The sequence below is a fragment of the Budorcas taxicolor genome, chromosome 3 (genome assembly GCF_023091745.1).
Source record: "Budorcas taxicolor isolate Tak-1 chromosome 3, Takin1.1, whole genome shotgun sequence".
Lineage (NCBI taxonomy): Eukaryota > Metazoa > Chordata > Mammalia > Artiodactyla > Bovidae > Budorcas > Budorcas taxicolor.
This window is the reverse complement of record NC_068912.1, coordinates 90302217-90590574: the sequence shown is the minus strand read 5'-3', so window position 1 is coordinate 90590574 and position 288358 is coordinate 90302217. Positions and strand designations below refer to the sequence as shown.

At 39.6% G+C, this 288358-nt stretch overlaps 1 pseudogene; it reads left to right on the top strand.

Moving 5' to 3' along the window:
• Nucleotides 1-111871: 111871 nt before the first annotated feature.
• Nucleotides 111872-121849, top strand: LOC128045601 (60S ribosomal protein L14-like; annotated as a pseudogene).
• The last annotated feature ends 166509 nt before the right edge of the window (nt 121850-288358 follow it).

The window sequence follows — 288358 nt, the reverse complement described above, 5'->3', positions numbered from 1 at the left end:
GCAGCAGTCTCTCTTCATGTTGATGTATGGCAAAATCAATACAATATTGTAAAGTAATTAGCCTCCAATTAAAATAAATTTATATAAAAAACAGGCTTTGTTAAAAGAACACACTGATACTCCAAGATGGTTACTATTCATTCCCACGCCCACTGCTGAAAGAATATAGGACATTTTTATCTTCACTGGGAGAGCCTGCTATGGTTCTGGAGGTGAAACTCACAGAAGTGTGGGTTTTGGGGGCCCCTCCAAAATTGGGCCCCCTTTAATTCACACTTGTCCACACCAGCAATCATGATAAAGTTTCCTACTTGAGTACTGGGTCCTGAGTCACAGGGTCTCTGCTTAGGTAAATTCTGTGTCTGCCTTCTGTTTTGAGAAGTAGTTTGCCCTATGACCTTAGTTTTTCTATTAGACTTGTGATTAGTTGCCAGTTTTTATTTTGCTAGGTTTTCCCAGTTGCATGGAGTGACCACTTCCAAGTTCCTTACATGATAGGTGTCACTTCCTAACCTTTTAAAAGGCATCCCCACCCAGAAGAGGGTGCATTTCATCCACAAGAGTCATGATCTGTTATAGGAAGGTTTAAAATCCTTCCACCAAGATGGGCTATGTTACAGAGCTTCCATTACAAGAACAGCCTGTTTTGCCCTTGGAACCAGATGGACTAAGAGTTCAATGATGAGCTTCTGCCTTTGGAGAGCCACTTTCCTCCTTAGGGTAGGATACCACTCTTGGTTAGATAGTATTTTTCTCCATATGAAGAGAAAAAAAAAAAAAAAAATCAAGCCCGTAGCACTGGCTATAGCTGTGGGTTCCAAGAGAACAAGACAATTGTATGGCATTTGACAGCAAGTTGCCAAATACATTCCCTATGTATGGTTCTTGGCAGTATCTTGATTTAGCACAAGTTGTGTTTATCTGTTTATCTGAAATTCTCCAAAGCATGGAAATATAAGACAGCAGCTGGTCCAATGGGAGGAGGAAGAGTAGAAAGCAGGTGCTTATTTGGCTTGGACCTTAAGTTTAGACATATTTGAATGGTCTTTCTGTATTTGTGTCAGCTGTTCTTTTTCTTAGCATATTTCAATTTCAGAAGACCCCAAATCATGCAAGAATGCTTGGTATGTCCTGTGTTACAGTCTTTCATTGCTACAGTTGAAGAAACTGCTAACTTTAGGATAGATTTTTATCCTCAAACTTTAATGGGCCTACCACTCACCTATTAGCTGAACGGTAAGGGTGGGTTTGTTTTCCCAAAATCAGCTCAACAGGTAAGCTTAGACAGATATGCAGGAGCAAAGGTAGCCAGCTAACTGTTTATGGTTCTGCAATATGGAGACTGGTGCTCATTTTGAAGCAGTTACTAGGTTCCTTATCTTCAGAGATGCAACACAAGTAGTTATCACACTATCACAGACCTGTTTTATATTCGTTCCATACATATCTTCAGGCATTAGCATCATGACTGTTACCATTCTAGTGGTTACGGTTAGGTATTAGTATCTTTCTCTACTACACTCCATTTATGCTAGAAGTTTAAAGTAGCTGAACAGAAATGCCAGTTTTAAGCATCTATTTATGTTGAGTAGCAAACAGGCATGGAGCATGATGATAGATGGTATATGTAAACAGTTTGAGATTAACCAACCAGTCACACAGTACTTTAGAGCTGCACTGAGATCCAGCTTTAAAGCCCACACTTATCACACCCCCAGTTTTCAGTGACCACAGGTGGGATGAAGAGGTGGCCACACTGGAAACAGGTGTGATGCTAGGGAGACATGGTAGAAAGCTTTAAGCAGAGGCAACAGCTTGACCTGAGAAACAGGACTGAGGTTATGGCATACTCAGGTCCATAAGGTTAGTTTCTAAAATGGATTCAACTACAAAACAATGAAAAAAATAAAGTGGACCCAAAAGTTGTTTAAGAACAGAGATGAAAGCATTTTACTACCAGAAAGAGACAACCTTTAGCATTGAGCTTTTAGAATTATTTCTGATACTGTTTTTTAGATGATATTACCTTTTGCTGTTGGAGTGAATGTCAGTTGCGCCCTCCCAATTCTTCCTCCAGCCTCTTACCAGCCATATTCAGCCTTTCTTCATGCATGGTATATACCCTGTTAAAATTCTACCCAGTCACCAAAACCCAACAGTTCACTGCTTCCCTAAATTGCTTTAACCTGAGCTCTTCTCAAATCCTGTCATACAAAAGTTAGCGTTTCCATCAAGCTCAGTCATACAGCCATTTCTCCCTCACATGTTCAGGTCAAGTGTTATACTAGGCACTGCTTATCTGAAGTATGTACCCATTCTAGATGACTAGAAATGTTTCCAGGCAGCTTTCTAGAGTCTAATCAAGTAGCAATTATTTGGGAGCTTTGAATGTTTAGCTGTTATGACTATTGTAAGAAATTTGCCCATCCACTATTTGAAATCCTTCTAGGTCTCCCCCCGCTTCCAGCAGCTGAAGTTTACTTGCTTGACTATAGCCCAGATGTCCCTTATTTGCCAAATAACCACCTCCATACAGTCTGTTCACCTTAAAACCTTCATATGGGTGATAAGAAAAATGACTCACATTTCCACGGAGGTCTATAAACTTGTTATAAGTCTTACAACACCTCATGTCATGAGAATCAATTCAGTCCTTCTCAAATGGTTTTACCAGCTGGTCAGCCTAATTCTACTTGGCTGAAATAAATCACAGGGTTGGAAGAGCTCTTGGCCATGGAAACTTGAGTCTGCAAAGTGGGGGGGCAGAGTCAAAGAGGTAAAATCAACTTCTAAGGGTTTGACACTAGATAAAGACTATTGGAAAGCTTTATCCCCTAAAGTTATGCTAATTTTTTTCTTGAGATCCTGCATTTGTCTTGAGACTTTGCAAGATCTCAACTAGCATTTCTCAAATAGATTAGAGAAATGTTCTCCAGATTACAGACTGGCTGATTGACTCAAATTGTTTCAATTAGGCTTATGCAACTACCTGGAGTCACAGCTGAAGAGGATTCACTTAACAGCCCTCCCACTCAGGGAGGGTTGAGCAAGCTGCAGCCCCTTACACATTGCAAAGGAAGCCCCTTTAACAACTTCAGCTGAGTTACTGGCTGCTAGAAAGAGGTACAGAGTAGTTGGTTTAACACAATGAGGTGCAGGCAAACTTTTAGGATCTAATACATAGGGTAAAGGAGTGACCTAATGATATGCAAGTTAAAAAGTTCACTCTTAAAGCCTGAGAAGTTGACAGAAGCAGCCCTGGATGTGCCTTCACTGCTGCTGCTGCTAAGTCATGTCAGTCGTGTCGGACTCAGATCCCATAGATGGCAGCCCACCAGGCTCCCCTGTCCCTGGGATTCTCCAGGCAAGAACACTGGAGTGGGTTGCCATTTCCTTCTCCCATGCATGAAAGTGAAAAGTGAAAGTGAAGTCACTCAGTCGCATCCAACTCTTCACGACCCCATGGACTATAGCCTACCAGGCTTCTCCATGCATGTCCATGGGATTTTCCAGGCAAGAGTACTGGAGTGGGGTGCCATTGCCTTCTTTGTTTGTGCATCTAGCAAGTTAATATGCCCCACCCCAAACGTTTGTTTCCATGTTTGATTTGCTGTTCAGTAGCCTCCACTTCGGAGAAGGCAATGGCACCCCACTCTAGTACTCTTGCCTGGAAAATCCCATGGACAGAGGAGCCTGTTAGGCTGCAGTCCATGGGGTTGTGAAGAGTCGGACACGACTGAGTGACCTTACTTTCACTCTTCACTTTCATGTATTGTAGAAGGAAATGGCAACCCACTCCAGTGTTCTTGCCTGGAGAATCCCAGGGACGGGGGAACCTGATGGGCTGCCGTCTATGGGGTTGCACAGAGTTGGACACGACTGAAGAGACGTAGCAGCAGCAGCCTCCACTTAGGAGGAGGCAATGGGGAGCCTGGTGGGCTGCTGTCTATGGGGTCGCACAGAGTCAGACACGACTGAAGCGACGTAGCAGCAGCAGCCGCCTCCACTTAAACATTAAGGCTAGCATTCAACCTAGAATATGCAAAGTAAACCCACATTCAGCCACTTTACTCCTATACATGGCATCTGGAATGCTATTTCACATCCAACTCTCTATATCTTCATTGGTAAAGTCCAGTGAAATTAAGAGGTTAGTGGGCTGCTTATTCAGAGATGCTCAATTCTTTTTCTCTCTGTAGAGGTATAGTTTACCCTACCTTCTCTCTATTCAGCTGATACTTAGCTATCAGCAACTGTTGAATACTGGGTTCTGGTAGCTTGTTAGCATCAGTCCCACCATTTCATCTGGCCAGGACCTCAGCAGAAGAGTTGAGCCTCCAAAAGCATTATGTGTGCTAAGTCACCTTAGTTGTGTCCAGTTCTGTGCAACCCTATGGATTGCACCCTGCCAGGCTTGTCTGTCCATGGGATTCTCCATGGAGTAGAGAATGCTGGAGTGGGTTGCCATGCCCTCCCCTCCAGGAATCTTACTGCTCCAGCAATCAAACCCACATCTCCTATGTCTTCTCCTTTGGCAGACAAGTTCTTTACCACTAGTGCCGCCTGCCTAGTCACAATCCAAATTGAGCTCTTGCTTGTTCTCTGTCTAGAAGTACTAACCCTGGGGAACAGAATGTCCCCAAACAATGTGCTTGGCTCAAAACCCACGCTGGGGTCTTGCATCTGAGAAAACACAGTCCAGAACAGAGCTCTATGAAGGTGTATACAGCTGGAAAACAACCTTCTAGCCCAATCTCAGAAGTGTCTTCTAAGCTGAGGGGCAGGCACAGCTAACCAGATTGCCTGTGAGGTTTTTTTTAGGAGAGACTTTTTAAGGGATCTGACCTCATTAGGTCCCTATCACTGTGGAAACAGCAGCAGTTTCCATGAAAATTCATTCAGAGAGTATCTCCCCAGAAGCCTATTTCTCCTGCTAAAAGGCATAGGGCATAGTGAGCACTGAAGGTGGGCTGCCTTTTTAGGGGACTGGAAAAGAGGTTCCACAGGCAGCTTCCACCATAACTCAAAGCGGGTTAGGCAAAGTCTGAACAGAGGAGAAAGGAGTCATTTCAGAGCACTGTGGCCTCCCCACGTTTAGAGAACCGTGTTATTCAGAATCAAGGCAGGAAAGATGAGGTGAAGAGCCAGCTCTCCCGAAGAGGTGAAAATGCTTCGTAAGAAAAGCTAAAGTGAAAAGCCTTTTCAGTAGAGCATTCTGGTAGGTCCTGTAGGGAGGACTGAGAAAGTTCTTGAAGAAAGAACAAGAAAGCAGAGGCCATTGCCTCACCACCCTCCATCCAGTTCCCAGCTCACCCAACCGCCATCTGACTGCAAAACCGATAACCTACAAAGAACAATGAGAGACCCACCTCCCCCGCGAGCAGCCTCCCCTCCAAGTGCAGCTGGCGCTTAGCTTCTGCTTTTAAAGGCCTGCTTCGTTGGGGCATGCTCCCTAGGGAATGGCGTGTTATCAGAAAGGGGAAAAACACCTGTCCTCCCATAGCTCTTCTCGCTCTCCAGCTGAAAGAGCCCCACCTCATCAAGGAAGAAAAGGGGAGGCTGAAAGTAACTGAGGCAGCGGTTTTAAGCGGTGGGTCATGCATTGGAGAAGGAAATGGCAACCCACTCCAGTGTCCCTGCTTGGAGAAGCCCAGGGTCGGGGAGCCTGGTGGGCTGCCATCTATGGGGTTGCACAGAGTCGGACACGACTGAAGCGACTGAAGCGACTCAGCAGCAGCAGCAGCAGCAGCAGCAACCTTTGCATAACTGTGCCTCCTCCACACTTTTTTCTGCCCCCCACCTTTACCTCAAGTCCTGCCTTAATATTTATGCTGTGAAGTATTTAGGCAGAAGTGGTTCTTCAAGATTACCTCTGAGGACCTTAGCATTATTTTACCAAATGAATGCATGACTTTTCCTATGGGTATCTCCACTGATGGGCAGATTTGCCAGATTTAACAAGGAAAAGGACAGGATGCCTAGTTCCTTTTGAATTTCAACCAGCAAATACTCTCATATGACAGGAATGCTGCTTTTAAACTCTGCTGTTCTATTTGGGATATATCTGTACTGTGAAATTACTTGCTGTTTGTATGAAATTTAGATGTAATTGAGCATCCTATATAGGGAAGCCTGTCATGCTGCAGTCTATAGGGTCACAAAGAATCAAACATGACTGAGTGGCTGAACAGTAGCAACAATTTGGTTGTTCCAAGTTATTTGCCCCCTACTTCTACATTTGAGAATTTTTAGCCTTTTTTTGTTGTTATTGATGTGAGCTACCTCCCACCCAGGAAAGAACTTAATGTGCCTTGCCACTGATGTTTACCAGAAAATGATCACTAACATTTTTACAAAATGAGACTAGATTATTCATTTTTTGTTTGTTTGTTTTTGTTATTGCTTGAAGGGATATCATGAGTTTCTATCAACTTTCTTGTTCTTTTTTCTTTGTCACAAGAATGACATTTCCCCATAAAAGGCTGGATCAAGGTTGAAGCTGATACACAGCTACCAAGAAGTAATGTGAGTGAGAAATAAACATTTATTGTTATATACTACTGAGAGTTTAGGGTTATTTATTACCTCAGCAAAGCTAATTCACGTTTTAACTATATCTATGCTTAATCCTTATATCATGAAATATAACATACATTCAAAAAAGGAAACAAAACAAATATTCCCTGCCATAAATCACCACCAAGTTAAACCCCAGGTTACCACCACCTTGCGCAAATTCAAATGTTGAACTCCTAATACTCAAAGTACACAGTACTTCAAAATGTGACTGTATTTGGATGTATGACCTGTAAAGGGGTGAAAAGGTTTAAATGAGGTCATTAGGATGGGCTCTAATCCAATATGATTGCCCTTATAAGAAGAGGAAAATAGGACAAAATATGCACAGAGAAAAGACCAGGTGAAGACACTAGGGAAAGATAGCCATCCATAAATCAAGAAGGGCTTAGAATAAACTAACTCTTCTGACACCTTGGAGAAGGCAATGGCACCCCACTCCACTACTCTTGCCTGGAAAATCCCACGGATGGAGGAGCCTAGTGGGCTGCAGTCCATGGTGTTGCGAAGAGTCGGACACGACTGAGCAACTTCCCTTTCACTTTTCACTTTCATGCATTGGAGAAGGAAATGGCAACCCACTCCAGTGTCCTTGCCTGGAGAATCCCAGGGATGGGGGTGCCTGGTGGGCTGCCGTCTATGGGGTCGCACAGAGTTGGACATGACTGAAGTGACTTAGCAGCAGTAGCAGCAGCTGACACCTTGATCTCAAACTTCTAGCCTTCAGAATCATGAGAAAATGCATTTCTATTGTTTAAACCACAGAGTCTGTGGTGCTTTCTTATGGCAGTCCCAAGAAACTAACTAGTGATTGGGTTTCCTTGGTGACTCAGACAGTAAAGAATCTGCCTGCAACGCAGGAGACCCAGGTTTGATGCCTGGGTCAGGAAGATCCCCTGGAGAAGGGCATGGCTACCCACTCCAGTATTCTTGCCTGGAGAATTTCATGGACAGAGAGAAGCTTGGTAGGCTATAGTCCACAGGGTCACAAAGAGTCTGACATGACTGAGTGACTAACACTATTTTCACTTTAAGAAACTAACACACTCATTATATTGGGTTCCTTGTATGAGCAATAATCTTTATGCTTACTTCCATCACTATAGTTAGTTGCTTCTTTTTTTATCTTCATAGATGTATGATCATACACTGCAGGTCTGAGTGTGTGTGTGTGTGGCTTCTTGTACTCAAGATAATGTTTGAGATTCATCACTTTCTTTGCTATAAAAATACAGTTGAACCTTGAACAACAGAAGTTTGAACAGCATTAGCCCATTTATATGTGGATTTTTTAAAACAAATAAATACTACCGTACGACAATCCAGGGTTGGTTGAATCCATGGATGCCAAACTGCAGATACCAAGAGCTGACTGTAAAATTATGCACATTTTTGACTGTGAGGAAGCTCAGCACCCCTAGTCCCCACAATGTTCAAGATTCAATTGTATTCTACCGCATATTAACCCATTCTACTATTTGTGGACTTTTGGCTTGTTTCTAATCTAAGACTTGTGAATAATACTACTGTGTAATTCTTGAGCATATCCCTTGGTGTTTATGTGCATATGTATAAGTTGGGTATGTACCAAACAGTAGAACTGCTTGATTACAAAATATGCATATGTTCAGTTTTGGTAGATAATGTCAAATAGTTTTCAAAATGGTTTTAATCATTTATATTCCTTCCATGAGTTCAGGAGAGTCTCTGATGTTCTGCATCTTTACCAATATTTGTAACTGTAAAATTTTGTGATGTTTTTTATTCAAGAATTTAAAATGCTTTCTCATTATGATTTGAATTTATATTTTTGTTATTACAAAGGAAATAAATACCTTTTTATATGTTGACTAGTCATTAGAATATACTCATCTGCAAATTTTTTGTTCAATACTTCCATGTTTTTATTGGGTGTTGGTATTTTTTTCAGTAATTTGCAGATGTGATATCTATATTGTGAAAGTGAGCCCTTTGTTGGTTATTATGCTATATTCTTCCATTCAGAAAATGTAAAGTTGTCCCCTACTTTACACCATGGTAAAAATCAATTCCAGATAGACTGTGGTTCTAAGTGAAAAAAAAAACCAAAAAACAACTCTCAAAAGATAATTTGGAAAAATAAGTAGAGAAAGTAGGGCACAAAAATGAGACTGACTGATTTGATCGTAACAATATTAAGATATTGTTTATCCAAAACCATCAAGGGGATAAAAAAGCAAGCTCAAAGATAGAAGAGGATATTTTTAGAGGCATTAAAATGATGTTCAGTTCAGTCACTCAGTCGTGTCCGACTCTTTGTGACCCCATGGACCACAGCACACCAGGCTTCCCTGTCCATCACCAACTCCCGGAGTTTACCCAAACTCATGTCCATTGAGTTGGTGATGCCATCCAACCATCTCATCCTCCTGTCCTTAATCTTTCCCAGCATCAGGGTCTTTTCAAATGAGTCAGCTTTTTGCGTTAGGTGGCCAAAGTATTGGAGTTTCAGCTTCAACATCAGTCCTTCCAATGAACACTTAGGACTGATCTCCTTTAGGATGGACTGGTTGGATCTCCCTGTGTTCAAGGGACTCTCAAGTCTTTTCCAACACCACAGTTCAAAAGCATCCATTCTTTGGCACTCAGCTTTCATTATAGTCCAACTCTCACATCTGTACATGACTACTGGAAAAAACATAGCCTTTACTAGACAGACCTTTGTTGGCAAAGTAATGTCTCTGCTTTTTAATATGCTGTCTAGGTTGGTCATAACTTTTCTTTCAAGGAGCAAACGTCTTTTAACTTCATGGCTGCAATCACCATCTGCAGTGATTTTGGAGCCCCAAAAAATAAAGTCTGACACTGTTTTCACTGTTTCCCCATCTATTTGCCATGAAGTGATGGGACCAGATGTCATTATCTTAGTTTTCTGAATGTTGAACTTTAAGCCAACTTTTTCACTCTCCTCTTTTACTTTCATCAAGAGGCTGTTTAGTTCTTCTTCACTTTCTGTCATAAGGATGGTGTCATCTGCATATCTGAGGTTATTGATATTTCTCCCAGCAATCTTGATTCCAGCTTGTGCTTCTTCCAGCCCAGCGTTTCTCATGATGTACTCTGCAAATAAGTTAAATAAGCAGAGTGACAATATACAGCCTTGATGTACTCCTTTCCTGATTTTGAACCAATCTGTCATAAGCAGAAGCTAATGAACAATATTAAAAGTTGATTTACCAAGAAATAGTAAAACAATCATTATTTAAAGATTGATTTGCATTTAGCACATTTTCATGTATGTTTGGTCAGTAGTTTGTTTTCTTTGGAGAGATCTTTATTTAGGTCTTCTGCCTGTTTTTTGATTGGTTTTTTGATTTGAGTTCCATGAGCTAGTAGATATCATCACTGCACACTGGTCAGAATGGCCATCATAAAAAAGCTACAGATGATAAATTAGAAAGTTAGTGGAGAAAAGGGAATCTACTTGCACTGTTGGTGGGAATGTAAATTGACACAGTCACTGTGGAGAATACTGTGGAGGTTCCTTAAAAAAATAAAAACAGAAGTCCCATATGACCTAGTAATCCCACCACTGGGCATATACCCTGAGAAAACAATAATTCCAAAAGACACAGGTTCCCTAGTGTTCATTGTAGTACTATATACAATAACCAGGACATGGAAATAACCCAAATGCCCAATGACAGATGAATGGGTAAAGACGATGTAAGAAATATATACAACGGAATATTAGTCAGCCATAAAAGGAACAAAATTGGGTCATTTGTAGAGATGTAGATGAACTTCAGTCAGTCAGTCAGTTCAATCGCTCAGTCGTGTCTGACTCTTTGCGACCCCATGAGTTGCAGCACGCCAGGCCTCCCTGTCCATCACCAACTCCCGGAATTCACTCAAACTCACGTCCATCGAGTTGGTGATGCCATCCAGCCATCTCATCCGCTGTCGTCCCCTTCTCCTCGTGCCCCCAATCCCTCCCAGCATCAGAGTCTTTTCCAATGAGTCAGCTCTTCACATGAGGTGGCCAAAGTACTGGAGCTTCAGCTTTAGCATCAGTCCTTCCAAAGAACACCCAGGACTGATCTCCTTTAGAATGGACTGGTTGGATTGGATTCTGTTATACTGAGTGAAGTAAGTCAGAAACAAAAACAAATATCATATATTAACACATGTACGTGGTTTCTAGAAAATCAGTATGGATGAACCTATTTCCAGACAGATTAGAGAATGGATATGTGGACGCAGGAGGAGAAAGGAAGGGTGGGGTGAATTGAGTAATTAGGACCTAAATATACACATTACTGTGCACAAAATAGATAGCTATTGGGAAGTTGCTGTATAGCACAAGGAGCTCAGCTCAGTTCTGATGACCTACATAAGTGGGATGGGGGGATGGGAGGGAGGGAGTTCCAAGAGGGAGGGGATATATGTATAAATATAGATGATACATTTCATTGTACAGCAGAAATTAACACAACATTGTAAAGCAATTATACTCCAATTTTTTTAAAAAAAAGAAGATAAACTATTGAAAAACAGAAAAACACGTAATAGATTGCTGTTTCTGGGAGTAAGACTGGGCATGAGGATGGGAGGGAAAGTAGGAGAAGAAAACTTTTGGTTTTCATTACTATCCCTCTATACAATTTGATTTGTTAATTATGTGCATATATTACTTTGATTTTCTAAAAAAAATGATATTCTTTAAAAGTATACTATTTATTAAACTCTTACTAAAGTACTTCTGGTTGGAGAATGAAGACACTTCCCCAGAAACATAGGCATGACCTAAAACTGCAATGACAAACTCAAAAATGCTTTCAGGGATTGTATTTTATAATAAAATCACAAGAATTTGTATTCTTCCTCATAATCATGTTATTTTGATGCAAAACAATCTTCTATTTAAGTACTTACATATTTTCTCAAGCCATCAAATAAACTTCATGCAAAGGAAGGTCCAGCAGGTTTATTCTTTGGCTTCAAGTAGCCCCAGGACAGCCCTGTGAGCCCCCTAGAGCTGTAAGTAACCCATTTTGAGAAGGATATGTCTAACTTGTTAATGCTGCCATAATGGCTAAATATATTATAGCTTCCAGATGGTGTATCTACTTCAGATGTTAGATAGGGAGCATGGGGGAGTGTAATTGGAACAATATTCATTTTGTAATCAGAAGATCTATTTGAATTCAGACTGGGATCTTACTTTGAACAAGTCACTTTAAATCCCATAATTTTAGCCTCCTCAACTATAAAACAATCCTAATAAATACTGATTTTTGCCTCCTATCCCGCAAAGTTGTTCTGTGGCTTATGTGAGAAATTATTTTGCAAACTATGTAACATTTGTCTCCCAGAGTATTGGCAGGAAATTTGTATGTCAAATTGTAATACTAATATTTTAACTATAAGTCAGATTCTATGATATGTATTAGCATCTTTATAGTCTCTCTCTGTCTCCTAGTCCAAGGAGTTTACATCTGACCAGTGAATGAGTTCCATTTGATAAACATTTATAGCATCCTCTCTATATCAAGCTATGTGCTAAGAAGGAATGTGCACCGTAGATCTGGTAAAAATGTCTTTCATGTGAGCATAAATGTTGCGTACTTTCTAAGTTGTGTTTCTTGGTGAACTCATTTTCCTTTTCTGGGCTGTAGTTTCTTTATCTATAAAATGGTTATGTTGGGACTCTGCACATATTTAGGATCTATCGGGGGCTTCCCAGGTGGCACTGGTGGTAAAGAACCTGCCTGCCAATGAGGGAGATGCAAGAGACGCAGGTTCAATCCCTGAGTCAAGAAGATCTCCTGGAGGAGGGCATGGCAACCCACTCCAGTATTCTTACCTGGAGATCCCATGGACAGAGGAACCTGGTGGGTTACAATCCATAGGGTTTCAAAGAGTCAGAAACAACTCTGTGCGACTGAGCATAGCACAGGATCTATTGAGTTCCAATATACTAGATTAACCAGGACTCTTTAAAGTCTTTTTAAAAATAAACAGCAATTATTTATTTAGTATCTGCTCCATACTCAAGATATGAGTCAGCGTTCAAACTGGAAGCACTCCAAATTGAGCTCAGGGGAAACTCGTTACATGGCTGAAAGGACTAAAAAGCCTAGCACAGGGCAGAGATGGACCCAGACAGAATCATCTAGTGGCCGGAGAGGAAACACAGCCAGGGCCAGAGACACTGTGGAAGTCAGAGAGAGGAGGGTGGATAATCTGGATTCTGTTTTCTCTTCGGCCTCTTATCTCCAACATGTGCCTTCCAGGGCCCAACCCAGTGGGAAATTCAGGAGTCATCCCCAGTGATACAAATCAAAAGGTAAGGAATGGATCTAAGCACAAATAGCACATAGACTGTCCCTCTCACTGTGGTGCTTGGTACTCCGAGGAGCTTATGATGTACTGGAGGAAACCAAACTCACAATGATGAAGCGACAAAAATTACAATAATATTTGTACTGTTTCACACATATGTGTTATCTGAAACCTTGAAATTGTCTTCATTTTTCAAATGAGGAAGCCGGATCAGGGAGCTAACTTGCCTAAATTTATAAAGTAAAAATGAAACCAAATTTGATCCTACAACACCTGCCTCCAAAGGATATAATTTTCTTTAGTAAGAAGTAGATGTTCTCAGTAAGAGGGGTGTTTGCAGAACAGCAAATCTCTATTTCCTCATCTGAGAAATGTGATTTGAAACAGCTCCAGTAGGAGTCCTCTAACTTTATATGCCAGAATCACCTAGGAAGGCTTTATAGAAAAGGTGGGCTCTTTGGGGGTCTTGAAGGATATTTAGGACTCATGAAAAGAATATAAGCAAATTTCCTTTGTTTTTCCCTCTCTGAGAAATCTCTTCTCTCTCTGCAGATTTGATTTGAGTTTTGAACAATGAAACCAATATTGCTTCTAGGGATCCTAACAGGCTGTCCTAAGTCTATGCTTAGCTATGCAAAGCAATCGTCACATCACACAGCTCTGGGGTCTTGGGGGCATCCCAGAGAGTGTTCTTAGTTCACCACCCCCCTGCCAAGGCCTCGCACCCTGATTAAGGGGTACCTGCAATTAGACATTAGCTCTCCTGGGCAACTGGATCTCTACTGGCCATACATCTGAGAATTCTCAAGAACATTGTTTATTCCTTGAGAAATCTGGAATGAATTAGGCTGAATAAATTGGCTCTCAACTTGGCTGTTTCGAATGGCAGCAAAGAAATAACATATGCTTCTCCCCCCTTTTTTCTTTCTTTTTTTTTTCTTCTTTATGGAAGGGGAAATGAAAACATACCCATATCCACACAAAATTAGATTTGGTCAAACTATGCTTCACTTCTCCAGCAAGTGGAAATCTTTGATCAGAATATTTAGGTGTCTCAGAAGAGTGTTAGGATAGCAAGAAGCCTGGGGAATTCATTCTAATGCATGTCTGCAACCTGTGCAGCATAAATCTAAGTTGAACAGCAGTGTCTACAGAGCCAACCTGTAGCTGAGTTGCTAGGGCTACTGATGCAGTAAGCAAACACAACAAAGAATTTTCCCTTCTTAATCCTCTGCAGATATTACCTTTCTCCTCAATGCCAAACATTCATCAGAGAAAACCATATGGAGACTTTGAAACATTGTTCAGAAAGAAATTAGAAGAAAAAGGAGAAATAATCGGGGCATAATTAATCATGATTATACCTGACACATGCCTGATTTTAACTGCTTAATCTCAGTTTACAAATAATTAATGATAAGAATGATAGGTGGCAGTTTTGAGCACTCTGTTAAGTTCTTAGCATATATTCGTTTATGTGTAACAATATGTCTCACAATCAAAGTACTGTTATTATCCTCACCTTATAGATGATAAAACTGAGCCTTAGAGAGTTCAAGTAAATTTCCTCAGCTAATGCATTTAGAAAGTAAAGGAGCCAGATTTCAACATTAAGTTTATCTGTCTTGCCCAGCTCTTAACCATCATTCTATACACTGTTTGATGACATTGAGATGTGCTGCCCAGATCTCCCTTCAAGAAAGGATTTGTTGCCCCAGCTGCTGGGGTACTACCAGCAGACAGAATTCAGCTGTCATCTTCTTTGGGGGTCAACTCAGCTTCAGAGTTCTGCCTTGTTCAAGGTCAAACTTTTCCCAGGGCTGCTCATATCCAATGACTAATGGCAGTCCTAGACACATGAGTACCTAGTATTCATCATGGTTAAGCTGGAGCCTTTCCTGTCATTTGGTGTATGACCAGAACATTATTCCAAGGTGTACAGTATGATGCCTTTGGAACCTGAAAATTTCTGCCAAGTGCTTTTGCTTCTTTCTTTATGGTAGCAGGTACAAGATTCAGGAATTTGTCTTTTAATTGGAGTGCATGGCCTAGCATGCCCTGACCAATGGATTTCTAATGTATAACATTGCATCTAATGTATAACAAGTGTGAACTGGATCCCTAAAGTACTCCAGTAAAGTGGCAAAATTCTGAATCTTTGTTGTTTTATTTCCCACTTTTGGAGTACTTTTGTTTTACCAAGGTCTCCATTGTACTGAATACTTGTTGCTCATTCAACTCAATCTGCATGATGTCATCAATATGATATTGCATGGTATATCCTTGAGGTTCAAATATCTTTAGACTATATTATGATGGAAAATGGACAAATTAACATGGACTTGGCAAAATTATACACAAATATTTCATCTTTTCCATTTGAATGCTAATTTTTAAAAATCTTTTCTGATTGGAATAGTAAAGAGCACATTCACCAAGTCAAGTTTACTGGGTTCCACAGCAATAGCATTGGAGCCACTTCTTGACTGAGCTTACAGTAGTTTACAGTCACTTTCCAGAATCTATTTGTTTTCAGCAGAGACCATATTAGTGAATTCATATGATAGAGTCCTCTACTCCTACATCCTTGAGATCCTTAATATGACACTAATCTCCTCCATCCCGAAGTAAGGTGATACTGTTTGTGATTTGCTGTCATAGGGTGAGATGGGCACTGCCAGAGTCTTCTCCTTAGCTTCTCTATTATGATAGCTCTTATCTCATGGACCCAGGATAGGGGTTACCCTAACTGCCAAGTATGTCAACCTATTTATACATTCAGAGGCTGGGGAAATGACCACCAGGTGGGCCTGTGAACCAGTGGACTGATTGTTAGTCGACCTTTGGCCAGGATTCCATTTGCAGGGCTCTTGTATTTCCCCACTGTAATAGGTGATCTGTGATAATTCTCTGTCTTTTAGAGTTTCCCTTTTCCTAATCAATGAAATAAATGGCTGAAGTTTGTTTCCCTTTGGGGAAAGCCTGTGTTAATTAACACAGTAAACACTTGCTTTGGTATGGCAGGGTATTTCCTCACAGTGACTGAGCCACATCTTCAAGTTAACAAGTTATAAGCTGAAAAACTGCCTCTGATATGGGAACTAGGCAAGAGATTCGAATATTTTATTAGGGCAGTCTCCTTCAGTCTCTTGCTCTTCCATTCTTGCTTTCTTTGCATTGTGTATATTATATATATTAAGCTTATATTGTATATATTAAGCTTCTATATATTAAGCTTAAGTGGTATGCTCATTGACCACCATCTATTTGCCCATTGGATGTGGTGTTTTATTAATAATCTCAATAGCTCTGTATAACTCAACCATTCCTATCTGCTATCTCCTTTACAAGTAATATGATAACTGCAAACTTGAGACTTTGAGTAGTTAACAACCACCACCTGACCTCTATTGCTCCATTTCAGGATGGAATATAGCATTATCTACTTTACTCCACAAACAACCTCTGTGACAAACCTATAGGTATTCAACAGCACAGAGGCTTTCTTACCTTGTCAGACAAGAGAGGCCCTTTGTTCTGTGTGGTCTCTGAATAGAAAAGCAGAATTATAGACGGAAAATGTGTCCTTTTGCTTCCAATTGTCCCAAAGAGATAGGCATCAAGTCTGTCCTTTTCTGGAGCCAATTGCAAATGGTTCCCACTTTTGCATAATTAGTTTAAAAACACGAGCCAAGTAGAATACTGCTTCAAATTGGAGATGGTTGATATTCAGGAAAAGGTTTGAATCTTTCCAACAATAAAAAAAAATGCAGAGAAAAAATTACAGGCCAATACCCCTGGTGAACTTCGATGCAAAAGTTCTCAACAAAATGTTAGCAATCTGAATTTAACAATACATTAAAAGGATCTTACACCATGATCAAGTGGGATGCAAGGATGGTTTAATTCCTACATATCAATCAATATGATACAGCCCATAAAAAAATGAAGGATCATATTATCATCTCAGTGCAGAGAAAACATATGACAAGATACAAGAACCACCCATGAGCAAACACTCAGCAAACTAGGTAGGAAGATAATATGCTTCAACATAATAAAGCCCATTTATGACAAGTCCACAGCTAACAACATAATAATAAAAAATTGAAAACATTTCCTGTAAGATTAGTAGCAAGACAAGGATGCTCACTCTTACCACTTTTATTCAACATAAGACTAGAAGTCCTTGGCAGAGCAATAGGCAAGAAAAAGAAATAAAAGTCATCCAAATCAGAAAGAGGTAAAATTGTCTCCATTTGTGGATGACATGATATAAATAAAAAAATAAAGACAACCAAAAAGCTGTTCAGCTGTTACAACTAATAAATTCAGTAAAGTTTCAAGATTAAAAAAAATCAATATGTAAAAGTCAGTAGTATTTTTGTACATTAACAATAAACTATCAGGAATGAAAGTGATCCCATTTACAATTGCACAGAAAAGAATAAAATACCTTTGAATAGCTTTAACCAAGGAAGCTAAAGATATGTATGCTGAAGACATCAGTGAAAGAAATAGAAGAGCAAAAAGTAAATGGAAAAACACTCTATGCTTATGGATTGCAAGAATTACCACAGCCTTGTCTCACTCAATGAAACCAAGCCATGCCTGCGGGGCAACCCAAGATGGGCAGGTCATGGTGGAGAGGTCTGATAGAATGTGGTCCACTGGAGAAGGGAATGGCAAACCACTTCAGTATTCTTGCCTTGAGAACCCCATGAACAGTATGAAAAGGCAAAATGATAGGATACCAAAAGAGGAACTCCCCAGGTCATTAGGTACTCAATATGCTACTGGAGATCAGTAGAGAAATAACTCCAGAAAGAATGAAAGGATGGAGCCAAAGCAAAAACAATACCCAGTTGTGGATGTGACTGGTGATGGAAGTAAGATCCGATGCTGTAAAGAGCAATATTGCATAGGAACCTGGAATCTCAGGTCCATGAATCAAGGCAAATTGGAAGTGGTCAAAGAAGAGATGGCAAGGGTGAACATTGACATTCTAGGAATCAGTGAACTAAAATGGACTGGAATTGGTGAATTTAACTCAGAAGACCATCATATCTACTACTGCGGGCAGGAATCCCTCAGAAGAAATGGAGTAGCCATCATGGTCAACAAAAGAGTCTGAAATGCAGTACTTGGATGCAGTCTCAAAAACGACAGAATGATCTCTGTTTGTCTCCAAGGCAAACCATTCAATATCACAGTTATCCAAGCCTATGACCCAAACAGTAATGCTGAAGAAACTGAAGTTGAACGGTTTTATGAAGACCTACAAGACCTTTTAGAACTAACACCCCCAAAAGATGTCCTTTTCATTACAGGGGAGTGGAATGCAAAAGTAGGAAGTCAGGAAACACCTGGAGTAACAGGCAAATTTGGCCTTGGAATGCGGAATGAAGCAGGGCAAAGACTAATAGAGTTTTGCCAAGAAAATACACTGGTCATAGCAAACACCCTCTTCCAGCAACACAAGAGAAGACTCTACACATGGACATCCCCAGATGGTCAACACCGAAATCAGACTGATTATATTCTTTGCAGCCAAAGATGGAGACGCTCTATACAGTCAACAAAAACAAGACCAGGAGCTGACTGTGGCTCAGATCATGAACTCCTTATTACCAAATTCAGACTCAAATTGAAGAAAGTAGGGAAACCCGCTAGACCATTCAGGTATGACCTAAATCAAATCCCTTATGATTATACAGTGGAAGGGAGAAATAGATTTAAGGGCCTAGATCTGATAGATAGAGTGCCTGATGAACTGTGGAATGATGTTCGTGACATTGTACAGGAGGCAGGGATCAAGACCATCCCCACGGAAAAGAAATGCAAAAAAGCAAAATGGCTATCTGGGGAGGCCTTACAAATAGCTGTGAAAAGAAGAGAGGTGAAAAGCAAAGGAGAAAAGGAAAGATATAAACATCTGAATGCAGAGTTCCAAAGAATAGCAAGAAGAGAAAAGAAAGCCTTCCTCAGTGATCAATGCAAAGAAATAGAGGAAAAGAACAGAATGGGAAAGACTAGCGATCTCTTCAACAAAATTAGAGATACCAAGGGAATATTTCATGCAAAGATGGGCTCGATAAAGGACAGAAATGGTATGGACCTAACAGAAGCAGAAGATATTAAGAGGTGGCAAGAATACACGGAAGAACTGTACAAAAAAGATCTTCATGACCCAGATAACCATGATGATGTGATCACTAATCTAGAGGCAGACATCTTGGAATGTGAAGTCAAGTGGCCTTATTCAAATGTTCATGGCAGCTTTTTTCATTACTAAAAAACTGAAAAAGTGTCCATCAGCAGGTGAACAGATAAACAGATTGTAGTACATTCATGGGATGGACTATTTCTCAGCAATAAAAAGAACGAAATGCTCATGAGCCCAGTGATGTGGATGAATCTCAGAAGTATGCTAAGTGGAAATCAGACACAGAAAGAGTTTGTATTGTGTGATTCCATGAAGATGAAACCTGAAGGAAAGAAAAAGCAAAATTAATCTATAGTGACAGAAAGCTGCCTGTGGCCCAGGATAAGAGACTGACTAGGAAAGGGTACAAAGGAGCTTTCTGATATGATGGAAATGTCCTATATCTTTATTATGGTGGTGGTTATAAGGGTTTCTAAATTTGTCAGAATTAATCAACTGTATGCTCAAAATGAGTACGTTATTGCATGTCAGTTATACCTCATTAAGTTGATTTTTTTAAAACACGTGTGATGTCCCATTTTTTTGTAGAAAATAAAAGTCTTATAAATGAATAAATGTGATAATAAAAAAAAAAAAGAAAGCATTACTACGAACAAAGCTAGTGGAGGTGATGGAATTCCAGTTGGGCTGTTTCAAATCCTGAAAGATGATGCTGTGAAAGTGCTGCACTCAATATGCCAGCACATTTGGAAAACTCAGCAGTGGCCACAGGACTGGAAAAGGTCAGTTTTCATTCCAATTTCAAAGAAAGGCAATGCCAAAGAATGCTCAAACTACCACACAATTGCACTCATCTCACATGCTAGTAAAGCAATGCTCAAAATTCTCCAAGCCAGGCTTCAGCAATACGTGAACTGTGAACTCCCTGATGTTCAAGGTGGTTTTATAAAAGGCAGAGGAATCTGAAATCAAATGGCCAACATCTGCTGGATCATGGAAAAAACAAGAGAGTTCCAGAAAAACATCTAATTCTGCTTTATTGACTATGCCAAAGCCTTTGGACTGAGTGGATCACAATAAACTGTGGAAAATTCTGAAAGAGATGGGAATACCAGACCACCTAACCTGCCTCTTGGGAAATCTGTATGCAGGTCAGGAAGCAATAGTTAGAACTGGAAATGGAACAACAGACTGGTTCCAAATAGGAAAAGGAGTATGTCAAGGCTGTATATTGCCACCCTGCTTATTTAACTTGCATGCAGAGTACATCATGAGAAACGCTGGACTGGCAGAAACACAAGCTAGAATCATGATTGCTGGGAGAAATATCAATAACCTCAGATATGCAGATGACACCACCCTTCTGGCAGAAAGTGAAGAGGAGCTAAAAAGCCTCTTGATGAAAGTGAAAGAGGAGAGCGAAAAAGTTGGCTTAAAGCTCAACATTCAGAAAATGAAGATCATGGCATCCGGTCCCATCACTTCATGGGAAATAGATGGGGAAACAGTGGAAACAGTGTCAGACTTTATTTTTTGGGCTCCAAAATCACTGCACATGGTGACTGCAGCCATGAAATTAGAAAAACGCTTACTCCTTGGAAGAAAAGTTATGACCAACCTAGTTAGTATATTCAAAGGCAGAGACATTACTTTGCTGAGCGCCAAAGAATTGATGCTTTTGAAGTGTGGTGTTGTAGAAGACTCTTGAGAGTCCCTTGGACTGCAAGGAGATCTAACCAGTCCATCCTAAAGGAGATCAGCCCTGGGATTACTTTGGAGGGAATGATGCTAAAGCTGAAACTCCAGTACTTTGGCCACCCTATGCGAAGAGTTGACTCATTGGAAAAGACTCTGATGCTGGGAGGGATTGAGGGCAGGAGAAGAAGGGGACGACAGAGGATGAGATGGCTGGATGGCATCACGGACTCGATGGATGTGAGTCTGAGTGAACTCCGGGAGATGGTGATGGACAGGGAGGCCTGGCGTGTTGCGATTCATGGGGTCGCAAAGAGTCGGACATGACTGAGCGACTGAACTGAACTGAACTGACCTGAACTGAAAATATCCATAGTCACAAAGCAATCTACATATTCAGCCCAATCACTATCAAAATCACAATTGTACTTTTCACACAAATAGAACAAATAATCTTAAAATATGTATGGAACCATAAAAGACCCCAAATAGCCAAAACACTCTTGAGGCAAAAGAACAAACCTGGAGGTATCACATTTGCTGATTTCAATCTGTATTACAAAATCATTTTGATGAAAGCAGTATGATATTGGCATAAAAGCAGACACAGAGATCAATAGAACAGAATAGAGAGCCCAGAAATAATCTCACACATATATGTTCAGTTAATTTATAATGAGCCAAGAATATATGGTAGGCTTCCCTCATAGCTCAATTGCTAAAGAATTCACCTGCGATGCTGGAGACCCCGGTTCGAAAGATCCCCTGGAGAAGGGACAGGTTACCCACTCCTGTATTCTTGGGCTTCCCTTGGGACAAGATACTCTCTTCAACAAATGGTTTTAGGAAAATTGCCCAGTCACTTGCAAAAGAATGAAGCTGTACCCATATTATACAACATACACAAAAATCAACTCAAAATGCGTTAAAGACAAATTTAAGACCTGAAATTATGAAAATCCTGGAAGAAAAATATAAGGATTAAGCTGCTTGACAATAGTCTTGGCAATGATTTCTTGGACTTGACACTAAGAGCAAAGGCAAGAGAGAAAAAATTTTAAAAATGGGGCTGCAACAAAGTAAGCAGCTTCTGCACAGCAAAGGAAGTCATGAAGAAAATAAAACGGCAGCCTACAGAATTAGAGAAAACAGTTGCAGATCATATGTCTGATAAAAGGTTAATATCCGAACTATGTAAAGAACACACAAAACTCAACAGCAAAAAAAAAAAAAAATAATAATAATTTAAAAATGAGCAGAGAAACTAAATGACATTTTCTTTCTTTTTTGTTTTTTTGTTTTTGCATGTGGGATATTTTATTTTATTTTTTAAATATAAATTTATTTATTTTAATTGGAGGTTAATTACTTTACAATATTGTATTGATGTTGCCATACATTGACATGAATCCACCACGGGTGTACATGAGTTCCCAATCCTGAACCCTCCTCCCACCTCCCTCCCCATGTCATCTCTCTGGGTCATCCTAGCGCACCAGCCCCAAGCATCCTGTATCCTGCATTGAACCTAGACTGTTGATTCATTTCATATGTGATAGTATACATGTTTCAGTGCTGTTCTCCCAAATCATCCCACCCTCTCCCTCTCCCACAGAGTCCAAAAGTCTGTTCTATACATCTGTGTCTCTTTTGCTGTCTCTCATACAGGGTTATCATGATCATCTTTCTAAATTCCATATATATGTGTTAGTATACTGTATTGGTGTTTTTCTTTCTGGCTTACTTCACTCTGCATAATTGGCTCCAGTTTCATCCACCTCATTAGAACTGATTCAAATGTATTCTTTTTAATGGCTGAGTAATACTCCATTGTGTATATGTACCACAGCTTTCTTATCCATTCATCTGCTGATGGACATCTAGGTTGCTTCCATGTCCTGGCTATTATAAACAGTGCTGTGATGAACATTGGGGTACACGTGTCTCTTTCAATTCTGGTTTCCTCGGTGTGTATGCCCAGCAGTGGGATTGCTAGGTCATAAGGCAGTTCAATTTCCAGTTTTTTAAGGATTTTAAGGAATCTCCATGCTGTTCTCCATAGTGGCTGTACTAGTTTGTATTCCCACCAACAGTGTAAGAGGGTTCCCTTTCCTCCACATCCTCTCCAGCATTTATTGCTTGTAGACTTTTGGATCACAGCCATTCTGACTGGTGTGAAATGGTATCTCATTGTGGTCTTGGTTTGCATTTCTCTGATAATGAGTGATGTTGAGCATCTTTTCATGTGTTTGTTAGCCATCTGTATGTCTTCTTTGGAGAAATGTCTAGTTCTTTGGCCCATTTTTTGATTGGGTCGTTTATTTTTCTGGAATTGAGCTGCATAAGTTGCTTGTATATTTTTGAGATTAGTTGTCTATCAGTTGCTTCATTTGCTATTATTTTCTCCCATTCTGAAGGTTGTCTTTTCACCTTGCTTATAGTTTCCTTTGTGGTATTTTTCACAGAGCTAGAACAAATAATTTCACAATTTGTATGGAAATAGAAAAAACCTTGAATAGCCAAAGCAATCTTGAGAAAGAAGAATGGAACTGGAACAATCAATCTGCCTGACTTCAGGCTCTACTACAAAGCCACAGTCATCAAGACAGTATGGGACTGGCACAAAGATAGAAATATAGATCAATGGAACAAAATAGAAAGCCCAGAGATAAATCCACACACCTATGGACACCTTATCTTCGACAAAGGAGGCAAGAATATACAATGGAGAAAAGACAATCTCTTTAACAAGTGGTGCTGGGAAAGCTGGTCAACCACTTGTAAAAGAATGAAACTAAAACACTTTCTAACACTATACACAAAAATAAACTCAAAATGGATTAAAGATCTAAATGTAAGACCAGAAACTATAAAACTCCTACAGGAGAACATAGGCAAAACACTCTCTGACATAAATCACAGCAGGATCCTCTATGATCCACCTCGCAGAATACTGGAAATAAAAGCAAAAATAAACAAATGGGATCTAATTAAAATTAAAAGCTTCTGCACAACGAAAGAATCTACATGGATTTTTTAAAAAATATTCCCAATTTTTCTCTTCATTTGTAGTCATATTTTCATGTTTCTTTTAAAACCTGGCATAAATATATATATTCAAACAAGTTATATATATATATATATAATTATTGTATTTTTATATTTAAATAAGCTTATATGTTATATATATGTGTTTAAATAAGTTATTATATTAGTATATAAATCTAAAAGAATTTATTTAAGACCCTTGTCAGCTAATTCTGTCATAGCTTTGGTTTTTGAGTATATTTGTATTAGAGTTTTTTTTTTTTTCTATTCAATATGGATTATATTGGGTTGGCTAAAAGGTTCATATGGGTTTTTCTGTACCATCTTATACAAAAACCCAAATGAACCCAGTATCTTTCTGCATCAGGTCTTCTGTACTACCTTTTTTTTTATCAAGACTACATTTTTAGAGTGATTTTAGGTTCAAAGGAAAATTAAGCAGAAAATACAGAGGTTTTTTTCACAAACTCCTTATTCCTATCCATACATAGCCTCTTTCATTATCAGCTCTCCTAACCAGAATGGCACAATTGTTACAAGTGATAAACCTTCATTGACACGATGGCCATAGGTTACAGTATGGTTTACTCTTGGTGTTGTGCATTTATTGGTTTGGATAATACAAATGACATATATTGATCATTATAATATTCTAAAGAGTATTTTCCTTTCCTTAAACATTTTATGTTCTGCCTATTTGTCTCCCCACATCATATTCACCCCTGGCAAATACTGACCTTTCAGCTATCTCTACAGTTTTACCTTTTCTAAAGTGTCATATAGTAGGAATCAAGCAGTACATAAACTTTTCAGTTTGGCTTCTTTCACTTAGTAATAAGTGCTTAAGGCTCCTTCTCTAATGATCTTTTCTTTCTTTTTGTATATTTGAGTTTCTGACACAACATTTTCCTTCTTTCTGAAGAATTTCTTTTACAATTTCTTGAAAAGCAGGTATACAGGCAGCAGATTCTGTTTTGTTTGTTTGAGAAAGTCTATTTTTCTCCTCCACTTTTGAAAGACAAATTCACTGGATATAAAATTTTAAGTTAGTGGGTTGTTTTTCTTTCAACACTAAATATTTTACTCCACTCTCTTGTTGCTTGCATGGTTTATAAGTCAGATTAATTCTGATCTTTAGGTAGATACCTTTTTCCTCTGGTTCCTTTTAGTATACTTCTTAATCTTGATTTTCTATAGAGTAAAATTGGTATATCTAGGTGTAGGGTTTTGTTTTTTTTTTTTTACATTTATACTGCTTGGTGGACCTGTGGTTTGGTATCTGACATTAATTTGAAGAAAATCTGAGCCTTTATTGTTTTAAATATTTCTTTGTTCTTTTCTCTCTTTCTTGTTCTGGTATTCCCATTATGCACATGTTACACATTTTATAGATGTCCCATAGTCCTTGGATATTTTTTTCTAGTCTTTGTTCTTTTTGCTTTGTGATTTTCAAGGATTCTACTGATATATGCCGTATATCAGAGAGTCTTTCCTAATCCATACCCTGTCTACTAATAAGCCCATCAAAGGCATTCTTCATTTTTGTTAAGGTTTTTTATCTCTAGCATTTCTTTTCTGATTCTTTCTTAGGATTTCCATTTCTGTGATTACATTGTACTGTTCTTGCATGCTGACTTATATGCATATTAATGATAATTGTTTTAAATTCTTGGCATGATCATTCCAGCATCTCTGTTGTGTCCAGTTCTGATGCTTGTCTTATCTCTCCAAACTGTGTTTTGTCTTTTAGTATACCTTGCAATTTTTTTCATGAGAGCTAGACAAGACATACAACACAAGAGGAGATGCTGTAAATAAGCCTTTAATATAGGAGTTTGACAAGGCTGTATATTGTCACATTGCTTATTTAACTTACATGAAGAGTGCATCATGTGAAATGCTGAGCTGGATGAATCAAACGCTGGAATCAAGATCGTCAGGAGAAATATTAACAACCTCAGATATACAGATAATATCACTCAAATGGTAGAAAGCAAAGAGGAACTAAAGAGCCTCTTGATGAGAATGAAAGAGGAGAGTGAAAAAGCTGGCTTGAAACTCAACATGAAAAAATCTAATATCATGGCATCTGGTCCCATCAGTTCAGTTCAGTTCAGTCGCTCAGTCGTGTCCAACTCTTTGCGACCCCATGGGCTGCAGCATGCCAGGCCTCCCTGTTCATCACCAACTCCTGGAATTTACCCAAACTCATGTCCATTGAGTTGGTGATGCCATCCAACCATCTCATCCTCTGTTGTCCCCTTCTCCTCCTGCCTTCAATCTTTCCCAGCATCACAGTCTTTTCAAATAGCAGCTGAGAGGATATGCCCCATGTCCAAGATCAGTGGTGGTGGCCATGAGAAGATTCCCCATGTCCCAGGTAAGGAGCAGCAGCTGTGCTTTGCTGGAACAGCCATAAAGAGATACTCCATGTCCAAGGTGAGACAAACCCCAGTAAAATTGTAGGTGGAGAGAGGGCATCAGAGTACAGAAAGACTGAAACCACAATCACAGAAAACTAACCAATCTAATCACATGGACCACAGCTTTGTCTAACTCAATAAAACTAAGCCATGCCATGTAGGGCCACCCAAGATGGATGGATCATGGTGGAGAGTTCTGACAAAATGTGGTCCACTGAAGAAGGGAATGGCAAACCACTTCAGTATTCTTTGCTTGAGAACCCCATGAACAGTATGAAAAGGAAAAAAGATAGAACACTGAAAGATGAACTCCCCAGGTCAGTAGGTGCCCAATATGCTACTGGAGGTCACTGGAGAAATAACAAATAGAAGGGTAAGAAGTGGAAGAAGTGACAGATTTTATTTTCTTGGGCTCCAAAATCACTGATCAAACTAGATAATCCTAAAGGAAATTAGTCCTGGATACTCATTGGAAGGACTGAAGTTGAAGCTCCAATAATTTAGTCACCTAATGCAGAGAGCTGACTCACTGGAAAGAACCTAATACTGCCAAAGATCAAAGGTAAAAGGAGAAGGGGAAACTGAGGATGAGATGGTTAGATAGCATCACCGACTCAATGGGCATGAATCTGACCAACTTGGGGAGATAGTGGAGGACAGTGGGAAAGCCTGACATTGCTGCAGACCTTGGGGTTGCAAAGAGTTGGACACGACTTAGCGACTGAATGACAGCACCAATGCAGTGGCGAAATCTGGTGGGAGGGGAAACATTCTGTAGTCCTATGATTAGGTCTCAGTGTTTTAGTGAGCCCATTCCTGCATACTATAAACTTTACACATGTTTCTCAGTTGTTTTTCCACCCCTTAGATGGAGCAGGATGGCTAACAAAAGCTGGAGTTGGCTATTTTCCTTCCCCTACATTAGTTAGCAGAGAAAGGAATGGCAACCCACTCCAGTACTCTTGCCTGGAAAATCCCATGGATGGAGGAGTCTGGTAGGCTGCAGTCCATGGGGTCGCGAAGTCGGACATGACTGAGCGACTTCCCTTTCACTTTTCACTTTCATGCATTGGAGAAGGAAATGGCAACCCACTCCAGTGTTCTTGCCTGGAGAATCCCAGGGACGGAGGACCCTGGTGGGCTGCGGTCTATGGGGTCACACAGAGTCGGACACGACTGAAGCGACTTAGCAGTAGCAGCAGCAGCAGATCAGTTAGACTCGTTAACTAGTTTCCCCTGAGGGCAGTTCTTGTTAAGATGAGCATAGTGCTCTGGTGTATTTCAAAATAATTTGTTTTTCTCCTCTCCCTGGTGGAAGCCTGAAAGGGGTTTTTCTCCAATATTTATTGTGGGAATCTGGTCAAGTTCCTAGAGTCAATCTAACAATGTTTTGGGACTGCACCATAACACTTGGAGTTTTTAACTTTCAGACTTGTCCACACTAAGCCCTCCAGAAATTCATCAATAATAGTTCCAGTTTTCCTACCCTGGCCCTCGTTCCTAGGTAGTGTCCACTTGTGAGTCTGCTCCAGTAAGCTGTGACTCCCCATATTCACTTCTCTAGTCTTTGTAGAAGTGGTTTATCCTATGTCCTCCCATCTTAGTAATCCATGAAGAGTTAATTAGTCAGTCTGTTCACCTTTGCATTTGTGGTTGGGTAAGGAGTGGAGACTAATATTGTGTCTATGGATCTCTTTAGAGTTTTTGTAAGACAATGATGTTGTCTCCAAAAAAGACAGTTATCTCTCTTCCTTTATAATTTGTATTCCTATTTTTTCATCTTCTCTTTTAATCTAATTGTGTAGGACTCTTTCAGTTCAGTTCAGTTCAGTCGCTCAGTCGCATCCGACTCTTTGCGACCCCATGAATCGCAGCACGCCAGGCCTCCCCATCCATCACCAACTCCCGGAGTTCACTCAGACTCACGTCCATTGAGTCAGTGATGCCATTCAGCCATCTCATCCTCTGTCATCCCCTTCTCCTCCTGCCCCCAATCCCTCCCAGCATCAGAGTCTTTTCCAATGAGTCAACTCTTTGCATGAGGTGGCCAAAGTACTGGAGTTTCAGCTTTAGCATCAGTCCTTCCAAAGAAATCCCAGGGCTGATCTCCTTCAGAATGGACTGGTTGGATCTGCTTGCAGTCCAAGGGACTCTCAAGAGTCTTCTCCAACACCACAGTTCAAAAGCATCAATTCTTCGGTGCTCAGCCTTCTTCACAGTCCAACTCTCACATCCATACGTGACTACTGGAAAAATCATAGCCTTGACTAGACGGACCTTAGTCAGCAAAGTAATGTCTCTGCTTTTGAATATACTATCTAGGTTGATCATAACTTTTCTTCCAAGGAGTAAGCGTCTTTTAATTTCATGGCTGCAATCACCATCTGCAGTGATGGAGCCCCAAGAAGTAAAGTCTGACACTGTTTCCACTGTTTCCCCATCTATTTCCCATGAAGTGATGGGACCGGATGCCATGATCTTCATTTTCTGAATGTTGAGCTTTAAGCCAACTTTTTCACTCTCCTCTTTCACTTTCATCAAGAGGCTTTTTAGCTCCTCTTCACTTTCTGCCATAAGGGTGGTGTCATCTGCATATCTGAGGTGATTGATATTTCTCCCAGCAATCTTGATTCCAGATTGTGGTTCTTCCAGTCCAGCATTTCTCATGATGTACTCTGCATCTAAGTTAAATGAGCAGGGTGACAATATACAGCCTTGACATACTCCTTTTCCTATTTGGAACCAGTCTGTTGTTCCATGTCCAGTTCTAGCTGTTGCTTCCTGACCAGCATACAGGTTTCTCAAGAGGCAGGTCAGGTGGTCTGGAATTCCCATCTCCCTCATAATTTTCCACAGTTTATTGTGATCCACACAGTCAAAGGCTTGGCATAGTCAATAAAGCAGAATTAGATGTTTTTCTGGAACTCTCTTGCTTTTTCCATGATCCAGTGGATGTTGCCGATTTGATCTCTGGTTCTTCCGCCTTTTCTAAAACCAGCTTGAACATCTGGGAGTTCATGGTTCACGTATTGCTGAAGCCTGGCTTGGAGAATTTTGAATATTACTTTACTAGCATGTGAGATGAGTGCAATTGTGCGGTAGTTTGAGCATTCTTTGGCATTGCCTTTCTTTGGGATTGGAATGAAAACTGACCTTTTCCAGTCCTGTGGCCACTGCTGAGTTTTCCAAATGTGCTGGCATATTGAGTGAAACAGTTTCACAGCATCATCTTTCAGGATTTGAAACAGCTCAACTGGAATTCCATCACCTCCACTAGCTTTGTTCATAGTGATGCTTTCTAAGGCCCACTTGACTTCACACTCCAGGATGTCTGGCTCTAGATGAGGGATCACACCATAGTGATTATCTGGGTCGTGCAGATCTGTTTTGTACAGTTCTTCTGTGTATTCTTGCCATTGTTTCATAATCTGGCACAATATTTGGTATGTTTGGTAGATACTTTCTTCAGATTGAAGACGTTACTTTGTGATCAGAGTTGATTAGGATTCCTTTTTTCACTTTGAGGGAACATTAATATTTATTCTACATCTGATATGGTTGTTTATTTTTCTCTTATATCAGTATAGTATACTGTGTAATAGAGTTTTCTGGTGGTGAACTGTTCCTGCTTCCTGAATAAATATTACTTGCTCATGATGTCTTTGTAAAAAGAAAAAAGCCCTCAAATCTATGTGTTCATATTTTATTTAGTATTTCTGGGTCTGGAGTAGTTTTTCCTTTACATAGGAATCATTTAGATTGCACTACAACTTTCTTTAATGCCCATTGGTGTTTATTTTAGATTTCTATTGTTCCTTGCGTCTATTTTGGTAAGTTAATGTAACCATTTCAACTAAATTTGCAAATAAATTCACATTTAATTATTTGTAGTAGTTCTTTATAGTAATTAAGCTTGTCAGAGATATTTGGGCTTCTTTAGCTTGGTTTAGGTTCTATACATTTCTTTTTGTTTTTAATGAAAGTGGTATAAGAGTGAATTCTCTACCACCCTTCCTCCACAATACGGTTGCCAAATTCAGTGACATACACAGACTGACTGAAGATTCTATCCCCATGGAAACATGGCCTGATGATCTAGTAATGTGGAGGTATGTATTATTGTCTCCTTTTAACAGAAAAGAATTTGAGGCTCAAGGAATTTAAGAAAGCAGCCCAAGTTTAAAGCCTACTTAGTGTGGCGTTAGATTAAAAAAAAAAATTGCAGTTCAAGCCCTTTGTATCCCAGTGGCTTTTCTCAGTGTGTAGTCTGACAGCCACTTGCAGAAGAATCACCTAGGCCATTTGATTAAAAATTGTCATTCCTGAGCCCGATCCCAGATATAGTGAATCAGAATCTCTGGGAGCTTAGGGCCTGGGAATCTGCACTGTAAGCAAATTCCATAGATGATTTTTACCCACTAAATTTTGAGGACTTCTCTACCTATAGTCGCTTTCTTATTAAGTCAGTTGCTCAACAAAATAGAATACTTAACAAGCCCTTTACTACTGAATTGCCATCCCTGTTGGCTGGCTTTCCTGGTTCAGGAAATTATAACCAAAATTTTCATGGACTTACTCCATTAAAAAAAAAAAAATGGTACTGCTGACTTCAGTGTAAATATTCAAAACAAGACACTTTTGCAATTAACTAAGAGCCCCAAATACACACATAGCACCAAAAAAGAAGTTGCACAAACTTAGGATCATGGAACTATTAGCAAAAGAAATGAAGTAAGAAAACGGATGTAAGAATGAGACTATAGCAGAGCTCTGTAATACAATAAGAAATATTGTATCAAGGTTCCAATGAAGAAGTCTTTTAAAGTATTTCTAGGCTAATAATCAGCTAAGAAGTTTTTCTCTTTTATCTGTGGTTTGGTTTAGGTCTATCTTCTACCCTGGATTCTTGGAAGTTCCTGTATATTGATTTTCTGGAAATGAATGAAAGAAAACAATCTCTTCTTCATTCTTTACTTTTATTGGCAATTGCCACCCTCTGAGCTCCTCAATTTGGTACTTATTCATTCATCTATTCAGCAGCTGATTTTAAGCATCAGACACTGCTCAATGAGACATGCTTGCGCTTAGAGATGCCATAGTCTACTGAGCGAAAATCATAAATAATTAAAATCAAAAATTGAAAATGCTAAACAAAAAAGTGTCTCTCTGACTGTCAGAACTGACATTTTAAAAAGGTCTGGTGAGAGGAATAAAGGTAAATTATTTAGAGTACTAGGCTGCCTGTTTAAGAATTTTGTCTCTACTACTTACTTCCCATATGCCCTTAATCTCTTTGTTCCTCGGTTACTTCATCTGCACAATGGAAGAAATAAGTGTTAAACTCATAGGGTTGTTTGTCATGAAATTAAATGAGCTGATATATATTGTGCTTAGAATAGTTCTAAGTATGTAATTATATATAAATGTTAGTAACTACTATTGCTGTTATTACAAAAGGGTTCAAGAAAGACTTATTATATTCCTTACCCAAAGAATCATATGATCAACAGCCCAGAGGCATGTGAAGGACAATGATAGCCAAGCAGTGACAAGATGTTCTGTGTGTAAACTTCAAGTCTGCATTGGGTGTGCATGAGAGCCGTGTGTGCGTGGTTGCATTCATGGGAGTTGAGTGTGGTGTGGTGGTAAGGGGCAGGAACTTGTACCATTGGACCATTATGTTGGGAAACAAGATTGGGACCTGATGAGCAAGGGCCATGAGTGACATCTGGAGAGGCTGTATCTCACAGCCTCAAGTCTGGAACCAGAGGACCTGGTGTGAATCCAAGCTCTTCCATTCAATAGATAATTGGGCTCAGCCAGTTACTCTCTGAGCCTCACTTCCCTCATCTGTAAAATGAAGATACTCTTACAGCATCTCCCACATTAGTTGGTGAGGAGTTAAGTGCATTAATAACTGTTAAGTGCAGAGAACTCTCTACCTCACATATTAGAGACTGGATTTATATGTTAGTCATAATTATTAAGAGCTTGGCTCTTATAGGCACAAAAAAGAAATCTACAGCTATATTTAAATAGGTGATAGTGTGATCAGAATTCTTATGCCCCCAAATTAATGGAACCATAATAAATATGTAAATAAACACAATAAATAAATAAAATGTTTATTTTCCTTAAGTGGGAGAGAAAATAAATCTTTAAGCCTGGATCCTCGTAGGGGTCAGGACGGAGTGTGTACTCCCCAGATCACCCAGCCTAGGATTTGGGGTTGCAGTGAAGTCCATTGAGGCTGCACAGAGAGCACTGCCAGACCCAGGACAAGGAAGGCGGCAGCAGGACATTCCTCTCTGTTGGCTCCAGTGATTTAGCATGAGGGGCAGTTCTGGAAAGCATGCAAAGAAGAGCAGAGGCTCCCCAACTGCACTCGGTGGCGAGCACGCCAGACAGGGAGGAACAGTGAGGGAACAAGGATGTTTAACTGAGAGGGGAGATTGGGAGGCAAGCCTGGTGCTGGAATATGATTGTCACTAAATATAGGAAAGGATACCATGCAAAAGAGGCAATAGACCAGTTCTGTTTGGTTTCAGGGGATAGGAAATAAACCAACAGATGAACATTATATAGATTTCCACCCAGTTTTTAAAAGGTAGCAATTCGGTCAGCTTTTATTGATCACTGTTAATGTTGCAGAAACTGACCTCATGCTCTCTCTAAATTATCTCAATTAATATCATAACAACCCCATGAGTTATGTGCTATTGTTATCCACATTTTACAGATCCAGGGAAGCAGAGAGCATTATTACATAACTTACTTAATGTCACATGGGAAATAAATGACAGAGATTGGAACTTCACTTTTAGGAAACATGGAACACTGCCTTTGTACAAGTCATACAAGGGTGGAGTAAGATAACTTGGCAGATACCACACCTCCTTCTGCCTTCTCTTCTGCCATCACTGAGAGCATAATTTCTTAAAAAATTTTTTTATTTATTTATCTGGCTGCTGCAGGTCTTAGTTGTGGCACACGGGATATTTGCTGTGGCACATGAAATCTTAGTTGCAGTGTGTGTGCTCTAGTTCCCTGACCAGGGATTGAATCTGGGCCCCCTGCATTGGGAGTGCTGAGTCTCAGCCAGGGAAGTCCCCAGTATGTTATTTGGGGACTACAGTGAGGCTTTCTTTGTCTCCATTGTTTCTATTAGAGTTCTTTATGGTACATTGTTCATTTCACTTTATAACACTAACCAAACTTTGTGTAACTTGTTAGCTCCTTTTCACTGGACTCTAAACCACTTGTTCACCATCATATCTTAGTGCCTAGACTAGTGCCTGGCTCAGAACATAGATTTAGAAACTGTGTTAGAGTTCTACACAGAAACAGAACAGAAGATGTGTTTATCTGTCTACCTACCTACCTATCTCCATGTTTCTCTTTTTCTCAAAGTTAATAGCAACACACATTTATTAATTAGCTTCACGGGGGAAAGAGAGAGGTTTTTTTTTTTTTTTTTTTTTTTCCCAATGGAATTGGCTCACACAATTGTAGGGGCTGGTAAGCTTAAAATTTGTAGGGTAGATTGGCAGGTTAAAAACCCAATGAAGAGTTGATCTTGTAGTCTAGATTTTGAAGGCAGTCTGCAGGCAATAGCCCTTCTTTATTAGGGGACCTCTTTTAAGGCCTTCAACAGATTGGATAAGGCCTACTCATATTATGGAAGGCAATCTGCTTTACCCAAAGTCTATTAATTTTAAATAAATGAACAGTAAGGTACTCAATACTGGATATATTCATGTTAAGATGGTATGAGATGTAAAGGCCCTTCAAATATATGATTAAATTAGATTAATTTTAAGATTCCCATATTTCTTTATTTCATGAGTTGAAGAATGACATATCTCACTAGAGAATTTTTGGAAGGGGATAAAGTAATTTTAGCATAGATGCCAAGCTATCCTCCTAACTTTTACACAGTGTATTTATTTTTACACATGAAATCCATATTAATCTAGATTTTTTTTCTTTAAATGAATGATTTTCTAAGCAACATTTTATTGAGTAGCTACCTATATACAGGTGCTACTGTAAACAAAACAAACAATAATCCGTATCTTTGGAGAGTTTATATTGTAGTGGGAGTATGAGAAGAAAAACAATTAAAAATAAGTAGACTATAGGGAATGTCAGATGATGGAGAAAAATAAAGCAGAAAAGAAAATAGGAAGCTCTGGGACCAAAGTGAGAGCAGGAGAGTGTCACTGCCCATAGGGAAGTCAGAGGAGGCCTCTATAGGAGGTAAAATTTGAATAGCAACCTAGAGGAATAGGAGCCAGAGTAAGCCACGTGCACACTGGGGACCTAAAGAAACATTTCAGGCAGAGGAAACAGCAAGTACAAAGGCTTGGAGATAATCTTGCCATGCTAGATCGAAAAAGACGAGGAGACAAATATGCCTGAAGAGCGAAAAGGAATGGACGACAAAGCAGGAAAAGTCACACGGGCTAGAAGGTATAGGGCCTTATGGCATTACTGGGGGACAGTGAGGGTTTTGAATCTGACTCAAGGAGAAATGGGAACCGCTGGAGGATCTTGAGCAGAAAAGGACATGATTTGACTTACATTCTTCAAGGACCACTCTGGCAGTGTGTGTGTGTGTGTGTGTGTGTGTGTGTGTGTTCTAGGTCTATCCAAGAAATGATTATATAAGTTTCCAACCCTTAGTTTTCTAGCATGATCACCCTCCCATTTTATAAGGTGTTCTTTTCATTTTGTTTGTTTTAAACAAGTTTACTGAGATATAATTGTCAGAAGGTAAATTGCACATATTTAAAGGGTAAAAATTAATACGTTTTGACATGTATATATACCTGTGAAACCATCACTATATTCGAGATAGTGAGAGATCCATTACCCTAATAGTTTTTCATATGGTGTGTTTTTATTCAGCTAATTGCATCACCCCATTGGCGTTTTTAAAGGGGATGGGGTGGGTGGTATGGGAGTAAAGGCGGTGGCTATTCTGTATTCATGGCAAGAATCTGGACACCATCTTATACAACTGTTATATGGGTCTCCTTCCTTCTTTGCTTACTTTGGGAATACCTAGAAGGATATTTATAGGGCCAGCTTCAACTATTCTAAAACTTTCACTGCGTTTTGAAAGGTGTGGCCTACAGTTCTGAGCAGAAAGAGAGAGTGACCCATATTTTATGTGGCAAATATTTCTTGCCAAGTTTGTTTAATGGAAGCACATCCAATCTTTTGCAGTTATTTTGGTCATGTTATAGGGAAAGTAAGGTATTTGGTTTGGAATTGCCTAGGTTTCTGAACAAATATAAGCCAATTAAAATGGATGAAAAGATGTGGTAGAAGGAGAAATTATTTCCCCCACTGAGGAATAAAGATATTCCAACTTCTGCATCATTACACTTGGCAATAATTCCCCCTTGAAGCTAATTAGGAAATATGGGTGTGTTGTTTTAAACTTCCTTAATTCTACCTTTGATTCTTCTCCCACCTCACCCTCATCCCCTAAGAGCAATATATTTTCTTACTAGGTGAGAGGAAATTCCTGAATAACTTAATAATGTACCTTGCCAACATTATCCACTGCACCTTGGAATTTCCTTCCACCCAATGCACTGCTCTCCAAGTCCTTTCTCACCCCAGTCAGATAATGCATCCTTCTCCTCTTTCTCTGCACTGACTCCTCAAAAGTCTCATGATGGCTATTATTAGCCAAATAGCCAAATAAGGATTCATTTCTTGAAGTACAGATTTATATTCAATCTATATATTCATTTGCACTTTTTTGTTCAATAATTACTGACTAAATATCTGCTGTATCAGTCAAAGTCCCAGCAGAAAATACTTGGAACATTCAAACTGGGTGATTTGAAAAATGAATGAATATAGAGAGGATGTACAGAAGCCCAGTGAGTGTAGGGAGCCCAGGAGGAACCACTGTAATCCTGAGTACAATAGCTGCAAGGTTCATTACCACCCCTAAAGGGGCAAAGGGAGAGTGTTACAAGAACCTGAGACAGGAAAAAGGAGAGACGAACAAACCAGAAACCTTGGCCTGTGCCAAAGGATGCAGCCTAGGGATGGGAAGAAGCCTAGGGAATAAGCACTCTGACCTTACTGCCTCTCCTCGCAGTCTCTTACCATGTCATCCTTGACCAAATTCATGCAGAAACGGGACAAAGGGAAGCCTATTAATACAATCATACAGGTTCAACCTTTGCAGGGACACAGTTTCATAGATAGCGGATATGAAAAGGCAAACAAACAAAGGATATCCAGGTCTCTTGCTCTGTGACAATCAGTAAACATTGAACTGGTTACCAGGCAAATATAGTTAGGTATCCCATAGGTACCACAAAGTCAACAGGTAGAAAATTGAACTCTTTTATCCCCCAAAAGTTATTCTTCTGCCATTATCAATCTTGGTGCCACCACCTGCTGTCACCCAAATTACAAACACTGGAAACTTGGGATTCGTTCCATACTCTTCCTCTCTTTTATGTTCCTGCTCTTCCACATTTGTTTATGCACCAAAAACTGCTATTTTGCCCCTACTGCTACTGCTGCTGCTAAGTCGCTTCAGTCGTGTCCGACTCTGTGTGACCCCATAGACGGCAGCCCACCAGGCTCCCCTGTCCCTGGGATTCTCCAGGCAAGAACACTGGAGTGGGTTGCCATTTCCTTCTCCAATGCATGAAAGTGAAAAGTGAAAGGGAAGTTGCTCAGTCATGTCTGACTCTTCGCAACCCCATGGACTGCAGCCCACCAGGCTCCTCTGTCCATGGGATTTTCCATGTGGGAGTACTGGAGTGGGGTGCCAGCCCCTAAAACATTCACAAATCCATATCCTCCTCTACATCCTACCATCACTGCCCCTGGTACAAGCCTTTGCATCTTTTACCTGGTTTAGTGCACAAGCAACTTGCCACCCTAATTTGTTCTCCACACCGCCAACAGTTATGTTTCTAAGAGATAAGTCTTCTTACTTGTTTCTTGTGTCTCTCCCACTAGAATATGTGCTCTAGCAGAGTAGGGATTACATCTCTTTTGTTTACTACTCTGTTCTCAGCATGTATAAATGGCATCAGGTTGTACTCGAATACTTGCTGAATTTGAATATGCCATGTTACTTCTCTGCCTAAAACCTCAGTGACTCTCACTGCATATAGAGTTATGTAATCATTATTAGTACTAACAAGAAACATTTATTGAGTACAGTGACACAATTAATGGTCACAACTATGTTCTTGTTCAGTTGCTAAGTCATCTCCAACTCTTTGTGACCCCATGGACTACCTGGTCTTTTGTACAGCAGAAGTTTGAATTTTAATAATGTCTGCTTTATCAATTACTTCGGTTAAAAAAAAATTTACTGAGTAAATTTTAAAGCCCTTATTGGCCCTGTTCAATAATTCATGAATCAGACAGCATCCATTCTAGCAGATAGAAAGGAGTTCTCAAGTAGTTGTACAAAATGAAAGACTTTCATAGGCAAAAGGCGTAGGAACAAGGAAGTTATACTAAGTCAAACAGTAGATTATTTATGGCAAGATTCCTGTTCTTTAGGGAATGGCAGAAGTCTAGCCAACGAATTACCTATTACTGATCAGGCAATTCCGATTCACTGGTTTAAGATTTCATTTCTGGGAGAGCTGAATTTTAAGTCTTGCTTTGGTGACGTGCAGTTTCACATATACTATACCAATTTGAGCCCGCTCTCTTGTTTTTAGTAATTCTTTCATGTATCATGCTTTTGGTGTTGTGTATAAATATAGCTATTGAAATTTATTTTAAAATCCTCACTAAAAAGGTGAAACTCTACTTTGGACAACATTGAATACAGAAATAATGATGTAACTAAGAATATAGTTATATACACACACACACACACACACACACACATACACACACACACATATGCCTGCTTGTGCATGCTAATTTGCTTCAGTAGTGTCTAACACTTTGCGACCTTATGGACTATAGCCCTCCAGGCTCAGAGGAGGGATTTCCATGGGATTTCCCAGACAAGAATACTACAGTGGGTTGTCATTTCCTCCTCAGGGTATCTTCCTAAGCCAAGGATCGAACACAGGTCCCTTAGGTCTCCTGCATTGTCAGGTGGGTTCCTTTTACCACTAGCACCGTTTGGGAAGCCGTAAAAAACCACATGGTCATCTCAATAGATGAAGAAATAGCATTTAATAAAATGCAATATCCCTTCGTGATAAAAAAAGAAAAACCTAACACCAAAGTGGGTGTGTAGAGGGAACATATCTTAACATTATAAAAGCCATTTACAGCAAACCCACAGCCAACATAATATGCCATGGTGAAAGCCTTCCTTCTAAATTCAGGAAAAGACAAGGATGCCCACTCTCAACACTTCTATTCAACACAGTGTTGGAAGTCCTAGTGATAGAATCAGACAAGAAGAAGAAATAAAATGTTGGAAGGAAAGTTCCAGGTTGGAAGGAAAGAGATAAAATTAACACCTGGTATGTTGTTGCTCAGTCGCTCGGTCATATCCCACTGTTTGCAGCCCCATAGACTGCAGCATGCCAGGCTTCCCTGTCCACTACCTCCTGGAGCCTGCTCAAACTCATGCCCTTCGAGTTGGTGATGCCATCTAACTGTCTTGTTCTCTGTCTTTCCCTTCTCCTCCTATCTTCAATCTTTCACAGCACCTGGGTCATTTCTAATGAGTCAACAGTTCACATCAGGTGGCCAAAGTATTGGAGCTTCAGCTTCAGCATCAGTCCTTCCAATGAATATTAAGGACTGATTTCCTTTATATTGACTGATTGGATCTCCTTGCAGTCCAAGGTACTCTCATGAGTATTCTCCAACACTATAGTTCAAAAGCATCAATTCTTCAGCACTCAGCCTTCTTTATGGCCCAAATCTCACATCCATACATGACTACTGGAAAAACCATAGCTGTGACTAGACAGATCTTTGTTGGCAAAATAATGTCTCTGCTTTTTGATACACTGTCTAGGTTTGTCATAACTTTTCTTCCAAGGAGCAAGCGTCTTTTAATTTCATGGCTGCAGTTACCATCTGCAGCGATTTTGGAGCTCAAGAAAATAAAGTCTCTCACTTTTTATATTGTTTCCTCATCTGTTTGCCATGAAGTGATGGGACTGGATGCTATGATCTTCATTTTTTGATTGTTGAGTTTTAAGCCAGCTTTTTCGCTTTCCTCTTTCACTTTCATCAAGAGGCTATTTAGTTCCTTTTCACTTTCTGCCATAAGTATGGTGCCATCTGAATATGTGAGGTTTTGATATTCCTCCTGGCAATCTTAATTCCAGCTTGTGTTTCATCCAGCCCAACATTTCACATGATGTTCTCTGCATATAAGTTAAATAAGCAGAGTGACAATGTACAGTCTTGACAGACTTATTTCCCAATTTGGAACCAATCTGTTGTCCCATGTTTGGTTCTAACTGTTGCTTCTTGACCTGCATACAGATTTCTCAGGAGGCAGGTAAGGTAATCTGGTATTCCCAACTCTTTAAGAATATTCCATACTTTGTTGTGATCCACACAGTCAAAGGGTTTACTGTAGTCAATGAAGCAGAGTATATGTTTTTCTGGAATTCTCTTGCTTTTTCTATGATCCAACGGATGTTGGCAATTTGATCTCTGGTTCCTCTCACTTTTCTAAATCCAGCTTGAACATCTGGAAGTTCTTGGTTCACATACTTATGAAGTCTAGCTTGGGGAATTTTGAGCATTACTTTGTTAGTGTGTGAGATGAGTACAATTTTGCAGTAGTGTGAGCATTCTTTCCACTGCCTTTTTTGGGGATTAGAAGGAAAACTGACCTTTCCCAGGCTCATGGCCACTGCTGAGTTTTCTAAATGTGCTGGCGTATTGAGTTCAGCACTTCAACAGCATCATCTTTTAGGATTTGAAATAGCTCAGCTGGAATTCCATCACCTCCACTAGCTTTGTTTGTGGCGATGCTTCCTAAGGCCCAGTTGACTGCCCATTCCAGGATGTCAAACATCTGGTAGGACAAATGCAATAACATTCTCTTCTTCAAATTATCTTGGCTATCCTCCTTTTCTAATCTCCCTTTTAGATCTTATGGTTATCTTGCCATATTTAATTTTTTTAAGCTATAACCTTTTTAATCAATATCATAATATATTTACAAATTAATTTTTAAAGCACTGCCAACTTTATGATATTTATTGAATAATCAGGACTTATCTGTGTCCATGTGTTTTTCCAAAAACAAGTCTCATTAATATTTTGTTATACTATTTTCATATTCCCAGGATAAATCCTTTCTTTCTGCTGAACTATAGTTTTTACCACTTGTTTTAGTAAATATCTTAGACTTTATATGCATAAAATTTTATTTTTAATCATTTTTTGAATAAAAATTTTGTTATGTATATCTTATTTTAAGACTGTTGTGTCCTTAATAATGTTGAAGATATTACCCTATTGTCTTTGTCATTTGTTGTTGATAAGAAATCTGCTATCAGAATGATTGCCATTTTGGTAGGTAATTTATTTTCTTTACTCCGTTGAGTTTTACAGTTTTTTATCTTTGACATATATGGGTATGGACTTATTTACATTCATAGAATTAGCACTGAAGCTCATTTTAAATATAATATTCATCTTGTTGGACATTTCTTATCTGATATATCTTTAATAACTTTTCTGTAGTATTTGTTTTAGTGTTGTCTTTGTCTTATAAGACATATGTAGTATATGTTGAAGACTTTTCAATTTACAAGCAGCTTTATAAGATTGATATATATATATGGAGATGTTCAGTTCAGTTCAGTTCAGTCGCTCAGTCGTGTCCAACTCTTTGCGACCCCATGAATCACAGCATGCCAGGCCTCCCTCTGCATCACCAACTCCCAGGGTTTACCCAAAATCACGTCCATCAAGTCGGTGATGCCATCCAGCCATCTCATCCTCTGTCGTCTCCTTCTCCTCCTGTCCCCAATACCTCCCAGCATCAGGGTCTTTTCCAATGAGTCAACTCTTCGCATGAGGTGGCCAAAATATTGGAGTTTCAGCTTCAGCATCAGTCCTTCCAATGAACACCCAGGACTGATCTCCATTAAGAGACTCTCAAGAGTCTTCTACAGCACCACAGTTCAAAAGCATCAATTCTTTGGCACTCAGCTTTCTTCGCAGTCCAACTCTCACATCCATACAAGATCACTGGAAAAACCATAGCCTTGACTAGATGGATCTTTGTTGGCAAAGTAATGTCTCTGATTTTTAATATGCTGTCTAGGTTGGTCATAACTTTCCTTCCAAGGAGGAAGCATCTTTTAATTTCATGGCTGCAATCACCATCTGCAGTGATTTTGGAGACCCCAAAAATAAAGTCTGACACTGTTTCCACTGTTTTCCCATCTATTTCCCATAAAGTGATGGGACCGGATGCCATGATCTTAGTTTTCTGAATGTTAAGCTTTAAGCCAACTTTTTCACTCTCCTCCTTCATTTTCATCAAGAGGCTTTTCAGTTCCTCTTCACTTTCTGCCATAAGGGTGATGTCATCTGCATATCTGAGGTTATTGATTTCTCCTGACAAGCTTGATTCCAGCTTGTGCTTCTTCCAGCCCAGCGTTTCTCATGATGTACTCTGCATAGAAGTTAAATAAGCAGGGTGACAATATACAGCCTTGATGTACTCCTTTTCCTATTTGGAACCAGTCTGTTGTTCCATATCCAGTTCTAACTGTTGCTTCCTGACCTGCATACAGGTTTCTCAAGAGGCAGGTTAGGTGGTCTGGTATTCCCATCTCTTTCAGAATTTTCCACAGTTTATTGTGATCCACTCAGTCAAAAGGCTTTGGCATAGTCAATAAAGCAGAAATAGTTGTTTTTCTGGAACTCTCTTGCTTTTTGCATGATCCAGCAGATGTTGGCCATTTGATTTCAGATTCCTCTGCCTTTTCTCAAACCAGCTTGAACATCTGGTAGTTCACGGTTCACGTACTGCTGAAGCCTGGCTTGGAGAATTTTGAATATTACTTTACTAGCATGTGAGATGAGTGCAATTGTGCAGTAGTTTGAGCATTCTTTGGCATTGCCTTTCTTTGGGATTGGAATGAAAACTGACCTTTTCCAGTCCTGTGGCCACTGCTGAGTTTTCCAAATGTGCTGGCATATTGAGTGCAGCACTTTCACAGCATCATCTTTCGGGATTTGAAATAGCTCTACTGGAATTACATCATCTCCACTAGCTTTGTTCATAGTGATTCTTTCTAAGGCCCACTTGACTTCACATTCCAGGAGGTCTGGCTTTAGATGAGTGATCACACCATCATGATTATCTGGGTCATGAAGATCTTTTTTGTACTGTTCTCCTGTGTATTCTTGCCACCTCTTCTTAATATCTTCTGCTTCTGTTGCTTCTGCTGCTGCTAAGTAGCTTCAGTCGTGTCTGACTCTGTGCAACCCCATAGACAGCAGCCCATCAGGCTCCTCCATCCCTGGGATTCTCCAGGCAAGAACACTGGAGTGGGTTGCCATTTCCTTCTCCAATGCATGAAAGTTTAAAGTGAAAGGGAAGTCTCTCAGTCGTGTCCGACTCTTCGCGACCCCACGGACTGCAGCCTACCAGGCTCCTCCGTCCATGGGAGTTTTCAGGCACGATTAGGTCCATACAATTTCTGTCCTTTATTGAGCCCATCTTTGCATGAAATGTTCCCTTGGTATCTCTAATTTTCTTGAAGTGATCTCTAGTCTTTCCCGTTCTGTTGTTTTCCTCTGTTTCTTTGCACTGATCGCTGAGGAAGGCTTTCTTATCTCTCCTTGCTATTCTTTGGAACTCTGCATTCAGATGCTTATATCTTTCCTTTTCTCCTTTGCTTTTTGCTTCTCTTCTTTTCACAGCTGTTTGTAAGGCCTCCTCAGACAGCTATTTTGCTTTTTTGCATTTCTTTTTCATGGGGATGGTCTTGATCCCTGTCTCCTGTACAATGTCACGAACCTCCATCCATAGTTGATCAGTCACTCTGTTATCAGATCTAGTCCCTTAAATCTATTTCTCACTTCCACTGTATAATCATAAGGGACTTGATTTAGGTCATACCTGAATGGTCTAGTGGTTTTCCCTACTTTCTTCAATTTCAGTCTGAATTTCACAATAAGGATTTCATGATCTGAGCCATAATCAGCTCCTGGTCTTGTTTTTGCTGAATGTATAGGGCTTTTTCATCTTTGGCTGCAAAGAATATAATCAATCTGATTCTGGTGTTGACCATCTGGTGATGTCCATGTGTGGAGTCTTCTCTTGTGTTGTTGGAAGAAGGTATTTGCTATGACCTGTGTGTTCTCTTGGCAAAACTTTCCTTTGCCCTGCTCCATTCCGTACTCCAAGGCCAAATTTTCCTGTTACTCCAGGTGTTTCTTGACTTTCTACTTTTGCGTTCCAGTCCCCTATAATGAAAAGGACATCTTTTTTGGGTGTTAGTTCTAAAAGGTCTTGTAGGTCTTCATAGAACCGTTCAACTTCAGCTTCTTCAGCACTACTGGTTGGGGCATAGGCTTGGATTACTGTGATATTGAATGGTTTAATGAGCAGAGATCATTCTGTCGTTTTTGAGATTGCATTCAAGTACTGCATTTCAGACTCTTTTGTTGACCATGATGGCTACTCCATTTCTTCTAAGGGATTCCTGCCCACAGTAGTAAATATAATGGTCATCTGAGTTAAATTCAGACATTCCAGTCAATTTTAGTCTCTGATTCCTAGAATGTCAATGTTCACTCTTGCCATCTCCTGTTTGACCACTTCCAATTTGCCTTGATTCATGGACCTAACATTCCAGGTTCCTATGCAATATTGCTCTTTACAGCATCACACCTTGCTTCTATCACCAGTGACATCCACAACTGGGTATTGCTTTTGCTTTGGCTCCATCTGTTCATTCTTTCTGGAGTTATTTCTCCACTGATCTCCAGTAGCATATTGGGCACCTACTGATCTGGGGAGTTCCTCTTTCAGTATCCTATCATTTTGGCTTTTCATGCTGTTCATGGGGTTCTCAAGGCAAGAATACTGAAGTGGTTTGCCATTCCCTTCTCCAATGGACCACATTCTGTCAGACCTCTCCACCACAACCCATCCATCTTGGGTAGCCCCACATGGCATGGCTTCGTTTCATTTAGTTAAACAAGGCTGTGGCCCATGTGATCAGATTGGTTAGTTTTCTGTGATTATGGTTTCAGTGTGTCTGCCCTCTGATGCCCTCTTGCGACACCTCCCATCTTACTTTTGTTTCTCTTACCTTGGACGTGGAGTATCTCTTAACGGCTGCTCCAGCAAAGTGCAGCTGCTGCTCCTTACTTCTGTGGATGTTAGCAAGTTATTCAATGAATTTCATAGCTTTTTAAAAATTGAAATTTTGCAAGATAACAATAAAATCCAAATGGAAGATTAAGAACATAGGCTAGCCAAGATAATTTAAAGAAGAATCTGATTGCATTTGTCCTACCAGGTGTAAAGAAATATTTGACCTCTTTCCTTCCAATTTGGATACCTTAATTTCTTTATCTTCTCTTCTTGTTACGGCTAGGACTTTCAATACTGTATTGATTAGAAGTGTTGAGAGTGGGCATCCTTGTCTTTTCCTGAATTTAGAGGGAAGGCTTTCACCATGGAGTATTATGTTGGCTGGGGTTCACTGCAATGGCTTTTATTATGTTGAGATATGTTCCCTCTACACTCACTTTGATGGTATTTTTTTTTTAAATCTTGAATGGATATGGACTTTTATCAAATGCTATTTCTGCATCTATTGAGATGATCATGTGGTTTTTTGTCTTTCCTTTTGTTAGTGTGCTGTGTCATACTGGTTGATTTGAATTTGTTGAACTATTTTTGCAACAGTGGAATGAATCTAACTTGATCGTGCTGTATGATCCTTTTTACGTTCGATTCTTGGATTGAGATCCACTGAAAAGGGGATAGGCTACCCACTCCAGTGTTCTTGGGCTTTCCTTGTGGCTCAGCAGATAAAGAGTCTGCCTGCAGTGCAGGAGACCTGGGTTCCATCCCTGGGTTGAGAAAATCGCCTGGAGAAAGGAAAAGGCTACCCCCTCCAATATTCTGGCCTAGAGAATTCCATGTACTGTATAGTCTATGGGGTTGCAAAGAGTTGGACAGGATTGAGCAACTTTCACTTTCTCAGCTAAGAATTCTCAGTGAAGCTCTGCCTGATATCCTCTGAAAACTAACTCACTTCCTTCTCTGTACTTAATGTGTACTTTAAACATATTTCTAGGTTTTCTATCTTTCTTTAGATTTCTGTAACACACAAGGTCAGAGACAATGTTTTATGTGTCTTTTGATCTATTTAAGAGACATATCAGACATTAAAAAAAAATATATATATAACTGGATATATTCTGTGATCAATTTCTGATCAATACTTGTTGAGAATGTACTATCCAAAAAGATGGCCCTCCAAGGAATATTGAATGTGTTGTTTTTGAAGCAGAAATTATTGATGTTGCTAAGGAAACAAAACACAGTATAGTACACACGATATAGTGCAGTGAAATATAAGTCAGCACAAATAATGATCTCAAGCCCACTCTTGCTCCCAGGCTTCAGGATGATAGTTCATGGACATATCACAATAATCCTGACTTTCAGTGAGTAAGGAAGTGTCAAACTAATTTATTTCCATTGATTGTCAGAGGGTGTCAGCTACTTCATGATTCCTAATGATGTCTTGTGAAATAATGTGACAAATGGGATATATTATTTCCAAAAGTATCCAATAAGCCAGGAGCAGAGGGAAACACATGTAGCTCAGTAAAATGACAAATGTACGAAGGGCATTTTTTTTTTTTTTTTGCTCTAAACACCATCTATGGATGAAAAACAATTATTTATAGTTTCATATGGATATGTGACTTGGAGCACAGAACTAGGAAAAAACTTATTGACTATAACAGGCACAGTAGGCCGGTCATAAAATTTGTTACTTTGTCTAGATAAATTACCGTAAAGTGATCCCAGCTTCCTGTCTTGAAATACATAAAGCTAGTGAAAAGGGAGGATATGGGTGACACTGAAATTTGCATCTTATTCTAAATAATTTGTGAAATGCCTGTGGTCTGTAAGATCTGACCAGGATTTTCTGCACTAACAATAAAATAGTCTGAGTGTGGTATGATAATTCTAATAGGAAACATTTATTGAGGTAGGACTACTTTTAGCATTTAGCATGCATTAATTCAAGCTTTAAAATCATGTTTCTAATTCCACTGGAGTATAAATATAGCTGTCTTCATAGTCTTCAGCTTTAAAACTGTAAGTAATGTTAACAATACCAAGATCTGTATTATTAGTCCTACTATAGAGTAGGTTTATTTTGTTCATTTTTTGGTACTTGTTTATCTCTGATAAGACTCAGGAATTCTGAAATGTGAAAATAACTACCTCAATTCTTTATCTTGTAGAATGAATTGGGTGTATTTATTAACAGCACTTATGTGCATAGAATATAATAATTTGGCATATATTTCATATAACATATTATTCATTTATGACCTTATATGTTTTAAGTAGTTTAATTTTGAACTTAATGATTAGGTTTTTTTTTTTTTTGCAATGGCGATTATAGATATGAATGCAAATTTTATGGTTGGTATCTCTCCTGATGGGTCTTTGGTAAAGAACTGTCCTGCCAATGCAGAAGACACAGGTTCAATACTTGGGTCAGGAAGATCTCCTGGAGTAGGAAATGGCAACCAACTCTGTTATATTTGCCTGGGAAATCCCATGGACAGAGGAACGTGGCAGGCTTCAGTCCATGGGGTTGCAAGAGTCGGACATGACTCAGTGACTAAACCACCACCAACAATTCATTTAAATCTCACAGCACTCATTGAAGTAGTAATGCTATTATCTTCATTTTACAGATAAGATTAGTTAATATTCACAGTTAATTCCTTTCTCCCCCATTTCTGGTTTACCGATCAATTAAGAGAGAAAACAAAGAATGAGAGAAACAGACATCAATATGTGATACTATTGCTAAATATTGATAAGAAATGATAACTTTGATCTAACTTTCAAGGTTCAGACTTCATATTTTGTTCCTCCAAGTTCAAATATACACAAAGAATATATATGCAAATATATATGCAAAGAATGGCGTAGCAAATGTAGTATACTATATACTATAAATATAAATATTTGTATTACTAACATTCCTCCTCTACTGATATGAGACACCATCTATGTTACATATGTTGTTGTTCAGTTGCTAAGTTGTATCTGATGCTTTGCAACCCTATGGACTGCAGCATGCTAAGCTTTCCTGTCCTTTGCTATATCCTGGAGTTTGCTCAAACTCATATTCATTAAGTTGGCGATTCCATCCAAACATCTCATCCTCTGTCACCCATATGTAATTCTCCTCAACTAAAAATCTACTTCTGATCTTTCTAATTAGTCCCATTACCATACTTTATTTCTGGGCACATTCCGCACTGTTTTAGTGACTGTGCATCTGTGTGCTCAGTCACTCAGTCATGTCTGACTCTCTGCGATCTCATCCCCAGGCTCCTCTCCTACTCCTCTGTCCATGGAATTTTCCAGGTAAAAATACTGAAATGGGTTGCCATCTCCTATTCCAGGGGAACTTCCTGACCCAGTGATCAAACCCACATCTCTTGCATCTCCCTCACTGGCAGGCAGATTCTTGTTTTAATGGCTATAACTTTAAAATGTATCTTTGCAAAATCAAAATACTGTATAGTTGATTTACAATGTTGGGTTAGTTGCAGGTGTACAGCAAAGTGATTCAACTAAATATGTATATTTATTAAATCATGATAATATACATGATAATGTATAAAATGTATTTATTATAACTATAAATTATAATCATATTTTTATTACTAAGTATCAAATATAATTTCCTGTTCTACAGAGTAAATCCTTGTTACTTATCTATTTTAGGTACAGTAGTTTTTATCTGTTAATCCCACACTCCTAATTTATTTCTCCATTTCCCTTTCCACTGTGATAGCTATAAGTTTGTTTTCTATGTCTGTAAATCTGTTTCTCTTTTGTATATAGATTCAATTTTTTACTTCTCTTCTACATATATGTGATATCATGTAATATTTGTTTCTCCCTGTCTGACTTACTTCACTTAGTATCATGATCTCTATGTCTATCCATGTTGATGTAAATGGATAGATAAATACTGTAAAAATCAATATTTCATTATTTTTTATGGCTCAGTAATACTCCGCTGTGTGTGTGTGTTTCTTCTTCAACCAATCACCTGCTGATGGGCACTTGGGTTGTTGTTATTTCCATGTCTTGACTGTTATAAACAATGTTTCTGTGAACATTGGGTGCAACTAGAGTTTTCCTCTTATCAGGATATATGCCCAGTAGTGGAATTGGTATATCATTGGTAGCTCTATTTTTAGCTTTTTAAGGAACCTGAACACTGTTTTCAATAGTGGCTGTACCAATTTATGTTCCAAACAATAGTGTTGGAGGGCTCCCTTTTCCCAACACCCTCTCCAGCATCTATCATTTGTAAATTTTTTGATTATAGCCTTTCTGACTGGTGTAAGGTGATACCTCATTGTGATTTTTATTTGCACTTCTCTAATAATTAGTGATGGTTTTTCCAGTGGTCATGTACAGATGTGAGAGTTGGACTGTGAAGAAGGCTGAGCACTGAAGAATTGATGCTTTTGAACTGTGGTGTTGGAGAAGACTCTTGAGAGTCCCTTGGACTGCAAGGAGATCCAACCAGTCCATTCTGAAGGAGATCAGCCCTGGGTGTTCTTTGGAAGGAATGATGCTAAAGCTGAAACTCCAGTACTTTGGCCACCTCATGCGAAGAGTTGACTAACTGGAAAAGACCCTGATGCTGGGAGGAATTGGGGGCAGGAGGAGAAGGGGACAACAGAGGATGAGATGGCTGGCTGGCATCACTGACTCGATGGACATGAGTTTGGGTGAACTCTGGGAGTTGGTGATGAACAGGGAGGCCTGGCATGCTGCAATTCCTGGGGTCGCAAAGAGTCGGACACGACTGAGCAACTGAACTGGACTGAACTGAAGTAAAAAAAAAATACAAAATGTTAAAAAATATTGAAATGAAATAATATGTTTGTCAAAGTTAAAAGACTCTTCACATATTCACTAAAACTTTATTATTGACCTTAAACACAGAGTCGGACATGACTGATTGACAAACAAACACATAAACACATATTACTTTGTTCAGTATCTCAGTCATGTCTGACTCTTTGCCACCCCATTGACTGTAGTAGGCCAGGTTTACCCATCCTTTACTTTCTCCTGGAGTTTGCTAAAACTCATGTCCATTGAGTCACTGATGCCATCCGACCATCTCCTCCTCTGTCACCCCTTTCCCCTCCTGCCCTCAATCTTTCCCGGCATCAATGTCTTTTCCGATGAGTTGGCTCTTTGCATAAGGTGGCCAAAGTATTGGAGCTTCAGCTACAATATCAGTCTTTCCAAAGAATATTCAGGTTTTATTTCCTTTATGATTGAATGGTTGGCTCTCCTTGCAATCAAAGGGACTCTCAAGAGTCTCTTCTAACATCACAGTTCAAAAGCATCAATTCTTCAGCACTCAGCTTTTTTATGGTCCAGCTCTCATGTCCATACATGACTACTGGAAAAACCATAGCTTTGACTAGATGGACCTTTGTGGGCAAAGTGATGTCTTTGCTTTTTAATATGCTATTGTACATTTAAAATATAAATATTTCCCAAACTCTTTATGCTGGTTAACTTGCTACATAAAAAATTACTTCAAAACTCAGTGGCTTACAACAATACTAATTTATTGTTGCTCATGAATCTGCCTGAGGTTGACTGACAACTGATCTGGGCTGAGCTCAGGTAGGGTGTCTCTGCTCTGTGTACTTCTCAACCTCCTCCTGTGACCGGTGGGCTGCCTGAGCACATCCTCGTGGTGATGGCATATGTGTAAAAGGGCAATTGGAAACATTGAAGCTTCTTAAAACCTAAGCACAGCAGTATTTCCACCTTCTGTCATTGTCCCAAGCAAATTGCACAGCCAAATGGCAAGCAAATGGTGAGAGAAGTGCGCTCCACCCATGATGAAGCAATAGTAAGGATGTACATCCTGGGATGGGTGAAGAATAAAGGCTATTAATAGAATATACTTTATATTTCCAGCAAGGAGTTGCTGTAGCTTCTAACAAAAGGCATAGAGGAGGTCTGCTACTAAAAGACCTGTCTAAATGAAAACCCTTACAATAGAAACCCCAGGCCAAGCGATACTTATAATTGGGCATGGGCATGAGTTCTGAGATTCCTGACAGTCAAAAAGAAAAAGAAAGAGGAAAAAGGAAAACTTTTCTTTGCAAAAGGGCAAAAGGAAAAGATGTCTGAGAAAGGAAGAGCACCAATTTGTAATAAAAACTATGTATGCATATATTGAACTCATCCACACATTTACTCTGCTGCTGCTGCTGAGTCGCTTCAGTCGTGTCTGACTCTGTGTGACCCCATAGACGGCAGCCCACCAGGCTCCTCCGTCCATGGGATTTTCCAGGCAAGAGTACTGGAGTGGGGTGCCACACATTTACTCCACATGCATGCATTTCCAAACATTGTGTGGTTAGAAAATGGGTTTTCTAACCAAACATTGCATTCCCAAACATTGCGTGGTTAGAAAATGTAGAACAAGATACATTCTTAATCTAAATAACCTCTTATGAGTCAATCATTCATTCTTAATCTCTCTCTTTGTCCCCCAAACTCTTGTAAATATTGCATAACCTTTGTGTACAGGGTCTGTTTTAACTATAAGGAACAGATTACCCCTTTTACCACTAAAGAGTCCCGTATTTTTTCAACCAGGAGAGAGCAGACAAAGGTAACAGGCAGACTTTTTTCCAACGTCTGACTGGATGACAAAGAAGTCTGGTACTTTAGCCAAGCTGTCTGCCAACATTTCACTTTCTTCGCTTGCTGTTAGTTGCCTGGTCGCAAGGAAAAAGCAAAACAAAACAATCTTCAGGAAAATCTGGACCTTTCAGTCCCTACTTAATAAATACTTGAGTCAATATGTTGCTTCACATCCTGTGTGGGTTGGTCTGAAAACTGGTTTGGCTATTTTATATAGAAACAAATACGTGCCTTTGGGCTGATATCCGAAACAATGATGGTGCCCTCTGTGTGTATACTGTTTAAAACTTTCTCAAACAAGTGGCAACATGCTGAGTTTGAAAGGTTTGTGTCTGTGACAACCTCTGATTATTTTGCAGTTCCTTACCCTGTGTAACCTGAAACATCAGTTAATGGTTTCGTCTTAACTCCTTCATTTGTAACAGTGACAACAACAGTATCTATCTCAAAGCATGGTTATGAGAAGCAACACTAGGACGTGTGTGTTATCTGCTAGGATGAAAGTGGTAGCCCGTTTTAGGAATTCAGCAACTCTTTGATGCCTGTCCCATATGAAGTCAGGAAGACTATGCCTTATTCATTCACTAAGTGCGTGACATGATGTATCAAACAGATTAAGTAAAACAAGGAAAATAAACAGCTGAGCTATGAAGTGTGTGTTAGTGCATGTTAGTTGCTTAGTCGTGTCCGACTCTTTGCAGCCTCATAGACTGCAGCCCACCAGGCCTCTCCGTCCATGGGATTCTCCAGGCAAGAACACTGGAGTGGGTTGCCATTTCCTTCTCCAGAGCTATGAAGTAAACAAGTGCATTCCCAGTACTCACACAGAGGAGACTCAAGACCAGAAACTACACTGCCTGGTTCTCAATCCATTGTTTTATTGTTATACTTTCCATTCATTCACTCATTCACCTGTTGTTCATTGGCACCCACTCTACACTAAATACTCTGCTAGTACTGCACATTTAAATAAGTAAAAGAGACTTACCCTCAACTAACTTACAGTCGTAAGGCTACAAAGAGAGAAATATAATTATGTTACGTTGTAGTAAAGCTTGTAACAGAGGATTTAGGAAGAGATCAAGGAGAAAAGAACTAAAGTGATTTTGAGACCTATGTCCATGGTTCTGTTCTGAGAACTTCTTATGAACATCGAGTTCTGTTGGGCCCTGGGTTTTAGCAAATGGCACATCTTTCTAAAAGGCTAAATTAACAATTGTTTGAAAGGGCATTTTGTATGTTAAATCCATAGCAGTAAGTTTAAGCCAAAATCTGTTTTTAAAAGTTGTTTACAATGGATGGAACATTAAAAATTTGATAATTGCCATTAACTGGAATATTTGATAAGAAAAAAAAATATTAGGTCAAATATGTAGACACTCTGTCCCTCCTACTTGAACTGTTGTTTTCCACCTACTTTTCACAACTCTGCCAGTGCTTCAGCTGATCTCTGCCCACACATTCCTGATACCTAAATTTAGGTATAACCTGATCTAGTCCTTGTGGGCTTTTAATTGTCTATTTGGCTATCTTCAAAGATGTCTGCTCTGAAATAGTTGTAATCAACTATGCCTACCACATACAGTTGTTTAGACTTTGTACTACACATTGTAATTTATATGAATATCACCCCCCAAAAGTGTGAAACATACAACCTATACAGCTGTACCAGGTATCCCTGAATTAAATCAGAGAAATTTCTTTTTCTTTCAAGCATTTCTCATTTTATTAAACTATTTTAAAAAGTAATTATTGAGATTTTAACAAAATATAGTTAATTTACAATATTGTGTTTGTTTGAAGTGTACCACAAAATGATTCAGTTATACATATATACATATGTTCTTTTTCAGACTATCTTCCATTATTGTTTATTACAAGATATTGAGGACAGTTCCCTGTGCCTCATGGTAGGTCCTTAATAGTTATCTACTTAAATATAGTAGTATGTACATATTCATCTCGTATTCTAAATTTATCCCCTGCCCTACTGGCACCATCCCTTTTGATAACTATAAGTTTGTTTTCTATATTTTTGAGTTTATTTTTGTTTTGTAAATAAGTTCATTTATATCATTTTTAGGTTCCACATGTAAATTATATCATGAGATATTTGCCTTTTTCTGACTTACTTCACTTAATATCACAATCTCTACGTACATCCACATTGCTGCAAATGGCATTATTTTGTTCTTTTTATGGCTGAGTAATATTCCACTGTGTATAAATAACACATATTCTTTATCCATTCATCTGTTGATGAACATTTAGGTTGCTTCCATGTCTTGGCTATTAAAAATAGTACTGTGAACAACTGGGTATCTTTTCAAATTAGAGTTTTCTTCAAATATATGCCCAAGAGTGGGATTGCACAGTCATAAGGCAACTCTATTTTTATTTTTAAAAATACTTAAAATCTACAGTGTAAGAAATAAATTCACACAACATAAACAAAGTACATCTCTCTCATTCTCTACTTTTCTGAGCTCCTCCCCAGAGGTAATCACTATTAACTAATTCTTATTTTTCTTTCTCCTGTGTACAGTCTTAAGTTTCAGTAATAATTAACCCTTGAAATAGCCCCACTTTCATGTCATTTGCAAATTCTGTTGCCTCTACTTGGAACATTCTTTCTTTCCCTGACTTTCTGGTAAATTCCATTTTATCCATTTTATCATTTAATTTCAGTAAAGGCAACCTTAGCCACACAAGTTAATTATTTAATCCCTATCAGATCAGTCTTCTGACTCCAAACACAGCTATCTGCCTTCCACATTTCTTATATCTCAAACACTTAAAACTTAACATTCACAAGCAAATCTTTGATCTTTCCCTGCAAGCTTTATCTTTCTTTGGTACTCCTTAGCTCAGTGAATTCACTACCATTCATCCAGTTAAACAAGTCAGAAACCTAGAAGTCATCTCAGACACTTTCTTCTTCCTTACCCTTCCATCCTGTCCACCTTCCAACTTTGGTCAATATTACATTTTCCCTTTCTCCTCAACAAACTCATTTTTCTTTCTACTTAAACCACCACCACCAATCCAGCTACCATTATTTCTTATTTGAAATATTGTTATAAAGTTTTACTCATACACTTATATACAATATCTTACCCTGATTCATTCTGCACACTAGAGTCTGAAAGATCTTCTGGAAATGAAAACTCAATATGTCATCTTTCTTCTTAAAAAAACCTTTGCATATCCTTTCATTGTTTGTAGCACAGCTTAGAACACCCTGTGTGGTCTGGCCCCTTCCAAACTTCATAAACACATTTTCCCAACACTTACTGTTCAGTTCACTTAAGTTGCTCAGTTGTGCCCAACTCTTTGGGACCCCATGGACTGCAGCACACCAGGTCCCCCTGTCCATCACCAACTCCCAAAGCTTGCTCAAATTCATGTCCATAGAGTTGGTGATGCCATCCAACCATCTCATCCTCTGTCATCCCATTCTCCCCCTGCCTTCAATCTTTCCCAGTAGCAGGGTCTTTTCCAATGAGTCAGCTCTTTGCATCAGGTAGCCAAAGTATTGGAGTTTCAGCTTCAACATTAGACCTTCCAATAAGTATTTAGGACTGATTTTCTTTAGAACTGACTGATTGAACTCCCTGCAGTCCAAGGGACTCACAAGAGTCTTCTCCAACACCACAGTTCAAAACCATCAATTCTTTGGCTCTCAGCTTTCTTCATAGTCCAACTCTCACATCCATACATGACTACTGGAAAAACCATAGCTTTGAGTAGATGGACCTTTGTGGGCAAAGTAATGTCTCTGTTTTTTAATATGCTGTCTAGGTTGGTCTTAGCTTTTCTTTCAAAGAGGAAGCATCTTTTAATTTTATGGCTGTAGTCACCATCTGCAGTGATTTTAGAGCATCCTCCCCCCTCAAAAAAAGTCTCTCCCTGTTTCCATTGTTTCCCCATCTATTTGCCATGAAGTGATGGGACTGGATGCCATGATCTTAGTTTTCTTAAGTTTTATTTTTTTAAGCCAACATTTTCGCTCTCCTCTTTCACTTTCATAAAAAGGCTCTTCCATTCTTTGCTTTCTGCCATAATGGGGGTGTCATTTGCATATCTGAGGTTACTGATATTTCTCCCAGCGATCTTGATTCCAGCTTGTGATTCATCTAACCTGGCATTTTGCATGATATACTATGCATATCAGTTAAATAAACAGGGTGACATTATATAGCCTTGACATACTCCTTTCCTGATTTGGAACCAGTCTGTTGTTCCATGCCCGGTTCTAACTGTTCCTTCTTGACCTCCATGCAGATTTCTCATGAGGTAGGTAAGGTGGTCTGGTATTCCCATCTCTTTAAGAATTTTCCACAGTTTGTTGTGATCCACACAGTTAAAGGCTTTGGTGTAGTCAGTAAAGCAGAAGTAGATGTTTTTCTGCAACTCTCTTACTTTCTTGATGATCCAATGGATGTCGACAATTTGATTTCTGGTTCCTCTGCCCTTTCTAAATCCAGCTTGAACATCTGGAAGTTCATGGTTCATGTACTGTTGAAGCCTGGCTTGGAGATTTTTGAGCATTACTTTGCTAGTGAGTGAGATGAGTGCAATTGTGCAGTAGTTTGAACATTCTTTGGCATTGCCTTTCTTTGGGATTGGAATGAAAACTGACCAAAAAAAGAAAAAGGATGAGGGTGTCCTTACTTACTGTTTCCACCTTCTCATTTTAGCTACCCTGTTCCTCTTTCAGATTACTGCTTATTAAAATCATATACCATAGTATTAGTCTTGGTTACATTTTTCAATGAAGTGATAAGCAAGACTTTCTCTCTTTCATCCAGGTATTCACACTTTGCCTCCTCAGAATTTCATTCCATTCCAGTCACGCAGTGCATCAGTGTTGGTACTTGGAGATGGCCCAGTCTAAAAAACTTCATGGAACATGCACCTGATGACCCAATTGGCTAAAGCCTAATTAAACAGAGAAGTAAATGTTATGCAGCAGGTCTGTGAAAATAACATTTGGTTCTTTCTCCCTAAGGAGAGAGGCCTTTTGTAAGTCTAGTGGAACAATATCTGTTTTGGTCTGGTCTTCAACTCATTAATACATCATTCAAATGGTTCCGATCTCTTTCTAAGTCTTTCTCCCATTGTGGACCCAAGACAACCTCATTCTGAGGTACTGATTATCTGCAGCAGGGCTCTTCATACTATTTTACACAAAATTCTAAACTTCTGCTCATGCTGTTCCTTAGCATTTACTTTAAACACTGAAGTTTCTTTAAGGAATTGATAAGGAAACTTCACTTTCTTCCAAGACACTGACAGGTGATAGGTAGAGAGTTACTAATTATGAGTCTTGAGTCTGAGTATAGGATCCAGCAGCATTTTTTTTGTAGTCTATGTACTCAGCCCAAGTGTCTCATTATTTTTCTCTTAGGGTTTAGTATGCGGTTGTTTTCCTCCCTGTCTTTAAAAAAAATTTTTTTTTATATGGCAGGAAAATGTATTTTAAGATTTCTTGAGTTAAAAAGGTAAATTCCTGGCTGAAGTCCAAGATTAAAACAGACTCCCTCACGGGGGAGATACCTGGACAACATTATATTTCCCATGCAGCATCATTAAACCTCCTCCTTGCTGCCCTAGTTCCCAATTTTATTATTTAACCAGTTCGTGCTGACAGACTTGTGGGTTGCAGATCTGCCTGACTGCCAAGTGCACATTATTCCATCATGGTACATTCCATTATATTCTGCAGGAGGAAGTGTTTTAAGTGATGCCAAGTGAGAAATTACTGCTTACATTTCTACCTGAATCTTCCATTATTTTAAGGATTAATTTTCCCTCCAGTTAGCAATCATCATCCCACAGTTTCTGCCTTTCCAGATCTTATGAAATTTTCAAGATCTGATTTCTTTCTTCTGGCTAATAAGCACTCCTTTCTGTTTTGAAGTTTCATCAATTTTGGAGTTTATTTTTAACTTATTTTGTTCAGAAGAGTAGTTAGTGTCACTTGATGACAACTCTGTAATTATCTAGCTTCTTGGATGTTTCTTTGTTTCAGGGGTGTCAATAATTTCTTTTTATTTAAATTGTTAATAACCTGACAAATTAATAATGATTTTCCATTAGGGGAGAAACTAGATCTTTCTTCTATTGGATTCTCAGGAAATAGCCAAAAACCTGGGCATAGAATTGTCACTTTATAAATAGTATTGCTTATTCTAACTACAAGTGAAAAATACCCATCAAATCATAACCCTACTGGGGTGCTGCAGTCTGTGAGGTAGCAAAGAGTCAGACATGACTTAGCAACTGAACAACAACAAAACATGCAAAGTGATGAAGCTAGAAGACGGCAGAGTGGTTTGTGATAAGCAGTATAGTATGTACAGTATAAAAAGTACAGAGTGGTTAAAAACATGGATTTGGGGGTCATACAGACCCAAGCTCAAGTCCTGGCTAAGCCACTGGATGATTATATGACCTGAGTAACTTAATCACATCTCTAAGTCTTTGTCTTCTCATCTGTAGAATATAGGATAATAACATCTCTCTTATGGAGTTGTTATGAAAACTGAGCAAGATAATGCATGAAAGTGTAAAGCATAATATCTAGTTCATACGAACATGTCTTACGTTACTTATCATCAGTATTATCAGTATTAGTACTTATCATGTATGGATGTGAGAGTTGGACCATAAAAAAGGCTGAGCACTGAAGAATTGATGCTTTGAACTGTGGTGCTAGAGAAGACTCTTGAGAGCCCCTTGGACTGCAAAGAGATCAAATGAGTCAGCCCTAAAGGAAATCAACCTTGAATATTCACTGGGAGGGCTTATACTGAAGGTGAAGCTCCAATACTTTGGCCATGTAATGCAAAGAGCTGACTCACTGGAAAAGACTCTGTTGTTGGGAATGATTGAGGGAAGGAGGAAAGGGAGGCAGCAGAGGATGAGATGGTTGGATGGCATCATCAACCATGCCCACTGGGCATGAATCTGAGCAAACTGCGGGAAATAGTAGAGGATAGAGCCTGGCATGCTGCAGTCCATGGGGTCACAAAGAGTCAGACACGACTTAGCGACTGAACAACAACAAAATGTCGATTTTGAAAGAGCAATACCTTTGCATCTGCCTTTTATTCTGACGACTATTGATTATGTGGCCTGTGTCAGGTAAGGTCCTTTGAGATGCAGATGAAAAGACAGGATATACAAGAGTCTTACTGAGGGAATTATTATGAAGGATAAAGGAGGGAATAGGAGAGGGTAGGTGATATAGGTTTAATAACTTTGAAAGGAGAATAGGAATGAAGGAGCATCAGATAGAATCTCTGACTGCAGTTCTGAGTATAGCCAGGTCAATGCAGAGTCTCAGAGCAAAAGTTGGAGGAATTCCACTTGGGCCAGGAGCAGACTGGCTTTAGTGCCACTGCTGTGCTCAGTCGTGGCCTGGGAGCAGCCTGAGTGAAGTGTGGCATTGGCATGAATGCCAACGTAGCTCTGAAGATGCTGAAACAGCATCATCTACACCACATGAAGCAGATTTTCTTAAAAGGAGATCTGAGCAATGTACCTCCATACCAACCCCGTGGTCTTGGCCTCATTATTCTACCTGATGAAATCTCACCTTGTCATCTGTGACATGAGAAACAAAATCTCTATGGAGATTGTGCAAGATTTCACTTAGATGATTTACATGGAGTGTCTGGAACATAGTCAAGTGTAGAGAAAATGTCCATCCCTTTCCTTACCCCTAGTTTCATCTTCTGTCTGTAACCTCTCATCCCTTAAAGATAGATTCCCAATCTTTTCTGAATACGTCCAGTATGTTTTCACCTAATAGCTAAACATCTAAAAATCTTCAGCTTTTGAGGCTTCCCTGGTAGTCCACTGGTTAAGAATCTGTCCTGAAATGCAAGGGGCACCAGTTGAATCCTTGGTCCAGGAAGATCCCACATGCCATGGGATAGCTGAGCCTGTGTGCCACCGTAAGGAGCCTGTGCTCTGGAGCCTGTGAGTCTCAGCTACTGAAGCCACTGCACACTAGAGTCCAGGCTCTGCAGCAAGAGAAGGCAACACACATTGAGAAGCCCTTACACCACAACTGGAGAGTAGCAACTTTTTGCTGAAACTAGAAAGCACACACAGCAACAAAGACCCAGCACAGCTGTAAATAAATAAATATTTAAAATATTTTAAAACATCTTCAGTTTTGCTTTGGTCATTCAATCTTTTGGTCAAGCATACTAGAATTGAATTATTCATATAATGGCTCTGGCCATCCTATTCCTTTATCTAGATATAAACAGTCTCAAAAAAAAAAAAAAAGAGAAAAGAAACAGAGAAATGAAAAACAACTCATATTTTGGCATTAGATTTCTTTTTCCTTGAGGGAATAAAGCCTGCTTCTTTTTGAGATTAAATATTTTATGAGAATGCTATGTTTTGAATACTTTGTCCCATTCAAATCTTTGGGGCACATTCAAAAAATAAAACTATTTAGGTCAGAGAATATGAGTTGAGGGGAAAGATCACTATCTTGAGCCTATTGGAGTTCTTAGAAAGAAACTCTTCTGAATTCTAGCCCACCAATAGACCACACAAAGGGGAAGAGGTTGAAATAATTACATATTACATAGAGAAATTGAAAAACAAAACATCAATAAGAGGATTACAATTTTACAGAAGAATTTTTTACAAGCTATGGCAAGCAGAGATAGTTTTAAATGATTCTTCCTAGACAATCTTAAAATTACTATTGAGAGAAACAGATTTTGCTTTTGCTGATGCTGAATTTATTAATATAACTTTGTGATAACAGGGGTGTTGTGTAGCCTCAAAATTCTTTCATGGAGAAGCTTTCCCTCTCCCTGCTCCCAACACCACCAGTTTAAATTGGTTATTTTCCAGTTTCACAATGTTTTGTGGTTGTTTTTGGGTGCTTTAACAAATAAACAAAAGAAATAGTTTAATATTATTCTCTTCAGAAAGTCTCTAAATAAAGGATCTTTATTCTATTGTTGGTCTAGCAAGGCCAATCTCATCCGTACCAGTTTATTCTGGATATTTATTTATTTGAATTAAGTGTTGTTGAGATCTATTCTATGAGACAGAAGATACAGCACCCAGGTTCCTCTGATGGCCTGTTGAAACTCTAAGAGGTCAGATTTGCTGCTAAAGCTTTTCTAAAGTTTCTCACCACTTACAGAAAAAATACAGATTATTTGGATGAAGTTTCTTTTCTATTTAGAAAATAACTTTTTTTAAAATGTCACTACTTAGTAACATATTTCAAGATATTAAGAAATACAAAAACAATGTAAGAAGCCCCCATGTATCCAAAACCTAGGCTTACCAAATCTTAACATTTTGCTATGACTGCATCAAATCTTTTAAGAATGCCAAAGAACAGATGCTTTTGAACTGTGGTGTTGGAGAAGACCCTTGAGAATCCCTTGGACAGCAAGGAGATCCAACCAGTTGATTCTAGAGGACATCAATCCTGAATATTCATTGGAAGGACTGATGCTGAAGCTGAAACTCCAATACTTAGGGCAACTGATGGGAAGAACTGACTCATTGGAAAAGACCCTGATGCTGGAAATGATTGAAAGTGGGAGGAGAAGGGGACAACAGAGGATGAGATGGTTGGATGGCATCACCAACTCAATGGACATGAGTTTGAGTAAGCTCTTGGAGTTGGTGATGGACAGGGAAGCCTGGCATGCTGCAGTCCTTGGGGTCACAAAGAGAGGTGGGCACGACTGAACGACTGAAATGAACTGAGAGTTGTAGGCTCCTGTGATACCCTCCTTCATCTCACTCCCTTTCTGTTCTTCCCAGAGGTAACCTATCTCCAGATTTTCTTTTTCTTGTCACTTAAAATTTTTATCTTGTAATTTTTTTAAACACATTTTTTTCAGTTTAAGAATTGCTTTTAAATCAAACTGTCACCCTTCTTTTTATTTACTTATATATATTTTTTCACTTTTAGATAGTTTTTATGTTTAATTTTTAAACACAGAAAGAATTTGGAATAATGACACAATAAAATCTTAGGTAGACTCTACCTTGAGTCAACAATTATTAGCAAATTGCCACATTAAAATTATTTCCCAGTATATATACACACATATAAACATTTTTTTGCTAATACTTTATTTCCAGTGGATGCTTTGTAATACTTTATTCTTTTATATACCCTCATCAAATATTAGAGAATTTAAAGAGTATGCTCTACATAATCACAGTGCTATTATTGTACTCAAGAAAATCAACAATTTCACAATAACTTTAAAATATCTGATGCACATTCAAATTATCCCAATTGTCACCAAACATTTTTTTATATCTGTGTGTTTTAACTGGAGTCTTACTAAAATTGACACTGAATTTGATTATTGTGTTACTTTTGTCACTTTTAAAAATTAATTAATTTATTTTAATTGGACGCTAATTACTTTACAATATTGTAGTGGTTTTTGCCATACAGTGATATGAATCAGCCATGGGTGTTGAAGTACAGTTGATTTATAATGTTATATTAGCTTCATGAGTTTTTTTAGATTAGTCTAGTTAAATTAATTAGTTAGCTAACTAATTATTTAATTAACTAATTAAATAACTAACTTAGTTAATTAGTTTTTTTAGATTAGTTAACTTCATTAGTTTTTTTAGAAAAAAATCTTCTAAACTTATGCAATTGTGGATATTTATCTTCTATCACTCTTAGGGTCGCAAGAGGTGGAAAACATTAGTAAAATGTACTGGCAAAGGTATTCCTAAAATTTCTATGATTCAGAGTTGACTTTTCAACTCATCTTGTCCTGATTTTGATGTACATCATTCCTGAACATGTGTTTATATATCTGCTATATATAAAATATATCCAAAAACAGCTCATGGCATTTTCCATGTTCTAAAATGAATGATCTAAATGTTATATGCTATACATACAGCTGAAATTTATGTTTGCATGTGGTATGAGAGATACATTTTTATTTTTCTTTCCAAATAATTTTCCAACCTTTCTTCACATGTAGGATAACACATTCTATCATTTTTATCAATTTGTTCAAATTGTTAGATTCTACCAAAAGCTTTGTCTGCATCTATTGAGGTTATCAGATTTTAAATTTTCTTGTTGGATCAATTGTGATCGTTACATTCTTCTAGGAAATAGTCCTTTTATTCTAAGTTTTAAAATTATTTAGCAAGGCTTCACACTTAAGGTGATATTTGCAAAGTCCTGAAGAGTGATATCTGAGGGGAAAGTATCCAACTAGCAGTAGTAGTGTTACTTGCTCAGTTGTGTCTGACTCTGCAACCCCATGGCCTGCAGCCCACCAGGCTTCTGTCTGTCTATGGAATTCTCCAGGCAAGTATACTGGAGTGGGTAGCCATTCTCTTCTTCAGGGGGTCTTCCTGACCCAGGCATACACCTTACTGAGTTTAAAAGTACTTATTTCATAGTTAGCTTCTATTATCTGAGGTTTTGGGAGGTCTATTTGTATTGTGTTTTTGGTCTTCCACCTCTCTCTAATGATTGTTCCTTCACAGACATGTGACTTTTCTCTTTGTGAACTTTTCTTCAGTGGGGCTTTAACTTGAAAAATAATTTATATCTGTTTTTTATGGTGTGTCTGGCCAGAATGATTTTGCACCTGCTTCTTCCTGGAGCTACCAAAATAACACATCTGGAATCCCTGTTCTGTTAATTTCTCAGCTTGCAGTTTTCCAAATCACTCATGTAACATTTATTCAAATTCCAAAGTCAAATGTAGCCAGAACTTTGGGAACAAATCATCAGAGTTGACAGTTTTGTTTTCATGTCCAGCCTGACAAATAGATTTTATTTGTGAATTCTTGTAATAACAGACAGATATTTTTAAGCCCTGTGCTTTATTTTCATAGCCTTTGGATGGCTCTTACTTTGGAGGTTAGATATCAGCCGTCTCTCTCCAACACTCTAGGACTAATGTCTCACTCATTGTCCTCTTAGGTACATGAAAGTCAAGATTTTTGTTTGTCCCAGGATCAGTTCATGAGCTAGCAGTTTTCATGAGCTTTGCTAGTGAAGTTTGCAGAGTTTGTTTTTTGGTTCCTGTGGATTTTCCTTTCTAGTTGACTCAGCTGTGCATATAAAGGAGGATTGTTGTGTTTTTCAGAGATGTCTAATGTGATATATTGATAAAAATGGATAACTGAACTATCTGGCTTTTCATAATCTGTTGCTAACATTTTTCTAGCTTCATATTCCATTTGTCACCCACAGTAGCTTCATAAGTTGAAAAAGATGATAAATTATTGCCTTGATTCTACTTCTCCTCCTGAATTTTTTTCCCTTGTTAATCTCTTATATTCATATTTGCCCCATATATTATGGCCCTGCTTAAATGTCACTTCTTTCAGGAGTCCTTCCCTTATCTACCAAAGGAAAGTGATATTATCTCCCATGGTGTCTTATCCGCACTTCTTATCTATTGGCTCCCACATCTAGTATGTCCATTATTATGCTCTTACTTTTCTCCAACTCTACTCCATTCCCAGCATTAATCTGGAAACTTTTGATCCAAGACAAGGTCTATGGGTCAGTCATTTTGTCTGTATCCCAGATGTAGTACTATGCCTTTTAGAGTCTGAGAGCTTATTAAAAAAAACAAAGAACAACAACAACAACACACAAAAAAAAAACCTGAATTGAAGCAGAATTTCAAATAGAAACTGAAATGTGAACATAATATAAAATATGGGATTGTATATATCTAGGGAATGCTTAGGTATCTATAAATGGATTCCAATCTTAAAAGCTAACAATAATAATAATAGTAGTAGTCTAAATGGTTAAACCTTTTGTGTTTCAGGCACTCTGCTGCTGCTGCTGCTGCTGCTAAGTCCCTTCAGTTGTGTCTGACTCTGTGCGACCCCATAGATGGCAGCCCACCAGGCTCCCCCGTCCCTGGGATTCTCCAGGCAAGAACACTGGAGTGGGTTGCCATTTCCTTCTCCAATCAGGCACTCTGCTAGTGCTTCACTTAAATCATGTCTAATTCTCATGACAGTTCTGAAAATCAGCAGAGGTTTAGGTAGTTGTTCAAGATCAGAGAGGTAGGAAAAGGCAGAGCTAAGATTTGGATCTAGGTCTATCTGACTTCTAAAGATGACAGAAAGCAAACCTACACAAAGGCCAAAATAGAAAAAGTAGATGTTTTATTGAAAATAAAGTGTTGTTCACTCCATATAGGTGATTGGAAATTGTGGGCTGAAGTAGATGGGGGTAGGCATGATGCCACTCATGTGAAGGCTCAGCTCCAGCATCGTCTCCTCTAGAAAGGACTGACTTCCCCTCCCTGGTTAGTTTCCTCCTACTGGACTTGCACAGTCCACTCTGTATTTACCTTAATTGTTGTACTTTTATCACTTAATTTAAAAAGTCTGTTTATGGGATTGTCTTTCCACTAGGCACTGACTGACTTGAAAACAGGAAACGTATTTCTTTTTTGCTGTGTTTTTCCATTTTAGTCCCATAAGATAAGTGCTTTTATCAAAAATTTTACCTATGATAGCCTCAGCTTGGTGATTCACCATGCAAAATAGTGACTAAACATTCTAAGAAGTTCTACAGAAAATATATTTGTTTGGCCTTAATTAAAGTAGCATTTCCCAATCTTACTTGACCACAGGATCTTTTTCCTCAGAGCACTGTTGACGTCTTATACATCTGATGTTCCAGAAAATAAACCTTAGAAAAATAGTGTTCTTACATGATTTTCTTTCATTTTTTAAAGTAGACCATTTTTATAGCCTTTATGGAATTTGTTACAATATTACTCCTATTTTCATGTTTTGGATTTTTTGGTTACAAGGCATGCAGGATCTAAGCTCCCTGACCAGGGACTGAACCCACACTACCTGCATTGGAAAGCAAAGTCTTAACCACTGGGCTATCAGGGAAGTCCCTCCATGACTTTCTTGAATATTCCTTTTCTCCTCGTTTTTGGGGTGACAGGTATATAGTGATAATGATAAGTGAATAATGGAATTTACTAATTTTATAATATAAAAGTGATTGTCCTCCTCCTAACTGCTTATTAAAAAAAAAAAAAAAAAAACATGAGTAGCAAGAGGTAAACTCAGAGTTGTTAAAGAAAACTGCTGTCTTGGCACAAGAATGTACTTGTCATTTCTGATTTTGAGGTAAACACACCTGCTCTGGGGTTTCGGTAGGTGGACTCCCTAAACCCAAACTTGTTGTTTGCTTTGATTTCTCCTCCAGAATGTGATTCTGTTCCTTCAAGAGCATGGGCTTCTTTGTCCACACTTTCTGTGGAAGCACATAAATCCAAATGGAAGCTATAGTATTTAGAAATAGAAAATACAGGAGAGAGAGTTCAATAGTTTTCTTACTGCTAACGGCAGCCAAGGGCTGAGCCCCGTGTGTCATAAATGATAGGGCTGTCCAGAGGAAAAAATCCTTTGGAGGCAATTTTTATCCCCTTTTAAATTTGTTTTGGTTTTAAAGAGTGGAATCTTTCAGTAGCAGAAGCAGTTGCAATCAAATGCACCTGTTTTTTATATTTCACAGCTCCTCAGGGAAAACAGAAAATGAAGATGACCTGGGGAAGAAGAGGGGTAGTGTTGCCAAGTTCCTAGCAGTACTGTTTTCCAGAAGATGTACCATGCAGAGGTGCTTTTCTCTTTATAAACATTTTGGTGTCTCTTGCCACAAGAAATGACTCTTGAAAAGTTCCTTTTTCTACAGCCATAAAGGCTTCTACTATGACCCTCAGGAAAACACTCATAAAACACACTCATGTGAGGAATTCAATGTTATTTTTCTCCTGGGTCCCCAGCACACTATGTATACAGGTACAGGCCAATATTTAATACCAAGACATTTGGAAGCAGTGCACCCCAAGATTTTCAGTGCTGAGTGTAATTATAAAACACTTATGGAAGCAGAGTTTAAAAGATGTTTTTATTCCTCAAAGTTGTTGTTTTTTTTGTATCATGACTATGCATGGTAAGGAGGTAGACTCCAAACTCAAAAATAAAAGTCAATTAAAATTATTTCTGGTGACATTTTGATAAGGGAATCTTAGAACAATTGAGGATCTTTCATGAATCAGCATCCTGTATTTTATTCTACTAAATTTTCATGACACTGCTATAAAGGTACTTACTATTCTCATTTTACAAGTGAGGAAAATGCAGCTTGGAGATTAAGAGGTCACAGAGTTACAGAATACTGGAGCCAACCTTTGAAACCAAATCTTCAAGATCTCCAAGAAGCAAAGGGAAAAGTTGGAGTTGTGGGGCAGTTTTAGGTCAAGTTATCTATGTGAGGCAGCATGTGCATAAAGACCTGAAGGGTGTGATCTCAGAGTCTGGGGGCAGAGCCATCGCCAAAGAACGTGTGCACAGGGAACATGGAAAGGGGAGGCCCTTAATGCAGTCCATCAACCTCATCAGGCTAGTTGGCAAGGGGTAAAGTGGCACAGAAAGAAACTAGGGAATTAGACTGGGTCTGGACAGCACAGGGCCTCACAGGGCATGCTCAGAGGGGCTGGTTCTATTCTAAGGCTGAGCAGGAAGCCCTGGTAGGGATTTGGACTAGCTTGTCCCAGCAGAAGCACAGACCAGAGGTGAGATGCATCCTGTCCATTAAATGGATAGAATTTGGTAACATTTTAGATGTTGGGGCTGAAGGAGAGGCAGGGCTCAAGGACAATAGTTGAGTCTCTAACTTGGGTAAATATTGGATGGTGGCCCATTCCCTGAACTAGAGAAGAATGGGGAAAGGCAGGGAATTTCAGAGCAGGAATCAAGAGTTCTATCTGGGGCACTGACTTAGCCAGTGTTCTGATGAATAAAGCAGAAAGTGGATACTTGGCTCAAGAGGAATTTGTTGCTGGGAAATGGTCAGAGGTCAGCGTTGCTATGTAACTCTCATGGCCCTAGGCACTGTTGGTGTCACGGGCCCCTTCCTCCACTCAGTTTTAGTTTTCCTCCTGATTTAAAAAAATAAAACATTTCTGGGGCCCCAAACTCTTACGGACCTGAGGCACTGTGCCTGCTGTGACTAATGGGTAAGTCAGCTCTGACAAAATGTATACGATTGCGCTCATTTTGCTGCTAGTAAGTTTAGGCTCAAAATGCTTCAAGCTAGGCTTCAACAGTATGTGCACTGAAAACTTTCAGATGTACAAGCTACGTTTAGAAAAAGCAGAGGAACCAGAGATGAAATTTCCAACATGAATTGCATCATACAGAAAGCAAGTTAATTCAAGAAAAATGTCTAGTTCTGCATCATTGGCTATGCTAAAGCCTTTGACTGTGTGGATCACAACAAACTGTGAAAAATTCTTAAAGAGATGGGAATAGCAGGCCACCTTATCTGTCTCTTGAGAAATCTGTAGAGAGTCAAGAAGCAACAGTTAGAACCTTACATGGAACAACATAAGATTTTGGCTGGTTCAAAATTGGGAAAGCCATATGACAAGGCTATATATTGTCACACTGTTTATTTAACTTACGTGCAGAGTACATCATATGAAATGCCAGGCTGGGTGAGTTACAAGCTGGAATCAAGATTGCTGAGAGAAATATCAACAACCTCAGATATGCCGATAATACCACTCTAATTGCATAAAGTTAAGAGGAGCTAAAACTTTTGATGAGAATGAAAGAAGAGAGTGAAAAAGCTGGCTTAAGACTCAATATTTTAAAAAACTAAGATCATGGCATTCAGTCTCATCACTTCCTGGCAAATAGATGGATAAAAGATGAGAACAGTGACAGATTTTTTCTTCTTGGGCTCCAAAATCATTACAGATTGTGACTATAGCCATGAAATTAAAAGATGATTGCTCCTTGGAAGGAAAGTTATGGCAAACTTAGTATATTAAAAAGATAGACATCATTTTGCCAATAAAAGTCCCTGTGGTCAAAACTACGGTTTTTCCAGTAATCATGTGTGGATGTGAGAGGTGGACCATAAAGAAGGCTGAGCGCCAAAGAATTGATATTTTTGAACTGTAGTGCTAGGGAATACTCTTGAGAGTCCCTTGGACTGCAAGGAAATCAAACCAGCAAATCCTAAAGGAAATCAACCTTGAATATTCATTGGAAGGACTGATGCTGAAGCTCCAATACTTTGGCCACCTGATGCGAAGAGCTGATTCATTGGAAAAGACCCTGATGCTGGGAAAGATTGAAGGCAAACGAAGAAGAGGGTGGCAGAGAATGAGATGGTTAGATAGCATCACTGACTCAACGGACATGAATTTGAGCAAACTCCGGGAGATAGTGAAGGACAGGGAAGCCTGGCATGCTGCAGTCTATGGGGTCACAAAGAGTCAATCATGACTTAGCTAGTAAACAACAACAACAACAAACTTTTATGGACCTGAAGCACTGTGCCTGCTATGACTAATGGGTAAGTCAGCTTGGATAAAGGTGTTGAAAGTACAGGAAAGCAAAATGGGGGATGAACCATCACACAGAGATCAGGAAGCTGGTGCCACCAGCGAGCAGGGCTCAGGAGCAACACTTAGCCACTAGGTGTGGGACCCAGCAATTCCTGCTACTAAGCTGGAGTCTTCATTGCTCCCTCCAATGCTCTGGTCACCGTACTGCTGATACTGCTGAAACTGCCATCACAGAAATTGCTGGAATCACGGCAGCTGCCACTGAGCAGGAAACATCAGGCTTACCATTGCCGGAAATACTGCCATTATCTCTGGCTTTGGGGTTTTAATTTCTCCCGCTTTCTTACCTCCATGTAATATTTGGCAGAATGTGACATGGTCAGCAGATTTGGGAGTCTGGAGGTTGTCATTTACAGGATTCCAGTCCTAGCAGGTAAAACTCAGATAGCAAATGTGGGGTGAGTAATCAACCAATGAATACCTGGCACATGTAGGTTAAGTTTGAGATGTCTGTGAAACATGCTAATGGAAATATTGAGTGAGGTCACTCTTAAGGCAATGTGAAGAAAGAAGAATTGGTCAACTAAGAATGAAACAGAGTAGGACCTTGTGGGGCTCCTGGGTGTGAAAGCCTGTCTGTGTTTCCCATATCTTGTTTGTAGTAAATAGGCTTCAGCCTCCATGAACATCCATGAGTTCCAAAGGGCAGATTCTCACAGTTACTAATGAGAGAAAGAGAATTCAGAGACAAGAAAGGAGCATTCAAGAAATATAATAAAAGCGCATCCTTGGGACAGGATCCTTTGCCTGGCAAAGCAAGAAAGCTATTCTTTTCCTGTTGTTGTTTAGTCACTAAGTCATGTCCAACTCTTTGTCACCCCATGGACTGCCTCTCACCAGGCTTTCCTGTCCTTCACTATCGCCTGGAGTTTTCTCAAATTCATGTCCACTGAGTTGGAAATGCTATCTAACTGTCTCACCCTCTGCCACCCTCTTCTCCTTTTCCCTTCAATCTTTATTTTCTACTTCACTGAAAACACTGTCTCTGAGATTCAAATTGGCAGCTGTGCACAGAGGTTGAGTTTTTGGCATCAAGATCACCAAAGTTTTTTTTTTTTCCATCAGATTAAAGATGACAAAATGGCAAAGGAAATTAAGAAGTCAGAGAGAAAAAAGCAGGCAACTGTGGAAGTTAGATGGAGTATGGCCAGCCGTGTTAAATCCTGCTGAAAGACGAATAAGACAAAAGCATAAAGGTGCCATTGGATTTCACATCATGGACCTCATTGTTAACCTTGACAAAGGTCATTTCAATCAAGTGCTATGCGTAGAAGCCAAAATGGCTTCACATTCTCTGATTTATTTTTTGAAAAACCCTGTGATGCGTGGATTATTACCATATATAAATGGGATACAATTGGAATAAAAATGGAATTGAGTTGGAATAAAATTTCCAACTCAAGTTTCTGATAAGTCCAATTTCCTTTCTACTATCTCAAAAATTCTTAAAATAATCAAGGTCCTTCCTTTACAAGCAATGACATTGCAAAATAAAAGGGCTCCAATCATTTCTTGCAGAAGTTCTGGCCACATGAACTGGGTCCACATGGAATTGAAAATTAAAAAAATATACTTAGATACAAAATTCCACAGCCTGTAGGATTTCTCATTGAGAGGCACTTTGAGTGTGTACAGATGGAAACCAGGAGTAGGTATGGTCTTCCCATTACCACCTCCCCCAGCACTTATTTTATCATTCTCCCCTTAAAGAGCAGAGAAGATTTTGTGTTCTGATCCCTTTATTTTAAGGAAGCAGCAGGGAACTTTAGATCACAACTGTCAGCTAAAAATTCCAAGGAAGCTGTCTGCATGCAAGTCAGGCTCAGAAGATGAAAGGTCAAGTAATAACTGGTGAGGTGATAGGAACTGCAAAAGAGGAAAATGAAAATCTATTGAAAAATGGGGAGTTACTGTGGAAGGCTAAGTAGCTGAGAAAGACCCCAGGAGAACATTTCCAGCTGATTCCAGAAAGTCCACGGAATCATGGCCTGGAATGAGTGGCATCCACCGAAATATTAAGATGGAGAGGAAGATTTTAGCAAGAATGACGTTTTGTCATCGCTGAGGCTTTGAATTATTTGGAGAAAACCAGGTACATTCCTTATGCCAGTTCCTAGATTTCTCTCTCACCTGGATTTTTGCAATAATCTCCTAATTTGTCTCCCCACCTTTGGTACACCTCCCCAGAATGACTCTCTCCACAACTAAGGTGATCTTCCAAAAGCACAAATCTAACCACCTCTTTAAACTCTCCAGTGCTTCCCATTGCTCTCGGGATAAAGTGAAAATTCCTTAACATAGTCTACTTCTTTCACTTTCTCCACCCCTGTCCCAGCACGCACACACACACCTCTAATATTCCAACTGCAATATAATATCCTGTTGGTTGTGTTTCTCTGGAGAACCTTGACAAATATAGGGTCTTTAAAACTTGTTATCATCAGATCTTATAGAATTCAAAGGAGTCTGAAGGAACTAATCTAAGTTTACATACTGTATACAAGCAAGTATAATAGAAGCAGCACAGAGTTCTGGAGTCAGATTGCTTGTTTTTGTATCCTAACTCCATCTCTTACTTTGAAGAAATTACTAACCATTCTGCACATCAGTTTTTCTCATCTGAAAACCATGATACTGGTAGTGCTAACCTCAAGTTCAATATGATTTTGAAATGACCTAATATGTGTCCAGCCTTTCTGTTAATGGTCTATTAAGAATTTTATCAAAGTCTCACTTTGTTTGATATATATCTGTATCTATCTACATTTACCAATCCATCCATCCACACTAAATATATATGCAACATATATACCATATAGTTGAGCAGATTATATTTTGAAGTTTAATTAAGATGACATTATTTAATAGTATTTTGTAACAGTTACACGAGACTGCCAATGTCCTTCCTGTCCCTTCTCCTTTCATGCTGCTTATGACAGATGGAGACAAGGAGTATCTTTTCTCTTCACTTAGTACTTATGCAGTTTCTCTGCTTGAAGGAGCTGAGGCATACCCAGCAGGAATACTGGCTCTGTGACCACGACTGTACTTGGGCATCACAGCCCAAGCTGGATGGTGCAACTTTGTCTTCTAGAGAAGCAGAATGATCAATTTCATGATACAGATAAGGATATAGAAGATTTAGTTTAGGAAAACAAACATTGACTCATGTTGGGACACAGCTAGCACCAGAAAGTAGCTTTCTGCAACTGATGCAAAGCAGCAATATCCAGTAGGCAATTCTGATGCCTACTAGAGCTATGATATCTGCCGTTTGTCCTGTTCTTTTTCTCACTTCCTAACTTCACTATTGACTTCTTCATTTCATCTCTCACTTCACAGTTAATCTTTCTCTTCTAAGTTGTGATAAAGACAAGGTAATTTTTTTTTTCTGGCTGAGAGCAAAGTGTCAGCAGGCTTTTATTTTTTATTTTTTTGAGGCCTCTCTCCTTGGCTTGCAGACACATGCCCTCTTGCTGTGTCCTTACATTACCTTTCCTCCACATGAATCCCTGATATGTCCTTGTTGTCCATATTTTCTCATTTCATAAAGACATCAGTCACGTACACAGATTCCAGTCATTTTAGCTTCATTTTAGCTTAATTGCTTTAAAGACCCTATTTCCAAATACAGTCACAATCTGAGGTACTGAAGTTTCAGTATGAATTTAGGGGGATACAATTCAGTCCACAATACTTACTAATGGATAGCAGCCATTCTGACTGGCATGAGATGGTACCTCATTGTGGTTTTGATTTGCTCCTATCCAAAAGTCTACAAACAATAAATCCTGGAGAGAGTGTGGAGAAAGGGGAACCCTGTTACACTGTTGGTGGGAATGCAAACTAGTATAGCCACTATGGAGAATAGTGTGAAGACTCCTTAAAAAACTTGAAATAGAACTGCCATATGACCCAGCAATCCCACTGCTGGGCATACACACCGAGGAAACCAGAATTGAAAGCGACACACGTACCCCAATATTCATCGCAGCACTGTTTATAATAGCCAGGACATGGAAGCAACCTAGATGTCCATCGACAGACAAATGGATAAGAAAGCTGAGGTACATATACATAATGGGACATTACTCAGCCATTAAAAAGAATACATTTGAATCAGTTCTAATGAGGTGGATGAAACTGAGGCCTATTATAGAGTGAAGTAAGTCAGAAAGAAAAATACCAATCAGTACACTAACACATATATATGGAATTTAGAAAGATGGTAACAATGACCCTATATGAGAGACAGCAAAAGAGACACAGGTGTATCGAACAGTCTTTTGGACTCTGTAAGAGAAGACGAGGGCGGGATAATTTGAGAGAATAGCATTGAAATATGTATATTATCATATGTGAAACAAATCGCCAATCCAGGTTTGATGCATGAGACAGAGTGCTCAGGGCTGGGGCACTGGGATGACCCTGAGGGATGGGATGGGGAGGGATGTGGGAGGGGGGTTCAGGATCCAGAACACATGTACACCCATGGCTGATTCACGTCAATGTATGACAAAAACCACTACAATATTGTAAAGTAATTAGCCTCCAATTAAAATAATAAAAAAATACATACTAATGGGGTTTATGTCCCTATTGTACATTGTCCATGCTTGCTAAGTCTCTTCAGTCATGTCCAACTCTCTGGGCACTCTATGGACTGTGGCCTAGCAGGCTCCTCTGTCCATTGGCTTCTCCAGGCAAGAATACTGGAGTGGATTGCCATGCCCTCCTGCAGGGAATCTTGCTGACCCAGGGATAGAACCCACTTCTGTTACATCTCCTGCATTGGCAGGCGGATTCTTTATCACTAGTGCCTCTTGGGAAGCCCATTGTACGTTGTACCCTTTCTCAAACCTTGGATCATACTAGACATTGCCAACTTCTCTTCAATTTTCATGCATTACAAGCTTGACTCCAAAATCACGGATAAAAGCATGATAATATGACATTATCAAAAGGAATGTAGCACAGTGTACCTTCCTATACTGCTAGAATTAGTGTTGCTGTTAGTGTTAGTCACTCAGTTGTGCCTGACTCTTTGTGACCCCATAGACTGCAGCCCACCAGGCTTCTGTGTCCATGAGATTTTCCAGGCAAGGATACTGGAGTGGGTTGCCATTTCCTTCTCCAGGGGATCTTCCCAACCCAGGGACCAAACCCGGGTCTTCTGCACTGCAGGTGGATTTTTTACCAACTGAGTACACTGCTAGAAGCTAAGTTAAAAACCACATTCTTGAAACTCCTTGCAGTTAGGGTTCAGGATGCAAGTTAGGATTTGCAAATTAGATGTGTTCATGTGAACTTTTAAGAAAGGAGTAGAATAGAGGTCATCGTCATGCTTGACTCTTGTGCAATGTCATTCCTATAACTGACCTCTAGTCTTGAGCATCAAGATAGTTACAGCACTGAGCAGATTCAGTGCTCTGTTGCCTAGTCACCAAATTCCTAGAAGCCAAGCGCAGTGGTGATGACGGCAATGGAGTGTCACAATCTGGCTTCTTGTTTTTCCATTGCAGTCGATGAGGTAAATTCTGGAACTTAATAGTTTCAGTAGCCACCCCCAAATTCCTCACTTTTTGGCTGCAACAAAAATATCAGCTATGGGATCGAGGGGGAGGGTCATTCTTGTGATGTACTGTAATGTTCCACACTTCTAGCCCTTTGAACACTTTAAAAGCCGTAACTTCCTTGTTAAAAGATATTTAAAAATCCTTGAGTGATATATGTTTCCAACACGTAAGTCTGAGTGATATCATTATATTACACATAATATAATAAGACTTATGAAAGAAAACTACAATATTTGTGTTAAAGAAATAAACATGTAAAAGAGAATTACAGCCAATGTGGCCTGAGTGTTTAGAAGGTTTAGACAGGATGAAATTCATGAACCTCAAAAGACATAATTAAATTCAATTTAAAGTCTAGTGGCTATTTAAAAAAAAATGCCAGGAAATTAATGAGCTACTCAGTTCAGTTCAGTTGCTCAGTCATGTCCGACTCTTTGCAACCCCATGAATCACAGCACGCCAGGCCTCCCTGTCTATCACCAATTCCTGGAGTTCACTCAGACTCACGTCCATCGAGTCAGTGATGCCATCCAGCCATCTCATCCTCAGTTGTCCCCTTCTCCGCCTGTCCCCAATCCCTCCCAGCATCAGAGCCTTTTCCAATGAGTCAACTCTTCGCATGAGGTGGCCAACGTACTGGAGTTTCAGCTTTAGCATCAGTCCTTCCAAAGAGATCCCAGGGCTGATCTTCAGAATGGGCTGGTTGGATCTCCTTGCAGTCCAAGGGACTCTCAAGAGTCTTCTCCAACACCACAGTTCTAAAGCGTCAATTCTTTGGCACTCAGCTTTCTTCCCAGTCCAACTCTCACATCCATACATGACCACTGGAAAAACCATAGCCTTGACTAGACAGACCTTTGTTGGCAAAGTAATTTCTCTGCTTTTGAATATGCTATCTAGGTTGGTCATAACTTTTCATCCAAGGAGTAAGCCTCTTTTAATATCATGGCTGCAATCACCATCTGCAGTGATTTTGGAGCCCCCCAAAATAAAGTCTGACACTGTTTCCACTGTTTTCCCAATGAGCTACTACCCATTTAGAATTCATTAAATAGTTTAGACAGATGATTTAAAAGGAAAAAAAATAAACATTTCTATGTTTATACTACTAGCTTTATTTCTTGGGAAATACACATGCATGCATATAAATGGTTGAAGCTTAACTTACTTTACTAAAAACATGAGGAAGGAAAGAGGCTCTATTTTAATACCAATAAAAGTGACTAATAAATAAAACTTGATTGAGTATCAAAAGAGCAAATTCCTTCTGATGAACCTAAATTTAAAAAGCTCCTCAATCTTGTATGTTATCCTGAATTTAGGACATTATCTTTCCTAAAGGACTAGTTCCAACAAAAATAACTGGGCCATGCCTTGGTAACTGCTCCATCAAAGAATGGGGCAGCCTCTGCTTCATATCCAGTCATAATGTCATTCAGACACAAATTTGCCTTGTAAATCAGAAAAGGCATCAGAGATGTTTCTCTCCTGAGGTCAGTGGTATCAGTCAGAGCCCTGGCAGGAAAATGGAAAGCACACTCAAAAAGATAATCGAAGAGGGTTTAATGAAAGGTCTATTTACACTTAAGGTCAAGGTTAAGGGACCCAAGACTCAGAGACTAGCAATAGTGATTTACTGCAGCTTCTGCTATGCATACTCTTTTTTCCCTGTCCATTCAGAACTAGAAACCATTGTGGCCTATAAGCTCTAACTGGGCAGACAAGATGATCATTACTGGAACATGATGAGAGCTTCAGCCATGGGAAAAAGTATGCCTGGCTGGAGCTGTAGCCATAGGTACAGAAAGGCAGCTACTGATAACCTAGCAGAACAATGGATCTGGCAACGATACACAAAAAGAAATGTCCCCAAGTGTCAGGGAACATTGAACAGGAGGATTCCTGCATGCTGTTTTGTATTTCTCAAGGATTCTCTGTTCCTTATCAGTCCCTATTTCAAAAATGAGTAGAGCTGCATGCAGTTCTCAGGACTGAGGTCATAGGATGAGACATGCAGTGACTCTTTTCAGAATCAGCGACCTTGTATGTATTAGACTATCCATACTGTGGCTATTGATAAAATTTCATCCTGTGTAATAGCTGAGTAATCATCTTACTTAAGATATATAAGCCCACATTTCTGCTAATAAAGCACCCTTGCTACATCAGAGCTTGGGTCCCCGTGTATTTCTTTCTTTCTCTCTCTCTTTCACTTTCTTATCGTCAACTCTGGACCACCAGGTTCTGGTCCATTAAAGGACCACAACACCAAAGCCCATCCTACATGGTTGGAAAGTTTCAGTTTTTGTAGCAAAACAAACAACAAACAAAAAAACTTGCTTCAATATGACATACTGATCAAATGTTTTGGGGCATGTTACTTATGTGTTCTGAAACTGTCCTCTCAATTTGAAAATAGGAATAATCATGCCAAGGATGTTGGAGGGATCAATGGGAAAAATACATCTAAGAGTGCTCTGAAAATGATAAAACACAAGAGAATGGCATTTATTTTAATCATCATTTCTATTGTGTCATCTTCATTAATCATCACTGTTATTATTATGATCTTCAGAGACACTCTAACTTCAAAAGAAAATTTGAATAAGTCGTCTTATGACCAAATATGAATTTCTTATATGCAAGAATGTTTCATCGCTTAGTAGTCCCTGCAGGCTACTAATATTTAAATATCTGGGATCCAGGTACAGTAACGTTTTCGGAGATTAATAGAATAGTCTTAAAAGAACTTATAGAAGCACAAGTGAAAAGTCTCCTAAATTTTTCTCTATGTGAAAAGTGGGAGAGATGTTCATTCAGTGGGTCCTTAAATCTAATGCAGCAAATACAGCACAGTCTTGCAACGCCCACCTCATGCACCCATGGTAGACATTGCAGAGCCTAGAGATAACATTAGAACCAAGACAACATTGGAGTTCAAGATAACATGAGTATCTTCCTTAATTCAGCATTCCAAACAGTCACCAGTGAGTTATTGATTGGAGGTAGCACGTGAAATGAATCATATCCACTATCCCTGGATATTCAACTGATAGGTACTTCGTTGAAACATGCTGGCTTAGGTATTGTCTTGGGTTTCTCAGTGGATTAAAGATTTCAATAAATTGGAGAAAGTCCAGAAAAAAGCAATCAATTTAGTTGAAGTTTTTCCTAAAAATGAGGAGACTTGGGAAGGATAAAAGTAAACTCTTCAAATATTTGCAAGGCTGTATGCTAAAGAAGGGACAAACACCTTCATTGTGGCCCTAAGAAAAGATCTAGAGCCAATGCATAGAAGTGTCTGGGAACCATCTATCAGCTCTTTAGCATCCAGAGCTAACCATCATGGTATAAACTTTAAAATCCTAAGTTCAGCTAAGCCTGGCTGAACCTCTGAAAGAGGTGTTTTGAAATAAAATAATTTTTGATTTAGGAGAGTAGGGAAGCTAGACGACTAGTAATAGCCATTCCAGGTGTAAATTTCCACAGTTCTAGGTCAATCTGGGTGTTCAGTGGTGCACAGCAGTTCTCAGAGGGCAGTTGTAAAGGAAAGTCATACTGGTTCATTTGGGAATCTTCAGATGGGTATAGAATTGGCAAAGTCCCATTCGATCCATTTGCCAGCTTTATTTTATAATGTGTCAGCCAGAACACCTATAGCCAATATTTTGTGCCCCAGAAAGGAAAGCCCACAACGCAGTAAATTATCTGTGATGCTGCCAAAAAGGAATTTCACTCTCAGATCAAATTTGGATTAAATGTAGTAAATCCAGAGCATTAGTGTTGAATCAAAAAGTTCTGTTGATGTACTTTAAGAGAATAAAACTCCCCTCCTTTAGAGGTCTGTTTGATGTAACACTTGAAAGTTGAGATGCAATCAATCATTAACAATGCTTAATATTCACTACCTTCTAGAAATACAATACAGTCAAGGTGCTGAGGTGTGAAAACTGGCCAAAGCTCAATTCTCATATTAGATGAAACCACTTTTGAAGTATCATTTTCATCTCTTCATTTGATTTAGCCATTTCTTCAGTATATCACCTTGATCCATCACCACTTATTTAAATTAAAACTTTACCTGTTTCTTGAGTCTCCAGGCACATGTAGAGACAAAAGCGGACCTAACATAAAAGACACAGAAGAGCAGATTCTAGTTCCCAATTTCTGTGTAAAATGACCAAGCAGCAAAATGGGATTTAGATTGACTAGGTATTTATTTAAATATGAGCTAACAAACGCCTGTAATGCCGCCTCCTTTGAGGACAACCTTGAGCACATAGATTCTGTCTTCTCTGTTTCCTTAACTCTCAGCACAGTGCTTGGAACATAACAGGGATTAATAGGTATGTAGTGAATTGAATCAAATATAAACCGCCAAGTGCTGCCTTCTCTGTACTCAGAGTATTCAGCATGTGCAGTAATCTTGTTGTTGTTTTTTTTTTTCTTTCTTAAATGTGTTTCCCACACTAGCCTATGAGCTCCTTGACAGCCCAAAGGATTACACCTTATGTCACTGATTCCCAGTGTCTAATTCAGTGCCTGGTGGGCACTCCTTTAATGTTTGTTGAAGGAATGATTTCTGGAGTGATATTACATCCGCATACTCAAACAGGCTTTACTGAAGCCTGGATGGTAAGGAACAATGGTTTTCAGAGTGACTGGAGTCCTAAATCAACCATTTACAAACCATATAATCTATAGAAACGTATTTATTCTGTATGAGTTCAACATCCTTATTTGTAAAATAGGAAGAGCAGTAATTTAAATATATGACATTCATCACTTACAGAGCTCTTTCATACATATATTCATTCTATTCCATTTTCATCTTCCTAGTCACAGTGGATGTACTCTAGGCAAGACAATCACATGACAAGTAAGAGAAAAGGCTTTAGAGTTGGGTTTTCTGATTTGAAGCACAGATTTGATTCCTTAGAGATTTGATTTATTAGATATTTATTAGATATAGGGAGACTAACTCCTATGCCTCAAGTTCCTCTTCTATAAAATAGGGATAGTAATAGTACCTAATTGACAGACTGTTGCATGTAAAGCGTGTAGAATGGTGTTTGGCACATGTATACAGAAATTTTAGCTATGTATATGACTATTATTGGTATTTCTGCATCTCTGCCTTCCTTTGAATAGAACCTGGAAGCTTCCATGTATTATTTAACCCAATTATCTAGCTGCTTGAACTGGAAATCATCATCATCCTCTTCTAATGATATGTTCTTGATAAAGTGATATTGGCTCATATTGTCTTTTTATTAATTTGATGAGTTCCAGAGCTACATTTTTATTCCTCTAGTCATTGAGTAGTTTATAGAATCACTTAGATCCAACTTTAGCCCAGTAATCTAGCCCCTCTACAGTGAGATCCATCTCAATTAATTTTTCTTCTACCTTTCCAGCAACTCTGATTAAATGTTTCAAAATTGTCTTCCCTCTCCCTAACAGACTTTTATCTCAACATGTTAGTCTTTCTTCATAATGTCCCCCAAATCCATCTTTATACTACTGAAAATGTAGTTCAGATCACACCATCTTTTACCTAGGCAATTGAATCAGCCTCCTAACTGGGCCTTCAGCTTGTAGTCCCCCAGTTTCATCCTCTATTCCACAGTCAGGCCAACCTTTCCAAAGCACTGCTTAAGTATTATGAGCCTCTCCTCAACCTTACTCAATAAGGTTCCAGATTGCTGACAATGTAAAAGTGAAATATAAGGTTAACACCTGTAGTTCACTTAACCAGCACCCCTTTGTCTCTCTAGGAATTAAGTTCCAAAATTATATGGGAGGGGAGGGACTTCTCTGGTGGTCCAGTGGTTAGGACTCCATGCTTTCACTGCAGGGGGCAGAGGATCAGTCCCTGGTCAGCAAACTAAGATATTGTATGCCACTAAAAAAAAAAAAAAAAAAAAAAAGGAGGGGAAAGTGCTAGTATTTATTTTAGAGCCTACCTAAGCTAGAATGATGCTAGGACTTTCTGCTCCATCTTGATTCTCATACATTCACTAGCATACATCTTCCAGCAGACATAGGAACTACCGCAGGCTACTTTCCTTCCAGAACAGACATGATGCCAGACTTACTCACCAACCCCATTGCCCTCTGTGAGTCTCCTCTTTCACTGGTTGTCATTTTTATTTGTATCTGCCTTCACAGTCTGCCTCCATTTCCTGGCCGTGACCCACTGGATCAGTGATGGAATTTCAGAGTACTCAGATGGGCCATGATCTAGTATTTCCTTAATGTACTCCTTTCATGAGCTGCAAACATAGAAATTATTAGCAAAATGTGCCTTTTTTAGGTTTCAGAACACTGTGAGAGCTAGAAATATGTTTCAGTTTCCAGCACTGCAAGCTGGGCATCATTACCCCATTCTTAATGGAAACTGGGGCTTAGGGGACGGTGAAGTACCTGGTTCAAAGATGCACAGCTAGCAAGTAGCAGATCCACAATTGGAGTCCAAGTGGTTTGAGGTGAAATCCTATGCTATTTTCCAAGTACGTGCTTCTTGCACAGATAGCGAACTAGGTCACTTTGTTCTATGTACTTACACAACTCAGTAGTAAAAACAACATATCATATTAGGTGGGGTGGTGAAAATTCTTTTCTGTACTACTGTCTCCATTCCTAAACTCTCTGGAATAAAGTAAACTCTGACTTCTCATAATCAAATAGCCGAAAACATCCCCTTACACTATGGAGGCAGCGTGAAAGAGAAAAGTGTTAAGAATCAGACCAGACAAATCGTAGTGTACTAGCTTGATGACCTTGAGCAAGTTATTAACTCTCTGGAGGCATTTTCTTATGTAGAAAATGAGAATGTACTTCACTGGGTATTGGGGAATGAAAACCATATTTTAAACACCTAGACAAATCAACAAACGTTAACTCACCATCTCTTTTATTCCCTCAATGACTATCTCCTCCTTCTGCCAATAAAGAATGTTTTTAAAGAAGGAACGTATTTTGCCCATAAAATTCTACCTCTTTCAATTATAGTCTTCCAAAGAAGACTGAATTTGGCTTTGTTTTGAGTGTTAGCACCTTCATATAAAACAGCATCTATTGGGAAGTGTTGGGATCAAATGAAAGATCAGTCTAATTCCTTTCTGTAGATTCATTATTCAAGGAAGGCTAGAACCCACTAGCTGCCAAAGCCATGAGTAAAGTGTAATTTCAAAAACTAAACCATCTTACCACATAAAGAGCAATACAATTCTAACCTCAGAGTTATCCAACCTCAGATGGAGAGAAATGAAATAAAAATATGAGTTATATAAGTGAGGAGCCCAGAGCCAGTTTGCAATATTTTCCAAGAATTTCTTTATAAAAGCCATGGAAAAAACACGGAATAGTTATTTTGGCCTTAACAGTGTGTGTGGCAGAGCACCTCACAAAGTTTTCTGATTAGTTTTTACTGCTATTTTATTATACAATCTGTGTTGTATAAATTTTTCAAAGTCAATTAGATTCAGAAGGTCCCTATTACATGATCTCAAGCAATATTCCACTCAGGGAGAGCCTCTCATCCTCAGTGTACAGGGCTGAATATTTACCCCCTGCTTGAGGGAAGAAAAATAGTGGGGGGGGGGGGGGGGGAGATAAGAATAGCCATAAATGGTTATGAACCACTGTACTTCATAGGGTATTACTAACATTAAATGAGGTTACAGTACTTTTTATTCACCCAAATGTTACTTTCTTTGAGAAAACTGGCATTGAATTTAGCTCTAATAATATTTTTCTAGGTTTTACTCCTTTGAAAGTTCTTTATCCCCTGCCTCTCAGCTAGCCAGTGTCCATGATGGGATGTCAGCCTACACCTTCTTCTGTGATTCTTCTTGACAAGCTATGCATATACTGATTCAGTCTCTAACTCTTCATTGGTGATTCTTAAGTCTCTAGCTGAAGTTCACAAAACTATCAAGCACAAGAAACCATAGATCTGATTTCTAAATATCTTCACTTGACATGAAAGAGAAAACTCAAAAATTTAGTCCAAAATTGAACTCATCATACTTACCCTCAAATTTCTCTTTCTTCTTGACAATTAGTCAAAAGTATAATAAACCCTAGTGTTTACTTAGGGGCTTTCAACTCAAGTTCTAGAGTCAAAGCAGAAGTCTAAACCATAATTAAAGGGAATAAGAATTCCCCCAAAGTATCTGCCACTAGCAAATACTCAGAATCTGATCAATTTATAGCAATGTTATTTTCTTTAAAAAAAAAAAAACTTTTTGAAAAAGTATAACTGATATGCAAATTACCTCTTTTTATAGAACATAATGGAATAACAAGGAACATATCTGCTTTACTCCTTAAAATAACTTGAAATCTATGAAAACATAAATACAAAAAATTAGTTTTCAGGTATTGGCCAACAGGTAGCACAAGACTGAGAGAAGGGAAACAAACAAGATGAGTCCTTTGCCCAGTCTAGTGTTGAAGAGCAGTCTAGAGTTGCAGATAGTCTATAGAACACTCTAATAGATCAGAGTTTGACAGGCAAAATTTGCTAGAATTTGAGAGACGCAGTATCAGATTGTAGGGAACTCCAGAGATCTGCAAAAGGTTCCTTCAAATTTCTGGCTGAGGACTATTCTATGCCTTCATCAAAGAAAATCATCTATAGTCAGGGAAGAGCCATTTAGAGGGCTGGAAGAGCATGTGCCAACTGACGAGAGTTAAGTAAAATATAATAGTTAGGGCATCAGGTCAAGTTCTCAGAAAGAGGATCATCTTAATAGTAGCACTAAGTTAGCTTTAGACATAAATATACTCTTGACATGCCTTTAAAAATCTTGAAAGCAAACAACTGATTCCAAATAACTTAGCCACATGCCAAAATCAAAAACCTTGCATTATATAAAGGAATATATCGAAACTCAGCACCTAACAGTGTAAAATCACAATGTCTATCATCCAATACAAAATTAACAGATATTCAGAGGTGCAGAATAATATAAAAAGTAACCAGGAGGAAAATTAATAGAAACAGACCCTTGTGTGATGAAATTAGCAGAAAAGTATGTTAAACCATATGTTCTATATATTTATGAAGACACAAGAAACGTAAGGAGGATGCAAAGGGAAATGCAAGAGATAAAAATGAGACTCACGTGAAACGTATAGAAATAAGAAAAGCAATATCTGAAATGAAAAATAGATGGATTATATCTTGAAGAAGAAAATTAACTTGAAGATCTAACAGTTGAAACTGTCAAAACTGAAACACATAGAGAATAGGAAGCAGAGCATCAGGACAGACCAAAGGAAATATTCTTCAAAATGAAGTACATTGTCTAGAAGAATTCAAGACCAGCAAAGCAGTATGAAATTCACACGCAAGCAGATCTGCACTGTAAGATTTGCTAAAGGAAATTCTTTAGGCCAAAGAAAATGCTACCAATTGGAGATTCAGATCTAAACAAAGGAATGACCCGCTGCCAGAATGGTAAATATATATTTTCTTATTGTTAATATCTTTAAAACAATTAACTGAAAACAATAATAACAATGCTGAATTATAGAACATAGAAGTAAAATTGATAATAATAGGAGAGGGAAACTAAAGTATGCTGTTGTACAGTTCTTACACAGTACATAATGTGGCATAATATTAATTGAAGGTGAAGTGAAGTGAAGTGAAGTCGCTCAGTCGTGTCCGACTCTGTGACCCCATGGACTGTAGCCCTCCAGGCCCGTCCATGGGATTCTCCAGGCAAGAATATTGAAGTGGGTTGCCATTTCCTTCTCCAGAGGATCTTCCCGATCCAGGGACTGAACCCAGGTCTCCCACATTGCAAGCAGATGCTTTAACCTCTGAGCCACCAGGGAAGCCCCAATTGAAGGTGGACTGTAATAAATTACAGAAATATTCTGTAAACCCTAAAACAACCATCAAAAAATTTAAGGAAAAGAGATTAAGACAATCATGAGGGAGGAGAAAACAGTAAAACTATTCATTCCCAAAGAAGGCAGGAAAGAGGATATAAAGGAATAAAGAATAGAAAGAACAACTAGAAAACAAATTGCAAGATGGCCATTTAAGCCCAACAAGTTGATAATTACATTAAATTTAGATGGCCAAAATGCCCCAGTTAAAAGAGAGTGATTTTCAGACTGACTACAGGAAATCCATTTTAATATATATACATTGATGTCTAAAAGTACAGTTCAGTTCAGTCGTGTCTGACTCTTTGTGACCCCATGAACTGAAGCATGCCAGGCTTCCCCGTCCATCACCAACTCCCAGAGCTTGCTCAGAGTCATGTCCATAGAGTCAGTGATGCCATCCAACCATCTCAGCCTCTATCGTCCTCTTGTCCTCCTGCCTTCAATCTTTCCCAGCATCAGGGTCTTTTCCAATGAATCAGTTTTTCCCACCAGGTGGCCAAAATACGGGAATTTTAGCTTCAGGACTGATTTCCTTTAGGATTGACTGGTTTGATCTCTTTGTAGTCCAAGGGACTCTCAAAGAGTCTTCTCCAACACCACAGTTCAAAAGCATCACTTCTTCGGTGCTCAGCTTTCTTTATGGTCCAGCCCTCACATCCATACATGACTACTGGAAAAACCATAGCTTTGAAATAGACAGACATTTGTTGTTGTCTAAAAGTAGAACTTTGCCAAAAGTATACCATGTTTACATCAAACAAAGGAATATTGGAATGATTATATTAATATTAGGCCAAGTAGATTTCAGAAGAAAGAATATTACTAGAGTTAGAGAGGAATATTTTATAAAATGATTTAAAATGTTACTTCATCAAGAAGGTATGCCAATCTGAAAAAAAATATATATATATGTGCATATAAGAACAGAGTTTCAAGATAATATGAAGCAAAACCAAGCAAAATTGAAAGTAGAAACAGAAACATCCACTACTACAGTCGGGTATTTCAAAACTTCACTCTCAGCAACCAGTAGAACAAAAATGATAGAAAAATACCAGGATGTAAAAATCTTTAACAACACTCTCAGCCCACTTATTTATAAATAAATAAAATTTAGGGGTAATTCCACTCCAAAAGCAGAACACAAATTTTGCAATAAGATAGATCACAGTCTGGGATACATATCAGGTCTCAATAAACTTACTGATACATAATTGATTTGACCACAAGAAATTTAAACTGTAAATGGATGTCAAGTAGATATCTGAAAAATTTTGAAATATTTGGAAATTAAATAATACACTTCTAAATGGCTCATTAATCAAAGAAGAAATAAGAGAAATTAGAAACTATTTTGAACTGAATGAAAATTAAAACACAACATATCAACACTTGTGGAATACAGATAAAGCAGTTCTTAGTGGGAAATTTATAGCACTAAATGCTTACGTTATAAAATAAAGTTATTAAAATGATCTAAGATGCTAAAGCTGAGACTTTGGCCACCTCATGCAAAGAGTTGACTCATTGGAAAAGACTTTGATGCTGGGAGGGATTGGAGGCAGGAGGAGAAGGGGACGACAGAGGATGAGATGGCTAGATGGCATCACTGACTCGATGGACGTGAATCTGAGTGAACTCTGGGAGTTGGTGATGGACAGGGAGGGCTGGCGTGCTGCGATTCATGGGGTCGCAAAGAGTCGGACACGACTGAGCGACTGAACTGGACTGAAGATGCTATTTAGGTCTTTCCTGGTAGCTCAACTGATAAAAAATATGCCTGCAATGCTGGAGGCCTGGGTTGAATCTTGGGTTGGGAAGATTCCCTGGAGAAGGAAAGGGCTACCCACTTCAGTATTCTGGCCTGGAGAATTCCATGGATTGTATAGTCCATGGGGTTGTAAAGAGCTGGACACGGCTGAATGACTTTCCCTTCACTTCAAGATGTTATTTAAGAAACTAGGGGAAAAACAATTTACCTACAATTAAATACATTCATTTTTAATGTACAGTAGTAAGTTGTGATAAATGCATGCTATCTATATGACCATAATCACCACCAAAGCATCTTTGTGCTCTCTGAAGTTAGACTATTCCTACTGCCACTGTCACTGATACAAGCCCAGGGTGAGAACTGATCTGCTGTTAGTCATTATAGATTATTTTTGCTTATTGTAGAATTCCATATAAATGGATTAATGCATTATACAACTCTTGTGTCTCTGGCTTCTTTTTCTCAGCATGTTTTTTGAGATTTAGCCATTCAATTTTATGTATCATGATTTTTTTTTTTCCTTTTATTGCTGGGTAACATTCCATTATACGAGTAACACAGTTTGATTATCTATCTACCTGTTGATGAGCACTTATACTGTTTCCATTGACTATTATGGGTAAAATTGCTATGAATACTTGTATAAAAATGAGTTTGGGACTCACCCAAAATTTCACATTTTCTTGGCTTCTTCTTCCCTAACCGTCTCCACCATTCCTTTACTGATAGCCTCAGGGATATTTTATTAATCACTTGCACCAGAATTCTTGGCTCAGAATCTGTGCCAAGAAGAACCCAATCTAAAACATCACCTGAAGCAAGTACTCTCAATATAATGCTTATACTTAAGATTTTCCCGGAAATCCCTCATTGCCTCCAGACTGATAGCCAAAGTCAAGTCTTAGTACAGCTTAGGCAGAAAATTGCAGTCCCTGCTCCAAGAGGAAACATCTTTCTCCTAACATTCACAGAACCATAGGGTATATGTAAGAATAGATCTTGAGGTGTGGGATCTAAGGAGGCAGAATACAAGACTAGGTAGGCAAGAATTTTTTTGACTTGAGATTCAACATTCTTGCAAGTATATCTGTAACTAGTTCTAATTCAAGATCTTGGATTTTAAAGGACCATACTGAGATGGAAATGAAAGAAAATGATCAGAAAGTAAGAGAAGTAAGAATATTAAAATGGATTTATCAGGTGAGAATAGAAATTCTGCTATCTATGTTCCTGATAAGGATCAAGAGGATATTCAGTTTATCAAGGCAACATATACTATGCTATTGTGTTATTTATTCTACATAAAATGCTATTGGCATCTCTGAGAAATTCAGTGATTATTGACCAGAGTGGGCAGGGGAGATGCTGCTGGAATTGTAGAGGCCAGAAAATAATATTCAACCATCAGAGATAAGGTGGACATAATTTCCAAAATGGGAAGCAACCTTGGAGTGGCAATCAAGATGCCTTGGCTTGCAGGGCTCTGTGGCAATAGCTAATATATCATGGAATTTCTAGGGGTGAAGTAGGTGGGCAACACTATCTCTTAAAGTTTGCTCAAATTCATGTCCATTGAGTTTGTGATGCTATTTAACCATCTCATTCTCTGTTCCCTCTTCTCTTTTTGCCTCCAATCTTTCCCAGTGTCAGGGTCTTTTCCAATGATTTGGCTCTTCAAATTGGTGGCCAAAGTATTGGAGCTTCAGCATCAGTCCTTCCAATGAATATTCAGTGTTGATTTCCTTTAGGTTGGACTGGTTTGATTTCTCCTTGAAGTCCAAGGGACTGTCAAGAGTCTTCACAATACTCACTCAAGACCCACTTGATAACATATCCATTTGTTGCCTTTCTCTCCTTTATTCCCCAGTGTGAAAGAGCTGTTACATGAGACTCTATTGCTTCCATTTCCTACCAAGTTAATTAAATTTAAGCCAAAGCTCAAGCTCCGAATTCTAGGAAATTCTGATTAAGCAAGGAGGATGCAAAATTATCGTTATTTCAAGGTGATGACTATCTATCCAGAAAGTCAAAGAGACATAGCAATAGCTACAGTGAAACTCTAGGACTAGGATTCAATGCATTGATTCATGATAAAAATGCACAAAATTTAATAACTGTTCTATATGTCAGTAATAATAAAAATTGAGTAAAAAGGGAATATACTCAACCTAAGGAAGACAAATGACTTTATTCTGGGCCATAAAAGACATGAATTATTGGGAAGACATGCCATTTTCTAATATGGAAAGCTTAATGTTATAAATATGCCAGTTCTCCACAAATTAACCTGTAAATTTAATAAAATCTTAATTAAAATTTTAATTCTTTAGACTAACAGCTTAATTTCAAAAGATATTTTAAAAAATAAACTCATGAAAACAGCCTGGGATATTTTTAGAAAGAGTAATAAGAGATAAATAACCCTGATAGGCAAGTCTGATATAAAGTTTTAGTTTAAAAATTGTCCGTTACAGCTGTAGACAGTTTAGGAACCCAGTCCAAGTAGAAACAGATATAATATATGTTAAAAGTGGCATAACATATCAGAGGGGAATTCTTGGATAGTTTTTAATAATAATAGCACAATTGACTGGTCCCTTGGGAAAAAATATATCCCCCATCACCATTCATATAAAAATAACTTCCAGATGTAACAACAGCATCTTAATTTGTTTTGTGTTCTTCCATAACTTTATTTGGCATTTTGTTTTTCTTAACATTAAGGATTGCTTGTATATAATGTTATCCAACTTGTTTTCTTCAGTTATTGACATTTACCTCTGGGTAGTGGAGTGGGACTGAGTTTCAGAGTGATAATAAAGAGGAGTTTATCATAGATTAGTTAGTTCATTCAACAAGCAATTATTGAGTGCCTGACGTGTGCTGGACCCTGTTCTCAGGGATACAGTGAACAATAACTCTGCCCTCCTGATGCTGCATTCTAGTGGGGAGGAGAGAGACAAAATACATAAGTAAATATATACATGTGCTAAATATACATGTGCTAAATGGTGAAAAATGCTACAGAGGAAAAAGGCAGAAAACAGGATAAGGAGGCCAGGTTTCACTGAGAAACAGACATTTGAGTATAGACCTGAGAGAGGTGGAGGAGAGAGCTAGGTGCATTGGGACTATATGCTCAGGCAGAGGAAACAGTGAGCAAAAAGATCTTAGGAGGGAGTGAGCTTGGCATGTTCACTACCCCGGAGTGGGTGCTGTTCCTTTGCATTGTTTGGAGAGAGAGTAGTAGGAAATGAGGTCAGGAAGATGAGGCCTTGCATGCAGGTGTTTGAGGATGTGGTAGCTGCTCTGAATGAAAGAGAAAGTTGTTGGAAGGTTTTAGGCCAAGGACAGGCACGATCTAACTTATTTTTTCTTAACAGGATTACTATGTAGTTGCTATGGGGAGAGTTTTACAATAAGAAGCTCATGATCTGAGACAAGTCAGTTCCCAGTCTTATTTTTGCTGACTGTATTCTCCATCTTCGGCTGCAAAGAATATAATAAATCTGATATGAGTATTGATCATCTGGTGATGTCCATGTGTAGAGTCATCTCCTGTATTGTTGAAAGAGGGTGTTTGCTATGACCAGTGAATTCTCTTGGCAGAACTCTGTCAGCCTTTACCTTGCTTCATTTTGTATTCCAAGGCCAAACCTGACTGTTATTTGTATTCCAAGGCCATACCTGACTCCAGGAATCTCTTGACTTCCTATTTTTGTATTCTAGTCCCCTGTGATGAAAACGACATCTTTTTTGATGTTAGATTTAGAAGGTTTTGTAGGTCATCATAGAACCATTCAATTTCATCTTTTGGGGGATTAATGGTTGGGGCATGGACTTGGATTACTGTGATGTTGAATGTCCCAAAGAAAGGCAATTCGAAAGAATACTCAAAGAAAGAAAAATAGAAAGTGAAGTCACTCAGTCGTGTCCAACTCTTTGCAACCCCGTGGACTGTAGCCCACCAGGCTCCTCCATCCATGGGATTCTCCAGGCAAGAATATTGGAGTGGGTTGCCATTTCCTTCTCCAGGGGATCTTCCCAACCCAGGGATTGAACCTAGGTCTCCTTCATTGCAGGCAGACGCTTTAATCTCTGAGCCACCAGGGAAGCCAAGAATATTCAAACTACTGCACAATTGCACTCTTCTCACATGCTAGTAAAGTAATGCTCAAAATTCTCCAAGTAGGGCTTCAGCAATACGTGAACCATGAAATTCCAGATGTCCAAACTGGTTTTAGAAAAGGCAGAGGAACCAGAGATCAAATTGCCAACATCTGCTGGATCATCAAAAAAGCAAGAGAGTTCCAGAAAAACATCACTTTCTGCTTTATTGACTATGCCAAAGCCTTTGACTGTGTGGATCACAATAAACTGTGGAAAATTCTGATAGAGATGGGAATACCAGACCACCTGACCTGCCTCTTGAGAAACCTGTATGCAGGTCAGGAAGCAACAGTTAGAACTGGACGTGGAACAACAGACTTGTTCCAAATAGGAAAAGGAGTATGTCAAACTGTATATTGTCACTCTGCTTATTTAACTTATATGCAGAGTACATCATGAGAAACCCTGGGCTGGAAGAAGCACAATCTGGAATCAAGCTTGCTGGGAGAAATATCAATAACCTCAGATATGCAGAGGACACCACCCTTATGGCAGAAAGTGAAGAGGAACTAAAAAGCCTCTTGATGAAAGTGAAAGAGGAGAGTGAAAAAGTTGGCTTAAAGCTCAACATTCAGAAAATGAAGATCATGGCATCCGGTCCCATCACTTCATGGGAAATAGATGGGGAAACAGTGGAAATAGTGTCAGACTTTATTTTTGGGGTCTCCAAAATCACTGCAGATGGTGATTGCAGCAATGAAATTAAAAGACGGTTACTCCCTGGAAGAAAAGTTATGACCAACCTAGATAGCATATTAAAAAGCAGAGACATTACTTTGTCAACGAAAGTCCATCTAGTCAAGGCTATGGTTTTCCCAGTAGTCATGTATGGATGTGAGAGTTGGACTACAAAGAAAACTGAGCGCCAAAGTATTGATGCTTTTGAACTGTGGTGTTGGAGAAGACTCTTGAGAGTCCCTTGGACTGCAAGGAGATCCAACCAGTCCATCCTAAAGGAGATCAGTCCAGGTGATCATTGGAAGGATGGATGTTGAAGCTGAAACACCAATATTTTGGCCACCTGATATGAAGAGCTGAGTCATTTGAAAAGACTCTGATGCTGGGAAAGATTGAGGGCAGGAGGAGAAGGGTCGACAGAGACAGTTGGATGGCATCACCGACTCAATGGACACAGATTTGGGTAGACTCCAGGAGTTGGTGATGGACAGGGAGGCGTGGCCTGCTGCTGTTCATGGGGTTGCTGAGAGTCGGACACTACTGAGTGACTGAACTGAACTGAACTGATATTTAATGGTTTGCCTCAAAAATGAACAGAGATCATTCTGTCATTTTTGAGATTGCACCCAAGTACTGCATTTCTGACTCTTGTTGACTATGAAGGCTACTCCATTTCTTCTAAGGGATTGTTGCCAACAGTAGTAGATACAATGGTCATCTGAATTAAATCCAGCCATTTCAGTCCATTTTAGTTCACTGATTCCTAACATGTCAATGTGCACTCTTGCCATTGTTTGATTGCTTCCAATCTGCCTTAATTCATGGACATAACATTCCAGGTTCCTATGCAATATTGCTCTTTACAGCATTGGCCCTTGCTTCCATCACCAGTCACATCCACAACTGTGAGTGTGTATGTGTGTGTGTGTGTGTGTGTTTCTTTGCCTCCATCTGTTTTTTCTCTCTGGAGTTATTTCTCCACTGATCTCCAGTAGCATATTGGGCACCTACCAACCGGGGGAGTTCATCTTTCAGTGTCCTATCTTTTTGCCTTTTCATACTGTTCATGGGGTTCTCAAGGCAAGAATACTGAAGTGATTTGCCATTCATTCCGTTCTCCAGTAGACCACATTTTGCAGAACTCTCCACCATGACAGGTCTACCTTGGGTGGTCCTATACAGCATGGCTCATAGTTTCATTGAGTTAGATAAGGCTGTGGTCCATGTGTTCAGTTTGATTCATTTTCTGTGATTGTGGTTTTCATTTATCTGTCTTCTGATAAATAAGGATAAGAGGCTTATGGAAGCCTCCTGGTGGGAGAGACTTACTGTGGGGGAAACTGGGTCTTGTTCTGATGTTCTGAGCCATGATCTATAAATCTGTAATCCAATTTTCTGTCAATGGGCGGGGACTGTATTCCCTCCCAGTTGTTTGGTCTCAGTCCAAACTGTCAACCCACACCTCTATCAGAGACTCCTGGACACTCACAAGCAAGTCTGATTCAATCTTTTGTGTGGACACTGTTCCTTTCTCCTGGCTCCTGGTGTGTACAAGGTTTAGTGACAAATATATTTAAGGGATTAGATCTGCTAGACAGAGTGCCTGAGGAACTATAGACAGAGGTTTGTGACATTGTACAGGAGGTAGTGATCAAGATCATCCATAAGAAAAAATAATCCAAAAAGGCAAAATGGTTGTCTGAGGAGGCCTCACAAGTAGCTGAGAAAAGAAGAGAAGCTAAAGGCACAGGAGAAAAGGAAAGATATACCTATCTGAATGCAGAGTTACAATGAATAGCTAGGAGAGATAAGAAAGCCTTCCTAAGTGAACAATACAAATAGGAAAATAACAGAATGGGAAAGACTAGAGATCTCTTCTTCATGGGAAATCGATGGGGAGACAGTGGAAACAGTGTCAGACTTTTTTGGGGGGGCTCCAAAATCACTGCAGATGGTGATTGCAGCCATGAAATTAAAAGACACTTAGTCCTTGGAAGGAAAGTTATGACCAACCTAGATAGCATATTAAAACGTAGAGATATTACTTTGCTAACAAAGGTCCATCTAGTCAAGGCTATGGTTTTTCCAGTGGTCATGTATGGATGTGAGATTTGGACTGTGAAGAAAGCTGAGCATTGAAGAATTGATGCTTTTTAACTGTGGTGTTGGAGGAGACTCTCGAGAGTCCCTTGGACTGCAAGGAGATCCAATCAGTCCATCCTAAAGAAGATCAGTCCTGGGTGTTCATTGGAAGGACTGATGCTAAAGCTGAAACTCCAATACTTTGGCCACCTCATGTGAAGAGTTGACTCATTGGAAAAGACCCTGATGCTGGGAGGGATTAAGCGCAGGAGGAGAAGGGGACTACAGAGGATGAGATGGCTGGATGGAATCACTGACTTGATGGACGTGAGTCTGAGTGAACTCCGGGAACTGGTGATGGACAGGGAGGCCTGGCATACTGTGATTCCTGGGGTCACAAAGAGTTGGACATGACTGAGCAACTAAACTGAACTGAGAGATTTCTTCAAGAAAATTAGAGATACCAAGGGAATATTTCATGCATAGATGGGTACAAGAAAGGACAGAAGTGGTATGAACCTAACAAAAGCAGAAGATATTAAGAAAACTTGGCAAGAATACACAGAAGAACTATACAAAACAGATCACCATGACCAGAGAACCACGGTGGTGTGATCACTCACCTAGAGCCAAATATCTTGGAGTCTGAAGTCATGTGAGCCTTAGGACGCATCACTACAAACAAAGCCACTGGAGGTGATGGAATTCCCGCTGAACTATTTCAAGTCCTAAAAGATGATGCTGTTAAAGTGCTGCACTCAACATGCCAGCACATTTGGAAAACAACCGTGGCCACAGGACTGGAAAATGTCAGTTTTCATCTAATCCCAAAGAAAGGCAATACCAAAGAATGCTTAAACTACCCCACAATTATACTCATCTCACACGCTAGCAAAGTGATGCTCAAAATTCTCCAAGCCTGATTTCAACAGTATGTGAACGAAGAAATTCCAGATGTTCAAGCTGGATTTAGAAAAGGGAGAGGAACTAGAGATCAAATTGCCAACGCCTGTTGGATCATAGAAAAAGAAAGAGAATTCCAGAAAAACAGCTACTTGCTGCTTTACTGACTACGCCAAACCTTGACTGTGTAGATAACGACAAACTGTGGTTATCCAGACCACATGACCTGCCTCCTGAGAAATCTGTATGCAGGTCAAGAAGCAACAGTTAGAACCAAAGATGGAACAATGAACTGGTTCCAAATTGGGAAAGAACTATGTTAAGGCTGTATACTGTCACCCTGCTTATTTAACTGATTTGCAGAGTACATTATGTGAAATGTCACGCTGTATGAAACACAAGCTGGAATCAAGATTTTTGGGAGAAACATCTATAACCTCAGTTATGCAGGTGACAACACCTTTATGAAAGAAAGTGAAGAGGAACTAAAGAGCCTCTTGATGAAAGTGAAAGAGGGGAGTGAAAAAGTTGGCTTAAAACTCAGTATTCAAAAAACTAAGATCATGGCATCTGTTCCCATCACTTCATGGCAAATAGATGGGGAAACAATAGAAACAGTGACAGACTTTATCTTCTTAGACTCCAAAATCACTGCAAATGGTGACTGCAGCCATGAAATTAAAAACTGCTTGCTCCTTGAAAGAAAAGCTATGAGCAACCTAGACAGCATATTGAAAAGCAGAGAAATTTCTTTGCTTACAAAGGTCCTTCCAGTCAAAGGTATGATTTTTCCAGTAGTCATGTATGGATGTGAGAGTTGGACTATAAAGAAAGCTGAGTGCTGAAGAACTGATGCTTTTAAACTGTGGTATTGGAGAAGACTCTTGAGAGTCCCCTGGAGCTCAGACAGTAAAAAATCTGCCTGAGTAAACAAGATAGCGGAGAAGTAGGTAAACGTGGAGTACATCTCTCTCCATGGATACATCAGGAATATACCTTCAGACACAGAAGTGCATGCAGAACACCAATTGAGAACAGACAGGAGTACATGACCAGGGGAAAAGAATATAAAGACCCACGCAAAACTCAGTAGGACCAAGGAACTATGGGAAAAAGCAGGAGTGTTAGTAGGCCTGGACCTGCACTTGGCAGGTGGGGGAACTGAAGCATGGGTCCAATCCCCATATTGGGGCACCTCTCTGAGTCAGAGGAGAAGCATTTAAGGCTGAGAGTGAAACAGCTCGTCTGTGGCAGCGTAAATGAATGAAAATCAGACAGTCCTTGCAAGAGCCATACATACCCCAGACTGCGCAGTGGCTGGGAGCTGGAGTTTATAGATTGTGGTGCAATCCCCAGGCAAGGGCTGCTATTGACTGCAGAGTTATGGATCGAGGGGATGTGAAGGAGGAGATTATGGGGGGAATGCCTGTGGAGGAAAGCCGGGCAGCCATGGAAGCAAGACGATACTGCTGAGTCATGTGTAAGGGGTGGAGCCATCACCATAGCCTCTCTCCCCAGCATTGGCAGCTGGCAGCATTGGCAGCTGAACAATAGAGAGGTTGGCCTATCAAATGCCTGACACACTGAACTACAAAGTAGGACCCCACCCACGGTGCTTCTTTAAGTGACTGATGTGCTGATCTACAGAGTATGACCCCAGCCAGGGGGGCCCCCTCTATGTGCCTGATGCACTGAACAACAGAGAAGGACCCCAGGCAAGGAAGTCCTCTAAGTGCCTGAATGGGGCAGAGCTACAGAGAAAGACTGGCCAAAGAGGCCTTCTGATTGCCAGCTACAAGATGCTTTTGAAAAAAGACTCGGATAGGGACATAACTCCTGGGGTGGAGGCAGTCTATGTCCCTGCACACTTGGTGCTGCCAGGGTGCCCAGAAGCCAAGCAGCTGTGACACCTTCAGGCTCAACTCTCACTGGGGCAGAGCTGCCACAGGCAAAATAGTCTTGTGACTATGAGCACAGGTTCACTTCAGTAGTGTCCAGCTCTTTGTGACCCTGTTGACTGTGGACTGTCAGGCTTCTCTGTCAGGGAGAGGGGTTCTCCAGGCAAGAATACTGGAGCATATTGGCCAATACTGGTTGCCATACCCTTCTGCTGCTGCTGCTGCTAAGTCGCTTCAGTCTTGTCCGACTCTGTGCAACCCCAGAGACGGCAGGCCACCAGGCTCCCCTGTCCCTGGGATTCTCCAGGCAAGAACACTGGAGTGGGTTGCCATTTCCTTCTCCAATGCATGAAAGTGAAAAGTGAAAGTGAAGTCGCTCAGTCGTGTCCGACCCTCAGCGACCCCATGGACTGCAGCCTTCCAGGCTCCTCCGTCCATGGGATTTTCCAGGCAAGAGTACTTTCCCAGCAAGTGGGGTGCCATTGCCATACCCTTCTAGAGCACTATATTTCCTGCTTCCCTAGCCAGTAACTCCCCTGAGTACCTGGTGCTTCCAGAACTCCTGCTACCCAAGGAACTGTACCACTTCTACATTTGGCTGTCACTGGGTAGATCCAAGTCCTCCAGGGCAGTCCCAGGAGCAAACCCCAGTGGACGACCCTCATGCAGAGGTGGAAATAAAACTACAATTGAAACCCAGGGGCAGTGTGACTAAAGAAGACAAAGCCTTCCCACCAGCTGTACAAGCTTCAGATTAAATCCACAGGATCAACTAGGCAGACTCTGTGCCTATGGAATATACAAAAGGTCATTGAGCACGCCCACAGAAGAAATTGCACTAATTCTGGTAGCTGTGGCTACTGCAAGCAAGAACACAGAGGAGTAGGACCAGATTAGAATATGAGCTGCCCCCACAGCAGGTCCAGAGACCAGCACAGTTTTAGAGGACATTCTAGGGAGGTGAGGTGGACTGTGACTCCCAGAGAGGGAAAGGACTCTGACAGCAGTGACTCAAGAAAAACATTTATTATTCTTTATTGTTCTGTAGATTCTTTTGGATCCCCCCCCCCCCCCACATTGTAGTTGTCGATTTTATTGGTACTATGAAATATAATTAAGCTTTTGAGTTTTCTTTTTCTTTTTTTTTCTCAGTCACATATTTATTGTTGTTATACTGCCTCTATGTTAGGCTTTTGCAGTTCTGGGGAGTTCTCCTTTCCACCCCCCATCCCCACCCCTTTTCTCTTTTTTAATTTAAATTTTTAAAACCTTTTTTTTTTTTTCTACACTCATTTCTTTGTCGGCCTTTACCACTGTTCTTTTCCCCTTGCAGTTGATCTTTTATGTATATAAATTCTTTTTCATTTACCTCTATTTAACTTTGCATATCTATTCTTTATTTTCTTTCTTTCCTTTCCTCTCAACATATTTGTTAGGGTTAGGTTTATTTTCATTGCTTTAGTCCCCATTTGGCATCTTGCTTTATGCTTTTTTTTTTTTTTTTTTTCCCCAGTTTGTGCTTTAGTTAATTCTGTTCTGGTGGATATACTTTTTGGTTCCCTTTGTTCACCAGGTCAATCTATTGTACTTTATTCTTGTTGGACTGTTTTGATTTTGCTTATAGGTGTGTATGTGTATATTCAGTCACAATTTTTATTGTTGTTATAAACCTCTGTATCTACATTGGGTTTTTGCAGTTCTGTGGAGTTTTTCTTCTTTCTTTCTTCTTCCATTTCTTTTCTGTTCTCTTTTTTATAATTTTAATTTTGTAAACCCAGTCTACTTTTTCTACATTTACTTCTTTGTTTGCCTTTCCTGCTGCTCTTTTCCCCTTGCAGTTAATCTTTAATGTATACAAATCTTCTTCATATATCTCTGTTTAACATTGTGTATCTATTTCTTCTTTCTTTTATTTCTTTCCTTTACTTTCAACAAATCTGTTAGTTTTGTTTTCATTGCTTATTCCCCACTTGGCACCTTGCCTTAGTTTTGTTTTCCAGTTTGTGTTTTAATTAGTTTGTTCTTAGCTGGTAAATATAATTTTTTTTATTTCCTTTGTTTCCTAGGTCAATTTATTGTACTTTTCTTTTGTTGGACTGTGTTGACTTTGATCATGGGTGTATATGTACATGTGTATATTCCATTATTTTAATTATTATTTGCCCAATTTTGTAGCTGCCATTTGTTTGGGGTTAATCTTTGGTTTCACCTTTGTGGATATCTGTTTTAATCTCACTTAATGCCATAACAACCACTTGTGGAATCTTCATTCCTGACAAGAGATAAAGCCCTGAGCCTTTGAAGTGGGAGCACTGACTCCAAGGCCCTAGACTATCAAAGAACCAACACTAGGGGGTATCAAATAGAGAGAACTCACACAAAGGAAACAACTGGAATACAAGACGTGGCATCACCCAACCACCAATAGTACCCTGTGCAGGACACCTCATCTAAACAACAAACAAAGGAAAAATACAAACCCAATCATCAGCAGACAGGATTACCACCACACTCAGCCTTGCCCATGAGAGGAAAAGCAAACAAAACAAACAAACAAAAATTCAGCACAAATCTCACCCTATAAGAAGCTTACACAAACCATTGGGCAAACCTTAGGAGGGCATAAACCAAAAGGAAGAAAGAATTCAGCCTTGAAGCCTGGGAAAAGGAGACCTCAAACACAGTAAGTTAAAAAAAAAAAAAAAAAAGAAAAGGCAGAGAAATACTACACAGATGAAAGAACAAACTAGAAACACAGAAGTCCAAATAAATGAAGAGGAACTAGGCAAAATACCTGAAAAAGAATTCAGAATAATGATAGTAAAGATGATCAAAACCCTTGAAAACAAAACAGAGACAATGTAAGAATCAATTAACAAAGACCTAGAAGAATTAAAGAATAAACATCCAGAGACAAACAACACAATTACTGAAATTAATTGAAAGTTGACCTAAATCAAATCCCTTATGATTATACAGTGGAAGTGAGAAATAGATTTAAGGGCCTAGATCTGATAGATAGAGTGCCTGATGAACTATGGAATGAGGTTCGTGACATTGTACAGGAGACAGGGATCAAGACCATCCCCATGGAAAAGAAATGCAAAAAAGCAAAATGGCTGTCTGGGGAGGCCTTACAAATAGCTGTGAAAAGAAGAGAAGAGAAAAGCAAAGGAGAAAAGGAAAGATATAAGCATCTGGATGCAGACTTCCAAAGAATAGCAAGGAGAGATAAGAAAGCCTTCTTCAGCGATCAATGCAAAGAAATAGAAGAAAAGAAGAGAATGGGAAAGACAAGAGATCCCTTTAAGAAAATAAGAGATACCAAGGAAACATTTCATGCGAAGATGGGCTCGATAAAGGACAGAAATGGTATGGACCTCACAGAAGCAGAAGATATTAAGAAGAGGTGGCAAGAATACACAGAAGAACTGTACAGAAAAGATCTTCATGACCCAGATAATCACGATGGTGTGATCACTCACCTAGAGCCAGACATCCTGGAACGTGAAGTCAAGTGGGCCTTAGAAAGCATCACTACGAACAAAGCTAGTGGAGGTGATGGAATTCCAGTAGAGCTATTTCAAATTCTGAAAGATGATGCTGTGAAAGTGCTGCATTCAATATGCCAGCAAATTTGGAAAACTCAGCAGTGGCCACAGGACTGGAAAAGGTCAGTTTTCATTCCAATCCCAAAGAAAGGCAATGCCAAAGAATGCTCAAACTACTGCACAATTGCACTCATCTCACATGTTAGTAAAGTAATGCTCAAAATTCTCCAAGCAGGCTTCAGCAATACGTGAACCATGACTTTCCTGATGTTCAAGCTGGTTTTAGAAAAGGCAGAGGAACCAGAGATCAAATTGCCAACATCTGCTGGATCATGGAAAAAGCAACAGAGTTCCAGAAAAACATCCATTTCTGCTTTATTGACTATGCCAAAGCCTTTGGACTGAGTGGATCACAAAAAACTGTGGAAAATTCTGATAGAGATGGGAATACCAGACCACCTGACCTGCCTCTTGAGAAATCTGTATGCAGGTCAGGAAGCAACAGTTAGAACTGGACATGGAACAACAGACTGGTTCCAAATAGGAAAAGGAGTATGTCAAGGCTGTATATTGTCACCCTGCTTATTTAACTTACATGCAGAGTACATCATGAGAAACGCTGGACTGGAAGAAACACAAGCTGGAATCAAGATTGCTGGGAGAAGTATCAATAACCTCAGATATGCAGATGGCACCACCCTTATGGCAGAAAGTAAAGAGGAACTAAAAAGCGTCTTGATGAAAGTGAAACAGGAGAGTGAAAAAGTTGGCTTAAGCTCAACATTCAGAAAATGAAGATCATGGCATCTGGTCCCATCACTTCATGGGAAATAGATGGGGAAACAGTGGAAACTGTGTCAGACTTTATTTTTTTGGGCTCCAGAATCACTGCAGATGGTGACTGCAGCCATGAAATTTAAAGATGCTTATCCTTGGAAGAAAAGTTATGACCAACCTAGACAGCATATTCAAAAGCAGAGACATTACTTTGCCGACTAAGGTCCATCTAGTCAAGGCTATGGATTTTTCAGTGGTCATGTATGGATGTGAGAGTTGGACTGTGAAGAAAGCTGAGCACCAAAGAATTGATGCTTTTGAACTGTGGTGTTGGAGAAGACTCTTGAAAGTCCCTTGGACTGCAAGGAGATCCAACCAGTCCATTCTGAAGGAGATCAGTCCTGGGTGTTCTTGGAAGGAATGATGCTAAAGCTGAAACTCCAGATCTTGGGCCACCAGATGCGAAGACTTGACTCATGGGAAAAGACTCTGATGCTGGGAGGGATTGGGGGCAGGAGGAGAAGGGGACAACAGAGGATGAGATGGCTGGATGGCATCACTGACTCGATGGAGGTGAGACTGAGTGAACTCTGGGAGTTGGTGATGGATAGGGAGGCCAGGCATGCTGCGATTCATGGGGTCACAAAGAGTCGAACGACTGAGCGACTGAACTGAACTGAATTCAAATTACTCTAGAAGGAATCAACAGCAGAATATCTGAAGCAGAAAAAAGAATCTGTGAGCTGGAAGATAAAATGTTGGAAATAACTTCTGAAGAGTAGGAAAAAGGATGAAAAGAACTGGGGATAGTCTCATAGACCTCTGGGACAATATCAAAAGCACCAACATTCAAATTATAGGGGTCTCAGAAGAAGAAGAAAAAAAGAAAGAGTATGAGAAAATTTTTGAAGAGATTATAATTGAACATTTCCCCAGCATGGATAAGGAAATAGTCAATCAAGTCCATGAGGCACAAAGAGTCCCATACAGGATAAACCCAAGGAGCAACTCACCAAGACACATAGTAATCAAACTAACAAAGACTAAACACAAAGAAAGAATATTAAAAGCAGCAAGGGAAAAGCAACAAGTAACAATGTTACAATAAGTAACATTGTTACATATCAAGGGAAACCCTATTTGCTTAATAGCTGATTTTTCAGCAGAATCTCTGCAGGCCAGAAAGGAATGGCAGGATATATTTAAAGTACTGAAAGGGAAAAATCTACAGCCAAGATTACTGTACCCAGGAAGGATTTCATTCAAAATTGAAGGAGAGATAAAAAAAATTTTTCAGATAAGCAAAAGAGAATTCAGTACCACCAAACCATCTTTACAACAAATGTTAAATGGACTTATATAGTCAAGAAATACAAGAGCAGAAAAAAATCTACAAAATCAACCCAAAACAATTAAGAATATGGCAATATATGTATATATCAATAATTACGTGAAATGTAAATGGATTAAATGTGTCAACCAAAAGACACAGACTGGTTAAATGGATACAAAAACAAGACCCATATATGTGCTATCTACAAGAAACCCACTCCAGACCTAAAGACACCTATAGACTGAAAGGGGATGGAAAGATTTATTCCATGCAAATGGGAAGCAAAAGAAAGCTGGAGTAGCAACCCTCATATCAGACAAAATAGACCTTAAAATAAAGATTACAAGAGATAAGGAAGGACACTACATAATGATCAAGGGATCAATCCAAGAGGAAGACATAACAGTTGTAAATATCTTTGCACCCAGCAAAGGAGCACCTCAATGCATAAGACAAACACTAACAGATATAAAAGAAATTTATAGTAAAACAATAAATAATAGTAGGAGATTTTAACACCCCACTCCCACCAATGGACAGATCATCAAAACAGAAAATTAATAAGGAAACACAAGTTTTAAATGATACATTAGATGGGATGGATCTCATTGATATCTTCAGGACATTCCATCCAAATGCAGAAGAATACAATTTCTTCTCAAGTGCACATGGAACATTCTCCAGGATAGACCATATCTTGGGTCACAAATCAAACCTCAGTAAATTTAAGAAAATTGAAATCATATCAAGCATTTTATCCAACCACACAGCTATGAGACTCGATATCAATTACAAGAAAAAAAACCTGTAAGAAACACAAACACGTGGAGATTAAACAACACATTTCTAAATAACCAACAGGTTACTGAAGAAATCAAAAGGGAAATAAAAAAATTTCTAGAAACAAATGACAATGAAAGCATGACAACTCAGCAGCAAAAGCAGTCCTAAGAGGAAGTTTAAAGCAATACAATCCTACCTCAAGAAACAAGAGAAACCTCGAATAGACAACCTAACTTTATTCTGAAAACAACTGGACAAAGAAGAACAGAAAATCCTAAAAATTAGTAGAAGGAAAGAAATCATAAAGATCCAAGCAGAAATAAATGAAGAAAAATGAAAGAAACAATAGTAAAGATTAATAAAACTAAAAGTTGGTTCTTTGAGAAGATAAAATTGATGAACCTTTAGCCAGACTCATGAAGGAAAAAAGAGAGAAGAATAAAATTAACAAATTTAAAAAGGAGATTTTACAACAGACAATGCAGAAGTGCAAAGGATTATAAGAGACTATTATGAACAACTATATGGAAAAACAATGGCTAACCTGGAAGAAATGGACAGATTCTTAGAAAAGTTCAATCTTCCAAGACTGAACCAGGAAGAAATATAAATTATTAACAACCCAATTACAAGCACTGAAATTGAAGCTGTGATTAAAAAAAAAAAAACTCCCCCAAATCAAAAGCCCAGGGCCAAATGGCTTCACAGGAGAATTCTATTAAACATTTAGAGAAGAGCTAATGCCTATCCTTCTAAAACTCTTTCAAAAAATTGCAGAGGAAGGAACACTTCCAAACTGATTCTATGTGGGCGCCATCACCTGATACCAAAACCAGTCAAAGGCAACACAAAAAAAGAAAACTACAGGCCAATATCACTCATGAACATAGATTCAAAAATCCTCAACAAAATTTTAGCAAACAGAATTCAGCAACACATCAAAAAACTCATAAAACATGATCAAGTTGGGTTTATTCCAGGAATGCAAGGATTCTTGAATATATGCAAATTATCAATGTGATACACCACATTAGCAAACTGAAAGATAAAGACCATACGATCATCTCAGTAGAGACATAAAAAGCTTTTGACAAAATTCAGCACCCATTTATGATTAAAACTCTTCAAAAAGTGGGTATAGAAAGAACCTACCTCAACATAGTAAAGGCCATATATGATAAGCCTACAGCAAACTCTATTCTCAATGATGAAAACTGAAAGCTTTCTCCAAAGATCAGGAACAAGACAAGGGTGCCCACTTTCAACACTACCATTCAACATAGTTCTGGAAGTCCTAGCTATAGCAATCAGAGAAGAAAAAGAAATAAAAGGATAATGGATCAGAAAAGAAGAAGTAAAGCTCTCACTGTTTGCAGATGACATGATACTGTACATGAAAACCCTAAAGATAGTATCAGAGAATTGCTAGAGCTAATCAGTGAATTTAGCAAAATTGCAGGATACAATATCAATATATAGAAATCACTTGCATTTCTATATACTAACAATGAAAAAGCAGAAAGAGAAATTAAGAAATCCATCCCATTCACCACTGTAACAAAAAGAATTAAAGACCTAGGAATAAACTTACCTAAGGAGACAAAAGAACTGTACACAGAAAACTATAAGACACTGATGAAGGAAATCAAAGATGACATAAACAGATGAAGAGATATTCCATGTTCCTGGGTAGGAAGAATCAATATTGTGAAAATGACTATACTACCAAATGCCATCTATAGATTCAATGCAATCCCTATCAAATTACCAATGGTATTTTTCACAGAACTAGAACAAAAAATTTCACAATTCATATGGAAACACAAAAAACCCCAAATAGCCAAAGCAGTCTTGAGAACAGAGAATGGAGCTGGAGGAATCAACCTTCCTGACCTCAGATTATACTACAAAGCTACAGTCATCAATACAGTATGGTACTGGCACAAAAACAGAAATATAGACCAATGGAACAAGATAGAAAGCCCAGAAGTAGACTCATGCACATATGGGTATATTATTTTTGACAAAGGAGGCAAGAATATACAACGGGGCAAAGACAGTCTCTTCAATAAATGGTGCTGGGAAAACTGTATAGCTACACATAAAAGAATGGAATTAGAACACTTCTTAACACCATACACAAAGATAAACTAAAAATGGGTTAAAGACCTAAATATAAGACCAGAAACTATAAAACTCTTAGAGGAAAACATAGGCAGAACACTCGATGACATTAATCAAAGCAAGATCATTTATGACCCACCTCCTAGAGTAATGGACATAAAAACAAAAGTAAGCACATGGGATCTGATTAAACTTGAAAGCTTTTGTGTAGCAAAGAAAACTATAAGCAAGGTGAAAGGACAACACTCAGAATGGGAGAAAATAATAGCAAATGAAACAACTGACAAAGGATAAATTTCCAAAATACACAAGCTGCTCAAACAACTCAGTGCCAGAAAAACAAACAACCCAATCAAAAAGCGGTAAAAGGGCCTAAACAGAGATTTCTCCAAAGACATACAGATGGCTAACAAACACATGAAAAGATGCTCAAATCACTCAGTGTTAGAGAAATGCAAATCAAAACCACAATGAGGTATCACCTCACACTAGTCAGTATGGCTATCATCAGAAAGTCTACAAAAAATAAATGTTAGAGAGGGTTTGAAGAAAATGGAATGCTCTTGCACTGTTGATGGGAATGTAAATTGATACAGCCACGATGGATGATGGTATGGAGATTCCTTAAAACACTCGGAATAAAACCACCATAAGACCCAGCAATCCTACTCCTAAGCATATACCCTGAGGAAACCAAAATTGAAAAAGACACATGTATCCCATTGTTCATTTAGCACTATTTACAATAGCTAGAACATGGAAGCAATCTAGATGTCCATCGACAGATGAATGGATAAAGAAGTTGTGGTATACATACACAGTGGAATATTACTCAGCCCTAAAAAGGAATGCATTTGAGTCAGTTCTGATGAGGTGGATGATTCTAGAACCTATTACACAGAGGGAAATGATTCAGAAAGAGAAAGATAAATATCATATTCTAATGCACATATATGGAATCTAGGAAAATGGTACTGAAGAATTCATTTACAGGGCAGCAGTGGAGAAACAGACATAGAGAACAGACTTATGGACATGGGGAGAGGGGAGGGGAGGGTGAGATGTATGAAGAGAGTAACATGGAAACATATTACCATATGTAAAGTAGATAGCTGATGGGAATTTGCTGTATGGCTCAGAAAACTCAAACAGGGGCTCTATATCAACCTATAGGGGTGAGATGGGGAGGGAGATGGAAGGGAGGCTCAACAGGGAGGGGTTGTATGTATATATGAATACCTATGGCTGATTCATGTTGCCGTTTGATAGAAAACAACAAAATTCTGTAAAGAAATTATCCTTCAATTAAAAAAAATATGAGAGAGACAGTTCCTTAGACTGTAAGGTGATCAAATCAGTCCTAAAGGAGATCAGTCCTGGGTGTTCTTTGGAAGGACTGATGCTGAAGCTGAAGCTCCAATACTTTGGGCACCTGGTGGGAAGAGCAGATTCATTAGAAAAGACCCTGATGTTGGGAATGATTGAATGCAGGAGAAGGAGCGGAAGAGGAGATTTTATTAGAGAATGAGCTGGTTGGATGGCATCACTGATTCGATGAACATGAGAGGGAAGCCTGGAGTGCTGCAGTCCATCAGGTCACAAAGACTCGGAAAAGACTGAGTAACAGAACTGAACTGATGGGGAGAATAGGGTGACAGGAAAGCAGATAAGTTCACTGCAAACCTAGAGGAGAGGACTGATAGTGGTCAGGGGCAGGGTGGTGGCAGGACAGGTTTTGTATGATTCAGTTCATTTCAGTCACTCATTTGGGATATATTTTGAGTGTAGAGCTAGCAGGATTTATTGACTATCTGGATATTGGCTGTAAAAGAGTGAGTAATTAATGGGGTCACAAAAGAGTAAGGCATGACTGAGTGACTTTCACTTTCAGATTACATTTTTAAGCCATGAGAGTGAATGAGAAAACCAAGGGAATGTGGGAACATTTCAGTGATTCATAATAAATATTAAAGTTTTTATAATAAATTTTCAGTTCAGTCAGTTCAATTGCTCAGTCGTGTCCAACTCTTTGGGACCCCATGAATCGCAGCATGCCAGGCCTCCCTGTCCATCACCAACTCCTGGAGTTCACCCAAACTCATGTCCATTGAGTTGGTGATGCCATCCAGCCATCTCATCCTCTGTCATCCCCTTTTCCTCCTGCTCCCAATCCTTCCCAGCATCAGAGTCTTTTCCAGTGAGTCAACTCTTCACATGAGGTGGCCAAAGTACTGGAGTTTCAGCTTTAGCATCATTCCTTCCAAAGAACACCCAGGACTGATCTCCTTTAGAATGGACTGGTTGGATCTCCTTGCAGTCCAAGGGACTCTCAAGAGTCTTCTCCAACACCACAGTTCAAAAGCATCAATTCTTCGGCATTCAGCCTTCTTCACAGTCCAACTCTCACATCCATACATGACCACAGGAAAAACCATAGCCTTGATTAGACAGACCTTTGTTGGCAAAGTAATGTCTCTGCTTTTGAATATGCTATCTAGGTTGGTCATAACTTTTCTTCCAAGGAGTAACCGTCTTTTAATTCCATGGCTGCAATCACCATCTGCAGTGATTTTGGAGCCCCCCAAAATAAAGTCTGACACTATTTCCACTGTTTCCCCATCTATTTCCCATGAAGTAATGGGACCAGATGCCATGATCTTCGTTTTCTGAATGTTGAGCTTTCAGCCAAATTTTTCACTCTCCTCTTTCACTTTCATCAAGACGCTTTTTAGTTCCTCTTCACTTTCTGCCATAAGGGTGGTGTCATCTGCATATCTGAGGTGATTGATATTTCTTCTGGCAAGCTTGATTCCAGCTTGTGCTTCTTCCAGTCCAGCGTTTCTCATGATGTACTCTGCATAGAAGTTAAATAAGTAGGGTGACAATATACAGCCTTGATATACTCCTTTTCCTATTTGGAACCAGTCTGTTGTTCCATGTCCAGTTCTAATTGTTGCTTCCTGACCTGCATATAGGTTTCTCAAGAGGCAGGTTGGATGGTCTGGTATTCCCGTCTCTTTCAGAATTTTCCACAGTTTATTGTGCCCACACAGTTAAAGGCTTTGGCATAGTCAATAAAGCAGAATTAGATGTTTTTCTGGAACTCTTTTGCTTTTTCCATGATCCAGCAGATGTTGGCAATTTGATCTATGGTTCCTCTGCCTTTTTAAAGACCAGCTTGAACATCTGCAAGTTCACGGTTCATGTATTGCTAAAGCCTGGCTTGGAGAATTTTGAGCATTACTTTACTAGTGTGTGAGATGAGTGCTAATGTGCAGTAGTTTGAACATTGCTTGGCATTGCCTTTCTTTGGGATTGGAATGGAAACTGACCTTTTCCAGTCTTGTGGCCACTGCTGAGTTTTCCAAATGTGCTGGCATATAGAGTGCAGCACTTTCACAGTATCATCTTTCAGGATTTGAAATAGCTCAACTGAAATTCCATCACCTCTGCTAGCTTTGTTCATAGTGATGCTTTCTAAGGCCCACTTGACTTCACACTCCAGGATGTCTGGTTCTAGGTAAGTGATCACACCATCATGATTATCTGGGTTGTGAAGCTCTTTTTTGTACAGTTCTTCTGTGTATTCTTGCCAACTCTTCTTAATATCTTCTGCTTCTGTTAGGTCCATACAATTTCTGTCCTTTATTGAGCCCATCTTTGCATGAAATATTCCCTTGTTATCTCTAATTTTCATGAAGAGATCTCTAGTCTCTAGATCACATCAGCAAGGGAGAATGCTGGAACATCTCCTAAAACCATTAAATGCTTCTGCCTAGGAGGGGACAGACTCATTTTCATTGGCCAAAGAATTTCACCATGGCAAACTGCAAATGAAACAGAGTCATGCCAATCCTCTGTGTGCCTGGTAGGCAGAGAATTGGAAATACTTGGAAGCATCAATCAGTATTTAACTCAACCTTTGCTTAAAATGGATGTCTTGGTGGAATATAGATAAAATTGCAGTGCATTTTTTTCTTTCAGTCTAAAAATTATGATTCACTGTCTTCTGTTACCTGGAGGAGGCAATGGCACCCCACTCCAGTACTCTTGCCTGGAAAACCCCATGGACGGATCCTGGAAGGCTACAGTCCATGGGGTCGCTGAGGGTTGGACACGACTGAGTGACTTCACTTCATTTTTCACTTCCTTGCTTTGGAGAAGGAAATGACAACTCACTCCAGTGTTCTCCCAGGGATGGGAGAGCCTGGTGGGCTGCCGCCTGTGGGGTCACACAGAGTCAGGCACGACTGAAGCGACTTAGCAGCAGCAGCAGTCTTCTATTACCAGTGTTGTGTCTAGAAATTCAGATATTTATTTTTGTCTTTCTACCTACCGCTTGTTTATCTATTTACCAATATATTTGTATTTCTGTGCTAGTTGAGGTCTACTAAAATGACACAAAGAGAGGTAGATAGGTAAGAGATTTATCAAAACAGGAAGTGAAGGGCAGGAGAAACTTTGACCACAATGGAGGTATAAGACCTATGAAAGCAGAGTGGTAAAGAAAGAAGTTAAGGCAGGAGCTATCTCTGAGAGCAGTTTCTCCTTTGCTACAAATAGCTACAAATAGCTGTGAAAAGAAGAGAAGTGAAAAGCAAAGGAGAAAAGGAAAGATATAAGCATCTGAATGCAGAGTTCCAAAGAATAGCAAGGAGAGATAAGAAAGCCTTCCTCAGTGATCAATGCAAAGAAATAGAGGAAAACAACAGAACGGGAAAGACTAGAGATCTCTTCAAGAAAATTAGAGAACCAAGGGAACATTTCATGCACAGATGGGCTCGATAAAGGACAATAAATTATATTTATATACTATTTGTTCAGTTTTAAAGACTAGTAAAGTGCTAGAAGAAAATATATGCAAAAGTTTATATCATCTATAGAGTAAAACATTCTAGGCTTGATACCAAAGATAGAGTTATAAAGGAAGTCACTAACAGATATGATTATGTAATGTTTTATTTCCTATAAATCACAAATGACATATAAAAAATAAACTGATATTATGCAAAATTAGTGTCAATGTATATGATATACAAATGTCTAATCTTTATATGTAAATATTTTTGAAAATTAGTAATATTTCAAGATGAAAAGTAAGTAAAGATTTAAACTCAAAATTTACAAATAAAAAAATGGAAACACTCATTAAGTATACAGGAAATGTACAAACTAAAATAATAACAGTTTCACCTAATTTGGTAAAAATTATCTCAAACAGTAAAGCATCTGCCTGCAATGCGGGAGACCATGGTTCAATTCCTGGGTTGGGAAGAGCCCCTGGAGAAGGAAATGGCAATCCACTCCAACACTCTTGCCTGGAAAATCCCATGGATGGAGGAGCCTGATAGGCTACAGTACATGGGGTCGCAAAGAGTCGGACAGGACTGAGCGACTTCACTTACTTATCTTTATTTGATAAGACTTAGTTTGGGGAGTGGCTCTTGGAATAGTAGGTTCTTCATACTTTTACTGTAAGTTTGTATTAAATTTCCTGAGTGGTGAAGTCTGAACCTTAAAATGCACATCATCTTGACTAGAAAGACCACCTCTCATAATTTACCTTAACAGAAATGCTTTTGTTTATGGATCATGTTTCATTTAAAAGGTGGTGAATTATAATATTTAATTTAGTAAAATAGTAGTTATTAACTCAAGGGAGAGAAACTTAAATAACTATTAATAATATTAGTTGAATAAATAAATTTTGCTACATTTGTGTGTTATGCCAATATAGGCATGAAAATCATATTCTAGGATGATAGTTATTTACAAAAATATTTGTGGGTGGATATTTTGTTAAATGAACAAAGTTGATAACAAAACAAAGGGCAACAGCTTCCCATATTAAAATAATTATAATCCTATAATCTGCAGAGAAAAATCTGAAAAAACATATTTGAAAATATCCAATTTGGTTTTGTTTGGGTAGTGAAATCATAAGTGATTTTTCATTTTCTTTTTAATTATATTTCTCAGTCTTTTACAACAATAACAACAAAAGCAACAACAAAACAAACAAGAGAGAGGGAAAAAAGGTTTTCTAAGTTTATGTGGTTAAAAAAATGAAATCAAAATAAAAGGAGTAAAAGAAGAAAATCCAACAGTCCTGGTTGCCATCCAGTATTATATAATCCCGGAGTTCTTCAAAACCACTCAGTTGTGTGCTGACAGCTTGAGCAATGTCTGGGGTGAACGTTACAGAACATCTTTGTCCCAGCAAATCGGATGGCTGGGCGTACAAATAACTTGGCCTTTATTTTATTTATTTGCACTCTGACAAGGCAGTTTTCCCTGGTATTATCATTTTGCTTTTCTGTTATAAATTCAAGGCATTTTGCTATATACTTAATATACTTTATGGCATCCAGGCAAATAGCTCCCTCCAAGTTGAGTGTTAATATTCCACTTGACCAATGAGGAAACTGAGGCACAAAGAATTGGAGTAACTTGCACAATGTAATCGACAAGTAAGAAGTAGAGCTAAATTTCAAAAGCTTGTCCTCTATCTCCAGAATTTTTATTTTTCCTCTACAATTTTTTCCTAAAGAGTGAGTGGGGAAAATATGATTTCAGCGACAGAAGGACATCAATTAAGTGACAATAAATCTTAGTGTGAAACAGCTTGTCCCTTTTTCATGAAGTTTTAAACCCAACTACACAGAGAAAAACTGCTTAGTTTTATAAGAGTCTGTCTATACAAACTTTTCAGCATTTGTTAATTCTCCTTTTTTTTAATAATAAAAGGGCAGATCTAATGCTGCACACCTCCTTAAAATCTAATAATATTGCTTGATCTCATTGTATTTAGTTTTACTTTCTATTTAGAACAAGAGACATTGGTTTTTTCCATATATAGCTACAATATAAATTTTGTCTTTAAATAATTTAAAATTTTCATAAACACATTTAAATAAAATATTCTATCATTAACAGTATAAGTAAGCCACCAACTATTTAAAAAATTGTCAAGGGTAAATGCAAAGGCTTCTGAAATATTATGTGCTGCCTTTTCTCACCATTTTAGGAATTTGAAGTAGGACACAGTTAACATTTATTAATCCTTATTGTGTTCTAGTAGTTTCTATGATCCCACTTAATTCTCACAGTTGTTTTGTGAGTTTGGTATTGATACACTCAGTTTACAAATTTGGAAATGGAGGTCCTGCATGGATATGCAACCTAAGGGCATCCAACTAGTAAATGGTGAACTTGAGATTTGAACTCAAAGTCCTGGGTCTCTAAGGACTTAGTTTTAGGCTATGCCATTCATAGAGAGATAGCTAATTTGTGTGCTTTTTGCAATTCTTTTCAAGTGTGAAGTCATGAACATATAGTAAATCCAAGAGAAGTTCAGTTACTGGGACTGTTGTGGGCCAGGGTTGACACTGATGGCTGTGCAAAGTGGATGTGGCTGAGCTGATTTAGTCTTCTCTGAAGAACAGGTGGAAGGAGATTCAAGTGCATTCTCAAGAAAACAATTGAAGTGCATTCCATACCACTCAGGCTGGCTTGGAAACACAGCATCTTACTGCCCTCCTGCTTTATCTCTGCAAATGCTTAGGGAGGGGCAACATTCTAAGTTTCTATCAACACTTCACACCTTATTGTGAATTAATTTTTGATGATGTTAATTAACATTGATGACAGCAAGTTGAAACAATGGAATGTGATCCAAGATGTCATCAAAACACAAAACCTACCAAACAGGCAGTGTGAAAGCAGGGAAGCTGAGACTCAAGTATGTGTTCATTTTGATAACCACCAAGTCACTACCCACTTGGCTGTGAAAAGGGCTTTTTACCACATTTGCTCAAATATCAGGTGCATTCTTTACAAAAGCTCAGGATAGTTGTCTGGCTCATATAAATTTTCTAATACATTTCTTACTGTTGTGTTAGCCATTCCATTGTGTCTGACTCTTTGTGACCCCATGAACTGTAGCCCTCCACTCTTCTCTGTCCTTGGGATTCTCCAGGCAAGAATACTGCCATAGGTTTTCATTCCCTTCTCCAGGGGATCTTCCCAACCCAGGGATCATACTTGGGTCTCCTACATTGCAGGCAGATTCTTTATCATCTGAACTACTGGGATAATATTTAAAAAAAAAAATAGTCTGGGGATTTTCAAGACCTTATGAAACACATGGTTAAAATTTCTGACCAAGCTTTCTAGCCTGTGTATCGGTAAAATTCCAGTCAGGGAAACAACCCTCATGGGGCCTCTGCTGGCCAAGGCTCCTTGTTTATTGTTGGGAAGATCACTTTCAGCCCAAGGAGGTCACAGAGTTGACTTGACATGCTTCCTATCCTTTCTGCTCTTTAGCTGGTCATTGAAGACATTTAAACCTGACACCTCAGATCCTTTCATCCCGAAAACCAGATGTGCTCAGCTGGAGAGAGGAAAGGGCGGAACAGAATCCAAACCCTCCATAGAGAAGAGGGCCAAACGGACAAGTGGCCCAAAGGTTTGTCTTTTCTGCCCACTGCCTGACCTCTGCCTCCTTCCTATTCCAAAACTGGCTTCAGCTTTCCACCTAAGAAGAAGGGCAGTTCAGTTCAGTCCAGTCGCTCAGTCATGTCCGACTCTTTGCGACCCCATGAATTGCAGCACACCAGGCTTCCCTGTCCATCAGGTTTTATCAAATCCCCAGTTCTGAGCAGCCCACGAGACCCTGAGGTGTTTGTGTAATATGCTACCACATCTATACCACCCTGGCCCCTGAACTCATCCAAACTTCCTCCATGACTGCCCTAGATTATGAAATTCTTTTCTCTTCCCTTCAAAGACAATTCTCTGCATTCTAATAATGTTTATCAAGCAGGTAACCATCATGAAGATCGTGGCTACCATTGCTTGAGAGGGCTGCTGTCAATGTGATTAATGTAAGCATTTTACACGCCTGGTTTCTTCTATCCTCCCTTCCCCACTTCCACAGCATGGTCTTCACTGAAGATACCATGAGCTGCCTCCAGTTCCTCTGGGTACCTTACGCAGTCTACCTTGTGATCTATCGCAAACCACAGTTACCACTTGGGACTCTGTTTCCTCAACTGTGTAATGTAGATCCTATAATATCTAATGTCTATTAAGTCCTGCGGGTTTAAACATGCTGAATGAGTTTCCTCCTCCTCTAACTTTGTGTGCTCCTGAGATGAGGGAGGGGGGACAGTGAGTGAGATGTTTCCCCCGTTAACTACTTAGCTGGCTCCTGGCACAATTCCTTTTACAAACTTTCTCAGGTGTTTACTATTCCCTCTGATGTTACAGACCTTGACTGTGTCAGATCGAAAAGGGTGGTATATCATTGGGATCAATATGGTTTTATATTTGCTCCAGTGACCTCATGTCACTGACTTGTGTGTCCCCATGTCCTTCAAGGTTAATAGTGATATGCCTTATGCTTTTTCCATATCTACTCACAGCATCTATCAATATCATATAAGTCAGGGGAAGATGAATGGGAAGTAATATTTATAACATCACAGTTCAGAGAATTAACTCTGAAGACTGCCATCTTAGGTTCATCTTAAATCCTGACTTTGGTACTTACTGGCTGTGTAACCTTGGGAAAGCTGCTTAATCTCTCTGATCTCAATTCTACTTCATAAGTTATTTTGAGGGTTCCCTGGTGGCTCAGGTGGTAAGAAATCTGCCTGCAATGCAGGAGACCAGGGTTTGATCCCTGGGTCAGGAAGATACACTGGAAAGAGAATAGCTACCCACTCCAGTATTTTCGCCTGAAGAATGCCATGGACAAAGGACCTGGCAGGCTACAGTCCATGGGATAGTAAAGAGTCATACCTGACTGAGAAATTAATACTTTTAGACTTTAGATTATGAGAATTAAGTTAGTTAATATAAGTGCTTAAAATAGTGCCTGGAACATAGTTAAGGGTTATTGAGGTATTAGGAAAGATAAATCCATCTGAGTGCAGAGTTCCAAATAATAGCAAGGAGAGATAAGAAAGCCTTCCTTAAGTATTCAGTGCAAAGTAATAGAGGAAAACAATAGAATGGAAAAGACTAGATGAGATACGAAGGGAACGTTTCATGCAAATATGGGCAAAATAAAGGATAGAAACAGTATGGACCTAAAAGAAGCAGAAGATACTAAGAAGAGGAGGCAAGAATACACAGAAGAACTATCTGAAAAATCTTAATGACCCAGACAACCATGATGGTGTCATTACTCACCTAGAGTCAGACGTCCTGGAGAGTGAAGACAAGTGGGACTTAGGAAGCACCACTACAAACAGAGCTAGGGGAGGTGATGGAACTCAAGCTGAGCTAGTTCAAGTCCTAAAAGATGATGCTGTGAAAGTGCTGCACTCAATATGCCAGCAAATTTGGAAAACTCAGCAGTGGCCACAGGACTGGAGTCAATTTTCACTCCATTCCCAAAGAAAGGCAATGCCAAAGACTATTCAAACTACCACATAATTGCACTCATTTCACATGCTAGCAAAGTAATGCTCAAAATTCTCCAGGCTAGTCTTCAACAGTCCGTGAACTGAGAACTTCCAGATGTTCAAGCTGGATTTAGAGAAGGCAGAGGAACCAGAGATCAAGTTGCCAACATCCACTGGATCATAGAAAAAGGAAGAGAGTTCCAGAGAAACGTCTGCTTTATTGACTACACAAAAGCCTTTGACTGTGGATCACAAGAAACTGGAAAATTCTTCAAAAGATGGAAATGCAAGATCACCTTACCTGCCTCCTGAGAAACCTGTATGCAGGTCAAGAAGCAACAGTTAGAACTGGACATGGAACAATGGACTAGTTCCAAATTGGGAGTGGAGTATGTCAAGGCTGTGATTGTTACAAGGCTGTATATTATATGCAGAGTATATCATGTGAAATGCTGGGCTGAATGAAGCACAAGCTGGAATCAAGACTGCCAGGGGAAATATCAGTAACCTAAGATATGCAGATGACACCACCCTTATGAAAGAAAGTGGAGAGGAACTAAAGAGCCTCTTGATGAAAGTGAAAGAAGAGAGTGAAAAAGCTGGATTAAAACTCAGCATTCAAAAAACTAAGATCATGGCATCTGGTCCCATCACTTCATGGCAAATAGATGGGGAAACAATGGAAACAATGACAGGATTTATTTTCTTGGCCTCCAAAAATCACTGCAGATGATGACTGCAGCCATGAAATTAAATAATGTTTGCTCCTTGAAAGAAAAGGTATGACAAACATAGACAGTATATTAAAGAGCAGATATTACTTTGCTAACAAAGATTCATCTTGTCAGAGCTATGGTTTTTCCAGTAGTCACATGTGGATGTGAGAGTTGGACTGTAAAGAAGGCTGAGAGTCAAGGAACTGATGCTTTTGAACTGTGGTGTTAGAGAAGACTCTTGAGAGTCTCTTGGACTGCAAGGATATCAAACCAGTCAATCCTGAAGGAGATCAACCCTGAATATTCATTGGTGGGAGTAACGCTGAAGTTGAAACTCCAATACTTTGGCCACCTGATGGGAAGAGCCGACTCATTAGAAAAGACCCTGATGCTGTGGAAGATTGAAAGCAGGAGGAGTAGGGGATGACAGAGGATGAGATGGTTGAATGGCATCATCGACTCAATGGAGATGAGTTTTAGCTAACTCCGGCAGATGATGAAGGACAGGGAAGCCAGTTGTGCTGCAGTCCATGGAGTGCAAAGAGTCATACCCTACTGAGTGACTGAACAGCAACTATTTTTATTTTTAAGAATTTATTTCTTTCCAAGGATTATGCCAGAAGCACTAGAAAATAATAATAAAATCATAATAGATACTAATTATTGTATACTTGCTAGATGCTTTCATTCATATAATATGCTGTTCAGTTGCTCAGTCATGTCCGATTCTTTGTGATCCTATGGACTGAAGCCCACCAGGCTTCCCTGTCTATCACCATTTCCTGGAGTTTGCTCAAACTATTGTCCATCAAGTTGGTGATGCCACCCAACCATCTCATCCTCTGTCGTCCCCTTGTCCTCCTGCCTTCAATCTTTCCCAGCATCAGGGTCTTTCCCAGTGAGTCCATTCTTCACTTCTGGTCCTCACCTGAAACTCCTGGACCGCACTTCCCCTTGAGATGGTGCTGTACCCCCTATATAAGCAGCAGTGTAGGCAGAAAAACCATGCCCCCCGGTGCAGCCCCTTACCTCTGTTCTCTATTACACCACTTCAAATGGCCTTAGTAAAGTTTGAGAAGTTCTCTGAACAAAATTCAGAATATGGTAAAATGAAGCAGGGAAGATGGGCAAAAGATAAAAGATACCAATAGCAGACACCACCATGTTCCAACAGGACTATCAGAATGTGCCTGATAGATATCTAAGAAATGAGACATTTCTACAGTCTATCTCTCCTTTAGTGAGTCCTGCTTACTCTTGCAAAGACCTGGCAGAAGCTTCTTTACTTTCAGATCTAATTCTCAGACAGCACTGTGAGGGAGCTATGATGAGCATCCAAAATCCTCAGACTTGGGATTTCCTGGGTGGTCCAATCGTTGGGACTGTGTGCTTCTGCTGCAGGGGGTGCAGGTTTGATCCCTGGTCAGGGAACTAGGATCCTGCATGCCACATGGTATATTCTAAAGTTAAAAAACAAGCAAAAAACAAAAATCTTCAGGCTGAACTAACACCTAAGGGTAGAAGAATAGAGGTTGTTCTTCCAGTAGTATTAATTTTTTTAAATTAAATTTTATTGGAGTATAGTTGCTTGAAATTAAAAGATGCTTACTTCTTGGAAGGAAAGTTATGACCAACCTAGACAGCATATTAAAAAGCAGAGACATTACTTTGTCAACAGAGGTCTGTCTAGTCAAGGCTATGGTTTTTCCAGTAGTCATGTATGGATGTGAGAACTGGCCTATAAAGAAGGCTGGGCGCTGAAGAATTGATGCTTTTGAACTGTGGTGTTGAAGACTCTTGAGAGTCTCTTGGACTGCAAGGAGATCCAACCAGTCCATTCTAAAGGAGATCAGTCCTGGGTGTTCATTGGAAGGACTGATTTTGAAGCTGAAATCCCAATACTTTGGCCACCTGATGCGAAAAGCTGACTCATTTGAAAAGACCCTGATACTGGGAAAGATTGAGGGCAGGAGGAGAAGGGGACAACAGAGGATGAGATGGTTGGATGGCATCACTGACTCAACGGACGTGTGTTTGGGTAGACTCTGGCAGTTGGTGATAGACAGGGAGGCCTGGCATGCTGTGGTTCATGGGGTCGCAAAGAGTTGGACACGATTGAGCGACTGAACTGAACTGACTTTCTTGACAATGTTTTGTTAATTTCTACTGTACAGCAAAATGAATCAGCCATACATATAATTCCTCCCTTTTTTAACTCCCTGATTGGGAAGGTCTCCTGGAGGAGGATATAGTAATCTACTCCAATATTCTTGCCTGAAGAACCCCATGGACAGAAGAGCCTGGTGGGCTATAGTCCATGTGGTCCCAAAGAGTTGGACATGAGTGAACAACTTAGCATACACCATTCAGTAGCATTCCTTTTATTTTTATTATTATTTGTTTTGAGTTGTGAGTTAAGTTTTATTTGGAGCAAAATGAGGACTGAGGCCCAGGAGACAGCATTTCAGATAGTTCTGAGAGACTGCTCCAAAGTGGCAGTGGGGGGAAGTCAATATATAAGGTTTTGTTGAAGGGGGAGTTCAATACCATGAAGCACTCATTTTACAAAAGGTTTTTGTTAGTGATGAGGATCTGATAACACCATGAAGGGATTTAGTGCTTCTGTAGATAGGAAGAGATGCAAGGATTGAGATCATAAAATCTGTTCCTAAAAACATCCAACTATCTAAAGACCTGTCCCACCAGATTCCCTGGAGCACAGAGTGCCTCACTCCACCCTAAACTCCCTCAGAGGGTGTTGAAAGTCAACTGCTATAGCAACATGGGGTTCAATCTCCGTAGAGGCAGATGGCAAACGGCTTTGTTGTTCAGTCATTGGCAATGCTCTTGGTAAGTGCCAATTTGTAGTTGACACGGCCCCCTTGTAGTCATAAATCCAACCATACTTTGGGGGGCATTTCATGACCATTTTGTCCAGTGTTGCTGGGAAGGCTGGTTCCCAGTTCTGAAGAAGGTTTTTGTTGACAAGACACTCAGTGTGCTATTACTGGACTAAGGTCTTAATAGTCAAAGATCTCTGGACACCTGTCTTCTAGTTATGGTCCAGGAAAGTAGTCTCTCTTGTTGCATCTTTTCATACCTAGATTTACACTGTTATAATCATTGACTGTATATCGAGCTATACATTTAATCAACTGCTTCAAGTCTAGTTATCATTTCCATTGGAGGCTCAGTCATAAACTTGGTAATACAAGAAATAATCTTGTGAAACAAGCAAAATACAAATGGTATAGTTAATAACATTAGTGGAATTAAAAGGAAATATTTTAGCCATGAGCCTCCCACACCAGTTTTTTTTTCTTTTTTAAGATCATCAAGACTAGGGAATGAATCACTTAAAGCAGAAATCTCATTTTTCATGTGGTTCAAATGTGTCACGTTAAAGGATTCATCAGGTATGAAAATACGGCATTCAGTTTAAATTGTAGCACAGATATCTCCCCAAAATGCTGTAAGGTGTCAAGGGCCTTTCATTTGTGTAGCACTGCCTTTCTTATGATAGAGACAAAATTCAATAGGAGAATAGCCCGGTTACATATCATTTAAAGCTTATGAAAGTTGTTAAGGCTTAGGTATGGTCAATTACATGCTTCAAGTCCACTGAAGGTGCGCGCGCACACACACATGCACACAAACTGCTACTGACCACTCATCGAAAATAAATTTCCTAGGAGGTATCTGATCAGAGACCTAGAGGACAGAAATCCACCTAGAGAACAGGTAACCTAGAAGTACTAGGCACAGGTAATTGGCCAAAACCCAACAATTGGATTGAGTTTTAAACTAGCATCGAATAATGTCCATAATAGAAAACATGTGACTGATAGGCATAGGTCCAAGGAATCAAGAAAACATTATAAATGATTGTAAAATTCAGATCAGCATCTTAGGCAAGCTGTCTACTTCTGATGCCATCTTCTTCTCATTCTGGTGCAGTGTCATTTCCTCTGTTTGAGCACTGTTTTAAGGTGAGTTTGAGGTCAGCAGGCCTCTCTATAGACCAGTCCAGCTTAGGAGTCTTTTAAAAATAAGTTGTTCCCTCTTGCCAAATGCCACCAACATGGTGTTCAGGCACTTCATAGAGGTTGGCTGGGTGACCTATGCCTCCTTAGAGTCTTGTGCCTGGAAGCTGGTTGTGATTGTAGATGTTATTAGTTAGAACACGACTTTGGTGGATGGACTTTGTACTCAAGTATGGAGCAAGGAGAGATAAGAAAGCCTTCCTCAGCAATCAATGCAAAGAAATAGAGGAAAACAACAGAATGGGAAAAACTAGAGATTTCATCAAGAAAATAGAGATACCAAGGGAATATTTCATGCAAAGATGGGCTCAATAAAGGACAGAAATGGTATGGACCTCACAGAAGCAGAAGATATTAGGAAGAGGTGGCAAGAATACACAGAAGAACTGTACAGAAAAGATCTTCATGACCCAGATAATCACGATGGTGTGATCACTCACCTAGAGCCAGACATCCTGGAACGTGAAGTCAAGTGGGCCTTAGAAAGCATCACTATGAACAAAGCTAGTGGAGGTGATGGAATTCCAGAAGAGCTATTTCAAATCCTGAAAGATGATGCTGTGAAAGTGCCACACTCGATATGCCAGCTAATTTGGAAAACTCAGCAGTGGCCACAGGACTGGAAAAGGTCAGTTTCCATTCCAATCCCAAAGAAAGGCAATACCAAAGAATGCTCAAAGTACCACACAATTGCACTCCTCTCACACACCAGTAAAGTAATACTCAACAGTCTCCAAGCTAGGCTTCAGCAACAGGACCTTCCAGATGTTCAAGCTGGTTTTAGAAAAGGCAGAGGAACCAGAGATCAAATTGCCAACATCTGCTGGATCATCAAAAAAGCAAGAGGGTTCCAGAAAAACATTTATTTCTGCTTTGTTGACTATGCCAAAGCCTTTGACTGTGTAGATCAGAATAAACTGTGAAAAATTCTGAAAGAGATGGGAATACCAGACCACCTGACCTGCCTCTTGAGAAATCTGTATGCAGGTCAGGAAGCAACAGTTAGAACTGGACATGGAACAACAGACTGGTTCCAAATAGGAAAAGGAGTACGTCAAGGCTGCTTATTCGCACCCTGCTTATTTAACTTCTGTGCAGAGTACATCATGAGAAACGCTGGGCTGGAAGAAGTACAAGCTGGAATCAAGCTTGCCGGGAGAAATATTAATCACCTCAGATATGCAGATGACACCACCCTTATGGCAGAAAGTGAAGAGGAGCTAAAACGCCTCTTGATGAAAGTGAAAGAGGAGAGTGAAAAAGTTGGCTTAAAGCTCAACATTCAGAAAACGAAGATCATGGCATCCGGTCCCATCACTTCATGGGAAATGGATGGGGAAACAGTGGAAACAGTGTCAGACTTTATTTTGGGGGGCTCCAAAATCACTGCAGATGGTGATTGTAGCCATGAAATTAAAAGACGCTTACTCCTTGGAAGGAAAGTTATGACCAACCTAAATAGTATATTCAAAAGTAGAGACATTACTTTGCCAACAAAGGTCCGTCTAATCAATGCTATGGATTTTCCTGTGGTCATGTATGGATGTGACAGTTGGACTGTGAAGAAAGCTGAGTGCTGAAGAATTGATGCTTTTGAACTGTGGTGTTGGAGAAGACTCTTGAGAGTCCCTCGGACTGCAAGGAGATCCACCCAGTCCACTAAAGGAGATCGGTCCTGGGTGTTCTTTGGAAGAACTGATGCTAAAGCTGAAACTTCAATACTTTGGCCACCTCATGGGAAGAGTTGACTCATTGGAAAAGACTCTGATGCTGGGAGGGATTGGGGGCAGGAGGAGAAGGGGACGACAGAGGATGAGATGGCTGGATGGCATCACCGACTCGATGGACATGAGTTTGGGTGAACTCCGGGAGTTGGTGATGGACAAGGAGGCCTGATGTGCTGCAATCCATGGGGTCGCAAAGAGTTGGACATGACTGTGTGACTGAAATGAATTGAACTGAACTGATGGAGACAGGCTATGCTTTTCAAATGCATGCAGCTCACTGATTTCATCTTCAAGTTCCCACACAGTGCTCACCATAGGTATGTTGGAAAACCCTAGTAGAAGGCAGATATCCCTGCAAAGTGAGTGGCCACAAGGTGGGTCAAGAAGATTGAAGCCAAAAAAGAAATCAAAGATGGCAGATTTCAATTGTTAAAAAGTCACAAAGGCAAGACTCATCAAGCTTGGAGTTAAGAAACTTGAAAAGACAGCTCTCCTGAGAGCTTCTCACAAGAAAGCAGTTACTGCTAAGGGGACAGCTGCAGAAGCTGTTGCCACTGCCCATGTTCCAGCGGGGGAAAAAATAAAAAGATGACCATTGTGGGTAAGAAGGCATCAGCCCAGGAGGTTCCTGCCCAGAAAGCTACAGGTCAGAATGTAGCAACTTCTCCAAAAGCTCAGAAGGGTCAGAAAACTCCAGCCCAGAAAGCACGTGCTCCAAGGCATCTGGCAAGAAAACATGAGAACATGAGCCAATTCTAAACAGAATAAAGGTGCTTTTTGACATGCTGGCAAATTAAAATAAATAAGTGATTCACACTCTTTTATATTGAGGCATCATTAGCCAACCCCTTGTGGTACACCTTGACTGAATTACATTGGGATGTTGTGATATGGTAACTGAGATCTGACTTCTTGGACACAAACTAGGGATTCAGGCACTTGATTTCTTTTCTAGCTCTTGTTGTCTATGTTTGTGTATCCTTCTGAAAGGATGAAATGTTTGCCGTTTTCTCAAATTTTTACTTAAGTTTTATTCTAGATCACTTTGGAGAAAATGGTGCTTTCTCTTGGTTCTTTAATGCACTCACCATGCGAACAATTATAAGGGCTGCATGAAAAGTTACCTGAACATGTCTCCTTCACCACAGGCTTCTAATCTAAGACTTAGAGATCATTCATTCTTTTATCTTTGTGACCCTAAGGAAGAAAGAGAATCATCTTCAAGCTGTTTCCTTAGAGCTGTACTTTGAAGACCTGCTAATTGAAAGCAATGTCTCATTCAGATTTGCCTTGGAAAATTTTAAAGCAGATTATTTCCATCCCTCTGTCCTATGGAACAGCACTCCCTTTTGTGTTTCATGTGCAAACCTGTGGGTTCTTTTGGTTGTTTTGTCCTTGTTGCTACTGTATATAATTAGAGAATTTCTGAGTTTGCAAAAAGCATATAAGTTGTCTAATCTAGTCTCTATACATTAGCAATATCCTCTGCTACTGTTGGAGAACTTAGTACTTTGGTGTCAGTGTAGTCTATTGTTGGGTGATACTAAGGCTTTAAAAGTTCTTAGTCTATAGTGATAAGAAGACTGCTTTCCGAGAACTTCTATTTTGGATCCTATTTTCAACCTTGAGACATCATAGAAATATACTTAATCAAACCATAGTATTTTTCTCTAAATATGTGAGATACTGATTTTATTGATCTCACTAGAAAGCTTATCACTTCATGGCAAATAGATGGGAAAACAGTGGCTGACTTTATTTTGGGGGGGTTCCAAAATCACTGCAGATGGTGATTGCAGCAATGAAATTAAAAGACACTCCTTGGAAGGAAAGTTATGACCAACCTAGACAGCATATTCAAAAGCAGAGACATTACCTTGCCAACAAAGGTCCGTCTAGTCAAGGCTATGGTTTTTCCAGTGGTCATGTATGGATGTGAGAATTGGACTATAAAGAAAGCTGAGCACCAAAGAATTGATGCTTTTGAACTGTGGTGTTGGAGAAGACTCTTGAGAGTCCAAGGGATCCAACCAGTCCATCCTAAAGGAGATCAGTCCTGGGTGTTCAATGGAAGGACTGATTTTGAAGCTGAAATCCCAATACTTTGGCCACCTGAAGCAAAGAGCTGACTCATTTGAAAAGACCCTGATGCTGGGAAAGATTGAGGGCAGGAGGAGAAGGGGACAACAGAGGATGAGATAGTTGGATGGCATCATTGACTCAATGGACATGGGTTTGGGTGGACCCAGGTAGCTGGTGATGGACAGGGAGGCCTGGCATGCTGCAGTTCATGGGGTCACAAAGAGTCAGACATGACTGAGCAACTGAATTGAACTGAACTGAGAATGACTTATCCCTATACAGAGCCATAATATGCAATTAACTAATTTATTAATAACTCTCCAAAGCTTTTAAGGTATATGGAAGCTTTGGAGAATTATTAATAAATTAATTAATTGCATATTATGGCTCTGTATAGGAATAAGTATACATAACTGTTTCCCTTTTATAGGTGAGCAAACACGTTGAGATTTAGCTATCCTATGAACATATGTTTATAACATATTGATGTTTTTGAACTGTGATGTTGGAGAAGACACCTGAGAATCCCTTGCACTGCAAGGAGATCAATCCAGTCAATCCTAAAGGAAATCAGTCATGAATATTCATTGGAAGGAGTGATACTGAAGCTGAAGGTCCAATACTTTGGCCACCTGATATGAAGAGCTGACTCATTGGAAAAGACCCTGATGCTGGGAAAGATTGCAGGCAGGATGAGAAGGGGAAGGCAGAGGATGAGATGGTTGGATGGCATTATTGACTCTATGGACATGTGTTTGAAGAAGCTCTGGGTGTTGGTGATGAACAAGGAAGCCTGGCGTGCTACAGTGCATGGGGTTGCAAAGAGTCAGACACAGCTGAGTAACTGAACTAATCTGAATGTGAAGGCATGGTGATAAGAGGGTATAGAATGTTAATAGGTAACAAACATGGTCTCTTATCTGTGTAGAGATTGCAGCCTAGTCAAAACTCAAAAGAAGTATGTCTACATGTATAGACAAGTGCTAGGAAAATAAAAAGCACAAAGTGCCCCAAGAGAATTTCCAGGGTTTGGGAGCAACGGCTGCAAACTGAGTGTTCAGAGAAAGGAAGTTCTCTTTTAAAATACATTCAAGAGTGACATGAGAGACAAGGGAAGTATGAGTCAAACACTCACCTGAAGAGTTAGACCTGCAAGTAGGAAGATCTAGGGTGAAAGAGTTTCATGTGGTGAAGGAACTTCAGGAAGGCCAAAGTGATAGAGCCCAGTGATCAGAGAGGAGAGTTGGACAAGAAAAGTTTAGAGTAGTAGGCATGTAGAGTGTGTTGGTGTTCAGGCACTAAGTCACATTTGACTCTTTGCAACCCCATGGACTGTAGCATGCCATGCTCCTCTGTCCTCCACTTTCTCATGGAGATAAATAAATCCAAATTCATGTCCATTGGATCAGTGATTCTATGTAGGATATGATTAGGTATTTAAGTCAATGTTTATTTTAAGCCAATGGAAATAGAGTTTTATGCAGGGGAATGACATGATCTGATATACATTTTGAAAGAAATCTGTCTTGTTACACTGTGTAGTATGGATTAGGGTGGGGAGTGAATAATGATTGGAAGGAGAAAATTTAGGAAGCAAGTGCAGCAATGAAGAAAAGAGACAATAGCAGATACAACAACGTTGAAAATGGAAATGGAGAAAAGTTAATGAATAAATGTGTTATTTGCAATGTAAATTATATGTGGTTTGATAATGAATTAGAGATGAGTAAATGAGAAGTGAAGGCTGAATCCTAAGTTTCTGGCCTAAGCAGCTTCTTCAATTAAGTCAATTATTGTAATGGAGGAAGACAAGAGTGGGAACAGATGTTAAGGATGAAGGCAAGATTTTAGCTTTTCAGAATGCAGACATTTCTTTTCAAAAGTATAGTTAATTTACAATATTGTATTAGTTTCCAGTGTATAGCAAAGTGATTGTTATACATTTTTTTCTGATTCTTTTCATTATAGGTTATTGCTGTACCTATTTCATATATAGTGGTGTGTATCTGTTAATCCCTTCCTGTTAATTTATCCCCCCATTTTCCCCTTTGGAAACCATAAGTATGCATTTTATAGAAAACCTAACTTTTTAATGAAATCTATTTTTTAATGAAATCCATCCATCTAGACCCAGATGAATTTGCAACTCATTGATTTGTTCATTTTGACAAATATTTTTGAGCAACTTCTTAGGTCTGAAAACTATGTTGGCCAATGGAAACAGAATATATAAGATAGGACCCTTGTGTAAAAGAGGCTCACTATCCAGTTTGGAAGAAAAAATGGTAAATCAGTGATTAGCATTTTAAAGGTTGTGATAAAGATATACAGAAGGTGCCGTGGACACAGAGAACATAGATAACTCTAACATAGGTAAAGGAATGTGTATTTTTTACCATTATGACTACCCACTTTGGGGCTATCATGAATGTCTAAACAGGAGAGGGCTGGAAACATGTATCTTTGATATTTCAGTTCAGTTCAGTCCCTCAGTCATGTCCGACTCTTTGTGACCCCATGAATCGCGGCACGCCAGGCCTCCCTGTCCATCACCAACTCCCGGAGTTCACTCAGACTCACGTCCATCGAGTCAGTGATGCCATCTAGCCATCTCATCCTCAGTCATCCCCTTCTCCTCCTGCCCTCAATGCCTCCCAGCATCAGAGTCTTTTCCAATGAGTCAACTCTTCGCATGAGGTGGCCAAAGTACTGGAGTTTCAGCTTTAGCATCATTCCTTCCAAAGAAATCCCAGGGCTGATCTCCTTCAGAATGGACTGGTTGGATCTCCTTGCAGTCCAAGGGACTCTCAAGAGTCTTCTCCAACACCACAGTTCAAAAGCATCAATTCTTCGGCGCTCAGCCTTCTTCACAGTCCAACTCTCACATCCATACATGACCACAGGAAAAACCATAGCCTTGACTAGACAGACCTTAGTCAGCAAAGTAATGTCTCTACTTTTGAATATGCTATCTAGGTTGGTCATAACTTTTCTTCCAAGGAGTAACCGTCTTTTAATTTCATGGCTGCAGTCACCATCTGCAGTGATTTTGGAGCCCCCCAAAATAAAGTCTGACACTGTTTCCACTGTTTCCCCATCTATTTCCCATGAAGTGATGGGACCGGATGCCATGATCTTTGTTTTCTGAATGTTGAGCTTTAAGCCAACTTTTTCACTCTCCTCTTTCACTTTCTTCACTCTTTCACTTTCATCAAGAGGCTTTTTAGTTCCTCTTCACTTTCTGCCATAAGGGTGGTGTCATCTGCATTTCAGGTTATTGATATTTCTCCCGGCAATTGTTTCCAGCTTGTGTTTCTTCCAGTCCAGCATTTCTTTGATATTTAAAAGTAATTATTCTAGTGTTGCTGGTCAGCACTAATAAAAATAATTTGATAACAATAAATCAAGCCATTATTTTTGCCATCCATTTTTTGGCAAGAGTTATTGTGGTAGGAGGATATCACATGAGATTTGAAGTAGATGACCAGAACTGCCTCTTGCTGGGTGTACCATCTGAGCAAGACACATGATTGCTTGAACCTTATTTTTGTCATCTGTAGAGTGGATAGGAACATGGTATTGCTGCCGATAGAGGATTGCAATGTCCTCAAAATGGGGGTCAAAATCACCATAATTGTTTCCTTACACAGCTGTTTTGTGAATCCTTAAATTTTAAATGTAATATTAGTGTTTATGAATCATTTTAATTGAGGTGCCATGAGTAGTTAGTGAAGGCTTGGTGTTTGGTTGAAAGAGTAAATGCCTTTGATTCAAGGTTTTAACCCTGATTTCAGCCTCTCAAACTGTGTGTCCTTAGGTACCTAATTTCTCTAGTTTAATTTCTATTGCATGTTATCAAAATACTAATTTTACTAGATTATGAAGTTTAAAAATAGTCAATATATGCTTAGGGAACTCTCTTTCCTGATTAAATCCTCTCTGATTAATATCTTTTTCAATCTAATAGAGAGATATAGGGAGTGTGTTTTAAACAATTTTTATGAAAGAACATTTATTGGGCTATAAAAAAGCAATGTTAACATTTTTACCCACTTGTTGGGACATAGAATTCTACAGTTTCTTTTTGTGGGTAAGCTTGCTTTCCTTCATCTTTTTTTTTCCTCTCCTTCACTCAAAGCCAGCTCAAATATGGTAACAGTAAATCATTCCGATTGGGTTAATACATGTTGCTATAGGTGTAGGTACCTCTCAGTCTCCTTGCTCATCTCTGAGACAGAGAGGGAATTAGCCAGACCTTCATTAGAATCCTTGCTGTGCACATTAAACCCTTGAGTACGCTGTAATATGATCTCTATTTTCCTTACCTTTCAAAGCTCTGGCTCCAGAGAAACCACAACTCTGTTGGTTTTTGTGGAAGAGACCACAATGATGTTTTTTAACTTTGCTTAATTTTCCTTCCATCTGTTTTTCCTTCAAAAGGCACTTGTTGCTGTTTCTCTCCCTTTGCTGAATGCCAAGTTTGGTAGGCTTGTTTCTTTCCTTCTTCAGTTGGGCCAAAGTCCCTCCTCTGCTTGTGCTTTGACCCATCTTGTAGACTCATCTTCCTGGACTCCAGGCCATGATTCTCTCAGGATCACTGAAGTTTTATAATTTCATTTATGGTCATGTGATGGTCTCCCAAATGATGAAAAATTATTTTAAAAATAATCTTTGAAGATGTTCTATTTTGAGGTATATTTTGCAAAAGGCTGAAATCTCAGTGGCTGAATCTTTTTCTTTTATGCTGTGTAGCCTGTGGTCTACCCAAACATGAGGGGATACATTAGACCCTGTTCAGAATGGCTCCTTTAAAGGAGGTAACTGCTGCATGCTCTCTGGGTACCATGATCTTGAATACAAATGAGGGTTGGATCAATATTGAGAGAAATTTCAAAGTGTGGCTATTTCAGTTAATAGAAGTAGTGTGGTAAAGTTCAGTGGTCTCCTGACCATGGCACATTTGATGCCAGTAGCGCATAGAATTGCTTCAGATAGTTCACAGCAGTAAATAACATTGAATCACACAGTGAGAAAATAATTTCTTTTTCTTTTCTGTTTAAATAATGATCAGGGGGCATCTTACTGTTATGTAACTGATCCTCCTCTTTAGAATTTCCTTATTCTTCTCTTTAACCCAGAAAGAGAATAGGTATCAAGTTCAGAACCTCAACAGAAAAGAACAGCATGTAGCTAGAATTTAGTAATGTTGCTTTGTCTAATTGTATGTTTGCATTTTGCCTTTTATGATTGCCTTTGTGCTGCACTGATTTTCTATTCATGATAGAAATATAAAGTATCCTTATAAAACTTCTTTATGTGACTAAAAAATGAGTCAGTTCAAAGTAAAATATCTTTTAAAATACTAGTATAAGTTTTACATATATGGAGTAAAGATATTGAAAATTACATACAAATGATTGAAGTCAGGAAAGTGTCACTATGGCTGAATGAATGTGAATTTTGGCAGGCAGCCAGAGACTTGATTTTAAATCCTACCTTTCCTGCTTGTTACCCATATTTGTAATATATTAGTATTTGTAGTATTTATAAATAGCTTACTTATTTAGTCAAAGCCTTTGTTTCCTTGTCTTTAAATTAGGGGGGAAAGATCTAATCTATAGGATCATTTAAAAATAAAATATAATAATATCTGTAATATGTGCCTAGCATAGTACTTGATGCAGAGTAGAAACTCAATAACTGATATCTTCCTTTTCCCTTTTATTTTTGTGTTATACTTGTAACTTTAGAAAAATAATAAAGATTGGATAAGGATAACAGAACTATGCATCCTTTCCTAGACAGTTTATATATATTTTAGTGAGTTACAAAAATATGTAGCTGTCAGTGCAGCATGGACCTACTATTGACTACCAAGTACAACTCAAAAAAGCATTGGAAAAATTATTAAGCAAGAGTCACTGAAGAAAAGTCTGTGTCAAGATTCCCATTTGAGTCATGTAACTCACTTCCACTGCTAAGTGTTTCCTTCTGCAACTTCTCGCTTTATATTCAAAAGGTGCCTCTGGAGCACTTCCTGTCTCAGAGTGGCACTATTAATCACACAGATCTGCTAGCCAGAAAGCTGAGGGAGAGGCTTGTCTTGCTCCCCTCCATTCTCTTTCTCTTCCTCTTTCTCTGTCTCTCTACCTCTTTCTCCCTCTCTCCGTCTCTTCCTATGCCTCTCTCTCCCTCCATCCTCTATAATCCTAGGTACATTTCAACAATTAAACTCTGTCTCATAAACTTTTTTAATGCCCTTCACACTGACTGTATATATGTATCTACCACCTTCTCCCGAATGTATGTTTGCCCATAGCAGTAACTACCTAGAAGATCTACCATATTTCAATCTCTTCATCTCATCCCATCTTCCTCCATCCAGGGCCACCCAATTCTTCAAATGCTTCATAAGATATGTTCCTTGCCTTTTCAAGTCTTATCATAAACCACCTTCTCCTCTTTTACTGTCATCCACTTTTTACTCACACCTTGCCTTCCTCCTGGAAAGTTCAATGTCCTTCCCATCTCCCTGCCCTACTTCCCATTTAGCTACTATTCATCAGATCAGTGGTTCCTTTCTCTGGAAATCTTTCCTGATCTTCACTCAAAACATTCAGTTAGGCCAAGGCTTTTGATTATACATTTTCTTTCCTTGATAACACTTATCTGTAGTTAAACTTTAAAGAATCATTTGTTACTTTTCTCTCCCTGTAGTAAAATGCATATAACATAAAATTCATCATTAGTAACATTTAATACATTACACTTTTGTGCAACCATCACCACTATCTAGTTCCAGAAAAGTGTTATAACACCAAAAGGAAACTCCATACCCATCAAGCAGTCAGTCCCTATTCCCTCTGTCCATAGACTCTGGCAACCACTAATCCACTTTCTGTCTCTATGAATTTGCTGACACTGGATATTTCATATAAATAGGATCATCACTTCATTGTTTTACAACTGCCAATGGGAGTCTCTCCCAGTCTAGATTTGCCTTTATTATTTTCAAACCCTATCTTTCAGTACAATTCTTTGCATGCAAACAGTATGGAAAAAGTGCTTCTTGAAATGAATGTTTTTCCTTTTTAATTTATCATACAATAATATATATATATACAAAATATATTTTTAGTTTTGAAAGTAAAGATTTTGCTGTATTTCCCAGGAGGAAACTAAACTGAAGATACATAGTACATTTAATGCATTAATTTCTATTATTGTATACCCAGTTCACTTTCAAAAGTGGTTTTGAAACTAACAGACAATATGATTCTGGGAAATCAAATAAGATATTAAAATGGAAATAGATTATCAAAAACTATTAAGGCAAAAGGGAAAACAAATCTATCAACCATTTATGCTAATAGATAACCACAGTTAAGGACGTCACTAAGCTTTCTACAAATGAATGTAAGAAAAGATACTATTATATGATGTTGAAAATAATCATGTCTATTTTAAATGTTGATAATTTTCCTTTAATGATTCCAAAAGAAATTTGTGATTTTTCATTCCTAAATATTCGTAGCTAATGAACTTGGGTTAGAAACTACTTTGCAGAATGGATCTGAAGATAAATAGTTTTTAGCACTACTTTCTAGAGGTTAAAGTTAGTATCCCTTTTTAGACATTTATGGTGATATATCCACTAGTGCAAAAAAAAAAAAAAAAAAGTCAAGCTTAAGAGTCTATGCATGAACCCGATGGAGTTATTTACTTCCTTAGATACCAAATCCCTATTCTATAAGCTTGTCAGTCAAGCTACAATTCAAAGTAATTCCAGAGCAACAAGTTTGCTGAGCTGCACAATTTTGAAAATACCCACTTTCAATCATAGCAGTGGGTGTAGTTTGGAAACGGGTTTCTATGAAGGCTGGTTTGAACTGCAGGTCAAGCAGAGTGACCTGTGATCATTTATACATAGGCACTATGATCATTTGTCATTATTTTGCACCACCTGGCAAAGATTGAGTCCAAAATAGCCCACCTGTTAGACATTATGTTTTGATCAAAAATCAGATCACATAGACTGGTGCTTGATTGGAAAATTCACCCATGAATCTGCAAAAATAAAGTACAGTTAAAGCTATTTTCTGTATTTTCAAAACCTTCCTTTTCTGTAGCTTGGCAAAGTACAAAATTAATGGAAGGTTCTCATGGGAAACTTTTGGATTTGCTAAGCATTTGATGCTAGCTAAAAGCACTCTGAGTCAATTGAGAGGAGCCAAAACTGCCCAAATTAGAGTTTCTGGTGTACTTAGGAACAATTGCAAGGTTATTTTAGGGAAGCTGGTCTGTAAGGTTTCTTGATTTTTTTTGTCAGCACATCACCCCAGCTTCAGTGTTGGATTAATTAAGGCCACACCATGCACAGTCCTCTTCCCATCCTGAGAATCATGGTAAAGGTCATAGCCACTGAAACCACAGAAGCCTCAATGACATCCCTTTTAGTGTTAGAATTTCAAGAAGGTTTTTGTTAAAATAAACATCAAGTGATTTTAAATAAACTAAACTGATTATTAGCTGACATTGTTTTCTCCCCTCTTAAGAATGATCCACTGAAACTCAAGTCAAATGCATCCATTCATTCAATAAGTATTACTTGAGCAGACCTACTAAGTGGCACTAGAAATTCAATGATGAAGATTTACATGTTCAGGACACTTAAATAAACTTACATCCTAGATGAGTCATGCTTCACTCAGTCATTCAAAACATATTTTTTGAGTGTCTACTATGTTCCAGGCACTATTAAGTACATTAGAAAATATCACTGAACAAAATAGAACAAGCCAGTAGGGATGAAAAGACAATAAATAATAAATTTAATTAATAATCAAGCTATGTATTATAATAAAAAATGTAAATACTATGCAATCAAGATATAATTAGCAATCAGGGGGACAATATTAAATAAGGTGGACAAGGAAGGGCTTAGAGAGGAGCTGCCATCTGAACAGAGACTTGAAGTAATTGGAGAAGTGGGTCATACTGACAAGGAATAAAGAGTATTCTAGGCAGTGGGAACTGCCAATGAAAAGGCTCTGTGACAGAGGCAAGCCAGATATATTTGAGAAATTGCAAAAGAGACCAAGGTGACTGCAGAGGAGTGAACAAGGTGGAAATGAGATTAGAAAATAAGCAGAGTTGAGTAAGAAACTGAAGGAGCAGATGGTAGTTCATACAAAGCCTTGTAAGCCATTTAAAGGACTTGGGCTTTTATTCTTAATGAGATGGAAATCAGGGGAGGGTTTGATCTGATTTGTATTTTTAAAGGGTAAGTCTAGCTTCCACATTGGGAATATGTGTTAGGGACTCTGAAGGATCAAAGCACAGAGAACTATTAGGAAGCTACTAGAGGAATCTTGGCTAGGGGCCAGCATGGTTTAGACCAATGATAGCATTGATGGTGGTGGGAAATAATCAGATTCTGGAAATAGTTTAAAGGTAGAGCCAACAGATTTCCTGATGGAATGAATGTGAGACCACAGTAGGTGACTGTTTCACCTAAATTCATAGAAGCAGAGAAAGTTAAGCAAAATTAAAAGGCAGAGGAACTAATCTGAAGTGAAAGGGCAAGAGAAGATTCCTTAAAAATATATAAAACAGAAGTGAACAATTTGTCATAATATAAAAATTATCATTAGGGAAAAGAATTGATCTAAGCACAAATTATTTCAAAGAGGAACTAGAAAACATAAGAGAGACCCTGTCAGAAATGAACAATTGAATAGTTGAAATTAAAAAAAAACAAGAAAGAATGAATAGCAAACTAAGTGACACAGAGAAAAAAATGCATAGGTGATTTGCAAGATAGAACAAAAGAAATCATCTGATTAGAACAGGAGAAAGAAAAAAAACATTACAATGAAAGCAATTTAATAGATTTGAATGATAACATTAAGCATTACAACATTGGCATCATAGGGGATTCAGAAAGAGGAGAGAGAGAAGCAGATAAAAAAATGTATATGAGGATATTATGGCTAAAAAATTCTAAAACCTGAGGAAGGAAACACATATCCAGCTACAGGAAGCACAGAAAGTCCTAAACAAAATGAGCCCAAACAGACCCATATCAAGACATAGACTAATTAAAATGGCAAAAGTTAAAGATAAAAGGAGAGTATAAAGGCAGCAAGAGAAAAACTAAGAGCCGTTTACAAGGGAATCCCCATAAGGCTACCAGTTTTCTCTGTAGAAACTTTGCAGGCCAGGTGGGAATGGCATAATACATTCAAAGTCCTAAAAGGGAAAATCCTACCAACTAGGATATTCTGCCCAGCGAGATTATCATTTAGAATAGAAGAAGAGATAAAGTACTTCTCAGACAAGCTGAAACTAAAAGAATTCATCATACTAAACCTTCTGTTAAAAAAATGTTGAAGGGTTTTCTCTAAATGGAAAAGGAGTAAGAATCTACAGGAAAAGGAAATATATAGTAATAAAATCAGGCACCTAAATAAACCAGTATATAGATTAAAAGAGAAACATTTTAAAAGCAACTATAACTACAATCCATAGTTAAGGAAAAAGAATGAAGGTATAAAATATAACATCCAAGAAAAAATGTGGGGTAATAGAGTAAAAAAAGTAGAATGTGTTTGAACTTAACTGACTGCCAATTTTAAACAGGTACATCTAATTATCAGTCCACAGATCAAAAGCTTATAATAGATACAGAAAAACCAAAAAGAAAGGAAAAAAAAAATCATACTACTAAAGAAAAACTAATCACAAAACCACAAGGGAAGAAACAAGAAGAAACAGAGAAGAACTACAAAAGCGACCATAAAACAAGTAATAAATGGCAATAAGTACATATCTATCAATAATTACTTTAAATTTCAATAGAATAAATGTTCTTATCAAAAGATTCAGTTAAAAAAAAGGGGGCTTTCTATATGCTGCATACAGGAGATTTACTTCAGGGGTAAAGACACACACAGACTAAAACTGAGGGGTAGAAAAATATGTATCATGAAATGAGAAATGACAAGAAAACACAGGTAGTAATACTCCTATCAGACAAAATAGATTTTAAAACAAAAGCTATAACAAACGACAAAGGAATGCATTACATAATGATAAAGGGATCAGTACAAAAAGAGGATATTAAAATCATTATTATGTATATGCCCAATACAAGAGCCCCTATATATAATACATAAAAAAAAAATACTAACAGACAAAAAAGGAGAAATTGACAAGAGTACAATAATTGTAAGGGATTTTAACAGCCCACTTACATCAATGGACAAGTAGATTGTACAAGTAAATCCAGGCAGAAAATCAGTAAGAAAACAGTGGTCTTAAGTGACACAATAGACCAGTTAGACTTAACAGATATCTGTAGACATTACATCCAAAAGCAGCAGAATAAACATTCTTCAAGTGCACATGAAACATTCTCCAGGATAGATTATATGCTAGGCCATAGAACAAGTTGCACCAAATTTTAAAGGATACAAATTATATCAAGCATTATATCAAGTATAAAACTAAAAATCTACAACAGAAAGAAAAATGGGAAAAGAACAAACATGTGGAGACTAAACAATATGCCACAAGAGAGGGTCAGTGAAGACACAGAAGACATGAGAAAATACCTTGAGACAAATGAAGATGGAAACACAACACTGTAAAATTTATGGGATGTAGCAAACCATTCTGAGAGGGAAGTTTATAGCAATACAGGCTTTCCTCAACAATCAGGAAAATCTCAAGTAAACAACCTAATCTATCATCTAAAACAATGAGAAAAAGAAGAACAAATAAAACCCAATGTCATCAGATGGAAGGAAATAATAAAAATCAGAGAGGAAATAATTTGAGATTTTTTTAAAATAGAAAATATCAATTATAAAGAGCTTTTCTCAAAAAAAAATTAAAATTTATAAGCCTTTAGCCAGGTTCACCAAAGAGAGAGAGAGAGAGAGAGAGAGAGTAAACCCAAATTAAATTAAAAAATGAAAGAAGAAAAATAACAACTGATACCATAGAGATACAAAAATTCATAAGAATACTATGAAGAGTTAAATGCCAACAAATTGGACAACTTAGAAGAAATGGACAAATTTCTAAAATCATACAACTTGTCAAGTTTGAGTCAAGAAGAAATAGACAATTTGAACAGACAGATCACTTGTAGTGAAAGTAATTTTTAAGTAAAAAAATTCACAGTAAAATCCAGAACTAGACAGCTTCATAGGGAATACTACCAAACACATAAAGAAGTATCAATATCCATCTTCTCAAACTATTCCAAAATATTCAAGAAGACAAAGAACACTCCCAAATTTATTCTACAATACTAGCATTACCTTGATACCAAAACCAGGCAAAGACACTATCAAAAAACCCCCCCAAATAGAATATTACAGGCCAATACCTTTGATAAGTATAGATGTTAAAATCCTCAACAAAATATTAGCAAGCTGCACACAGGAATATATAAAAAGAATCATACACCTTTATCAACATGGACTTATTCCAGAGTCATAAAGATGGTTCAACATTCACAAACCATCAAAGTGATACACCACAATAATAAAAGGAAGGGTAAAAATTACATGATCATCGCAATAGATGCAGAAAAAGCATTTGACAAAATTCAATATCAATTTGTGATAAGAAAAAACTCTCATCAAAGTGGGTACAGAGGTGATGTATTTCAGCATAATAAAAGTCACTTATGACAAACCCACCGGAGAAGGCAATGGCACCCCACTCCAGTACTCTTACCTGGCAAATCCCATGGATGGAGGAGCCTGGTAGGCTGCAGTCCATGGGGTCGCTAAGAGTCCGACACGACTGAATGACTTCCCTTTCACTTTTCACTTTCATGAGTTGGAGAAGGAAATGGCAACCCACTCCAGTGTTCTTGCCTGGAGAATCCCAGGGACGGGGGAGCCTGGCGGGCTGCCATCTCTGGGGTCGCACAGGTTCAGACACGACTGAAGCGACTTAGCAGTAGCAGCAGCATGACAAACCGACAGTTGATGCCAAAGATCCAATACTCTGGCCACCCGATGTGAAGTGCTGACTCATTAGAAAAGACCCTGATTCTGCGGAAGATTGAAGGCAGGAGGAGAAGAGGATGACAGAGGACATGCTGGTTGGATGGCATCCCTGACTCAATGGACATGAGTTTGAGCAAGCTGTGGGAGATGGCAAAGGGAAGCTTGGCATGCTGCAGCCCACGTGCTCACAAAGACTGAGTGACTGAGTAATAACAAAACAAATGGCAAACCCACAGCTAACATCATCAGTTCAGTTCAGTTCAGTCGCTGACATCATACTCAATAGTAAAAAGCTGAAAGTCTTTTCTCTAAATTCAGGAATAAAACAAGGATGCACACTCTTGCCACTTCTATGCCAACATAGTTCTGGAAATCCTAGCCACAACAATCAGATAAGAAAAGGCAATAAAAGGCATCCAAATTGGGGAAAGAAGTAAAACTGTCACTATTTCAGATGACATAATACTTAACACTGATTAAGGATATTAAAGTGATAGAAAGAAATAGAGCAATATCTTGTGCTCTTGGATTGGATGAATTAATATTGTTAAAATGGCCACACTACTCAGAGCAGTTTACAATTTTAATACAAACCCTATCAAATACCCATGACATTTTCCCCAGAACGACAACATACAATCCTAAAATTCACATGGAACCACAAAAGACCCCAAATGGCCAAAACAATCTTGAGAAAAAAGAACAAAGGGGGAAAAAAAAAAGGAAAAAAGAACAAACACCAACTTTGTTGATGTCACCTCCAACTCCGCATACTACAAAGCTACAGTAATCAAAACAGCATGATGATGGCACAAAACAGACCTATAGGTCAATAGAACAGAGCAGAGAGCACAAAATAAACCCACAGAATCTAGTCTGTGGTCAATTAGTCTGTGCCAAAGGAGGCAAAAATATATACTGGAGAAAAGACAGCCTTTTCAGCAAGAGGTGTGGGGAAAACTGAATAACTACATATAAAATAATGAATTTAAGAATACTGTCTCATACCATATATAAAAAATAAACTCAAATGGAATAAAGACTTAAATGTAAGACCTAAAATCCATGAAACTCCTAGAAGAGAAATTTGACACAAATCTAAGCTATATTTTTTTTAGATGTCTCCTAAGGTAAAATAAATGAAAGCAAAAATTTTTTAAAGGGACCTAATTAAACTTAAAAAAACCCTTTTTAACAGCAATGGAAACTATCAACAAAATGAAAAGGCAAACTAGGGAATGGGAAAAAATATTTGCAAATGATATGATTGATAAGGGGTTAATATCTGAAATTTATAAACAGCTAATACAACTCAATATAAACAAAAAATCACAACCAAGAAATGGTTAGAAGACATGTATATTTTTCTAAGGAAACGATACAGAGAGCCAACAGGCACATGAAAAGAGGTTCAACACTGCTGATTATTAAAGAAATGCAAATCAAAACCACAATGAGATATCATCTCACACCTGTCAAAATGGCTGTCATCAAAAAGTCCACAAATAACAAATGTTGGAGAGGATGCAGAGATAAGGGAACCCTTGTACACTGCTGATGAAAATGTAAATTTGGGCAACCAACTATGGAAAACTGTATGGAATGGCCTCAAAAAACTAAAAATAGAACTTTCAAATGATCGTAAGTCCACTCCTGGGTATACATACAGAAAAAACAAAAATACTAATTCAAAAGATTTGTGTGGCCCAATGTACAATGCAGCATTATTTATAATAGCCAAAGTTAGAAAGCAACCTGAATGCCCATCAACTTATCAATGGGTAAAGAAGAAGTGGCATACACACACACACACACACACACACACATACATATGTTGTACACATGAAACACATATATGCTGCTGCTAAGTCGCTTCAGTCATGTCTGACTCTGTGCGACCCCACAGAGGGCAGCCCACCAGGCTCCTCCGTCCATGGGATTCTCCAGGCAAGAACACTGGAGTGGGTTGCCATTTCCTTCTCCAATGCATGAAAATGAAAAGTGAAAGCGAAGTCGCTCAGTCATGTCCAATTCTTTGTGACCCCATGGACTGCAGCCTATCAGGCTCCTCCATCCATGGGATTTTCCAGGCAAGAGTACTGGAGTGGGGTGCCATTGCCTTCTCCAAACACACATATATATATGCATACAAAGATACATACACATACAATGAAATATTACTCAACCACAAAATGAATTAAATTCTACCATTTGTGGAAACGTGGATAGACCTAAATAATATTATGCTTGGTGAAATAAGTGCAACAGAGAAAGACATACTGTATGATATCACTTATATGTAGAATCTAAGATATAATACAAATGAATGTATATGAAAAAACAGAAGAATAATTACAGATATAGAAAACAAATTGGTGGTTACCAAGTGGGAGAGGGAAGAGGGGAGAGGCAAATTAGGGGTATAGCATAAGGGGGCAGCAGGACAAGATGGGAGAGTAGGATGTGAGCTCACTTTTTCTTATGAAAACACCAAAATCACAGCTAACTCCTAAATAACCACATACACACACACAAAATCTAGAACCTACAAAAAAGATACCTTACATCCAAAAACCAAGGAGAAAGTATAAGATGGTAGGAGGGATACAATAACAATAAAATTAAATCCCATACACACTAAGTGAGTGACCCACAAACTGGAAAACTATTATACCCATAGGATTGAAAGTCCTGGGCCCCACATCAGGTTCCCGAGCCTGGGGGTCTGGCAATGGAAGGAGGAGCCTCCAGAGTATCTGGCTATGAAAGCCAGAGAGGGTTGATCATAGGAACTCCACAGGACTGGAGGAAACAGAAACTCCAGTCTTGGAGGTCACACACAGGGTCTCATGCACACCAGGATGCAGCATGTGATCTCATAAAAGATTGTAACAGATTTACCTGCAAGGAGTATCAATTAAGAGATACAAACCACTATGTATACAATAGATAAGCAAAAAACATAGATTGTACAACACAGGGAATTATAGTCATTATTTTGTATCAATAATAATTTTCAATGGATTATAATCTATATAAATACTGAATCACTATGTTGTATACATGAAACTAATATAATATTGTAAATCAATTATATTTCAATTGAAGAACAAAAAACAAACAAACAAAAGATCAACCTGAACACTCCTTAAATATCTATTGGTCAGAACTGAGATCAAACTTCATCATGGGTGTGATGATTTAGGGATTGGAAATGAAGAAATGGGTGATAAGGTATTCCAAACAGGCTATCACAATGAACAAAGGCATGGCAGAGGAATAGGGGTGTGTATGTGGAGAAAAAATTGCAGAAAGATGATGTCTGATAATGCGTGGTCAGGGTGCATCATATATAACTAAGTGGGCTATGAGATAAATGTTGGCAGAAGTATTGGTTAAGATGTTTTACTCTGCATACAATGATCATCTGTTGGTAAGCTGGATAAAGGGAAGGCAAGATCAAAGCTGTGTTTTGAGAAAAATCTGGAGGATTGGAGTGCGAGTGGAAGTAGAGAGATGAGTTTCAGAAAAACCGCTCAAGCAGAAACGAAACACCTGTTAAAGTTTGTCCACATCAGCTTACAAACTAGCTGGCCCTGACTCAAAGACTATTGCAAGACTAATAAATGAAGAAAGAGAATGTTTCTTGGAGCCTCATTTATTTTGTTTCATCATGTTTCACAATTGTCACTGTTGATTGTCTTCCTCTAAAAACAACCAGGGCAGGATGGATGAAACCATTTGAATTTTTCTTATTCTGTTTTGTAATTTTTCGCCATGTAATCTTGAGACTACATCTGAGAATCTGGAAATTACTCAGGTGAATTTTTTATTCTCTTTTGGAAAACAAAGATAATAGTCTCTTTTAATTCATCAGATAAAGCCCTGATGCTATTAGTCTGTGCAAACCGTTTATTGAAGCTTGGAATTTAGCACTCAGGGAATGTTTAAATTATCTTGGAGTATCATATCCTCCCCTGATGTCTTGCCAAAGGAAAGAATTCAAGAGATATTTATTGAAAGAATAACACTTTGCGGCAACATTTGTTGCAATAGTTTCTACCTGGATTTTGACTTCCCAGATTTTGTCCTACATATTAGGGTATATCATCTGGCCCCTCAGGCTTCTTGTCCAGTATCGACCTTGAAACTGTTTCTTTCATATTTTGTGCTGAGTCAGAAAGGAGGGGGTGGGACTACATCTAGATAGTTTTACACGTGGAGGTAATGCATAGGAAGTTGGAATGGGTATTAGGGTTGGCAAGACTGCTAATTGTAATTGACATCAGGAGGTATCATTTACAATGAAACCTATGTAAATATATGGGAACAATGATTGGATCATCCTTCCAGTATTTGATAGATCTATCAGTATCTTATAGGTCAAAGTAACAAAAATATATAAGGATAAAGAAGATATGAGCAACGTAAGCAAAGTATTCCATATATATAGTGGATCAGTCCAACAAAATTTAAAATTCATCTTCTGTTCACAAGAAGCATTTAGAAAACATAATTTGCAAAATAATTCATGCTAGAAATATTCTCTGTACTTATGGGGAGAATCTTCACAATACCCCACGGTTATAAACAATCTAATGTGTGCAGAGGTCTCAAACATTCAGTCCCTATTTAAGATTTTGTATCGAACTTACTTCTTACAAGAATTTACAGGTTAATAAGATAAACTTAGACATGAAAAAAAAAAAAACGAAAACATAGCAAGCAAAAGATCATAAACCATTTTACAACAAATGTCAACAAATAAATATTTGCATCACTTAAAATATTTTCTAACTACAATGCAATTAAATATTAACAAAAATTCTATATGCCAATATAACAAAATAGTATAGACTAATTACAGATTGAGAGGAGATATCTGTAATACAGATCTTCAGTTTACATCCTGATAAACCCATGGTAAGTTGAAAACACTGTAAGTCAAAAATTATTTAATACACCTAACCTACAGAACATCAGAGCTTAGCCTTGCCTACCTTAACACTTACATTACCCTACAGTTGAGCAAAATCATCTCACACAAGGCCTATAAGGTAATAAGATATTGAAAATCTTATGTAATTTATAGATTAATGTACTGAAAGTAAAAAACAGAATGGTTGCCTGAGTATAGTATGTTGGTGAGTGTAGCAGTTTTTTTAATCTTTGTGATCATGTGGCCAACCGGGAGCAGAAGCATGATGTCACTGTCTAATACCAAGAGAAAGTAGTATACTACATATTGCTAGCCAAGGAAAAAATCAAAATTCAAAATGCAAAATATGGTTTTGACTGAATGTCTATTGCTTTCACATCACTGTAAAACTGAAATATAGTAAGTGGAACCATTGTAAGTCAAGGACCATCTATGTATAAAATTAAGATGACCAGAACTTCTACCTTTGACTATGACGAACTGATAGTTTCCAGAATTACTCTTTAAACAAACAGAAAATGATCACAATATATAGAAATGACTATCTTCAGACAAACACCTGTAAGCTCTGACAGAAGAGAAATAAATTAAGTGAGCCCTAGTCTCACTCCTGCTTTCAGCCTACAGGCAATTTCTGGACCAGGCAATAGGGAAGGAAACCAAAACAGAGCCCAACATTAATGTGTTAAAGAGGCTAAGATTTCTATTCAGGGAATCTTTGGAAACTTGGTTTTGCAGACAAAATATCAGAGAAAGCAGAGCTAGCCAGAGAAAGAGCTTCAGAAATCTGCATATGGGTTCCTTTTGTGTCTTTGACTAAATACTAATCAACATGCATAGGGCAAAACTCTAAGAAGCTAGGCAAAGAATATCTCAGGATAAAGCAGAATTACTGGGGACCTGGAAGCCAAACAAAAGTTCTCAGCAGCCAGAGTGAATACATAGGTTATTCAACAGAGACCCCAAAAGAGTCATGCGTTATTACTGGTAATAAACTAACCATAGAGGAAAAGTATTCTGGGTTTGTCCTAAAATAAAAGAACAGAAACTTAAAAATAAGCTTCAAACTTATCAAACTACTTAATAATTAACACTCTGCCAGAAACAGTCCAACATTCTTTGAAGAAATATAGCAAAATAGCATTTAACAAAGTAAAATTCAAAATATCCAGCATCTAAACAAGGTATATAGATAGCCAATAAGTAAAAAAAAAAAAAAAAAGTACTCATAATCCATAGAAAATTCTTTCAATAGAAATAAACCAAGAAATAACAAAAGTGATGGAACTGGAAAACATGAATATTAAATGTGTTCTTATAAATATGTTAAAAGATTTAAAGAAAAACATGAATACAATGAGAAAACATAATTTTAAAAGAACCAAATGTAATTTCTAGAGGTTAAAAAATATAATATCTGAAATATAGTTTTAATTAGATGGGCTTAGTATAAAATAAAGTTTCTTCCTTAGTGGAAGAAAAACATTATTGATTCTCAACATTATTAACCATCATGAGATAATACTACACAAGTTAAAATTAAAAGATTAACAGTATCAAATGTTGAGGATGTGTAGTAATTAGGGCTCTCATAGATCACTGCTATTAATACAAAATCTACAATATTAAAAAAAAAACCTTTTGGTGGTTCCTTAAATAACTAAACATATAGTTACTGTACAACCTAACGATTAAATCCTTGAGTGCTTATCCATGAAAATTGAATATATCTGCCATAAAGACTTGTACAAAATTATTTTCAGAAGCATTATTAATAAGCCCAAATATGGAAACAACGAAAAGTTCATTCAGAGGCAATAGATGAACTGGTATGTCTATGAAGTGAAGTATTACTTAGAAATAAAAAGCAATGAACTATGATACAGGTAATAAGATGGCTAAATCTCAAAAAGATTGTGCTGAGCAAAAGAAGCCAGACAATAATATATATGATTTCATTTATATAAAACTCTAGGGAAGAACATATTTTATAGTGATAGAAAACAGATCATTATTGCTAGGGTCAGGTGAAGTTGAGAAATTGAATAGGAAGAGACACAAAGGGTGATGGAAATATTTTATATCTCAGTTTTTGTGATGGTCAGTTACATAAGTATACATATGTCAAAACTCATGAAATTGTACACTAAGAGTGGATTCACTTTTGTATGTAACTTGCTCCTCACAAAGTTCATTTAAAACAATAAAAATTATGTTGCTATATATCCAAGTTTGTTAAAAAAAATCCTAATGTACTATTTTAATTAATTATTTATTTTTTACTTTACAATATTTTATTGGTTTTGCCATACATCAACATGAATCCGCCACAGGTGTACATGTGTTGCCAATCCTGAACCCCCCTCCCACTTCCCTTCCTAAGTGTATCTTTGTACTTTCAAGATTATAACCCTATATATAAATGACAAAGGACTTATCAGTTCAGTTTACTCACTCAGTTGTGTCTGGCTCTTTGCAACCCCTCAGACTGCAGCACACCAGGCTTCCCTGTCCATCAACAACTCCCAGAGTTTGTTCAAATTCATGTCCATCAAGTCATTGATGCCATCTAACCATCTCATCCTCTGTCGTCCCCTTCTCCTCCTACCTTTAGTCTGTCCTAGCATCAGGATCTTTTCCAATGAGTTGGTTCTTCATATCAGGTGACCAAATTATTGGAGCTTCAGCTTCAGCATCAGTTCCTTCCAATGAATAGTCAGGACTGATCTCCTTTAGGATGGACTGGTTGGATCTCCTTGCAGTCCAAGGGACTCTCAAGAGTCTTCTCCAACACCACAGTTCAAAAGCATCAATTCTTTGGTGCTCAGCCTTCTTTACGTCCAACGCTCAAATCCATACATGAGTACTGGAAAAACCGTAGCTAGGACTAGATGGACTTTTGTTGGTAAAGTAATGTCTCTGATTTTCAATATGCTGTCTAGGTTGGTCATAGCTTTTCTTCCAAGGAGCAAGGGTCTTTTAATTTCATGGCTGCAGTCACCATCTGCAGTGATTCTGGAGCCCAAGAAAATAAAGTCTGTCATTGTTTCCATTGTTTCTCCATCTATTTGCCATGAAGTGATGGGACTGGATGCCATGATCTTAGTTTTCTGAATGTTGAGTTTTAAGCCAGTTTTTTCACTCTCTTCTTTCACTTCCATCAAGAGGCTCTTCATTTTCTGCCAAAGGGCTTATAGGTATAATAAGTAAAGTCAACCAATAGAAACATAAGCAGGACACTCAAAGAGGTATTTCACAGAGAGGACATCAAGTGGTCACCAAATACATAAAACAATAATCAGGAAAATGTTAATTAATACCTCATTTTCATCAAACACCTATCAATATGACTAAAATTAAAAACATTGATTATGCCATATGTTGCTAAACTTATGAAACAAGTAGAATTCTCAATTCCTGCCTGTAAGTTAGTAAATTGACATGACTATTGAGAAAACCAGGAATTGTCTATTAAAGTTGAATGTAAACATATCCTATGACCCATGAATTTCACCACTAGTCATATATAACTCTGAAATGTATGGGTGCACTAAAGTATCTGTATAAGAATGTTTGTTGTTGTTGCTAAGTGGTGTCCAACTCTTTTGCGATTCCATGAACTGTAACCCGCCAGGCTCTCCTGTCCAAGAGATTTTGCAGACAAGAATATTGGAGAGTGTTGCCATTTCCTTCTCCAGGGGATCTTCCTGAACTAGGTATTGAACCTGCATCTCCTGCACTGCAGGCAGGATCTTTACCGCTGAGGTATCAGGAATGCCCATAAGAAAGTTTATAGGACCATTATTCATCATTATGTCAAATTGGAAGCCACCAGAAGCCTATAAACTATATAATGGATAAATAACTTGTAGTTTATTCACATAGAATATTTTATTCAATAATGGTACAGAAAACCAGGATAGTGATTACTTTTTAAGAAGAGAGGAACAGTAATTGGGAGAAGGGGACTTCTGGGGTAGATACAATAGTACTCTGCTTTTTGACCTGGGCTGTACTTACATGGATATGTTCAATTTATAGTAATTAGTTGAGCATTATACTTAAGTTCATGTACCTTCTCCTTGTAAATTTTCTACTCGCATATTTAGAAATTAGAGATTAATGGATGACAGATTATCACCAATATCTCTTATTTTTGTTTAGTGGGCTTTTTTTTTTTTTTTTTTACTTTCAGTGTCTGCTCTTCTAGATCACATAATAAAATAATTCTCTTTAGAAAAACTTATCTAAATTACTTTTTGTTTCTGACATTATGTTAGTCAGGTTACCTGGAACAATCTTTCTGACAAAAACAATGTACAATGTTGAACTAAATATGAATAATTGTATTCTTGATACATCTAGATATGTATAGAATTAAATTACTTGTAGTGTACAAATGTTTTAACTAATTATAAAAGCTAAATAAAAATTTTAAATAGCTCTTAAAAAGGTATCAGAAAACCACTAAGGATAAGAAGATTTTGGTGGCCAAACTTATGGGAAAGGAGAACCACAGAGAGGTGGGATGATATTCTGCATCTGCGCTTTCTTTGGGGACATTTTCCAATTCTGACTTGAGAGTAAGAGGCTGAGAATATATATATATATATATATATATATATATATATATATATATATCAGATCATTGTTAAGGGTCAGAAAAATCAGCAAAGCTTTTATGGGAAAATACATGGCCAGTTTTCCTTTTTAGACATTTGCCAAGTTCTCAGACAAAGCAAAAAGCCCCTGGAAGGCAGACTGAAGTGGAGTGTTTTGCAGTTTTTCCATGCTGAAAAGACCAAGAATTTAGTACCCATTAGAAGGAAGAACATTGGTGAACACACTAGGATTTTAGTTGAAAGTCCTAAGGAGCTATTCCCTAGGAAAACAGTTCAAGCAGGGTAGATGTGTATTTTCCAAAATAACAACCCAGCTTTTGATTCAGAATAATTAGTTAGATTGATATGCTCACTTCTCACTTTTCATGGGGATCCACTAAAAGAGAAACTATCTCTAGAGAAAAAAATGCCATAATTTGCATAGTTTGTTACACACAATGTCTTACATTTAGTAAAAACTTACCAGATATGGTATCAAACAGGCCACTACATATAAAAAAACCCAAAGTGAAAACAAAACAAAAAACCAAAATCAAATGCATAGATCATTTAGATGTTAATCAGGCAATGATATTAACCCTACTCCACATCTCCTAAAATTATAGCAAAAGATAGGTAAAATAGTGATGTGGTGGTTTCACGAAGAATTGAGCTCTAAAAATGGATTGCTGAGCTGCCAAAAATGAAGAAACATGAAGGAGTCGAATATGACGGTAAAGCAGAAATTGCCAGATACTATATGCACGCTATACAATTTTCATCATGTATAAAGAGTTTCTGCGACATTTTGATGGCTTTAGATGTGTTTGTTTTTGGTAATTGTGCAATGTAGATGACTCAGGAGATGAAAGTTTAGGGTGTACTATGTTCTGAATTGTGACCCCCCCCCCAAATTTTTATGTTGAAATTCTACCTCCCAATGTGACTGTATTTGAAGATATGGCTTTTAGGAGGCAATTAAGGTTAAATAAAGTCATAAGGGTCCCAATTCAATAGGATTATGAGCTTTACAAGAAAAAGGAGAGAGAGGTTAACCTGCCTCTTCACCGCGTGAGAACACGATGAGAAGGCACCCATCGGTAAGCCAGGAAGAAAATTCTCACCAGAACCCAACCATACTGGCACTCTGACCTGACTTCCAGCTCTCAAAATGTGAGGAAATAACATTTTTGTTGTTTAAGCCATCTCTTCTATGGCGTTCTGCCATGGCAGCTTGAGAAGACTAATACGGTTACAGGCAAATTTAGAAATTTAATAGGAAGTTGTGTATACACATAAATCTGAGCAAAGAATTGCATTCTCAGTTGAAGGGTAAATGAAGAACAAATAAACTTCTTCACAGAGAAGAGCAAGGGAACATGCCTGTGATTTGATTCATATACCAAAGGAAAAATGAAAATCTTTCCATAGAATGTTAATATAAGTCAATTCTCAGATGGATTTTTCAGTCCAAATTTCTGCTACTTTGTAGTATGAAACACCTCATGAAACCAATTTAATTTGAAGTGGTTTTGAGTTATAGTGAACTAAAACAATTAGCAGAACCATATGCAAATCTTCTCAGAAAATGCAAAAACTCAGTCCATGCCACTAAATACTCCCACAGATAAAATTCCAAGAAAAACATGCTCTAGGTAGAAGATAGCAAAAACAAAAAGGAACCAAAATACTGACAGTGAAAGTTAAGATAAAAAGTACATAGAAGAATCAGAACTATAATGACTTCATATATTAGAAATATTCAATTTTCACATAAAATAAGAATGTTTAATTTTTTTGAAAAAAATTAAAGAGGCTTAAATATAGCAAGGAATAAGAAATAGGGGGAAATGACTAAGTATATTTGGAAAAGTACCAAAAATAACATATAGAAATGGAAAATGTAATTATTAAAGTTAAACCTTGAATGACTAGTTAAAACTTAGATTATATGCAACTGAGGAAAAAATTAGTGAACTAGATTATTAAGTCAAAAACATTACCCAAAATGAGTCCAGAGACACAAAACTAAAATAAAAGAAAAAGGAAAAATATGAAAGGGAGATTAAGGTGCATAGAGGATATATTGGAAAGGTCTAACTTATGAATAATCAGAGTTCCAAACAGAAACAAGAGAAAGAAAATAAGTGACATTCAATTATATAATGGCTGAGCATTTTTCAGAATATAGAAGAACAAACAATACACTTCTGGCAGAAGTATGAATTTTGGCACAGATTTTGGTATAACTTACTAGAGTTAAGGGGCTTAACTCAGTGGTAAAGAACCCACCTGCCAATGCAGGAGATGCAGGTTTGACCTCTAGGTCAAGAAGATTCCCTGGAAGAGAAATGACAACCCACTCCAGTATTCTTGCCTGAAAAATTCCATGGACAGAAGAGCCTGGCAGGCTACAGTCCACGGGGTTGCAATGAGTTGGACATCACTGAACAACTGAGCACGCATGCACACAATAGAATTAAATGTGATTATTCCTTAAAATTCATTCATTTTACTCCAATGGTCTGTACCTTAGACAAATTCTTACACATGTGCATTATAAGACATGTCCAATGCTGTTCATAGGAGTGCTGCTCATAATAGTTTGTGTGGTATATTCAGACAGTAGAATAACACACAACTAAAACTATAATGGATTAAACTTGAAAACATTAGGAAGCAACTGAAAGGAAATACACAGCATATAACTACACTTAATAAAATACAAAACAATAATATTTATAGAGATTTATATATCAGATGAACTCCCACACAAAGAATACCATTGCTATTATTGCTTGTCTACTCAATCTTTGTTCCATATTCCCATGAATCAATAAGTAAATAAATGTATATATACACATATTCTTTATACAGCATGTATTATATACATGCACACATTTTTTAAAAGCTTGTGACCACACCATATATATTTTTATAACATGCTTGTTTCACTTAGAATAAATTGTAAACTGTTTCTCATGTCAAAAACAAAATCTGTAAATTATTTTATTGGCTGCATAGAATTGTAGCATATGGATGGACCATACTTAACCAATCTTTTACTATTCAACATTTAATAGATGCAAACATTCTTCCATAATAAACAACATTGGAATAATGCACATTCTTACACATAAATTTTTATGTTATGTCACTTTTTATTTCAATAGGTCAAATTCCTTTCAGTAGAATAGCTTGTTGAATGGTTATTACACTATACACTGCTATCAGCAGTATGAAAGTAATCACAACCCTACTAGCTTTTCTAGATACTAATGCTTAATTTTTGTCAATTTGATATCAATGGCATCAAGCTGTTTTAACTAATCCTTCTCAATCTCTAGTGAAATTGAAACTTTTCATGTATAAATGGGTCTTTTCTTTTTATTCTTTTATAAATAGCTTGCACATCTGTTTCACCTACTGTGTGTATATATATATATATATACAACCTGTACAATTATCTTGTCTGTTTTTCTTCTGAATAGACTGCTTTTCAAAAACAATGTGAAATGCATGTGTGTATTATATATGCATTTTCTGAAATTATTGTGTAATACACTATTGTTTTCTAGCATTGTATTTGGTCAGGCTTTCACGCCAGACAAACCAATATATTGTCACTGGTCTTGTCCTTAGTGCTGTTGCCTGCCATGCCCTCCTCAGTGCTTGGTGAACTTTACCATATACCCTGGGGCCACTAGGCATTGCTGTAGAACAATGGCTTTAAAATGAATGATTTTTAAAAAATGATAAATAAATATCATATTCCATCTCTAATATGTCCCTTCCATACCATTAGCTTTCACCTATATTGCAGCTGTTAATGGGATTTTGCCAGAATCTTTTACTTTCTGCTGTAATGCTGGACATCTTTATAAGGAAGAACAGATTTGAGCCCTATCTTATTTCAGTCTAACTCCAGAAATGTCTTGAGGTATCTAGAATATAAAAGGCATTCTTCTTTATTTTGGCTTTGTGTATATTTGTATCCATTTTAAATTCCTTTGGCCATTTTAATAGTGGTTTGATATTAAGAAGAAAAAGATCTTACTTAATTCATGGCTATTTTTGTAGCAATTTAAATGGGGGTTTTAATCAGAGATCACACCCTCTACTATTGGTATGGATCTTTCCTATCCCATTATAATCACTCTTGTTTGAGAATGTTTTGGGTAATGGAAAACAAGTTAGGAAAAAGTGATCAAAAGTTTAAATGAAAGAAAAATACAGTTGTTACCTGATTTGTTACCTAAGTTTATCTCACTAATATTTTGCAACAGAGAAAAAAACAGTGTTTTTGAATCACTGGATGGCAATTGCTTTCATTTCACTGTTAAATCCAATGACTAGTCTGAGTAAGAAAGAAACATCATGTCCTAAGTCCATGGTAGTGGCTTCCTCACTGTTTAGTAAAGTATAAATCCTATAGATGTAATAATTGGTACAGACAGAACTAGATCAAATGTCACGCCAGGCTGAGGTTATTTGGCTCACCAATCTGTCAGGAACACTAAAAAAAAAAAAGAGAGAGAGAGAGCGAGAGATTGAGAAAATGTTATCTATAAGAGCTCATCTCAAAGAAAGTACTAGATGTGTCTTAAAGGAATACTTTGATAAGTTACCTGGATCATTCTTGGGTAGCATAACATGATTACTAAACTTTCTTCTTGGAAAAGGAAATGGCAACCCACTCCACTACTCTTTGCTGGAGAATCCCATGGACAGAGGAATCTGGCAGGCTATAGTCCATGGGGTTGCAAGAGTCAGACACGACTTAGCGACAAAACCACCACCACCACCAAACTTCCTTCTAAGGCTGGTGGGTTCAGTTAGCAGCAGGGCTCTTGTTTTGCTAATGGAGTTATGTGAAAAAAAAAAAAAAAAAAACCAACTGGGATATTCCTTCTCATCTTTCTCCCTTGCAACTTTAAAGAAATGTTCTTAAAATAGCTATTTATATCAGCTTGAATGGGCATCAACTTTTCAGCCTCTAAGTCACCCACATATCATACCAGTCTGGGGAAAGGAGATCCCCATACAAATCTATGACAATACCCTTCCTGGCACTTCAACATTAGGTAAAGGAGTTTGATGTGCTGTTGTTTCTCACAGGATTATACTACAAAATACTTTAAAAGTAAAATTTCTCCCAGGGCATATTGAACAGTGTTACTTGAGAAAATCAAGACATAGCCCAGTGGAAAATCAATGTTCATTTTCATTCTTTTCTGCAAAATAAGTATCTTTAACAGCAATGAGATTGTTGGCATGAAGGAAAAGCACACCAGACACAGATACACATTTAGAGACATAAAAAAATGGATCTCTGGAGCTAAATAGTGCAGACTACATTGTATGAAACATATTAAAGCAAAATTAAAGACTATCAGTTCAGTTCACTTCAGTCACTCAGTCGTGTCTGACTCTTTGCGACCCCATGAACTGAAGCATGCCAGGCCTCTCTGTCCATCACCAATTCCCAGAGTCCACTCAAACCCATGTCCACTGTGTCGGTGATGCCATCCAACCATCTCATCCTCCGTCGTCCCCTTCTCCTCCTGCCCTCAACCTATCCCAGCATCAGGATCTTTTCAAATGAGTCAGCTCTTCGCATGAGGTGGCCAAAGTATTGGAGTTTCAGCTTCAACATCAGTGCTTCCAATGAATATCCAGGACTGATCTCCTTTAGGATGGACTGTTTGGATCTCCTTGCAATCCAAGGGACTCTCAAGAGTCTTCTCCAACACCACAGTTCAAAAGCATCAATTCTTCTGTGATCAGCTTCCTTTATACAGTCAATCAAGTTCTACTATAAGGAATAAAGACTGTCAGTATGTTTGTGCATGTATATATTGTTTGTTTGTATTGTTGTTTGTTTATATATTGTTTGTATATTGTTGTTTGTTCAGTCACTAAGTTTTGTCCAATTGTTTGCAATGCCATGAACTGCAGAACGCCAGGCTTCACTGTCCTTCAATATCTCCCAGTTTGGTCAAACTCATGTCCACGGAGTCAGTGATGCCATCAAACCATCTCATCCTCTGTTGCCCCCTTCTTTTCTTGCCGAATATTTCCCAGTGTTAGGGTCTTTTCCAACGAGTCAGCTCTTCACATCAGGTGGCCAAAGTATTAGAGCTTCAGATTCATCATCAACCTGCCCAGTACCATGACTTGAAAGCATCAATTCTAGTTAATTGCATCATACTAGTTAATAGTAATCAATTAAGCATGAAGAAAATATCAGAAATTGATTTCATAATTCCACTGAAAATATATCTATAAAAAACAGTGGTAATATTTACAGAGATGTTTTTAATTTTGAATCCACTGAGACTACATTTTTAAAAGTTTCATTCAAGTTCACTCAGATATTTTTAAGAAACATTTCATCATCCTCATTACATCTCAGGTTAAAAAATCTGTAGAAAACAATGGAAATGTAAAGTAAACAATGTTGATTAAACAAACTTGTGTACACTAGAGTCTAGAGTCTAGATTCTAGACAGGAATATTAGATTCTTATTAATATGCTCTTTTGATATAATTTCTGGCTGGGTGTGCTTTGTAATTTACTATGAAATTACTGAAATTTAGCATCATATATGCTAAAACATTAAATACTTAGGGAAATTTTTTAAAATTTATTTTTCTTATGACTTACACTTTGGTTGAACTTAATTTTCTATATAATCTTCCACCCACCTCTACCTTTTGCCTTCAAATCAGGTGCCAATTTCCACAGGGTCTAATGAGCTACTGTTTAATGTGTGTGTGTGTGCACTCATATTCAACTCTTTGCAACACCATGGACTGTAGCAGGCCAGGCTCCTCTGTCCATGCAATTTTCCAGACAAGAATACTGGAGTAGGTTGCCATTTCTCATTACAGGGAATCTTCCCAACTCAGGGATCTAACCTACATCACTTGTGTCTCCTGCTTTGGCCAGTGTACTCTTGACCATGACAACACCTGGGAAGCCCTTAGTATTTAACTTAGCACAAACATTTCCACATAAACTAATCAAACTGTGAAATCTAAGTTATCCCAATTGCCTAAGTGTCTGGATCTAATTTTATACCTCTAATATTTTTCAACTTGCTGATATTTGGATAGCTTATGATGATAGCTCATGAAGACCAAACTCCATGAAGACACCAGACTCTGGTATTTACAAGTTGTGGAATCTTGGGAAGGTTACTTGATATCTTGAGCATTCATTTCCTCATCTGCAAAATATCTAGTTTAAGAAATGGTTATGAGGATGAAACAAACTCTTCTGTGTATGTTACCTAACAAAGTGTCTACCTGGCTGCTGATACCCTCTTGATAACTCACTCTTTATAAGGACTGTTGCCTCAGACTCCTGAAAGTAGAGTCCTATCGTGAAAGACTAAATTGCCAGACAAGGTCAACTTCCTTCTGGATTGTAGTACTATCTGCTTCCTGCAATTCTATATGGAGTGCTGAGAATTTGCTCAAATGAGAAAGTATTATTTGCCATAGTGGAATAACACCATAAAGTCAAAAATCCACCTTTTCCTTCCTTCTAGACTGTGGTCTCCAGAAACTATAGATACATGTAGAGGATATACTTTTCTATGTCCCTAGCAAGTGTGGTACACTGGAGAAGGGAATGGCAAGCCACTTCAGTATTCTTGCCTTGAGAAACCCATGAACAGTATGAAAAGGCAAAATGAGAGGATACCAAAAGAGGAACTCCCCAGGTCATTAGGTGTCCAATATGCTACTGGAGATCAGTGGAGAAATAACTCCAGAAAGAATGAAGGGATGGAGCCAAAGCAAAAACAATACCCAGTTGTGGATGTGACTGGTGATAGAAATAAGATCCTATGCTGTAAAGAGCAATATTGCATAGGAACCTGGAATGTCAGGTCCATGAATCAATGCAAATTGGAAGTGGTCAAACAAGAGATGGCAAGGGTGAACGTCGACATTCTAGGAATCAGTGAACTAAAATGGACTGGAATGGGTGAATTTAATTCAGAAGACCATCATATCTACTACTGCAAGCAGGAATCCCTCAGAAGAAATGGAGTAGCCATCATGGTCAACAAAAGAGTCCAAAATTCAGTACTTGGATGCAATCTCAAAAACGACAGAATGATCTCTGTTCGTCTCCAAGGAAAACCATTCAATTACACAGTTATCCAAGTGTATGCCCCAACCAGTAATGCTGAAGAAACTGAAGTTGAACGGTTTTATGAAGACCTGCAAGACCTTTTAGAACTAACACCCAAAAAAGATGTCCTTTTCATTATAGGGGACAGGAATGCAAAAGTAGGAAGTCAAGAAACACCTGGAGTAACAGGAAAATTTGGCCTTGGAATGTGGAATGAAGCAGGGCAAAAACTAACAGAGTTTAGCCAAGAACATGCACTGGTCATAGCAAACACCCTCTTCCAACAACACAAGAGAAGACTCTACACATGGACATCACCAGATGGTCAATACCAAAATCAGATTGATTATATTCTTTGCAGCCAAAGATGGAGAAGCTGTATACACTCAACAAAAACAAGACTAGGAGCTGACTGTGGCTCAGATCATGAACTCCTTATTACCAAATTCAGACTTAAATTGAAGAAAGTAGGGAAAACCGCTAGACCATTCAGGTATGACCTAAATCAAATCCCTTATGATTATACAGTGGAAGTGAGAAATAGATTTAAGGGCTTAGATCTGATAGATAGAGTGCCTGATGAACTATGGAGTGAGGTTCCTGACATTATACAGGAGGCAGGGATCAAGACCATCCCCAAGGAAAAGAAACGCAAAAAAGCAAAATGGCTGTCTGGGGAGGCCTTACAAATAGCTGTGAAAAGAAGAGAGGTGAAAAGCAAGGAAAAAAAGGAAAGATATAAGCATCTGAATGCAGAGTTCCAAAGAATAGCAAGAAGAGAAAAAAAAAAGCCTTCCTCAGCAATCAATGCAAAGAAATCGAGGAAAAGAACAGAATGGGAAAGACTAGAGATCTCTTCAAGAAAATTAGAGATACCAAGGGAACATTTCATGCATAGACGGGCTTGATAAAGGACAGAAATGGTCTGGACCTAACAGAAGCAGAAGATATTAAGAAGAGGTGGCAAGAATACACGGAAGAACTCTACAAAAAAGATCTTCACAACCCAGATAATCATGATCATGTGATCACTATTCTAGAGCCAGACATCTTGGAATGTAAAGTCAAGTGGGCCTTGGAAATCTTTACTATGAACAAAGCTAGTGGAGGTGATGGAATTCCAATGAGCTGTTTCAAATCCTGAAAGATGATGCTGTGAAAGTGCTGCATTCAATATGCCAGCAAATTTGGAAACCTCAGTAGTGGCCACAGGACTGGAAAAGGTCAGTTTTCATTCTAATCCCAAAGCAAGGCAATGCCAAAGAATGCTCAAACTACCGCACAATTGCACTCATCTCACACGCTTGTAAAGTAATGCTCAAAATTCTCCAAGCCAGGCTTCAGCGATACTTGAACCGTGAATTTCCAGATGTTCAAGCTGGTTTTAGAAAAGGCAGAGGAACCAGAGATCAAATGGCCAACATCTGCTGGATCATGGAAAAAGCAAGAGAGTTCCAGAAAAACACCTAATTCCGCTTTATTAACTATGGCAAAGCCTTTGACTGTGTGGATCACAATAAACTATGGAAAATTCTGAAAGAGATGGGAATACCAGACCACCTAATCTGCCTCTTGAGAAATCTGTATGCAGGTCAGGAAGCAACAGTTAGAACTGGACATGGAACAACAGACTGGTTCCAAATAGGAAAAGGAGTACATCAAGGCTGCTTATTCGCACCCTGCTTATTTAACTTCTATGCAGAGTACATCATGAGAAACGCTGGACTGGAAGAAACACAAGGTGGAATCAAGATTTCTGGGAGAAATATCAATCACCTCAGATATGCAGATGACACCACCCTTATAGCAGAAAGTGAAGAGGAGCTAAGAAGCCTCTTGATGAAAGTGAAAGAGGAGAGTGAAAAATTTGGCTTAAAGCTCAACATTCAGAAAACAAAGATCATGGCATCCAGTCCCATCACTTCATGGGAAATAGATGGGGAAACAGTGGGAACAGTGTCAGACTTTATTTTGGGGGGCTCCAAAATCACTGGAGATGGTGACTGCAGCCATGAAATTAAAAGACGCTTACTCCTTGGAAGAAAAGTTATGACCAGCCTAGATAGTATATTCAAAAGCAGACACATTACTTTGCCGACTCAGGTCCATCTAGTCAAGGCTATGATTTTTCCTGTGGTCATGTATGGACGTGAGAGTTGGACTGTGAAGAAGGCTGAGCACCGAAGAATTGATGCTTTTGAGCTGTGGTGTTGGAGAAGACTCTTGAGAGTCCCTTGGACTGCAAGGAGATCCAACCAGTCCATTCTGAAGGAGATCAGCCCTGGGATTTCTTTGGAAGAAATGATGCTGAAGCTGAACCTCCAGTACTTTGGCCACCTCATGTGAAGTGTTGACTCACTGGAAAAGACTCTGATGCTGGGAGGGATTGGGGGCAGGAGGAGAAGGCGACGACTGAGGATGAGATGGCTGGATCGCATCACGGACTCGATGGATGTGAGTCTGAGTGAACTCCCGGAGATGGTGATGGACAGGGAGGCCTGGCATGCTGCGATTCATGGGGTCGCAAAGAGTTGGACATGAATGAGCGACTGAAATGAACTGAACGGAACTTAGCAAGTGACTGCAACACTAGTAAATATGTTATTGATAAAGTTCCATGACTAATGATGCCTACTGGGACCAAACATACGTTCTCTCTGCCCCCCACCTTTTTTTATTTTACTTTACAATACTGTATTGATTTTGCCATACATTGACATGACTCCACCACGGGTGCATATGAGTTCCCAATCCTGAATCCCCGGCCCACCTCTCTCCCCATATCATCTCTCTGGGTCATCCCAGCAACCAGCCTCAACATCCTGTATCCTGTATCTAACCTAGACTGGCGATTTGTTTCTTACATGATAGTATACATGTTTCAATGCCATTCTCCCACATCATTCCACCCTCTTCCTCTCCCACAGAGTCCAAAAGTCTGTTCTATATATCTGTGTCTCTTTTGCTGTCTCACATACAGGGTTATCATGACCATCTTTCTAAATTCCAGATATATGTGTTAGTATACTGTATTTGTGTTTTTCTTTCTGGCTTACTTCACTCTGTATAATCGGCTCCTGTTTCATCCACCTCATTAGAACTGATTCAAATGTATTCTTTTTAATGGCTGAGTGATAATCCATTGTGTATATGTACCACAGCTTTCGTATCCATTCATCTGCTGATGGACATCTCGGTTGCTTCCATGTCCTGGCTATTGTAAACAGTGCTGCAATGAACATTGGGGTACACATGTCTCTTTCAATTCTGGTTTCCTCAGTGTGTATGCCCAGCAGTGGGATTGCTGGGTCATAAGGCAGTTCTATTTCCAGTTTTTTAAGGAATCGCCACACTGTTCTCCACAGTGTCTGTGCTAGTTTGCATTCCCACCAACAGTGTAACAGGGTTCCCTTTTCTCCACACCCTCTCCAGCATTTATTGCTTGTAGACTTTCGGATCACAGCCATTCTGACTGGTGTGAAATGGTATCTCATTGTGGTCTTGATTTGCATTTCTCTGATAATGAGTGATGTTGAGCATCTTTTCATGTGTTTGTTAGCCATCTGTATGTCTTCTTTGGAGAAATGCCTATTTAGCTCTTTGGCCCCTTTTTTGATTGGGTCATTTATTTTTCTGGAATTGAGCTGCATAAGTTGCTTGTATATTTTTGAGATTAGTTGTTTGTCAGTTGCTTAATTTGCTATTATTTTCTCCCATTCTGAAGGCTGTCTTTTCACCTTGCTTATAGTTTCCTTTGTTGTGCAGAAGCTTTTAATTTTAATTAGATCCCATTTGTTTATTTTTGCTTTTATTTCCAGTATTCTGGGAGGTGGATCCTAGAGGATCCTGCTGTGATTTATGTCGGAGAGTGTTTTGCCTATATTCTTCCCTAGGAGTTTATAGTTTCTGGTCTTATGTTTAGATCTTTAATCAATTTTTAGTTTATTTTTGTGTATGGTGTTAGAAAGTGTTCTAGTTTCATTCTTTTACAAGTGGTTGACCAGCTTTCCCAGCACCACTTGTTAAACAGATAGTCTTTTATCCATTGTATATTCTTGCCTTCTTTATCAAAGATAAGGTGTCCTTAGGTGTATGGATTTGTCTCTGGGCTTTCTATTTTGTTCCATTGATCTATACTTCTGTCTTTGTGCCAGTACCATACTCTCTTGATGACTGTGGCTTTGTAGTAGAGCCTGAAGCCATGCAGGTTGATTCCTCCAGTTCCATTCTTCTTTCTCAAGATTGCTTTGGCTATTCGAGGTTTTTTGTATTTCCATAAAAATTGTGAAATTATTTGTTCTAGCTCTGTGAAAAATACCATTGCTAGCTTGATAGGGATTGCATTGAATCTGTAGATTGCTTTGGGTAGTATACTCATTTTCACTATATTGATTCTTACGATCCATGAACATGGTATATTTCTTTTTCTATTAGTGTCCTCTTTAATTTCTTTCACCAGTGCTTTATAGTTTTCTATATATAGGTCTTTAGTTTCTTTAGGTAGACATATTCCTAAGTATTTTATTCTTTTCATTGCAATGGTGAATGGAATTGTTTCCTCAATTTTTTTTCTACTTTCTCGTTATTAGTATATAGGAATGGAAGTGATTTCTGTGTGTTGATTTTATATCCTGCAACTTTAGTATATTCATTGATTAGCTGTAGTAATTTTCTGGTGGGGTCTTTAGGGTTTTCTATGTAGAGGATCATGTCATCTGCAAACAGTGAGAGTTTTACTTCTTTTCCAATTTGGATTCCTTTTATTTATTTTTCTGCTCTGATTGCTGTGGCCAAAACTTCCAGAACTATGTTGAATAGTAGTGGTGAAAGTGGGCACCCTTGTCTTGTTCCTGACTTTAGGGGAAATGCTTTCAATTTTTCTCCATTGAGGACAATGTTTGCTGTGGGTTTGTCATATATAGCTTTTATTATGTTGAGGTATGTTCCTTCTATTACTGCTTTCTGGAGAGTTTTTATCACAAATGGATGTTGAATTTTGTCAGAGGCTTTCTCTGCATCTATTGAGATAATCATATGGCTTTTATTTTTCAATTTGTTAACATGGTGAATTACATTGATTGATTTGCAGATGTTGAAGAATCATTGCATCCCTGTGATAAAGCCCACTTGGTCATGGTGTATGATCTTTTTAATGTGTTGTTGGACTCTGATTGCTAGAATTTTGTTAAGGATTTTTGCATTTGTGTTCATCAGTGATATTGGCCTGTAATTTTCTTTTTTTGTGACATCTTTGTCAGGTTTTTGTATTAGGGTCATGGTGGCCTCATAGAATGAATTTGGAAGTTTACCTTCCTCTGCAATTTTCTGGAAGAGTTTGAGTAGGATAGGTGTTAGCTCTTCTCTAAATTTTTGGTAGAACTCAGCTGTGAAGCCTTCTGGACCTGGACTTTTGTTTGCTGGAAGATTTCAGATTACAGTTTCAATTTCCATGCTTGTGATGGGTCTATTAAGATTTTCTATTTCTTCCTGGTTCAGTTTTGAAAAGTTGTACTTTTCTAAGAATTTGTCCATTTCTCCCACGTTGTCCATTTTATTGGCATGTAATTGCTGATAGTAGTCTCTTATGATCCTTTGTATTTCTGTGTTGTCTGTTGTGATATCTCCATTTTCATTTCTAATTTTATTGATTTGATTTTTCTCCCTTTGTTTCTTGATGAGTCGGGCTAATGGTTTGTAAATTTTATTTATCCTTTCAAAGAACCAGCTTTTGGCTTTGTTGATTTCTGCTATGGTCTCTTTTGTTTCTTTTGCATTTATTTCTGCCCTAATTTTTAAGATTTCTTTCCTTCTACTAACCCTGGGGTTCTCCATTTTTTCCTTTCCTAGTTGCTTTAGGTGTAGAGTTAGGTTATCTATTTGACTTTTTTCTTGTTTCTTGAGGTATGCCTGTATTGTTATGAATTTTCCCCTTAGCACTGCTTTTCTAGTGTCCCACAGGTTTTGGGTTGTTGTGTTTTCATTTGTTTCTATGCATATTTTGATTTCTTTTTTGATTTTTTTCCTGTGATTTGTTGGTTATTCAGAAGTGTATTGTTCAGCCTCCATATTTTTGAGCTTTTAATAATTTTTCTCCTGTAATTGAGATCTAATCTTGCATTATGGTCAGAAAAGATGCTTGGAATGATTTCAATTTTTTTGAATTTATCAAGGCTAGATTTATGGCCCAGGATGTGATCTATACTAGAGAAGGTTCCGTGAGCACTTGAGAAAAAGGTGAAATTCATTGTTTTGGGGTGAAATGTCCTATAGATATCAATTAGGTCTAACTGGTCTTTTGTATCATTTAAAGTTTGTGTTTCTTTGTTAATTTTCTGTTTAGTTGATCTGTCCATAGGTGTGAGTGGGGTATTAAAGTCTCCCACTATTATCGTGTTATTGTTAATTTCCCCTTTCATACTTGTTAGCATTTGTCTTACATATTGTGGTGCTCCTATGTTGCATGCATATATATTTATAATTTTTATATCTTCTTCTTGAATTGATCCTTTAATCATTATGTAGTGGCCTTCTTTTTTTTTTCACAGCCTTTGTTTTCAAGTCTATTTTATCTGATATGAGTATTGCTACTCCTGCTTTCTTTTGGTCTCTATTTGCATGGAATACCTTTTTCCAGCCCTTCACTTTCAGTCTGTATGTGTCCCTTGTTTTGAGGTGGGTCTCTTGTAGACAACATATATAGGAGTCTCGTTTTTTTTATCCATTCAGCCAGTCTTTGTCTTTTGGTTGGGGCATTCAACCCATTTATGTTTAAGGTAATTATTGATAAGTATGATCCCATTGCCATTTACTTTATTGTTTTGGGTTCGGGTTTATACGCCCTTTTTGTGTTTCCTGTCTAGAGAATATCCTTTAGCGTTTGTTGGAGAGCTGGTTTGGTGGTGCTGAATTATCTCAGCTTTTGCTTGTCTGTAAAGCTTTTGATTTCTCCTTCGTATTTGAATGAGATCCTTGCTGGGTAGAGTAATCTGGGCTGTAGGTTACTTTCTTTCATCACTTTAAGTATGTCTTGCCATTCCCTCCTGGTCTGAAGAGTTTCTATTGAAAGATCAGCTGTTATCCTTATGGGAATCCCCTTGTGTGTTATTTGTTGTTTTTCCCTTGCTGCTTTTAATATTTGTTCTTTGTGTTTGATCTTTGTAAATTTGATTAATATGTGTCTTGGGGTGTTTCACCTTGGGTTTATCCTGTTTGGGACTCTCTGGGTTTCTTGGACTTGGGTGATTATTTCCTTTCCCATTTTAGGGAATTTTTCGACTATTATCTCCTCAAGTATTTTCTCATGGTCTTTCTTTTTGTCTTCTTCTTCTGGGACTCCTATAATTCGAATGTTGGAGCATTTCATATTGTCCTGGAGGTCTCTGAGATTGTCCTCAGTTTTTTAAATTTGTTTTTCTTTTTTCCCCTCTGATTCATTTATTTCTACCATTCTATCTTCTATTTAACTAATCCTATCTTCCGCCTCCATTATTCTACTATTTGTTTCCTCCAGAGTGTTTCTGATCTCATTTATTGCATTATTCATTATATATTGACTCTTTTCTATTTCTTCTAGGTCCTTGTTAAACCTTTATTGCATCTTCTAAATCTTTGTCTCCAGGCTATTTATCTGTGATTCCATTTTGATTTCAAGATTTTGGATCATTTTCACTATCAATATTCAGAATTCTTTATCAGGTAGATTCCCTATCTCTACCTCTTTTGTTTGGTTTGGTGGGCATTTATCCTGTTCCTTTACCTGCTGGGTATTCCTCTGTCTCTTCATCTTGGTTATATTGCTGCATTTGGGGTGGCCTTTCTGTATTCTGGCAGTTTGTGGAGTTCTCTTTATTATAGAGTTTCCTTGCTATGGGTGGGGTTGTATCAGTGGCTTGTCAAGATTTCTTGGTTAGGGAAGCTTGTGTCGGAGTTCTGGTGGGTGGAGCTGGATTTCTTCTCTCTGGAGTGAAATGAAGTGTCCAGTAATGAGTTATGAGATGTCAGTGGTTTTGGAGTAACTTGACCTGCCAGTATATTGAAGCTCAGGGCTGTGTTCCTGTGTTGCTGGAGAATTTGCGTGGTATGACTTGCTCTGGAACTTGTTGGCCCTCGGGTGGTGCTTGGTTTCAATGTAGGTATGGAGGCATTTGATGAGCTCCTATTGATTAATGTTCCCTGGAGTCAGGAGTCCTCTGATGTTCTCAGGATTTGGACTTAAGCCTCCTGATTCTGGTTTTCAGTTTTATTTTTACAGTAGCCTCAAGACTTCTCCATCTATGCAGCACCGATGATAAAACATCTAGGTTAAAGATGACAAGTTTCTCCACATTGAGGGACACCCAGAGAGGCTCACAGAGTTACATGGAGAAGAGAAGAAGGAGGGGGGAGTTGGGGGTGACAGGAATGAGATGAGGTGGGATCAAAAGAGGAGAGAGCAGGCTAGCCAGTAACCACTTCCTTATGTGCGCTCCATAGTCTGGACCGCTCATAGCTATTCATGGAGTTATACAGAGAAGAGGAGAGGGAGGAAGGAGACAGAGGTGGCCAGGAGGATAAAAGAGGGAAATGAAAAGGAGAGAGACAGATCCAGCCAGTAACCAGTTCTTTAAGTGTTCTCCATTGTCTGAAACACACAGAGATTCACAGAGTTGAGTAGAGAAGAGAAGGGGGAGGGAGGAGATAGAGGCAATCTGATGGAGAAAAAGGAAAGTCCAAAGGAGGAGAGAGTGGTCAAGCCAGTAATCTTGCTTTCAAGTAAAAATGGGTACTGAAGAATGGGTTTTTAAAGGTACAAAATTGATAACAAATACCAAAAAGCAAAGATTAAAAATCTAGAGTACAGGTTGGATTTTCAAAAATACAATATTAAAGAGAAGAAGAAGAAGAAAAACAAGGTCACAAGAATTATTAAAAAACAACAATCACGAAATATATATATATGGCATTTGCTTTAAAAATAGTGTCTTTTATTTTTTGAAAATTAATAGTAGGTTATAAAAATAAAAAATTAAAGGAGAAATAGAGGACTTAAAATTTTTAAAATGTTAAAAAAAGAAGAAGAAAAAGAAAGGAAGAAACAAACAAACAAAAGAGCATGATCGTAAAAATAGTAAAGATATATCTGGGACTTTCTCTGGTGTTGTTGTGGGCAGTGTGGAGTCAGTTCCTTTTCAGATAGTTCCTTGGTCCAGCTTATATTTCTCAAGATCTATAGGCCCCTTCCTATGTAGTCGGTACTAACAACAGGGATTTAATATATTGCACGTGTCACTTCCATGGCGGTTCCCTCTGTTCTAGCTTCTGTTTTTTTGCTGGTCTCTTCAGTGTCTGATTTCTGCCCTGACACAACGGGGGCAGTGGTGGACACTTTTTTCTTTTATGCTCACTTGTTCAGTCGTGCTGTAGGGAGGAAGGGATGCTGCAAACAAAGAACACTGGTGTGTGCTCGCAGTGTCTCAGCCCCTCTGGGCCTGACCCCGCTCACGGCACACACTGCTCAGGCTCTAAGTTGCTCCACTGGGAACCATCTGAGGCCGGCCCTGGGCTGCATACACCTCCCTGGTCTAAGCCGCTCAGCCTCAGGCACTCAGGTAGTCCTCAGAGGCACAGACTCAGTTGGGCCTGCGTTTTGTGCCCTTCCCAGGTCCGAGTAGCTCAGGTGTTTGGTGAGCACAGTTGCTGTGACTTTTATCGCCTTTCCCATCCCTGCTGCTCGGTTTTCTGGGAGTACAACTGGCACCCCTTCTCTGGTGGATGGTGACTGCCCAGAACCCCAAGAAGTCTTAGTGAGCAAAGAAGCTTGCTTGCGGTTTGGTAGTTAATGTCTCTCTGGGGCTGCGATTGCCCCCTTCCAGCCCTTCTGGCTCTGGCTGCCTGTCACTGGCTAATTCTGTTCTGTCCTTTGTTCTGTGCGCGGGCCTGGTGGTGTCTTATGTTAGAGCTTTTTGTGCGGTAGCTATCCCACAGTTGGTTTGCTAGCCCAAGTTAGTTCGCTCTGGTTAGGCTCGGGGCATTCCGGCCCGATTCTTAAAAAGCACTGCAGCCCGCTCCTCCCTGCCCAGCCCCCACTTGCTAGTGGTGGATGCAGGCATCTGCACTGCTTCTGCACTGCTTCTGCACTGGGGGAGTTACCATTGGGCTCGTAATCTGTTGGTTTTAATTATTTATTTATTTTTCCTCCTTGTTATGTTGCCCTCTGTGCTTCCAAGGCTCGCCACTAAGGCGGCAGTGACAGTGTTTCCTGGTGTTTGGAAACTTCTCTCTTTTTAAGACTCCATTCCTGGGACGGAGCTCCCTCCCTACCTCTTTTGTCTCTTTTTTCATCTTTTATATTTTTTCCTACCTGTCTTTGAAGACAATGATCTGCTTTTCTGGGTTCCTGATGTCCTCTGCCAGCATTCAGAAGTTGTTTTGTGGAATTTACTCAGTGCTGAAATGTTCTTTTGATGAATCTGTGGGGGAGAAAGTGGTCTCCCCATCCTATACCTCCACCATCTTAGGACCACCCCCTCTATGGCCCTTTGAATATTAAACATGATATCATTGCCATGCCAAAGATTTGCCCTAAAGCCACAACAGTTTTTCAAAATTTACCCAAACCTTCTGTAGTCAGTTCTATCTTCTTTCCTCTTCTCACTGACCCTGTGCTCCTAAGACCTTGCATATATTTCAGTTCAGTTCAGTTCAGTTGCTCAGTCGTGTCCGACTCTTTGCAACCCCATGAATCGCAGCACACCAGGCCTCTTTGTCCATCACCAACTCCTGGAGTTCACTCAGACTCATGTCTATCGAGTCAGTGATGCCATCCAGCCATCTTATCTTTTGTCGTCACCTTCTCCTCCTGCCCCCAATCCCTCCCAGCATCAGAGTCTTTTACAATGAGTCAACTCTTTGCATGAGGTAGCCAAAGTACTGGAGTTTCAGCTTCAGCATCATTCCCTCCAAAGTAATCCCAGGGCTGATCTCCTTTAGGATGGACTGGTTGGATTTCCTTGCAGTCCAAGGGACTCTCAAGAGTCTTCTCCAACACCACAGTTCAAAAGCATCAATTCTTCAGGCGCTCCGCTTTCTTCACAGTCCAACCTTGTCTAACTCAATGAAACTAAGCCATGCCCTGTGGGCCCACCTTGGGTGGGCATGGTGGAGAGGTCTGACACAATGTGGTCCACTGGAGAAGGATATGCCAAAGCACTTCAGTATTCTTGCCTTGAGAACCCCATGAACAGTATGAACAGTATGCATATCTTTAAACCGTGTTTTTTTTAAAATGGCATCTCTTTTAAGATCTTTCCCATATTCTACTGTGTAATAGAGGCATTTCTCTATGTTTTACATCCCAATATTAAGCATAAAGTTTTTGAGATTATGATTGGGACTTCATTTAAGCTGCTTTTCAGTAATTAATTATTGGATTTTGACATCCTTGGCTTGAGGCCTTCCCAGAGATATTATCCCCCCAGAAGTCTTTGCTATATTAGTTCTGAAGTTAGGATTGATTTAAGGGGATTTAGGCCACATGTGAATAGATGGGAAGAAAAGAGGACTTTAAGGAAAGTTTCATTAAAAAAAAGAGGAATATCTGCACAGATGTTTAAAAAAAAAAGAACAATGAAGGCAGGTTTCTGAGGTCAAATAAAACATTGGGTTAAACAAAATTAAATTCTTTGTTGCAGAACATCTCAAATCCTATGCTATCATAGATTGTGAAATATGCAAAGTTTCCTAACATGATTTGGCCATTAAAGATTTTTTTTTTTTCATGGAGAATCTAAAGGGATTAGTGGGAAATGCTGCTCTGTGTATCTATCCTGTCCATGATGGTTTCCTGTTGTCTACAGGGGAACAGTCCTGACAAGATTAATCAATTCCTTCTGAAGGCAATCTTGTAATAGTTTCCTTGACCCTTTGTCCTCTCAATTCACCAATGATCTTCATAGCTAAGTAAACCTTAATCAAAGTCACTGTTCTCTTAGGTTTTCTATAACACTATCTGGTTTAAATAACTGTTCCAGATTCAAGGTTTAATAGATGGGAACAAACAAGAGTATTAAAGGCAACAAAGCCACCACAATTCCCTTAACTTACTTCATAAATGTGCTTAATCTGGTCTTACAATTTTAACCACAACAGGATAATAAGCTTCTACCATTTTACCTGAAGGATGCTAAGGTATTTTATTTCCCCCATTCATTTATTCAACAAATATTTTGAGGGCCTACTATATGCCAGGCACTATTTTAGGCTTTTAAGATACACTAGTGAACAAGGACTGCATTTGTAGAGCCTTCACTCTAGCTTGAAGATGGAGACAGACAATAAAAGTAAGCCTCATTCGTAAAAATGCTCTGTATGATACTATAGTGGTGGAGACATGTCTTTATACATTTGTCTAGATGCAGAGAAGGTAAAACACTGAGTGAACCCTAATGTAAACCATAGACCTTGAGTGATGATGATGTGTCGGTGCAGGCTTATCAGTTATTATAAATGCATCACCCTGGTGGGGGAAGCTGAGATGGAGGTGTCTATGCATCAATGGAGGCAGTGTGGCATCTGGGAATCCCTGTGCTTTCCACTGAATTTTTCTGTGAACCTAAAACTGCTCTAAATAACAGTCTATCAAAAAAAAAAAAAAAAAAAACCCTAGTAAATAAGCAAATGAACAATTAAATATATTAGAAATCATACCTGCTACATGAATTTTTCTTTTTTAAAGTAAGGGGTAGAGTATACGTTGAAATTTTAAATAAAATAGTCTTGTTGAGAAGGTGGCACTTTAGTAAAATCTCTAAGGAAGTGAGAGGTACACACAGAGGCTCCTTCTTTACTGGAGAGACAGAAACACATTTTTAATGTTTTGGCAAATGACAAAGCAAAGTTCAGGTGCAACACAGGTTAGAGGAAAATTCTCCAATCTAGGGATTAGGAAAAGCTTTTTGGAGGAGGTAACTACTGATACTAATTTTAAAAGGTGAATAGACTCTAATATAAAGCTTATATTTTCTATTCCTGATAAAGTGATACTTAGAAGATAAATTGACAATTAGATGAGTAACTACTTTGGGAGTGCAATTTTATGCAGGGCTGTGTTAAATATGACACCTCTCACTCAGTACTGTATTACTGAGCAGCATATTTTGCATACTGTCTTTTCCCAGGGGAATGGCAATTGGCATTGGGGGTGGAGGTTGGGGGTAAAGAAGCTGTCTGGTTGAAGGAAAGGGAGAAGGACTCAGAAATGGAATTTTGAGCAGGCACGCCTACAGATGGAGGGTGAGGGTGGAAGCAGGTCTGTAGTTTTCCACATAGGTGGCCAACTCTTTGGCCTCAATGTGTTACCAGTCATGAAGCTGAAGCTAAATGCTTTGTCAGTGTCTGCTCCTCTAAAAGAACTGCCATAGCAACCGCAGTACCCACAGACTTTGCTGAAAGCCTTTTGAGTTCCAGCGGAAAGAAAGGACCATGTCAAACAAATGCTGATTCCCTCTCCTTCAAGTGCAGAGTCTGTCCAAACCTGGGAGCTCTATTTTGCAGTCTGGCGGCTCCTCTTGTCCTAAAAGTCTAACCTTCAATTTGAAAATGTTCTGAAAGCTTTCCTCAAAATGAAAATATTTGTTCAAATCCTCAGAATGCAATAAGAAAATATCCTTCTAGCAAAAGCAATGACTTAGCATTTTGGGGTTGGCACAAAAGTAGGAAAACATAGCAGCAGGAATCACAGCCTGGCTGGCTATTGGCTGGGTCTTGCTTCTGAGGATTAAATCGCCTTATGAACTTGGCTTACCTTCTCTCTTGATGGCTCTTGGATAGTATTCCCAAGACCTCATACTTTTATGTGCTCTAATTTACTTGGAGAATAGCATAGAGACTTACAATATCATGCCACAGAGACTAACTTCCACAACCTCCTTATTTTCAAGATGGGGAAACTGAGGTCCACAGAGGTTTTCTAATTTCTCTCCAAGGCCACACAGTTAGTTAGTGTCAGAACTGGGAATAAAACCCAGCCTCCTGACTCTTTCAATTACCACACATTACCTTCTCCTCCTCTCAGAAATGTTTTTTCCCTATTACCCTTTTTATTCCTAGGTCATATGATGAAGTTTGTATTGATATTAGTAAACGTTCTTGGAGCACACTCCAGAGGAAGTATTCTCAAGTGTGTACTCTTTATGGAAACATAATACATGAATCAGAAACTAGGTGGTCTGAAAGAGGAATTATAAATGATGGGACACTTATTTCAAGTTCTCAGCCTTACTGAATGATAGGAGCCAACTTGCTTAACTTCTCTGTTTCCATATTTACAAAGTCAGGATGATCTGTTTCCATTTAGTGGTTACTCAGAAGAATTTGAAATCAATGTTGGGGGGAGTGGCATTTGGGGACTGAGGAGAAAAGAATCCCCATGCCCTGGTTTTGCTTTTAGTAGCTGTAATTGTGTGTAGTCTACCCAATTCCTCCCCATGTTAAAATTCTACTTGCCTCCCTTTGTTGTAGTTAGACCCACTTTTGTCTATGCAACATGAAGATTCAATCTTACTATGTTTTGTAGTCAGATCTCTGAGTTGTGCAATATTTTGTATACTTAATTCAGCTATTCAAAAAATGTTTGCACACTAAACCACTGCGTTAAGTGCTGAGGTCACAAATGGTTTCTTTTTCAACATTCATTCAACAAAGACTGCATTTAGTTAGTGTCTACTACATAGAACTTCTTGTGCTAGGTGCTGAGAATACTAAGCTAATTAAGATTAAAATGACTTTGAGAAACACATCTCTAGTGTGAGGCACAGGATGAACAAATACTATTTAAACTGAATTCAGGTTTATCATTACATTATTAAGCTTTTTCCCTAATAAAAATTAAGTAAATATTATTCAATGTCTCCCATGAGTTTACAAGCATAATAAGATGTGTTATTTTCAAAATAAAGATAAGGAAGCTATGATATTAGACTGGATGTTGTTGTCTTCTTTCTCTTTCTGTCATTTCTACAATGTTGTAGAACATTCATGGACCATATTTCAACTCTTTATAGTTGAAGAACCACTGCTAGGACTCAAGGTCAGTCCCTAACCTTGAAGTCCTCCTAGCATATGAGATTTTGCGTTGTCATCCACTATTTTATCAACTTTATGGGTTTAAGTGTTGGTTTGCCCACTTTAGTGACCTTTGAAACACGTCCCTCGCTTGGATGGATATACTGTGTGTCACCATGGCCGACAGATACTTTGTTCTATCTACCAGGCACGGTCCCTTTTAATATCCTCCAATGCTCTTTGTCAGAGCTAGTTTATAGGATGTGATGTATCCCTCAAAGAGATGTAGACATGTGGGATGGTATCATGATTATACTTCAGGAACATCAACTGAGAGTTTCCTTAAAGATTCAGAAGCTGCTTTTCCCTGTGGAAACATTCAGCAGAGTAATAACTGGAAAGGACGAATAAGAAAGAAGATATGGGTGACTACATCTGGTGTTATACATTTCATAATTGTGCATTAAGAAGCTTCTAATCCTATAGACTTGCTTTTAATAGAAACTAGATCCTTTTGAGCTTTTTATCTCCTAGGGCGTCTTCCTCTCTTACATAACAAGAAAAAATGAGGCATTAGGGTCTGAGCAATGGACTAGTGTCAGCAACAACAAAACAGCTTTAAGGCTGAGAAGTGTAGATTTTTCAAAACAAAGTGGGGGTCTTTAGGAAGGCATTAGATGAATAACAGCAGAAGAGAGAGCAAAGCATTCATAATGAATGTGTGGAAATGTCTCCCAAGCCAGATTGGGCAATATCAAAGAACCAGAGGTCACGTGGTTGAAAGAACCTAGCCCACACTGTTTTGTTAAGGGTCTGAAAGTCCCTGGGCAGGGACACTACAGGGAAGTTGTGCTGTTTGTTATTGATTGTTGCTGTTTTTCATGCCATGTGAATGTGACCCTGGAACAAAGCAATTATACTGCTCTGAGGGGAGTTTAGACATACCCTCATAGAACAAGGGTCAAAACCAAAACCACGACTCTTAATCTCTTAGTTTTGACTCTCCCAGAGGCAAACCCTGAGATGAGAATTCACAACCAAGTAGTTTATTTGGGTTATGCAGACAACATTGGTAGGTAAATGGGGAAGAACAGAAGAAAAAAGGTGGCCCATAAAAGATGCATTATTAAGTCACCTACCACCCAGGGAATTGAAGCTTAAGCCCTGGTACTTTCAGTCTGGCAAGCTGAACAGGGTGGTATTCTGTGCTTCTGGGAATGAAGAATTGCACAACTGGCATTGGGGGTGGGGGTGGCCTCTCCCAAGGTGTACTTAACAATACAAGAGACATAGAGGCAGGCAGTGGATGGGGGAGGGAGTAGCACCGAGGGCATCTACTGTACCTCCAGCTAAGAGGTCTAGAGGGCTGGTTTAGTGCCTGCTACAGAAGAGGTCTGTCCCAGTGGCAAAACCCACAGCATCCAAGAGAGCACCTGATCCCCTTCTGAGAGAATTCAGGTCCTTAAGTGAATAAACTTTTCTCTGCAGATTCAAACAATAATTATAAGGATGTATTAGGGAAGTTAATACATGATGACTACTAGCTTTCTCTTGAAAGGTTAGGGCATTCCACCCCAAGGGCCTAGACTAATTGGGTAACCCACAGCATCGTGATGTGTGATAGAGAATGGGCTTTCAACATAGAGGAATCTGAGTCAGAATTCCAGCTCTGATGCTGACTATGTAAATGATTCTTACTTTCTGGTGCTTGCTTTCCTCACCTGTCAAGTAAGGGTCTGGTCAGTTACATTGCATGGTTCCTGGGAGAATTCTGAAGGTCTGCATCTGTGAAGTGCCTACTATGGCTTGTGGCATCTTGGAGGAATGTCACACATATGAATCAAAGGACATAAGCAGCCACAGAACCCCTTCGATCTCTCCCAGGTGCTGAGCCATTTGGGTCTCCTCATACAAATCTTGCTTTTACAAACCACCTTACTGATCCAGGCTGGTCTGACCTGCTGAAGCACAGTTTAGAACACTCTGCTACCATGGAGGGAGCTTCTCTGATGCCCTCTAACAGGGTTCACAGAAAATTGCCTCAAATGTAACATCCTATGGGGGAAAAGGAAAGCAGCATTGGACTCAGAAAAACCTGGCTTTGCTACTTCCTATTCTGCTGTGTAAAAATGTTTCCTATTTTATCCACATCACTATATCGGATGCTGTATGACCTTAGGAAAATCCAGGAATCCTGCCAGAGATGAGACCCTTGGGAATGGAGGAGGAACACACACAAGGATTGTCCCTTTTTTGAACACAGGAGAGGACTCCTCCCCCAGCCCCTAAGTCTAGCTCAGCTATCCAGGGAACTGGCAAAAAGGGATCAGAAAAGCCATGATCACCTCAAAAGGGTTGGAAGAACTGGGAAAAAGATGCTTGAGGTTACCACCAAATCATAACCCTCTGAGATTTAGACCAGCAGAAATGCTAATTCCAAAACCCTACTAGGTGAAGAATGAAGGCAATTGCCTTGTAAGCATGTTTCCCTTTCATTAATTTCTGGAGAACACTGCTAGGCTTTCCAAAGGTGATGGATCTGCCACTGACACATGCACTTCAATGGATGGAAGTACCTAGAGCTGGGATGAGGGTAGAATGATGTCAGGGAATAATAGTTTTCTACTTGCCTCAATCAAGTCAGCATGGATGGCTTTATAAAAAGTTGGGGGACATGCTGGCTAGTCTCCATAGACTCATACTCCTTCCTTTTCTGCTGTGCCCTGGAAGGTTGACCTGAATAGGTGACATCAGAAAGTTCCCTGCTGCACTACCCTGGGATGGTTATGTCCTTCACCAAAGGTCACACCTATGGTCAGGGGACACCTCCCGTGCAGCTAGACTCCTACTTCTCTCCCTGACCCTTTGGGTCTCATGGTAGTCACACCTCTTAGCTAATAATCTGTAGCACTGATCTATTCCTTTGTGGCTTCCGTATATTCTGGATACATTTTTGGAAATAAACCATTTATTAAACTTTCCTCAATCACCCAGTTTGGGTGCAAACCATCTGTTTCCTTCTGGAATCCTGATAGTGATCTATGCATTGGGAGCATGGAATGACCTCTTCCATTTGTTAAGATTTTGTCAGTATAATGACTTTAGTGAGATGTCTCCATGTACTGAAGAATAAATTTAGAACAGTTTATCCTTATTCTAACGTTTATCAACTATATTCTGTTAAATCTCCCCTTGAGGGCAGGATGCATGTTCTCTATATCATACTTCAATAAGAATTCATAGCTTTCAATCACCCTTGCTTTCTAAGAAAACTTCATTCTGTTTTTCAGAATAGTGCCATCCATTCTAAAAACTTCAGTCTCATTCTTGTAATCCTTCCTTCTCACCCCATGCAGGTTTGGTTAGTGGCTGTAGTCCTTGAGGACAGAGCCCATGGTCAGCTCTCACAGACATCCCCTCACCCTCCTTTCCCTCTGTTCTTCCCACATGATATTGGGAGTGACTTAGAGGAAACACGAAAGACACATTGTCCCCACTTAAATGACTGTGCCAGGGGAGGTTGCTGGATTCTCTAAAATGAATTGTGGTGTTTTCTCTAACACTGACTGGCCATTAGCTTTCTTTTGATGCAGAAGGCACTCCAATAATCATCTCAACTGGAAATTACTGGTTTACATTTTCCATCTTCTCCTCCCATTCAGTACTTCATCAAGGGCATCCTAGCTACCACTCTCTTGCTTTGGGAGTATCCCACTTACTGACTATCTTACATCAGGGATGCCAGCAAAACTGCTCAACTCCAGCCTGATGAAGGAAAATTCCCAGGTCCTTGCTGACTGCCCTTTGGCATTGAGCCCCCAAATCTCACTCTTGTCTTCTCACACCCTGCCAGCATTGGGCATTCTGATTTATTGGCTAAGGAACTCCAAGAGAAGAAATCCCCAGCTGAGTGGAGGGGGCACGTCTTGAGTATCCTCTACCTTTATGAACACTTTTTACAGGTTATTTTTCTCTGTGCTTCAGGAAAGGGAAATTCCTGGAGAAGTGAAGGGAAAGTCTAGCTCTTCCATGAGCTGTGATGTTCTTTCTCTGTGCCAGCCCTCCTCTGCTGTGAAATTAGGAAGGAGATGAGAGTGTTCTCAGAAGCCCTCATGGGCAGGTGCTGCTTCCAAATTTGGCACTTTTCTACTTTGTTCTCATCTTTAGTTCTTAGTCATAATTCAAGAAAAAAATAAAAAGTCTCACTCAGCATCTAACACTTGCCTATTCCACCAAGTTTTGATGTGGATCCCACATCTATTACATCATTTGATTTTCAAAAAAGGTCTAAATTTCTAGGGCTAATGTGAGTCCAATTTCAAAAAGCAATAAACTTTATGAATAATGTCTAAAGAAGACTAGTGATTTGTATAAAAATTAATGCTAGAATATGAATTTGATAATAGAAACCAGGTCTCTTGACTCAGTCTTGTTGTTTGTTATTCAGTCGCTCAGTCATGTCTGACTCTCTGAGATCCCATGGACTGCAACACTTCAGGCTTCCCTGTCCTTCACCATCTCCCGGAGTTTGCTTAAATTCCTGTCCATTGAGTCAATGACACCATCCAAACATCTCATCCTTGGTTGCCCCTTTCTCCTCCTGCCCTCAATCTTTTCCAGCATCAAGGTCTTTTTCAATGAGTTGGCTCTTTGCATCTCATGTGGCCAAAGTATTAGAGCTTCAGTTTCAGCATCAGTCCTTCCAATGAATATTCAGGATTGATTTCCTTTAGGATTGACTGGTTTGATCTTCTTGCAGTCCAAGGGACTCTCAAGAGTCTTCTCCAACACCACAGTTTGAAAGCATCAATTCCTTGGCACTGTCAGCCTTCTTTATGGTCCAACTTTCACATCCATACATGACTACTGGAAAAAAGAATAGCTTTGACTAGACAGACCTTTGTCAGCAAACTGATGTCTGTTTTTTAATATGCTGTCTAGGTTTGCCTTAGGTTTTCTTCCAAGGAGCAAGCATCTTGGAATTTCATGGCTGCAGTCACCATCTGCAGTGATTTTGGAGCCCAAGAAAATAAACTCTGTCACTGTTTCCATTGTTTGCCCATCTATTTGCCATGAGGAGGTGGGACCAAATGCCATGATCTTAGTTTTCTGAAGGTTGAGTTTTAAGTCATCTTTTCCACTCTCCTCTTTCACCTTCATCAGCTTTAGCTCCTCTTTGCTTTCTGCCATTATGGTGGTGTCATCTGCATATCTGAGGTTATGGATATTTCTCCTGGCAATCTTGATTCCAGCTTGTGATTCATCCAGTCCAGCATGTCACATGATATACTCTGCATATAATTTAAAGAAGCAGGGTGACAATATACAGCTTTGATGTACTCCTTTCCTAATTTTGAACCAGTCTGTTGTTCCATGTCTGGTTCTAACTGTTGCTTCTTGACCTGCATACAGGTTTCTCAGGAAGCAGGTAATGTCTAATGATTTTTCTGATGGCAGATTAGGCTGTGAACACCCTGAGGAACAAGAGCAGATCTTGCTTATTTCTGTTTTCTTAAACACTTGACAAGGATAATATGTCCTGCAAATATCAACTAAATAGAAGAGCAAATACATTTCTAGAATTTCCACTGAGTCTCAGAATCTCAGACTGGAACAAGTCATTAAGGACATCTAATCCAACTATTCAGACAGTGGTTGAACTCCATCTACAAATCCATTTTCCTCTTTACTATTGCTCTTCAGTCTCTTAAAACTTCTGATCATAAGCTCCAAGCATTTCCTTTTCTCAGCCAAAGATCTTCATCTAATATACTGATTTCAGAAGAGATGTGGTCTTGAATCTTTCATGGGCCATAAGTGAACCATCAGAAGCAGTGCTATGAATTGACAGGCACTGTGCTAATTTCTTTACTTACTCTTTTATTTAATTCTCACAAGAAAACTATGGAAAAAGATGTAATGATTATTATCTCAACTTTAAGATGAGAAAATTAGGCTTAGGCTAGTTATATTATTTTTCCAGCATCACAGAGCTAGAAAATAGTAGTGTCATATTTTGAAGCTTGAGACTGTCTGATTCCAGGGCCTGAGGTTTCACACACGACAGCTCTCAAACAGGATTCCTAGTTGTGGTCTGACCAGGACAGTGTGCACTGGAGACATCAATGCCCCCATTTCAGAATACTACACTTAAGGCTTCCTACACCATCTAGGAAAACATTTTTTATAATGAAAAACAGATTCTTGCTTCTCTGCACTGTCTTGAAAATACAGCTTTGTGGCATTCTCCTTTTTCATGTGTGTTTCTCTTCCAGGCAGTCCCATTCCACAGAGCTGCTGGTTTTAAGAAACCAGTATACATCTCTCGCACTATAAAGATCTGACGAGAAGAGTGAAGAGTGAGCACATCAAGGCAATTGCCATATCAATCCTGTCAGTAAAGGAAGGCTGCTTGCTGAGAAGGAGATTCAGGTTGTTTTGAATGAAATTGAAATAGGAAGCTTCTCTATATTTTCCAATGCTCCACAATACCTGTATCCACAAGGTATTTCTCCAGAGGGAGGCTATGACTATGTCATTGGGAGATATCCTGACATCTGTAGACATACTGACTGTAGTATCATCGATTTATTAAACTGGGAGAAGCTTTAAGATCTATTGAGATAATCTTTCACTGAGAAGCAGAGAGGGGCAATCACTCATCCCATGTCACAAAACAATTTACTGATAAGCATAGTTCTAATCTCCTGATTTGCAGGCTTGGATTCTTGTCCCTGACTACTGCTCCCTCAACCAATGATTTGACAGATAAGACCATCTAGCCAGGGGCTAGATGAGAAATCTCACTTATTGACCTACTCTACGAGACTCATTGTGTATTTTGTCCTCACGAGCATTATAACTTCATTGACAACTGATATTATCTTTGTATTATAGATGAGGGAGTTAAAGCTCAAAATTTTAAGTAACTTGTGTATGTGCACATAGCAGGGAAGTGGAAGAATGTACCAGGTCTGTCCAGCTCCAAAGCTTGTGTCCCCTCCAATAATAACATGGCTGTAGCTGAACCCGGATCATTCTCCTCTCCTCTTCTCTATCTCTCCCTCTTCTTTCTCAGTCTCTCTGTTTCTTCTCTCTCTCTCTCTTTATAGGGTCCCTTTCCCAATATATAGAACCCCCATGCACACAGCGACCAAACCAGAAACTAATCTTCCTTTCCTTTCAAGCCCCACATTTAATCAAGCTCTAAGATTTGTACATGCTCTTTCCTAAAAATCTGCCTACTTCTTTCCCCTCCTACTGACACTACCCATGACATCACCAGCTATCACCTGGACCACCATAGAAAGCTTTCAATCTACCATTCCCCACCTCCCACTCCCCCATCTCCACAATCCATGCAGGAGCTAGAGGGATCTTCTTTTCTGATTGTATCATTGCTCTACCTAAAACTCACTGATGGCTGGCTATTACCTTTGCGATGAACTCCCAAATTCCTAATAGAGTTGACAGGATCCTCAGATGATGCATCTGATCCCCATTCAGACATGCTTTCCATCCTGCTCTCCAGGTCGCCACCCTGCATTCTCATGTGCTTGGAGTCATATTTGCTTTGTTAACACTCAGACTTCAGGCCTCAGCCAAAACTTCATGTGTGCAAATTCACCTTCCAACTTTCCAGATCAATGTTTTGTTGTTGTTGTTCAGTCCCTTAGTCATGTCAAACTTTCTGTAACACAATGGACTGCAGCACACCAGGCTTCCCTGTTCTGCACTATCTCCCAGAGCTTGCTCAAATTCATTTCCATTGAATCAGTGATGTCATCCAACCATCTCTTCCTCTGTCATCCCCTTCTCATCCTGCCTTCAATCTTTCCCAGCATCAGGGTGTTTGCTAATGAGTCCACTCTTCACATCAGGTAGCCAAAGTATTGGTGCTTCAGATTCAGCACCAGTCCTTCCAATGAATATTCAGAATTGATTTTCTTTAGGATTGACTGGCTTGATCTCCTTGATGTACAAGGGACTCTCAAGAGTCTTCTCCAACATCATAGCTCAAAAGCATCAAATCTTTGGTGCTTAGCTTTCTTTATGGTCCAACTTTCACATCCATACATGACTACTGAAAAAAACATAGCTTTGACTAGACAGACCTTTGTTGGCAAAGTAATGTCTCTGCTTTTTAATATGCTACCCAGGTTTGTCACAGCTTTTCTTATAAGGAGCAAGCATCCTTTAATTTTATGGCAGCAGTCACCATCTACAGAGATTTTGGAGTCCAAGAAAAAAAGTCTGTCACTGTTTCCATTGTTTCCCCATCTATTTGTCATGAAGTGATGGGACCAGATGCCATAAACTTTGATTTTTGAAAGTTGAGTTTTAAGCCAGCTTTTTCACTCTCCTCTTTCACCTTCATCAAGAGGCTTTTTAGTTGCTCTTCGCTTTCTGCCTTAAGGGTGGTGTCATCTGTATATTTGAGGTTATTGATGTTTCTCCCGGCTATCTTGATTCCAGCTTGTGCTTCATCCAGCCTGGCATTTTGCATGATGTATTCTACATTTAAGTTAAATAAGCAGGGTGACAATATACAGCCTTGACATACTTCTCTCTGAATTTGGAACCAGTCCATTGTGCCATGTACAGTTTAAATGGTTGCTTCTTGACCTGCATACAGGTTTCTCAGGAGGCAGGTAAGGGATCTGATATTCCCATCTCTTTAAGAATTTTCCACAGTTTGTTGTGATCCACAGTCAAAGGCTTTGGTGTAGTCAACAAAGCATAAGTAGATGTTTTTCTGGAATTCTCTTGTTTTTTGTTGACCCTACAAATGTTGGAAATTTGATCTCTGGTTCCTCTGTCTAAATCCAGCTTGAACATATGGAATTTCTCAGTTCATGTACTGTTGAAGCCTAGCTTGGAGAATTTTGAGCATTATTTTGTTAGCATGTGAAATTAGTGCAATTGTGCAGTAGTATGAATATTCTTTGGCATTGCCTTTCTTTGGGATTGGAATGAAAACTGATGTTTTCCAGTCCTGTGGCCACTGCTGAGTTTCCCAATTTGCTGGCATATTGAGTGCAGCACTTTCACAGCATCATCTTTTAGGATTGGAAATAGCTCAACTGAAATTCCATCACCTCCACTAGCTTTGTTTGTAGTAATACTTTCTAAGGCCCACTTGACTTCACACAACATGATGTCTGGTTCTAGGTGAGTGTTCACACCATCATAGTTATCTGGGTCATTAAGATCTTTTTTGTATAGTTCTTCTGTGTACTCTTGCCACCCCTTCTTAATATCTTTTGCTTCTGGTAGGTACATACCATTTCTGTCCTTTATTGTGCCCATCTTTGCATGAAATGTTCCCTTGGTATCTCTAATTTTCTTGAAGGGATCTCTAGTCTTTCCCATTCTGTTGTTTTCCTCTATTTATTTGCATTGGCCACTTAGGAAGGTTTTCTTATCTTTCCTTGCTATTCTTTGGAACTCTGCATTTGGATGGTATATCTTTCCTTTTCTCTTTTGCTTCTCTTCTTTTCTCAGCTATTTTTAAGGTCTCCTCAGACAACCATTTGCCTTTGCTCCCCGTTTAACACACTCCCAGGGCAATCTTTACTTAATCTATAGTCTCATTCAGCAGCCTTGAAACACATGGTCCTCATCTATCTTTCCTTGTGGACGATGCGCTCTGTGAGGACTGGTGCTCTGACTATCCTGAGTGCATCATGATGATGTTTTTCAGTCACTTAGTCATGTCTGACTCTGCAACCACACAAGCTGCAGCATACCAGGATTCCCTGTTTTTCACTATCTTCCTGAGTTTACTCAAACTCATGCCCATGGTGTCAACGATGCCATCCAACCATCTCATCCTCTGTCGCCCCTTCTTCTCTTGTCCTCAGTCTTTCTCAGCCTTAGGTCTTTTCCAGTGAGTCAGCTCTTTGCATCAGGTGGCCAAAGTATTGGAGCTGCAGTTTCAGCAACAGTTCTTCCAGTAAGTATTCGGGGTTGATTTACTCTAGGTTTGATCTCTTTGTTGTCCAAGGGACTCTCAAGAGTTTTCTATAGCACCACAGTTCAAAAGCACTTATTCTTTGAGCCTCAGCCTTCTTTATGGCCCCAACTCTCACATGATGAGTGTATAGTTAATACATGGTGAATGAATGAATTAAATTAAGGATTAACTCTCCAACTGAGAAGATGAGTAATGTGTGGAATCTGAGCATTTCTGCTGCAGACAACCTCTAACTCACATCCTTATAGACTGCTACACATTGAATCATAGAATTGAGGTATCAAGTGTGGTTTGTCTTGTGCTGTTTAATGCTTCTTTGTTTTCCCAAAATGAATGGTACTATTGTAAACAATAGCTTGTGTGGACTGGTTTTGGATTCACTAGCATTGGTTCACATGGTGAATTTAATCATTGCATGCAATATATTGGCCATGTTTTTTTTTGTGTGTGTTTTTTTTTTTTCCCCTTTCCATCGCCAAATATTAAATGTGTGCTGGCTTAACCTTCTATTAATGGTCTTCCTTCAAAGATAAATAACCAAAAGGCCAGCACATGTGTCTGAGTGTTGGCAGCAATATTTATATATAAACACAATGTGCCTAGATGTAGCAACTTCGAACAGCACAGTGCTTGAAGGATCTCTGGGAATCATTAAACACACATCTCTTACGTCACAGATGTGAACATTGGACTTCCAGGTCAAGAGGGTAGATTAAGTACATGCTAAAATTACCCCTTCCACAGTTCAAACTCCTAGAAATTCTGGATGAGATATTTTTAAAAGGACATAAACCAACTACAAAGCAAAGAAGGAAAATCTCACTCTGCCAGAAATTTAGAGGGAACCCCAGTGGTGAGTGGAAGCTGAAGCTGAATTACTCCTGGGGGATTAGGTCCACCACAAGCTTCAGGAACCAAATTTTCAGTGCTATGTTGGAAAGGGATTGGGGCAAGACTCAGATTTCTATAAGGATCTGAAGCTAGGACCCATGCATGGACATAGGAATTAGAATAGGCTTTTTGTCCATGAAAAAGGATATGAAAATCTCCAACAAGTAGCACTAGACCATAACCAGAAACAACCCTAAGGTACCCTGGCCCCTTACTGAGAGTAGATTGCAGCATGAAATGAGAATCTAAAATTGTGACTTACCAGAACAAACTTAACTTGTCTTATATATGTGGGAAGTCAAAACTTTCAGGATATGGCAGTGCAGGAATAGCAAGCAGACCGCTGCCAGTGAGTTCGGCTGCTTGAAGTGGGAGATTCTTCAGAGCAAGAGTCAGAAAGTTATGGTCTATGGGGCAAACCTGGATCACAGCGTGTTATTACACTGCTGACTACCTAAGAATGTTTTTTTCTTTTTTTATATTTACAGAAGGAAGTTAAAAACAAGATAGGATATGAAATGGAGACCATATAGCCTGCAAAGGTGGAAATATTTATAGCTTAGACCTTCACAGAAAAAGTTTTCTTGGCTTTTCCTCATGAGGCTCTCTGGAAGGCGCTTGACAAAACCCCACCTTTGCTGTTGCCAGTGTTCTTGCACACTCTTGCAGCAGCTGTACCTGGAGAACAGTTCTTACACTATCCAAGTCTTATGTGTTTCTCACTGTCAAATTCTAACCAAAGGATTCTGGGAAATGTAATTCTCATACTTCACTCCTACATATAGTGGATACTGTTCAAAGGGCAGTGACAATCCAGATGTGAAGTTCACAACCCAGTGTAAATGTGGGAGAAAAATCCTGCAAAAAATAACTCACACAGAAGATGAACCCGTTCCAAAACATATATATATATATACACACACACACATACACACATATAAAGGTAAATATATAATTAAATATATATATAATATAGCATATATGTATTTTGAAACATGTATATATGTTCAAAGACATAATTTTCTCAGTCAAATCTGACTCTGTATGACCCCATGGGCTATAGCCCGCCAGGTTCCTTTACCATTGAGATTCTCCAGACAAGAATACTAGAGTGGTTTGCCATTTCCTCCTCTGGGAGATCTTCCCAACCCAGGGATCAAACTCATGTCTCCTATGTCTCCTGCATTGCGAATGGATCCTTTACCCAATGAACTCTTAGGGAAGCCATTATTATATAGCATATAGTATATATTATAAAACATGTATATATATTCAAAGGAATAATAAATCAATATATAAATCAATGCACATAAGAAGGATCACAAACCCTGTAAAATAGGGACACTTAAACATGAGGACCAGAAGTAACATTGTGATCTGAAGAGAAATTTAATAAGCATACTTAAAATGTTTAAAGAACAAAGGCAAAATGGCAACAATAAGAAAAAAGGAGATTTTTTAAAAGTAAATATAACAAAACCCAAGGTAAGTGTTAGTCATTCAGTCATGTCTGACTTTCTGTGACCCCATGGACTGTAGCCCACTAACCTTCTCTGTCCATGAAATTGTCCAGCCAAGAACACTGGAGAGGGTAGCCATTCCCTTCTGCAGGGGATCTTCCTGACCCAGGGATCAAATCCAGCTCTCCTGCATTTCAGGCAGATTTTTTACCATCTGAACCATCAGGGAAGCCTACAAAAAAACAAAGTAACCACCAAGATATCGCTTCATATTCACTTTACTATCTATGGAGCTTTGCTGGAAAATAAGTATCTGTTAGATAGAAGTATATATAAGAAATAACTATGAAGAAAAAAATGGCAAACTAATTGGTAACTCTAAATAAGTAAATAAGAATCAACTATAATACAAATAAACAATAAGCATGAAAATATTCATGTAAATATTGAAAATGAGCTGAAAGTATAAAATTAGGTGGGCTTCTGTGGTGGCTTACTAGTAAGGAATCCACTTGCCAATGAGTCACAAAAGAGTTGGATGTAACTTAACAACTAAACAACAATAGCATAAAAATAGATAACAATATCATCATAGTGGGGCTAGGGTTTTGGCAGAGAGCTGTGAAAACATATTCAGATCCACATATCTTTTGAGAATAGGGTATAAACACTGATTAGCTTTAGACTTAGAGTCCCTTGGATGACAAGGAGACCAAACCATTCAATCCTAAAGGAAACCAACCCTGAATATTCATTGGAAGGACTGATGCTAAGGCTGAAATTAAAGTATTTTGGCCCCCTGATGCATAGAGCTGACTCATTGGAAAGGACCCTGATGCTGGGAAAGGTTGAGGGCAGGAGGAGAAGGGGATGACAGAAAATGAGCTGGTTGGATGGTATCACAGACTCAATGGACATGAGTTTTTGAGAAAACTCCTGGAGATAGTGAAGGACAGAGAGGCCTGGCATGCTGCAGTCCATGGGGTCACAAAGACTCAGACAGGACTTAGTGACCAAACAACAACAAAAAGCTTTAGACTTTATTAGAAAATTAGAAATTTAGGCATATAATACATGCCAAAATCTTCAGTGTTAGTCACTCAGTCGTGTCCAACTCTTTGTGACCCCATGGACTGTGGCCCACCAGTCTCCTCTGTTCATGGACTTCTCTAGGCAGGATTTCTGGAATGAATAGCCATTCCCTTCTCCAGGGGGCCTTCCCTGGAGGTTCAATCCCCATCCCAGGGATTGAATCTGGGTCTCCTGCATTGCAGGCAGATTCTTTACTGTCTGAACCATCAGGGAAGCCCCTATTGATAATTATTAATTGAATGCTGCTGCTGCTGCTGCTAAGTCACTTCAGTCGTGTCCGACTCTGTGCGACCCCATAGATGGCAGCCCACCAGGCTCCCCTGTCCCTGGGATTCTCCAGGCAAGAACATTGGAGTGGGTTGCCATTTCCTTCTCCAGTGCATGAAAGGGAAAAGTGAAAGTGAAGTCGCTAAGTCGTGTCCAACTCTTAGCGACCCCATGGACTGCAGCCTACCAGGCTCCTCCGTCCATGGGATCCGTCAGGCAAAAGTACTGGAGTGGGGTGCCATTGCCTTCTCCGATTAAATGAATAATTTTTACATTTTCTAAATATAGCAGTGGAAATATGAGCATCAAAGAAAATTTATCATTCCCACAGAAGGTAAAAAAAGGATGAATAGCAGAAGACCCAGGGGCTCAAGAAGGAGTCCTGGAGAAGCTGAAGTCCTGCAGCCAATCCAATCTGGGTCAAGACCATGTCCGTGGAGCAGGATTCCCAGGTCATTGCCATTATATTTACAACAAGATATCTCTTTCTATACAGCACAACTGATTTTTGCAGAGGAACCTTGTGAGTCCTACTGCCAAATTTGTGTGCTCCCATAAAAAGTTAATATATAATTCGACAGTATAGTGAGTGGGAAAAAAACAACAACAACAGTGCTTTGTATTTAAATATACAACTTATTATTTAAATATACATAGTTTAAATTCCAACTACTGCATCCACTGGCTATATCTTTGGATAAACTATTCAACATCTCAGTTTAAATTTCGTCACTTGCTGAATTAAAGTAGTAATAACTATCTCACAGAGTTATTGTGAATATCAGTTTATTTAACATAGATTAAATAAACACAAAGCACTTGGTTTAATTCTGTATGCTTAAGGCAAGTTCAGTAAATAGAGCTAGAGTTAATGCTAGAGGAATTTCCAAACTAGGAAGAAAGATGTCCACACTGGAAAGGTAGTGTTGAACATTAGCTTTAAAGAATTTGGCAAAACCATTAACTGATAGATGATAGATAGATAAATTAATTTTAAAAATTGGTGGTGAGGTGAGAAATAAAGAAGTTTAGGAAACACGTTGGGAAACATTTCATAAAATGAATGAAAGCAAAGCCTTATCATTGAGTCTAGGAAGATGTAGGCCTGCCAGAGTCTCACCTACATAGGGCCAGTTATGAGGCATGGAGACAGGTTATGTAGCTTAGCACAAGTTGGGCAACAGGCTAACACTTGTTTTTGTAGACATAATTCTACTGGAACCTATCCACACCCATTGTTTATGTACTGTCTATGGCTACTTTTGCAACAGCTAGGTTGAGTAGTCATATCAGAGACCATGTTTCTAGAAGGCCTACAACATTTACTATCTGGCCCTTTTAGAAAAAGTTGACCAACTCCTGGTTTAAGGAATATGCAAGCTTGGACCATCTCTGCTGCTATATAACTCATTCGTTAGTCGCTCAGTCATGTCCGACTCTTTGCAACTCCATGGACTGTGGCTCACTAGGCTCCTCTGTCCATGGGATTCTCCAGGCAAGAATACTGAAGTGAATTGCTATTCCCTTCTCCAAAAGAGCCTAACAAATTCCAACGAAGGCTGAACTTTAAGAACCTCTCTGCACAGGAGTAGCCAAAGTTATCTCAAAAACACTTGTACCTGTTCTGGTATTTTAAATTGGAACCTTTCCTTATGGCTTTCATTCTGCTTCTGTTTCTTTGGAGAGTCCCCTGATGTGGTTAAATTGAGGAAAACTAGTATTTTTCATTTAAAAACTGATCTGGAGATGTTAGGGCTATCCAATGAAGGGATGTGTGCCTGAGAATGAAAGAAAGAATGTGAAGTCGCTCAGTCGTGTCCGACTCTTTGCGGCCCCATGGACTGTAGCCCACCAGACACCTCCATCCATGAAATTTCCCAGGCAAGAGTACTGGAGTGGGTTGCCATTTCCTTCTCCAGGGCATCTTCCTGACCCAGGGATCGAACCCAGGTCTCCCACCATGCAGACAGACGCATTAGCGTCTGAGCCACCAGGGACAGTGCCAAAGCAGACAGCAGAGCTCAAAGACAGTGTTTCAAGTCTTTAAAATTTTCAGATTCAAATGTTGGATCCAGTCAAACCTTTAAATATATTACTCCTTTATGGCTCAGACAGTAAAGCGTCTTGCTTACAATGCGGGAGACCTGGGTTCGATCCCTGGGTAGGGAAGATCCTCTGGAGAAGGAAATGGCAACCCACTCCAGTACTCTTGCCTGGAAAATCCCATGGACAGAGGAGCATGATGGGCTACAGTTCATGGGGTCACAAAGAGTCAGACACAACTGAGCGACTTCACTTCACTTCACTTCATTACTGCATATGTTACCATTTCCCTCCAAACCTGTCAGTACCATTCCACACAGTGTTTACTTCTTTGGTCCTACCAGAGCTGAACCCAACCTGGGCGAGCCAGGAAAACTATATAAATGGTGAGGTCAATTCTATGCCTTTAAAACAGACCAACTTATCATATAGTGGGTCAATTAATGATGAGCTCCACCTACTTTCAACCTACTTTTTACAAGTGTTTTAACTCCCTTGCTTTGGTCCCATCTTGTTATGACTATCTTCTCACCTCTAGCTTTATCTCTCATTTCTTATCTGTGCTTACCTCTTGAAACTGATCATTGAACCTGACTTTCCTAGTTTAATCTAGGAAACAGCCACAAATGTGCCCTCCTCTGTCTTTTCTTGCTCTGCCTGCTTTGTATAAATGTCCTATCTTATCTGGATGTAGTCCTCCATGAAGGAAGAAGATACCAGAATCACTCTGAGAGCAAGGAGCATGTCTTACCTCTGTTCTTCTCAGATTCTGACACATGAGAGAACCTAAGGAAATATCTATTGAATAAATAAATTATGTAAAGAGAGGAAAAATCCAGACATTTATAGAGAACAAGCTGGCCAAAAGAAAAGAGGAAAGAAAATGTACATACCTTAGTTTCATAGGAGGAAAGGATTATTGGGGAATTGGTGAAACAGCAGGAAGAATCCAGATCAAAGAGGGTGACATGCATATGGTAGGACATTTGGATCTGAGTTTGAAGGCAGCTGAATGGTTTACAATCAGGACTGGGACTTTTTTTTTTTTTTTTTCTTTTAAAACTGTTTCAATGTCCTGGGATTTGAAGCTAGAAGGGTAGAGGTGACAAGGATGAGAAAAGAGAAAGGAGGGGTTTAAGGATTGTGATATCAACTCCCCACCCTGCTGGGCCTTGAAGAGCAGGAAGCTGAACTCTGTGAAACTTTGGTTCCCAGGCACCCATGCCAACCAGCTTCAGTTCAGCTTGGCAAAGGGAGGCACTGGTGGCAGTTTGGAGTGGGGGAGGAGGGAAGCTACCAGAGTATTTCTGCCCCCACTTTCTGTTCCAGAGGTGTCCCCAATAGTGTCAGCCTCTCCTTTACTCTCACAGCACCCTGTGCCAGCCCCTCTCTGGATATTCCCAGGCCCAGTTGGTTTTTCTCTCTCCTGGGTTAACACTGTCATGCAGTATCATTTCCTTTGGTCCCTGAGGCCCTAAGAGTGGAAGCAGCTTTCTCTTAAATTTATAATCTCTAGGTTGACTCACTGTCTCCACTTGACCTTGCAGTTCTACTAACAAATTTGTCACCAGTTCCTCAAGCGAAATCTTCCCTATTAAATGTCCTGGTGGGTTATGTTCCTCTGAATGGACTTGATTAAGACAATGATGAAAGAAGGCCAAATAATTTGCATTTATCCCTGCATTCCAAGTCCTTTGGACTGACACAGTAGATACTCGTTGAGTCAAACTATTGAATGAAATGAACACTCTTTCCTTCTCTTTTCCAACTCTTAGTAATAATGAATCCAAAAAGCAAGGATGAAAATGAGAGCTAAGATAAGAAAGCATTCTTTGGACTCATGCTTGTGAAAGAATCATAATGAGACAAGCTCATGTGTTAGGGACTGCCATGCATTCTGAAGTCACGGAAAGCAACCTTCTCATAAGATCTGGTTTAGACAAAGTGGTTGGAATACAGAAGCTACCCCAATTTGTGTGGAAGGATCAAATTTAGATACAATGCTGGAATTCTAAATGCCTTGCGGTTCAGGTTGGAAGATTGGATGGCGGTTGACAGCTACATAGGGCTCAGCAGGACAGGAAGACCTAAGAGCAGCAGACATGGGCTCATTCTTCCCAGCATCGTATCCAGTTTCTAACCCTCAACCAACCTCTGGAATATTTTTTTAATCAGCCTTTCCAAGACTCTATGTTTTGATCAAACTTTCCTTAAGTGGCTGACATTGGAATGAGCACAGAACTTGGAATCTGAAAATAGGATACTAATTTTCACTTTGCTGCTTAATAACCTTGAAAGATGGTTAAGATATGAAACTCTTTAAGCTACAGTTTTTCATCTATAGATAGACATAATGATACCTACATCATAAGGGAATTGTGACGTCCAAATGAAATTTTATACTATATTAATAAACAAGACTCAGGGAACTCAAACAAGGGCTCCGTAATCACCTAAAGGGGTGGGATGGGGAGGGAGTTGTGAGAGAGGTTCAAGAGGGAGGGGACATATGTATACCTAATGGCTGATTTATGTTGATGTTTGGCAGAAACCAACAAAATTCTGTAAAGCAATTATCCTTCAATTAAATAAAAATAAATTGATATTTTAAAAAAGTATGTAGGGCTTCTATGGTAACTCAGTGGTAAAGAACCTGCCTGCCAATGCAGGATACATGGGTTTGATCCCTGGTCCAGGAAGATTCCACATTTCCACATGTGTGAAGCAACTAAAGCCACGAGCCACAGCTAAAAGAGGGCGGCATACTCTGGAGCTGGTGCGCCACAGAAAGAGAAGCCACCACAGTGAAAAGCCTGGGTACCACAATGTAGCCGCCTCTCACGGCAACAAGATAAAGTCCACAAACACAGCAAAAAATAATAAACAAATGATTTAAAAAATAAGTACAATGGTGCTATGAAGTGGTGCTATGAAGAAACAGATGTGCTATGAAGTCAGATTTGGGTTGGAGCCTTATTCATTGCTTTAGCCCAGGGTCTCTTCACCTGTGAAATGAGGATAATAATAATAATATCTATTTGGCAGTGTTTTTGTAAAGATTAAGATCAACAATTGTAAATTGCTCAGCACAGCCTTTGTAAGTTGTAAGCATTCAGTGCTATCAACATCATGTCCTGCTTTGCACATTTGAAACACATGCTTATATGCATACTTCAATCTCCAGAACACCCCTTAAGGTAACTATTGCTGTTAATCCCATCTTAAAGATGTTTATACTGAGGCTTCACTTGCCTAAGATAACATTCATCTTTGCCTAGGATTACATAGCTACTTACATAGTCAGATCTTACCCTGACTGAAAAACCCTACTTAGAAATAATATGCATATGACCTCTGAATTATCAGCTATTAATATTGTTGTTATTATTACTGAAACTTATATAAGGTGGCTGGCACAGACTAGCTATTTTTTTGAAATTAATTTCCTACTTTTTATGTGGAAAGGAGGATTTACTACCATCTATCATGGGGTCGCAAACAGTCGGACACGACTGAGCAACTGAACAGAACTGAACTGAACTGATGATGTATACCAGGGCTGCCCTGGTGGCTCAGATGGTAAAGGACCTGCTTGCGATGCGGGAGACCTGGGCTTGATTCCTGGGTCAGGAAGATCCGCTGGAGAAGGAAATGGCAACCCACTCCAGGATTCTTGCCTGGAAAACCCCATGGACAGAGGAGCCTGGCAAGCTACAGTCCATGGAGTTGCAAAAGACTGGACACGACTTAGCAACTAAACAACAACACCAAAGATGTACAGTATTGTGGGTGAGGTGCAAGAGTCATTTTCTCAAGCGAATTAGGGTCATTTTTCTTGCTGACATACAAAGTGAGGTGTTTTTTTTTTTTCAATTTGCCATAGAGACAGTAGACCCTATTTTTAAAATTAGCATCTAAATCAAAATGAAGTATATTTTAGAGAGATTTTTAGTAAAAGTAATACAATATTATCTGTAATTTTTACAACAAGCCAAAAAAAGAGCAAGGCACTCACAGTCCAGGACCCAAGGGGTTGGGTACAGCTCTGTGACCTTGAGCATATCCTCAGATCTTGCTGAGCTTCAGTTTCCTGGTCCATAAACTGAGAATATTGAATAATATGACTTCTGGCATCTTTTCCAATTCTACAATATGAATGTTATTGTGCCCCTAATGTCAATATCTTTTATGGTGATGATGGCAATAGAAGAAATATACTTAACTGGGCACCTTCAAGTTTTCATCTGATAGCGCTAATGTGGGCTCATATCCTCTCATACTTGGCTTGCAATAAAGTGTTATTCTAAAATTACAGCTCCCTCAAATCACATTATTTCAATGTATTAAGCTGAACCCTAACACTTGAAGTTTGAAGTTTTTATGATTTTGGCCAGAGTAGACATCCTGTTTTCCAGCAAGAGAGGCCTTTAAAATTCACTTCTCTGCAAATCCACTCTCTCTCAAAATTGTGTTTTGATGGGCTAAGTGCAAATGAATCAAAAACATACGGATTTCATTTTCCTTGAAATTCACATGGGTGCAAAGTGGGGAATTGAGAAGATAAAGAGGAGAAAGAGATGGTGGGCAGCTACACAATAGAAGAGAGAGGTTCCGTCAAATCAAAAAATTTTCATCAAATCTGATAGAACTGCCAGGTGAGGGTTGTACCAGATTCACTGCCACTCTCTGATAGCTAAAGGGACTCTTGTGTCCCTAAAGATCAAACTACAAATGCAGCACAATGAGAGGAAAAGGACACTGGCTTTGAAATCAGATCACAGTTTGGACAATTGCTAGCAGTGTGAGTCCACACAAATCAGTTATCTTAGGAGTTGCATTTCTGTAAATGGGGATGGTAACACCTATTACATCTGGTTGTTATGAGGCTTGTTAAACAACATGGATAAAGCTCTTAAGAACAGACCTGAAATATTGTATTAATAGTACCTACTATCTGTTCTTTCTTCTAGGTTATTTGGCATCTAACCTAACTGCCAGGGAGAATGCGCTTCTGGTGGAACCATCTCAATTCAGGCATCTGTAAATGTGCTTTATCAGCTCCACCCTCCCTCCACCCTTCGTTTCTAAGTCCTGTGAAAAGTCAGCATCCTGCAAAAATAATTGTGTGTGCCTTAGAATTCCTGTGACTGCAAAACAGTATGCACATAAATATGTTACATCTGATGGTGGGAAAAACACAGAGGCAAGTCTCTAGGTCCTTCTCAGTTGTGAGGAAGGCAAGTCCCTCATTTGCTTCCTTCTGGACTATTACAGGCTTGCTTCCTATCTCTATTCAATTCCTGTTGCCCTCTGTCTTTCTAGCTGTTTCCAGAGTTTCCTTCTATTATTGATTCTTCCCAAGGCCTCTGGGGCTGTTTGTAAGGAAGAAATTAATTAAGACCAAGTCTCCCTCTCTGCTCCTCTAAAGCCTTGGGCCTGCTTTGTTCCTTTTATGTCAAGACTTAATCCCACCCCCTCACCTCTTCCCCTCACAACTGGCCACCCTTGAGAGTGGGAGGAAGGGAGGAGTAACCTCACAGTTAATTTGCTGCTACTGCTGGTCCTAACAGATTAAGTGGGTTGAAATTTAAAATGCACCCTTACAACACTCTAAACCCTGAACCAAAATGCTTTTAAAGACCAATCTTTAGGTTGTATCCACACCCACGTATTATGTGACTTGGGTTTTTTTTTTTTTTTGGTCTTTAAAATGCATTTAATAAGTCAATCTTTCCTGAGTTTATCTCTCACACATCTGTCACTATGCCTTAAGGAGGTGGGGTGTTGACCCCAGGTCTCTGATCTCTATAGAGGTGCTAAGGGTTCAGTGAAACTAGCAAAGGAGCTGATGGAAGACCAAAAAAAAAAAAAAAAAAAAAAACCACAGACACACACACAAAGATTACCATTTTCTTCTTACACCCCCAAAAGATCAAACCTATACACATTTTTTTTTTTTTTGCATTAGTCAGGAGGGAAATTATTATCAGAAAAAATATATAATAAAAACAAGAAAAAATAATACCTATTTCCTGAGCATCTTGGAGAAGGCAATGGTACCCCACTTCAGTACTCTTGCCTGGAAAATCCCATGGGCGGAGGAGCCTGGTAGGCTGCAGTCCATAGGGTCGCTAAGAGTTGGACATGACTGAGTGATTTCACTTTCACTTGTCATTTTCATGCATTGGAGAAGGAAGTGGCAACCCACTCCAATGTTCTTGCTTGGAGAATCCCAGGGAACGGGGGAGCCCGGTGGGCTGCCATCTATGGGGTCATACAGAATCAGACACGACTGAAGCGACTTAGCAGCAGCAGCAGCCTCATCTACTATGTGCCAACACTGTATGAAATGCTTTAGATTCATCATCTTCCTCAACTGCAACAATTCTTGAAACGCATATTTTATACCAACCCTACAATTGAGGATACAGAGGTCAGAGGGGTAAAGTAACTTGCCCAAGGCCACACTGTTTGTTCAGAGCCAAGACTGGATACTAGGCTTTCCAGACTGCAAAATGTATGCTGTTTCTACTGTTGGAAGAAAAGTGAAAGAAAGAAAGTGAAGTCGCTCAGTCGTGTCTGACTCTTTGCAACCCCATGGATACCAGGCTCCTCCATCCATGGGATTTTCTAGGCAAGAGTATTAGAGTGGGTGCCATTTCCTTCTCCAGGGAACTTCCTGACCCAGGGATTGAACCCAGGTCTCCCACATTGTAGACAGACACTTTACTGTCAGAACCACCAGGGAAGTCACTGTTGGAAGAAGGTGATCGTTATTAGCTACCTATGGGTAGGTAATGGATTAGAAAGACAGTGGAGGAGGCAGGGCTTAGAACTTATTTTGGGAGACACCCAGGACCTGAGCACCTGAAGCCAGGGAGGAAGCCAGCACTCATGAGGGTGCCAACAATTGGAAGGTTGAGGCAGGGCTTGAATGCAGGGCTGCGCACTTATGCCAAACAGAAGCTTTACCTGGAGTTGCCAAATTGAGCCACTCCTGTATAAAGATGGTTTTCTGAGCTCAGTTCCAAAACTAAAAGGAAATTCAATGGTCAGGATGGATTAATAGCTCAATGGTTCGGGCCTAGATCAATCCCACCACCATACATGAGTCTCTTCTTACCTGTGCAGTGTGACAACAGAACATTATCATTTTCAAAATGTTATTACTAGTATCACTAACAACACATCATTATCATGTGAATATCATGTATTCAGTTCCTGTGATAGGATAAGCATGGGATTAGGCAATTGTAAATTATTTGACATAACTCTTATAACAAATTAAGTCCATATCAGGACCCCTTCAGGGGTTTAGAGAGTTGAATTGCATTGTCCAATTACTTTGTAAGTAGTAGAATAAGGATACGAACAGAAAATTCTGAGGAATATATTGTATGAAACTGGGTATGAGGAACTAGATATCTTGAATAACTGAAAACAAATAATAACAAAAGTAATGGAAGCCTGTGTTTTGCTTCCTCCTTAAAAAGGAAAAAAGGGAAGTCTTTGGCTCAGATGGTAAAGCACCTGCCTGCAATGCAGGAGACCCAGGTTTGATGCCTCGGTCAGGAAGATCCCCTGGAAAAGGAAATAGCAACCCACTCCAGTACTTCTCACCTGGAAAATCCCATGGATGGAGGAGCCTGGTAGGCTATAGTCCATGGGGTTGCAAAGAGTTGGACATGACTGAGGGACTTCACTTTCTTTCTTTTTCTTTTAAAGGGAAAAAAAAAATCAGTCAGTGATAATAAAGAAAAAGAAAATGGTTTATACCTAGTGAAAAGTCTTCAGCATAGTAGCTATAATTCTGTGAGTCTTTGATTTTCTGAGCCTAAAGCAATCACTTCCAGTTCACAGTATATAGCAATTCAAACACTTTTCATTTCTTCAAACTTGTTAAGTATGAGAGATGGGGGAAGGGAAAGAATGTAATTTTATTGGTCTTATCATTGTTAAAGTAAATTTCATAGCACACTGCCTTTATTGAAACACCATCACCACCGCCCACTTTTGTCTACCCTGAATGGACTGATTAACTTCTGTTCATCCTGAAAACTCACCCTAGATGTCAATTTCTCAGGGACATCACCCATTTCAGGCCAACCCTTCATTCTCTACCCATTATCAATGTGACTGCAGCAGCTGGGGCTCACTAGCCATGGATCTCATCATACTGTTTTCACTGCATATTCCACTCTGTGGACTCTGCTCTCCTTGAGGCAGGGGCTGCCCTTTTAATCTCTGTACCTCAGCATATAGTATATGGCTCAGTAATCAGTGACTAAAGGAATGAATCAATAAATATTTTTATTTATTTGTTTTAATTGGAGGCTAATTACTTTGCAATATTGTAGTGGTTTTTGCCATACACTGACATGAACCAGCCATAAATTTTTAAGACTAAAACTTGGTTTCCCTGTTAATCCAGAATTCTATTTAAACAAACCCACATCCATGCTTCTAAACTGTCTGTAATTTACTAACCATAAATAATGTGAAATTATGTGTACATTCCCTAGGTGAAAACTAAACCCAGAGGCCTCCACAAGGATTCTAGTCAGGAATATAAACTGCAAAGGGTATGAGCTGGCATTACATGAAAAAGGCTGTCGTCCGGAAGCAACTATGACATCAACAACTAGAAGCAATTCCAAGGCTTTGTTATTTAGCAAAGTGAATGTCATAAATATATTTAATTGGTGATATTGATTGTTGGAAAATTACCAAGACAAATGTTGGAATGGGCTCCCATTGGTGAAATATATACCACTTGGCTAAAGTATTTTAGAGATTCTCTCACACTCTTGTATATTCAGGGTGTTAAGAATCCAGCAAGGTTTAGAAGTTGTAACTCTTCAGAATGGTGCCTCCACCTTTTGCCCTGGATGGCTGGTGGTAACTTCAAGAGTCATAGAACCCTGCCTCTGGGAAGTTGCTATATTTGCCTTGGGAGTCACATCTTATTCAAAATTCTGTTTATAGAAACTGAAAAGACAAAGAGCTAGATATTCAACTTTAGAAAGCACTTGTACGAACTGTTTGGTGTCAGCTTGTTAATGATATATTTGTTTTTTATGAAATGTTTATATGTATGGAATAATTTGATCTGAGATTAGCTTTTAAAATAGCTTGGTAGCAAGATTTTAAGGGAGCAGCTAAAGCACGCCCACCCCAAACTCTTTGAATCTTCTACCTTCTACCAAAAAGAATCTAAGATGTGTGTTTAACCCAGCTGACTTAAGTCAGTTTCTGACACATGACCTTAATATCTTGCATTATAACTAACCAAGGCAATCTGCACATATGAAAAAGTTTTCTGTAAAGAGAAATAAATGTTTACCTAAAGTGCATGGAAGCCAATTAGTGCCTCCACTGAAAATTTCCAGATTGTTTTAAACACAATCCAGTTTTGTCAGCTGAGGATTTTTGTACTTGCCAATGCAAAGTTTGTACTTGCTAATTCAAGAGAACAGAAGTAGACTCCCCTCTAAAATCTGGTTCCCTATTACATAAGCGACCTTTTACTTCCTATTGTTTTACAAAACTGCTTTCAAAAGTGTCACATGCTAACCCCCCGTCACCAAAAAATGACTTTTGTGGTTATATGGTCAAACTTTCAGTTGTAGTCAATAGAACCCACACTAGACATTTGAGCACAAACAATTTTATAGAAATCGTTATATAACCTAATATTAAGTACTACATGCAGCCAGTAAGGAGTCTAGCTACACCATAAGAATGGCCCATAGGACTCCAGTAAGCATTTTCCCAGACTTTAATATGCACACAAATCTTCTTGACTCTGGTTAATACAGATTCCCATTCTACAGGTCTAGGCTGTGGCCTGAGGTTTGCTTTTCTAACAAGCTCACTGGTGATTCCAGTGTTGGTCCGTGAAACACACTTTGGATAGTGAGATTGCCTGCAGCAGAGTCCTAACTATCGTGTCTGCTACATGCCACAGGAGACTCATGATGCTAAAACTGCACATTTGAGCTTCTGCCTCAACTTCCTTTTCCCAAAACTAAATGTCTCTCCATTTTCCCATTCTAGAAGGTTCAGTCATTCTGAGCTGCCTTCTCTCATTGACTCTTCTTCCTTTTAAAACTTGTTTGCTTGGCATGACTCAAGTCAAACACAGCATTTCAGTTCAAGGATGTCTAGCAAATGCAGCTTTGGGATGTCTATCCAGTGTAGGAAGACGCCTTAAAAATGGACTAAAATGGGTACTGAGTGAGCCAATCTGTAATGTTTTGATTAAGAACAGTTATAGTGACTAGCAACCCACTCCAGTACTCTTACCTGGAAAGTCCTATGGACGGAGGAGCCTGGTGGGCTGCAGTCCATGGGGTCGCTAAGAGTTGGACACAACTGAGCGACCTCCCTTTCACTTTTCACTTTCATGCACTGGAGAAAGAAATGGCAATCCACTCCAGTGTTCTTGCTTGGAGAATCCCAGGGTCGGTGGAGCCTGGTGTGCTGCCGTCTATGGGGTTACACAGAATCGGACACAACTGAAGCGACTTAGCAGCAGCAGCAGCAGCAGTGCAACATCTATTTTAACTACATACTACCAGGCATTATGAAAAATGTTTTACTTGTAGTATCTTATTTAATCTTCACAAAAATTCCATGGCATATGAATTATTTTTATCCATGTACAGATTAAGAAACTGATAAGCAGAGCTGTTAACAGTTTTGCCCAAAGTCACAAAGATGGACAATGATAAAGAATTAGAATACAGTTGTCAAACACCAAAGCCCACATTTACTATTAACCCATGCTGTCTTATATGAGACTGGAAAAATTATATTGGCATGTTAGAGATGCATGACCTAGTGCCCTTTAAAGTCTCAGAGAAATTCTACAGTGCAAAAAAAAAAAAACAAAAAAAAAACAAAAAAACCTGTTCAGACTTGCTAAACCCACTATGTCCCAAACATACTTAAACATGGAAATTTTTATTTTGTAGCAATATGTATCAACATTAGGAACATTAGAAAATACTGCACAAAACAAACTTTAGAAAATGTAGTCTTATATAATTTTTTGGCTGCAGATAGATCGTAGTTTAGGATTTTAAGCTAGGCCAAACTTGCACTGCTACCTTCTCCCCTGAAAGGGTGGGTCTCGAAATTTCTTGTGCATCAGAACCACCTCGACTTCAGATTCTATAGTTCTAAAGAATTTTCCTTCCTAGAAAGTTCTTGGGAGATGCTGATGTTGTGATCCACACTTTGACTATTGGCTTGGACATTAGGAAAGTTGTTGTCCATTTCTGAACTTTGTTTCTTTATTTGTAAAATGGAGACAATCATGTCTACTTCATAGTAGACAAAAATTATAAATAAAAGAAGGCTTCATTCACTCAAGTATCTTGAGTGTTTACTATGTGCAAAATATGTTGCTTACTGTGGGGATACTGTGATGACTCCAATAGAAAAGGTCCCTGTCCTCAAGAACTTACATCCTGCCTAAAGGAAGGACGTGAGATAACTGTGTGTGTCGTGTGTATGATCACACATGGCCCATTGGACGTGTTCATTAAGCATTCACTCTGTTGCTTGTTTCTCCTTTATTCACCTCCAAATAAGCCTTACCCATTCCTACATCCCCATCTGCATCCATAGACATCATCTACTCCACATTTTTCCCAAACCCAAACATATTAATCCTATAGTCCACAACTCAGAACCCACCTCCTTACTGGAGTCTTTCTTAAGTATACCATGCCATGATTACTTTTCATTACATTAAACTTCTACAATACTTATACCCTACTTTCTATGTGGGACTTTAAGTGCAATCATTATTTTCCATTAGTATACAGATATAGATATATAGATATTCCTAAGCAGAGTGTAATAATCCAGGGGAGACAGGGGCTTCATGCCTTACCCATGTCTTCAAATACTGATGGAGTACCTACTAGGTACCAGACACCAAAGGCATGTTTGCTTTCCTCAGAGTGCACTGTTCACCAAAAATCCTCATAAAATTGAATACTTGATGAATGGCTCAGACGGTAAAGCGTCTGCCTACAATACGGGAGACCTGGGTTCGATCCCTGGGTCAGGAAGATCCGCTGGAGAGGGAAATGGCAACCCACTCCAGTGCTATTGCCTGGAAAATTCCATGGACAGACGAGCCTGATAGGTTACAGCCCCTGGGGTCGCAAAGAGTCGGACACGACTGAGCGACTTCACTTTCACTTTCATAGAGCCAACAAAGGTCCGTCTAGTTAACGCTATGGTTTTTCCAGTGGTCATGTATGGATGTGAGAGTTGGACTGTGAAGAAAGCTGAGCGCTGAAGAATTGATGCTTTTGAAGCATCAATTTTGTGGTGTTGAAGACTCTTGAGAGTCTCTTGGACTGCAAGGAGATCCAACCAGTCCATTCTAAAGGAGATCAGCCCTGGGTGTTCTTTGGAAGGAATGATGCTAAAGCTGAAACTCCAATACTTTGGCCACCTCGTGCAAAGAGTTGACTCATTGGAAAAGACTCTGATGCTGGGTAGGTTTGGGGGCAGGAGGAGAAGGGGGCAACAGAGGATGAGATGGCTGGATGGCATCACTGACTCGATGGACCCGAGTTTGGGTGAACTCTGGGAGTTGGTGATGGACAGGGAGGCCTGGTGTGCTGTGATTCATGGGGTCGCAAAGAGTCAGACATGACTGAGCGACTGAACTGAACTGAACTGATAGAGCCCCTACTATTTGGTGCAAAGTGCTAGAAATTCAGAGATAAATATAATAATGACCCTTTTTGTTATATTGTGAGTTCTTTGGAGGCTGAGACACTGTTGGTTTCACATCTGAATCCTTAGCAGGAACACAGTATCTGACACAGTGGAGATTTTATTTTATTTTAAAATATTAATCTATTTTAAAAAATAGATAAATAAAAGAATGCTCTAGAATAACTTACAGAAAAGTGGGTAAAATACATGGTGGCAAAAACAATGATAGAAGTCCACCCAGAGTTCTATTAAATCCTAGAGGAAAAAATTTCTCTTTCTACAGAGTAGAAGTCTTCCTAGGAAATAGGAAAGTTGCATGAAGCTGACTGTGAAATATGAGAGCATTTCTCCAAGTGAAGATTGAAAGAAAAGACCATAAGAGGAAAAGTAGATGCAATGGTCTTACAGAATAGAAGTATGAATTGTTATCAAAGAATGATAGAAATGAAAGTGATTGCCAAGAGTGGATAAAAATAAAGTGGAGAATACAGGGAAGCAGATACAAACTTGGAAAGGCATGGACTATATGCAAAGGAATCTGAATCTTATCTTAGGCTAGTGGTTGTACACCTGGAGACCTATGTTTTGTGTGCCAAACCAGATTTTAGATAAGGTTAAATGACTTCCCAATATTAAAAGTGGTAAATTTTTACATAAATGTTCAGACTTTTTTCCTTTTCTTGAAAATTTGAAAGATTTGGCAATACTAGGCTCATATTTTGCATGGCATTCATAGCTAGTGCTAAGTAGACGGTGATCCCATAATTGGGGTAAATAATGAAATAATCATGCTTTGATTTTCCATGTGTTTTTTATCAGGTTTATTTATTCATCCTTCATTCATCAAACATTCCTGAATATCAGGTATCAAACTCTGTGTAAGGGAAGTAGACAAGGGTTCACAGTCTAGCAAAAAATACGAGTCTATAAATAAGTTTTTACCAGAGTTACCAGCACTTTGCTAGAACTCTTTACTGGTATGGAGTAAGGGAAGTCAGATAGACCTGGTAAAGACCTGAAAGCCTTCCCAGAAGAGCTGAGATATGAACAGTTTCTTAAACATTGAACAAATAAACCCCTTCCAAAAGAACAAATGGGGAAATGGGTTTCCCAAAGAGAGAGCAAAAGTGAGTGTGCTTGATACAGAAAGGGAATTAAAGAAAAATTTTGCATGGCTTGACATGGGGGAATTAAAAAGTAAAGGTTGGGATGAAGAAAAGTGACTCTAGGCAAGGGTGAGATCACACAAGTTTTTAGCTCTTGTATGAGGAAGTGTAGACTGTGTTACCAGGAATACCGTGGCTGCATAAATAAAGTACAGATGTTCTGGGCCCATCAGTGGTGACTCTGATATTCTACAAATTCTGAAATTTCTTAGCACGATTTTCTTAGAAAGAGGCTAGGCTTCAAAACATACTTCAAAATATTTTCCAATAAATTAATGGATACAGATAAAGAGTACTATTAGATTTTATATTTTCAGTGTCCCAGAATCTTAAGGCTGGAAGTTATCCTATGCAGTGGTCCTCAACATTTTTGGCACTAGGGATGGGTTTCCTAGCAGACAATTTTTCCACAGACTGGGAGAAGGGGTGGTTTCGGGATGATTCAATGCATTGCATTTATCATGCAGTTTATTTCTATTATTATTACCTCAGCTCCACTTCAGATCATCAGACATTAGATCCAAGAAGGTTGGAGACCCCTGCAGAGAGCATCCAACCTCTCATTTCCCAATTAAGAAATGAAAGCACAGAGAGGGAGAATCTTGCCTAAAGTCACACAGGATATACAAGCAGAACTAGGTCTAGATTCTGAGTTTCTTCTCCTCCTTAGTCTGATGTTTAGGTTCAATCTCTCCACTCCATTCAAGGACTTCCTGTAGCATAATCAAGCTGTATTGCTGAGTCCTGTTTTCTAGAATCAATTGCCTTTCTCAAACTGTTTTTTTAGTAACAATTTTTATTTCCAGTGATTTTCATTTAAAAATTGGAATTGCATTACCCAGGTCGGTGGGGAGTTTGGGGGGAAGAAGGGGGGTAAAATTTTGGTTTAAAGACAATGTAAAATTGCTCTTTACTTTTTTATTAAAATCATCTAATTAGAGACATTATGCTCTTTGGGGCAAGTCACAAATCAGAAAAGAAACTTTGCTAATGTGTTTGGACCATGTCCATAAGGAAGGGGACTTGGGAAGTTAGAGGTGAGGTGGGGGAAGGGATTAATTACACTGTAAAGGAGTCACGAATTATCCCTGCACAGCAGCTAGGATCTGGGCCCCTGAATTTAAAAGTCTACAGGAAATACAAGCAGGCTGTCTGCCTGAACAAAACTCTTAGATGAAAAAGTTCCTCTGCTTCTACATCTGGCTTTTCTCACTCTTTTTCCCATTCAGTAGCATTTGAGTAGATTTAGAGAAAAAAAGTCTTATACCACAGCAATTGAGAACAAACATTTCGAATAAGCACAGATTATAAACAACTAAAGAGCACTGAGCAGAGAGATAGGAAACCAATGGGTATCAATCAGTCTCCCAGGAAACCACCTCCATTTCCCAGCAAGCCAACTAGAGGTGGTCCTCATTATTTGTCGATTCTGTATGTATGAATGGATGTGAGAGCTGGACAATAAAGAAGGCAGAGCGCCAAAGAACAGATGTGTTTGAACTGTGGTGTTGGAGAAGACTCTTGAGAGTCCCTTGGACTGCAAGGAGATCAAACTTAAAGGAAATCTTAAAGGAAATCAACTCTGAATACTCTTTCGAAGGACTGATGCTGAAGCTGAAGCTCAATACTTTGGCCACCTGATGTGAAGAGCTGGCTCATTGGACAAGACCCTGATGCTCGTAAAGATTGAAGGTGCAAGGAGAAGAGGGTGGCAGAGGATGAGATGCTTGGATGGTATTACAGATTCAATGGACATGGACAAACTCTGGGAGATGGTGAAGGACAGGGAGGCCTGGCATGCTGCAGGCCATAGGGTCATGAAGAGTTGGACATGAGTTGGTGACTGAGCAACAACAACAAAATATGTGTGAAATCACAAGCTTGCTAAAATTTATTTGTAATCCCCCTGGTCAATACTTTGGGGGCTTTCATGTTCATTAATGCACAAGGTGGCAGAAGTTTTGAGATGCTCATCACACATGACACCAGCCAAGTTCAAACTAGGAGATGCTTGGCCTTCTCATCTTGGCTCGCCCTATAAATGAGCATCCTTCTTGTGTTCTAACAGTGTCATGTTGTTCATACATTTTTGTTCTCTGTTGGTGATTTTACTGTTGAAAACACCACCACCAAACATAGTTGCAATTCTGCCTAGCGTTTCTAAGTGTAAGAAGATTGTGATGTGCCTTACAGAGAAAAATATGTGTGTGTTTGACAAGCTTCCTTTAGCCGTGAGTTATAGTACTATTGGGTGTGAGCTCAATGCTAATGATTCAACAATATATGCATATTAAGTAAGGCATCTTTAAACAGAAATTCACATAAAACAGGATTATGAATTGATTAGTTGACAAAGATGTTGTGAACAGAGGCTCAGAGGAGCCTAACACTATATTTCCCCTAGGAGCCATGGTTCAGTATTTTCTAATTTGGTACTTGTGGCAACTTTATAGAACATAGTTCCACAAATAACAAGAATTAGTTGTAATTCAGTGACAGCACAAAAGTCTCCAAGTCTCTGACCTCTTTAAACCAGCGCCACTCATCTCCAGAGGCACTTCCCATTTCCTTTCTCACCATCAGTTTTCTCCATGGCACTAATCACCTTCTGATATATTCAATAGTATGGCTTTATTTATTTTTTGCCTCTCTCCTCTAGAAAGTAAGTGTACACACTACTATATATAAAATTAAAAACTAATAAGAACCTCCATGACAAATAGTTGGGGAAAAAGTGGAAGGTGGCAGATTTTATTTTCTTAGGTTCCAAAATCACTGCTTACAGTTGACTTCAGCTGTGAAATTAAAAGATGCTTGCTCCTTGAAAGAAAAGCTATGACAGACCTAGACAGCATATTGAAAAACAAAGTTATCACTTTGCTGACAACTTTGCTGACAAAGGGCCATATAGCCAAAGCTATGGTTTTTCCAGTAGTTATGTATGGATGTGAGAGTTTGACCATAAAGAGGGCTGAGTGCCAAAGAATTGATGCTTTTGAATTGTGGTGCTGGAGAAGATTCTTGAGAGTCTCTTGGGCTGCAAGGAGATCAAACCAGTCAATCCTAAAGGAAATCAACCCTGAATATTCATTGGAAGGACTGATGTTGAAGCTGAAGATCCAATACTTTGACCACCTGATGCAAAAAGCTGACTCATTGGACAAGACCCTGATGCTAGAAAAGACTGAGGGCAGGAAGAGAAAGGGACCACAGAAGATGATATGGTTGGATGGCATCACTGACTCCATGGACATGACTTTGCGCAGACTCCAGGAGATAACAAAGGACAGGGAATACCGGCATGCTGCAGTTCCTGGGGCCACAAAGAGTTGCACATTTTAGCGACTGAACAACAGCAGCAAGAAGAACCTACTGTACAGCACAGGGAATTCGACTCAATACTCTATAATGACCTATATGGGAAAAGAATCTTAAAAAGAGTTGATATATGTATACACATGTACATATAACTGAATCGCTTTGCTGTACAGCAGAAACTAATACAACATTGTAAATCAACTATGCTCCAATAAAACTTTTAAAAAGTAAGCTTTACGAAGGCAGGAGTATCTGTCAGTTTGGTTCAATGCTCTAAGCTCAACACTTAAATAATAAGTAGTGCAGAGTAACCATATAAAAAAGAGTTGAAAGGGTGAATGAATGGATGAATGAATTACAATATGCTTGTCAAGACTTCTGGGAGGAAAACCAGCAGGTCCTGTGTCTCTTCCTGATTCTATTAGTCTCTTGGTGACTATATTACTTTAGCTAAAATATGTGCTTCATTAGGCTTGTACTTCTTTAAGCTTCATTCATAAAGCACAAGGGTGGAGTTTAAGCATTTTGTAGATTGTGTTCTGCTTTGAAAATAGAGAAAAGCTATGGATACCCCACCTAGAAAAAAGTACACATTCAGATTTAACATTTTACACCTATCTTCAGGTGCTTTGCAGAATGCTATCTATAATTTGTGGATTTCAGTTTGAGAAATGGCAGCCTTGGACTAGACTGAGTTTCTGAGTTATCCTCTTTTAACCTCTTTTTTTCTGACCCTTCCTAAGGAAAACAAAAGTGCTGAAAACTTACCATATACATAGCTTTGGGTTAGGTGGTATGAGGAAAGCATCAGTTCAGTTCAGTTCAATTCAGTTGCTCAGTCATGTCTGACTCTGCGACACCATGAATTATAGCATGCCAGGCCTCCCTGTCCATCATCAACTCCCGGAGTTCGCCCAAACTCATGTCCATCGAGTCAGTGATGCCATCCATCCATCTCATCCTCTCTCTTCCCCTTCCCCTCCTGCCCCCAGTCCCTCCCAGCATCAGAGTCTTTTCCAGTGAGTCAACTCTTCTCATGAGGTGGCCAAAGTATTGGAGTTTCAGCTTCAACATCAGTCCTTCCAATGAACACCCGGACTGATCTCCTTTAGGATGGACTGGTTGGATCTCCGTGCAGTCCAAGGGACTCACAAGAGTCTTCTTCAACACCATAGTTCAAAAGCATCAATTCTTCAGCGCTCAGCTTTCTTCACAGTCCAATTCTCACATCCATAATTGACCACTGGAAAAACCATAGTCTTGACTAGACGGACCTTTGTTGACAAAGTAACATCTCTGCTTTTGAATATGCTATCTAGGTTGGTCATAACTTTCCTTCCAAGGAGTAAGCGTCTTTTAATTTCATGGCTGCAATCACCATCTGAAGTGATTTTGGACCCAGCAAAATAAAGTCTGACACTGTTTCCACTGTTTCCCCTGTTTCCCCATCTGTTTCCACTGTTTCCCCATCTATTTCCCATGAAGTGATAGGACCAGATGCCATGATCCTATTTTCTGAATATTGAGCTTTAAGCCAACTTTTTCACTCTCCTCTTTCACTTTCATCAAGAGATTTTTTAGTTTCTCTTCACTTTCTGCCATAAGGGTGGTGTCATCTGCATATCTGAGGTGATTGATGTTTCTCCCAGAAATCTTGATTCCAGCTTGTGCTTCTTCCAGCCCACCATTTCTCATGATGTACTCTGCATAGAAGTTAAATAAGCAGGGTGCCAATATACAGCCTTGACGTACTCCTTTTCCTATTTGGAAACAGTCTATTGTTCCATGTCCAGTTCTAACTGTTGCTTCCAGACTTGCATACAGATTTCTCAAGGGTCAGGTCAGGTAGTCTGGTATTCCTATCTCTTTCAGAATTTTCCACAGTTTATTGTGATCCACACAGTCAAAGGCTTTGGCATAGTCAATAAAGCAGAAATAGATGTTTTTCTGGAACTCTCTTGCTTTCTCAATGATCCAGCAGATGTTGGTAATTTGATCTCTGGTTCCTCTGCTTTTTCTAAAATTGACTTGAACATCTGGAAGTTCACAGTTCATGTATTGCTGAAGCCTGGCTTGAAGAATTTTTAGCATTACTTTACAAGCGTGTGAGATGAGTGCAATTGTGCGGTAGTTTGAATATTCTTTGATATTGCCTTTCTTTGGGATTGGAATGAAAACGGACCTTTTCCAGTCCTGTGGCCACTGCTGAGTTTTCCAAATTTGCTGGCATATCGAGTGCAGTACTTTCACAGCATTGTCTTTCAGGATTTGAAATAGCTCAACTGGAATTCCATCACCTCCACTAGCTTTGTTCCTAGTGATGCTTTCTAAGGCCTATTTGACTTCACATTGCAGGATGTCTGGCTCTAGGTGAGTGATCACACCATTGTGATTATCTGGGTCATGAGAGGAAAGCATAGGAGATGCAATAAAAATAAGACTCAATTTTCAGCCTCAGTGGTATAACAAAAGAGAACAGAGAGTAAAATATAAAAGAAATGAATTTTAAATGGAGGGCATATACTGGGAAAAGACAAAGATGAAAAATTCAGGAGATGGTTGTGGAATGAATAGTTCTGGTTTCTATCTGGGAACCCCTGTCAGGCTTAACTACACAACTAGATTAGGAAAGAAACAAGTTGTCTTGTTTTGTCAGCAAGAGCACAGGAAGACTACAGTTATCTGCAACTGAAGCTATTGTGAATAACTTTGTTCCATCCCCATCACCTTGTCCTACCCCCAAGATAGTCGATGTCTAGACCCAGTGGCCAGGAATTGCTTGGTTTTTGTTTCTCCACCCCTATCATTTATTATGCATGCTCTAAGTACCTGTTCTGTATCATATATTTTCATATACATGGTCTCGTTTATTCACTACTTTTTTTCAGATGAGGAAGTTGAAATTCAAAGGCCATATTTATTGGTAGAGCCAATGCTAAGAATCCATGGCTTATGACTGCAAATCCATGTTCTTTATCTTGCAGCATACTGCTTTTGCCTGGGCATGCCTATCCTCAATTGTAGTGGAGTGGAATTTGAAAGGATATATGGGAAGGATGCAGAGATAAGGATGTAGCCTGAAGGAATTTGGAACAAGGTGATGGACATGTGTCAGGATGTTATAACAGAGACACCAAGTTAAGATAATGCACCACAGAGAATGGACTGTTTACACCATGCTGCAGGTGATACCAGTATTGCTACACCCCTAAAATATAAACATCTCCTTTTAAAATGTTTAATTATGATACCATTAAATCACAATAAATATTATTATTTTTTGAATATATGGTTCAGAAGCTGAGAGACAAAAGACTTGTTTGAATTCTTAGAACTTGTCAGGAAAAGACCCAGACTTTGGACCCAGGGGTGAATGATTCCACAGTTGGCCTTTTCCCTACCATATAGCATTGCTTTTCTGGTTTGAACGTAGACTTTGCTGTGAAGAGAGAACTCGTCAGATAAGTATTCCATTCTGCACTTAGGAAAGTCTTACAGGTCTAGGTGGAGCCAATTGATTTCAAATGGTTCTTCTAGTAGACACTTTCATAACTCCCAATTCCAACTTGTTTTATGGAACTCTTGGATCCCACATGTCTTCCTCCTGCTTTTATTTGAGGACATATGGCTTTCTAACTGGAATCCCTTCTCCATAAGTCAGTGAACCTTGATTGGACAGGAAATTAAGTTCCTTCCCTCTAGTTTGCACATTTGCCAGCTGTCCCCTCCATTTCCCTTTCACAGCCAAGATAATATGTGAAGACAGACCCTGTGTGTACCAGTTGGTGAGAAACAACAATGCTACCTCTTGGTTGAACCTGAAGAATGGTCCTACAGCTGTTTCTACAGCCATTGTATTCCATGCATTCTGCTCTCTGCTTTCACCTAACTAATTAGTATTTCCACAATTAGGACACCCATGCGCCCCATCTTGGTGCCTCTGCTCAAACTATCTTATTTCATCTACGGCCCCTTAACCTCAAATCCTCCTGGCTAAAACTTGTTTTACCTTGAAAACAAAGAAAAAAAGTAGCTCAAATGCCTCTTCCTCTAAGAAGTCTTCACTGATCTCCTCCAATGATGGTGATCTCTGCTTTACATACTCACCTGTACACCTCTTAATGGTACCTTGCTACTGCTAAGTCACTTCAGTCGTGTCCGACTCTGTGCGACCCCATAGATGGCAGCCCACCAGGCTCCCCCGTCCCTGAGATTCTCCAGGCAAAAACACTGGCATGGGTTGCCATTTCCTTCTCCAATGCATGAAAGTGATAAGTGAAAGGGAGGTCGCTCAATCGCATTCGACTCTTAGTGACCCCATGGACTGCAGCCCACCAGGCTCCTCCATCCATGGGACCTTCCAGGCAAGAGTACTGGAGTGGGGTGCCATCACGTACCTTACATTATAACAATTTATAAAAATGTATTAAAGTGTATTTTCTCCTTTATTTAACTACTTAACACCCCAATTTTCTTATGACAGGAACTCTATGGGATTAATATTTGATTCCTCACGACACAGTGTCTTATATGTACTAGTTAAATTCCTCACCAAAATGATCATTGTCATCATACTGTCTCTAATTTAACAAGCACTTATTTTGAGCCAAGTTATTTTTCATACATTACTTCCATTTTTTTACAATAACCCTGAAGGGTATTTTTCAACATCCTCATTGTTCAAGCGAGGAAATCAAGACTCAAGTCAGCCAATAATTGGAGGAGCAAGAATTCAACCTTGAATCTAGGTTTCCAAAGCCCATTCTTCTTGATAATACAGTTTGACGTTACTGAAAAATATGCTTTAAATAAGTGAGGGATTGCATGCATTCATGGAAGTCTCTCACACCCCTACCATCTGAAACAAAATTAAGGTCAGAAAAAGGTCGCTGAGTACCTCCAATAGTTGTCAAGAACTCCTTAAACAAAATAAATAAAGCCATTTATTTTGAGAAGCATTGCAGTATAGTGATCATGAACACAAATTCTAGGGCTAGATTTCCTTCAACTGAATGTTGATTCTCCTATTTGATTACTAGGTGTTCTTGGGAATTACTTAACCTCTGTCCCATTTCATCATTTGTAAAATGGGCATCATCATCATGATAATCTTCATCACCATTCCTGCTTCCAAAGGTTTATTGTGAGAATTAAATGAGTTATATAAATAAGGAACTTAGGAATGTGCTCAAAAGCTTAGTTCAGTTTTTATTGGGCCAGCCATTGCAAATTGTTGGCTTACAGATGGGATCCAATTTACAGACTGTTTTTAACTGTCATTGTTTCACCTAACATATTCTAAAGCAGTAATTTACTGCTAACATTTAAAATGCTTTAGATTATCCACAAAAAAATGCAGATTTCTCTTGGAAAATCAGACAGTCTACTAACTCTGAAAACCTCTTGCTCTCTGGCCATAATCTATTGGTCCATGAGTAACAACTGTTTTTAAAAAGCATGCTCCTAGGACTTCTCTCAGTGCCTAAGACTCCAAGCTACCAATGCAGGGGGCCTGGGCTGCATCCTGGTCAGGGCACTAGAACTTACATGCTGCAACTAACAAGCCCACATGAGACAACCAAGACTAAATGCAGACAGATAAATAAATTAACTTAAAAATTAAAATCAAAAAAGGATGAACTCTTCAGTATATTATCAGGATCCTTATATGCAGGTCAAGAAGCAATAGTTAGAACTCAACATGGAAAAACAGACTGGTTCCAAATTGGGAAAGGAGTACATCAAAACTGTATATTGTCACCTTGTTTATTTAATTTGTATGTATAGTACATCATGAGAAACACTGGGCTGGATGAAGCACAAGCTGGAATCAAGATTGCCAGAAGAAATATCGATAACCTCAGATATGCAGATGACACCACCCTCATGGCAGAAAGCAAAGAAGAACTAAAAAGCCTCTTGATGAAAGTGAAAGAGGAGCATGAAAAAGTTGGCTTAAAGCTCAACATTCAGAAAACTAAGATCATGGCATCTGGTTCTGTCACTTCATGGTAAATAGATGGAGAAACAGTGGAAACAGTAGCAGACTTTATTTCAGGGGGCTCCAAAATCACTGCAGATGGTGATTGCAGCCATGAAATTAAAAGATACTTGCTCCTTGGAAGAAAAGCTATGACCAACCTAGACACCATATTAAAAAACAGAGACATTACTTTGCAACAAAGGTCCATGTAGTCAAAGCTATGGTTTTTCCAGTAGTCATGTATGGATGGAGAGTTGGAATATAAAGAAAGCTGAGTGCTGAAGAATTGATGCTTTTGAACTGTGATGTTGGGGAAGATTCTTGAGAGTCCCTTGGACTGCAAGAAGATCCAACCAGTCCATCCTAAAGGAAATCAGTCCTCAACATTCATTGGAAGGACTGATGTTGAAGCTGAAACTCTAACCCTTTGGCCACTCTATCCAAAGAACTGACTTATTTGAAAAGGCTCTGATGCTGAGAAAGATTAAAGGCAGGAGGACAAAGGGCCAACAGAGGATAAGATGGTTGGATGGCATCACTGACTCAATGAACATGAGTTTGAGTAAACTTCAGGAGTTAGTGATGGACGGGAAGGCCTGGTGTGCTGCAGTCCATGGGGTTGCAAAGAGTTGAACATGACTGAGTGACTGAACTGACCTGAGCTGAACTATGTCACCTTATGCTCAAACACTCTCATCCATATTTTTTGCTCCTGAAATAGCGATCCCTGTGTTATGCCCATTCTAAAAATGTTTGAACAGTTATCTAACCTACCATGTGCTTCAATGAGTTATCAAATTTTCCAGTCCAAGTACAATTTTAAAGACTAAACCAGGTAAGCATTTATATGAGTTGGCTGATAGAAAAATGGATGTTGGGATATATAATTAATAATCAGGAGAAAGAAAAAGCCAACAGCAGTCATAACACTTCATTATCATAAAGTGGCATATCAAAATGTAGCATCACACTATGATATCATATTATATGAAGGCTTGTTTATAAGGTTGGTCCCTTCCCCTGTCTTCAACTTTAAGTCCTTACTCAAATATTATACCTCTTTAGGTCTATCCAAGTCTTTTAATCATATTCTCTAAACAAAACCAGAAGGAATTTCTTACTCCCTTATCTCACAATTTGAGAAATTCTGTTCTCGTCCTTGTCACAGCCTTCTCCACCGGACGATGAGTCTAGAACACAGAAGCATCATAGAATTTGTTTATATGCCCCTTATGGCAAGGCAAAGTACCTTGGAATTATCTGAGAAGTCTGTATTTGAGTGAGTTTTAGTACGAAAATGAAAAAAAAATCCACTTCCTAGCCTACTTAAGCAGAGAGTACGAAATTCAATTTTTCACAAATAATTCAATAAAAAATTCAAAATACATTAGGCATATAAATAGGTCAACTCCCATTAGAAACATTTATGTTATTTTGCCCTTAGAGCCAGACATGAGTTGGCTTCCTCTTTGTTTTCTGTGCTAGGGCAGATGGCTTAAACTTTCTAAGTCAGTTTTCTTATTTTTTAAAATGAGAATTTCTATTTGTCCATCACATCTTACTTTGCACTTCACCTCCTATGAAAAGCCTACCATAACATCTACAACTAGATTTAAGTGACTCTCTGTGAGCTCCTACAGCCCCCATGTTCCATCACACTACCCTGAAATTCCCTAGACTATCACTTCCAGAAAGACAGAAATTATGCCCCATTCACCACAGGATCCCTTGAACAGACGAAGTGCCCAGAAAACATTTGTTGACTGAGAAAGTAGATGAATTAATCAACGACTGAGTATATGTCCAAGATATTTGTAAGAACCCAGTGCAAGCTGTCATCAGTATTACCAGCAATGTCCAAAGTGGACAAGCAAAGCTGAGAAGTCTGCTTTGGCCAAAACTGCTGTCTGTTGCTCCCATCTGCCGCTGTCCTGGCCCCAGTCCTTCTCCCATTACACTCCCCCTGAGCTTTCCTGAAGCTGACCCCATGCAGGCAAGGCTAGTGGGGTATTTTCCAGCCTTACCAACCTAATTGTTCCTCATTTCCTGCCCATAAATGGTACAAGGTGCGGAGTTGCACCTCCCAATGTCCCTATTTCAATCATTTGTCTACATTAATCGACGCTAATGGCTTTTACAAATGTAAGTCTTTAAGCTCCAGTAAGTTACATGTGTTTGAGGAGGCCATTGAAAAAAAGCAAATTCCCTGCTCCTTTAGCTTCCAGGGAAATGTTTTCCAAATATCCTGAAACCAGGGGCAGAACCTAGCATTCCAAAGCTCTGTGCCTTTGCTCAGTGATCCCTCAAGAGATTGGGTTGTTATTATTAATAAAGTGTGACTTTCTCCAAATGAAAGAACAAAGCCCTGTGTGTTACCAACTGCATGGAAAAGACAGACACAATCAGATTTGAATCACATCAGTTTACTTTGACACCAAAAATTGCATGTGTTTAACTGCTATTTACTTTAGAAATACTTTTAAGGAATTTAACAGCATAAGATTTTTCAAAATATTTTTGTCCTTTAGCCCAAGACTAGAGGACTATACTATCTGTTACTATCTTGGAAGAATCACTGTCAACCTTTTTTATAGTTACTGTATTTAATATAATACAGTTTTATTATTCTCTGTTTTCATTTAATGTTATACCATAAACATATTTTTCTGGTTATGGTTCTAGTTTTAAGAGCTAGTGCTATTTGTTGTTAATATGTACAGTTTAATCTCCCTAACTGTTGACTATTATTAAACATTAAATATAGGACCAACAATTTAAAATTTAAAAAAAAAGCTAATTTAGAAAGTAAGCAACAGACTAGGGAAAAATCCATAGCAAATATAAATTGTTATGAAAGATTCGTTACCCACCTTGTCATTAGCCATCTAATCAGCATCGCTAGTGAGAATTCCCAAATATCATTCTGAGAACCAGACACAGGAAGGAAAAAATCTGATGGTAAGAATAGACAACAGAAAAGGATTGTTAAAAATTGTTTGCAAACTGTAAGTACAATGAATACTGTGAATAATTCAAAGTAAATTAAAAGCTATGTGTGTGCTTAGTCACTCAGTAGTGTCCTTGGCAACACAATGGACTGTAGCCCATCAGGCTCCTCTGTCCATGGAATTTTTCAGGCAAGAATACTGTAGTGAGTTACCATTTCCTCCTCCAGGGGAGCTTCCTAATCGAGGGACAGAACCTGCATCAAATTAAAAGGTAAGCCATCTCCAATTCATCAAAACAAATAAAAATCTAATCATACAGTATTTACTTAATATATCTATATCTGTATATCTATATATGTAATATAGTATTGCTACAGTCCATGGTGTCGCAAAGAGTCAGACATGACTGAGCCACTTCACTTTCTTTCTTTCTATAGTTCCTTTTGGAGAAGGAAATGGCAACCCACTCCAGTGTTCTTGCCTGGAGAATCCCATGGACAGAGGGGCCTGGTGGGGCTGCGGTCTATGGCGTTGCAAAGAGTCGGACACAGCTAAGCAACTAACACACACACAAGACTAGTTAGCCAGTACAATTAGAAGACAATTTCAAAACTACATGATCTTAACCTATCTACTCCCCTAAAGTATACACTGAGACAAAGGCTAGTGTCCAAATAATTTATTTGGGAAATGATTCCTGGAAATAGAAGTTGGGAGCAGGGCAAATGAAATAGTCAGAAAGAGAAAAAGGAAAGAAAACTTATATGAGGATGAATCATTATTAATCTGGTCACCACACAGGAGAGTGATGCTTAATCCTGCCAGCACTCTTAAGGAGTCATCCAGAATGTATCTCAGAATTATTTGCCCAGGAGGTCAGTGGAGGCAGAATTTATTCACTGGCTATTGACCCCATTGTTCAAGAATAAAGATTTACTGAGCATGGCCCCACCCATTAGAATAAGACCCAGTTTCCCCCTCAATCAGTTTCTCCCATCAGGAAGCTTCCATAAGACTATTATCCTTCTCCATCAGAGGGCAGACAAACTGAAAACCATAATCACAGAAAACTAACCAATCTAATCACATGGACCACAGCCTTTTCTAACTCAATGAAACTATGAACCATGCCATGTGGGGCCACCCAAGACAGCTGGGTGATGGTGAAGAGTTCTGACAAAATGTGATTCACTGGAGAAGGGAATGAATGGCAAACCACTTCAGTATTCCTGCCTTGAGAAAACCATAAACAGTATGAAAAGGCAAAAAGATAGGAGACTGAAAGATGAACTACCCAGATTGGTACGTGCCCAAATGCTATTGGATCACTGGAAAAAAATAACTCCAGAAAGAATGAAAGACAGAGCCAAAGCAAAAGCAAAACCCAGCTGTGGATGTGACTGGTGATGGAAGTAAGGTCCAATGCTGTAAAGAACAATATTGCATAGGAACCTAGAATGCAGGTCCATGAATCAAGGCGAATTGGAAATAATCTAACAGGAGATGGCAAGAGTGAACATTGACATTTTAGGAATCAACAAACTAAAATGGACTGGAATGGGTGAATTTAACTCAGATGACCATTATATCTACTCTTGTGGGCAGGAATCCCTTAGAAGAAATGGAGGAGCCATCATAATCAACAAAAGAGTCCAAAACGCAGTACTTGGATGCAGTCTCAAAAATGACAGAATGATCTCTGTTCGTTTCCAAGGCAAACCATTCAATATCACAATAATCCAAGCCTATGCCCTGACCAGTAATGCTGAAGTTGAACAGTTCTATGAAGACCTACATGACCTTCTAGAACTAACACCCAAAAAAGATGTCCTTTTCATTATAGGGGACTGGAATGCAAAAGTAGGAAGTCAAGAAACAACTGGAGTAACAGGCAAATTTGGCCTTGGAGTAGAATGAAGCAGGGCAAAGGCTAATTGAGTTTTGTCAAGAGAACGCACTGGTCATAGCAAACACCCTCTTCCAACAAAACAAGAGAAGACTCTACACATGGACATCACCAGATGGTCAACACTGAAAACAGATTGATTATATTCTTTGCAGCCAAAGATGGAAAAGCTCTATATAGTCAGCAAAAACAAGACCAGGAGCTGTGTGGCTCAGATCATGAACACCTTATTGCTAAATTCAGACTTAAATTGAAGAAAGTAGGGAAAACCACTAGACCATCCAGGTATGACCTAAATCTAATCCCTTATAATTATACAGTGGCAATGAGAAATAGATTTAAGAGACTAGATCTGATAGACAGAGTGCCTGATGAACTATGGTCGGAGGTTCGTGACACTGTACAGGAGACAGGGAGCAAGACCATCCCCAAGAAAAAGAACTGCAGAAAAGCAAAATGGCTATCTGAGGAGGACTTACAAATAGCTGTCAAAAGGAGAGAAGTGAAAAGCAAAGGAGGAAAGGAAAGATATACCCATTTGAATGCAGAGTTCCAAAGAATAACAAGGAGCAATAAGAAAGCCTTCTTCAGTGATCAATGCAAAGAAATAGAGGAAAACAATAGAATGGGAAAGACTAAAAATCTCTTCAAGAAAATTAGAGATACCAAGGGAACATTTTAGGCAAAGATGGGCTCAATTAATGATAGACATGGTGTGGACCTAACAGAAGCAGAAGATATAAAGAAGGGGTGGCAAGAATACACAGAAGAACTCTACAAAAAAAGATCTTCACGACCCAAATAACCACGATTGTGTGCTCACTCACCTAGAGCCAGACATTCTGGAATGTGAAAACAAGTGGGCCTTGGGAAGCATCACTACGAACAAAACTAGTGGAGGTGATGTAATTCCAGTTGAGCTATTTCAAATCCTGAAAGATGATGCTGTGAAAGTTCTGTGCTCAATATGCCAGCAAATTTGGAAAACTCAGCAGTGACCACAGGACTGGAAAAGGATGCTCAAACTACCGCACAATTGCACTCATCTCACATGCTAGTAAACTAATGCTCAAAATTCTCCAAGCCAGGCTTCAACAATATGTGAACAGTGAACTTCCAGATGTTCAAGCTGGTTTTAGAAAAGGCAGAAGGACCAAAGATCAAATTGCCAACATACTCTGAAAGTGAAAGTCAATGTTGCTCAGTTGTGTCCAACTCTTTGCGACCCCATGGACTATATAGTCCATGGAATTCTCCAGGCCAGAATACGGGAGTGGGTAGCCCTTCTCTTCTCCAGTGGATCTTTCCAATCCAGGGATGGAACCCAGGTCTCCCACATTGCCGGCGGATTCTTTACCAACTGAGTCACAAGGAAAGCTCATGAATACTGGCATGGGTAGCATATCCCTTCTCCAGGGGATCTTCCTGACCAAGGAATCTAACCAGGGTCTCCTGCATTGCAGGCAGATTCTTTACCAACTGAGCTATCAGAGAAGCCCAAACTTCTGGATCATTGATAAAGCGATAAAGCAAGAGAGTTCCAGAAAAACATCTACTTCTACTTTATTGACTATGCCAAAGCCTTTGACTGTGTGGATCATAATAAACTGTGGAAAATTCTGAAAGAGATGGGAATACCAGACCACCCTGGGATGGGAATACCATCCCTGCCTCTTGAGAAATCTGTATACAGGTCAGGAAGAAACACTTAGAACTGGACATGGAACAACAGACTGGTTCCAAATAGGAAAAGGAGTACTTCAAGGCTATATATTGTCACCCTGCTTATTTAATTTGTATGCAGAGTATATAATGAGAAATGCTGGACTGGATGAAGCACAAGCTGGAATCAAGATTGCCAGAAGAAATATCAATAACCTCAGATATGCAGATGACACCACCCTTATGGCAGGAAGCAAAGAACTAAAGTGTCTCTTGATGAAAGTGAAAGAGGAGTGTGAAAAAGTTTGCTTAAAACTCAACATTAAAAAAATGAAATTCATTGCATCTGGTCCCATCACTTCATGGCAAATAGATGGGGAAACAATGGAAACTATGGTAGACTTTATTTTTGTGGCTCCAAAATCACTGCAGTTGGTGACTGCAGCCATGAAATTAAAAGATGCTTACTCCTTGGAAGGAAAGTTATGACCAACCTAGGCAGCATATTCAAAAGCAGAGATATTACTTTGCCAACAAAGGTCCATCTAGTCAAAGCTATGTTTTTTCCAGTAGTCATGTATGGATGTGAGAGTTGGACTATAAAGAAAGCTGAGCACTGAAGAATTGATGCTTTTGAACTGTGGTTTTGGAAAAGACTCTTGAGAGTCCCTTGGACTGCAAGGAGATCCAACCAGTCCAATCAGTCCTGAATATTCATTGGAAGGACTGATGTTGAAGCTGAAACTCCAAAACTTTGGCCACCTGATGTGAAGAACTGACTCATTGGAAAAGACCCTGATGCTGGGAAAGATTGAAGGCGGGAGGAGAAGAGAACAGAGGATGAGATGATTGGATGGCATCACTGACTCGATGGACACGAGCTTCAGTAAACTCTGGGATCTGTGATGGACAGGGAAGCCTGGCATGCTGCAGTCCATGGGGTTGCAAAGAGTCAGACATGATGGAGCGACTGAACTGAATTGAACTGAACTGAACTGAGATTTGCTTATGCCTTCCATTAAGTTCATCTCCTTCCAGGAGGTGCCTAGCCTCTATTCTGCAAGTGAAACAAGCTAGATCCTCACAGCCTCAGCTGTTCCAAGCCTTAATTAGTATCTATCACCTCACTCCTCCAACACCTTCTACAGATTGCCATCACTCCCATCTAGCAGTTGAGTCAGTCTAGGCTGCTTTCCTGGCGACCTGCCCCAAGATGACATCTCTAAGGTGTCTAAGCCCATGGCAGCTCCTGGGCATGGCTGCTTCAGTTGTCAACTCATCATTCTCACCATACATGGAAGATGAGTCCCTTGAGTTTCTGATGTACTCAGCCCTGCCTCCATTCTGTGGCAGCAACCCTAGCTTCTCTTGGGAGTCAGGATCCATTACCCCCACCAACTCAGCAACTCCTTCTTTGCTTCTTGGTCTAAAGATATCAGAGCCCAAAATGCCCAGGTGAAAATACAGTTTGAAATTCGGTGGAAATCTTATTGTGTCACCTGGTTGAATTTCTCTTCTTGGAAACTAAGCTTTTGATCCCAAAGAGCCTACTGATCAATCCCACAAATGTCATTCTAAGACTTCTGTAATCAACTATCTTAGTCTGGTTTCCCTCAAAGGCAGAACTCAAGACAAAAATGCAGGCAGTTTGTTTATGAAGTGATTCCAGAAAGAGGGGATGAGGGGCAGGAGAAAAACACAAGTGAGAAAGAGGAAGGTGAGAAAGTCAATACAAGGTAACATTGTTGATTTGGCCATAGCTATGGTAGACAGGTGCTCAATAAATGCAACTTGAAACTGTCCACCCAGGAGTCAAAGAAAAAAAGCATAGTTATGTAGTTAATTTTTTTCCCTTGCATGAAGCTAAGTCACTAACCATTGCCAAAATTCCCTTTCTTTAAAACCCTGCCTTCCCAACATGCAGTGCAGGCTAATTTTATTTTATTGTCCAGGTCAGAGACATTTTCTTGTATCAGATGTCATTTTCTATTTTTCCTTGCTCTGAACTTCTAAATTACTCTGCCTTGACGCTCCAGTATTGGATTTCTTTCAATTCCAGGACTTCGACATTCCTCCTCTGTTTAATGTAACTTCCAACGGTTCAATAGTGTTCCTGATTCCAGGGGGGCTTTGCTCACCCCTCCCCTTGCTCCCCTTGACCCATCCTCCATGCATTATGGATGGATGTCATGCTTCACCGTCCATTTCAACCCATTAGTCGTTCAGAACATATTGTCATGATAAAAATCTTTGCCAAAAATTTCTGGCTATGATCACATTGAGCTCTGAAGGAACACATGAGATTTTTCAGACAGATTCAAAAAAGCAGTTAACTTCAGCAAGTGAGTTCTAACTTGTTCCCCAAGAAGAAGCACTTCTGGTGGACGAGAGCCACAGAAGGAGCCAAAAGGTGTGAGTTTGAGCCTTGCCCTGACACCTACCTAATGAGGAACCTTCAGTACACTGAAGCATGAGAGGGGTAAGACCATTTTCCCATCTGTAAAATGGGCAGGATAATCATAAGTGTGTCTCTTGAGTTACTGTGAGGATCAAATACAAAATCAGCTAACATTTGCATAGCTTATTATCTTGTATGTTAATTTTGTTGCTATTACATTATAATTAGCTTCATGTAAACTGGTCTTTTTCAACACAAGTTTATTGAGAACCACTATTTGTCAGGTCTGGTCTGGCTATAAATTTTGATGCCTATAAATAAGGGCATTTGACAAAACCTAATTGAATGTCATACGGCCTATATTAGTCAGCCCAGGCTGCTATAACAAAATACCACAGACTGGGTAGCTTAAAACAACAGACATTAATTTTCTCTAGAGTCTAGAAGCCCCAGGTCAAGGTGTGGGCAGATTCAATTTCCAGTGACAATCTCTTCCTTGCTTTCATATGGCTGTGTTCTTGCTCTGTCCTCAGATAACCTTTCCTCTGTGTATGGAGAGAGAGAGCAGGAAGGAGGGAATGAAGAAGCAAGAAAGAAATGGTATCTCCTCTTCTTCTTATGAGGACATAAGTCCTATGAGATCAGGGCCCCACTGCATGACCTCATTTAACCTTTTATCTGCCCATAGGCTGTATCTTCAAATACATTCATACTGGGAGTTAGGCCTTCAACATATGAGTTTCAGGGGCTCAAAACTCAGTTCATAACATCTCCAGAGCTTGTAGTATTGTATAAGCAAGTTAGAAAAAATAGATCCCCATTCTTTCTTCAGATTTATGTATTGAAAAGAACCCCTCCACTCTGTTCTTTAAAGAGAGAACCATCTCACAGTCCAAACCTACTTCCACTCAAAACCCCTTACCCTTGGAAGATATGTTTTTGGGCATTGACTCTCCAGGGTTTCCCATTCCAGGCCCCCCACATTCTTCACTTCTGAGATCGAGTTGCAGAGTTGCATGGTACATGTCTCTGTCCTAGCTCTTCATGTAGCTTTCTTGGTCTAAGCTTCTGAATCATACCTATCTTTCTTCCTAGCTCTTGGTTTTGCTCTGCCTGTCTCACCTCACTCTCTCCTCTCCTTGTCCCTCTTCTGTATTTCTTTCTTTCCAGGGTGCCAGTATGCTACAAACAAGTCTGAAAATTCAAGGAAAATGGTGTGTTTATTTGAACTTTTTAGGTTAGCAATTGGACCCAGTGCTTTAAATGTGGAGGTACTTCACCTGAAAATGTGTCTGGAGGTTGAAGAAAAATATATTGCACATGGTATTTGGAAAAGTAACTAATACACCCTTTAAAAATAAGCTTATACTAAGTCCTCTGGCTTTTGGATATCTTGTGTTTGTCTCTGCCTTCACCTTCTCTTTTCTCTTTCTTCCTCTCTTTTCTTCTTTTTGTATCTTGCCTAAGTCCATCTGTCTCTCTGCTTCCCTCTAATCTCTCACTGGCTCCCTCCTTTCTTTGTTTTCTCATTTCTCCATCACAATATCTGTCCATCCTTCCCCTTACCCCTCCATCTTTCTCCCTGCTTTCCTCCACAGATACCCTCCATTAGCAGCTATATCTGGTTTATCACTCCAGTACAGTCTTTTTGACATAAGAATCTTTCCAATTTCCTGCTGGAATTTGGGAGAAGGTCAAAAGTTTCCTGTTAACAGAGAGCGTTCCAAATGAGCTCCCTCACTGATAGGGTTCAAGAAATTGGGTGTTTTCATCATTACTCTCCAATATAGTGGTAAGTGTTTAGGCTGGTTGCAGGACCCAATTCCCAGCCAGATGGAAGACACATTTATTGAAGCCAGACTGAGTCCTAGAAAGGCTCTCAAACAGAAGTCAAAAGCTTGCTATGCAAAACGCTGCTCTGGCACCTAAGGACTCTGATCTTTGCAAAATCGCTTGACCTCTCTGGACTTAAATTTCCTTGATTCTGAAACAAGGGAACTGGAGTGATAAACTTTAGGAGCCTTCTGGCTTTGACTTCATGACTCATAAAGTACTATACTTCAAATATATGTACTCTATGTGATAAGTATGGACATCAGAGTATATGTATATACAACACACACACAGATTTTGTGTGAGTGTGTATGTATATGAAACACACACACATGCATACACACACATTGTTTGGAGTAAGCACTCTGGAAAGCCATTCTGGAACTTCTTTCCTACAAGCTATTAACAGGTCCTACCCTTAATCAAATCGCTTATGACTATAGTGGAAGTGAGAAATAGACCTAAGGGACTAGATCAGATCTGATAGACAGAGTGCCTGATGAACTATGGATGGAGGTTCATGACACTGTACAGGAGACAGGAATGAAGACCATCCCCAAGAAAAAGAAATGCAAAAAGGCAAAATGGCTGTCTGAGGAGGCCTTACAAAGATCTGTGAAAGGAAGGGAAGTGAAAAGCAAAGGAGAAAAGGGAAGATATACCCATTTGAAATCAGAGTTCCTAGGAATAGCAAGGAGAGATAAGAAAGCCTTCTTCAGCAATCAATGCAAGGAAATAGAGGAAAACAATAGATTGCAAAAGACTAGATATCTCTTCAAGAAAATTAGAGATACCAAGGGAACATTTCATGCAAATATGGGCTCAATAAAGGACAGAAATTGTATGGACCTAACAAAAGCAGAAGATATTAAGAAGAGGTAGCAAGAATACACAGAAGAATTGCACAAAAAAGCTCTTTATGACACAGATAATAACGACGGTGTGATCACTCACCTATAGGCAGACATCCTGGAATGTGAAATCAGGTGGGCCTGAGGAAGCATCACTGTGAACAAAGTGAGTAGATGTGATGGAATTCCAGTTGAGCTATTTCAAATCCTGAAAGATGATGCTGTGAAAGTGCTGCATTCAATATGCCAGCAAATTTGGAAAACTCAGCAGTGGCCACAGGACTGGAAAAGGTCAGTTTTCATTCCAATCCCAAAGAAAGGCAATGCCAAAGAATGCTCAAACTACCACACAGTTGCACTCATCTCACACGCTAATAAAGTAATGCTCAAAATTCTCCAAGCCAGACTTCAGTAATACATGAACTATAAACTTCTAGATGTTCAAGTCGGTTTTAGAAAAGGCAGAGAAACCAGAGATCAAATTGCCAACATCTACTGGATCATGCAAAAAGCAAGAGAGTTCCAGAAAAATTTCTATTTCTGCTGTATTGACTATGCCAAAGCCTTTGACTGTGTGGATCACAATAAACTGTGGAAAATTCTGAAAGAGATGGGAATACCAGACCACCTGACCTGCCTCTTGAGAAATCTTTATGCAGGTCAGGAAGCAACAGTTAGAACTGGACATGGAACAACAGACTGGTTTCAAATAGGAAAAGAAGTACATCAAAGCTGTATATTGCACCCTGCTTATTTAACTTCTGTGCAGAGTACATCATGAGAAACCCTGGTCTGGAGGAAGCACAAGCTGAAATCAAGATTGCTGGGAGAAATATCAGTCACCTCAGATATGCAGATGACACCACTCTTATAGCAGAAAGTGAAGAAGAACTAAAGAGCCTTTTAATGAAAGTGAAAGAGGAAAGTGAAAAAGTTGGCTTAAAGCTCAGCATGCAGAAAATGAAGATCATGGCATCTGGTCCCATCACTTCACAGCAAACAGATGGGGAAATAGTGGAACCAGTGTCAGACTTTATTTTGGGGGGCTCCAAAATCACTGCAGATGGTGACTGCAGCCATGAAAACAAAAGACGCTTACTCCTTGGAAGAAAAGTTATGACCAACCTAGATATCATATTGAAAAGCAGAGATATTACTTTGCCAACAAAGGTCCCTCTAGTCAAGGCTATGGTTTTCCCTGTGGTCATGTATGGATGTGAGAGTTGTACTGTGAAGAAAGCTGAGTGCTGAAGAATTGATGCTTTTGAACTGTGGTGTTGGAGAAGACTCTTGAGAGTCCCTTGGACTGCAAGGAGATCCAACCAGTCCATTCTGAAGCAGATCAGCCCTGGGATCTCTTTGGAAGGAATGATGCTAAAGCTGAAACCCCTGTACTTTGGCCACCTCATGTGAAGAGTTGACTCATTGGAAAAGACTCTGATGCTGGGAGGGATTGGGGGCAGGAAGAGAAGTGGACGACAGAGGATGAGATGGCTGGATGGCATCACTGACTTGATGGACATGAGTCTGAGTGAACTCTGGGAGTTGGTGATGGACAGGGAGGCCTGGTGTGCCGCCGTTTTGGGGGTCACAAAGAGTCAGACATGACTCAGCGACTGAACTGAACTGAACTCCTTGGAACGAAAGTTATGACCAACCTAGACAGCATATTAAAAAGCAGAGACATTACTTTGCCAACAAGGTCTGTATGGATGTGAGAGTTGGATTATAAAGAAAGCTGAGCACCAAAGAATAGATGCTTTTTAACTGTGATGTTGAACCAGACTCTTGAAAGTCCCTTGGACCACAAGGAGATCCAACCAGTCCATCCTAAAGGAGATCAGTCCTGAGTGTTCATTGAAAGGACTGATGTTGAAGCTGAAACTCCAATACTTTGGCCACCTCATGCAAAGAGCTGCCTCATTTGAAAAGACACTGATGCTGACAAAGATTGAGGGCAGGAGGAGAAGGGGATGACAGAAGATGAGTTGGTTGGATGGCATCACCGACTCAATGGACATGGATTTGGGTGGACTCTGGGAGCTGGTGATGGTAAGGGAGGCCTGTTGTGCTGCCATTCATGGTGTCGCAAAGAGTTGGACACGACTGAGCAACTGAACTGAACTTAGGTTAATAGGAGAGCTTCATTCCCCTACAAAAAAACACTAAGAGTAATGAAAGAATGTGGAAAACAGATCACAATGAAATCAAGGTTAGATATGGATCTTGGAAGTGGTATATTTTGGTTTCATGTTACATTGGCATTGTAAATTTGAAAAAAAAAAAAAAAAACCAGGCATTTTACCTAAGAATAAATAGATCATCACATATTTGAATCTCAATTCATAAATACTTCAAAGTTGGTATTTATTAAAATGCTAATTTTTCATTGGTTTTGAAAACTAAATTAAAATTAGCAAATTATATTAGTGGATTGTGACTGCAGAGAAAAAGCTGTTTTTACCTTTGATGAAAATGCTCCCACGTTATGATGGGCCATGCTTGGATTTCATAGGGCTCTAAGGAAGCAATGGCATCATTAACGAATTAGTTAATATACGTCTACCATATACCGAAGTTTTCAGGAAATTAGATATGGCTCTTGCCCTTCTGCTGCTGCTGCTGCTAAGTCGCTTCAGTTGTGTCCAACTCTGTGCGACCCCATAGGTGGCAGCCCAGTAGGCTCTGCCGTCCCTGAGATTCTCCAGGCAAGAACACTAGAGTGGGTTGCCATTTCCTTCTCCAATGCATGAAAGTGAAAAGTGAAAGTGAAGTTGCTCAGTTGTGTCCAGCTCTTCGCAACCCCATGGACTGCAGCCTACCAGGCTCCTCTGTCCATGGGATCCATCAGGCAAAAGTACTGGAGTGGGTTGCCATTGCCTTCTCCGCTTGCCCTTCTAGAGATGTAAAATAAACAAATAAAAATACATAAACAGTATTGTGATGCACTATGAATGAAAAGAAACAAGGTAATAAAGTAACACATATGGGTGATGGTGGAGGGGGAACATTTGGGAACAATCTGATCGGGATGTGTGCTCCTGGGCACCTTCCTTCCTTTGCTATCCCAAGGGTGACAGGAAGCCTTGCTTTGTTTAGGTCCTGCTTGCCAATCAGTCCAGGTGACTAATATTAAGCTGCCCCATTATTCATGCCTGACTCACCTGAGCATTTACAGAGGGGGAGAGATTCATTCACATCCTCCCAACCACCTCAGGAGGTATTATTGTCTTTATCTTACATGGTTGAGGAAGGAATTGCAAAATTACACACTGATTCTAAAGTGCAAAGAAATATAGTTCATTTTCTCCTTAACTTTCATGAGTTGAACCATGAGTGACTCTCCATCTCCTGAGCAGTTGAGGGGTGGGGATGGGAGGACTATTCTAATCCAGTCTGCTGCACATACATTCTGATGTAATAAGTTAGCAGTCCTTTGCGGTTAGTTAGCTTTCTTTGGGTGAAACTGACACAATCAGTCATATTTGGCTTTTTTTCTCCTGCTCCTGTCGAGTAGAGAGAGACCAAAGGCAGCAGACTGGAGATCTGGACACTCTGAGACCACTGTCAGCCTCTTCTGTGGAGGGACCATTTAGAGCTGCTCCCTGGACTGGCCACTGCTATTACTGCTGGCAACTGCCCTTGTGTCTGGGCAGTGCCCTTCTTTGCTACCAATGGTGACCACTAGGCAACTCAAGGTCTCTATGTCTTTCCCCGCCTCCCAAACCCACCTCCTCCCATTGCCCCCTTCAGCTCCTGAAGGTCCTGGGGCACTTGTTCACACCTTTGTCTCTGACACTTCAGGTTCTGCTGAGGCCTCACCTCCAGTCCCTGCCATGCTCTTCGTCCTGGCTCTGGCTCTTCTTACTCATTACAGCAGGTCCTACAGCAAGCTTGCGTGCATGCTAAGTTGCTTTAGTCATGTCCGACTCTTTGTGGTCCTATGGACCATAGCCTACCAGGCTCCTCTGTCCATAGGATTTTCCAGGCAAGAATAGTGAAGTGGGTTTCCATGCCCTCCTCCAGGACATCTTTCCAACCCAGGGGTGGAACCTGTGTCCCTTACGTCTACCTGCATTGGCAGATGGGTCCTTTACCACTAGCACCAACTGGGAAGCCCCTAAGGCAAGCTTGCTGCTTCTGAACTCAATCACCTTCCAAGCCTGCCAGGGTCATTGTAGGAAATTTGGGTCACCTGTTCATAGCACACAGGGGCGATGGATGGCTTGGAGAAAACTAGTTCTGGTTATCCCTCTGTCTCCCTATTCTATCCCAATGAGTTTGAATTTGTACCTCCTTTCAGAGTCCTAAATATAAGGCCAAGGGCAGTGCCTTGGCCTGCCTACATATTAGGCAGCTAATACCTAATGTTGGGCTGAGGTTCAGAGAGAGGTAGGGCACAATCTGCCTGCCTTTCTTATTTCTCTCTTTTTCCCAGAATCTTTCTAGTTGGAAGGCATGGGCCTCAGAGCTCTCATTTCCTACACATGTGTTCTTCTACTTCAAGGCCTGGTTGCCTCCGGTGGGGCCAGGAATCTTTCTATAGCTTATCACAGAAGAAACTGTGATCTAAGACTTTCAGGATTTGTTCTTTATATTATAAAGGAATTTTAAAAATCTTCCCTGCAGTTGCCAACCCAATCTCCATTCCCTTGTTCTTCCTTACTCTAGATCCTCTGTTTTATTCAGGGTCACAGGGTGCCCAGTTAAAAGTGCTCTCCTCCACAGACCCAAAGGTTGTTATGCTAGTCCTGGTCACATGACTGGGTCTTCCCCCTCCTACAAGTGGAAGGCTCTGGGCAGGGTTTTCCTTGTTAAAAGAGAATAGGCTTTGACTGGTGTTTGTTTTGGGTTTCTGTCCTCTTTCTTTTCCCCTTCTTCCTGCCAGGAATGCAGGCATGACGCCCAGCCATGCGGTAGCCAACTTGCAAGCACTAAAGATGGTGACAGAGAAAGGTAGGAGTCTGGGTCTGTATCAGGCACAGTTCCATAGAGAAGCAGAACTAGTTTGGGGGTTGGGGACGGTGACAGAGAGCGAGCTGGATTGCAAAGGACTGATTTATGTAATTGTAGGGGTTGTCTAGGCTAGGCAAGTCTGAAACCTGTAAGGCAGCTTATCAGGAAAGATGAGCTAAAACTCTGGGGTCCAGGAAAAAGCTGCAATCTATAGTGAAATTCTTTCTTTCTTCAGGAAAGCCTTTGAAGATCTGCTCTGAATGGACTGAATCAGGGCCACCTAGGTTGTCTAAGATAATCTTCCTTGCCTAAAGAAAACTGATTGCAGATTTTAATTGCATCTAGGAAACGCCTTCCCAACACTAAGTTAATTGGAGACTATAGTCTATAGTAGTCTAGCCAAGTTGACACATAAAACCAACCATCCTGGGGTGCCAAAGAACATTGTGTTACCACCACACTAGTTCTGAATTACCTGCCTCTGGATTTGTTGTTATGTAAGAAAAAACACACACTTACCCCACCTCTCTCACACACACACACACACACACGGACAAAACAAAACCCTATGGATAAAGTCTTACTAGCCAGGTTTCTGTGACATGAAACCAAATGCAAATCCTAACTGCTGTATTCTTCCTCCAAAAAACTCACGTTTAAGCTTTTAACTTGTTATGGACTCAGATGCCTAACATTAAGTCAAAACTGAGCAATAGCTCTGTTATTTTATGAAGGTACTGGGCTTCTCCCCTAAGCCCTGAATTTCATTGTTTCAAAGAGTGGGAAGGCCTGCAAGCAACAAGATTTGTAAGATATGAAAGTGCAACTAAAAATGTTTGACAAAAAAAAAGTGGTCTGTTATAATACATAAGTAGAAAGTAAGTAATTTGATTAAGGTTGGAACTCAGAACTGCCTGGGGCTAAAATCTATCCCCTTGCTACTTCACCAGGGTCAGAGCAAAACTCTCTACTTGGCTGTCTATGGGAAAAAGAACCACCAACAAACCTACAAGTTCAATTTCTTCAGAACTCTATAGTCATAAAAATCACCATCATAAAATTACTGCCAGTAATATTTAGCTCAATCAGATTTATTCTATATTAATTTGCTCTCACCATCACTATTAAAATTGACATTTCAGTCTTCATATCTATTCAGAATGACAGAAGTAGGCTAATCTATGGCTGTACAGGAAAAAAAAAGAAAATTAAAGCTGATCACTTCTCAATGCAAGCTGTCAAAAACCACAAATATGCACTTGCAGGAAGTGGGATGGGGCAGGGGTGAGCATGTCAGCCAGTACTTTAGAGTCTGTGCTTGTTCTTGGCCAGTGAGCATATCAAGATGGGACTATTAATTTGTACGTGTCAACTTGATTTTGAAAATGTTGGTGTTGATCTGTGAAGACAGCAACATACCTTCCTTGTTCTCCCTCCAAAAACCCCTGATAATAAAGAATCCTTATATTTCCAGAGTTTTAAGAGATCTTCTCTCTCTTTGCTGACTCAGTTCTACAAAAAACCTCAGAGGTAGACGGGGTAGAGATTTTGAGTTCCATTTCATACATGAGGAAACAGCTTCAGAGACTTGAAATGACTCACTTGAGTTCACATGGCAAGCAAACCACACCACCCTCCACGATCCCTGGGAAAGAAAGAGAGGAAAAAACAGCCTCTTAAAGTATTTGAAAAATATTTTGAAAATCGAATCGAACTTGAGCCAGAATGTCTTAATGACAAGAGACCAAGGAATGCGGAGGATCAAGGCCCTTTGCTCCCCCTTTTAATCAAGGACTAAGATTTGCACAATCTGCCCAGACTAATGCACTTCCCACTACCTCAAATGTTAATTTCTTATGAGATCATTGAGAGACAATTTTAGGGAGGCTGGGTATGTCTGCCTGGTTGTTATCCTCTAAATGCTGTTAAATCCACATCTGAATTGTTCTAAGGCCATGTACATTTTCAGACCCTATTACTTAGGCCAATAGGGGTGTGGCAAGTACAAACTTAGTCACTAATGAGGTCCCCTGTGGTTGGCCACGAATAGTGGGAAGAAGAAGAAAACTTCATCCTTGTCCATAGGCTAAAATTAAACTAGACCTAACCCAAAGATATGCAGAAGTGTATCTGACCATTTTACTTCCCACTGATCATGTCCTAGGTTGTGTGTGTGTGTGAGTCACTCAGTCATGTCTGACTCTTTGCCACCCCATGGACTGTAGCCCACCAGGTTCCTCTGTCCATGGAATTCACCAGGCAAGAATACTGAAGTAAGTTGCCATTCCCTTCTCCAGGGAATCTTCCCAACCCGGGGATGAAACCTTGATCTCCCTCATTGCAGGTGGATTCTTTACCATCTGAGCCACCAGGGAAACCCTATGTAGTAGATAATAATTATTAACATTTGCATGGCACTGTACGACTTTTAGAGAGTCAGTTTCAATTGAGCATGCCCTCTGTACTTAACACTACAGCTGCTAAGTCGCTTCAGTCTTGTCCAACTTTGTGTGACCCCATAGACGGCAGCCCACCAGGCTCTGCTGTCCCTGAGATTCTCCAGACAAGAACACTGGAGTGGGTTGCCATTTCCTTCTCCAATGCATGAAAGTGAAAAGTGAAAGTGAAGTTGCTCAGTCATGTCTGACTCTTAGAGAGCCCATGGAACGCAGCCCGCCAGGCTCCTCCGTCCATGGGATTTTCCAGGCAAGAGTACTGGAGTGGGGTGCCATTGCCTTCTCCTAACACTACAGAGGAGTGGGCAAAACACCTAAGCTGCCCCTCTGGCCCAAGCCTTGTACACATCCGTACCCTCACCTGATATAAAGAATAAGCTCGTCCCCACCTCAGTGAGCAGGCAAGCAAGTGAATATGTTATTTTTTTCTCTCTCTTACTGTAGCAGGTGCCCCAATAAAGCCTTGCCTGAAAAAGAAAATACACTTCTCATGTAGCAGAAAGCTTCACCTCATGAATGGGGTCAGGGAAGAGCTCTCTCTGCAGCAATAACTTTTGAGTTTGACCCTAAAGCTAAAATCTATCTCATTTCTACTCCACCAAGAAAGCAAAAGTCTCCACTTGGCTGCCCACAGGAGAAGAACCAATAGCACTTTCAAGTGGATTTGTTTAGAATCTATATTCATAAAAATAATTACTATAAAAACTGCCAGTAATTGTTTACCTAAATTAGATTTATTCACTTTATTCATTTCTCTCCCATCTCTACTGAAACTGAAATCTCAACCCATATGCCTTATTCAAAATGACAAATGTAGGCTAATCTATGGCTATTTGAAAAACAATAAAAACTGAAATAAAAGTACAAAAAAGTATGTTTTAGGGGAGCATGAACAAGGTGACAAGGGTTCAGGATGACAAAGATGATGCCAAAGAGAGGTTAACCCAATTTTGAGGATATAATAGGTATAGCAGGTACTTTTAGAATATATACATAAACGTATGTATGTGTGAATATGTTCATGCATAAATGTATGTTTGCATATGAATATATATGTATTAGACATTTTGAATTCACTTGAACATATATATATTCAATTATATTCATATAATAATATGTAAATTCAAATACATATTGATTTGAATTCATTTATGGCACTCTCATCTATTTCATTTTATCTACTTATCCACAACCCTTTGTTCCTAATGCCTACCACCGTGCTTAGGGCTACTGTATTTCATAAATATTTGCTATAGAAATTAAAATACTTCTCCCTTATTTTCTGCTTCATGTGGTCTCCGTCTATTGCCTCTTCCATAATGAATACAGATGTCAGCACATAGTAAGTAGCTTGATAAGAACTTGATCAACTGAACTGAACTGACCCCTTCAAACTTTGTTTCCTGAGTTCAAAGGGCCTCACTGTCAACACCACTTAGACAACCCAGGAGCTTACCTTCCCACTGCCAAGAAGGAGGAGGTAACACTATGCAGAAAAGTCCCCACTCTGACAAGTCTGTGGTGGTAGGGGGTGGTCTGGTTTCATGGTCAGAGGCCTAGCAATCAGCTAGAGAAAGGGAAACGGTTGCCATTGGAAACCTTGAGGCCCTGTAGCTGTCAGAGGGAGTGAAAGGCTGGAAGCTAATCAGGCATAATGAGCTTACAGTACCATAGATCATGTCAGCTAGCATTCTTATTAATTTCCTGCCCAACGGCCATGCACAGAGGACCGATTCATCCATCAGTCCTTCCCCAGCCTGGGACGCTAAATCACTTGTCAAATCAGGAATGCAGTGATGAAAATTCAGGAGTGACATAGTGGCAGAAAAATCATCCATCATCCTGCTATACCTCACCTTTGGAGAGCATCTTACCCACACTGCCTCCTGAATGGGAGGGACCGGGCACTGAGAATGTAAAACTGTCAAGGACCAGAAAGAACGTCTAGTCCAAGGATGACAATAAGGTTCATTAACTGTAGAAGATGTTGGACTAGATCAAGGATGGCACGGATATGGCACAGGTGCTGCCAATTCCTCCTTTCTGTGTCCTTGGAAGAACTGCAAATCAATTATTCCATTTCATCCTGGGAACAACTATAAAATCCTCCTCACTGTAGCATACTGTAAACCTACTACCACTACAGAGGCAGGGTTAGAAGGGATGAATTCTCCTTATTGGGGATGGACAACCAAAGGAAAAGTTTAATGTGTCTCATCTGGCTCCATCTGTAAATTCCTAATTAAAATAGCTGCTACCTTTTTAATACACATGTTCTGGTTTGGGCAGTCTTCCTTTCCATCTCTAACAGCTTTTTTCTTCTTCTTCTTCTTCTCAAATCTAGGGAAAATCCATTGAGTTAGGGTGAGGCAGCAAAGAGTGTTTGACATAGGAGGTCAGCCTAAGTATGAGGCTTTGGGGCATGGAATACCCTGAGAGGGGGAACCTTTGGGAACCAAATGAAACTTTCAGAGTCCGAGAGCTGAAAGTTTAACTGAGGGATCGTGCAAAGAATCTATACAAATAAATGCCAGGACCATGAATATAATCAAGGTACAGTTCAGGGGGAAAAATTCAGTGTGTGGCTTGTGGATGGAAAATATATATCCCAGTGTCCCTTTTTGTTGTAGTAAGACAAACCTGAGAGCTGGTACAATATGTCACCCAAGGATGCCACATGCCAGGAGGCAATATATGAGTGGAATTCTGAATCTTAAGGAGGGATTTTCCAATAAAGAGGCAGCAGAGACCAGGAAGGTTCATCTCAGACAAAATGGAACACCAAGTAAAAGTTCAGATTCTCCAAGAGAATTTCAAAGTGATTTCATGGAGGTTACCTCATTTGGAGCCCAGAATATCTTTGCATCACAGGTCTTATGAGCTCTGTTTCAAGTAAAGGCTACAAAGACCCAATAAAGTTAATAACTCACCCAGAGTCACATATCTAGCTGCACAGATAGGGAACTAACCCAAGTCCCTTAATCAAGAGCCCAGATTCTTTCCACTAATTCACCACCTCCAGTGGAAGGGTTGATATCACCTCTTTATTTTATTTTTGAGAAGAGAGGTTCTTAATGAATGAAGAACCAATAGGAAAACCAGAACCATATCAAATTAATGGTAAAGAAATAGTAAGGATATGAGATCAGAGTTGGCAGGCAGCCCCTGCGATGGGGGGGAACGTTTATGTTAAGTTCCTACATGTCAACAATTTAATCCGCGTTGATTTGGCCTTGCTATTGCAAGACCCACAGTAGCCTGCTATGAACATTAATAGATGATTTCCTTTTAGCTAGTTGGAGCTAGTGCCCCCAAACAGGACTGAGGCAGATTGGTAGAAGTTTAAGCACTGTTTTTCTTTCTTCCATTCATTCAAGTTCTGAACAAGGATGAACTGAGTTTTCCCCTTTCACCAGTCACTGCACTAAACACTGAAGATATAGAGATGAATCAGACACTCTCCCTATACTCAAGAGCTCACAATTTAATATGAAAATAGAAACCAAGAAGTACCCAACAAGAAACATGTGTAAGGAAGGGGACATTCATGATACAAGGGCACGTAAAGAAGTGAGAGGCTCACTTGGCCCAGGTGGACTGGACCAGGCTTCTGAAAACAATGAATTTTGAAACAAATATGGAAAATGACTAGAGGTGACCAATGGTACAACATGAGCAGCAAAACAAATAAATATAGCAAAGATTGTAATTCGCTGAATTAAAAAAGAATACATGATGAGTCTGTAAGAATCTAAGCAAATGGTGAAGAAGGGAAAGATATTCCTTACAGTAGAAAACCAACTAATAAAAACAGACAAAATATTGGATTTAGAAAATCACCACTTGGCAGTCATGACAATAATTGATTCAGGCAAGAATTATCATGAGTGCTAAAACTAGTGGGTGAAAGTTTGAGGAGTAACAGGATATCAGTATAATTTCAAAGTATCTCTCCAAAACTAATTATAAAGAAGAAAATAGGATCTTTACAGTAGAGAAAATTGGCAGGCACCACATGCCTCCTGACATAAAGCACTGAGAAGACTGTAACATCATTCTGTGATACTTTTGCCAAAAATGCATAATCTGAATCTAATCCTATGGGAACATAGATAACCAAATTGAAGAACATTCCACACAATAACTGACCTGCACATTTAAAAAATGTCAGTGCTATGAAAGAAATAGGGAGACTGAACAAAATTGCTCCAGATTAACTAAGACCAAAGAGGCATAACAATTGAGTGTAATGAGTAAGCCACAGTTTTCTTTTGTTATAAAAGATATTATTGGGACACTGGAAAGTTTTGAATAAGGTTCATAGATTAGATAATAGTTTGAGGCGTCCCTGGTTGCTCAATTGGTATAGAATCTGCCTGCAATACAGAATATGCGAGTTCAATCCCTGGGTCAGGAAGACCCCCTGGAGAAGGAAATGGTTACCCACTCCAGCATTCTTGCCTGGGAAATCCCATGGACAGAGGAGCCTGATGGGCTACAGTCCATGGGTTTCCAAAAGTCAGATGTGACTAACCACCACCACCATACTCTCAATGCTAACTTCCTGAGTTTGCTAATTGTAGTGTGGTTACAAAAGAGTGTAACTTTGTTTTTAGGAAAAACACACTGAAGCACTTAGGGTTAAAGAAATATGTCTACAACTTATTCTCAAACGTTTCAAAAAACACAGAGAAAAAGAGAAAAGAATTTCTAAATTTTAATAAGATATTGACATTTGGAAAATCTAGGGAAAATGTATAAAGAATGTTATGGAGTGAATGTTTGTATTTCTTCCAAAATTCATATATTGAAAATTTCCCCTCTAATGTGATGGCATCATCGACTCAATGCACATGAGTTTGGGTGAACTCCAGGAGTTGGTGATGGACAGGGAGGCCTGGCGTGCTGCGATTCATGGGGTCACAAAGAGTTGGACATGACTGAGCGACTGAACTGAACTGAATGTGATGGTATTAGGAAGTAGGGTCTTTGGGAGGTAACTGGGATTAATAAATGGAATCAAGAGGGTAGAACCCTCGTGAATGGTATTAGTGCCCTTATAAAAGTCATGAGATAGCTCACTTGTTCTCCTTCAGCTATGTGAGAACACAGGGAGAAGTGGGCAGTCTGCTACCCAGAAGAGAGCCCTCACCAGAACCCAGCCATACTGGCACTAATTATTGAGTTGCCTCTCTTTTATATCCTATTTCCCCAGGGAAAATTGAGGTGTTAGAACCTAAAATAGAAAAGAATCTGAAAAAGAGTATATATATATATATATAGTTATATATATATATGGCTTCCCTGGTGGCTCAGATGGTAAAGAATCTGCCTGCTGCTGCTGCCTATCATGCAGGAAACCCAAGTGCAATCCCTGAGTCATGGATTATCTAATTCTGGTGACTGCAGGCAAAAGGAGAAGAGAGCAGAGGATGAGATGGTTAGATAGATCACCAACTCAGTGGATATGAATCTGAGCAAACTCTGGGAGATAGTGAAGGACAGGGAAGCACGGTGGGCTGCAGTTGCAGGGAGTTGGACACAACTTAGTGACTGAACAACTATATATATATATATATATATATATATATATATATATATATATGCATAATTGAATCATTTTGCTGTATACTCGAAACATTGTAAATCAACTCTCCTTCAATTAAAAATTTTAATTAAAATAAAAAATGAAAACCTAACATAAATTATATTTTTAAGTGGAATAAACTATCTATTGTGATCATGGCTACTGAAATTATCACATTGCTTTGATTTTGGCAGGAATGATATCAGTTGAATATGATCACACTACTTTGTTTATTCTTGTTAGAGGCTATATTTGGAAGTGGCTATTAAAAGTGAGAAATCCACTTGATTACGATTTAATTTACTGAATCAGTTGGGACAGGCCAGATTACACTATGACAATAAACATCTTCAAAATGTCAGTATTGGACTTCCCTGGTTTTAATGAGTAAGAACCTGCCTGTCAATGAAAAGGACATGGGTTTGATCCCTGGTCAGGGAAGATTCCACATGCTGTGGGACAACTGAGTGCCCATGCTACAACTACTGAGCCTGCGCTCTAGGGTCTGCAAACTGAGACTACAGAAGCCGGCGCTTCTGGAACCTGTGCTCCTCAACAAGAGAAGCCACTGCAATGAGAAGCCCTCACACCAGAATGAAGAGTAGCCTCTGCTCACGGCAACTAGAGAAAGCCCACACACAGCAACAAAGGCCCAGTGCAGCTAAGAATAAATAAGTAGATAAATAAAAGTCTCAGTGCTTTAGAACAATGAAAGTGTGCCTCTGCTTCGGGTGCACATCTGTTGAGTCAGCTAAGACTCCATGTCCTCCACTCCCTCCAGGACACAGGTGAATCAGATAGCCCCCATCTATAACATCGCCTTCTTCCTGTGGACAGAAATGGAAGGTTTGAGGATCTTGCCCTGGAGACAGTGTTTAGCCTTTCTCTCACAGCTCACTGGCCAGAATACATCCGGTGGCCTAGTGCAGCCATGAGGGGACTTGGCAGAGCCATCCTATCATATGCCTGGGAGAGGAGAGCATTTGAAATGCTTGGTAAAAAGCACAAATGACTACTAAGCTTAGGGAAGTTTTAGAGACACTAATCCTGTAAGCAAATATCTACAGAACACTGGTTTTGTGCCAGGCATTGTATTAGGCACCAGAGATAAGACATGTCCTTAGTTTTTTCTTTTTAATAGAAAATTAAAGGGTTCTTGAGATCATTTATTATATCAAATGATGTCTTAAGTGATATGAAGTTTTAAATATCCAGCTCTAGACCAGCTTCTTTTGCAGAGGGATAAATTGAAGCCCAGAGATGTGCCCAAGATGACCCAGCTGGGTTTCCAAACCCCAACACTCCATTAAAACAAGTGGGAGAAGGAAAGTTTACAAACATCTCTATGTTTAGAAATCTCTCTTGAAAGTTTCATAAGTGGGCTAGGGTGTTCTGTTTATCCAGAGTGACCAAGGAATGTAGACAAGGCAGCCACTCTGAGGGGTATGACAGAGGCCAGGAAGGCCATGAACCGTAAATAGCGCCATGAAAGCTGGGATCAGCTGCTCTGACCTGGCACCAGGCCACATGCCAGGCTCTTGACAGAGTCACCTGTGTTCATACTTAGTCCTGTGGGATGGATGAGTCCCCAGTCTGCAAGGGTAGAGACTTCTCATGAAACAGCCTGTTATGTGGTTAAAAAAAATAAGCAGCTCATTCAAAGTGTCTGAAAACAAGACTGACATAAATCTACTTATACGATGCTTTCTTTGCCCCCATTGAACACCTATGGACTACAGCAATGGACTGGACATCTCCCCAGAGGCAGTAAGGGGTGGGCAGAAGAGCTTTGGACTTCATCAGATTTGCCTTGAATCTCAGTTCTCTCACCTACTTGCTGTGCAATTTATATTACCTTTCTCTATTTCACATCCCTCATGTGTTAAACAGGGATCATAATACCTGGCATTATGGCTTCCAAGAAAGGGGTTCCAAGAAAAATTATATGGGAGAAATTATGCAATGCACCTGCCACTTGCCAAGTATTACTTTTGGTATTCAGTGAGCCCAAAAGGAAAGTTAGTTTCTATTACCCTTCACTTTGGTAGCTCAGTTTCCCTTGTGATCCTATTTTTTGGACCCCAAATTTGATTTGTTTATGTACCTAATATTGTATTAGGCCAGGCTGCAGTAACAAACAGACAAAACTTCAGTGGCTTAACACAATCAAAATGTATTTCTTGTTCACTTAATGGTCCGTAGTGTGTGTTGGCAGGGCCACTCTCCTCCATACTGATGGAAGCTTGGAATATTTACTTTGTGGCTTCCAAGATTACCCTAGGTGTCGACATCTCAGTGGGCTGGAAGAGAGAATGAGCATGGAGAAGCAAATGTGGGAGACTGATGTGGGCCAGACCTGGAGGCAGAGCCATCACTATGCTCACAGACTCTTGGAGGGAACTCAGACACGTGGTCACGCTTCATGTAACGGAGACTGGGAAACCTCACCTAGCTGCATACGAAAAAGGATTTTTGAGGACAGTAATCAGTTAAGAGCAAACAGTGTTTCCCTTACAGCTTTTATCTCCAACTAGGAACTATGGATGGAGGTTCATGACACTGTACAGGAGACAGGGATCAAGACCATCCCCATGGAATAGAAATGCAAAAAAGCAAAATAGCTCTCTGAGGAGGCCTTACAAATAGCTGTGAAAAGAAGAGAAACGAAAAGCAAAGGGAAAAGGAAAGATATAAACATCTGAATACAGAGTTCCAAAGAAGAGCAAGGAGAGATAAGAAAGCCTTCCTCAGCGATCAATGCAAAAAAGTAGACGAAAACAACAGACTAGGAAAGACTAGAGATCTCTTGAAGAAAATTAGAGATACCAAAGGAACATTTCATGCAAAGATGGGCTCAATAAAGGACAGAAATTGTCTGGACCTAACAGAAGCAGAAGATATTAAGAAGAGCTGGCAAGAATACACAGAACTGTACAAAAAACATCTTCACGACCAAGATATTCATGATGGCGTGATCACTCACCTAGAGCCAGACATCCTGGAATGTGAAGTCAAATGGGTCTTAGAAAGCATCACTATGAACAAAGCTAGTGGAGGTGATGGAATTCTAGTTGAGCTATTTCAAAACCTGAAAGACGATGCTGTGAAAGTACTGCACTCAATATGCCAGCAAATTTGGAAAACTCAGCAGTGGCCACAGGACTGGAAAAGGTCCGTTTTCATTCCAATCTCAAAGAAAGACGATGCCAAAGAATGCTCAAACAACCGCACAATTGCACTTATCTCACATGCTAGTAACTTCAGTTCCATTCAGTCGCTCAGTTGTGTCCTACTCTTTGCGACCACATAAATCGCAGCACGCCAGGCCTCCCTGTCCATCACCATCTCCAGGAATTTACTCAGATTCATGTCCATCGAGTCCATGATGCCATCCAGCCATCTCATCCTCAATCGTCCCCTTCTTCTCCTGCCCCCAATCCCTCCCAGCATCAGAGTCTTTTCCAATGAGTCAACACTTCGCATGAGGTGGCCAAAGTACTGGAGTTTCAGCTTTAGCATCATTCCTTCCAAAGAAATCCCAGGGTTGATCTCCTTCAGAATGGACTGGTTGGATCTCCTTGCAGTCCAAGGGACTCTCAAGAGTCTTCTCCAACACCACAGTTCAAAAGCATCAATTCTTCAGCACTCAGCTTTCTTCACAGTCCAACTCTCACATCCATACATGACCACAGGAAAAACCATAGCCTTGACTAGACGGACCTTAGTCAGCAAAGTAATGTCTCTGCTTTTGAACATAATATCTAGGTTGGTCATAACTTTTCTTCCAAGGAGTAAGCGTCTTTTGTTTGCATGGCTGCAGTCACCAACTGCAGTGATTCTGGAGCCCAAAAAAATAGTCTGAAACTTTCCACTGTTTCCCCATCTATTTCCCATGAAGTGATGGGACCGGATGCCATGATCTTTGTTTTCTGAATGTTGAGCTTTAAGCCAACTTTTTCGATCTCCTCTTTCACTTTTATCAAGAGGCGTTTTAGCTCCTCTTCACTTTCTGCCATAAGGGTGGTGTCATCTGCATATCTGAGGTTATTGATATTTCTCCCGGCAATCTTGATACCAGCTTGTGTTTCTTCCAGTCAAGCGTTTCTCATGATGTACTCTCCATATAAGTTAAATAAGTAGGGTGACAATATGCAGCCTTGACGTACTCCTTTTCCTATTTGGGTTCTAACTGTTGCTTCCTGACCTGCATACAGATTTCTTAAGAGGCAGGTCAGGTGGTCTGGTATTTCCATCTCTTTCAGAATTTTCCACAGTTTATTGTGATCCACACAGTCAAAGGCTTTGGCATAGTCAATACAGCAGAAATAGAAGTTTTTCTGGAACTCCCTTGCTTTTTTGATGATCCAGCAGATGTTGGCAATTTGACCTCTGGTTCCTCTGCCTTTTCTAAAACCAGCTTGAACGTCAGGGAGTTCACGGTTCACGTATTGCTGAAGCCTGGCTTGGAGAATTTTGAGCATTACTTTACTAGCATGTGAGATGAGTGCAACTGTGCAGTAGTTTGAGCATTCTTTGGCATTGCCTTTCTTTGGAATTGGAATGAAAACGGACCTTTTCCAGTCCTGTGGCCACTGGTGAGGTTTCCAAATTTGCTGGCATATTGAGTGCAGCACTTTCACAGCATCATCTTTCAGGATTTGAAACAGCTCAACTAGAATTCCATCACCTCCACTAGCTTTGTTCATAGTGATGCTTACTAAGGCCCACTTGACTTCACTTTCCAAGATGTCTGGCTCTAGATTAGTGATCACATCATCATGATTATCTGGGTCGTGAAGATCTTTTTTGTACTGTTCTTCTGTGTATTCTTGCCAGTTCTTCTTAATATCTTCTGCTTCTGTTAGGTCCAGACCATTTCTGTCCTTTATCGAGCCCATCTTTGCATGAAATGTTCAATTGGTATCTCTAATTTTCTTAAAGAGATCTCTAGTCTTTCCCATTCTGTTCTTTTCCTCTATTTCTTTGCATTCATCACTGGAGAAGGTTTTCTTATCTCTTCTTGCTATTCTTTGGAACTCTGTATTCAGATGTTTATATCTTTCCTTTTCTCCTTTGCTTTTCGCCTCTCTTCTTTTCACAGCTATTTGTAAGGCCTCCCCAGACAGCCATTTTGCTTTTTTGCATTTCTATTCCATGGGGATGATCTTGATCCTTGTCTCCTGTACAATGTCACAAACCTCATTCCATAGTTCATCAGGCACTCTATCTATCAGATCTAGGCCCTTAAATCTATTTCTCACTTCCACTGTATAATCATAAGGGATTTGATTTAGGTCATACCTGAATGGTCTAGCAGTTTTCCCTACTTTCTTCAATTTGAGTCTGAATTTGGCAATAAGGAGTTCATTTCTGAGCCACAGTCACCTCCTGGTCTTGTTTTTGTTGACTGTATAGAGCGTCTCCATCTTTGGCTGCAAAGAATATAATCAATCTGATGTCTGTGTTGACCATCTGGTGATGTCCATGTGTACAGTCTTCTCTTGTGTTGTTGGAAGAGGGTGTTTGCTATGACCAGTGCATTTTCTTGGCAAAACTCTATTAGTCTTTGCCCTGCTTCATTCCGCATTCCAAGGCCAAATCTGCCTGTTACTCCAGGTGTTTCTTGACTTCCTACTTTTGCACTCCGGTCCCCTATAATGAAAAGGATATCTTTTTTGGCTGTTAGTTCTAAAAGGTCTTGTAGGTCTTCATAAAACCATTCAACCTCAGTTTCTTCAGTGTTACTGGTTGGGGCATAGACTTGGATAACTATGATATTGAATGGTTTGCCATGGAGATGAACAGAGATCATTCTGTCGTTTTTGAGACTGCATCCAAGTACTGAATTTCGGACTCTTCTGTTGACCATGATGGCTACTCCATTTCTTCTGAGGGATTCCTGCCCACAGTAGTAGATATGATGGTCATCTGAGTTAAATTCACCCATTCCAGTCCATATTAGTTCGTTGATTAATAGAATGTCAATGTTCACCCTGGCCATCTCTTGTTTGACCACTTCCAATTTGCCTTGATTCATGGACCTGACATTACAGGTTCCTATGCAATATTCCTCTTTACAGCATTGGATCTTGCTTCTATCACCAGTCACATCCACAGCTGTGTATTGTTTTTGCTTTGGCTCCATCCCTTCATTCTTTCTGGAGTTATTTCTCCACTGATCTCCAGTAGCATATTGGGCACCTACTGACCTGGGGAGTTCCTCTTTCAGTATCCTCTCATTTTGCCTTTTCATACTGTTCGTGGGGTTCTCAAGGCAAGAATACTGAAGTGGCTTGCCATTCCCTTCTCCAGTGGACCAGGCTCTGTCAAACCTCTCCACCATGACCCACCCATCTTGGGTTGCCCCGCAGGCATGGCTTGGTTTCATTGAGTTAGACAAGGCTGTGTCCTAGTGTGATTAGACTGACTAGTTTTTTTGTGAGTATGGTTTCAGTGTGTCTGCCCTCTGATGCCCTCTTGCAATACCTACCATCTTACTTCAGTTTCTCTTACCTTGGGCATGGGGTATCTCTTAATGGGTGCTCCAGCAAAGCACAGCTGCTGCTCCTTACTTTGGATGAGGGGTATCTCCTTACTGCCACTGTTCCTGACCTTCAACTGGGATAGCTCCTCTAGGCCCTTCTGCGCCTGCTCAGCCACCACTCCTCAGGTTGCTCCTCCTGGCCACTGGCCTTGGCCTCGGGCGTGGTTGCCTCCTCCCAGCTGCTGCCCCTGGCCTCGGGCTCAGGGTGGCTTCTCAGGATCACCGCCCCTGGCCTCAGGCACGAGGTGGCATCTCCTGGCCACCCTTGACCTTGGATGCGGGGTGGCTCCTCCGGCCGTTCCTGTGCTGTCGCAGCCGGGCTCTCTGGGCCGGTGTCCCTGACTTCGGACGTGGGGTAGCTCTCGGCCGCACTTAGTGCACCGGCCCACCGCCACCACCTGCGCTTAGTGCCACATGCTAGTAAAGTAATGCTCAAAATTCTCCAAGCCAGGCTTCAGCAATACTTGAACCATGAACTTCCAGATGTTCAAGCAGGTTTTAGAAAAGGCAGAGGAACCAGAGATCAAATTGCTAACATCTGCTGGATCATCAAAAAAGCAAGAGAGCTCCAGAAAAATATCTATTTCTGCTTTATTGACTATGCCAAAGCCTTTAACTGTGTGGATCACAATAAACTGTGGAAAATTCTGAAAGAGATTGGAATACCAGACCACCTGACCTGCCCCTTGAGAAACCTATATGCAGGTCAGGAAGCAACAGTTAGAACTGGACATGGAACAACAGACTGGTTCCAAATAGGACAAGGATTACGTCAAGGCTGTATATTGGCACCCTGCTTATTTAACTTCTATGCAGAGTACATCACGAGAAACGCTGCTCTGGGGGAAGCACAGGCTGGAATCAAGATTGCCCAGAGAAATATCAATAACCTCAGATATGCAGATAACATCACACTTATGGCGGAAAGTGAAGAGGAAATAAAAAGCCTCGTGATGAAAGTGAAAGTGGAGAGTGAAAAAGTTGGCTTAAAGCTCAACATTCAGAAAATGAAGATCATGGTTCTGGTCCCATCCCTTCATGGGAAATAGATTGAAAACAGTGGAAACAGTGTCAGACTTTATTTTGAGGGGCTCCAAAATCACTGCAGATGGTGACTGCAGCCATGAAATTAAAAGACACTTACTCTTTGGAAGAAAAGTTATGACCAACCTAGGTATCATATTGAAAAGCAGAGACATTATTTTGCCAACAAAGGTCTGTCTAATCAAGGCTATGGTTTTTCCAGTGGTCATGTATAGATGTGAGAGTTGGACCGTGAAGAAAGCTGAGTACCAAAGAATTGATGCTTTTGAACAGTGGTATTGGAAAAGACTCTTGAGAGTCCCTTGGACTGCAAGGAGATCCAACCAGTCCATTCTGAAGGAGATCAGCCCTGGGATTTCCTTGGAAGGACTGATGCTAAAGCTGAAACTCCAGTACTTTGGCCACCTCATGTGAAGAGTTGACTCATTGGAAAAGACTCTGATGCTGGGAGGGATTAGAGGCAGGAGGAGAAGGGGACGACCGAGGATGAGATGGCTGGATGGTATCACTGACTCGATGGACGTGGGTCTGGGTGAACTCTGGGAGTTGGTGATGGACAGGGAGGCCTGGCGTGCTGTGATTCATGGGGTCACAAAGAGTCAGACATGACTGAACAACTGAACTGAACTGAACTGAGGCACATAGAGGAAGATGAGACAGAGTTGCCTTGGGAGAGTCTACAGAAGCAAAAGTAGATTTGACCTGAGCCTTGAATTTTAAAAGAACATTCTCAACTACGGTTCTTATTATCCTTTAAACAATATTTATTTACTTTTATTAGGTATCACATGCTGGGGATGCAGAAAAAGAGATAAGTGATGTGAGCTGGAAGGATCAGAAGATGATAGGTTAGCTAAAAAAGCATGAAGAAATCCAGCTGTTTTATTAAATCATGATTAATCACACTTGTCTAACAAATGAAATCACACTTGTCTAACAAATTTTCCATAAGCCAACACAGTTATGTGCCAAATTAGTGCCTATGTTGTTTTTTCAACTTTGACATTTAGTAGAATTGCCTAAAAGATCACACAAAAGATTTTGAGTCTAAGTTATTTTTTTTTCTTTAAGGGGTTTCCTGGTAGCTCAGATGGTAAAGAATCTGCCTGCAATGTGGGAGACCTGGGTTCGATCTCTGGGTTGAGACGATCCTCTGGAGAAGGAATTTTTTTCTTACTCTTGAAAGGAGCACTTCATCGGTTCATTTCAGTCACTCAGTCCTGTCCAAATTGTGTGAGCCCGCGGACAATAGCACAACAGGCTTCCCTGTCCATTACCAGCTCCCGGAACTTGCTCAAACTCATGTCATGTGAGTCAGTGATGCCATTTAACCATCTCATCCTCTGCCATCCCCTTCTCCTTCTGCCTTCAATTTTTCTCAGCATCAGGGACTTTTCCAATGAGTCAGTTCTTCACATCAGGTGGCCAAAGAATTGGAGTTTCAGCTTTAGCATCAGTCCTTCCAGTGAATATTCAGGACTGATTTCCTTTAGGACTGATGGGTTGGATCTCCTTGCAGCCCAAAGGACTCTCAAGACTCCTCTCCAACGGTTCAAAAGCATCAATTCTTTAGTACTCAGCTTTTTTTTATAGTCCAACTCTTACATCCATACATGACTACTGGAAAAACCATAGCTTTGACTAGACAGAACTTTGCTGGCAAAGTAATGTCTCTGCTTTTTAATATGCTGTCTAGGTTACTCATAGCTTGTCTTCTGAGGAGCAAGCATCTTTAATTTCATGATTGCAGTTACCACTAGCAGTGATCTTGGAGCCCAAGAAAATAAAGTCTGTCACTGTTTCCATTGTTTCCCAATCTATTTGCCATGAAGTGATGGGACCATATGTCATGATCTTAGTTTTTTGAATGTTGAATTTTAAGCCAACTTTTTCACTCTTCTCTTTTACTTTCATCAAGAGGCTCTTTAGACTTTATTCACTTTCTGCTATAAGGGTGGTATAATCTGTGTATCTGAGGTTATTGATATTTCTTCCACCATTCTTGATCCCAGTTTGTGCTTCATCCAGCCTGGCATTAAACATGATGTACTCTGCATATAAGTTAAATAAGCAGAGTGACAATATACAGCCTTGTCATACTCCTTTTGCAATTTGGAACCAGTCTGTTGTTACATATCCAGTTCTAACTGTTGCTTCTTGACCTGCAGACAGATTTTTCAGGAGGCAAATAATGTGGTCTGTTATTCCCATCTCTTTAAGATTTTCTCACAGTTTGTGATCCACACAGTCAAAGACACACACTGTGATAGAAAGAATGCCTGAAGAATTATGGACAGAGGTTCTTGAAATTGAACAGGAAGCAGTGATCAAGAACATCCCCAAGAAAAAGAAATGCAAAAAGGCAAAATGGTTGTCTGAGGAGGCCTTACATATAGCTGAGAAAAGAAGAGAAGTGAAAGGCAAAGGAGAATAGGAAATATATACCAATTTGAATGCAGAGTTCATAAGAATAGCAAGGAGAGATAAGAAAGCCTTCCTCAGGGATCAGTGCAAAGAAATAGAGGAAAACAATAGAATGAGAAAGACTAGAGATCTCTTCAAGAAAATTAGAGGTACCAAGGGAACATTTCTTGCAAAGATGGGCACAATAAAGGACAGAAATTGTACGGACCTAACAGAAGCAGAAGATATTAAGAAGAGGTGGCAAGAATACACTGAAGAACTATACAACAAAGATCTTCATGACCCTGGTAACCATGATGACGTGATCACTCACCTAGAGCCAGACATCCTGGAGTAAGAAAACAAGTGGGATTTAGGAAGCATCACTACAAACAAAGCTAGTGGAGGTGATGGAATTCAAATCCTAAAATATGATGCTGTTAAAGTGCTTCACTCAATATGTCAGCAAATGTGGAAAACTCAGCAGTGGCCACAGGACTGGGAACAGTCCAATTTCCTGCCATTCCCAAAGAAAAGCAATGCCAAAGAATGTTCAAACTACCACACAATTGCACACATCTTAAACGCTAGCAAAGTAATGCTCAAAATTCTCCAAGCCAGGCTTTAACAGTATGTGAACCGTGAACTCCCAGATGTTCAAGCTGGATTTAGAAAGGGCAGAGGAACCAGATCAAATTGCCAACATCCTCTGGATCATTGAAAAAGCAAGACAGTTCCAGAAAAATGTCTACTTTTGCTTTATTGACTATGCCAAAGACTTCAACTGTGTGAATCCCAACAAATTATGGAAAATTCTTTTTTTTTTTTTCTTTTTTCTTTTTACTTTATTTTACTTTACAATACTGTATTGGTTTTGCCATACATTGACATGAATCCACCACGGGTGTACATGCATTCCCAAACATGAACCCCCTCCCACCTCCCTCCCCATAACATCCCTCTGGGTCATCCCCGTGCACCAGCCCCAAGCATGCTGTATCCTGCATCGGACATAGACTGGCGATTTGATTCTTACAGGATAATGTACGTGTTTCAATACTATTCTCCCAAATCGTCCCACCCTCTCCCTCTCCCTCTGAGTCCAAAAGTCCACTATGCACATCTGTGTCTTTTTTGCTGCCTTGCATACAGGGTCATCATTGCCATCTTTCTAAATTCAATATATATGTGTTAGTATACTGTACTGGTGTTTTTCTTTCTGGCTTACTTCACTCTGGAAAATTCTTAAAGAGATGGGAATACCAGTCTACCTTACCTCCCTCCTGAGAAATTTGTCTGCAGGTCAAGAAGCAACAATTAGAACTGGACATGGAACAACAGACTGGTTCCAAATAGGAAAAGGAGTAGGTCAAGGCTGTATATTTTCACCCTGCTTATTCAACTTATATGTAGAGTGTGTCATGTGAAATGCAGGGCTGGAATCAAGGTTACCAGCAAAAATATCAATAACTTCAGGTATGCTAATGACACCACCTTTATGGCAGAAAGCAAAGCAGAACTAAAGAGCCTCTTGATGAAAGTGAAAGTGGAGAGTGACAAAGTTGGCTTAAAACTCAACATTCAGAATACTGAGATTATGGCATCCAGTCCCATCACTTCATGGCAAATAGTTGGGGCAACAATGGAAACAGTGACACTTTCTTTACCTGGGCTCCAAGATCACTGCAGATGGTGACTGCAGCCATGAAATTAAAAAATGCTTGCTCCTTGGAAGAGAAGCTATGAGTAACCTAGACAGCATATCAAAAAGCAGAGACATTACTCTGCCAACAAAGGTCGGTCTAGTCAAACTATGGTTTTTCCAGTAGTCATTTATTGATGTAAGAGTTGGATTATAAAGAAAACTGAGCACTAAAATTGATGCTTTTGAACTACGGTGCTGGAGAAGATTCTTGAGAGTCTCTTGGACTGCATGGAGATCAAACCAGTTAATCCTAAAAGAAATCAGTCCTGAATATTCATTGGAAGGACTGATGCTGAAGCTGAAACTCCAATCCTTTGGCCACCTGATGCGAAGAACTGAGTCATTGGAAAAGACCCTGATGCTGGGAAAGATTGAAGACAGGAGGAGAATGGAACAACAGAGGATGTTGAGATGGTTGGCAGTTCACCGACTTGATGGACATGATTTTGAGCATGCTCTGTGAGTTGGTGATGGACAGGGAAACCTGGCATGCTGCAGTCCCTTTGGTCACAAAGAGTCAGACACAATTGAGTGACTGAACTGCACTGAACTGAACACAATCAAGGCTTTGGCATAGTCAATAAAACGGAAGTGATGTTTTTCTGGAACTCTCTTGTTTTTTTGATGATCCAGAGGATGTTCGCAATTTGATCTCTGGTTCCTCTGCCTTTTCTAAATCCAGCTTGAACATCTGAAAGTTCCCGGTTTATGTATCGTTGAAGCCTGGCTTGGAGAATTTGAGCATCACATTGCTAGAGTGTGAGATGAGTGCAATTGTCCAGTACTTTGAACATTCTTTGGCATTGCCTTTCTTTGTGATCGGAAAGAAAACTGACATTTTCCAGTCCTGTGGCCACTGCTGAGTTTTCCAAATGTGCTGGCCTATTGAGTGCAGCATTTTAACAACATCATCTTTTAGGATTTGAACTAGCTCAACTGGAATTCCATCCTCCACTAGCTTTGTTTGAAGTGATGCTTCCTAAGGCCCACTTGAATTTGCATTCTAGGATGTCTGGCTCTGGTGAGTGATCACACCATCATGGTTATCTGGGTCATGAAGATCTTTTTTTTTAGTTCTTCTGTGCATTCTTACTACCTCTTATCTTCTGCTTCTGTTAGGTCCATGCTATTTCTGTTCTTTATTGTGTTCATCTTTGCCTGATATGTTCCCTTGGTATCTCTAATTTTCTTGAAGAGATCTCTAGTCTTCCCACTCTATTGTTTTCCTCTATTTCTTTGCATTTGTCACTGAGGAAGGCTTTCTCATCTCTCCTTGCTAGTCTTTGGAACTCTGCATTCAAATGGGTATATCTTCCTTTTCTCCTTTGCCTTTCACTTCTCTTCTTTTCTCAGCTATATGTAAGGCCTCCTCACGCAACCATTTTGCCTTTTTCACTTCTTATTGTGGATGGTCTTGATCACTGCCTCCTATACAAATGTCATGAACCTCAGTCCATAGTTCTTCAGGCACTCTGTCTATCAGATCTAAGTCTTTGAATCTATTTGTCACTTTCATAGCATAATTGATTTGATTTAGGTCATACCTGAATGGTCTAGCCACAATGAGCTCCTGGTCTTGTTTTTGCTGACTTATGAGCTCCTCCATCTTTGGTTGCAAGAATATAATCAATCTGATTTTGGTATTGACTATCTGCACTTCATAGTGAAAGCAATTATTAGCAAGCTTTGTTTTCAACCAGCTAAAAATGTTTTATATATTTCTCTAGATTGTTATTCTCCAGACTCAATTGTTGTAATTATACTGTTTTTTGCTTTGTATTTATGTCTTGAGTACAACAAAGACCCTACAGTTGAAAGACAGAAAGAAGGAAAGGAGAGAGGGAGGAAAGGGGGAAAGAAGGCAGGACAGAAGAAAGGAAAGAAAGAGAGAGAGAAAGAGAAAGTTGAGCTGGACTGGGAACAAGAATGAAGAAAAGGAAATACTTCACCTTAAAACAACTTTATGAAGGAGTTTTATCATCACTCATTTTACAGGAAAAGAATTGGATGATGATTACAGTGACAACAGCCTCTTACTTAGCATTGACTATGCACTGAGCACAATTCTAAGTGATATATTTGTGTATATATTTATATAATTTTATGTATAATAAATGAGTGATAAAAGTATCTCTACATATGTTTGTGTGTGTGTGTGTGTGTGTATATATGTGCAAGTGTGTGTATTCAGTTGCTTCAGTTGTGTTTTATGACCCTATGGACTCTATGCTGCCAGCCTCCTCTGTCTGTGGGATTTTCCAGGCAAGAATACTAGAGTGGATTGCCATTTCCTCCTCCAAGGGTGTGTGTGTGTGTGTGTGTGTGTGTGTGTACACACACATATCAGCTATTTAATGTATATATATATACACATTAAGTATATATATTTAGTATATTTTATTGTGAGCTTAATTAATTATTACTGCTGTGCTGTGCTCAGTTGCTCAGTCACGTCTGACTCTTTGTGACTCAATGGACTATAGCCCACCAGGCTCCTCTGTCCATGAGATTTTCCAGCAAGAATACTGGAGTGGGTTGCCATTTCCTCCTCCAGGGGGTCGTCCCAACCCAGAGATGTCTCCTGCATCTCCTATGTCTCTTGCATCTCCTGCATTGGCAGGCATATTCTTTACCTCTGAACCACTAGGGAAGCATTAATTATTACTATATCTTATCTAATCTTTGAAACAAGCAATGGGAGAGGTGCTATTGTTATCCTCATCCTAACCTGAGACTGAGGAAGGTCAGTAGTGTGTTCAAAGTCACAAAGCTCACTGAGCAATTGGATTTGAAACCAGATACTCTAGTCCCTGCTCTACTCATCATGCATACTGCCTCAAAGAGATCAAAATATCGAAATATGTTCCTGAGGTACCACTGTGAGACAGTAGCAGATACAAGACCGAATCCTGGTGAGCACTTCTTTTCTGCTCCATGCTGTCTGTCAGTATGACCAATGGGTGAAGTGAAGAGAAAGACATTATTAGTGAGGGGTCAACACAAGCAACCACTAAAAGAAGGCAGAAAACATCCCCATAACATACACCCTTACATTTTCTGACTTCTAGTGTCTAAATGCTAGCAGCTAATTTTGTGACTCAACAGAAATTCTCCCTTGGTTACACAGGCCACAACTTCTGGTCTAAGATACATACATACCATCAATGTGTTTGTTCATGTGGAGAGAGGCTCTCCATGAGTCAAGGCCTGAGTTGTCAGGACAACAAGACAAGACAAGGAAAACCTTGAAGAACATCCAGAGGCCAAGAAAGGGGTGTCTACCTGTGAAAGCAAGCAGCCCAGAGCAGTCCTGATACCACCATGGATCCCAAGAACACGTGAGCCAGATGAAGTCCTATATCTCACCTGTAGATGAAGGAACAGAGCTTTCAGGAAGTTCCAGTTACTGTGTTAATTGTTTGAACTAGATTATATCATTAATTTCTAAAATAAAGAGCCCAGTAAGATATGATCCCCATTTTTCAGTAAGGAAACTAAGGCCCAGACATAGGATACAATTTGCCTAAGGCAGAACTATGATTCAATCCCAGAACTAATTCCAGAGCCTAGGTTCTTAGCTGCAAAGCCATATTCCCTAGGGACTGTTACTTGTCCAACAAGCACATAGCTCTCCAAACAACAAGCCAGAAAAAGATCCTGTCCAGTCTGTGCTCCAAGGACCTCCAGTTACCCCAGCTATCAAACAGCAAGACAATCACCCACCTAGAGATCAGTCATGTATTTCATCAGGACCTCTAAACATTCTGCCCTCCATTGCCCAGGAATGGGTCTTATTCAAACTTCCCTTTCACAACTCAACAAATAAGCAAACAAAAATAAAAAAGCTTTGCTTTCTGTGGAAAGGCAATATAAACTCCTGGCAGCCTTCCTGGGCTATTTCTAAGTGCACAACCTGAGTGTGTTTGGATTTCAACATAAGAGGCCTTGCTAGACGTTACTCACTGTCCCTCCCTGCCCTTGCCCTGCAAAAGCAAACCAGCCTGGAAATTTAGTGAAGGAAATATAAGTGCTCCTCACAGCACTAACCAGGCTTAGCCACTCACAGCACTAACTAGGTTTCTCTCCCCACAAGACAGCAGGAGAGGAAGGTCTTTCTAAATAGTGGACAAGAATACTCATCTTTCTGGAGGGCCTGGAAAGAGGAAATGTGTAGCATGCAAGCGTATAAAGGCATGCTATGAAGGTAGCAGGCCTTCCCCGGTAGCTCCAAGATAAAGAATCCACCTGCAGTGCAGGAGATGTGGGTTCAATCCCTGGGTCAGGAAGATTCCCTGGACGGGGCATGGAAACTCACTGTAGTATTATGACAGGAAAATCGCATGAACAGAGGAGCCTGGCAGGCTACAGTCCATGGGGAGGCAGAGTGGGACATGACTGAAGTGACTGAGAACACACACATGCCCAAAGGTAACATGGGCAAGGGGTGGGGCAGTGTGAACAAGACTGAGATTTAATCAATGTGGGGTTTTCTAATTGCAGCCATCTGAACCATGCCTTAAGAAAGGTTACCTAATACACAATTAAATACATGAATGAATGAGTAATTTTCAAGAAACAATATAATAGAAGTTCTGCTCTGGTAGATCCAGAATGTTCTATTAATAATACAAAACTGAAAGAGGAGTTGATTTTAATTTCACCTAGCCTATCAGTTTTATGGCTTTATTCAATTTTATTTTGACTTGCATATGAGGGAGGGACACCATAATCCTTTCAGTGCTTTAGATATCTAGTGACCCTGATCCTGATCCAGGAGGCACTGGGGTACTGAGTGACAACAAGCGCTCCTAAAAGGTCAGACCACAACTCAAGAGTCCTTCTGCTTGACAGGCCCATAGCAGAGAGGCATTGAGTGCAAGAAATAGCAGGCTTCAACAGGAACATGAGGTAAACAGCAGTGGTCACTCAGTAGAAGGGTGAACACTTCTACATTCAAGTCACAAGGACAGGTCAGGGTAGCAGATGAAACACAGTTCTGGGGAACATGGGAATCAAGAGGGGTGGGACAGAGACTGATCTTAGGAGCCCAGGTCAGAGAAGGCAACAACTCCAGAAAGAACAGAATCAGCCAGAACTTTGTCCATAACCCAGAAGGAAAGATATTCTAGATGCAGTACTGGCAATAAACAGAGTACTGGCAGAAACAACAGTGTCAAACATGGCTGGGATTGTGGGTTGTATTTCCCCCATCCCTTCATTAGGCCCTGAGTGGATGGAAAAACCGTGATTACCCTTATCTCAGAGCCTTCTGATCAAGGGAACTGAGGAACTGTTCTGGTGTATGGGAGTCTTTTGTCATTAAAGCTGAGCAGAGAAGAAAGTGGCAGTTATAGAAGGGACCTGGAATAGGAAAGATCAAGTGAATACTTGCTAGTTAAAAATCAGTGGGATAGTTAGGGAGCTTGGGATTAACACATATACACTGCTGTATTTAAAATGGATAACCAACAAGAACCTATTATACAGCACAGGGAACTCTGCTCAATATTATATAACAACCTAAATGGGAAAAGGATATGGAAAAGAATAGCTACATATATATGTATAACTGAATCATATTGCTGTACATCTGAAACTATCACAATATTGTCAATCAACTATACACCAATATAAAATAAAAGTAAAAAAAAAAAAAAGAAACAGTGGCAGAGAATAAAAGACTAACCATTTGAGCCACCAGGGAAGCCCAAGAGAACTGGAGTTGGTAATCTATCCCTTCCCAGGGTTTCTTCCTGACCCAGGAGTCCAACCGGGATCTCCTGCATTGCAGGTGGATTCTTTACCAGCTGAGCTACCTAGCAAGCCCAAAGACTAGGAGACACAATCAAATTATATAGAACTACAGAAATATTGGAATGGATAGGAGAATGAGGCCAAAGGTAGGGCCAAAAAAAGAGGTTTCATAATACTTTTTCAAGGACACATGCTATTTAGTGTTATCACACTAGTTTAAATGCTCAGGCCAATATGAATACCAAGCAAACATTGTAATCTAAGCAAGCCCAGACCAATCAAGCTTGGCCTGCCACCTGATATCATTGCTGAAATTCTCCAAGATGCTACCATATGTGGATCTGAGCTCTGAAATGGGGAATGGAGATGGGAGCAGATGATAGATAAGAGAAAATGTTGTTTTAACAAGTAGAGCAAGAATTCCTCTAAGGGGAAATTTTTCTTTGTTTGTTAAAAACTTATAAAGCAGCTTGAAATGAAACTACTGTTCTGGGGGATGCAGAAGCTAAGGCATGAAAAGAAGAAATAATGTATACTACATCCAAAATTAATATGAGTTTGGGTGATAGAGGAAAAAGAGAAGATTAGTGAAAAGTAGGGGAAGTGGAGAAAAATTAAATGGCATGGGGCTAGGCCACTGTACAGAATGAAGAGAACAGTGGAAATTCACCATGGCCAAAGAAATTCTCCATTTCCAAAAGATATTCAAGAACAATGAGACCTTGTATCAGTTAGATATTGCTGTATAACAGGTGATTCCAAAACAGAAAACAACAATAAGTAATTGTTAACTAGCATTTGTGAGTTTGAAAGTCTAGGCTAATTCTGGCTCTAGGCCTTGTGTTTCTCTCAGGTCTACTATATATGGCCTTCATTCTTCTGGGACCAGTGGGGTCCTGCAAGGGCCAGATCCCTTCTCACAATCACATCACATTTCCAGCCTCTGCTTCTGTTACCTCTGATAATGTTCTGTTGGCTGAAGCAAGTCACATGACCAAGCCTATTGTCACTGGAGTAGAGAGGTAAACTCCTCTTATGAAGGCAGAGGTAGCAGTATGGAGTAGATATTTGCTAAACAATGATATAATATACCGAAAGCTTCACACTAAATTTAAAATTGCTTTCACTGTAGTGGTATAAATTCCTTCTTAGAATCCTCTGTTTATCCTCAATAAATGTATCACAAATAAATCAGCTCAACTGTATGAGCTGATTTTGCATAGAAATCAAGGCAGAGGAACAATATAATGTAGAACAGAGAAATTAGATGGAAATAGTGAGATCATTCATAAGAGAGAAAACAGAGTCAAATATAGCCACCGTCACTTAAGTCTCTTGAAAGTCACAGGCATCTTGAGAAAGGCAGAGAAGTAAGGATTGGAACCAATCTTCTTTAGATCTCAAGGAGAGCTCAACTCTTAACTGTGTCACCTAAAGGATTACTAATGGCATTAGTGAATGAGGCTAGATTGCAATTCATTGCTGGCAGAAAACTTTGGCTGGACAGGAAAAGCTATAAAAGCCTTGGGGCTCATTCTGAACAGCTGGTTGGAAAGTACCAATTAGGTCAAGATTGAAAAGAGAGAGAGATCCAAGGTTTCTTCTTCAAGTACAGGATAAGTTTTCCCCCCACCCCTTAGGAATATATTAAAAGACCAAGATTTTAGAAATGAAATATACATTCATTGCAGAACTATTAAGCAGGTTACCTTGAAGCTTAGTCACCATATACACTTAATTAGGGGACTTCAAATCACCCCTAAAACAGCACTGACTATTGACCTTCAAGGAGACAGAGAAGGCATAAATTACCATGTTGAAAACTTGGTCAATATCAGGAACTAGATATACTACTTTATTATCTGATTTAATCCTCGAAAGACCTCTTCTCCCCAAAGACAGGAATGATTATTCCCACTTTATGGACAAGGAAATAGGAGCACAGTGGCCAGCTTTTTTCTAATGGAAAGACCAAGTTAAACATGCAAGGTGATAATGAAGCCGCTCGGCTGTGCTGAGAAGAGGAACACAGGAGCCAAGGAGTCAGCAGACTGCCACATACAGGTCTTGTGATGGGTGAATTTATGAGGATTCTTGTCATGCTATTAGAGCTTGAAAGGAAAGAAAAAGCCTAGATGAGCTTTTATGCCTGTGAGTCATGTGACATTCCACAACCTCAAAGCCTTTATAGTTGCAGAGCCGATAACATCTGATCCCTTTGGTCTAAATGATAACATATCTCAAGTTTGTGCATTAATCTCTCTATCCATCTATTTTGAAAGATTCCTCATCTACTCTATCTCCACAGGCAGAAAAGGAAAAAAGGGCTGGGGCAGATGAATGCTCTAACATTTAATAAATGGTGTTTTGTGCCATCTATGGACAAGTCAATAGATTTTAAAATGTCAAATGATAAAGATTATATAAGAACCTCTATAGCATGATACTACTATGGGCTGGTAAATTTAGGAAAAAAGATAAGGTCACCAAAAAAAATATTTTGTTGGCTTTAGCACACTTACAGGTGCATAGGGCCCATAGAGAACAGTTTTCCTTAAATTAAATGAACATTTATTGACACCAAAAAACAAAACAAAGAAACCATCAAAAAATCTTAACTACTTGATTATCCCATCTTTGCTTTCTATATGGCCTATAATTAAATTCAATTAACAAATGAAATATAGAAATATTAAAAAATACTTTCTTAATACTATGAAATATCATCTTTCTGTGCATACAGACAGATTTCAAGCTTTATGACCGTTCTCATAAGTTTCAAACTTGAATATTTTTAGGCAAGATGAGTATGCAATTTGCTTTTATGATGACTACACACTAACTATTTGCATTTTGGAAGCCTTCAGCTATGCATCCAAATTTCTGTGGCAAATCTTTTCTGGTCTCAGTTTTTAGAATACCTTGAAATAAGTTCAATACCCCATAACACTGTGGCTCCATAGATGCCAAAAACTGTCTCCAGCTAAAACAAACAAATAAATGAACAAAACCTATTTATAGGATTTTGTTAAAATGAAAGAGTTGCTCCCAAAAGGCAGAACGTGCTTTCTTTTCTATCATGATTTTTCTTCATGTGCTGCTCTCTCTCCTGTTCTCTTCAGAGAACTCATTTGATGTCAAGTTTATCAAGATAACAGGAAAGGCTCAGAAGGGAGATCATATTCAAACTTGTTGAAGAAGAAATGCATTTATTTCTACAACAAGGCTTCTATTTTTCATCCTGGCCTCCTGATTGCTCAAGTGCCAACTGGATTGGTAGCTGTTTCAGAGTCTAACAGAAACTGTTTTTGTGGCAATAGTTCGGTCTTACCCTGATCTGTTACTTGCCAAGAGCTATTCATGGAGACTTATCAAGCATACCTTCAAGAAAAACGCCTGCCTAGTACAAGAATATTATCAGGGATGTTATCAAGGCAAAGATCTAAGAATTCCTTATTCCACTTTATCATGTGTTTGCTAATGCTATATTAAATGAAAAAATAAAATTATATGCACTCACTGTTTTCCTCCCTTGGACACGTACTTTGCTTTTTAAATGTTAGATATCTCAATGGATAAATACCATATACACTTCTAATGTGTGTTTTCAGCTCCGCTTTTGAGAGGCTTCTTTGAGTTTGCTAACTCGGGGATCTAAGGCCGGCCTTCCTCTCCTCTGCTAAGTGTCTAAGCGGTCCTCTCCTCTTCATGTATACCACTAAACCCTCTCCCCCCAGACAGCACAAGAAGGAGAGGTTAGGTTGAATTTGTATATAACTGAAAGCCTGTAAGTTGCATATATTAAAGAACTGGGCTGAGAATGTTTGGCTCTTGACTAGTGAAGAGCCCCCTCCTTCTTTTCTGCACTGTAGTATTTGATACAACAGTGCCGCATTGATTGTCAGTCTGTATCTGAATTTTACTACACCAACCCTCTACCAGGCAGAAAGCAGATAATTCTAGTTTCCTTCCTTCATCCTTCCCATTTGCTCTGCCTTCATTCATTATTTGTTTGGAAAACCTAGCACATATTATTCACCAAACAAGATAAAGTATGGGAAAGCAGAGACACACAGAAGAGTCTCAAGCAAACCATGTTTAACTGAATCACCCCAAAATCACATTCATAGCAGACCAAATACAAGAAGTTTGGTTTGTTTGTTTGTGTCTCTGTTTTCCTATCAAGGAACTGATGTGATTGATTAGGTTTCACTAAGAAAGTCTGTCTTCTTAGAGTCTAAATTCCCCGGTGCCCTAAATTGTCTTTTGCTTTATCTCTCAATTTTATTTTTAAAAAGAAACTCCTGCAACTCCATGGGGCTTTGATACTGCAATGGATTTGAGAGTGAAGGAACCATAGGCTGAAACCATGTTTCTAAAGCAGAATGGCGGATTGTGATGGGATTGGGTAATGGAAGCTATTTATTTACCACCAGCTGCCTCCAGCTGTGACACCCTGCTAAGTTATGGAATAAAGCACAGTAAATAAACACCCCGAGGAGACATGCTGAAGCACAGCACACATGGAAATCCATCTCCTCACAAATCCTGGAAAAATATGTACTCAGTAATTGAGCACATCCAAAATAAACCATCCCAAGCCAATGATTTGGAATGGTTTCCATGTTGTTGCCCCAAGAGTGATTCAGAAAAATAACCCAGGATTACTAGGGTCACTCTGAATGGAGACCCTTTCCTTACAAGGCTGACTCCTACTCATCCTTCAAGACTCAGCAAGGTATCACATACTTGAGGGTGACCTCCCCAACATTTGCCATCAAGTCGCTTCCTCAAAACTTCACGGCCCTGAGGCTTCCCCCATCACAACATTCACAGCCCTAAACTGAAGTGATGTATATGGTCTCTGTCTCTCCCACTAGACTGTAGGAGTCAATGGAATCATGGACCACATTCCAATCATCTTCATATCCCTAGTACTTAATACAATAGCTGCTTGTAGCTGTTCAGAAAATGTTTCAGTTCAGTTCAGTTCAGTTGCTCAATCGTGTCCGACTCTTTGTGACTCCATGAATCCCAGCACGCCAGGCCTCCCTGTCCATCACCAACTCCCAGAGTTCACTCAGAGTCGCGTCCGTTGAGTCAGTGATGCCATCTGCCATCTCATCCTTGGTCATCCCCTTCTCCTCCTGCCCCCAATCTCTCCCAGCATCAAAGTCTTCTCTAATGAGTCAAATCTTCACATGAGGTGGTCAGAGTACTGGAGTTTCAGCTTCAGCATCATTCCTTCCAAAGAAATCCCTGGGCTGATCTCCTTCAGAATGGACTGGTTGGATCTCCTTGCAGTCCAAGGGACTCTCAAGAGTCTTCTCCAACACCACAGTTCAAAAGCATCAATTCTTCGGTGCCCAGCCTTCTTCACAGTCCAACTCTCACATCCATACACGACCACAGGAAAAACCATAGCCTTGACTAGACGGACCTTAGTTGGCAAAGTAATGTCTCTGCTTTGGAATATACTATCTAGGTTGGTCATAACTTTTCTTCCAAGGAGTAACTGTCTTTTAATTTCATGGCTGCAATCACCATCTGCAGTGATTTTGGAGCCCAAAAAAATAAAGTCTGACACTGTTTCCACTGTCTCCCCATCTATTTCCCATGGAGTTATGGGACTGGATGCCATGATCTTCATTTTCTGAATGTTGAGCTTTAAGCCAACTTTTTCACTCTCCTCTTTCACTTTGATCAAGAGGCTTTTTAGTTCCTCTTCACTTTCTGCCATAAGGGTGATGTCATCTGCATATCTGAGGTTCTTGATATTTCTCCCAGCAATCTTGATTCCAGCTTGTGTTTCTTCCTGTCCAGCTTTTCTCATGATGTACTCTGCACATAAGTTAAATAAGCAGGGTGACAATATATAGCCTTGACATACTCCTTTTCCTATTTGGAACCAGTCTGTTGTTCCATGTCCAGTTCTAACTGTTGCTCTCTGGCCTGTTTAGTTTGAGTATATTCTCCTTGGAATATTGTATTTGTTGGTTATTAATTTTTTAAAAAAGAAAATTGTTGTAAGTGATTTTAAGCATTAGCTGGATTCCATGGACCAAAGACAGAAAATATCACTACATTTTTCCTACCCACTCCTGATCCTTAGTACAGTGATGATACTGTTTTTCCCTTCTCTCTTCTTCCTTTCATCCCTGCTCTCCCTGGGCCTCTTGAAGGAAATGTAAATAATTTGGCAATCCACAGTCATCCACCTCTTTATTCTACAAATGAGGAAACTGAGTCTCAGGGCATTCTTACTCCCATTTCTACCTTTAGTTCTCCTTCTCTCTGCCCATTTACTTCTTACCTCTATGAGAGATCATACTTAATTCTCCCTCCATGGAGAGCTTGCCCCATCCTTCACTTCATTCCCAATGAGGAATGTGGATCTGGTTCTCGGTATTCTAAGACACGTGTTGGCCCACTCTCCTAGTGGATAAAGCTTTCAGAGAGGTTAAAATGTGAAGTGAATATGATTCTGACACTTTCTGAATTATATCTCTTCCCTTATAAATTGTAAATCAGGTTAAAAGAGAACTGTCCCTCCCACCCTACTCTGAAGTGACTACAGTCAATTTACAGGGAATACAACTTTCTTGTGATAATAAAAGATTAGCAATAAAGTCACCTTTGTTAAACACCTACTAAGCATTCTGCATTTTTCTGGATGTCTTGCATTCATGGCCTCATTTCATCACCATAAAAACTCTACAAGGCAGATATTATCCCTATTTTATAGATGAAAAATCTGAGGCTCAAAGAGGTTAAATAGCATGCCCAAAGTCATGTGGATAAGCCAAAACTCAAAACTGACTCTCTGGGGTTCCAAAGCACATGTTGTCCCCTCTCAATCAACAGTGAAGACATTTAAGTGATGGCAAAGTCCTGTTAGATGCAGTCTCTAATTTCTGTACCCTTTTCTAGAAGCTATCTTATTTCCTCCTCTGCCCCTCTAAAATGGGTCTAGGAAAAGCTGGTTGCTGAAAAGGTAAAGTGCCCCAAACCACAGAAACCACTGAGGTGAAGACAGGGATCAGAAACCAGGAGCTTATTCAAGAAACAGAACCAAATAAGATGGGAGGAAGTTGCAAGGACAGTCAGTCCAGCTCATTCTGTGAACCCAGAGAGCATGGTTCCCTCCTAGCTGGAAAAGTTGTAATGGGTTTCTCCCCAGTTCTTCCTGTCTTGCCCAGCAGCATCTGAAAAGCACCACTAAACACCTGCCATTGTGCTCTCATCTGGCCGTGAGGGGTTGCCCTGTGGGCACTGCGATTTTTGTTGAAACTGTGGAAACTCTGAAACTTCCTGGAAATTGCAGGTTCACCCCTAATGAAGTAATCATTTTAGCCAAAACAAAGTTAATTTCCCAAAGAGTATTCCCACTAACCCCAAACAGCATTCCCGCTGACCCAAAACTCTCCAGACTTTAAAGTAGAGATGAATAAAGGCCCTGCAAGGCCACTTTGTTCCTTCACAAACATTTTCTTTTCCTGAAGCCAAACTTCATGGTCAGTTTTTATTCTTTGATTTTACTTATTCAAAGAAATAGTATAGAATCAAATTGCTGGTTGTTTCTAAAGCCAGAAGGACAGCGTTCAACAATGATTCAGCAAACAGATATTCTAAGAACTTAGTGCAAAGAGTATTGTGCCAGGTGACTTCTTAATCCATTTATCTTCATGACAACCCCATTGGGTGCAATTATATAACCACATTGTGATCAAGTGATGAAGTATACTACCCAATGTCACTGAGAAAAGTGATCAGAATTTGAACCCAGGTTGGGCTTTTTGGGGTGGGTTTTGTTTTTGTTTTTACTCATTTTATCATTTCATAGCACCCTCCCTACCTAAGGAAGCAGAACTACAAAACAATGGGTAGGTTTAGGAAGTAGCAAGATGCCTATCATGGGCATTGAGACGTGAAACAGCAAAGGATATGTGATTCAGTAGGCTTTAAATAAGAAATTTCTGGTAAGTAACAGTAGAGGGGTTTGGACAGGAAGTCAGGGCCAGATCATTGAAAGCCATAAGGCACTTGGGCACTAGGCATGCGGCATGTCTGAATAGCTTTAAGTAATTAATTCATCATTCTTTCAACAAATATTTTATGTAGTACCAACTATGTGTTAAGCCCTGGGGACAAAACTGTAAACAGATGTTCCCTGTCCTCAAAGGATCCACAGGCCAGAAGAGATGATGGGTCACTTCCATATACAATGGAAAGTACTTCGATAGGGGAAGAATAGCATGCTAGAGAAGTATAAGAAAGGCCAAAGAAGAGAAGGCTTCCCAGGGGAACTTATGCCTAAGTCAAGATTCAGTGGAGGGAAAGTTTGGGGAAAGAAGTCATCAAGGAAATTGTCAGAGTCAGTGGAAAGAGCATGAACAAGGCTAGAGATGAGAGAAAGACTGGCATATCCGAATAATTGCAAGATGATAGAGTGACTGATGAGCAGGGCGGCTAGAGATGAGGCTGGAAGTGGTAACAACAAGAAGCCATGGAATATTGTGAGTAATTCTTGACTTAAAATTACTAAATCTGCATGTGGTGACAACTGAACACATAAAATGATTCATTCAGCATAGATTTAAGACAATGCAAAACATCATGAGGGTGTGGTTCAAAAAGTTGATAGGACCTCAGGAAGCAAATTTTGTCACCTCTTCCAATCAGAATGCTTCAGCTGCAAGCAACAGAAATAAAAACTGGCTTAAGTAATAAGGAAATGCAATATTTCCATAAAAGTCTAAGGATAGGGAAAGCATTGGACAATCTGAAGCTCAATGATATAATCAAACATGTTGAATTTTTTTTCATCTCTCCAATCAGCCATCCCCAACTTTGGCCTCATTCTAAACCTGATCCTTCCACCCTGAAATTATAAATGGGATGCCAAGAGTAATTTGGGCTCTATACCTATTTGTAATCATATAGCAAGGGAGAGAGATGAAAGTCCTTTCCCTCAAATAGAACCCAAGTCCTTTCCTTTGTCTGATTATAACAGGTCACTCCTGGATCACTGGTCATAGGGGAATGGCATGTGTATATTGGTTTAGATTAACCAAGATCTAAACCAACATGGCAGCAAACTTGGAAAACTCAGCAGTGGCCACAGGACTAGAATATGTCAGTTTTCATTCCAATCACAAAGAAAGGCAATGCCAATGAATATTTGAACTACTGCACAATTGCACTCATCTCACACTCTAGCAAAGTAACGTTCAAAATTCTCCAAGCTAGGCTTTAACAGTATGTGAACTATGAACTTCCCGATGTTTAAGCTCGATTTAGAAAAGTCAGAGGAACCAGAGATAAAATTGCCAACATCCATTGGATCATCGAAAAGCAGGAGAGTTCCAGGAAAAAACATCTACTTTTGCTTTATTGACTATGCCAAAGCCTTTGACTGTGTAGATCACAAAAAACTGTGGAAAATTCTTAAAGAGATGGGAATACCAGACAACCTTACCTGCCTCCTGAGAAATCGCTATGCAGATCAAGAAGCAACACTTAGAACTGCACATGAAACAGTAGACTGGTTCCAAATCAGGAAAGGAGTATGTCAAGGCTGTATATTGTCACCCTGCTTACTTAACTTATATGCAGAGTACATCATGAGAAACACTGGACTGAATGAAGCACAGGCTGGAATCAAGATTGCTGGGAAAAATATCAATAACCACAGATATGCAGATGACACCACCTTTATGGCAGAAAGCAAAGAACTAAAGAGCCTCTTGATGAAAATGAAAGAAGAGAGTGAAAAAGTTGGCTTAATGCTCAACATTCAGAAAACAAAGATCATGGCATCTGGTCCCATCACTTCATGGCAAAAAGATGGGGAAACAATGGAAATAGTGACAGACTTTCTTTTCTTGGACTCCAAAATCACTGCAGGTGGTGACTGCAGCCATGAAATTAAAAAACACTTGCTCCTTGGAAGAAAAGCTATAACCAGCCTAGACAGCACATTAAAGAGCAAAGACATTACTTTGTCAACAAAAGTCCGTCTAGTCAAAGCTATGGTTTTTCCAGTAGTCATGTATGGATGTGAGAGTTGGACTATAAAGAAAGCTGAGTGCTGAAGAACTGATGCCTTTGAACTGTGGTGTTGGAGAAGACTCTTGAGAGTCTCTTAGACTGCAAGGAGGTCCAACCAGTGAATCTTTAAAGAAATCAGTCCCGAATATTCATTGGAAGGACCGATGCTGAAGCTGAAACTCTAATCCTTTGGCCACCTGATGTGAAGAACTGACCCACCGGAAAAGACCCTGATGCTAGGAAAGATTGAAGGTGGGAGGAGAAGGGGACAACAGAGGATGAGATGGTTGGATGGCATCACCAACTCGATGGACATGAGTTTAAGTAGAAGTTGGTGATGGACAGGGAAGGCTGGCGAGCTGCAGTCCATGGGGTCGCAAAGAGTCAGACACGACTGAGCGACTGAATTGAACTGAACTGAATCACGATCTACCTTTGTAACTGGTAATGGGGCCAACTTTCCCTGTATATCATGGTAGTGCAGGATATTAATACCTGAAAAAAAAAAAAAGAAGAAGAAGAAACCATGATTGCGTTAGACATGAAGAAGTTGAGAAATGGGAGCAGAGACTATTATACTGCACTTATAAACTGGGGACCTTTGATTTGGAACAAGTGAGCACAGCTCTGAAAGCTGTGTGCTCTGCTGGAGCAGACAGACTCAGGTCAGTCTGCCCACCAATTCAACAGCATTCAATAGCAACAGCAAAATGATAACTCTTAGTCCCTAACCTGGTAACTTGCAATATATGGAAGTGATTGTGTGCCTAAACAACTCACACATTGAACTTAAGCAATTCTAGATAAAATAGAAGCTTATTAAACTCGTCTTCGCAGTCACATAAATTTTTAAAAATGATACTATCAAGGCCAAGACCTTTTTCTTTTTTCCTTCATAGAATAATGTTGAGGATCAATTTCTCCAGCTTAACATCACTAGCCTTGGCAGCAGCTCATATTTGGAATATAAATGATGTCATCTGGTTGGCCTTTTCCCATCACAAACAGTAAATCTCTGAATCTGGAGAGATCTTTTATTTGGTTACACATATTGTACAGCATCAAGGGGTTAGAACACATGTGCTGGAGATTATTAAAATCATCTGGAGGAGAATGGCTTATTATTGGAAAGCCCAGAACTTACAACCCTTTCATGTCTGGTATCTCCATCAACTCTTCTTTTACTTCTGCCTTTTCAAAGCAACAGTTGCAGCTTATGGACTCATGATCCTTTGTAGACTAAAGTTTTGCCAGTGCATCATGTTTCCTCTCTAGAAAAAGATATGCCTAACATAAAATAGGGCAAGGAAGATAAGATTAAGAGTCAGAAAGCCAGCCTCAGCTCAACAACATGGCAAATATAAGGCTTTGGGCCAGCCACTTAAACTCTCTTAGCTTGTGTTCCTCATCTTAAAATGGAGATAATGATAACCAGCTTCACAGCACTGTTTGAGAGGAATTGTAAACAATTACTGAATGCTTGGTTATCACTTTATAATTTGCTAAATTATTTAATTACTTGCATTAGACTTATCCTGTATGGGGAAGACTCTCTATAGATATTTGTTGAATGACCAATAACTAGGTGATAATGTGATTTGGTGGACTCTGAATCATCAAGTTATTTCACATCTCTGAACTTAGTTCTCTCCAGTTATAATGTGTATTCAATTTTAACCTTTCTTTTAGAGTTGTCTAAAAGAATAAACAAAATAACATATATGAAGTATTCAGATTGTCTGGCACATCAGTGTGTTTGAGAAATAGAATTCCTTTTTCTCCAGTCCCTTCCTCTTTAAAAACTTCATGTTTCTCATCCCACAGAATTGGTAATAAGACTAACATCCTACCTACTGAAGGACAGAGATGTGGAGCAGAAAGAACAGCAAGACCAGCCTTTGGTTCTGGCTTTCCAGCTTTCTGGTTGTGTTCCATTTGGCATTTTCCTCAGGGTCTCTGTTCTCCCATCTGAAAATAAAGGAGCTGGCTGAAATTCTTAAGTTTTAACTCTTAAATTCCCAAACTTGAAATTTATAGATCAAACAATAAAACCAGAGTAATCACAAACCAGAAGCGTGACATAGAATTCAAACTTTTGACTTGATAAATATTTAGATCCCTTTCAGAGAACTGGCACTTACCATTACAATCATTTTAAATAAAAGGATCCAGGACATCAGAAAAGAAGGAAGAGCAAAATTATAGGATACAAGGCATTTCTTTAAATGGAATGAGTTATCTTTATTTAAAAATGGCTGAATTTTCTCACTTTCCTCATTTTTATTTCATTTTTCCAGACTGGAAAAATTTTTTCAGGACCAACAAGGACCTTTAGAATAGCATCGGAGAAGCACAGTCTGTTTCACCTGGAAGGTTTCTTCTAGCATGAATGTCCTGTGATTCTTTCATGATTCTATCATAGTGAGAGGTGATGCTTCTAAAACAATAGTTTATTGGGATAAAATTAATCCAGAGAAGAAACATACCTAATAATCTATTTTGATGAACTGTATGATTCTTTTAAAAATGTGATTACTGCTGATTTTTAAGTTTTTTCTCCCCCCCGCCCCCCCACTGGCTGCACCTCATGACAGGAAGAACTTCCCCACCTGCACCCCCTGCAGAGGAAGCACAGAATATAAATTGCTGGACCAGAAGGGAAGTCCCTGAACTGTATGACTCTGAGTCTAAATAAAGAGTTTAATTTAGTTGAATGATAATGCCCCACAGGTCCTCAAGACACGTCCATGTTCCTAACACCAATCCTTCTGTCTGAGGCTTCATTCTTCACTGACTGTAAAATGGTGATGAGCACAGTTGTACCCACCTATGTTGAAACAAGAGAGAGATGAGGGCAGACCAAAGATATTCAAAGTATTCATACTTCAGGCTCCACGTGTCCATCCTGAGGTGAGCTTTTCTAATAGCTTTCACTCTCTAATCTTAGGCCAGAAAAGATCTCTGAACTCTACCATGAAGATCTCAAATATCCTGCATCAACACCACATATTTTATGACTGAGTCTGCATAGAGACTGGCTCATTCATAGTCAGCACTCAGTTTTAACAAGCTCAGTTAATTCAGTTTTGCCCAAATTAGAAATAGACAAGCAGAAGGGAGAGAGAAGCTTATTCAGACAGCTCTGTGGTTGAGGCTCTTCTTCACCTCCCAGAAGGAGAGAAAATCAAAACACACAAACAGAACTGAACTACTGCTACTTAGAACAATGGTAGGTGTTTGTAACTGGATTACTGCTACTAAGAACACTAGTAGGTGTTTGCAAACTTGATTCTATTAGTAAGTCATCAAGAAGAGAAACAAATATCATATATTAAAGCATATATTTGAAATCTAGAAAAAAATGTACTGATGAACCTATTTGAAGAAAAGGAATAGTGATACAGACTTGTGGACACGATGGGGTGGAAAAGAGAGGGTGGGACAAATTGAGAGAGTGGCATTGACATATATATACTACCATGTGTAAAACAGATAAGTAGTGGGAAGCTGCTGTATAGCACGGAGATCTCAGCTTGGTGGTCTGTGATGACCTAGAGGGGTAAAACAGGTGTGGGGTAGTTGGGAGGGAGACACTAGAGGGAAGGGGTGTATGTGTACATATAGCTGACTCACACTGTTGCACAGCAGAAAACACGACAACATCATAAACATTATTTTACCTCAATTTAAAAAAAATTAAGAAAAGAAAAATCTAAAATAGTTGCCACTGAGAAAAGATAAAAATTTAAACTTCATTCAATAACCTTTTGATGTCGATTATAGACGTTGGTCAAATTTGTTGAAATAGATGCTCAGTGGGGTACACCTCAGCTCTCAGGTAGGTGGCTTCATTCATTCTCCTATGAATCCAGATAAATGAACTAGTAACAGCAATAGGAATGAACAGGCATGACTCGCTGTTGTATTGTAATTTACCTCTAATGAAGTGCTCTTTACAGTCATCTTCTCATTTACTATTCAGATCAACACTTAAGGGAGAAATGATAATTATTAGTATCAACTCATTTCTCTAAATGAGGAAACCAGTAAACTCAGTGTGGTTAAGTAGTCTGCCCAAGATAGTAGAGTTCATAAGTGGCAGGCTATACAAACCCAGAGCTTCTGACTCTACGCCCAGCACTTTTCCCACCCTCTGCTCCTCTCTCATTCTTATAAATAACTATAACACTAAGAGGTCCAAAGGAACTTCCTCCTGGTTCTCAGGCCCATGATAAATGCCACTTGCCCTGGGGAGGAAAATAAAGTCCATGCTTTTTGCTGGCCTATGTGCTAAGTCATTGGCGCCCAGAAATAACCTCTTGGAGACTATGGGCCTTGTGTTTACCACAAAGCAGTGGGTAAATAACTAGTTGGTGTTTTAGTGTTTTGTGGTCATTTAATCTGTTGTGTTCCTTCCCAAGACTCTGAAGGTTTCCTTTTTCAGTTAATTTTTATTTACGTTTCTGAGGTCTGTGTTGTTTGGCGTTTGGTTCATTGGATGTTTTTCTTGGAATGTGTTGCCATTGGCTTCGGGATGTTCCTGCTCTGCTGTTTCATGGAATTTTCCCTGAGTGTGGATTGCTGTGTATTTCTTCAGGGCAGTGAGCCAAGGTAGTGCTGGTATGTAATCTGTTTCTCTGGCCAGAGGACTTCTTGTCACCTATCCACATGGCGCTTGATTGTATTTCTCTGCTGATAATTCTCCTCCCCTCTGTCAATGTGCCACGACCTTGGAGGCCAGCCATCTTGTGTGTTGTGCGTTATTGGCTCTGGATAAGACAAGCCCACTTGCTTCTGATACAGATAGTGTCAACTGATTCTCCTAGTTTGTCCTATTAGCCCAGAATTGAAGAAGGAGATACACTCCAAATGTTACGAGAAGAGTGGAGAAGGCTCATAGGGTTAATCTTACAGACAAAGCCAGCATGTGATTGAAAACATCCAGCCCTTTGCAAAGATCTGTGCCCCAGTAGGAGATGGATCCATGAATGCCAGGTGCATCGCAAGCACCACAGGCTCCCATGACCCTCAGCAAGTCTTTTTTCCTTTGTCTTTGACAAGTCCATAAATGATGTGCCAGAGAAAAATAAGAATTTGTTCCATATCAGAAAGTTTTGTCCTTTAGGTATTTTCTTTGCGGGTAGGAAAAAAAAAAAAAAAAATGAGAAAGGTCAAGTAGTGTTTTGTCATTAAAATGGTATGTTTCTCTCAAGGCTTTCAGCCTAATTAAGAAGCAAAGCATGCATTGAGACAGAAAGTTGTCCTGGATAAATCCTTTCTTCTGCTGTTTTATTTATTGTACTTCACTCCATTGTTTTGTTTATGTGCTCTTTACCCCTATTCTTTTCACAAAGACTTTGGGAGAGCTTACAAAAACATGTCAATACAAAATTAAATATTTCTAAATCATTAAGAGAAGCAGAGTGAATGGATAACATTAAAGGCATGCATAAGATTGGTGTTTAGAACTTTATGGCAAATACCATAGTACAATTGTTAAAAACAATTTACAAAAATGACTCCCAAAGCCTATTTATCACTTAAATTGTGCAGTGGCTCACAAATCTGTTCTCTGAACTTAATTTAGTTTTGGAGGTCTGGGAGGACAACTTCAATCCCCATGACAACTTCAGGTACTCTGGCACACCTCTGAAGGCCAATACTGTTATCTTATTTGCAAGGATATAAAATGAAAACTACTATTTATGAGTTATCTAAAATATACTAAGCATTGTTTTAGTAACTTGACATTTAATAATCCACTGAATTCTCTCAGCCTTCTATGATATAGGAATTATTTCTTTTGGACAGAGGACATAACCAAAGCTGAGCAACTTGCCCAAGTTCACCCAACTATCAGGATAAAAGCAAAATCAATACAGGGATGTTTGAGCTCAAAGTCAGTGCTATTCTCATTTCATTTAATGATCCACCTGAATGACAAGTTAAAAAATTGCAGAATATGCTTTTTTCACTTGGTGGGTATTAAAATATCAAACAAAATTGGTTCATTGGAAGGTTGCCCTCAAGCTGTACGTTGACCAGGAAATAACTACAAGCTAAAAGAAGATTACAGGACTTCCCTGATGGTCCAGTGGTTAAGAATCTGCCTGCCAATGCCTGGCACATGGGTTCAATCCCTGGTCTGGGAAGATTCCACATGCCACAGAGGAACTAAGCTTGTGTGCCACAACTGTAGAGCCCATGATCCATAAGTACTGAGCCCACATGCCTAGAGCCTGTTCTGCAATAAGATAAGCAACCACAAAGACAAGCCAGCATACCAAAACAGAGGAAGACAGCACACAGCATCAAAGACCTAGCATAGCCAAAAATAAATAAATAAACTAATTTTTAAAGTGTATTTTAAAAGATTACAAGGTCTGGTGGTTAAGGTCAACAAAAGGAGTATCTATGATTATCTGTGGGCTCTGGCACTCTCATGCAAATGACCTCCTACAAAATCAGGAAGAACATATCTCAAAAGCCCCTCCAAACTATACGCCATAACAAAATAGAAAGAGTAAGAAGCTATGGTTTTAATGGGCTTCCCAGGTGTCTCAGTGGTAAAGAATCAGCCTGACAATATAGGAGACATGGATTCTATCCCTGGGTCAGGAAGATCCCCTGGAGAAGGAAACGGCAATCCACTCCATTGGGAAATTCCATTGACAGAGGAGCCTGGTGGCCTATAGTATATGAAGGTCACAAAGTGTTAGACACAGCCTAGCAACTAATTAACAAAAATGTGGTCTTGATATAGTATCACTACGAACAAAGCTAGTGGAGGTGATGGAATTCCAGTTGAGCTGTTTCAAATCCTGAAAGATGATGCTGTGAAAGTGCTGCACTCAATATGCCAGGACATTTGGAAAACTCAACAGTGGCCACAGGACTGGAAAAGGTCTGTTTTCATTCCAATCCCAAAGAAAGACAATGCAAAAGAATGGTCAAACAACCGCACAATTGCACTCATCTCACATGCTAGTAAAGTAATGCTCAAAATTCTCCAAGGCAGGCTTCAACAATACGTGAACCGAGAACTTCCTGATGTTGTTCAAGCTGGTTTTAGAAAAGGCAGAGGAACCAGAGATCAAATTGCCAACATCTGCTGGATCATCAAAAAAGCAAGAGAGTTCCAGAAAAATATCTATTTCTGCTTTATTGACTATGCCAAAGCTTTTGACTGTGTGGATCACAATAAACTGTGGAAAATTCTGAAAGAGATGGGAATACCAGACCACCTGACCTGCCTCTTGAGAAATCTGTATGCAGGTCTGGAAGCAAGAGTTAGAACTGGACATGGAACAACAGACCGGTTTCAAATAGGAAAAAGAGTAAGTCAAGGCTGTATATTGTCACCCTACTTATTCAACTTCTATGCAGAGTACATCATGAGAAACGCTGAACTGGAAGAAACACAAGCTGGAATCAAGATTGCCGGGAGAAATATCAATCACCTCAGATATGCACAGGACACCACCTTTCTGGCAGAAAGGGAAGAGGAACTAAAAAGCCTCTTGATTAAAGTGAAAGAGGAGAGTGAAAAAGTTGGCTTAAAGCTCAACATTCAGAAAACGAAGATCATGGCCTCTGGTCCCATCACTTCATGGGAATAGATGGGGAAACAGTGTCAGACTATTTTTCTCGGCTCCAAAATCACTGCAGATGGTGACTGCAGCCATGAAATTAAAAGACACTTACTCCTTGGAAGAAAAGTTATGACCAACCTGGATAGCATATTCAAAAGCAGAGACATTACTTTGCCAACTAAGGTCCATCTAGTCAAGGCTATGGTTTTTCCAGTGGTCATGTATGGATGTGAGAGTTGGACTGTTAAAGAAAGCTGAGCACCACAGAATTGATGGTTTTGAACTGTGGTGTTGGAGAAGACTCTTGAGAGTCCCTTGGACTGCAAGGAGATCCAACCAGTCCATTCTGAAGATCAGCCCAGGGATTTCTTTGGAAGGAATGATGCTAAAACTGAAACTCCAGTACTTTGGCCCCCTCATGTGAAGAGTTGACTCATTGGAAAAGACTCTGATGCTGGGAGGGATTGGGGGCAGGAGGAGAAGGGGACGCCAGAGGATGAGATGGCTGGATGGCATCACAGACTCGATGGACGTGAGTCTGAGTGAACTCCGGGAGTTGGTGATGGACAGGAGGCCTGGTGTGCTGCGATTCATGGGGTCGCAAAGAGTCGGACACAACTGAGCGACTGAACTGAACTGAGTCCCACTAATCAGACAGAAAATGGCCACTGGTGTGTGTTGGGTTGGAAAAGTCATCTTCAAGAACAAAAGAAACAAGAAAAATAGCACTGTCATTTGTGATAATAGCTGCCACTTACTGAGTGCCCATTAGATGACAGATACCCTCTGTATGTTTTATAACTAATCTTCTTGATGGGTCTCTTTGGGCACTGTTGATTCCTGTCTGCTTTCTTTTTATCAATTGAAGAAACAGAGGCTCAGAGAAGTTTTAGAGATGACTGCGGCAAGATCACTAATAAGGTGCAGAGCTAAAGTCTCAAACATAAGCCTGTCTAGCTGGAAACTCACACACCCTCTACCGTGTTTTGCTGCTGCTTTATACCAATCAGGTCAACCTGAAAGACTAAGGCAAACTGAATAACACTGATGCCTCATATCAGATTTTGAAGAGCTGCAGGTGTTGCTGAATCTTCTAGGCATCAGAGATTTCTACAGTAGCAATAAACGTTGATGACCTCTGAGGTGGACATACCCTCCAGTCCACAGCCAAAGAAAAGAGTCTTGAATAGGGACAACTGAGAACTTTGAGGTTCTTAGACAGGGAGGGGAAGATATTTTCCACTTTCTTAATTTAGTGGCTCTTTATTAAGCTTCATTTCAGTTCAGTTCAGTTGTGTCCAACTCTTTGTGACCTCATGAATTGCAGCATACTAGGCCTCCCTGTCCATTACCAACTCCCGGAGTTCACTCAGACTCACGTCCATCGAGTCTGTGATGCCATCCAGCCATCTCATCCTCTGGCGTCCCCTTCTTCTCCTGCCCCCAATTCCTCCCAGCATCAGGGTTTTTTCCAATGAGTCAACTCTTTGCATGAGGTGGCCAAAGTACTGGAGTTTCAGTTTTAGCATCATTCCTTCCAAAGAAATCCCAGGGCTGATCTCCTTCAGTATGGACTGGTTGGATCTCCTTGCAGTCCAAGGGACTCTCAAGAGTCTTCTCCAACACCACAGTTCAAAAGCATCAGTTCTTCAGTGCTCAGCTTTCTTCACAGTCCAACACTCTCATCCATACATGACCACTGGAAAAACCATAGCCTTGACTAGACGGAGCTTAGTTGGCAAAGTAATGTCTCTGCTTTTGAATATGCTATCCAGGTTGGTCATAGCTTTTCTTCCAAGGAGTAAACGTCTTTTAATTCCATGGCTGCAATCACCATCTGCAGTGATTTTGGAGCCCAAAAAAATAAAGTTTGACTGCCAGAGTCCAGCTCCAGCAGCCAGGGATTCAACCTGAAGGGGTCAGCGGTGTCGGCGAGAAACTGGGGCAGCCTCTCATTTTTCATGGACTGCCTGTTTATTTCAAGCTTATGATTCTCTTTTATACTTTTACAAAAGCATTAGGTCTAGGTGCGATGCAGGATAGAGGATGCTTGGCGCTGATGCACTGGGATACCCAGAGAAATGGTATAGGGAGGGAGGTGGGAGAGGGGTTCAGAATTGGGAACACGTGTACACCCGTGGCAGATTCATGTTGATGTATGGCAAAACCAATACAGTATTGTAAAGTAAAATAATTTTTTTTAAAAAGCAGTATGTCAGAGGTTTGATATTTTTAGTTCCCATAGACCCAGATTTATTTTTCTCCAAAAATCATTGTTGCCCCTCAAAAGGAGTTCCTTCCTCAGCGATTCTCTTATCTACTTTTTACCATGTGTCCTTGTGAATACACTGTAACTCATGCTAATATCTGGGCTACATACCACATTCCTCAGTTTAATTCTTATCTTTCTAAGTCCTGTTTGCCCCTAGTATCCTAAGCTCACTATTTCTTAGAAAGGGCTTCTAGCTAATACTATCTCTAAAGTTCCTAATTTCTATAAGCTATAGTAGAATATGCTAACATTACAGCAATCCTTAAATCTTTAGCTTCTATTTTAATTATTCCTAAGCCCTAAGTTCAGCAAACTCCTTTGCCATAAACACTTCTCTCACAAATGGGCTTCAGATAGCAATCCCTCCCATGGCCTCAAGCTGCAGCCCACGTGCTCACCCTGGAACAGTCTTTTGTAAAAGTCCTTGAACAAATGTCAGTGATAAACCTTATGAATTATTCTTTGAGCATAGCTGCAGAAGGCTTTATGCCTTCTCATGCTCCTCTCAAAATAAATAAATAAACAAATAAATAAGCACCTTAATATTCTCTTCAGTCAACTCAGCCAAGGAAAGGAAAAAACAAGTCAGAATCACAAAGCCTAACCCATTCCAGGTCTGTGCCTATGGAGCAAAGGGAGGGGGTTTAGGGCTGTGCCTACATTTTGTCAGTAATGCTTAACGCGGCTCCCAACATCTGACAGTTTCCACTGTTTCCCCATCTATTTCCCATGAAGTGATGGGACCAGATGCCATGATCTTAGCTTTCTGAATGTTGAGCTTTAAGCCAGCTTTTTCACTCTCCTCTTTCACTTTCATCACGAGGCTTTTTATTTCCTCTTCACTTTCTGCCATAAGGGTGATGTTATCTGCATATCTGAGGTGATTGATATTTCTCCCAGCAATCTTGATTCCAGCTTGTGCTTCTTCCAGCCCAACGTTTCTCATGAAGTACTCTGCATAGAAGTTAAATAAGCAGGGTGACAATATACTCCGGGAGATGGTGATGGACAGGAAGGCCTGGCGTGCTGCGATTCATGGGGTCGTGAAGAGTTGGACACGACTGAGCGACTGAACTGGACTGGACAATATACAGCCTTGATGTACTCCTTTTCCTATTTGAAACCAGTCTGTTGTTCCATGTCCAGTTCTAACTGTTGTTTCCTGACTTGCATACAGATTTCTCAAGAGGCAGGTCAGGTGGTCTGGTATTCCCATCTCTTTCAGAATTTTCTAGTTTATTGTGACCCACACAGTCAAAGGCTTTGGCATAGTCAATAAAGCAGAAATAGATGTTTTTCTGGAACTCTCTTTTTCCATGATCCAGCAGATGTTGGCAATTTGATCTCTGGTTCCTCTGCCTTTTCTAAAACCAGCTTGAACATCTGGAAGCTCACGGTTCACGTATTGCTGAAGCCTGGCTTGGATAATTTTGAGCATTACTTTTTAGTGTGTGACATGAGTGCAATTGTGTGGTTGTTTGAGCATTCTTTGGCATTGCCTTTCTTTGGGATTGGAATGAAAACTGACCTTGGGGCACAAATAATTTTACCAGCTATCTACAATACAATTAAAAGTGTACAGTGGAAAGTCTCCCTTTCTATTGGTCTGTCTAGACTGAAATAACAAAATACTATTGGGTTGAGTGGCTTAAACAACAGATGTTTATTTTCTCACAGTTAGTTCTGGACTTTCCAGTCAATTCAGTTCAGTTGCTCAGTTGTGTCCGACTCTTTGCGACCCCATGAATCACAGCATGCCAGGCCTCCCTGTCCATCACCATCTCCCGGAGCTCACTCAGACCCACGTCCATTGAGTCCATGATGCCATCCAGCCATCTCATCCTGGGTTGTCTTCTTCTCCTCCTGCCCCCAATCCCTCCCAGCATCAGAGTCTTTTCCAATGAGTCAACTCTTCGCATGAAGTGTCCAAAGTACTGGAGCTTCAGCTTTAACATCATTCCTTCCAAAGAAATCCTAGGGTTGATCTCAAGGTGCTGGTAAATTCAGTTCCTGGTGAGAGTAGTCTTGCAGCTTGTAGATGGCTGCTTTCTAACTATATCCTCACATGGTGTTTCCTTGGTGCCTGTGTGGACAGTGAACTCTCTGATGTGTCTTCCTATAAGGACATTAATCCTATTGGGTCAAGACCTTAGTTTCATGACTGCATTTAACCTTGATCTTTTCCTTAGAGATCTCAATTCCAGATAAAGCCACACTGTTGGCTAGGACATAAAAATATTAACTTTGGGGGGATACAAGTATTCATCCCATTATACCCTTCTACTCTAGACTATCAGTCAGCCCATTTCCTTCTCCAAAGACAATCAGTGTCACCAGTGTCTGAGTATTCTGTCAAAAACATTTTGTGTATAATATACTTATTCAAATAAAGTGAAACTAAGCACTATGTTTGATGATTATTCCTCCTGTAAGTAGAAAGTTGAAACTGTCCCATGTCTACATGTGTATCTTTTGCTTCATTCTTTCTCATGATTTCATAGTATACCATTAAATTACCATATTTAAATTAATCAGTACCATACTTATACATTGAAGGAGGACATGGCAACCCATTCCATTATTCTTGTCTGGAGAATCCCCGTGGACAGTGGAGCCTGGTGGGCTACAGTCCTGGGATCACAGAGAGTTGGACTCAACTGAGCAACTAAGCACAGCACTTACACATACTAAGTGTGTATTTAGTCTTTGGCTGTTACAAACAATGCTTTAGGGAACACAATTTTTCAAATATGTTTGTACATGTGTTAATAAAGTTAAATATCTAGAAGTGAGAAGAATAGGTTAAAGTGTATGTGCTTTTCAAAATGAAAAGATATTGACAAATTGCTCTCCAAAAAGATTCCTGCAATTTACATTTTAACATTTAAGTATAATTAGAACTTCCAGATATACAAGCTGGTTTTAGAAAAGGCAGAGGAACCAGAGATCAAATTGCCAACATTTGTTGGATCATAGAGAAAGCAAGGGAATTCCAGAAAACCATCTACTTCTGCTTCATTATCTATGCTAAAGCCTTTGACTGGGTGGATTGCATCATGCTGTGGAAAATTCTTTAAGAGATGAGAGTACTGGACCACCTTATTTCCTGAGAAACCTTTATTTGGGTCAAGAAGCAACAATTAGAACTGGACATGGAACAAGGGACTGGTTCCAAATTAGGAAAAGAGTACGTCAAGGCTATATATTGTCACTCTACTTATTTAACTTATATGCAGAGTACCTCATGCAAAATGCCAGGCTGGCTGAATCACAAGATGGAATCAAGAATGCTGGGAGAAATATCCACAACCTCAGATATACAGGTGATACCACTCTAATGGCAGAACGTGAAGAGGAACTAAATAGACTCTTGATAAGGGTGAAAGAGGAGTAAAAAGCTGGCTTGAAATTCAAAATTCAAAAACTTAAATCATGACGTCCAGTCCCATCATTTCTTGGCATACAGAAGGGGAAATAATGGAAGCAGAGACGGATTTTATTTTCTTGGTCTCCAAAATCACTATGGACAACAACCACAGCCATGAAATTAAAAGACACTTGCTCCTTGGAAGGAAAGCTATGATATATCTAGACAGTGTATTAAAAAGCAGAGACATCCCTTTGCCAACAAAGGTCTGTATAGTCAAAGCTATAGTCTTTACAGTAGTCATGTACAGATGTGAAAGTTGGACAATTAAAAGGCTGAGCACCAAACAATTGATGCTTTTGAATTGGGGTGCTGGAGAAGACTCTTGAGAGTCCGTTGGAATACAAGGAGATCAAACAAGTCAATCCTAAAGGAAAATAGCCCTGAATATTCATCAGGACTGATGCTGAAACTGAAGCTTCTGTACTTTGGCCACCTGATGTGAAGAACCAACTCATTGGAAAGACCTTGAAACTGAGAAAGAGTCAAGGCAGTAAAAGAAGGTAGCACATGGTTAGATAGCATCACCAAGTCAATGGACATGAATTTGAGTGAACTCAGGAGATAGTGGAGGACAGAGGAGCCTGGCATGCTGCAGTCCATGGGGTCGCAAAGAGTCAGACACAATTTAGCGACTGAACAATAACAAATAACAGTATGGATAAGAACTCCAGAATAACTTTGTGAATATTAATTCAATAACCCTTATTATGAATCATCTAATGAGGAGGAAAATAAAGATGGAAATATCTTTTTCACCCTCCTGACTCCACATTTTTTATTCATTTCCTCAAAGATTCAGTGCAGTTCAGTTGCTCAGTCATGTCCAACTCTGCAACCCCATGAATCGCAGCACAGCAGGCCTCCCTGTCCATCACCATCTCCCGGAGTTCACTCAGACTCATGTCCATCGAGTCGGTGATGCCATCCAGCCATCTCATCCTCGGTCATCCCCTTCTCCTCCTGCCCCCAATCCCTCCCAGCATCAGAGTCTTTTCCAATGAGTCAACTCTTCGCATGAGATGGCCAAAGTACTGAAGTTTCAGCTTTAGGATCATTCCTTCCAAAGAATATCCAGGGCTGATCTCCTATAAAATGGACTGGTTGGATCTGCTTGCAGTCCAAGGGACTCTCAAGAGTCTTCTCCAACACCACAATTCAAAGGCATCAATTCTTCAGCACTCAGCTTTCTTCACAGTCCAACTCTCACATCCATACATGACCACAGGAAAAACCATAGCCTTGACTGGACAGACCTTAGTCAGCAAAGTAATGTCTCTGCTTTTGAATATGCTATCTAGGTTGGTCATAACTTTCCTTCCAAGGAGTAAGCGTCTTTTAATTTCATGGCTGCAATCACCATCTGCAGTGATTTTGGAGCCGAGACTCTGTTTCCACTCTTTCCCCATCTATTTCCCATGAAGTGATGGGACCAGATGCCATGATCATTGTTTTCTGAATGTTGAGCTTTAAGCCAACTTTTTCGCTCTCCTCTTTCACTTTCATCAAGAGGCTTTTTAGTTCCTCTTCACTTTCTGCCATAAGGGTGGTGTAATCTGCATATCTGAAGTGACTGGTATTTCTCCCAGCAATCTTGACTCCAGCTTGTGCTTCTTCCAGTAGCAGAATATTAATCTGATCTTATCACTCACTATTTCTTAGCACCCACAGGCTGAGATCCTAGCTAGCACACAGGATACAGCAGAACAGGTTGGTTTCTGGCCAATCTTCCATGTCATCTCTGACAACATACTCCCATCCAGTTTGTAGCTTTCAGTCAGATCAAGTCACTAACCTTAGAAATCCTTATGAGACCTCTCACACCACTGAGCCTCACAAGGACCATCTATCCTCTATATCTTTCCATATCTGTCTTCCCTGTTAATCTCCTTCCCCATTCATTCTACAATCTCTCAAATGTCATTTTTTCTGCCAAGACTCATTCTTTCTCCCATGTGGCCTTAGAAATTCTGTCTTCTATGAAACTATTCAAATCATGTGCATCCACATCATAAAACCTTATGGCTATAATTTGTGTGTGTTTCTCTGACTCTTCATTGGATAACAGCACATAGATGGTTGCTAAGTAGATGGTTAAAAAAATTATTTATTTTTATTTTTTTAATTTTTAATTTTGTTTGTATTGGTGTAGCTGAATAACAATGTTGTGATAGTTTTAGGTGAATATCTTATTTTTAATCAAATCATTTAATCTTTGGGACAACGCTTTGACATAGATACTCTTACTATTCTTATTTTACGGATGAGGAAAATGAGACATAACTCATAAAGTAACTTGCTCAATCACAGTAAAAATAAGAGGCAGAGCTGGGACTGATCCCTAAATGTGGTTGTTCTAGAATCTTTAGAAATTCTCATCAGACATGTCTGACCTCCCAAGTCTCCTCTTTTTACTCTTTTTACAGAGTATATTCTTCTTGTGCTCTTCTACCTAGTCTTCTAATCTCCAATCTCACTGTAACTCAGCTTCTTCCTCCTCATGAACTATACTGACATGCTTCTAAATATGGAGATTAGTTCAACATTCTCCTGGATCTAGCCTCAAAACCCTCTTCTTACAACTATCAGAGTACTCAGCATACAGAGGGCTCCATTGGTCACTAGGGCCCACCCATCATAGGAAAGCGTAGAGGGTTATAAACAATTTTAAGATTAATAAGACATCTGCTTCAAGTTGAGTTTCGACTTTTCTGGTGGCTCAGTGGGTAAAGAATCACCTGCAATGCAATTGACTCAGGTTCAAATCCCTGGGTTCAATCCCTGGGTTGGGAAGATCCTCTGGTGAAGGAAATGGCAACCTACTTCAGTATTCTTGCCTGGAGAATTCCATGGACAAAGGAGCCTGGTGGACTATACAGTCCAGGGGATCACAAAGAATCAGACACAACTGAATGACTAACACTTCAAGTTGAATTTCGGTTCAGTTAAGTCACTCAGTCGTGAAACCAGACTCTTACTTGAAACTTAGCACTCACAATTTTATTTAAGAGTTCTTTGAGGTTAGTGTTTGTGGAAGGGGAGGGAGAGGAAAGACAGGGTGAGACAGAGTGAGAAGTTGAGCTATGATACATTCCTAACAAGGCCTCAACTGACCCCAAGAAGAGTTTTGGAGTTGAGATGCCTTTCAGAGCTACACCATGTTGGGATGAGTTGGCAAGACCATTGATTAATTATTAGAAGTGGGTCATCTCTTGAGAGAAGGAGTGACATTGAGCAAAGCAGTTTTCTTTTGCCAAGGACTGACACCAAGGGCTATCATTGGTAGTACTTTCTACAGCTGGGGAAGTAAGTCCATTCCTGAGGGAAGATCTACATGGCACATGGTAGCATCCACCCAATGTCTCGTTCTTTAAATGACTAACATCATAACACTCTAACCACTGTAGATTCATTTTCAGATGGGACAATTAATGTAAACGTAACATGGAAGAGATCACATAGACAGTAACAACTGAGCTGGTATTAGAACCCAGGCCTGGCTGAGTGCAAAACCCATGTTCCTTCTTTATATTAAACTAATCTTCTTGGGCACATTTTAAATTGTATGACAGCATGTATGTGGTAATCTTTTGAAGACTAGAAATACACACTCATAACACTGAACTCCTTCCAGAACTGCACTCTCCCAACATTCCCCAAACAAGCAATTCCCTCTGAGCCCACACACCCACTTGCTCTCATTTTCCACATATTTACTTGGATGTAGTCACCAATGACATATTAGGCAGATGTCATTTGGAAAAGGAGGTGTGATCATTGTCAAAGTAAAGTGAGAACTGCCTTCGAACTATCCTTGATGTCTAGTCCACAGTGGAGAAGAGCTTATCTATTAAAATAAAAAATACTAGCAATGTCTCCAAAAATGTGGTCCATGGATCCTGAGAATACTCAGGATTTTTTCAGGGAATCTATAAAAGAAAAAAACATTTTCATAATAATAGAAGTTGGTTCCCCCCCCCCCCCCTCCACAGTGCCTACACAGTGTTAACTGACAGTACAAAAGCACTGGTGAGTAAAACCACTAATGCTTTAATAGAGGTCAAGATAATGGTACAAAATTCTATTAGTAGTTGTAATCTTTAATAACTCACAGTCAGTTTAAAAGCAATATAAAAGCTAATTCCACTTAAAAGTCTTCTGAAGAAGCAGTAAAAGTTATTTGTATTACTTATAAGAGGGATTAACTGGAAAACTATGGTTATTCAGACTTGGGAATAAGTCAGAAGTATTCTCAAAAATGAATGAAGAGAGCCCACCACTACAAAGAAAATAACTCGTGATGTTAATTTCCAATGATTAAATGTAAGTTTTCAAGCAAAAACTTGAATTTTTGAAAACTTTTGTTTGCCGTCATGCTGCTACTGCTAAGTCACTTCAGTCGTGTCCGACTCTGTGCGACCCCATAGATGGCAGCCCACCAGGCTCCCCCGTCCCTGGGATTCTCCAGGCAAGAACACTGGAGTGGGTTGCCATTTCCTTCTCCAAATGCCATCATGAGCAATATCCTAATGTAGATCTTCTGATGAGATTGGTGGTTATAATAGGTATGTGATATTTTTTTATTTTGTATAATGAAGTGAGTCAACATTTTCAAAATCTACATAATTTAGAAAATTGGTATTTTCCATACAACCAATACATGGTGTTACAAAATTATGTTTGGGCAAAACAATCCATTCAAAAAATAGGCCAATGTATTTCAATGTAGTAAAATATGTGGTTCATTGATATGTTTTCAAATTTCACATTGCAACTACACTTGAAAAAATTAACACTTGTCAAGTTTTGGTGTAGTATCAAAGAAAACTATCCATGATTATCTGAAAAGGTTATTAAAATCAATCCTATACCCAACCATGTATGTGGATTTTCTTCATAACTTCAACAAAACAAATATTGCAGTTTCTGACTGCAGAGCAGTTATGAGAATCCAGCTATCTTCTATTAAGGGAGACATTAAAGAGAGTTGCAAAAGTAAGAAATATGTCAGACTTTTCACTATTTTTATTTTATAAAATATGTCATTAAAATGTAGTGGATTTATCACTTATTTTAAAATAAATTAACAAATTTTCTTTATAATTTCACAGCTTTAATTTGTACTAGTAATAGATATATCCCACTCAAATAAAAGTGGTTTAGGTTCCTCAACTGGAGAAGGCAATGGCACCCCAGTACTCTTGCCTGGAAAATCCCATGGATGGAGGAGCCTGGTAGGCTGCAGTCCATGGGATTGCTAAGAGTCAGACACGACTGAACGAGTTCACTTTCACTTTTCATTTTCCTGCATTGGAGAAGGAAATGGCAACCCACTCCAGTGTTCTTGCCTGGAGAATCCCAGGGACGGGGGAGCCTGGTGGGCTGTCGTCTATGGAGTCGCATAGAGTCGGACACAACTGAAGTGACTTAGCAGCAGCAGGTTCCTCAATGACTTTCAAGAGTGTATTGGGTTCTTGAGACCAAAATGTTTGAGAACTAGTCCAGGATCAATATTTACTAGTTTAGTCAATATTGAGAGAATCGATGTAGGATTTTTCCAAATGAATTTTTTAGCTAAAAATAATGAATAAGAATAATTTTGTGCACCCGTAGCAGATTCATGTTGATGTATGGCAAAACCAATACAATATTGTAAAATAATTAGTCTCCAATTAAAATAAATAAATTTATATTTTAAAATGTTTAAATAGCATAATTTTTTAAATAACTGAATGAAGAAAGGGAAAAGGAATGAAATATTTGAATAACTGTACTTCCCTGGTGGCCCAGTGGTAAAGAATCCACCTGCCAGTGCAAGAGATGTGGGTTTGATCCCTGGGTCTGGAAAATCCCCTGGAGAAGGAAATGGCAACCCACTACAGTATTCTTGCCTGGAAAATCCACTGGACAGAGCAGCCTGGTGGGCTACAGTCTATGGTGTCACAAAAGAGTTGGACATGACTAAGCGATTAAATAACAATTTGAAGAACTATGTGCAGAAAGTATTGCCTGAAGTGGTGTGGATATATAAACCTAGAATATGAAAATAAGAGAACTGGACAATCAGAGAGGCAGAAGATTATTTACACAGCATCTACAGTATGACAGGCCTCTAAAAGTCTAGGGATCCCAGATTGCCTAGGGTATGAGTTTTATGAGTTTATAAAAGGGAGGTAACACCCCCTGTGTTACTACAGGTTGATCCACCCATTACTTAGCTCACATCAGGCACCCTGTTGTTGTTTAGTCACTCAGTCATGTCTGATTCTGTGTGACCCCATGTACTACAGCAAGCCAAGCTTCCCTGTCCTTCACCATCTGCCGGAGCTTGTTCAAACTCATGTCCATTGAGTTGGTGATGCCATCCAAAGATCTCATCCTCTGTCATTCCCTTCTCCACCTACCTTCAATCTTTCCCAGCATGTGGGTCTTTTCCAATAAGTCAGCTCTTATCATGTAGGAAACTACTGGAGTTTCAGCTTCAGCATCAGCCCTTCCAATGAATATTCAGGGTTGATATCCTTTAGGATTGACTGTTTTGATATCCTGGCTGTCGAAGGGACTCTCTCAAGAGTCTTCTCCAACACCACAGTCCAAAGCATCAATTCTTCAGCGTTCAGCTTTCTTTATGGTCCAAATTTCACATGCATACATGACTACTAGAAAAACCATAGATTTGACTAGATAAATATTTGTCAGAAAAGTAATGTCTCTGCTTTTTGATATGCTATCTAGGTTAGTCATAGCTTCTCCTCCAAGGAGCAAGCATCTTTTAATTTAATGGCTACAGTCACCATCTGCAGTGATTTTGGAGCCCAAGAAAATAAAGTCTGTCACTGTTTCCATTGTTTCCCCATTTATTTCCCATGAAGTATGGGACCAGATGCTATGATCTTCTTTTTTTGAAAGTTGAGTTTTAAGTCAGCTTTTCACTCTCTTCTTTCACTTTCATCAAAAGGCTTTTTAGTTCCTCTCCACTTTCTGCCATAAGGGTGGTGTCATCTGCACATCTAAGGTTGTTGATTTCTCCCAGCAATCCTGATTTCAGCCTGTGCTTCATCCAGCCTGGCATTACGCATGATGTACTCTGCATATAAGTTAAATAAGCAGGGTGACAATGTATAGCCTTAACATACTCCTTCCCCAATTTGGAACCAGTCCGTTGTTCCATATCCAGTTCTAACTGTTGCTTCTTGACCTGCAGACAGGTTTTTCAGGAGGCAGGTAAGGTAGCCTGTTATTCCCATCACTTTAAGAATTTTCCAGTTTGTGGTGATCCACACAGTCAAATGCCTTAGTGTAATCAATGAAGCAGAAGTAGATATTTTTCTGGAACTCTCTTGTTTTTTCAATGATCCAACGGATGTTGGCAATTTGATATCTGGTTCCTCTGCCTTTTCTAATCCAGCTTGGACATCTGGAAGTTCTCGGTTCACATACTGTTGAAGCCTGCCTTGGAGAATGTTGAATATTACTTTGATAGCATGTGAAATGAGTGCAATTTTGAGGGATTTTGAACATTCTTTGGCATTGCCTTCTTTGGAATCGGAATGAAAACTGACGTTTTCCCGTCCTGTGGTCACTGCTGACTTTTTCAAATTTGCTGGCATATTGAGTGCAGCACTTTCACAGCATCATCTTTTAGGTTTTGAAATAGCTCAGCTGGAATTCCATCACCTCCACTAGCTTTGTTAACAGTGATGCTTCCTAAGGCCCACTTGACTTCACACTCCATGATGTCTGGTTCTAGGTGACTAATCACACCATTGTGGTTATCTTGATGGATCATTAAGATCTTTTTTGAATAGTTCTTTTGTATATTCTTGCCAACTCTTCTTAACATCCTCTACTTCTCTTAGGTCCATACCATTTCTATCCTTTATTGAGCCCATCTTTGCATGAAATATTCCTTTGGTATCTGTAATTTTCTTGCAGAGATCTCTAGTCTTTCCCTTCTATTGTTTTCCTCTTTTTCTTTGCATTGATCACTGAGGAAGGCTTTCTTATCTCTCCTTGCCATTCTTTGGAATCCTGCATTCAGATGGGTATATTTCAGCTATTTTTAAGGCCTCCTCAGACAACCATTTTGCCTTTTTGCAGTTCTTTTTCTTGGGGATGGTTTTGGTCACTGCCTCCTGTACAGTGTTAGAACCTCCATCCATAGTTCTTCAGGCACTATCATATCTAACCCCTTGAATCTATTTGTCTCTTCCACTGTATAATCATAAGGGATTTGATTTAGGTCATACTTGAATGTCCTAGTGGTTTTCCCTACTTTCTTCAATTTAAGTCTGAAGTTAGCAATAAGGAATTCATGATCTGAGCCACAGTCAACTCCCAGTTTTGTTTTTGCTGACTTCATAGAGCTTCTCCATCTTTGGCTGAAAAGAATATAATCAGTCTGACTTTGGTATTGACCATTGGCCATGTGTACATGGACATCTCTTGTGTTGTTGGAAGAGGTTGTTTGCTATGACCAGTGTGTTCTCTTCATGAAACTCTTGTTAGCCTTTGCCCTGATTCATTTTGTACTCAGAGACCAAACCTGTCTGTTACTCCAGATATCTCTTCACTTCCTACTCTTTGCATTCCAGTCCCCTATGATAAAAAGGACATCTTCTTTTAGTGTTAGTTCTGGAAGGTCTTATAAGTCTTCATAGACCTCTTCAACTTCTTCAGCATTAGTGCTTGGTACATTGACTTGGATTACTGTGATACTGATTGGTTTGCCTTGGAAACAAACAGAGGTCATTCTGTCGTTTTTGAGATTTCACCCAAGTACCGCATATCGGACTCTTTTGTTTACTATGAGGTACCCTATACATGTTTAATGAATAAGTGAATAGTACTCTTCAATTCTGATTTTTCCTTTTGCTAATCTTTTTATTTTAGCTAAGTTGCAGAAGAATCAGCCACTTCACTCTATTCACTTCCAAACTTCTTTCCCCAAGGAAAGATTTCTTTTTTAATTTGTCTTGGGATCTTCAATTCTCAGCCTTGGAAAGGACAGAACCCACCTGCAAATTTGCTTCTATTACAAGGAGGTCTTGGTCTTTGGTTTTTGGTCCATATTTTTCACCTCTGTATCTGACTACACCAACTATTACTTGAGAACAAATAACCTGACTTTTTCATCTCTGAATTTCCACCTTAGAGTGAATAAAGTTTATTTAATAAGGATAAAGAAAGAAAAGAAGTAACATTTTTAGTCCTAATAAACTTGCTATAACTGCTACCCACATGCTCCACTAAAACAGCATTGACATCTTCTCTTTCCCACATGGGCAAGTTTGTCATGATTCCTGTGTTTATATTACCAAACCCACTCTGATTCAGAGGAAAAAATAAGAAGTACTTCATAGGAAAAAACAAAACAAAACAAAACAAAACTAGACAAACCCCAAGCACAAGAAGCTGCGGGTGAGAAAGATGCTGAGTGTGAGTCAGCTCCAGAATGCAAATGGACGTTGGATGTTAGATACTCTTACCAAACTCTTCCTCAATTTCCTCTTCCCCACTCCAGCTAGGATACATCCTTAGCTACATTAGCTGACAGAAACCAGGCACAGAAACTCAGGAAAAGGAAGACACAGATGAATCTTGAGCCAGGTCTTTCTAAAATGAAGGTAACTGTGAGGGGACTTCCAACAGCTGCTAAAATGATAGCTACAACCAATTCTTCCAGTGGTTGGCTAAGCCTTTTCTAAAACGTTGCTCTATTAATCTCTTTGAGACAGGCGAGAGCTGGTGCACTAAGTGTGGCTGAGAGGAACTACCCCACATCCAAGGTCAGGGGCAGCGGCATGAGTGCCAGGCTGCGACGGCGCCGGAGTGGCTGAGAGGAGCTACCCTGTGTCCGAGGTCAAGGGTGGCGGCCTGGAGGAGACACCCCACGTCCGAGGTCAGGGGCGGCCTGGAGAAGCCACCTCACACCCGAGGCCAGGGGCGGTGACCCTGAGGAGCCACCCTGAGCCCAAGGCCAGGGGCGGCAGCTAGCAGGAGCCACCTAAGCCCGAGGCCAGGGCTGGCACCCGGGAGGAGCATCCAAAGGAGTGGTGGCAACCTAGGCGCAAGAGGGCCTAAAGGAGCTATCCCACATTGAAGGTGAGGAATGGTGGTGGTAAGGAGATACCCCTTGTCCAAGGTAAGGAGCAGCAGCTGTGCTTTGCTGGAGCAGCCGTGAAGAGATACCCCACACCCAAGGTAAGAGAAACCCAAGTAAGATGGTAGGTGTTGCAAGAGGGCATCAGAGGACAGACACACTGAAACCATACTCACAGAAAACTAGTCAATCTAATCACACTAGGACCACCGCCTTGTCTAACTCAATGAAACCAAGCCATGCCTGCGGGGCAACCCAAGATGGGTGGGTCATGGTGGAGAGGTCTGACAGAGTCTGGTCCACTGGAGAAGGGAATGGCAAGCCACTTCAGTATTCTTGCCTTGAGAACCCTATGAACAGTATGAAAAGGCAAAATGATAGGATACCGAAAGAGGAACTCCCCAGGTCAGTAGGTGCCCAATATGGTACTGGAAATCAGTGGAGAAATAACTCCAGAAAGAATGAAGGGATGGAGCCAAAGCAAAAACAATACCCAGTTGTGGATGTGACTGGTGATAGAAGCAAGATCTGATGCTGTAAAGAGCAATATTGCATAGGACCCTGGAATATCAGGTCCATGAATCAAGGCAAATTGGAAGTGGTCAAACAAGAGATGGCAAGGGTAAACGTCGACATTCTAGGAATCAGCGAACTAAAATGGACTGGAATGGGTGAATTTAACTCAGATGACCATCATATCTACTACTGCGGGCAGGAATCCCTCAGAAGAAATGGAGTAGCCATCATGGTCAACAGAAGAGTCTGAAATTCAGTATTTGGATGCAATCTCAAAAACGACAGAGTGATCTCTGTTCATTTCCAAGGCAAACCATTCAATATCATAGTTATCCAAGTCTATGCCCCAACCAGTAACGCTGAAGAAGCTGAAGTTGAATGGTTTTATGAAGACCTACAAGCCCTTTTGGAACTAAAACCCAAAAAAGATATCCTTTTCATTATAGGGGAATGGAATGCAAAAGTAGGAAGTCAAGAAACACCTGGAGTAACAGGCAAATTTGGCCTTGGAATGCGGAATGAAGCAGGGCAAAGACTAATAGAGTTTGCCAAGAAAATGCACTGGTCATAGCAAACACCCTCTTCCAACAACACAAGAGAAGACTCTACATATGGACATCACCAGATGGTCAACACCGAAATCAGATTGATTATATTCTATGCAGCCAAAGATGGAGAAGCTGTATACACTCAACAAAAACAAGACCAGGAGCTGACTGTGGCTCAGATCATGAACTCCTTATTACCAAACTCAGACTTAAATTGAAGAAAGTAGGGAAAACCGCTAGGTATGACCATACCATTTAGGTATGATGTAAATCAAATCCCTTATGATTATACAGTGGAAGTGAGAAATAGATTTAAGGGCCTAGATCTGATAGATAGAGTGCCTGATGAACTATGGAATGAGGTTCCTGACATTATACAGGAGACAGGGATCAAGACCAACCCCATGAAAAGAAATGCAAAAAAGCAAAATGGCTGTCTGGGGAGGCCTTACAAATAGCTGTGAAAAGAAGACAGGCGAAAAGCAAAGGAGAAAAGGAAAGATATAAGCGTCTGAATGCAGAGTTCCAAAGAATAGCAAGAAGAGATAAGAAAACCTCCTTCAGTGATCAATGCAAACAAATAGAGGAAAAGGACAGAATGGGAAACACTAGAGATCTCTTCAAGAAAATTAGAGATACCAAGGGAACATTTCATGCAAGGATGGGCTCGATAAAGGACAGAAATGGTATGGACCTAACAGAAGCAGAAGATATCAAGAAGAGGTGGCAAGAATACACAGAAGAACTGTACAAAAAAGATCTTCACGACCCAGATAATCATGGTGATGTGATCACTAATCTAGAGCCAGACATCTTGGAAAGTGAAGTCAAGTGGGCCTTAGAAAGCATCACTATAAACAAAGCTAGTGGAAGTGATAGAGTTCCAGTTGAGCTGTTTCAAATCCTGAAAGATGATGCTGTGAAAGTGCTGCACTCAATATGCCAGGACATTAGGAAAACTCAGCAGTGGCCACAGGACTGGAAAAGGTCAGTTTTCATTCCAATTCCAAAGAAAGCCAATGCAAAAGAATGCTCAACCTACCACACAATTGCACTCCTCTCACATGCTAGTAAAGTAATGCTCAAAATTCTCCGAGGCAGGCTTCAGCAATACATGAACCGTGAACTCCCTGATGTTCAAGCTGGTTTTAGAAAAGGCAGAGGAACCAGAGGTCAAATTGCCAACATCCACTGGATCATCGAAAAAGCAAGAGAGTTCCAGAAAAACATCTATTTCTGCTTTATTGACTATGCCAAAGCCTTTGACTGTGTGGATCACAATAAACTGTGGAAAATTCTGAAAGAGATGGGAATACCAGACCACCTGACCTGCCTCTTGAGAAATCTGTATGCAGGTCAGGAAGCAACAGTTAGAACTGGACATGGAACAACAGACTGGTTCCAAATAGGAAAAGGAGTATGTCAAGGCTGTATATTGTCACCCTGCTTATTTAACTTATATGGAGAGTACATCATGAGAAACACTGGACTGGAAGAAGCACAAGCTGGAATCAAGATTGCTGGGAGAAATATCAGTAACCTCATATATGCAGATGACGCCACCCTTATGGCAGAAAGTGAAGAGGAGCTAGAAAGCCTCTTGATGAAAGTGAAAGAGGAGAGTGACAAAGTTGGCTTAAAGCTCAACATTCAGAGAACGAAGATCATGGCATCTGGTCCCATCACTTCATGGGAAATAGATGGGGAAACAGTGGAAACAGTGTCAGACTTTATTTTGGGGGGCTCCAAAATCACTGCAGATGGTGATTGCAGCCATGACATTAAAAGACGCTTACTCCTTGGAAGAAAGTTATGACCAACCTAGATAGTATCTTCAAAAGCAGAGACATTACCTTGCCGACTAATGTCCATCTAGTCAAGGCTATGGTTTTTCCTGTGGTCGTGTATGGATATGAGGGTTGGACTGTGAAGAAGGCTGAGCACCGAAGAATTGATGGTTTTGAACTGTGGTGTTGGAGAAGACTCTTGAGAGTCCCTTGGACTGCAAGGAGATCCAACCAGTCCATTCTGAAGGAGATCAACCCTGGGATTTCTTTGGAAGGAATGATGCTAAAGCTGAACCTCCAGTACTCTGGCCACCTCATGTGAAGAGTTGACTCATTGGAAAAGACTCTGATGCTGGGAGGGATTGGGGGCAGGAGGAGAAGGGGATGACCGAGGATGAGATGGCTGGATGGCATCTTGGACTCGATGGATGTGAGTCTGAGTGAACTCCGGGAGATGTTGATGGACAGGGAGGCCTGGCATGCTGTGCTTCATGGTGTCACCAAGAGTCGGACACGACTGAGTGACTGAACTGAACTGAACTCTTTGAGATATAACTTTTCCCTTCCTCCTTCAGCACAGAACCCAATCAAATCTCTTTTAGCCAAAAGAAATAACATTGCTTAAAAAATACTATTGTGCTGTGTGTATGCTCAGTTGCTTCAGTTGTATCCAACTCTTTGTGACCCTTGGACCATAGCCTGCCAGACTTTCTGTCCATGGGAATTCTCCAGGCAAGAATACTTGAGTGGGTTGCCATGCCCTCCTCCAGAGGATCTTCCTGATCCAGGGATCAAACCTTCCTCTCTTATATCATCTTCATTGGCAAGTGAGTTCTTTACCACTAGCACCACCTGGAACCCTCCTGAAATACTAGGGCCAACAATAAAATCAAAGCAAAATTAAAACCTGCTCCTGAATCTTCTTTTTTTTATTTTATTTCTTTCCTTTCTTTCTCACTCAATTTTATTAAAAGAGTAGTCTATACTCCCTGGCTCCATTTCCTCATTTAAACCCACCAATTTCTTGGTCTTCTTCATCTCTCTCCTAGATTTGCCGATTTCACTGCACACGTTCCCTGCATTTACTATATACAGTATCTTGGCAGCAGGTAACTCTCTTGGCCATTCCTTTCTTTCCATTCCCCTACTTTGACAGCACTTTTCCCTGTTTATTTATATATTTATTTCTATCTCTCTGATCACTCTTTCTCAGAGCTTCTCATTTTTTCCCTTACTCTCCCCTTAAATATTTGTGTTTCCTATATTTCACTCATTTCATTCTCGGTCAACTTACTCCTTTCTCACTCCACACTTAAAAAATATTTTTGAGTAATTTCTATATAACAAGCATTGTTGTATGTAGCTGGAAAATAGCAAATAAATCCATTTCCATAATTTACTACATAACTTTGCTTCCAATTAGTGAAAACATTTTATAAAAAAGGAGGTATGACAGTGAGTTCCCACTCACAGAATTTGCTAACCTTATCATGTGCTCCATTAATCACATACAGGTGACTTGAGAAAATGACAGAATGGCCTAATAAAGGCTTATCTTTGGTACCAGCTGGGAGGCAACATTCTGTGGAGAAATTTTTGCTTTCCAAATCACTATCTTAGGTTCAGTAGGTTTGGAGTTCTTACTGTCCCAAAGGAGAAATACTTTCACCAGAGAATAAGTTCTTTTACTGTTGAATAAGATGCTGAGACTCCTAGTTCCCCACATTTTCTGGGCTTCTCATGCTGCTGAGCCAATAGGCAAAGAAAGGTGTCATTGTCCCCTCAAGGATATTGGATTCCAGTCACCAAAAAGAAATTGAGATGCAACCACACAATAGTGGTAAAGATGACTGTATGACCTAGGAGATTCATAGGGTCACTCCTTGTTCTCCAACAGTCCTGTTCAATGGAAAACTAGTTACATATGATCTTCCAGTTCCACTTCTGGGCATATTAGAAAAAAAAACAAACTCTAATTTGAAATTATACACACATCCAAGTATCCTTAGCAACAATATTTACAATACCAAGGACATGAAAGCAATGTAAATGTCCATGGAGAGATGAATGGACGATGAAGATGTGGTATATATACACAATACACATAAAAGGATAAAACTGCCATCTGGAATAAAATGAATGGACCAAGAGA